General features: G+C 50.9%; 10 protein-coding genes, 3 long non-coding RNA genes and 7 other non-coding genes across 29 annotated transcripts in view; 6 read left to right on the top strand and 14 right to left on the bottom strand.

The window, feature by feature from the left end:
- The window catches only part of LOC130544763 (uncharacterized), a 4,607-nt gene extending 1,434 nt beyond the window's left edge, over positions 1–3,173 (top strand). Inside the window, exon 2 of the long non-coding RNA XR_008961314.1 lies at positions 234–3,173. This is a non-coding gene — a long non-coding RNA (uncharacterized LOC130544763). The remainder of the gene's footprint in view (positions 1–233) is intronic.
- Positions 1–21,101, bottom strand: part of CWC25 (CWC25 spliceosome associated protein homolog) — a 21,738-nt gene extending 637 nt beyond the window's left edge. Inside the window, exons 1-10 of the mRNA XM_026512998.4 lie at positions 20,930–21,101; positions 18,305–18,477; positions 11,401–11,637; positions 8,621–8,690; positions 7,870–7,997; positions 7,145–7,208; positions 6,329–6,540; positions 5,836–5,934; positions 1,334–1,495; positions 1–840 (exon numbers count right to left, since the gene is read on the bottom strand). The exon at positions 1–840 is cut by the window's left edge and continues 637 nt beyond it. Of these exons, the coding sequence (XP_026368783.3) occupies positions 726–840; positions 1,334–1,495; positions 5,836–5,934; positions 6,329–6,540; positions 7,145–7,208; positions 7,870–7,997; positions 8,621–8,690; positions 11,401–11,637; positions 18,305–18,477; positions 20,930–20,947 (1,278 nt within the window). The 5' untranslated portion in view covers positions 20,948–21,101 and the 3' untranslated portion in view covers positions 1–725. The remainder of the gene's footprint in view (positions 841–1,333; positions 1,496–5,835; positions 5,935–6,328; positions 6,541–7,144; positions 7,209–7,869; positions 7,998–8,620; positions 8,691–11,400; positions 11,638–18,304; positions 18,478–20,929) is intronic.
- Positions 21,102–32,009: 10,908 nt separating this feature from the next.
- Positions 32,010–32,081, bottom strand: TRNAC-GCA (transfer RNA cysteine (anticodon GCA)). Its single transcript has one exon. It is a non-coding gene; the product is annotated as a tRNA-Cys (tRNA).
- A 664-nt stretch (positions 32,082–32,745) lies between these two features.
- SPMAP1 (sperm microtubule associated protein 1) lies at positions 32,746–36,926 on the bottom strand. The gene is made up of 3 exons (XM_026512996.4): positions 35,644–36,926; positions 33,887–33,986; positions 32,746–33,030 (listed from the first exon to the last, which is right to left on the bottom strand). The coding sequence occupies exons 1-3, from the start codon at positions 35,848–35,850 to the stop codon at positions 32,873–32,875; spliced, it is 465 nt and encodes a 154-aa protein (XP_026368781.1). The 5' UTR covers positions 35,851–36,926; the 3' UTR covers positions 32,746–32,872.
- Positions 36,927–37,016: 90 nt separating this feature from the next.
- Positions 37,017–41,952, bottom strand: RPL23 (ribosomal protein L23). The gene is made up of 5 exons (XM_026512995.4): positions 41,873–41,952; positions 41,203–41,286; positions 40,781–40,909; positions 37,248–37,361; positions 37,017–37,146 (listed from the first exon to the last, which is right to left on the bottom strand). The coding sequence occupies exons 1-5, from the start codon at positions 41,883–41,885 to the stop codon at positions 37,064–37,066; spliced, it is 423 nt and encodes a 140-aa protein (XP_026368780.1). The 5' UTR covers positions 41,886–41,952; the 3' UTR covers positions 37,017–37,063.
- On the bottom strand, positions 41,038–41,172 carry LOC113265714 (small nucleolar RNA SNORA21). Its single transcript, XR_003320119.1, has one exon. It is a non-coding gene; the product is annotated as a small nucleolar RNA SNORA21 (small nucleolar RNA).
- A 4,913-nt stretch (positions 41,953–46,865) lies between the features above and the next one.
- Positions 46,866–46,937, bottom strand: TRNAC-GCA (transfer RNA cysteine (anticodon GCA)). Its single transcript has one exon. It is a non-coding gene; the product is annotated as a tRNA-Cys (tRNA).
- A 3,977-nt stretch (positions 46,938–50,914) lies between these two features.
- TRNAC-GCA (transfer RNA cysteine (anticodon GCA)) lies at positions 50,915–50,986 on the top strand. Its single transcript has one exon. It is a non-coding gene; the product is annotated as a tRNA-Cys (tRNA).
- Positions 50,987–52,677: 1,691 nt separating this feature from the next.
- TRNAC-GCA (transfer RNA cysteine (anticodon GCA)) lies at positions 52,678–52,749 on the bottom strand. The gene has a single exon. It is a non-coding gene; the product is annotated as a tRNA-Cys (tRNA).
- Positions 52,750–53,452: 703 nt separating this feature from the next.
- On the top strand, positions 53,453–91,586 carry LASP1 (LIM and SH3 protein 1). 2 transcript variants are annotated; one of them, XM_026512993.4, is made up of 7 exons: positions 53,453–53,691; positions 60,881–60,975; positions 70,272–70,356; positions 77,502–77,609; positions 85,599–85,719; positions 86,072–86,175; positions 88,653–91,586. In XM_026512993.4, the coding sequence occupies exons 1-7, from the start codon at positions 53,623–53,625 to the stop codon at positions 88,824–88,826; spliced, it is 756 nt and encodes a 251-aa protein (XP_026368778.1). In that variant the 5' UTR covers positions 53,453–53,622; the 3' UTR covers positions 88,827–91,586. The 2 variants fall into 2 exon arrangements, with proteins under 2 accessions (XP_026368778.1, XP_026368779.1); XM_026512994.4 differs by lacking the exons at positions 53,453–53,691; positions 70,272–70,356 and having other exon boundaries at positions 60,895–60,975.
- A 2,492-nt stretch (positions 91,587–94,078) lies between these two features.
- LOC130544718 (uncharacterized) lies at positions 94,079–97,543 on the top strand. Its single transcript, XR_008961236.1, has 2 exons — positions 94,079–94,451; positions 95,055–97,543. It is a non-coding gene; the product is annotated as an uncharacterized LOC130544718 (long non-coding RNA).
- Positions 97,544–98,396: 853 nt separating this feature from the next.
- On the bottom strand, positions 98,397–122,229 carry FBXO47 (F-box protein 47). Of its 3 annotated transcripts, none has more exons than XM_026512991.4 (11): positions 121,686–122,229; positions 119,409–119,618; positions 118,808–118,978; positions 116,052–116,128; positions 114,389–114,466; positions 112,306–112,414; positions 108,126–108,302; positions 106,847–106,993; positions 106,036–106,178; positions 102,787–102,946; positions 98,397–102,117 (listed from the first exon to the last, which is right to left on the bottom strand). In XM_026512991.4, the coding sequence occupies exons 2-11, from the start codon at positions 119,590–119,592 to the stop codon at positions 102,005–102,007; spliced, it is 1,359 nt and encodes a 452-aa protein (XP_026368776.1). In that variant the 5' UTR covers positions 119,593–119,618; positions 121,686–122,229; the 3' UTR covers positions 98,397–102,004. The 3 variants fall into 3 exon arrangements, with proteins under 3 accessions (XP_026368776.1, XP_026368775.1, XP_026368777.1); XM_026512990.4 differs by having other exon boundaries at positions 122,048–122,229; XM_026512992.4 differs by lacking the exon at positions 106,847–106,993 and having other exon boundaries at positions 122,048–122,229.
- Positions 122,230–122,530: 301 nt separating this feature from the next.
- LOC123001794 (uncharacterized) lies at positions 122,531–154,682 on the top strand. Of its 2 annotated transcripts, XR_006411069.3 has the most exons (6): positions 122,531–122,680; positions 123,541–123,636; positions 145,557–145,787; positions 147,916–148,073; positions 148,581–148,731; positions 154,124–154,682. It is a non-coding gene; the product is annotated as an uncharacterized LOC123001794 (long non-coding RNA). The 2 variants fall into 2 exon arrangements; XR_008961235.1 differs by lacking the exon at positions 123,541–123,636.
- A 2,380-nt stretch (positions 154,683–157,062) lies between these two features.
- PLXDC1 (plexin domain containing 1) lies at positions 157,063–213,047 on the bottom strand. Its single transcript, XM_026512987.4, has 14 exons — positions 212,898–213,047; positions 204,722–204,900; positions 188,119–188,262; positions 187,757–187,826; positions 187,032–187,154; positions 186,522–186,640; positions 185,406–185,505; positions 174,121–174,216; positions 169,111–169,192; positions 165,732–165,792; positions 164,386–164,521; positions 162,013–162,048; positions 159,676–159,836; positions 157,063–158,382 (listed from the first exon to the last, which is right to left on the bottom strand). Exons 1-14 carry the CDS (start codon positions 212,971–212,973, stop codon positions 158,263–158,265), a joined length of 1,503 nt encoding a protein of 500 aa, XP_026368772.1. The 5' UTR covers positions 212,974–213,047; the 3' UTR covers positions 157,063–158,262.
- A 2,017-nt stretch (positions 213,048–215,064) lies between these two features.
- TRNAC-GCA (transfer RNA cysteine (anticodon GCA)) lies at positions 215,065–215,136 on the bottom strand. The gene has a single exon. It is a non-coding gene; the product is annotated as a tRNA-Cys (tRNA).
- A 719-nt stretch (positions 215,137–215,855) lies between these two features.
- On the bottom strand, positions 215,856–215,927 carry TRNAC-GCA (transfer RNA cysteine (anticodon GCA)). Its single transcript has one exon. It is a non-coding gene; the product is annotated as a tRNA-Cys (tRNA).
- A 676-nt stretch (positions 215,928–216,603) lies between these two features.
- On the bottom strand, positions 216,604–222,513 carry ARL5C (ADP ribosylation factor like GTPase 5C). Its single transcript, XM_026512983.4, has 6 exons — positions 222,258–222,513; positions 221,579–221,639; positions 220,270–220,417; positions 219,449–219,532; positions 218,816–218,967; positions 216,604–217,440 (listed from the first exon to the last, which is right to left on the bottom strand). The coding sequence occupies exons 1-6, from the start codon at positions 222,301–222,303 to the stop codon at positions 217,392–217,394; spliced, it is 540 nt and encodes a 179-aa protein (XP_026368768.3). The 5' UTR covers positions 222,304–222,513; the 3' UTR covers positions 216,604–217,391.
- A 4,419-nt stretch (positions 222,514–226,932) lies between these two features.
- Positions 226,933–245,197, bottom strand: CACNB1 (calcium voltage-gated channel auxiliary subunit beta 1). 6 transcript variants are annotated; one of them, XM_057318116.1, is made up of 14 exons: positions 244,945–245,197; positions 242,387–242,473; positions 239,228–239,347; positions 238,151–238,273; positions 237,458–237,594; positions 237,164–237,240; positions 236,603–236,757; positions 235,412–235,492; positions 234,915–234,973; positions 234,639–234,748; positions 234,360–234,511; positions 231,336–231,431; positions 230,715–230,900; positions 226,933–228,806 (listed from the first exon to the last, which is right to left on the bottom strand). In XM_057318116.1, the coding sequence occupies exons 1-14, from the start codon at positions 245,026–245,028 to the stop codon at positions 228,342–228,344; spliced, it is 1,932 nt and encodes a 643-aa protein (XP_057174099.1). In that variant the 5' UTR covers positions 245,029–245,197; the 3' UTR covers positions 226,933–228,341. The 6 variants fall into 6 exon arrangements, with proteins under 6 accessions (XP_057174099.1, XP_026368759.1, XP_048068330.2 ...); XM_026512974.4 differs by lacking the exon at positions 236,603–236,757 and adding an exon at positions 235,769–235,788; XM_057318117.1 differs by lacking the exon at positions 226,933–228,806 and adding an exon at positions 229,759–230,002.
- Positions 245,198–247,786: 2,589 nt separating this feature from the next.
- Positions 247,787–252,532, top strand: RPL19 (ribosomal protein L19). Its single transcript, XM_026512971.4, has 6 exons — positions 247,787–247,845; positions 248,757–248,863; positions 250,339–250,461; positions 251,099–251,219; positions 251,863–251,973; positions 252,327–252,532. Exons 1-6 carry the CDS (start codon positions 247,841–247,843, stop codon positions 252,448–252,450), a joined length of 591 nt encoding a protein of 196 aa, XP_026368756.1. The 5' UTR covers positions 247,787–247,840; the 3' UTR covers positions 252,451–252,532.
- A 5,003-nt stretch (positions 252,533–257,535) lies between these two features.
- On the bottom strand, positions 257,536–269,688 carry STAC2 (SH3 and cysteine rich domain 2). Its single transcript, XM_026512970.4, has 11 exons — positions 269,258–269,688; positions 262,934–263,240; positions 262,488–262,585; positions 262,249–262,339; positions 261,553–261,665; positions 261,391–261,463; positions 261,237–261,298; positions 260,666–260,763; positions 260,232–260,283; positions 259,733–259,870; positions 257,536–259,131 (listed from the first exon to the last, which is right to left on the bottom strand). Exons 1-11 carry the CDS (start codon positions 269,345–269,347, stop codon positions 259,027–259,029), a joined length of 1,227 nt encoding a protein of 408 aa, XP_026368755.2. The 5' UTR covers positions 269,348–269,688; the 3' UTR covers positions 257,536–259,026.
- Between the last annotated feature and the right edge of the window lie 9,292 nt (positions 269,689–278,980).

Below are 278,980 nucleotides of genomic sequence, written 5' to 3'. Positions count from 1 at the left end.
GGAAAAAAAAAGCTGACCTGCCTTACTGTATTACTCGGTAACAAGATACAATATGATTCCATTTATATAGTAAAGTCACTTACCAAACAAGATGTTCTCACAAAGCTAACTTTTTAAAAAGCATGTAAAAATTATACATTTATACACATACACACTACACTTTTACGGTTCAAAAGATAGTCCGTATAGTTCAACAGCTCATTTACTGCTTTTTTGGATTGTTTCCCTTCCAGATTCTTTGTCACCCCCCTGGTTCCGCCCTAAGCTGACATCATTCTGTCACATTATCTACTAAATCAAGTAGATGTTCATTTACCCCACTAAGCACAATCTATCTGGGTGATTGCAGAGAGAAGTTTCTGCCGGGTCCGGTCTACACTGAGGCACACAGTTCTCACAGCGGGGAAGAAAGTGGCATAGTAAGTATCATGACCACAGGAAACAGCCTTCAAGAGCAGGATGAGTGCTCACACCTACAGTGTCCAGTGCTCACCCACTAAAACCTACAAGGCACTCAGCAAAAGTTACTGAGGGTCCCATAAAGTGCGTGTCACTGGTTCTCGAAGGAGTAAGCTGTTTCAGGAATCGCTGGAGGACAGTCACTTTGAACAGTGGTGGTTTGACAACTGTGCAAGAAGTCACTTGAACTCTTATAAAGAGAATTTTTAAGGGATCAGCAGCCTCCCTGGAAAATTCAGGAAAACCAGCAAGAGAGGGGATAGCTTTCATCTTTTCATAAAGTTCTTCTCCAGAGCCATCGAGGTTCTCTGTAGAGAGTAGATGTTCCGTTTCACCCTATCCTCCAGGGAGGAAGTAGACGCGCTCTCCAGCTTCATGCGGCTGAGAAGAGAAGACAGGAGAATAACGTGAGTAACAAGTATTTGTCAAATGTCAACTATTTGGCGGAATTAGAAGAAACAGGCTGCCAGCCATAAAGCAGATGTAGAAACCCAAGCTCTTTTAAGCCCATGTAGGTAACTTTGGAGTGGACTCCATCTGGAACTCAATTTGTTAAACCAACGTCCATCACGGAAAAGTTACCTGTTTTGGAAACCAAGTAAAGCCTCATTGGAAAAAGGCCTCCTGAGCCATGAGTTCTTATTTCAATGGAAGGCAAGGAGATTCAATGAAAATACCAATTCACTTCTCCTTCCTTCAAATCAAAAATATCCCACTGTCTAGCTAGATGCTTGGAGTCGTAACAAAGGTGGCTCAGAGGCTGATCTCCCCGTTCTCACTGCACAGACATGGAAACACCAGGAACACAATGAATCAGCTGCCTCCTCGGGACCACAGCCATGAAAGCCGTTTGGCAGCAGGAAGGTGCACTCACTGGATAAACTTGCCATCCCGGGAGCCCAGCGTCTCCAGCCTCTGCTCCCGTTCATCATCCTTAGCATGCCTCTTGAGGATGTTCAGCCTCTCTTCCTCCCGCCACTTGGCATTTTCCATCATCTCTTGACGTTTTCGCTCTAGTTCCTCTGATGAGAGCTTTCTGTTGAACACAGAAACCATCCTATCAGGTCTGCTTCTCTCCCAGCAAAAAACCAAACACTACAGGGAGAACAGAAATCAGGTAGGACCCCAGGTTCTCCACCACCCTGTTCTCTCTATGGAAATGCCCAACCCAGGGCCACACTCAGCCTGAGTTTCCTTCCTTCCTAATTATCTTGGGCAGGTGGCTTCATCCAAATTTCAGACTTGTAGTGAAGGATTCCATACTCTCTCTCAATAATCTCTGGAGTGATTGACTATTCTAAACATTATATACAAAATATTCCAATTGTTTGCTCAACAACTCATTGAGGAACACAGGACTGAGTTAGCCATGTGGCTGTTGACCTCTACCATCTACCCACTGGAAATGCTTAGAAATTCATGGACATAGCCCAGGAGTACACTGCTTTAGGAAAAAGCTAGAAGCCAGATGCCTGAAGAATTCAAGTCAATTCACCTTAACCTCAGAGAGTAATAGGTAGGTCTTCTTTCCTGGCACTCACTGCAAATGAAGTCAGACCAAGAAGAGGAGGTGATGAACCAGCTCAGTCACTATTTAACAATGTCAGAAATCCAAATCCACCGCTTCTCGAATGGGTGTGATATGCCCGTTTAAAAGATCCCCTTTAAGAGGAAAAATAATTGGTGGAGTCGCGTTAGGAAGTGAAGCTCAATTTTGAGACAGAAACTTAAAACACTAAAACTTGACATTTAGTTGCCTATAGTGAAATGACAATGCTCCCTTTCAAAACCCCACGAAATAAAATACATAAAACCACAAAGAGAATAGGAGAGGAGAGGACAATGGATAAGAAATGTTTAAAAACTGTTCGAAGATGGAAGTGGATGAAGGGCTGGTAACTACTTTTTACAGATTAGAGAAAATTCAATCCCTTTAAGTGCCCGATGCTAATCAGAAGTAAAATCCAGGAAAGGCTCAGAGACTGCAGGCCCCGAGTGGAGGATGGTGGTAAAGCTGAAAACAAAGGGACTGATTTAAAGTCTGTATGAGAAGCAATTAAGACACCCTGGGTCCTCATGCCTAACTTGGGGAAGCCAGTGATTGTTCTCTCAAACACTGACAGGAGACCCTCCAGAAGGGAGACCCTTCTCGTAGTTTCTGAAGAACTAAGCCAGACAGGAAATCAGAAGTTGCATGTGCATCAGGCACAGCAAAGGGAGCTGGCAGGCCACCAGGGCTGAAAATAATGTCTCCCAAAGTGCCAACAGCCAGAGTTAGAGCCATTGGTCAGGCAGCTGGAGGGTGTTTTCCTTCTATAGAAAAAAATTTTTTAAAGATTTATTTATTTGAGAGAGAAAGAGAAAGAGAAAATGAGAGCAGAGGGAAAGGGAGAGAATCTCCAGCAGACTCCCCGCTGAGTCTAGAGCCCAGCACGGGGCTCAGTCCCACAACCCCATGATCATGACCCAAGCTGAAACCAAGAGTCAGGCACTCAACCAACTGAGCCACCCAGGCACCCCTCTCGTGTAGAAATTTAATGGTTCCTGGGGCGCTTGGGTGTCTCAGTCAGTTAAGAATCTGCCTTCAGCTCGGTCCTGGGATCAAGCCCCACGTCGTGCTCTCTGCTCAACGGGGAGCCTGCTTCTCCCTCTCCCTCTGCCTGCTGTTCCCCCTGCTTGTGCCCTCTCTTTCTCTGTCATATAAATAAATAAAATTTTTTAAAAAAGAAGAAATTTAATGGTTCCTGACAAGAAAACCGAAGATACTGACATGAGTGTCCCCAGCTAAAAACCAATTCAAACCCAACCTCCCACCAGTAGACAAGCCCTGCCCCAACACAATACAGTGATCTCAGCTTTAATTCCTTATTCTTACATATGAACATACAATGAAGTATCACCAAACATTTCAGGAAAGCCTCTCACAAGAAAGAGACCAAAGGGAAAGGGAACTGATAAAGATAAAGCACAAAACTTTTTTAAAAGTTTACAGTCAGAGGTAATGAAAGATATTATATCGATAAAATGAGAAAGGTTTTTAAAATGGAACAATCAGAACATAAAAGAGCTCTTAGAAATTAGAGAGGGGGCACCTGGGCGGCTCAGTCTGCTGAGTGCCTGACTCTTGGGTTCAAGGTGCTGAGTCCAGGGTCCTGGTATCAAGCCCCACATTGCGCTCTCTGCTTAGTGGGGAGCCTACTTCTCCCTCTCCCTCTGCCTGCCTCTCTCTCTCTCTCTCTCTGTGTCAAATAAATAAATAAATAAAATCTTAAAAAAAAAAAAAAGCTTCTTAAAAAAAAGAAAGAAAAAATAAGTCTTATCCCATAAAAATTGTTTGTTTTTGCTTTAAGATTTTATTTATTTATAAAGAGACAGAGATAGCGAGAGAGGGAACACAAGCAGGGGAAGTGGGAGAGGGAGAAGCAGGCTTCCTGCTGAGCAGGAAGCCTGATGCAGGGCTCGATCCCAGAACCCCGGGATCATGACCTGAGCTGAAGGCAGACACCTAACAACTGAGCCACACAGGCGCCCCTGTTTTTTTTTTTTTTAAGATTTTATTTATTTACTTGAGAGAGAGAGCAGGAGCAGCGGGGAGGGGCGAGGGAGAGGCAGAAGCAGACTCGCCACTGAGCAGGAAGCCTGATGCAGGGCTCGACCCCAGAACCCCGGGATCATGACCTGAGCCGAAGGCAGATGTTCAACCAACTCAGCCACCCAGGTGCCCCCAAGCTGCTTTTTTTTAAAAAAGAGATTTTGTTTATTTTGACAGAGAGAGCACACGAGCGGGGAGAGGGGCAGAGGGAGAGAGACAGAGAGAAGCTCAAGCAGACTCCCCGTTGAGCATGTCCCCCCTACGTGGGGCTTGATCCCACAACTGTGGGACCGTGGCCTGAGGTGAAATCAAGAGTCAGATGCTTAACCAACTGAGCCACTCAGGCGCCCCCAAAATTGCTTTAAATTGAACATCGTACTGCAAAAGAGAAGCTTTTCAGCTGTTAAGAAAGTCGTTCTAGATCACCAATGAAAACATACAAAAGGAAACGCGCACATTTAAAAATTCTCACAAAATTCTCAATTATAGCCAAAGTTTCTCTCTTTTTGTCTTAATTCACCAGTATCTTAATTACATAAAATCACATCGACCACCTGGAACACCAAACCAAAACCGATAATGAGACCACAAAATCCATGCATTGAAATTTCTGTGCTTTTACTCCTGGGACAAAGAGGTCTTGAGGACTCTGACCCATTCAGATCACAAAACTCAACACAAATTCTAAGGATAAGAAAGGCTGATAAAGTAAGACAAACTGAAGTGTTGGCAGGTGGCAAAAGAGACAGAAAAACAAAGCAGGATCTGAAAAAGCACAGTCGCACGCTGACCAAGAGCCTTAAAGCACAGAAACAAATACACTCACGGGCACTGACCCGCAGAGCAGCATGACTGCCAGCCCAGCTGAAAAACTGTCACCAGTAAAAGAATAAATTCTACATAACATACTCTGTCTGGGAAGGCCGGAAAACACATAACCTATTTTAGAAAGTTGTCAGCCAAGATTAAAACTTCTAAAAAAGTTTCTGTTCCTTAGAAACAGAGAATCGGGCAATCGGGAGTTAAAAGGGACCTGCGGGGTCTGCCTCTTTTGAACAGAGTGAATACAAGAGATGGCGCAGACTTCCAGTGGTTCCAATGTTGGCTGCCTGTCGAAATCCCCGGGGAACTTTAAAAACACTGATGTCTAGGCCCACCCCCAGAGGATGACGATGTAATAGGGCTGGGGTGCGGCCGGGTAATGGAGTTTTTTTTAAGCTTCCCAGATGACTCTACCGTGCAGCCCATTTGTTTGGGCAGTACAAGGAAGTTCGCAAAAGTTACTCATCTCCTCTCAACTTCTATGAGGACCAAGTGAGACCCCGAGGGACAATCTTTCGTGGGCACAGCCGGCTCCCCTCAGGTCCCAGGGCGGCACGCCCCAGTTCTGTCTGACCCACTCCACACCCAACTCCAACACACAGTCCATCTTAGGGTGTCTGCCCTCAACGAGAGCACCCTGCTTCCCCCTCAGCTGATGCCTCAGGAAAGGAACACTCTCCCGAGAAAAGCTTCTCTGTGGAATTCTCTGTGAGAATTAACATGTTTACAGATGTCCAGAAACAGTCACTTACTCAATTGTTCATTAAGTTAAAACTAATACTTGGTCCTTTCCATGTGCCTCGCAGGGAAAGGAGGCGGGACAGACTGTTAAAAGCGGACAGGAAGAATAAAAGCTGGTTTGGCAAAAAAAAAAAGGTGGATTATCCACTTGCCCTGGTTTGAGCCACGCCTAGACTCAGGGCCGCGGAGTCTGCAGTTCACATCCGGGGCCCCTGACTCACCTGGTGTATCCGGGAGCATGCCGCCTCTGGTAGATCTCTTTTTTAGGCGACGGGCTCTTAGTTCGGCCTCTTTCTCTCCTGTTGGCCTTAGAGTTGTGCCTGTGAGAGACACACACAGGCCAGAGAGGAGAAAAGCCATTTCAATACAGGGGCTTTTTATCATGTCCCGCCAATGATGGGACAAAAGCTAACAGTCTTAGAACTATAATCCAAATTGAAGAGAACAGAGGGCAGAAGTGGAAGAAAAGCAAATACATAAAGATACGTAAGATTTGGTATTAAACTCACTCCAAAGATTCCACATATATAAATATGTAGTTCTAGGGGTCTGAGCTTTACATTGAGGTGGCGGCGGGGGGGATGACAAACAATATAAAGGAAATAAAACAAAGACATTTGGGAAAATTAATGAACAGACATCAGTAAAAGCAAACACCTGCTGTGACCAGCCCCCACATTTACAGGCCATTTCCCAGTGAATGCCCACACTCACGGTTTGCTTGGCCTCGGGGACCGTGACCTTCTGCCTGGGGATCGAGAACTCCTGTCCCGGGACCCTGCTTCTCGGGCGCTCTTCTTGTTGGCATGTCTGGGAGGTGAGTGGGAGGAACTTCTGGACCTGGAATAATTCTTCAACCCGTGCATTCCCTTTTGCTTGGCCATCACAGAACTCTGCACCCTCTGGCTATGGCAGGAGTCCCTGATCTGTAGCAGCAAGGAAAGGAAGAAGAGGTATTTGTAGGAGACTCTCCAGCTCAGAAGAAGATGTGGTGAAACAAGGAAATGAATGAGCACTGAGGTTCTAGAAGAAGCCAACCTGGCGTACCGAGCCCATCACACAGTTACCACAGAGAAGCACTCAAACTTAGCAGTTCTCTGCAGAATCCTCTCAGAGAATGGACCCCGCCAGCCACCGGCACTGCCTGGACTCTTCACCACAGCCTCGGCAGGAGCAAGAGACAGGGCACAGGGACCGGGACCTAAGGTTAAACCTACTAAGGAAGAAAGGAATCCAGAGGGATGCCGACTGTCAAAAGTCATCAACCAGGAAGCTTAAAATGCCTGCACTTCATGGAAATTATCTGCAGAGGGAGAGGCAGAATGCCCGCAGGCCCCGCTGGTGGTTCAGGCTGTCTGCTCAGAGGGGGACAGGCTCGGGGATAAGGAATGGGCCAGCTCGCCAACAGCCCTGACCCTGGCGGCCCAGACTCCCTTCTTCCCTCGTGAGGTCTGACTGGCTGCTAGAAATGCTCTCGGTCCAAACAGGCTCTCAAGTGGACACACTCCACAGCCACGGTCACATCCTTACCTGTAAACCGTATCCAGGGGCTTTGGACAGCACAGGGGAAGAATCTGCCATCTTCTTTTGAGATCTAAGCGATTAAAATACACATTCATTGAAAAAGAAAATACATACAGGTCCAGGTTCAACCTCTCGGGCTGAAGCATGCTTCCCCCGTCAAACGTGCCCTCTCCCCCTGCACTGTCACCCCGCAGCGTGGCTGTGTATTTGCACGGTCTCTGCTGGCGGGCGCATCGGCACAGTCGTGTGTTTCCTGTGAAAACCCGTGGGCCTCGCTCTGCAGCCCCAACGCCTGAACACGTTCTCCTCTCACCTCGTGCTGCTATTCCAGGGACTAACAGTGAGTCAGCAGTGACAATGCTCACTGCTCCCACAGAGAAGACACGCAGAATGGGCCCAGATGGGCCCATTAATGCATTAAAAAGAAGAAGAAGAAGGCAACATAAAATCCACTTCCGTCTCGGAGGAGTCACAAGCAGAGATGAAAGTCACATCTAGGACATCTACGCTAAGACCTACGAGGCCACGGTCAGCTGTGAGGGGCCGGGCCGAGATCGCCAATGAACGCGGGTGCTGGGTGGCAAGTTCTGTGGGCATGGGGCCCACGTGCGAGTGCTCACCCCTGAAACCCCAGTGCCCGGCGGTTCCCAGCACTGAGCCGGCGCCCGTGACTATGTGGAGAATGAATGAGTGAAGGAGTCAACGAGGGAGGCCCGCCTCCACACGCTCACCTCCCCCGGCCGCGCTCATCCGCGCTACTGCAGCCATCACTACTGGAGCTTCTGTGCTTATGTTTCTTGTGCTTCTTTTTCTTCTCCTTCTTCTTCTTCTTCTCCTTTTTTTCCAGACTCATTTGCAACTAGAAAAAAGCCAGAACATAGCCACGCAAGATCACGGAGACCCCTGAGGAGCCTGGTTCATGCACAAACTACCCGACTATGCGTCTGGGGCGCCAGGGGTCCAGGATGCTAGCAGGGCCTCCCTGTCAACAGGAGGGGGCAAGTGTTAACCCCGGCAGTGCGCAAACACCCCCCGGACGACGGAACGGAACCTCTGGTGGGCGGGGCTAGGGATCGGTGTTTGTAAACCATCCCCCAGAACCAATGCCTCGGAATTTCCAATCTGTCAAAAGAACTCCACCTCCACTGAGAGCAACCGGGGACTGCAAGCTCGAGTTCTACATCTTCCTCACCAACTAAGCCAAGACACGATCACGTGGTACGTCATGTGAATGGTAAATGGGCCCTAGAGGCTCGACGGCACGTGATCTCCTGAACACACTGTTATGATCAGGACTTCAGGGGCATGACCCATACTCCTAATTTCTAAAAACACCGACATCACATGGTGCTTTTCCAACCAAACAACATAAAAGAGGAAATCATTCTGTCTTCCTGCTCATAAGGTGAGAGTGAAATGAGAGAAGTTCTCACGTTAAGTAGCTACAAGATCCTCGTAGTGCTTATTTGATACACTACTTACCAATTCTTTGATTTTCTTCATTTTCACAGGATTATTCAACACCTCTCTTTTTTTCTCCTCCTCCTTCTTCCTAGAAAAAAAAAAAAAGGAAATGATAAAAACCATGACTCTCTCTTTTGGCAAGGGGATTAGGTCATTCACTCCATTCTCCACAAGTCTACCCAGCAATCTCTTTTCAGATGCACACAGACAGGCTCTGTGTTGAAAGCTGCATGATGGTGAGGAAGACTCTGGGCTTCTTCCTCAACTATACAGAAGGGACTGAATATTGGGGGGCAAAGCCACACGGGTTCCCTGTGGTACAAAAGAGTGAGTGTGGGCTGTTCCTTATTAGGCTTTATGCTTGGGGCTTCCCAGCTGGTCAAGTACATGGGTGTCCTCCTGTGTACCAACGGGCTGCAGCATTTCCAGGTCACCTCCACTGTTGAGCATGAAAACCAGCTGGGACATAAAGAGAATGGATTCCTCTTTCAAGAAGTCTTACTCTCAGGGCGTCAGCGTGGCTCAGTCGACTCTTGATTTCAGCTCAGGCTGTGATCGCAGGGTCATGAGATAGATAGAGCCTTGTGTCAGGCTCCGCGCTCAGTGGGGAATCTGCTTGAGATTCTCTCTCTCCCACTGCCCCTTCCCCACCTCTCTAAAATAAATAAAATAATAAAAAAGGAAAAAAAAGTCAAGGAGCCTGGGTGGCTCAGTCAGTTATGTGTCTGCCTTTGGCTCAGGTCACGATCCCATGTCCTGGGATCGAGCCCCACATCGGGCTCCCTGCTCAGTGGGGAGTCTGCTTCTCCCTCTGCCTGCCACTCCCCCTACTTGTGTTCTCTCTCTCTCTCTCTCTGTCAAATAAATAAATAAATAAAATTCTTAAAAAAAAAAGTCTTACTCTCATTTATTGCTCATGAGGGTACATTGGTCAGCCTACATGGAAGATGGAAGACAATTTGGCAACACTTATCACAGCCTGTGTGCTCTTTAATCTTATAAATCCTTCCTTAAGAATTTGTTACTGTTAGGACATAATCCAGGAAGGTCCCTACAAAGCTGTCCATATTATAACAATGAAAATTTGGAAAAAAGTTAGGGCCCAGTAAGAGAGTATCAATAAATAAATTATGATATATCCACACAATGTCGACATTAAAAATAGTATTACAGAAGCAGTTAGTGACATAGAAAGATGGTTGCTATATATAACTAGGTAAAAAAAAGGAGTTTATAATATGCATAATATTTATACATCAATGTTCAGAGCAACATTATTCACAACAGCCAAAAGGAAATAACCCAATGTCCACTGACAGATGAAGAGACAAACAGAATGTATGCAGTGGAGTATTATTCAGCCTTAAAACGGAAGGAGGGGCGCCCAGGTGGCTCAGTCAGCTGAGTGACTGACTTGATTTGGGCTCGGGTCTCGGGATCAAGCTCCTCATTGGGCTCCCCACTCAGCAGGGAGTCTGCTTGAGGTTGTCTCTCTCTCCCTCTGTCCCTGTCCCTGCCCGCACACATTCTCTAAAATAAATAAATAAAGTCTCAAAAAAAAAAAAAAAGGGGGAAGGAAATTCTGACACATGCTACAATATGGATGAACCTGTGAAGACCTTATGCTGAGTGAAATAAGCCAGTCCCACAAAAAGATAATTACGGTGTGATCTCACTGATGTGAGGTTCCTAGAGTAGCCAAACTCACAGACACGGAAAGTAGAATGGTGGTTCCCAGGGGCTGGGGGAGAGGGAAATGTGGACTTCCTGTTTCATGGGTAAAGAGTTTCCGTTTTGCAAGATGAAAAACTCCCCAAGATGGGTGGTGCTGATGGCTGCCCAACAGGGGGAAGGTACTTACTGCCGCTGGGCTGCACACTTACACATGGTTAAGATTATAAATGTTATGTTATGTTTTACTTACCACGATCTAACTAATTAAGAAGCTAACAAAATGGGAGAAAATATTTGCATATACATACACAGTATCTTTACATACACCTATGTAATACCTTTACTACGTAAACAACTTTAAATTTTTTTCAAAATTAGAAATATAAATGACAGGGGCGCCTGGGTGGCTCAGTCGTTAAAGCGTTTGCCTTCGGCTCAGGGCGTGATCCCGGCGTTATGAGATCGAGTCCCACATCAGGCTCCTCCGCCGGAAGCCTGCTTCTTCCTTCCCTACTCCCCCTGCTTGTGTTCCCTCTCTCGCTGGCTGTCTATCTCTGTCAAATAAATAAATAAAAAATCTTAAAAAAAAAAAAAGAAAAGAAATATAAATGACAAATGTTTTTCGATGTTCAACCCTATACGCTTGAAATAAAATGCTGCAAATTAAAGCAAAAAAATTAATATGCACAGCAAGAGTTGGCACCCAAAATGCAACTCTCCTTTGACATTATATATTAGGGTTTCAAGGAAGATTCTAAAGTTTCTTTTTAAAGGGTTCTGCTGTACAAGGGTTGGGGGGTAGAAGGCCTGCTCACCCACCTATCCCGCTCTATACATAGCCCCAAATTCCCAGGGAGCTGCCAGCCTTTCTCACCTTGCTTCTAACTCCTTTTTTTGTTCAAGGGCCAAGGGTAAAAGAATGATCTGGTCTGGTCTGGTCTGGTCCACTTGGCATCTCTTATCACATGGCCTAGATAAGACACCCTTGATGGATTTCCCCTTCCCAACATCAGGGACACCAAATGGAGACAATCCTTTTACAGGGCAGACAAAAGCCAAGAGGAAACGAACTGTGAAGCCAAGCAACTCTGAAAACAGAACCCTTCCCAGCCCGCCATCAGTACCTGATGATGAAGAGTGGGTCCTCCCGGATTTTGCTGGCCATGTCAAGAAGGGAATTGGCACCGGAAGGGGCAAAAATGGAGCCTGGGAGTAGTCCTGTCTCCGAAGAACAGCCTGCCTCCTTCTCCTCCATCTTCTCAAAAACGTACTTGTCAATGGGGCGCCCCAGCAAGTACTCGTCGCGGTTCACCATCCCGCCAGGACCCTGATACATCCAGTCCAATTTTTCTTCTTTTTTCCTGGTTTAAGACAAAAAACACAATCAAAGGAAATGTAGACTCCTGCAGACCTACACGGACAACCTGAACACGAGGGACGGAGGACTCCAGCTGGTTGGAGCGGGCCTCGTTCTCCAGGCACCTCGCAGGGGCCGAGCACTGCGCTCCACATGGCACACGAGCAGACGTGGTGCTTGTCGGCATGGGCTCACCACTCAGTGGAGAGATCGTTTCCACGCACTTAACGCCATTTATGTGGAGAAAGTATCCCTCAACCTGGGGCGTGGACACTTGCTCAGGGCCTCTCAAGTCTCCTTTACAAAGCCTTTATACATTATGCTTTCATTCTGAGCAGAATCAGAAACAATAAACAGATTCTGGATCATCTCATTACCAAAAACAATTTCAGTGACCACATATTCGGTTGTGTGAAGTGTGTTTGGGTGCGTGTTGTCACATGGGCACGAGCAGTCATTCTCTGTTTGAGAAGATAATGAGAAAAGACCAGAGATAATGGAATAAGTAAATTATGCTTTCAAGCCAAAAGGGACAGGCCAAGTTATGTACAGTATTTGCCAAACAAATACTGCCCTGTGGCTCTGAAAGAAAAAAATGGTGGGGAAACTGAACGAACCTCACACAACAGACAGTAAAGGCATACTGACTTCCCAACGGCCCGTGTGTAAGAGCCAACACTGCGTTCACGCTGCGAGCGGCAAGGTTGTTTCATCAAAACAGTATCATCTGGAACATTAAATTCAACGTTTTTGAATATGGCTGTTTCACACTTGTGTATTTATTTTTGCTTAAGATTATATAACAACTATGAGCATAAAGAATGTCTTCCTAAGTTACATCTTTGGACATTTTTTAAAAAATATTTTATTTATTTGAGAGAGAAAGAGAGGGAGTGTGCACGAGCAGGGCAGAGAAGAAGTAGACTCCGCTGAGCAGGGAGCCCAATGCGGGGCTCGATCCCAGGACTCTGAGATCATGACTTGAGCCCAAGGCAGACACTTAACCAACTGAGCCACCCAGCTGCCCTGGTTTAAAATATTCTTAATAAAAATGCCCAGGGGGCTGGGGCGCCTGGGTGGCTCAGTCGTTAAGCGTCTACCTTCGGCTCAGGGTGTGATCCCAGGGTCCTGGGATCTAGCCCCACATCAGGCTCTCTGCTCCGCTGGGAGCCTGCTTCTTCCTCTCCCACTCCCCCTGCTTGTGTTCCCTCTCCTGCTGGCTGTCTCTCTCTCTGTCAAATAAATAAATAAATCTTAAAAAATAGAATAAAATAAAAAATGCCCAGGGGTGCCTTGGTGGCTCAGTTGGTTAAGTGTCCAACTCTTGATTTTGGCTCAGGTCATGATCCCAGGGTGGTGGGATGGAGCCCTGCATCAGGCTCTGCAATCAACGCAGAGTCTGCTGGAGATTCTCTCACTCCCTCTGCCCCTCCCCGGGGCTCATGCTCTCTAAATAAATAAATAAATAAAATCTTTAAAAATAATAATATTTTAAACCAATAATGGAGGGGCATGACCCTTTAGTTTTAGTTTAGTTTTGGGGTTTTTTTTTCCTTATTAAAACAATCGGTTTGAGAAACACTATAGTCTGGAATTAAGAACTGATTGTGGGCCACTGGGGTTGGGCTCCACCCAGCTTGCCCGGCCTCACTCACACCACTGGAGTCAAGATGGAGGAGTACAGTGAGGGTCATGCCCGGGGGGGGGGGGGTGATTTATGATGAGTACCATAGATACTGGTGTCTTTCAAGCAATTAAAGGCTCTCACCATTCTCCAGTTGGAATAAACCAGAGGCTTCGAGGGAGTTTGACAGCTGTTAAAACCAGGCCTCCACAGCTGGGAGGTAGCTTTAGAGTTTGGGGAGGTCTGTTTTCCACCACTGACTGTTGAAAGTTCAAACTAGGGGGAGAGAAGATCGCTGGCACTCTGTCACAGGTGCTGCCTTAACAGGAGCCACAGTGGCAGCAAGAACGGACCGGAGGCCATGGTTGTTGGGTCAGCTGTGATGGGTGATCCAAGGTGTAACTGGAGGAGCGGGTGTCTGACGGACAAGATTTCTCCTTGTGCAGTTTCCCAATGGTCCTTAGTTTGCTGAAGACCCCTCCCAGTTGCCTTCGACCCAGTTACCAGCCTCACCATCGGACACTATGGACAGTGCCAACAGGACTTCTTTCCGAGGATTTCTTTAACAGAGTAAGTTCGAGAAGGATTTGGGAAGACCAAGGCATTCAGAAGAGTGCATGGCACAAAGTAAATACTAAATAAATACGAGCTGGTCCTTTTGTTAGCTGTGCCTGTGTTTCTCTCTCCCACCAGGTTTTCTTAAACTCCTAGGTAGCTGGGACCACAGTTTACTCACCGGGGAACCCCAGACAATTGCCTAATGATCACCTGTTCAGTGTTTGCCATTTTATGGTCAATGGATCTTGAGCGAGGCAGTACTTTTTGAAAGAAAAGGAGGTCTTGGTGATTGGGTCAGGGGAACTTTCAAAGGCTGTGTCAGAGACGACCGGAAGGATCATGCCTGTGCATGCCTGCCACTAACAGGGATGGGGCAGCTGAGAAAAAAGATTCATTTATCCATTTGTAAATATTTACTCTGCCACTTCCTAGGAGCCAGACAGATGAGGAAGGCCAGAAGATGAAAAAGATTCAGGCAGCCAGGTCGCTCATAAGCTACTGGCTGAGGCACAGAGGCCCACGAATTACCAAACGGTGCTGACGAGAGCTAAGCATGTGCTGAGGGGACTCAGGGACTCATCAGCATGAAGGTGACAAGTGGCACTGCAGGAACAAAGACAAGCTGACAGAATAAAGGGAAGGGAGCAGCTAGGAGACGAGGGAGAACTAAGAAAGCGAAGGAAAGAGAGGACGTGATAGGAAGAGGCAGGAGGACGAGCAGCCTGTAGGCCGAGGAGCAAAAACGTCTCTGGGGAAGAGCAACTGGGTCAAATGGAGAAGAACGGATATCAAAAATGAAAACAGGGGCGCCTGGGTGGCTCAGTAGGTTGAGCACCCGACTCTTGATTTCGGCTCAGGTCCTGATCTCAGGGCCGTGGGATCAAGCCCCACGTCAGGCTCCGCGCTGGAGTCTGCTCGAGATTCTCTCCCTCTGCCGCTCCCCTCATTCGTGCATGCACACACTCTCTCTCTCTCTTCAGTAAATAAATAAATAGATAAATAAATAAAATCTTACACACGACCAAAACCAAAAACCAAAAACAAAGACAGATACTTCTGTAAAGTAGTATTTTCATGGCTCTGTCGAGTCTTGAAGGGATTCAACAAGTATCAGTCCTACTCAGGCCCTCTAGTAAGAGAACACACTGAACAGCCGAGATCCAGGGCCACGAGACTTGGCTGGTTCCACCACTACCCAGCCGGGTGGTTGCTTCGTGCCTGCAAGTTACTTCTATATCCCCATGTCTAAAATAGAGCTAGTGACCACCATCTCTCACTGTTCACTCTGAGTTTTTATTTTTTTATTTTTATTAAAGATTTCATTTATTTATTTGACAGAGAGACAGCCAGCGAGAGAGGGAACACAAGCAGGGGGAGTGGGAGAGGAAGAAGCAGGCTCCTAGCAGAGGAGCCTGATGTGGGGCTCGATCCTGTAACGCCAGAATCACGCCCTGAGCCGAAGGCAGACGCTTAACCGTTGTGCCACCCAGGTGCCCCAACTCTGAGTTTTTAGATGAGAAGATACTTGGAGGAAAGGCCATGTAAACTCAAAATGATCTTGGGATGTCTGGGTGGCAGTCAGTTGAGCGACCGACTCTTGGTTTCGGCTCAGGTCACACTCTCCAGGTCCTGAGATCGAACCCCACCTTGGGCTCCATGCTCAGCGTGAGTCTGCTTGAGACTCTCTCTTTCTCCCTCTGCGCCACCCACTCATGCGGTCTCTCTCTCTCTCTAAAATAAATAAATAAGATCTTTAAAAAAAAAAAAAAGCAAGATGATCTATAGATTTTTGGTGTTGTTATCATTAAAGATATAGACCAGGGTCTCAATCGAGGCTGCCCATTAGGATCACGGCGAGCTCTTAAAAGCTCCAGATGCCATTGCCCTACACACCCCTGCTCTTCTTAGGGAACCACTCCCATCTTTAATCTTCCAAGAACACCCTAAAGTGCAAAGGTTGAGAAACACTGGTATGGACCACCATTGAGAACACATTTTCTAGCATTATCAGTAAATACTAAAGCAACCACTCTATTGCAAGAGGGATCTGGAAATTCAGGATAATACATGTATTAAGGTTTCCATTTGTTCTGGGAGATGCATTACAAACATAAAAAAGATTATCTGACCCATGGAAGTGAATCATTACACAGTAAAAGGGTTCTACTGGCATTTTATAGGATAAATTAAAAGCACGCCACTGTGCAAAGAGTTACACAAAGCAGTGAGACGGACAAGCAGATGATTAAATACCTCTGGCAAGACCCAAAAAAAGGACATACGTGCTGACCTTTGTGTTTTATAATGTTGGAGGATATATGAGGGGGCAAAAAAAAAAAATCAAAAGAATATAAAATCAACTTCCTCCTATTCACAACAGAAAAGCATGAGGGTCAGCAAAGGACAAACGTTTAACTCGCAGCTCTGCAGCTGTTCATCTGTACTCCCACTCATTAACTAGACTCTGCAAAGCCCACATTTCTGATACATCAGGCATATGATGTGTAATGCTTTGCTGCATAAGAATTTCAAGGGGCGCCTGGCTGGTAGAGTCAGAAGAGCATGTGACTCTTGATCTCGGGATTGTGAGTTCGAGCCCCACGTGGGGTGTAGAGATTACTTTAAAATAAAATCTTAGAAAAAAAATTTTTTTCAAAATGATCTTTTACCTTTGGTTAGTGGGAAAGCAAACTCTTATGACTAGAAAGTACTGAATCTAAAATTGGTGTCTGTTTTAAAATCAAGGGTTCACAAAGTCTAGTTTCACACAGAACAACGTGGGTTCACCTTATAAACTGCCCAGGAATTTATCTGAATGTGTGAAATTTATTGACATTAAATTATAATGCAGGCGCCTGGCCAGAGCATGCAATTCCTGATCTCGGAGTTGTGAGTTTGAGTCCCATGTTGGGGACAGAGTTTACTTTAAAAAAAAAACACACACATTTTTTAAAATGTAAAGTATATAATTTACATAAAGCATATAAAGTAAAATAATTTAACGTATGTCTATGGTACTAAAAACATAAATTTCGGGGCGCCTGGGTGGCACAGCGGTTAAGCGCCTGCCTTCGGCTCAGGGCGTGATCCCGGCGTTCTGGGATCGAGCCCCACATCAGGCTCCTCCGCTATGAGCCTGCTTCTTCCTCTCCCACTCCCCCTGCTTGTGTTCCCTCTCTCACTGGCTGTCTCTATCTCTGTCAAATAAATAAATAAATAAATAAATTTTTAAAAAATTTTCTTTAAATAAATAAATAAATAATAAAGACATAAATTTTATTCCCTTATCTCATTCAGAGTATTAATGTCATAACTATATTTTGTTCTATTTAAAAATTCTAAAACTATTTTAAAACATTCCAAGTTTCACACCTGAGTCAGAATGCCCTTCTCCCCAATCCGGTATCCTGCAAGAATGTGAATGTCACCATGCCTAAGTTCCATAATGCCATTTCCACGTGTACGTTTCACATACACACTCCACCCTGAATGTCACAGATCCTCTTATCATGAAGTATTAAGGAAAAGCCCTCGATACCCAATGGGGAGAGTATGCCGCACACACCACCCGAGACTTGCCCACAAGGACATGAAGAAAGAGAATGACAGTACAGATTACTCTGATTTTCGTCTATGTGTTGTTTTCACTAAACTTAAGAATGCACTGTACGGAGCGCCTGGGTGGCTCAGTCAGTTAAGTGTCTGCCTTCGGCTCAGGTCACGATCTCAGGGTCCTGAGATCGAGCCCCATGTCAGGCTCCCTGCTCAATAGGGAGCCTTCTTCTCCCTCTGTCCCTTCCCCCTGCTCGGGCTCCGTCAAATAAATACATAAAATCTTAAAAAAAAAAAAAGCACTGTACATCTTATGCTTTTTATTTTTCTCAGAATACATCTGCTCCCAGCCCATTTGACGAGACGGGTAGGTTACTGACCATCTGCTGCTCCCATCCTCTATTACACGCGACGAAACTGAAGCAGGGTGAAGCGGAGTGGGACTGCCCACAGTCACACAACTTTTCCTGCCAGACACCACCCACCTGCTTCCATGAGACCTCACTGCCCCCCTAACATGAGTCTGCGGTACATAAACGAACAAAAGCAGGACTGAGGCCCAGACGCGCACGGAGCGGCGGGGTGGAGGCACTTGTCCGCAGCCATGCTTACTAATCACCAACCACGAGCGAGGCCTCCACCAAGCCCTTTACACTCGCTCCATCTCATGTGACCCGCCACCAGCCTTGGGAATTGGGTCTCTCCCTCCCCTGGTTCTACTGAGGTAACTGAGGCCCCCAACCTTGCTCCCAATGACACGGTTAGGCTAGTACGGGCAAAGCCAGCCTGAGAGCCCAGGTCGGACTGACTCCGAAACGCATGCTCTTAGCCAAGGGTTCTGAACAAGCGGATGCAGCCGCAGGCCAGCCCCGAGGTGCCCTAGGCACCAGGACAGCCCCAGCCCCCGCTGCGGCCGCGGCCTCGGCCTCTCACTCACTTGACAGCCCCGACGTCCTCAGCGTAGCGCTGCATCTCTTCCCGGGCCCTCTCCTCCCGCAGCTCCCGCTGCAGCTCCTCGATCTTCTTGCGCTCAGCCTCATGCTTCTGCTCAGCCTTCCACACCTTCTCCACATTGCGGAGCGTCTGTGGGTGCCAGCTCTTCTTCAGATTCTGTGGTGAACGAAAGGAGGGAGAAAACGATGCAGGGGGTGGGTGGGTGGGTACGGGCCCCCCCAGTCCATGTTCGTGCCGAAGCAGGCATCTAAGGGCAAGACGTCCTTCACGATGCCCAGGGTGGCACCCAGTGATCTCTCACACATCTGGGGGTTTTGTTCAGGTACGTAAAACTCCAGGATAGAACAGGCCTCTTCTGGATTCCCCTTGAACACTTTTAGCTTGAAATGCTTATGGATCAGACTTCCATCGGCCAGGCCTGAACTAAGGGGTGGTGGTGACAGTACAGGGGGAACGGGCGGAGAGGTAAATGCTGAAAGGCAACAGAACACTGCGTTTTTAGGGGACATTCATTTTTATGAACACAACCTTCTTCTCCTTGATTCCAGTTAACCTGCCTTAACCTTGTGTGGTTTACGACCCCACCAAGTATCTCTTTCAACCTTCCTTCCCAGGAATCTCCCCTTGGTTCTGATCTCGCCTTCACGCTGCACCTTGAAACACCTCAAGAATGCTTCTCCTCTCCCTCTTCCCCATCAGCCACTGTTTTGATTCAGCTGCAACCAGGGAAGGTTTCCTGGAAGAAGTGACATCTAATGACAATTACAATTTAGCCCAGTGATGTAGCAGGACGGAGCAGGGGTAGATTTCCAGAGGGAACAGCACACACAGCTGCAGGCCCAGTGGTGAGAAAACACACAGCACAAGTGATTCCGTGGGGCTAAAGATGGTATGCAAGCCGATGGGGGGGGAGGGTCCAAGATGAAGCCAACTAAGCCAACTAAGAGAGGAATAGAGTAAGGGCCTTATAAACCACGTGAAGGGAGTGGGCTTTATCCGGTGGACAGTAGAAAACACTGAACAGTCATATGCAGGTGACAGGCATGACTAGCTACCATGTTCAGAATGCACTGGAGAAAGCAGAGGTTGAGGACCAGGAGGCTAGTTAAGAAGCCTAAATGAGAAAACCGACACAAGGTACCTGGCATGTAGAAGGTATTCAGTCAATGAGGGCTCTCTTTTCTTTCTTTTCTCTTTTCCACCTTGTCCTTCTTTTCCCTTCATCAGGTTGCTCAGTCCCCTCCCCACTCCCCACTCGTCCCAGGCCTTGTCCTACTGGTCTTCCTCCCCCTCCTTCAACACGGGTGATTTTGCCCCCCAGGGAGCATTTGGCAATGCCCAGAGACATTTTTGGTTGTCCCAGTTGGAGGAGAAGAGTGCGACTGGCATCCAGGGGCTACAGGCCAAGGACGTTGCTAAACATCCTACAAGGCATAGGACTACCTACACACACACACACACACACACACACACACACACACACACAAGCAAAACAAAGAACTATCCAACCCAAAATGTCAATAGCACCAAGGCTGAGAAACCCTGAATTAGAGCTTTTCTGTCCCTAAATGCAGTTACCTGAAAAATACCTAAACTGGGGCGCCTGGGTGGCTCAGTCGGTTAAGCATCTGCCTGCGGCTCAGGTCATGATCTCAGAGTCCTGGGATGGAGACCTTGGGCTCCCTGCTCAGTGGGGAGTCTACTTCACCCTCTCCCTTCGCCCCCCCCCCCACATTTGGCTCGTGTTTGCTCGTGCTCTGTCTCTCTCATAAATAAATATTTTGAAAAAAGAATACACTAAACTGTATGAATCTTGGAGTCCTGGAAAGCATTCTAATCAACACCTGACAAACTCTAATACAGATACTGGACAGGTGGCAAAATCGATCTATCTGCTGATTCAATCGGCTACACGTTAAAGAGGTGAGCATCTTTCTGATCTTGCACTATGCTCTTGCTGGTCCTTTGCCCTAACCGGAGCTCAGCACACTACAAATGAACTATACAGTTTAAAAGAAATTGCCACATAACTTATATTAATTGCTATACATTCAGAAGAAAGCTCTGTCACTACAGATCAGAATGCAGCACTGAAGGAGGAATGGAACTCAGAAAGGTGGACGTGGGGAAGATAACTTCAGGTTTAAAAGAGGTATGGCTCAAGGGCGAAGAGAATGGGGCACGACCCCTCCTACTTTGGCCAAAACATGACTGAACTCCCAGCTAAGGAAGACAGAAGTGTCCCAAGACAAGATATACAAAATAAAGCCTGCGTGACTTGGTATCTGCCTCTTTTTCTAGGCATGGTTCACCACCACCACCACCCCCTCCCGGCCCTTCCCAGAACTTCCAGCCGGGAGGGTCCCCGCCAACAAACACACAACACCAGCCGCCACCATTGGCGACACATTTCGCACACCTTCCCAGGTCTCTGCCTGGTCCCTCCGTGGCCCCAGTGGTCGGTCCCCTCTCCGAGGCTACGGCTCCCTTCTTGCGAAAGCACAGCTGTGTAGCCATGGTCACCCACTCCCACACCCTCCAATTTCCGTCCCTGGCCGGGGTCGGTCTCCGGCTCCGTCCTCCCCCCGCCCAGGCCTCCCTCACTTACCAGATCTCCGCCCCCCATGACAGCGGAGAAGCTTCCTCTCTACGGAGGACTCAGGAGGCGATCGAGAGGAAACGCAGAGAAATAGTTCAGCGACGACCTGGCGGCCACTTTTACTGCCCGATCTAGAGCCCACTTCCGGGAGGGCGTCCTATTACTGCGTCGGCGTCGCGGGACGATGACGTTTGGTACGCTGTCGCGCAGTGCCGTGTCGGCGTCCCGGGAAGTCTCACGGCTTGGTGCCCAGATCTCGCGGCGCCTGCGGTCCGGTTTTGGACACCTCTGTTGGCACCGCACCCGATCTCAGAAACGCCGTGTTGAAACGGCGCTGCTCGGTCCTCTTACAGTCGGCCGGGAGCCCCGCCCCGCCCCGCCGGCCTGTTGCCATGGCAGCGCGCCACGACGTTCACCCCGCCCCCCACAGCCAGGCCTCCCCCGCCCCGCTCCAGTGCCAGTTCGCCTCGTTCGCCTCTACCCGGCACTCTCCGCCCCCAACACCCACCGTTTAGAAAAGCTTTTCAAGCCCGCGCTCCTCTCCAACCTCCACGCAAGCTCAGCTCTTACTCCAGGCCTAGTTTATTGAGGGAAGTAGAAAGCATCCAGCCGAAATTCCATCGGCTTCCCTGCACCAAACCTTTATTATTTTTTTATTGGCGGAGGCCCACCCACCTTAGGATCTCTACCTAAAAGGTGGGGCTCGAACTCACAACCCTGAGATCAGAGCCTGCCCTACCCACTGAGCCAGCCAGGCGCTCCCTCCTGCACCAAACCTTTAGAATCGGCCAGCTTCTCCATTTCCTTTCCCTTCATTCATGTTGGAAGAGGCATCCTTCCTGTCTAAGCCCTCACGGTTCATCAGCTCTTCGTTGGACCCCTCACATCTGGTATTACAGATACCTTCCTCTATCCTGTAGCGCCCTCAGTATTGGCCCTTTGTCATCAGCACTTTTTGAAAGATTTTACTTATTTTTTAGAGAGAGTGAGCTCGAGCAGGGGGAGGAGCCGAGGGAGAGGGACAAGCAGAGACCCTGCGCGGCCCAAGGTGGGGCTGGATCTCAGGACGCTGAGATCATGACCTGAGCTGAAACCAAGAGTGGGATGCTCAACCCACTGAGCCACCCAGGAGTCCCTGTTTTCAGCATTTTAGGTGGGCTCAACTGACCCTTTAAAAAAACCATGGGGGGAACAACCATGTCTTTCCTCCAGCTGCTCCACTCTGTCTTAACCAAACTCTAAATGGGCTGTCTCCACTCAGGAGACAAGATGCCTCCATTTCATCTTCTGCTAAACCTTAGTCCTCCACTCAGCTATTTTTCCCACATGAGCTTCAGCAATCCCCCACACACACACTGAAAAGCCACATTGCGTCCTCATTTGACCTCCCCTGGCCTGTAAAGGTATTGAGGACCGCACTCCCCTCTGATGTATCCATCCCCATGTTCTAAAACCCTTAATAATTCCTCATTATTCATACTGTACAAAGACCACATTTTTAACATATCTAGGCCTTTCATGACCTGACTCCTTACCTTTCCAGCCTCATGAGGCTTCCTACTCATCCTAGAGCAGGCAAACTTTTATTTCCCTGGCCAAACATTTTTAACATTTTTAAAATAGGTAATACGCTGTAAATATGCTGTAAAAGATGGCAGAAGACAACACAATACAATAGTCACCCCCCAACCCTATACCCTCCTCAGAGCTCTTTTATCTCATGTGGCCTTTATAATTTTATATTAAATGTTTGTATTTGAGTCTTTGATCCATTTGGAATTATTTTTGTGTATTGTCTTTCCAGTTGGCTACACATTTGCCTCAACACTTCACAGAATAATCTTATATTTCCCCCACTGGCGGGAAATATCCCTTTATTATGTAGTGTATTCCCATTTGTATCTGAGCTTGTTTCTGGATTCTCTATTCCATTTCATTAGTCCCTCTATTCATATGCTGTTACCAAACTGTCCTTATTGTTGTAACTTTCTTTTAATGACTGGTAAGCCTACTTCTCCCTCACTACTCTTCTTTTTCTAGAATTTCCTGGCTCTTCTTACACTTTTATTTTTCCAAGTAAACTTTAAAGTCAGCGTGTCCGTTCCAGAAATAGTCCTGTTTGTGGTTTTATTGAAGGACATATCAAATTTTTAGATTAATTTGGAAAATTATATGATAGCACTTATCACTGTTTTATAAATTCCCTGTGTACTTGTCTATATTCATATGAGTTCCATAAATCTAGAGACTGGGGTTCACCTTTGTGTCCCTTATGCCTGGCACAGATTCTGGGGCACAAGCATTGCTTGTTGCCCCTGTGCGCGTGTGCACCCATACACACACACACACACACACACACACACACACACACAAATGGTGGGGAAGGGGCAGAGGGAGAGGGAGAGAGAATCTTAAGCAGGCTCCATTCTCAGCACAGAGTCCAAGGCGGGGCTTGGTCTCAGGACCCTGGTATCAGGACCTGAGCCAAAATCAAGTCAGATGCTTAACCAACTGAGCCACCCAGGCGCCCCTCAGCAAGCACATCATTAACTAGAGTTCATACTAGTTTATAGTGTTTTTAATTTTATGTTAGTTACATAAAATGAAATGTGTAAATCTTAAGTGTCCATTTACTAATTCTGACACATGCATACACCAGTGTAATCCAAACCCCCATCAAGAAACGGAACATTACAGGGGCGCCTGGGTGGCTCAGTCGGTTAAGCATCTGCCTTCAGCTCAGGTCATGATCCCAGGGTCCTGGGATGGAGACCTGCATGAAGCCCGATGCTTGCTCAGCGGGGAGCCTGCTTCTCCCTTTCCCTCTAATGCTCCCCCTGCTCGTGCTCTCTCTCTCTCTCAATCTGTGTCAAATAAATAAATAAATAAATAAATAAATAAATAAAGTCTTTAAAAAAAGAAATGGAACATTACCATCATTCCCATAAAATTACCTCATTCCCCTTTGTGGATAATCTCTGTCCCAACCCCACCCCAGAGGCAACCACTCTTGTGATTTTTTTTTTTTTTTTTTTTTTGGCCACAGATCACTTTTGCCTGTTCTAGAATCTCATATAACTGGAATAATACCCATACACTCTCTTCTTTCTTTTTTTAAAAGATTTTGTTTATTTATTCGATAAAAAAGAGAGCGAGCACAAGCAGGGGGAGAGGTAGGCAGAGGGAGAAGCATCCCTGCGATCATGACCTCAGCCAAGGGCAGATGTTCAACTGACTATGCCACCCAGGCGCCGCTACACTCTTTTCTATAAGATTTTTATCAGCATAATGTTTTTGACGTTCATTCATCTTGTATCAGTAATACATTCCTTGTTATGGATGAGTAGTATTTCACTGTATGAATAGACCACAGATCTAAAAACTCATTTTCCTATTGGTGGGCCCTAGTCTGTTTCTGGTGTTGCCTATTATGAATTAAGTCTTTATGAACATTTCTATATACGTCTTTTTGTAAGCATGTGTTTTCATTGACCTGAGTAAAATCCTAGGAATGGAATTGCTGGGTGGCAGGTCAGTCTAGTTTAGTTTTGTACAAACTGCCAGATCTTTTCCCAAAATGGTATACCGTTTTACATTCCCACCAATTAAGAGTTGGTGTCTGGTGTTGGCAGCCTTTATAATTTTAGTCATTCTGATGTGTGTGTGGTGTAACAATGTGATTTCAATTTGCATTTCTTTGATGACTAATGATGTCAAATACTTTTAATGGGTTTATCCACCATTTGTATTTCTTCCTTTATAAAATGTCTCCTCACATCTTTACTCCATTTTCTTCTTTCTTTCTTTCTCCCTTTCTCTCTTTCTTTCTTTCTTCTCTTTCTTTTCTTTTCTTTTCTTTTCTTTTCTTTTCTTTCTTTCTTTCTTTCTTTCTTTCTTTCTTTCTTTTTCTTTCTTTCTTTCTTTCTTTCTTTCTTTCTTTCTTTCTTTCTTTCTTTCTTTCTTTCTTTCTTTCTTTCTTTCCTATTGGCTGCTTGGAGTTTATTTTCCACGTGGTGCAAGGCTGCCCCTTACAGGGTGTCAGGAAGGCTCGTGAATGGCTTGGATAGTAAAGGAGGAGGTTTCTCTCAACTTCCTTTTCGGTGTTTTGCTGTCTTGATATAAAAGAACGCATATTCTTCTGCTTGCTGCAGCCTGGAGTCTGTGGGAGGGGAGGGTCTCTGATGAGCCCAGCGCCTCCTGCAGCCTGGGGGTGGCCGCTCAGCACTGGAGCCCGCTGTTGGCTTTGCCCGGCTGGCCACCAGGCTACTTCCTCGTGGCTTCCTGAGCCAAGTCGCTGGAGGCCTGGGGAGATTCCCTGCTGTGGGCGAGCTTGTGGTCAGAGGCTGCTTCCACCTGCTCCCGTCTCCCACGCTGGCCCCCCAGGAGGGTGGACCTACCATTCCAACACGGTGGCCGTGGTCAGGAGAGTGGACTTCCTGCGAAAGAAGCCTGCGCCCCAGTGCCCCGGGTGCGCCTTGGGGAGACCCGTGTGGTGGGGGGATGGCTCCCCCAGGATCGCCCACACTCGCGCAGGACCCGTTCCTGGAAGTGGAGCCCTGGCGGCGCGCAAGCTGCTGGAGGGGGGCTTGTGGACTCGTGGCAACCTCTGCGGGGAACCCTCACGGGCCTCGGCATGTGATCCGTGGTGGCAGGGACGCCAGGCCACAGAGCCCACTGTGGGGGAGACTGGGAAGGGCCGCTCCACCACCTCTGAGCCCAGGGCTTTTACTCCGTGTCTTAATTGGCTTCTTTACAGTCCTTTCACTTTTGAGTTGCAAGAGTTCTTTATATTCTGGACACCAGTTCTAGGTCAGATCCGTATTTTGCAAATCATTTCTCCCAGGCTGTGGCTTGCCTGTTCTCAACAGGGTCTTTTGACAAGCACACACGGTGAAGTCTCATTCATTAGTATTTTCTTTTATGCTTTTTGTATCCTCTTGATAAAGAAAAAACTACACACAACACTAGTTAAAGAACAAGGGCAAGGAAGACTTTATTTAAGGGGGGACTATTGCAGGAAGTACCAATGGGGCCTTGTAAAGGGGGAGAGAGAGGGACCTCAACTCTGAGAACAGCACGGCAGTGTATAGCCAAGCAGCAGGGCAGAGGGGGAGGGGGGAATGGAAAATTACTCAGAGGAAACATCAGGGGCAAGGGGGGATTTCTGGCTAAGCTGACTTTACAGGATAGTGGCTGACGGCGGGCCAGGATGATCAGACTTCGCCTACAGGACTGTGGGGGATGAGAAACGGGATCAGATACTGAGGGTGATCAGATATGGAGAATGGGGGATTCGGACCCCGGCTAAACCGACTTAGCAAGATTCTTGCGAAAATTGGGCAAGGCAGCCCTTGGCCTTAGCACCATCTTGGAAACCTCTGCGCCATGAGAGCCAAGTGGAGGAAGAAGCAAAGGCGCCAATGTGTAAGAGAAGATGAGGCAGAGATCCAGTTAGCTGCTAACTTGAGCACCCATGGGGCCACAGGAGCAGAAATAAGGACAGTCAGAGGTCGGGACCCTGGTACCAATGGTTAGGCTGCATGCCCACTTTCTAGAGCGTGAGCCAATGGCTATAGGACATCCATCACCATCAGATCGCCACCACCTTTGAGAGACCCACCTTGCTCCTACCAGAACAATCCCTTTTGTGCTGGCGTCCACCGCACATCAACTAAGATTGCAACCAGAACGGCCCCTTTTGGTCCTTTGCCCTGGACCTGTGACTTTAAGGACTAATTGTTTTCATTTGTGGCCGAATGTAACACATGTACAATAAACCGTCTCTTCTGCTGTCTTCGCTGAAGGAAACAAAACTGGGCAAGGCAGACAAGGACTCAGAAGTCCTAAAGTCGGGGGCTAGTTGAAAAAGAGCTCAGAAGAGCCCGTCCGAGGTTTGATCATGGAGAGAATCTCCTGGTGGCTCACTGAGAAACCTTTGCCAACCCTCAAGACGGAAAGCTATTTTCCTAAGTTTTCCTTTAACAGCTTGTCCGTGATCCTTCTTGAATTGTTTTGAGACAATCATTTAAGTATTGGACAGGGCAAGGTCATTTAAAAAGGGGAAGCCTATCCATACAAACATGGGTAGCTTGGTGTCACAGGCCTCCATACTCACAACTCGACTCCAGGCCACATACAACCAGGAAGAGGGGGTCGTGCTGTCAAAACGTCAAAACGCTTAGGAGACAATGAGGGAGTTACAGAGGGAGTTATGCGAGTCTCAGATTCCCTGATCTGCATTTTCTGCATCTGGGCCATTAGCCCGGAGCATCTGGCTGGTTCCCTGGTTACTAAGAAGTGCGTTTCCTGTATTCTAAAGAGCCTGAAATAGCACACACTTCGCGATGTCACTGAAATCGGAGTCTTAGCTGTAGTTATCTGCTGTGTGACGAAAGGGTCTACTCCTGCTGTAACAAGGCCACCTTGTGTTCACTGTCACGATACTATAAAATGTGGCCTTTTAATTACCAGGGTGAGAAGGTGGAGGTGGCGAGGCGTGTTGAAAGCAACTTCAAATATTGTCTGGGCATGTGTCTGTCCAATCAGAGACACCATAAAAAAGGGCAAGAAACTGAAAAGCTTTCATTTGACCAAATGTGTGCATTGGTCAAATTATGGGTACTGTGTCGCTCACAACTGCCACTTTTTTTTTTTATTTATGTATTTATTATTTGAGAGAGAGAAAGTACTAGGGAGGGACAGAGGGAGAGAATCTCCAGCAGACCCCCCACTGAGCATGGAGCCGGGCTTGATCTCAAGACCCTGAGATCATGACCTGAGCGGAAATCAAGAGTCAGATGCTTAACTTAACCTACTGAGCCACCCAGGCCCCGCAGACAACCGCCGTCCTATATAGAGCACCTGGTATGCGTCTGGCACGTAACAGGCATTCTGTACTTTGGCTACTGTGGACAAATGAGTGAATGAATACAAGAATGCAAGAAAATTCTTTCCTGGCCACTGCAAAGAGAGAGCAAACATGCCAAAGTGCTCGCTGCTAAGAAATTTCAACCCAAGAGATAGGCCACATGTATACACATTTGAAAATTCCTATATAAATACTTCTCATAGAGGCACAAGTCTCTATGGACCATTATGTATTGATCTCCACTCCCTGGCCAAACTCTTAATACGTATGACTGTTAAAAGACAAAGAGAAAATTGGAGAGGGAACAGAAGAACCATGCCAAACAGGTTTCAAAGATGGAAAGGAAGGGTGGGGTTGACTTCAGCACAGCAGTGGGAGCTGAAACGCGAGGGTTAGCTGAGACAGTGGTTCGCAATCTTGGGCGCACATTAATGCCCCCCGGGACAGAAACAAATCTGAAGGCCTAGGTCTCACTAGGCATCAACAGTTGAAAAATCTCTCCGGGTATTTCGCCTCAGGTCATGATGTCCAGGGTCCTGGGATCGAGCCTCCTGTCAGGCTCCCTGCCTCAGTGTCTGCTTGAGGATTTCTCTCCCTCTCCCCTTGCCCCTCCCCCCAAAATAAATAAATAAATCTTTAAAAAAAAATCTCTCCAGGTATATGGCAGCCCTCAAAAAATTAAACATAGCATTACCATATGATCCAACAATTCCAGTTCTGGGTATATACTCCAAAAAATTTAAAGGAGAAACACACACACACAAAGAAAAGAAAGTAGAGACACAAACAGCTCTTTGTGTATCTGTACTCCTAGCAGCATTATTCACAATAGCCAAAAGGTGGAAGCAACCCAAGGGTCCATTAGTGGATGAATAAACAAAATGGGATATATCTATACAATGGAACATTATTCGGCCTTAACAAAGAAGGAAATTCTGACATGCTTCCCCACCGGGGAACTTGGAAAACTTTATGCTAAGTAAAATAAGCCAGACACAAAAACCAAATATTGAAAGATTCCACTTACATGAAGTACCTAGAGTAGTCAAATTCGTAGAAAGTGGAATGGTGGTGCCAACAGTGAGAGCTGTGGAGGGACACAGAAGAGAACTGATTAATGCGTGAGGAACTCTGGGGAAGTGGCCTTCCTGAGAAGAAAATTTGGCATCATCAGGAAGGACTGAGGAGTGGGAAGCAAATAGGGAATTTTGGTGAAAGTCTGTATACGTAGCAGTTAAGATTCTTAATTTCTATCTCCAGTCCCATAGGTGAAAGATTTGTTGGAGAAACTGGATCTGTGAGGCCCCTCCACTTCCAAGTGGTGGCCAAGGGCTTTCAGAAGAGCAGTGGGGATTAAACAAAAGCCTACATGTTGAAAAGTGGGGTCACCAAACCCTTTCCTCCTCCTTGTCCTGCTCCCAAGATGCCCGCATCAAGGAGATATCCCAGACAGGAGATCCCAGGATTTTTCTATGGAGAAACTAAATGGCCCAAGGATTCAGGGAAGATGGTGACTCACAGACATAGACATTTGGAAGTTCCCAAATGAAAAGGCTGGCTCACTGTTGGAAAACCCACAGGGAAATTCACCAGTCAACAAGCCCTACCCAAGAACAGAGCTCCCAATGACCTTTAACCTATTGGAGGGCCAGTTATTTGGTGAATGCCCTCAACACCAGAGTCCAAAACCAAAGGAAACAGCAGCAAAAAGGAGGGGGAAAAGGCAACACTTGGAGAAGAACACTTCAGAAACAACCACAATCTTAAAGAAACAAGAGAAGAAAATGGTATCCATAAAAAGGGTATCCACTAGAACAGGGTGTAATGACAAAAAAAAGCCATTGGGGCACATGAGGAAGCTGAAATCCAAAAGCCACCTCAAGAGTAGAAATACAGCCTGAAGAAATCTCAAAAGTACAACAAAAAGACAAATGAACAGGAGGAGGGAAAAGATAAGTCCTCACGTGAGCAAATGATGGAGAAGAAATTACCAGACACAATACACTTAAGGAAGGATGTGAATCTCTAGATTGGAAGAGATCACCGAGCAGATCATGGAAAAAACAGAATATCAAGAACAAAGAACTGAAGATTTGACAGAGAGAAACAGGTCACATACGGGAATAAGAATGACGTCAAGCTTACCAAGAGAAACTAGAAGACCATGATTTTCAAGCTTCCGAAAACAAAATTATCAGCAAAAATGATGTTCTCGAACTACCTCTCAGGTGTTCAGACAAAATAGATATTCGGAGCTGCCAGAACTCAAGCATCTTACCTGGCCTATATTTTTTTCTCGGGAAGCAGCTCAGAGTTATTCTCCACCATATAAAGGAGGAAACTAAGAGAAAGGAAGATGTTGCCCAGGAAACCGAGAATCCCACACGGAGGACGGGGAAAGCGAATTCCCAAGGCACCAGGTGGGTGACAGGTCTCAAGAGCCTGCCTGAAGCAGAAGCAGGGAGGGTGTCGGGAAGATTGCCTTGAAAAAATTAATTGGGAAGGTTTGGACCAGGGAAATAATTGTACTGTGAGGCTGTGGAAGGATTGAACAGAAAGAAAAACGTACAAGTGAAAAAAATGAGATCATGACCTTCAAGAGAAAAAAAGTTTTCAAGACACCAACGCTACCGTAGTATATATAGACTCAATATTAATTAGTAGTTATATGCTCATGACCACGTGGACATAACTGATTGGAGACAACGTCTTGATCTGATGAATTTTAGCAAATGGAAAGTCAAGGGGTGGGAGAGGGCAAATCCTCGACAGCTAGAATTGGAAATTTTTGCACCCAAACACCCCTCCAGTTCTGGGGGAGTACCTCACGTTGTCAAACGCGGTGAGGCAACCCTCCCTTTGCTGGCGGAAAACTGCACTGGCGTCAGACCACGACTCAGCCAATCGGATGCTTCCACCTGGCGGTGTGAAAGCGGGGGAATTGTGCTGGAGAGGCAGGTGCGGCCCCACGTAACGACAAGTGCCCTGAGCTGGTGGCGCCTGAGATGAGACCTGAGCTGGATTTCCTTCCTCTGCCGTCCTTCATAGTTAACGGCTTTGTGAGTTAGGCTCTCCAACCTTCCATCGGCTCTGTGAGTCCCCACCGTGCTTCCTCTCCTGCTTTACGTGGCCAGAGTGGATATCTGTTCCATTCCAAGAACTCTGACTGGCACAAAAAACTACTAAGACGAGGGACGCCTGGGTGGCTCAGTTGGTTAAGCACCCGCCTTCGGCTCTGGTCATGATCCTGGGGTCCTGGGACTGAGCCCCACATTGCGCTCCCTGCTCGGCGGAGAGTCTGCTTCTCCCTCTGTCCCCGCCCCTGCTCGAGTTCTCTCTCTCAAATAAATAAAATCTTTAAAAATAATTTTTTAAAAAAACCTTAAAAAAAACACAAAAAAAAAACCTACTAAGAGGAAAGTGCCCCTAGCCTTCAAGAAAGGGAATTTTAATTGCACAGTGTCAGAAATGTGTTAATAATAAACTCTTCAGACCAAGGAGACTTGTCCCTTCAAATTGTAGGAAAGCTTCAGTTAGCAAGTTAGTCTAGAAAAGGTGGGTAGGTATTTTTAAAAGGTATCTCTTCCTTAAGCTACGAACAGTCGTCTCCCCCTGACCCCTGGGTGTGAATATGTCAACTTCCAGCAGACACAGCAGTCCCTGAGGACAGGGGCCCTGTTTCAAGTTCTCGTTCACAACTGCCTTGCGTTTACTATACTAAGCTCTCAAAAATACCTCTTTATCTGTACTCTCACACATCAGATTGCTAAATTTGTGTAGCTCTCACACCTAATTTCTGTTTTTTTTATTAAGGAGTTTCATTTATTTATCTGAGAGAGCACAAGCGGGGAGGAGGGACAGAAGGAGAGGGAAAAGCAGACTCCCGGCTAAGAAGGGAGCCTAAGGTGGGACTCGATCCCAGGACTCCGGGATCATGACCTGAGCCGAAGGCAGATGCTTGACCGACTGAGCCATCCAGGCACCCCTCCCACAATTAATTTTAGATTTAGAATTTCCTTAGGTACTTTGACTTAATTGAAGCCCAAGGGGTCCTCCAGGGGTCTCAGCTAAGTGTCACTTGGAATGTCGGGGAAACTAGGGGTGTTTCGGTACAAGAATGAGTTGAGGGTTCCTTGTCCTCTCTAGTAACTCTGGCTGGGAGTTAAGAGGTACAGTGCATTTCCTTGCTTCCATTTAATGGAAGTAAAAAAGGGACACGGAAGGGGGCACCCGGATTTGAACCGGGGACCTCTTGATCTGCAGTCAAATGCTCTACCCCTGAGCTATACCCCCACGGCCTGGTAGCCTCCTCTTCCTTGTCCACTTAAGGTGACTCAGTACCAATCAGGTTCCACCCACACTGGGGCTCTGGCGAGCTTTGTGTTCACAAGCCCCACCTTCTTTTGTATCCATCATCTGCTTTGGCTTTTCTCTTGGCCACCAATAAACTGGGTGGGGACACTTGAAAAATGACATCCTGGAAACTAGCTGAAAAGGAAATTGACAGAGCACTAGTGGAGAAAACAGCCACAGGCACGGTGTCAGAATTACTATGTCAGAATCCAGAAGCTAATAAGCAACCCAGATATGTCCTTGCTCACGCCCTGACTCTCGATGGACTGAGGGTGGAAAGGAGAAGGACGATGTCTGTTATTTTGGGTGGGATGAGTCTCAGGAAAATCAGGAAACCAAGCACAAGCTGTTTGGACAGGCCACCTGCTCCGTTCTCGAGGGGCAAACGGTAGCCAGCCTCTAGCCTGGGGCAGAGCTCTGTGGAGGCTGAGGCGCTCAGTGCCATTGTTCCTTCTCCTGCCATGGGCAGGGGAGAACGGCCACCTCCTTTCCAGCCTGGCACTCGTGGGCATGGGGCGTAAGGGAGCAGGCCTGAGGACGCCCTCTCTCCTCCCACCTGCTCTCCGAAGGCTAGAGAAGCTGAGGGTGGAGAAACTGCCCCCCCAACCTCAGCAAAGAAACAGCACACTCGGAGGCACAAATAACATCATTGTTTATTTAAAAATAGCATTAAGAGTTCATCTAAACATGTCTTCTATTCAGGTCCAGGCGTGGGAAGGGAAGAGATGCTGTTAGAAGAGAGGGAATTGGGTGACCTCTCCAAAGACAGACGGGCGCTGGCGGAGGGATGGGGTGTTCCGGCGATAGCCAAACCGACCATTGAATCCCTTGATCGTTTTCAGTTCAGCATTGTAGTGATCATGCCCGGTCACCTGCTGGAGGGAATGCCCTTGGGGGCGGAGAGAGAGGTCTGAGCCCCCATTCAGCCCCCTCTTGCTTTTCCCCTGCTCCCATGGGGCTGGTATAGAATGTGCTCCCCATGTCCCAGCTGAACCCTCCATCCTCAAACGTCTCGAGCCTCTTGATGAAAAGCTGAGGGCTGATGAAGTCAAGGAGACAGATAGCTTTCCAGAAACCAAACCGCATACCAGGAGTAGCACACAGGAGGAGCGTGAATGCTATGTGTTAAGACAGGAGGGGCCAGAAGCTTCTGGGCTTGGCTGAACTTGCCTTGCTCCCAGGAAGACTGAAAACATTTCACCCTTGCTTCAGACCCACGTGGAGAAAATGGATGAGCTCAATTTGGGCAAATGGTGCCAAAGGTCATGTGACTAGAGTGTGGCCAAAGGAGGAGGGTTCACACTGTCAGAAAAACCTCTCTCAACCCTTCCTTTCCTGTTGCTCAATTGGGCCTGGAAAAGGAGCAGGACACAGCCTGTTCAGGGAGCAGGGAGTCGAACATACATGGACTTTTGAGTTGGAAAGAGCGGAATTCCAATCCCAGCTAAGCCCTCCTTGGCCAGTCACTTCCCCTCCGTCCACTTCAGTTTGCCCAGCTGGAGCGCAGGGGGAGTGTGAGGGTGAAAACCACCGACCTATAGCAGCTGCTTTGTCACCAAATAGAAGGAGCACGCGACACCATCGGCTCACGTCTGAGAAGAAAAGCTGGGGACGCAGTCCCAAGGCCTCTCCCCCGCTCCCCCAAACTAGGGCTCTCTGTGGCCCGATTTCTCTCTCTGAACTGGAACGCATACCACTCTTCCAGGGGGGTCCACGCCGAGGCTGGAAAGCCAGGTGGCACTTGCCTGCGCCTGCCCAGTTTCTCCTGTTCAGGTACCTCTGTCCTTCCCCAAAGATGTGGAAATAATCCACTATCCAGCCGTCTCTTCCTGTGCCGCCGTGATCCTGAGAGTGAGGGAGAAAACACAGAGACTGTCAGCCACGGTGCTGAGAGGGGCGCCAACGAAACTCCCTTTGGGCTTGTTGCAGGGGGAGAGAGACAAGGTCCCAGCCTGGGGCCACCAGGCCAGACAGATTAAATATAAATATACCTATTGACCTATCGTCTCTCAGGGAGGGGCAAGGCATTAAAGGCTCAGTGTCTGCTACCGACACGCCAGTTACAATCCCAGCTCTGCCTAGTACGAACAAGCTGTGTGACCCTGAGCCAACGACACGGCTTTTCTGGACCTCAATGTCCTCATCAGTGAAAGGAGGTTTGCTGTAAGATTTAAGTGAGATAATTCAAGTAAAGGGCCTGGCATAGTAAAGGTTCTTTAATTTTTTTTTAAAGATTTAATTTATTTGAGAGAGAGAGAAAGAATGGGGGGGGCGAGGGAGAAGCAGACTCCCGCTGAGCAGGGAGCCCCAGGTGGGATCAGAACCTGAAGGCAGCCGCTTCACCGACTGAGCCACCCGGGCGCCCCTAATTTACTTTAAAAATAAACAATATCATGGGGCGCCCGGCTGACTCAGTCCGCAGAGCATGCCGCTCTTGATTTTGGGGTCCTGAGCTCAAGCCGTGTGTTGGTGGTAGAGTTTACTTAAAACAAAACAGAAAAACCCGTTATCTTTATGTAAATGAAAACAATACCTACTACAAACGGTTGGGATTAAACCCTTACAAAATGGAATATAGTAAGTTTCAAAAGCGTGCACACCATATTATTTTCAAGCTGTTAAACACTCAAGTTTTTCTCTTTTTTCCTCCCAGTCTCTGGTTCCTTCGGTCGTAAAAGTTAGGCAAGTAGAGAACCCGTACATACGCCAGCACGGGACATAGAGATGTGTCCATACACATGCAGTGCACACCCAGGCACACACCCAAACACACACACACACACCCCAAGATCTGTTCGCAGAATAACCCCCATTAACCCCAACAATCCCCTCCCCATACCGCTGTGACACATGTACACAAATACTGGAGGCAGAAGTGTTGGAAACAGTTGCAGCCATCAGCAAACTGCCTCAGGATCTTCGATCCCGGGTAGGACTCCGCGGAGGAGAGGCGGCACCCACGAGCGAAAAGGCCGGGGGAGCAGCCAGGGCCGCAGAAGTTCGGGAAGTTTCCTTCCCACCTGCTCACAGAAAGTCCCCTGGAGCGAGCCCTTCTGTAATTGTGACATCACCAAGGGAGGGCGCCCCGTCCGGCGGGTCAAGGCGTTGCTTTGTCTCGTTCGCTGACGTCACAAGAATTTTCGCGCTTTGAGAGAATCTGCGGCGCGCGATCACCCCAGAGGGTGGTCCGTGACGTCAAAAAGGACAATGAAACCGATTGGATTGGCAGGGGCGGGCGTGAAGCCCTGTTCCCTAAGGCTGTTAGAAACCCACAATGAGATCGTTCTCAAAATCAGGGCGGGGAGTGATCCCGGGAGCTCAGTGAGCTCAATCCCTGTCCCCTGCCTGTGCCAGTCCCCGGCTTTCATGGAGGAAGCCGAGGGGGTGGGAGTGGGGAGCCCTCCCTCGTGGTAAGAGGCCCGGATTTGGGAAGTCGGGGCCCCGCCATCAGGGTTAAGCTCTGCGGGGCCGGTGAGCTCGTCCGGGGCGCTCTTGTAACAACCTGCTCGGTTTTGCGCAGAATGGGCGGAACCACGTGGCTCTGGAAGTAGCGGCGGGCGTGGTAGTCCTGCTGCGCGTTGTAGGGCGGAATCGCCGACCAGAGCTTGGGCCGCAGGCGCTCGTAGGTGCGGGCCACGGTGCTCACCCCCACACCGTCCAAGATGAAGCCCTTCTCCAGCCGCAGAGGACACTCGCAGAAGCGCGACATCCCAGCCACTGCAGCCTCCAAGGGCCTTTCTGGCGGGAGTGGAGGGCCCTAGGTAGGGGCTCCCCTGCGCATTAGTCGCATTGTTACGTGGTGCGGTGTCACAAGACTGCTGTGACACAAACCGTATAGTCCCCTCCAGCAGGGCAGGCTCTTAGGGCTGTGGGGTTAAGTTGCTCGCAAGGCCCCGAGGTGAAGGGTGACTAAGAGAAGACCATGCAAGAGGAACTGGAGATTGGAAGGGGTGTTACCGAACTTAGGCGGTGTGAACGCAGTCGGACCCAGCCTCCTCCTCCTCCCCCACCTTACTGCATACAGTTCCCAAACTCGGTTCCGTTGAAAAGCTTGTACCCAGAATGGCTCAATGAGTTCAGATACCATCTACTTCCCACTCTCATTTTCCGTAATTGTTAAGTCATCTTATCAAGTATGTGCTAGTGTCACACATACTCTTAATCTTCAGCCTTACAAAGAACACCTATCTTAAAACCCTATTCAACATCTTTAGGCCAGACTGTTGACCCAAACCCGCAGAATGCTCCTTTTTTTCCTCAGGCCCCGAATGTCACATAAATCAATTTTCATGGTTTAGAAAGAAAAACACAATGTCCAATGCTTTCAAGCAGAATTTGCCAAGGTTTACGCCCACTGTGTTGGTTAATTAATCCCCTTTATTCATGAACTAGGGTTGGGCAGGTACATTATACAGCTATCCTGTCCAAACATTTTGATAGCAGAAACCATGCAGATACTTTTAGTAACTTCATTACCTTCCACAAGAGCAAATTCACACAGCAATCATGTGTTAGGTTTCACAAAGATAGCCCTTTATGTGCTGGTTTACTCAAAGAAAACCCATAACTGCAAGTGTGCATATGTACACACGCACCTGGTCCTTCCTCACACCGCTCTGTGAACGCCACGTGTCCACCATCGGACGTTCATGCTATCTTATCTCAAATTCAGTGCACTGCAGTTACATGGGGTAACTATCATCGACCAGGATCCACTATCTGCAAATTACTTGAGGGACTCCAAACACAAATGGGAAAATCTGAAAGTTTCTGTAGAATCATAAAGCCCAAGTACTGCACTGAGCAATTTCATTTTACCAACGGTTAGGGGATGTCAAAAAGAGTGACAGATAGAAAAGAACAGGAAGGCAAACATTGGGAGCAAATAATTTTTAATTTTTTAAAACAAATACACCAAAGAATCATGCAATGCTGCCGGCATTGGATGCAATCCTGGGCCACAAGTCTGCACACTCCTTTGCCACTGGTCCTGTGATGGCAGAACCTACATAAAAAAAGAATGAGGGGACAGATAAGATCCGACCCACCCAGAGGTTAAGTCATCCCGTCTCAAAGACCTAGGCGACACTGTGGTTTCCTTCTTACCTTTCATTTCACCTTTATTGTTCACTATGACCCCCGCGTTATCTTCAAAATAGAGAAACACGCCATCTTTTCTCCGGTATGACTTTCGTTGTCGAATTACCACTGCTGGATGTACTAAGAGAGAAAACAGGACAGCAGCCACTAACCTGTCAAGTTCCAGTGCCACAAGAAAAAGCAGTTTACATCTCACCTAGTTCCCCAACATTTCCCACTTGAACATAATGTGGACTCACCGTTTGCTTTTCATTTCCTAAAAGCAAGTGTGAGAGACAGTGCAAATACCAATCGCCCCTTAAGGAAAGACCTTACTCCAAGTCAAAACTGCCTGCACTTCCTACAAGTGTAAATCTGTACTCTTTTTATAACAATCAGCAACACGCTAGCAGGAAACTTGCTAAGCACCTTCTATACTTGTTCCCATTTCACCCGACAGGTGGCTACCTAGTATCACAAAATGGGACCCCCTTTTGGACTGGGTAAGTAGAGGCCAAGCTATTAACTCATTAGGCAATATTTCATCCCAGTATGTATCAAAACCTCTAAGAAAGTACATACCTCGATCTAAAATTCACTGCTTTCAAGAGTTTGTTGGGATCAAATATGTACCATGTTAGATTTTACGAATAGAAGCTCATTTACATACCAATTTAACCAAAGAAAACCTGGAACTAAAGATGCGCGTGTATGTATGTGCGTGAACCTCAGGAGTACGTCCAGGATCTTGACCACACACTCTACACCTTATATCGAATGCCTAAGTGCGGACATATGTCGTTTTATTAGAGCAAAAACTTGGAATTAACCTAAATATCTCATGGCAGATACACAAAAACAGAATCATTTAAAAATGATTATGTCTATCTGTAACTTTTCATATGTAGGACAATCATCTGTGAAGAACGAGTTATGGGAAGGCCGTGGTCCCATTTAAGAAGTAAAGCTTACAAGCTAATTTTTTTGCACTTAAGTCAGAAAGAAAGGACAGGGTGCCTGGGTTCTCAGTTGGTTAAGCATCTGTCTTCGACTCAGGTCATGATCTCAGGGTCCTGGGATCAAGCCCCGCTTCGGGCTCCTTGCTCAGCGGGGAGTCTGCTTCTCCCTCTGCCCCTTCCCCCAGCGTGTGTGCTCACTCACTCTCAAATAAATAAAATAAAATCTTAAAAAAAGGGGAGGGTGGCGTTGCCTGGGTGGCTCAGTCTGTAACGCATCTGCCTTCCGCTTGGGTCATGATCCCAGGGTCCTGGGTTTGAGCCCCGTGCATGGCTCCCTGCTCAGCTGGGAGCCTGCTTCTCCCTCTCCCAGTCCCCTATTTGTTCTCTAATAAAGAGATAAAAATCTTAAAAAAAAAAAAAAAAAAGACGCAACAAAACATTAACCGTCTCTTAGAAGTCTGAAAGTTGGGTAAGTGAAGTTTAATATCTTATTTAAGTTTAATATCTTATCTTAATTAACTGTGTTTTAACTTTTTGTGGAACTGTTTTCCAGCATCTTAACTTTAAAAAACCTACCTGCACTAAAGTAAACCCGTTCCCAGACCTTCATCTACTGCACTTGTAAGAACTGTAGTCAGACATCACCTGCAAACCATGACCTCACGAGCTTAGAGACCTTGAACAAGTTACTTAACCTTTTGACGTTCAAGTTTTCCTCTTGTAAAACAGGGATTAACAGTTACATTTCCACATTCAAGATCAGACACTGCAAATACAGGATTTTTTTTTGGTAAGGATAGGGATCCTGGCTATCCCTGAGGCTAATACTATCTCTATACATAAGATGGCCTCTGATCAGGGGTTTTTCCCCCACTTAAAAGAAATCTCCACACCCACTGTGGGGCTCGAAGTCACAATCCTGAGATCAAGTCGCATGCTCCACTGACTGAGCCAGCCAGGCACCTCTACCTCTGATCAGGTTTTTAACAATGAGATACACGTTGAGGAGTAACTATTATTTACCGAGAGCCTTCTCTGTTGGACCCTCATCTACTCATAACCATTTATTTTTTTAATTAAAAAGAAAAATTTTTTAAATGTATACTCTACGCTCAATGCGGGGCTTGAACTCATGACCCAGAGATCAAGAGTCACACGATCTATCTGCCAGCTGAGCCAGTCAGACACCCCTACTCGTAACCATTTAAATTCTCACAAATGACCACTCGAGCAGATGAATAAGGCCACACACAAACCCAGGACTCTAGACTTCCGGAACTGCCCCTTTCCACATTTCTGTTATATGGAAGTCTAAGGTGAGGGATACATTCATTCAGCAGAAATGAGGACAAATAAGATTCACTAACAGTTGCCAATTCACTGTCTTTAAAACCATAAAGTGTTCTCTGGTCTGTCCCCACGCCAACCTGATTGAGACCAACACCACATCCAGCTGCCATCTCACCAACAGTGCTAGTGGATTGCTCTGCCCTTCTCTGACGGCTTCCCAGGCCACAGATCAGACCCAGCAAGTGTTCTAAGAGGAAAGCCTGTCCAGTGTCACGCAGGTCCCAATCTACACACGGATTAATCAATGCCTAACCACAATGTTTGATACTCCAAGCCCTCAAGAGTGTATTAAAGGTAAACAAAGATTTCTGACCCCCCCCACCCAAGAAACACCAGGGGGTGGGAGGGGCGCTTGTACAGGCCTACGAGGAGTAACTGCAGTATGTGGCCAAGACCACATTTGTACTGTCCATCAAGGGATGGCTCAGATTTCTCCAGAAGAGCCAGATATCCCAGGGCAGAGACAGACTAAGCAGGTACAGAAGGGAAGTTCAGGAGCTGAAGTGCATGGAGTATGAGGAGCTCTAAGGCCAGACAAGACATTACAGGTCAGAAGTGCTCTGAAACCCTTTCCCCCAACTCATACACCTAGGGGAACTAAGCAATGAAGAGCTTCCTATTTTAGTTTCTACCAGAAAAGATTTAGAAGCAACTATGCTTAACTTTTGACAGGTCACAATTCTGAGTGAATCTCCTCTATGAACAAACAAACTCAATCTTAAATCAGGAGGCCTATGTCATTCTGTACTTGCTAAGTGTTAGGTCACAGGCCAAACGCTCTACACGCTCAGCTTATTACCTGAATCTCACAACCACTTGAGAAAGTATGCAAGTATCATTCTTCCCCTTCAAATGAGTAGTTCCAGAAAAGAAAACTTGCCTGACACCTGGTCAAGCTCCGAATGCCTACCAAAAAAAATACACTTACTGGGGCACCTGTCTCAGTCAGTAGAGCATGCGACTCTTGATCTCAGGGTAATGAGTTCAAGTCCCTGGTTGGGCACAGAGATTACTTAAAAAAAAAAAACCAAAAGGAAACAAATTGGCAAGACCAGGCAGGGGAGAGAAGAGTCTCTAGGACAGCCAAACCAGAACTTCAATTACAGATGTTTATCTCACACTGCCTCTCAAAGGAAATCAAGCTTTAAGAAGCCTTCACAATAGTAAAATTATTCCATTTTTCCAATAAAGGTTAAAGTCCTTCAACTGTCCACCAAGGAATGAAGAGGATTCAGTGTGTCTAAGACTCACCCTTCTTTCTGAGCTCTGGTTTGCCTTTCTTCACTGTGGCCATCACCATGTCACCCACACCAGCAGCAGGAAGTCTGTTCAATCGTCCCTTGATGCCCTTCACAGAGATGATATACAGATTTTTGGCTCCTAGTGAGAATGTAAACAAAAGTGATTTTTTTTTGTTTTTTGTGGCTGGTGTAACCTTTCCCAGCACTTCAAGACTCTCCCTCCGTTCATACTCCCAAGCAGTTAGTTCCCCCCAACGAAGGGGAACACGTTGTCACACCACCGATTGAAGCAAAACAACACAACACGCTGCTGCTTCACCCAAAAGCAGTGTTTTTACTCTACCCTTCCTTGACGGCTCAGTAGGTCACTAGTCAAGGCCCACCGAGTGCTTTTAAAAGGGGAGTTTGGCGGAGTGCAGCTGAAGGTCTTACCTGTGTTGTCAGCACAGTTGATCACGGCTCCGACCGGAAGACCCAGGGAAATCCGGAATTTCGCACCGGAGGACCCACCACGTCCTGCGGGGAGGAAGGAAAACAGGACGGGGTCACTGACTGGTCACGGTTCCGAGTTTCCCTCACACTCTCAAGGTATACATTCACTCGCACATGCTTTGGGCAACGGTATACTCATCCCCCCCCCCCGGGACTCCATCTACCCCTCCCCACGCGCCACCCGGTTCCCACAGCAAACAGCCAATTCCTCACTATTACCGCCCTTACGTTACGATTAAGGGGCCTGAGCCACTCAATCCTCGCTCCAATTTTTGCACCACGTAGTTCTCCCTGCAAGACGGGCGATCGCACGTGTCGTCCACTCTGGGGCCTAAGCCAGTGGCACTTCGATATCACTCCTGCAGCGCCACGCGCAGAGGGACCCCGCGGGGTTTGCTCTAAACTCCTGTCCGGATCCTGCCAACTCAACTCTCCAGGCCCCCCCCCGCCGCTTTCGGGGGGCCCTTCTAGTGCTCTCACGGCGCCCTCCTCTCCGTCTCCGCCCCGGAGGAGAGCGAAGCGTCCCAGCTGCCCATGGCCGCCGCTCCGGGCGAGGCCAGCAGCCACCTCGCGACAGATGGCGAAGGATACTCAAGAGTCAAAACCTTACCTCGCTTCGACATCTTGAACGCCGGAAAGGGGCAGAAAGGAAGTAGGTACAAAGGACTCTGGGATATGAACTTTGATGCCCCGCCCAGTCTCGTCACGTGGCCCGGAGCTTGCTCAATCCGCCTCTTCCCCCACCCCCCGCCCTCCGCAAGGGCGCTGTCTTATTACGTAATAAGTCCTGGGCGTCGGTTTGAGCTCTCGATGCGAAGTGGGAGGTGTGGGTGTTGAGGGCTGCTGGAGGGAATGACGCCCGGAGTCCCTCTTTACGAGCTCTAAAGTAGTTGGGGTTACAGAAACATCGGTTAATTTACCCAGGAACCTCTTCTGAGCACGTAGTATGTGTCAGGAATTTCGCTGGGCACTGGAGGTTCAGAAATGATTAAAAGGGCCTGTGCTGTGTAGGGGCCCCCAAAGAACACAAAGAGTGGGGGACCAAGCGAGGAAGAGCTCTAAATGGTGTCGTTAGGATGTGGTATTGAAAAAAAATTGTGTTGAAAAGAGATTGCGGCTAAAAATCAACAAACCCCCCCACCCCCCAAAAGGATGTGGTTTTGAGTAAGAGCCATTCTAGCACTGCAGATAATTCCATATATGTGTGTTCGGTCCCATACCAGTTTGTATTTTAGATATCTTGGTTTATTAGTTACCCTTTTCATAGCTTCAACCTCCCCTTCTTCTGGCTTCTTTGCTTTTGTGGATCTGTTCATTCAAATATTTACTGAGCACCTACTTTATGCCAGGTACTGTCATGGGCATTCATTAGACTATGTCAGGGAAAAAAGCCAGATCAACATTCTTGCCCTTAAGGATTCTGCTGGGGTGGCAATGATAGTGGATATTCGACACTAAAGAGATACAATAATTGCAGTGTATCATATGTAAGATGATGTGTACTATGGAAAAGTAAAAGAACAAGGTAAGAGGGATCCTGTAGTGCGAATAGGGGCAAATTGCAATTTGAAACAATAGGTTCAGTGTGGGCTCCATGGACAAAGTTTGGTATTAGAGCAAAGACTTTAGGTGAAGGCGTTAGCAATATGAATTCTGGGAAGAACAGGGGAGAGAGTCGTCCGCCAATGAACGGTTCCAAAGCGGAAGTATGCCCGAGCAATATGAGGACCAGCAAGGAAGCTGGATGTGACTGGACAGAGTAAGTGAAGAGAAGAGTAGCAGGAGAGAAGGTCAGAAGTAACGGAACAAGATTGTGTAGGGCTTTGTACACCACTATGGACTTCAGCATTTGTGGACTGGAATGGAGAACCATTGCCCCATCTTAAGCAGAGGAGGGACATGAGCTGACTAATATATCAGAAGGATCATTCTAATTGAGGATAGACCATGGGAGAGGATGCAAAGTTACAAGTAAGGAGATGTGTTAGGGAGCTCTTGCAATACGTGATTTGGACCACAGTGCTAGCAGTCGAGGTCATGTGATGCGGTCAGATTCTGGGTGTGTTTTGGAGGTAGAGCCAACAAAATGTAGGGTGTGAAAGAAGGGAAGGAGTCAAAATGTCTTCAGGGCTTTAGGTCTGAGCAAGTTGAAGATGGCATTGCCATCAGCTGGGAGAGGGAAAACTACGGAAAGAACAGATTTGGGGTTAAGAATAGGACATAAGTAAAGTTAAATGTCTATTAGACAACCGAACAGGATTCAAATAACAAGTTGGACCTATTAGTCTGGAGTTCCGGAGAGAAAGAGCTATAAATTTGGGAGATATCAGCATATAGGTATACAGTTGACCCTTGAACAATCCTGGGGTTAGGGGCACTGACCCCTCTGTGCATGTAAAAATCCATGTATAACCTTTGACTCCCCTAAAACCTAACTATTAATAGCCTACTTTGACTAGAAGCCTTACCAATAACATAAACAGTCAACATATTTTATATGTCATATGTATTAATACTGTATTCTTACAATATAAGTAAGAGAGAAAAGAAAATGTTATTAAGAAAATCAAAAGGAAGAAAAAACACATTTACATTACTGCACTGCATTTAAAAAAAAATGGGATTGCAGTTCAAACCCATGTCGTTCAAGGGTCAGCCGTGTTTAAAACCATGACAGTAGATGAGATCATAAAGAAGTAAGGGTAGGGGTGCCTGGCTGGACCAGTATGTGGAGGGTGGGACCCTTAATCTCAGGGTTGTGGGTTTGAACCCAATGTTGGGTGTAGAGATTAATTAAAAATAAAAAATCTAAAAAAGAAGTAAGATCCGGGGCGCCTGTGTAGCACAGCGGTTAAGCGCCTGCCTTCGGCTCAGGGCGTGATCCTGGCGTTATGGGATCGAGCCCCACATCAGGCTCCTCCGCTATGAGCCTGCTTCTTCCTCCCCCAATCCCCCTGCTTGTGTTCCCTCTCTCGCTGGCTGTCTCTATCTCTGTCGAATAAATAAATAAAATCTTAAAAAAAAAAAAAAGAAGATCAAATAAAGACCATGAGCTAAGCTCTGGGGCACTTCAACATTAAGAAGTCTATAAATCTGTACATTTATAAATCTCTCTAATCACTCTTAAAATGCCTTCACTTGATCCTGCCAGCTCTCTAGCTACCAATTTTTTGCTCTCACTTCTCAACCAAATTCCACGTGTTTCTCAATATATGACTTCTTTACCAAATTAGTCTTTCTTGATAAATGGAACCGCCATCCATCCAGGTGTCCCATCTGAGACTCTTGTCCGAGTTCTTCTCAGTTTGTCTTCTAAAAGTCTGTTACAGGGCTGCCTGGCTGGCTCAGTGGGTAGAGATGTGACTCCCAATCTCAGGGTTGTGAGTTTGAGTCCCATGTTGGGCATGGAGATTATGTTAAAAATAAAAAAATTTCAAACAGTCTGTCATATCTGTGCAGTGCTTTCCATCTCCTCTAGTATTGCCCTGGTCCATGTCTTTTATTATTTTTTTATTTTTATTTTTTTTGGTGCAAAAAGGTGGTTTTATTAAAGCACGGGGACAGGACCTGTGGGCAAAAAGAGCTGGTGCACTTGGGTTGTGAGCTGCCCTGGTCCATGTCTTACCTAAACTACTTCTGAAGCTTCCTAACATACCTCCTGACCTCTGTTTCTCCCTCCATCCACTCACTTTTCATACAATGACCAGGAATAATTTTTCAGAAATACAAATATTACGATGTCACCCTCCTTGAAATCCTCCAGTGGTTTCTAGTGCTCTTGGAATCAAAGTTAGAATCCACATCATGGCCTACTAGGCCCTGATCTGGCATCACCCTGCCTGGTCAACCTTGCCTTGCACCACACTTGCTCTTGTTCTCATGAGTTGAGTTTTTAGTCCCAGATACTGCCCAGGCTCCTGAATCCCCATAGGCCTCCCACATGCCGGGAGTACTCTACCCTGCCTACCCGCTTCAGGTACACCATGTCTACTGATTTCTCAGATTTCAGCTTAAATGTCTCTTAGGGAAATCTGCCCTGACCCTCTTTCTAGGTCATAAGCTGTCTTAACATGCTGTATTTTTCTTTCGGATCTTTCATACTACTTAATTAGAATTCATAAATATATATTTGAAGATTTTTTGTTTAATCACACCCCCCAAATAGTCTATAACTAATCTATAAGCTCCATAAAGCCTGGGTCCGTGTCCTTTGTGTTCATATCCCTAGCACTTAGCATGGGGCCTCACTCAATAAATACATGTTGAATGGTTGCTGAACAAATGAAGAAGTCAATCTCGATCATCTCCATATATCAGCATCCTTGCACGAAGAACCCCACAGACACTTCAAACCTGGCATGTCCAAAACAGAAATCATCATTTTCCCAGGAAATCCGCTCTTCTGCCTGTATTCATTTTCTCTCTTTTTTTTTTTTACTTTTTAAAGTAAACTCCAAGCCCAACATGGGGCTTGAACTCACAACCCCAAGATCAATGATTGCATTCTCTACTGACTGAGCCAGCCAGGTTCCCCTCTATTTGTCTTCTTAGTTGGTTCTTCCAACTGATGGTGCAGTTATGTCTGACCATAACATTCCATTGCTTAAAACCCCTTGCTGGCCTTCTAGTGCTTATAGAATAAAGTCCAAGCTCCTTAGCACAGCACTGGAGTCTCCTCCTGAAATGGCTTACCTTCTCTCTGGCCTCATCTCCAATCACCTTTCCTCTTACACTTCATTCACCAGCAACACCAAACTGCTTAGGATTTCAGGACTTTTGCTTTATTCTCATCTTCTTCAAAATTGTGCTCAAATGTCATCTCTTCCCTGTGCCATTTCCCAACCCCAGGATGCTCTCCCCTGAGCCACCTCTTTACTTAAGAATAGTAGTTCTCAAATTTTCATCTGAAGACCCCTTAACATTCTTAAGTTATCGGGGACCCCAAAGAGTTTTTGTTTATGTAGGGTTATATCTATTGACATTGACCAGACTAGACATTAAAACTGTGAAATGTTTAAGTGTTTGTTAATTCAATTAAGAGAATAATACGTCCACTGCCTATTAAAAAATACATAACATCTTAAAATAAAAAATACATGTTTCCAAACAAAAATAATTTAATGAAAAGAGTGATTTTGTTCTGCTTCTTTTGGAGATCTCTTTAAGGTCTGGCTTAATGGAAGACAACTGATTTCCATGTTCCCACATTTAAGCTGTTTTGATAGCACACACGTGGTAGCCTCTGGAAAGCTCTACTGTACACTCATGAAAGAACAAGAAACAGATAAATAATGAGGTAAAATTAGCTTTTCTCTTGCTAAAAGGGTATCAGAGACACCCAGGAATTCCCCAGGCCATCGTTTTGGAACCACTGACCTGGATGGAGGACCCTGGGATGGTTGCAGACATTCTCACCTTATACAGTAATTCCTTTGTTTTCATGTTCACATGGGTATTAGAACCTGAAATCCTTGGTACTGTAGTTTTGGACTTTCCATATTCCCAGAGCACTCTGTAGAACGGACAGGAGGATGCATGCTTGGTTAGTATTGTATCCCTTTTCTATCATCCTGAGAGTGGTAAAGCTTAAAAGTGAACACTACAGGGGGCACCCGGATTTGAACCGGGGACCTCTTGATCTGCAGTCAAATGCTCTACCCCTGAGCTATACCCCCTCTGCTGGAGGAAGAAGGATTATACCTTTATTGTAGTGTTCACTGACCAGACCTCTCTGGTGATTAATAATAGTTTAGTACCTGTGATTGACTGTCTCAGGCTTCCCAGGGTGATACAAAGAACCAAGAGGAAATTACAGAGGCAATCTGGACCCAAATGGTGGGCGAGGAATGCGAGGTCTGCTCTGACCCAGGCTTGAACGTCCTGTGGGGGGGTGTGGATGGGATGCCCTCTCTTCATCAACTACAGGCTTTTCTACCTCAGGCATCTGGGAATCCTTCCTTGCATTGCCAGCCTCCCTGCCTGCAACCAGAGCTGCACTGAATCCCCAGCCCAGGGCTCTGTGCAAGAGAGGAAATGCTTCCCCTGTCCTTCTTCAGACCCTCTCTGCTCCTGTACCAGACAAGCTTCTATTGTCTCCTTTCTCGGCATCTTCAGTCACTTCCTCTCCCCTGGCTGCTTCAAACATCAACAGGTTTCCCCTAGATCGGAAAGCCCTTCCGTTGCTTTGTACAGCTGTGGTCACCTGCGCATTTCTTCTTTCTCGCTGCCCATTGTTAAGAAAGCCAGTGACTTCATTTCTCTCATTCTCAGTGACCTGTCTCTGCAGTTTGGCTACCCTGCATTTGCCCTCCTGACTGTCAGTAATTTTCCCCCCTGGAGAATGTACCTTGGTTCTCCAACTGGATTGTGAGTTCCATGAGGGCAGGCATCACTTTGCATTTCTCCTTGTACTCCCCATAGGAGACGGCACAGCGCCTGGTTCGCTACATGCCCTGGTTTGTACTTGCCAGCCAAGCCACAACCCTGGTTCAACTCAACTACCACATGACACCAAGCTAGCACCCAGGCAGCTGAATTTTGTTGGAGAAGAGCTCACACGTCCTGCATCACCTCTTTGATCTAAAACAGGCTAGCGTTCCCTGTCTGGTATGCTTACACCACTGGCTGGCTAGGTCCACGTCCTTACTCTCCTAAATGTCTATTTCACACACTTTCTCCTGTCTCAGACCTTCCATATCTTATCTCTCCTCACTCTGTTAGCTGAAGAGCTGGACTCTTTCTTCCTTTTTGGAGAAAATCAGCATTGGTCAGAGCCGTGGCGTGCTGGTAAATGGCTAACAAGGGGCTTCAAAGGACCTGGTTTATAGCATTTGCTAATTCCCACGGTGCAAATACTCCCACCTGTCAATTTCAAGCTACCGCAATGAAGTCAACTGGCTTTTAAAATGCCTGAAAATTCAGGGGGCGCCTGGGTAGCGCAGTCGTTAAAGCGTCTGCCTTCGGCTCAGGGCGTGATCCCGGCGTTCCGGGATCGAGTCCCACATCGGGCTCCTCCGCTGTGAGCCTGCTTCTTCCTCTCCCACTCCCCCTGCTGTGTTCCCTCTCTCGCTGGCTGTCTCTCTGTCGAATAAATAAATAAAAAAATCTTTAAAAAAAAAAAAAAAAAAAAAAAAATAAAATGCCTGAAAATTCAATCATCGGTTCTCACAAGCAGTATGAGCCAAATCTAGCACACTTCTGGGATTGACTACCTCCTGCATCAACTCCCCACTGTACACTGATGACTCCCGGAATTACATTTCCAACCCAGACCTCTCCCTGGTCCCCAGAAGTAACTGGATCTTCAACCGCATGCTTAACATCCCCTCCTCAATATCTGTGGGCACCTCACTCTTAACACGTTGACCCATATTAGCATATAAAGTCCATGAGGATGGGGGCTATACTGTTTTACTTTCTGTGTAAGAGATTTAAAAAGAAACTTAATTTTTTTCCTCTCTAAACTCACTCCTTTCCCGGTGTTCTTTAACTCAGGAAACCACACCACCACCCACCCAGATAGTGAAGACAAAAAAAGACAAAAGGAGTCACTCTTGATTCTTCTGTTTTGCTCCTCTTCCTCCATCCAAAGCACAGGAAGCATGTATCTCCTCTTCCGTGGCCAATCTGGAGCCCTCCCCTCCTCTCCGGCTCTGTTGTTCCCATTGTAATAGGCTAAATAATGGTCCGCCAGATATGTCCGTGTCCCAATCCCCTTGTGAATATGTTAGCTGGTAAGATAAAAGGCATATGTGGTTGCAATTAAGAATATTGAGTTGGGGAGATCATCCTGGATTATGCGGAGAAGCTCAATTGAATCACAACGGTCCTTACAAGAGAGAAGCGGGAGCATCAGAGTCAGAGACAGAGAGAAGATGTAAGGATAGATGCAGAGATCAGAGGGTGAGAAGATCCTATCCTGGCTTTGAAGATGAAGGATGGGGCCATGAGCCCAGAAATGCAGGTGGCCTCTGGAAGCTACAAAAGCCAGGGAAATGGATTTTCTCCTAAAGCCTCCGAAGGAACACAGGCGTGTCAACATCTGGAGTTTAGCCCAGTGAATTTGGTTTTGGAATTCCGACCTCCAGAAGTGTAAGATAATATGTTTGTGTTGTTTTAAGGAAATAAGTTTGTGGTGGTTTGTCACAGCAGGAGTAGGAAAGAAGTACACTATTGTGGTCTAAGACCCCACCACCCTCTCTCACCAGCACTGCTGCAGTAGAATCCTAACCTGTCTCTCTGTGCCCATCTTTTTCTCTTCCTTTATTGTGGTAAGGACACTTAACATGAGATCTGCCCTCTTTGCAGATTCTTAAAGATTTAATTAATTAATTAATTAATTAATCGATTAATTTATTTGACACAGAGAGAGGGAGAGTGCATGAGCAGGGGGAGGTGGAGAGGGAAAGGCAGAGAATCCCGAGCAGACTCTCTGCTGAGCGTGGAGCCTGAGGTGGGGCTCAATCTCACGACCCTGAGATCATGACCTGAGCAGAAATGAAACCAAGAATCAGACGCTCAACCGACTGAGTCACCCAGACGTCCCTTCACAGATTTAAGTGTTCAGTACAATATTGCTAACTATAGGCACAATATTATATAGCAGATGCCTAGAACTTAGTCATCGTGTATACCTGAAACTTTATGCCCGTTGGTTAGCAACTCCCTCTCTCTTTCCTCATCCCTGGCCACCACCATTCTATTCCCTGCTTCTGTGAGTTTGACTGTTTTAGATCCCTCATATAAACGGAATTACTCCGTGTTTGTCCTTCTGCGATGGGCTTATTTCACTTAGCATAATATCCCATGTCGTCAAATATTGCAAAATTTCCTGCTTTTTAAAGGCTGAGTCATATTCCACTGTGTATATTCTCTCTGTCCATTCTTGAGCCCCTATACATCTTCCCCACAGCAGTGTGGGAGATGATTTCAAATCCCCACTCAAAACCATCCAATGGCTGGTTTTTCATCCATTTGGAATAAAATCCAGATTCTTTACCTCGGATTACAAGGCCCTCAATGGCCCTGGCTACCTGTCCGGCTCTTTTGAATCGCCCTCCCCTTGTCCACCTCTCCAGGCACTCTGGCTCTAGGGACTTGGCGGGAGTCAGTCTACTACCTAGAATGCCTGCCCTCCTAGATAGCCAACTGTCCCTTTCATGTCTTTCAGATGCGAACTTTCTGGTTTCTGGTTTGTGTTCACTAGATTTTAGACTCAGTGTGAGTGAGAACAGAAAGTATGTTCTGCGCCGAAGTAGAGTAGCTGCTCCATGAAAAGAGAGAGCGACTGCTAGAGACTATAGCGGGAATGTCTCCCCGTGGTGTCTTGTTAGCTGGTGTTTGTATTCTTTTTAGAGAGACCAGGGAAAAGGATTCCCTATCCAGTTTTGCCAAAGACTGTTTTCTAACTTCTTTGGGTAAAGAGATGGGTGGGGTTGGGGATAGAGAATGGAACCTATTTTGAAAAGGCAGTTTGGTACCTGACTTCACATGTTTTCAAAATGCCATGTCTTCAATTGGTATTTTAGTTCTGTTCCTCCTTCCTAGAAAATTCAGTGTCACCCAGCAAGGAGAAACTAACTGAACAAATAATGTTCAGGAGGAAAAATCTAGGATTGTGGTAAAGAGGATTTAGCAGACATCTGCCAGCAGAGGGGGTATAGCTCAGTGGTAGAGCATTTGACTGCAGATCAAGAGGTCCCCGGTTCAAATCCGGGTGCCCCCTTGGCTACTTTTCCATTTTTCACATTTGTTCAGGTATAACCCACCGTCTGTAGGTTCTGAATCCGAAACTCTTTGGAATCCCAGACTCTTTCACTTGGCTGCTTTCCCCCAGCAAGTTCTTGTTCCTTGTACCTGAGAAACAAAGAGGAACACCCCAGAGGTGAACAGTGATGATTACTCTGTCCAGTCTTAGGCTATACCCCAACTCTGGCAAGAAGCCCACTTGTGGGTAAAAAGAGGGCACCAAATTATTTTCATCTCTGAGACTATTTGAAATCTATTGGTTTAATGTTAATTATAGCTTTCTTTTTTGGGTAACAATGGAGTGCCCAGAGGGGGAGGCAATATCATTTAGCCTAGTTCATACTCTGACTGAGAAGACTAGGAGAACAGAATCCAAGTTTAGAAGGTTTATCTACGTGGTTGAGAAGTTGAAGACCCAGCACAGATAGAAGATAGGTCAAAAGTAGACGGCTTTCTCCTTTATATTAGCTCAAACGGAGGGCTTTGGCCTGATAAGTGTGCAGGTGGTCAGTCTGAGACCTGGTGTCCAGAAAAGGGGTGAAAAGCTGGCTATTCCTTCCTTCGGATTGGGCTTTGCACCCCGACAGCAGCTGGGCACAGTCTCCATGTCCAGGCTTTTGATGCCTCTTACAGTTATGAGAGCCATGGGGAAATATGCGCTCGAGTATTCCCCAGGGGCTCCAAAGGATGACACAACCAGATTCCGGGTTTAAAATATCACAGCTGCCCCTGACCCAGGCAGCACGTCTCCCTTTCTCCTTTATTTTTCCTTTTTTTGGGCAAAATCTAGTCGAGGGGGATGCCCCTGCTGCTTTCACACAGTGTTTCCCCGTGGCCCAACAATGATAACTGTCAGTCAGGAAGCCAACACATATCTGTCCTACTTTCAGGTTGTGAAACTCAATTGTCTCCTATTACTAGTTAGTGGCTTTCAAAGTGTGGCCCCCTGACCGCCAGCAGCAGCACCCAGGAACTGGTCACAAACGAAAATGCTTGAAGTTCCACGCCAGGCCTACAGAATCGGAAACTGGGGGCGTCTCAACAAGCTCTTCTGGCAAATTCTGATGCTCGCTCAAGTTTGAGAGTCACTGCATCAGTATGTATCAGTTTGCCTCCGGATGTAACTTTATTTTTGTAAATGAAAATGAGCCTATGGGTGCGCATTCGCCATTTTAACATTCTCGAAGTGTTTTCGGTCTGCCTGTGTCATGAGCAATAGGGAAGGGTGAACACAGCAGGTCCATGACACCTTACTTAATAAAGAAAGTTGAAGTTGGGGAAAGGTTGTATTTGTGGGTTTCCTTCTCTTGACCATCCACCTCCCCATCGGAAACGGAAAGCCAAATTGGGGGAGTAATCTTGTCCTCTGACCCGGGCGCCTCGAACTGCCTGACACACTTGAGGCTGCTTGCAGCGACCACAGAAGTCCCTACGATTCTGGCGCGGATAATAGGGACCTGCAGCTTTTGAACTTGATTTGTGCGCGCACCCACTCCTCTTCCTTCTACTGGGTCCAAAGCAAAAATCGAAAGCTTTCTGCCAAGGTTGGAAAATGAGGAAGGCATTTATAAAAATTCGGCTTTCGTTTTTCTTTCAACCTAGGATCCGCTGTTCAATAGTAAATGCAATTTGATGAATGCTCGTCTCAGACTGAGAGAAAAACCACGAAGGGGGCACCCGGATTTGAACCAGGGACCTCTTGATCTGCAGTCAAATGCTCTACCACTGAGCTATACCCCCACGCGGCTGCTGCGTCCGGACATGGCTCTTTTGGGTGCTAAAACACTGCTACACTGAGGGTAGGGAGTAAGAGTAAGGGGAAAGGAATGAAGGAAGAAAGGGGGCCAAACGGAAAGCAGAAGGTGTCCGGACCCGGAGAACCCCGGGAAAGCTGCAAGACAGAGCGCGGGGAAGGAAGAACTAGCCGGGGCTACAAGGCGCGGTGTCCAGGCTGTAGGGACAGTTCCGCCCTACAAACGTGGGAAAGGATGTGGGGGAAGGGAGGCTAACTGAGGGGCGGGGCAGGGGCTTCCCGTTCCGTCCGCAGGTTCACGCCAGGTATCGACCGGCACAAAGGAAAGTCCCCGAATCTGGTGAATCCAATCCGGCGTTCAGGAGGGTTCCAGCCCCACCCTCGACGGGTACGAGGGGTTTGCCCGCTTCCCGCAGCCCGGGAGCCCCAGATGTGCAGCCAGAGCGGGTCCGCGCCGCCTCCAGCGCAAGGGGTCCCTGGCGTCCGGGCGCGCTTCTCGTGGTCACCTTCTGCTGGAGAGCGCCCGGGTACCCGGTACCCTCGGAACGCACCTAGGCGTGCGCCCCGGTCCCCCCGCCCTCCCCGGAATCCGCCCCCGCGCAGCCCCACGTCGCCCGGGAAGCGCGCCGCTCGCGCGCGCCCCTGCCCGCGCCCGCGGCGCGTCCCCGCCCCGGTGCAGCCCCTCCTCCCCGCTGTGTTTATTAGGGGAAGGAGGGCGGAGGCGGAGGCCAGTTCCCTAGCTCCAGCCGCCGTCGCCGCTGCCTGTGTAGTGGCAGCCGCGGCCGCCTCCCGCCAGCTCGCTCCGGGGAAAGAGAACGCGCGCGAGCTCGGGCGTCCCCGCCCCAGCCCTTCCCGGAGCCATGAATCCCAACTGCGCCCGGTGCGGCAAGATCGTGTACCCCACGGAGAAGGTGAACTGTCTGGATAAGGTGAGCCCCGGGATCCGCAGGCGCGTCGTTGCAATCCCCGAGCAGTGCTCCGGATTAGGGGAGGAGAGAAGGGCCGGGTCTGTGCCGCCTCATCCCCGCGATCCCGGGAGGAGGGACGGAGGGCGGTGTCATGGGGTGTGGGGACAGACCCCAGTCTGGAAGCCGGGAGATCTGCGGCGCGGCAAGGAGTCCACGCGTGGCGGCAGCCACTACTGGAGAACAGTGGGCTCTGTGCCCTGGGGCTGGGAGGACGGAAGAGGAGTAGGGAGGCCAGGCCCCGGGGTGGGGGGGTGGGGGAAGGTTAGGGGTGCAGTCCCGCCCCCTAGGGCCGGGAGAGTGAGAGGAGACGGCCGCTCCCTCTCCCCGCCGAGCTGAGCGCCAAGTAGGCGGAAGCGCGGGGCGCTGGGGGAGGGGGCGGCGGGGGGGGCGGGGCAGAGGCTGGGGGGCCCAGCGAAACCGTCAGCTCTGCGCGCAAATGGCCGGACTTCAGGGCCTGGAGACCCGGGGCGGGGGCTATCAGCCGGCGAATGTTGCATCTGGTGAACTGGGCTTTGGATAAGGACCCAAGCCCCACTGCGAGACCCCTTTTTTTGGACGACCTGCACCCCCACCTCGGTGGTTCCGCGCTTAATGGACTAGCAGACCTCCTCCATAGCTTCCCAGCCCCCACCTCAAATTAGAAGCCAACTCCGGGGGCTGGGCCGCCCGGCCAGACCCGGGCGGGGTCGGGTGCTGGAGTAGGATGGGTGGGGGATGCTTTGCAGAGATCTCCTGAAATTGTGCTCAGAGCCTGAGACCGGCTTGTAGAACAAAGAGCTAACTTTTCAAAGCAGGTTTCACCAATGGAGGGTGGGGTTGGCTGAGTTCAGGGGAAGCCAAGAAAAGGGGGAGGTGTTCGGGAGAGGGGAAGGTGGCCTTCTGGAAATTCACGGTCCCCTGGGGGCCCTTACGCGTCGTCTCCCCCCCCCCCCCATCCATGCTGGACTTGTTCATCTGGTTGCTATTATACTTTTGGAGGGGGGGGGGCGAAGTGTAGAACTGGGTGTTTCCAGCAGTTCGGGGTAGGGTCCGGTCTTTTAAGCTCCCTCAGATCCTAAGGCGATGCGGCCCCTCTGCATCTTCTCCCCACTGGGGAGGAGAAGCCTCTGTGGTTTTGTCTCCTTCCTTGTCATGCCTTTCACCCACCTCCCAAAGCTGACTCCAGATCCAAATATCCCCTCCGACCCTGTCTGCACTGGTAGGGGTTGGGGGGTAGGGGATGGAAGAGGGGTGCATAGCCCTGGGGCCAACTTCATGGCGCACCTAGAGCCAGGTCTTGTTTGGGAAGGGATAGTTCACTGGGTACTTTTTGTCTCTTCCCTCCCGCTTGGGATTGGAGCTTCCTCAGTGATCTTTAGCCTCTGAGTCAGGGCAGTGGGATAGCGTTCTCAGGTCCTGAAATAGATTTGAACTTGCTTTTGGAGGAAGGAGATATATGGGGCTGCTGCTGTTTCGTTGTCTCTCCTGGGCTTGGCTGGGCAGGAGGAGAGGAGGGCCCTATTGTGGGCACAAGCATTGGGGGTGCTGACCTTCCCAACGACCATGCTAGCTTCTGGGGGACAGTCCTTGAGCTTGGAGGCACTAGCAGAAGAACTTACTGTCCTCGCACACGGGGCTTTTTGCCTTTCCTCGATGGGAGGGATTTTGGCGTCTGCATCTTGCGTTTTGGCCTCTGCGTTCCATGTGCCCCGCCTTCTCCCCACTTATTCTCCATAGTCATGAACTGGGAAGAGGCTGCGGGCTCTTTCACTTTTAGAAGGCAGAAGCAATATAGGGTGGAGGGATTGCTAGGCCAGGAGTTGGGAGACTTGGTCCAGGTCTGCTCCCACCAGCTTTAGGCCTCAATATTCGCCATCTGTCCGATGGGTATGAATGATGTCATTTCCTTGGAGGTGGGGCAGCGTACTAAAGTGCCTGCCAAAGTGCCTGGAAGGGGATGTGGTATAGGCTGTGTCCTCCCTATCTTTCTGGGATACTCGGTCTAGCCCCACATCCAGCTCCCTTGTAAAGTCTTTTGGTGCTGTGTGCCAGAGGTGAGGGGTAGGGGGCCTGCAAGGTGCCTTCCGCAGGGGTTCTCTTGCCCTAGCCGGAAGAGGACATTCAGGTGGGGTTGCCCTGGGAAGTGGGAGTTGGTGATTCCTCCCTCTGTTTAGAGCTCTCCTTACAGGAGGTGGTCCTGGGGAGACCTCCCCCGGCCTCCACTGAGCAAAAGGCCTAGAATATTCAGGTGTCAAACCTATTCCTCCTAACCCTCTCCAGGCAGTAAGGACAGGCACTTGGACTTGGGACCTGGTGCCCAGAGGACCGAGACCCGGGAGGGGGGAACATTCAGTCTCATAGGTGCGGTTGCTAACCAGCTTCCCAAGGCCTCCCACGTACTGTAGGAGAGAGTCAAATTAGACTCATTTCACTACGATTTCCCTATGGTACAGAGCTCACGGTGTGACCCAGAGCACGCGCTACGTCCTTGCTGTTCGCTTTTTCTCCTCCCTGAGCCTTATCTCGCGAAGGCTCAGGTGGGTGAAGGCCGTGTCACCTCTCATGGCCACCCTGCCCCCAACCTGCAGCGCCCAGCCCAGCGTGCTGTGCACGCTGGATAAATACGTATTGCTGATGACGGCGTTTGAGGAGGGAGGTCAAGTGTGCTTCCCCAGAGGACTTCTGGGCTTAGAGTTAGGGGAGACATGGGGTGACCTCATCCGCTCTTTCATTCAACAAATATTTATTGAGCACTTGCTTTGTGCCTGGCTCTCCGGATGGCTGCGGCAGGGCCTTTGCGGAGGAAGGGAGTCTTGTGTCTCAGAACGTCCTCCACATTTGGAGAAGGGTGGAGTTTTGTCCCGGCCCCTGTTGGGGGAGCATTTGTATCCGGGGATCTGTACTGTCAAGAGTACTCTTCCCCCCGTGGGGCGCCTGGGTGGCACAGCGGTTAAGCATCTGCCTTCAGCTCAGGGCGTGATCCCGGCGTTATGAGATCGAGCCCCACGTCAGGCTCCTCCACTGGGAGCCTGCTTCTTCCTCTCCCACTCCCCCTGCTTGTGTTCCCTCTCTCACTGGCTGTCTCTATCTCTGTCAAATAAATAAATAAAATCTTTAAAAAAAAAAAAAAAAAAAAAGAGTACTCTTCCCCTGACTTACTTTCCCGGGCCCCTGAAAACAGGTGGAGACATTCGGGAAGGGTGGGGGATTGGTAGGCCGCTAGCTCCCCCCTCGTTGGGAGGGCTTTCTGCCTCTGGTGGTCTGAGCCACCCCCCCCCCAGGGGGGCAGCAAGGTAGAAGGCGGCTGGGCTAGAGGGGGGAGAGAGAGAGAGAGGACAAGTCCACGTAGCCATGGTGCCCCACTTTCCAGCCGAAGCTGAGCGCATCCCACGATAGCTTCGTGATCATCCGTTCACAGTAGCTACTACTGACGGCGACGTGAGTCTTCACAAAGCAGATGTGATTGCTCCCGTAAATCATGGACCCCATACATGGAGGCTCAGACGGATCATGTGGCTCGTTCCCTGCTCCGCCGGAGCTGGAATTCAAATCTCAAGTTCTTTGTGCTCAGCTTTTCTGTCTGTTCCGTGTTTGCAAAAGGTCCTGTCTCCTTGTGTCCGTAGTGGTCCTGACCCTGGCCCGAGGAATGTTCTGGGCCTGGGCTCCTGTGTGGAGCTGGGGCACTAGGAATAATAGTCTCCCCCTGGAAAATTGGGGAGGTGCAGCCAAGGTCTGTGCCTTTAAGCCAGCAGCCCAGGTGGCCCGCTGAGCTAGGATGGTGACCCCCGGCCTGGCCAGGGTACAGCTGGTGTTGCTCTTGGAGGAGGGAGGCACTGTAACCCTTGGCAACAGGAAGGGAGGGGAGGGCTTCAGCCTCCATCCCTGAGTCATGGCCACCCCAGGCAGCCTGGGCACAGAGGCACAGTGACCTGAGGTTTGCCATATCCCCCTCCCCGAGAGCTGTGAGCAGCCGCTTCCCCCACCTGCACAGTGATCCAGAGAGAGAGGCTGGCCCGAGCCTCGACCAAGTGTGGGGGATCCAGCTGCTGCCCCATCAGCCCCCATTTGCCTTTCTGGGGAGTGGGCCTTCAATGGAGCTGTTGGCAGCTTTGGAGCTGCACGTGGGGAGCGTTGTGGGCACCGTTGGAGCCTGGAGATGGGCTGAGAAGCTTCTTGCTAGCCCCGGAGGTCTGGTTTTGGTGAGGAGGGAAACCGTGGACTTCTAGGCAGCAGGACGGGTTAGAGCGGCACGCCCAGAGGTGGACTTTGCTCCCTGAGGCTAGAGTCTCGGGAATGGATCTCTGAAATCTTACCTGAGGCCTCCAGGAAAGGGGGGGCGGACTCTTGCTCTGGGACAGGGCCTGTGGGGCAAAGGGAAGCAGACAGGTCATTGTGGGACTGTCCTGACTTACTTCCCTGTGTCCTTCGCCAGACCCGATGGAAACGGGGATGGGGTGCCCTTCATCTTGGGATCCCCTCGGGGTCCCCAGCCCAGGCTTGGCCCACAGGGGCTGTTGGGGGACTTGCCATCTTCTGCTCCCCCTTCCACTGCTCCCCCGCCCTTGTCCAGAGAGGACACGGTAGCCGGAGCTACTGGATTTTCTTTAACCTTGGAGCCCTCCTCTAGAGGGAGGAGGGAAGTGCCGGGAAGCAGCTCTCCGTGCTGGGCCGGGCGCCTGCATCTGGGTCATCTCGGCCCTCCCACGCCCCCTGCCCCGCACCTCTGGGAGACCACTCTGCAGACGCGGAGCGTGGGTCCAGTAGTGACGCTGAGGCAGTCAGTCCATTCTCCTTCCCGTTATCCTGCTTCTGAGCCCCGTGTCAGGGAGCAGGGGACTGCTGCCACGCCCCCTTAATGTGCCCAGCCGAGAGCATGGTATCGCTGGGGGCTGAGGGGAGAAGAACTGCTGGTGGAAATGGGCACCTTCCCCTCCTGGAGGCTCCCCTTCTTCCAAAAGGCAGCTCGGAGGCTTCTTGTGGCACTCCTGTACCCCCAGCCTGGCGGGTATGCTCTGCCCCCCTTCCTGAGGGGTTCGGCTCCAGGGTGGGGACCTGGCCATCTCCCTCTTTCCCTGTGTCTCCCCCAAGTCGATGAGGAGGCAGCTTTGGAGGTCCCCAGCCCTAGGACGGTGCATATTCCTGCATATGTGTGTGTGAAAATGGGTCATGGTCCGGATTCCAGAGAATGTTTTTCCTGGCAGGCCCCTGAGGGGGTGGGGGGAGGTGGAGGCCCAGGCAGGGGCCTGTGCAGCTAGGCAGGCAGAGGCCAGCTGACTGGGTGGTGACAGGGCTGGGGCACTCTGCCAGCATCTCCCAGGCACTGGGGGAGAGCGAGGGGCTGTCACTTGGGGGGGCCGATGGGGGGCAGGGACGACCCTGTTGTAGTTTTCTAGCCAGGTGGTGTGTGTGCTGGGGTTTTGTGCTGGGAGGAGTCTGGGCTGTGGGCTCTGGGATAGGCCCAGGTGGCGGTGAGGGCCAAGCTTACACCAGCCATCCGTTTGCTTCCAGACTTCCAGCTGGCCTTCTTCCCAAAAGAGTGGTTCTCCTGTCACTTCATTTACTAGTCTACCTTTGGCAAGTCTCCTTGATAGGGAAAGTACGCTATTAGAAGGCGGTTACCCCCAGATTAGCCCCTGGTCTCTGGTTGAGGTGGGCCAGGGTCGAGGAGGTGGTATCCCAGCCTCTCAGCCTCCTGTTTTCTGCCCCCTCCTCCCAAGTGTCCCAGCAGCGCCCCTTGGCTGGGCAACACTGACTCGGGGGAATTCCTTAAAGATTGGCTGAGAACCAGCTCTGTGCTGGGCACCTTCGGAAGTCTCCGCCTGGGCCCTTCCCTGGCTTCTGGCCTCCTCCTTTGAGGGGTCAGGAGTGTCTTCCTCTGACCGCTAGGAAATGGGGCAGAGACAGGCCAGCCAGGTCACCAGACAGCCCAGATTCTGGGGTCCTGGAAGCTGGACTCCGGGTCGGTGTTGATCCTGGGGCCTCTTCCTGGGCTGCCAGAGGGGCGATTTCTATATCTCTGGCATGGGTCTGCTGTTTCTCGGGATGCGGGTACTTCTGTTGCACCGGTCCCCCTTCCCTCCTGGTCTTTGACTCTGTTTCCCCCATTGCCCCGCCCCATGGTTTGGTCCGTGGGTTTTGCTGGAGTCTTACCTGCCGCTGATTCAAACATGCACTGTAGCTGTGGTTGGGCACAGTGGAGCCCCCCTGCTCCCCAGCACACACAAACCCCCACTGTGAGCTGCTGAGCCCCCTCGGCTGGGTTTGTACCTGTCACAGTGCCAAGCACCTAACATTCCAGTACTTCGAGGTGCCAGGAGGGGCCAAGTGCTGTGCTGAGTGCTTTACAACTGATTTCCTACTTAATCCTCATTATTATTACTATTTTCATTCTACAGATGTGGAAGTGGCTCAGAGGCATGGGCCCCGACCCAGGTCACACGGCTCATGGGGTGGAGCTTGGACGTCCACCGTGGGGCACACACCTCCAAGCTGGGCTCTGTAGGGCCTCAGAGGGAGAGCCACTGTGGGGGGCTCTCCTACCAGTTACCTGGCTGGGGCTGGGAGAAGGGCGAGGGAAGGGAGAAAGGGCATGGGTGTGGTGACCAGAGCTTGGGGCACCCACCCCCCACGGTGGTCACGGGCCCCCAGGAGGTGGGAGGTGAGAGCTGGAACAGCCCCGGGGTGGGGGGGTGCCCTGGAGTGGGAGTAGGCGCCCCAGGCTTCCGGCCCAGTGCACTGCCTGCCCAGTGCTTGGCGGCCGGGCCCTCCTCCGCTTCTAGACCTTGTCAAGGCTGAGAAGCTGCCCCTCCCAGTTCAGCAGCAGAGGCTTTTCAGCAACCCTGGTGCAGCTTTGCATAGGCAATGAGGCTTCTCCAGCTAGGGGTGGGGGGTGGGAGGGCAGTGGGGTGGGGAGGCAGCAGGAGTGGTCTGGGGGAGATGGAACCCACCTTCTGGGGGCAGCTGACATTTTCCCCACTCACCGGCATGTCTGCCCTTCTCCCGCTCCTGATGCTCCGGCAGCGGATGCTAGGGATGGGGAAGGGGAGGCCAGCTGCTGGAGATGGCCAGGCTCACCCAGGGTGATGCTGGGACGGAGCGCTCCTTCTTAGGGCCTGAGTCCCCCTGGCCCAAGTCCTGGTGTCTGATGGCTGTCCTCTGCCTCTGTCCCCAGTTCTGGCACAAAGCATGCTTTCACTGCGAGACCTGCAAGATGACACTCAACATGAAGAACTACAAGGGCTACGAGAAGACCCCCTACTGCAACGCGTGAGTCCTCCCTCCTCCCTCCTCCTCCCTCCTCCCCCCTCCCTCCTCCCCCCTCCCTCCTCCCTCTTCCCTCCTCCTGTTCCAGGATGTTGCCCAGCACTTCCGCACAATACCTGACAAGTATTCATCACCTTTAGTCCTCACCCGGCCCCATGAAGTAGTGGCTGCTAGTAGGCCCATTTTACAGGGAGGGAAACTGAGGCTGGGCAAGGGCACAGACTCGCCCCAGAGGACATGGCTAGTGAGAGGCTGGTTCAGACCCAGTAAAGCAGGCGAACCCAGTAAACATGCTGCTCTCTGCCAGGCAAGCCTGTCCCCTCCACTGCGCCCTGTCTCGAGAGAGAGGGGCCCAGCGTGGCTCTGCAGGAGACAGTGCTCTGGTTTGCCTTCCCTCATTTCTCTCTCTTCTCTGCGCCCTGCCAGAGGGTCTGGGCCCTAGGCTTTGGGGGCTTCTGGCTCCAGCCCTTCCTGGTGTTCTGTCTCTTGAGAACTCGAGGCAACATGCAGGGGGTGCCTGGCCTGGGGGCAGATCTCTTCCCTCCCTGCCTGGTGAGGGACGTTATGGATTCCTTCTGTCTTTCCCAGTGGCATTGGGGGCGGGGGTGGGGTGGGGTGGGGTGGGGATGGCTTCTGTTCCCTCCACACTGGGACTTGTAGCCCGGCCTGCTGGCCTGCTGCGGGGAGGTAGGGAGAGGTGGGGTAGGACACCATCCAGAAGAACACCCCCTTTCCATCCTGGGCGGTTCCAGAGAATGCACCACATTCCAAAACCTTTGTTGACCTCCTATGTCGCAAGTGTAAACTCCAAGGGGCCCCCATGAGGACCTCACAGCCCCCCTGCCAGGTGAGGGCTTCAGAAGGTCAAGTCACTAAGTTAGTGGCAAAATAAAAATTCAGAAAAATCCAGGGTCTGACTTGAGTGCAGGCTTTTTCTCAGTCAGGAGGCTCTTTGCAGCTGAAGTTCACCAAGGAGGGCAACATTGGGACTTGGCTAAAAGGGCCGGTGGGGTGTAGGTGGGGCTTACACCCCTTTGAAAGACTGTCTCTCCCTTACGGCACCCCTGGGCCCCTCTTAACCCCAGTGCACCATCTCCCTGGGGCTTTGGACGCCCATCAGGCATAATTATTGCCTGCCAGGTGCTGAGAAAAAGAGATTTCTGACAAAAGTCTCAAGCCCAAAGAGCAGCTTGGACATGGTCCCTTCTGGGAGGGATGGGGGCACTGGGGCGGTTGCCCTGGGGGTAGAAGGAGGGTCACAGCTCTATCCTGGCTCCTCCTACAGCTGCCTCTGCCCTTCTGTTAGCTTCCACTGGATCCTCTTCCCCCGACCAACCCCTCCCACCCCCCCAAGGGAAATGGGACATTCTTAGAATTCTTAAGGGCTCACACAAGCCCTGATTCTCTGCCACTTCCTCCCTCTGTTGGGGAGTGGGGTGGGGTTCAGTAAAGCCAGAGGCCAGGGGCAGTTTAACCCCTTTGTGGCTGGACCCCGTGAAGCTGGATTCTGGGCACCGAGGCTCCTTGTGGGGGCAGCTGCTGAGCCTTTGGCCCTCCGGGCAGAAGTGTGGCCACGCCCGGGCCTGGTGTGGGTGGCAGGGACTGATGCTTACTCAGACTCTGGTAGCCTAGAATTCAGTGAGCACTGGGAGTTGGCGAAAGAAGTCAGAGGCTTGTCCTTGTTTCCTCTGCATTCTCTTCGCCTAGTGCCAGAGTCCCAGCTTAGCTGTTCAGCCCTCTTCTGGAGAGGTTGCCACAAGTGGGGGTGGGGACTCCTGCAGGTGTTGGGGTCTCCGGGGGAGGCAGAAGATGAAGCAGCTCTTCCCAGATGCTGCTTCCCAGCTGCCCAGGCAGAGAGGTTCCTGTCTCTCCCCTGCCCCCCTCCCCAGCCAAAGAAGCAGGTAGGCCGCCCTACATTCCCCCAGCGTCTGCCTGGCCCAGTTGACCTTTGGCCCAGCTGGGATGTTACCTAGGAAGGACTCTGAATGACGGTGGAAGACTCGGTGGCCCAGCTGGGAGCGAGCAGAGTTGCAGATTGCCCGAGTCACTCACCCTCCCTCGGCAAACCTGACATCAGGAGTCCAGAAGAAGCCAGATGTAGTAGGCCTGGCCTGCAGGGAGTTCCCTCTGGACCTGTCTTGAGTTTCATATTCTCCAGGGTTACAAATTCCAACCCAGGGATGCTGGCCCCTAGACCAAAGAGGAGGAGCCCCTGTCACGTGCCAGGCCCTGTGCTGACGTCCCCTCTCGTTCCCTCCTGTTTTCCTTTCTGCCTCTGGCCCCATCCTCCACTGGCATTCAGGTTCCTGAATCTTGGGGTTTCCCCAATCTTGGGGTGTAGCTGTGCCCCCCACTCACATCCTGGCCTTGGCTTATAGACCTCAGGCCTGGCTTCCTTCCTTCTTAGCAGTTACCTCCTGCTGAAGACCCAGAGGGGCCGGTGATCTCTCCCGGCACTTTGCCAGGGAGTTGGACCCCCTCGGTGGGTGAGGATGTGAGTTTGGTGTGCAGGGAGGCTTCTGTGGTGTGCCTATTTCTGGCCAGTCCCTGAGGCAGGATCTGGCAGGGGGGTGGTCAAGAGAGAAGAAGGCTGTCTCTCATTCCCCGGTGGCTTCTCAAGACTGAGATTTTAGAATGTTCTAGAAAGTGACTGTAAGCAGCAAAAAGGCCTCTTTTGTTTCTCTCCTTGCGCCGGACTTGTTTGGGGTTAGACGGCAGAGAGAACGCCAGCTAGAGCTCATAGCCAGCCTGTCGGGCGGTCATGGGCCCTCACAGACATGCCCTTAAACGAGCGCTTGGTGCGTATCCAGACACACACGCTTGGATGTGGGGCTGGGGAGACATGCCCAGGAGTCAGACTGAATGGGCAGCATGTGTGTTCACAGTCCCCAGGCACGGCCACCCAGGCATTCTGTGGCAAGGGAGAGGTGTGCCTTTCCGCTTTTGCACAATGGCTGGTGGTACAAGAACCACCGTCGAATTCTTTCGTGAAATTTCTAGGTAGGTGGGGTGAGCCTGCTTGCTCCCTTGGTTAGAGGACTATTTATGCCCTCGATTATTTGTTTTGTAAACTACATTTTGTGAAAGTGGGGCTGATGTGTCCACATGCACAAACCTGCCCCTTTGTCTCCATGCAAATAGTCTAGGCTGTGAAGGTCAGGGGTGAGGTGAGGGTGGGGAGGAATGGGCCTGTTCCCTCCCCCTTAGAGGCCAGGAGTCAATGGAGGCTGCACACCCCAGTTAGAGATTCAGGCCAGGGGGAACCAGCTTCTGGGGGTGTCAAGTGTGTGGGGGGATATGGGCTGGGGAAGGAAGGGGGGACACTCGGATGCACCTTCCCCCTCTTCACTGACTACAGAGTTCCAGATCCGTCCTTCAGTTTCCTTGAGCTGCGTGGTGAGGGGTGAGGAGAGAGGAGATGGTCTTGCTCCTTCCGTCAGGTCTCAGAGTGTGGGGTGGGGCCTATGCAGGTGGGATTGGGGGCTCAAAGTGTCTCTGGATTCTAGCAAACTGTCTCAAATCCCAGCTCCTCTTAGGGATGGGGCATTGGTGGGTAAATCCAGGACTGGGGCCTGGAGCTTTCCCACTTCCCCCTTTCCTGCCTCTGATTGGGAACAGTGGGATCAGATGTCCCAGGGAGCGGGTGTAGCACTGGGAGTGGGAGCGAGAGGGGCGTGTGAGCCATGTGTTTGGGATGGAGGAGGCGGGCTCAACAGGGCATCCACAGAGGCCAGATGCAGGCCCTCCCCTCCAACAGTCTGATCCCTAAAGCCTTACACTCAGAGATGTCGGGGCCTCAAGGAACCTCAGAGATCACTTCGTTTCCTGACACCCCATTTTAGATGAGGTCTCTTTCCCCTTAGAGATGAGGAAACTGAGGCCCAGTGTTTGCATGCCTTTACCCAACTTGGCAGAATCATTTCTCTTTACCCGCTGCCATTAGGGATGGGTACCAGCTTTGGTTTTTCATCTTGTCTCTAATGCCTTAGGGCTGGTAAGTTCTTCTTCATGTCTGGCCTTGATCTTTCTGGTTGCTCATTTTTTAAAAATCTGGTCAAACAATGCTTCCTTGTTGCTTCCTATCCCCACCATTTCAGCCCCTCAGGCCTGGGGGACGGGTGAGAAACTGGGTTAGAATGGAGCCCCCCCCCCCCCCAACATGGGCAGTGTTCCCAGCAGGGGAATCAGCAGCTCCTTCCAGAGGCAGGATGTAGGGGCGATTTTTTTTTTTCTTTTGGTAAAACCAAAGGCTCCTTGTTGCTTTTGTTGATGTATTTTTGTTCTTCCCTGAACAAAAAGCTGTGGTTTTTGCCGGGGTTCAAGGCTGGAAGGGACAAGGTTGCTTGTAGAAAGGGAGAGTTGGGCTTTCAGGAGCTCTGGTCTATTCTGGTTCTGGCTCTGCCTCTGGAATGCAGCTAAGGGCAGGGATGGGAGTGGGGCTGTGCCCTGTAAGCTGTCCCTGTCACCAGGGTGTCTGTGGCAGGAGCCTGGAGGCTTCTCAGCATCCTCCCTGTCCCCCTGGTCCTTCTGAACAGGAAGGTCACTCAGAGGTCCTTAGGGCAAACCCCTGAGAGACAGAGGACCCTTCTCCTGCGTCCATGCCGGTCATTATTTACGCTCTTGAGATACCTGCTTTAGAAAAGTTTTAAGGAGTAGGTGGCTTCTGACTGTCTGCCTGCCTTCTGAGCCCCCAGAGGGTTTCTCATAATGACCAAGCTTGGGAACTGGTTGGGGTTGGGAGATAAAAGTACTTTGTTCTCCACCCACCCCACCAAGCGCATCTTTCCCCAGAGCTCTGAGAGCTAGGGGTGGACCGGGGTCCCTCTGAGAGAGATGTCAGCCTGCCCCTAGATGGCCAGGCACTTGTGGGGAGGGCGAGTGCACTGTGCCAGGTCTTTGTCCTTGACACCGAGCGTCAGTTTCTTTATCTGTAAAATGGGCACAATGATAATACTTGCCTTTTCTAACCCAAAGCCTTGTGGCAGATTTCAGGAGAGAATGGGCACAGGATACAGTCTATCAGGAAGTCACTTGGTGTGCCTGTAAATTCTCCCGGAGGCCTCGGCTGCTGCCAGCCGCTGCCTGATGGCCCTGCCTGTGCCCCCTGTTCTTGCCGTCATGGCTGCTACATCCCTTCCCCGCCATGCTTCCTGTCCTAGTGGACTTGGACTGTCTCTGTGCCTGTCTCTTCCCCAGAGCAGCTGAGACTGCAGTCGGAAGTGGGGAGGGGCATCAGTAGAGGGCCCACTGCTGGGAGTGATGAGCAAGGGGCGGGTGCAGCCTGGCCCACGGAAGGGACAAAGAGCGGCTGTACTCTTGGGGCGCCTGGGTGGCTCAGTCCTTAAGTGTCTGCCTTTGGCCCAGGGCGTGATCTCGGAGTCCTGGGATCGAGCCCCGCTTCGGACTCCTTGCTCTGCTGGGAGCCTGCTTCTTCCTCTCCCACTTCCCCTGCTTGTGTTCCCTCTCTCGCTGGCTGTCTGTCTCTCTGTCAAATAAATAAAATCTTAAAAAAAAAAAAAAAAAAAAAAGAGCAGCTGTGCTCTACGCCCAGCTCCAGGCAGGTTTGGGACACCCAGTTCTTCCCACCGTGACCCAGGCTGTTGGGCTGGGGTCCCAGCAGGCTCACTAGCTGGGGTGGTAACCCCTTGTCTGGGCCTCAGCGCCCGGGGTACCCACACCTCCATTCTTCCCGAGCTGAGGGTACTGGGTGGGGAGAGCATCGGCCTGAGGACTGAGAAGGAGGGTAAAGGTAGAACTCCCAGCAATTGTCTCTGGAAGGAGGTCACATCAGTTGCAGCAGTCGTGTTGGTGGGGGAAGGGCACAGCACCTACGCTCGTGCGTCCTCTCTCCTGAAACACGCCTGTGGCACCTGTCTTCCTCACTGACACTGTCTACAGGGATCCCGCATTCACAGCCTCTTGGTTTTGCCCTCCTGGGCTCCTCTGCGGCTGAGGACACGGCGGCTGTCTGCGCCGCTCCCCCCACCCCCACAGACTGTGTCTGCCTGCTCTTCCGCTCTCCTGCCTGGAGCGGAGGATGGGGTTGCTATGGGAACCTGAAGCGGAGTGAGCAGGGGAGGGAGAGGCAGGCTTGTCTCGCCGGAGCCGAGCTGGAGCCGGGCTGCGGGGAGGGGACAGGTTTGACCCAGCAGCACGAATAGCTGGTCCGCCTGCCTTCCTCTGGTCTAGGGTTGGGGTCCAGGTGGCGGGCTAAGAGATCGAAGGTTCTGGTGCCCCTCTTTCATCTAGTTAATCTGAGGCAGGATTAAAATCTCCCCCCTCTTCCCCCTTCCCACCAGATAAAGCTGCGTGAACATCTAGGCTGGTCTCCCCTTCCCTTCTGATGGGATTGGTGTTTGGGCCGTGGGGAGCTGAGATCTGGGGGTCATGGTGGCCCCAAAGAGAAGGTGAAACACCCGACAGTCCCATCCAAGGGCACTTGCTGCATGTTGGGGGGGTCTCCCGATACCTTCCTGATGCAGCAGTAGAGACGTGTGACCGTGGCCTGCAGCACGCTGCGGGGCGTGGACCAGCTGGTCCCATGGCCGTGGCCGGGAGGCGCGCATCGCGGCGGAGGGCCCATGGCTATTCCACGTGTGTGGGGAACAACGCGGTGTGGGTCCATTGTAGGAGCCTCAGAAGTGTGGGGTGGGGGCTCGTGTCAGCTGCCCGCAGAACGGGCACTCCATTTTCAGCTCGTGCATTCAGGCAAGATGCGAAAGCCCAGGTTGGCCTGCCAGCCTTCCCCAGCAAATGCTAAGCAGCGCATTCTCCCAGGACGTCTTCCCCTGAGTCCCCCTGCTTCAGGACCTCCCCTCCCCTCCTCTGCCACAGGAGTCTCTACTTACCTATGCTCTCCTCACCACACCCCCTCCAGCCCGTGACACCTTCGGAAGGGCCCTGATTTGGTGGGACAGTCTTCTCTGAAGCCTGCCCTCCCAGGACCTCAGGGCCAGCCAGTTCTGCTAGAGATCTTAACTTGGATCCCTCCTGCCCTTCTCTTTCTAATCTCCAGAAACAGACTCCCAGGGAACCCTCCCTTTTTCTGGAACTGCGGAGGAATTTTGAATGGAGCACCTCAGCTGTGGGTGGCCCTCGCTTCCTGCAGCGGGGCCAAGCTTGGGGCCTGGACCCTGTAGCCTTAGCCCCACATTCGTCCCCAGGCCATTTCTGTTGCCAGCTGTAGGCACCTGTGTTTACTTTTCTGTCCTCTGCCTCCCTCCCTCTGGGCTGAGCTGGGAGGCAGGACCCAGGTGGGGCAGCAAAGGCTGGGGGAGGGGCACAGTCCAGGACAGTGAAACCAGCCCAGAAGGAAAAAGGATTTGCTAAAGTCCCCCAGCGAGTCAGTGCCAGGGCCGGAGCCCAACACTGTCCATTCTAGCCACCCCTCCCCTACCTTGGTTTAGTGCTGCAAACCCCAAGTCCTACCCTTCACAAGTGGTGGCTGGGGAGGGGGAAGTCACATGTTCACAGATGGCTCTGGATCGGGCTGGTGCCCGCAAGAACCTCCCAGCTTTGGTGAGTGCACAGTAGGAGGGCAGCTCATTTCTGGCTCTAGGGCCTGTTGGCCAGGCCAGCCGGGATGGAACGTGCCTGGAAGGGGGCACTCCATCTCTTAACCTGACGACAGCCTGTGACTCGGGAATCGGCAGGTGGTCACGGTTGTGGTGAGGTGTGGTCACCCAGGGCTGCAAATGGCCAGACCTCAGCTCCTGCTCAGAGAAGCCACTCGCCAGCCCCTGGAATATTCGGAGCCCATGTGGACCTGCAACCATTTCGCATTCCAGCACATTCCCACAAACCAGTAGCTCAGGGCTGCCTCTCCTCTAGCTGGTTTGCTGGGGGCCTTTGGGATGACCCCATGGGACGTAGAAGACTCGGGTTCTAGTCTTGGCCCAGCTTCAGTGCCTAGTGGGACATTCATTTATCCAACACATGTTTATTGAACACCAGGTACTGTTCTAAGGAGTTTGGGATAAAGCAAATGGACAAAAGAGACCAAAAACCCCTCACCTCATGGAGAAGTAGAGAGAGGACAAGAAACCAATGTGATAGATAAGTTAATTATGAACTCAGCTAAGTGCTAAGTGCCTGGCACCATGACAACGTCTCCCCCTCTGGGAAATGAGGGGACATGACCGCATGATCCTGGAGGTCCCTGTGGGCTTCGTTCCGAGGGCTGCCCTGGCTCCTGCTACCTCCAGGCCGGCCCTCTTTCTGGGGAACAGCCTCCTCGTCTGACCTGTGTCTGGAGATGGGAGGGTTTGGTTCAGGATGCTGGGCCCTGGGGAGATGGGGTGCAAATTTAGATGCCACGACTTACTGGCCCTGTGCCTTGGCCACATTGTTTAACCTGTCCGAGCCTCAGTCCTCCCTTCTGTCAAAGCAGGAAGATAGGGCGTTTGTAGGGATTTGATGAACTAAGACGCTGGGCAAACATCAGCCTTTGTTAGAGTGTTACCTGTCACTTGAGGGCCTCAGGCTGATTTTCTGATGTCAAGCTGATCTTTCACCTAACTTCCAGTTAAGTTAGACCTTGTCAGCCCTTTGAAACACCACTCTGGATGTGTGAATTTTCTCTCTCAACACCTCCTCCAGGAAGACCCCCCCCATATGCATGCCCCATTCCCCTTTACTACTTTTTTTTTTCTTAAGTTTTTATTTTAATCACCAGGTGCTCATCGCGACAAGTGCACTCCTTAGTCCCCATCACCTTTTCACCCGTCCCCTCACCCACCTCCCCCTTGGTAACCATCAGTTTGTTCTCTAGAGTTAAAAATCTGTTTCTTGGTTTGTCTGTCTCTTTTTTTCCCTGTGCTTGTCCGTTTTGTTTCCATTCCCCTTTACTTCTGTCTCCGCATCCCTCCTGCCCTTCCGCTGCTGGGTTTGGGCTCCATTTCTGCCTTGAGCTGAGAGCTTTGTTCTGGCCCGTGCCCATTTTCTTTCTTCCCAGTCTGGTGGGGCTGGCCTGGGTGGCCCAGGCCTCTCAACCCCCCCCTGCATTCTAAGGCATGGGCTGTCTCCAAACAAGGGTCATCTGAAACCCTCAGACACTGTCCCCAGGGCCTCCCGTTGACTCAGGGCAGTTCTCCATGGCGGGCCAGCCCCTGGCCCTGGCCAAGTCTGAGACATGCTTGCCTCCCCTCAGCCAAGGCTGCTGCACATCGCGGTCCTGCTGCTGGGCAGGGCAGGGGCTGCCCATGGATAAGAGGAAGTTTCCAGGAGAGTCAGGCCTGTGAGAAGCCCAGAGGTTCCCACCCCTTTCCGAGTGACCTCCACTCTTTTTTTCCGTCCCGCAGACACTACCCCAAGCAGTCCTTCACCATGGTGGCTGACACCCCGGAAAACCTCCGCCTCAAGCAACAGAGCGAGCTCCAGAGTCAGGTGAGGGGGCGGGGCGGCCCTGTGGCCTGGCAGGGAGGGAGGGCTGTTGTAAGCCCTGGATTTGGCAAGGGCTCCTTCCCCCTCCCCCCTGTGGTTACTCAGTGAGGCCAAGGTGCTGAAATCCTGGCACTGGCCTTGTCTCCCTGCCCCCACCCACCCCTGTGCCTGGTTACTTCATATTTCCTGACGTTATCAAAGGAGTGGAGGAAGTGGGTTCGAGAGGTATGGGTATCTGATTCTGCTCCAGGAATTTCTTGCGGGGCCTCTGAAGCCCACCTCCAGGAAGCTGTTCCCTTCTCTCCACTCACACCCACCCTCAAAGGAGGGGACGCACCTCTCCAAGCTCATGCCAGTCTGAGGTCAGTCCACCCTTTATGGCCATGGCACCGCAGCTCCTCCACCCCTCAGAGGGCAGGCTGCCAAGGGGGCCTCGCCCTGGGGGCCTGTCCTGCCTTTGTCTCCTTGGGCCTGATTTTCTGGAGCTCTTGCTTTTCGGGGGGAGTGGTGTATGCGAGGAGATGGGTTCCTGCCCCAGGCAGGACTCGTCCTTAGGGGACAGTGAGGAACAAGCAAAGAATCCAGAGCCCTGAGCCCCGAACAGGTCACTCTGCCTGGAGGTCTGGGAGGGCTTCTGGGACCAGCCTGGCCTGGCCTGGGGGTGTGGTAGGGGGCGGGGCTTCTGCCAAGACCCCTTGAGGGACTTAGCCGCGTGGGCAGGGTGGCCAGGGCCGGGAAAATGTTGCCAGGCCACAGAGGGGGAATCTCTCTTGATCCCTCTGGAGTGGGGTTCCTGCTGTCTGATGTGAACATGACCTCCTTGGGTCCCTGTCTCCCAGGAGGTCCCGTGAAGAAGAACCAGCCGTGGGCTCTCTAGGGTTTTACGTGTCCTCTCATGGACGACTCCTGGCAGCTGTGAGGAGGGTGCTGTTTTCCCCATGGTGCCGATGAGGAAACAGGCCCAGAGACGTGACGGGACTTGCTAAGATCACGTGGGGTAGCAGCAGGGGCAGGAACACTGGTAACTGCTCTCGTCTTGAGCGCCTGAGGCCCTGGGCATCTAGGTGCCCTCGGTTCTCACGAGCCTGTGCAGTTGGCAGGATCGCTCCCGCTTGAAGGAGGAGGGGGGGGATACTGCTGACTTTGAAGGGCAGCTTGTCTAATTCCGAGACTTGTGTTCTTTCCAGTTTGCCACCCAGCTCCCTCAGGAGAACTTATCTCCACCTTGATAATCAACACGGTAGTTCCTGGTGCTGGTGAGAACTTTTATAGCTTAGCGAATGCTCTTAGTTACTTGGCCTCATGCACCCTTGACCCCGCTCTGGGGCCCATCAGATGAGGGAATTGAGGCTTTGCCTGTGGGCACGCATGGTGAGCGAAGTTCCAAGATCAGGACTCTGGTTTTTCCACTCCCAAACAGTGACCTTGCCTGTGTACAGCCCCGGTGAGGACTCCTGGGTGTCCCACAGCAGCCGGCAGCGAGTAGGGGAAGCTGGAGTTTCCCTCCGTGGCAGCTCACAGCTGCCAGCCTGGATGCTGACCCTGCCTGGCCTGAAACCCGCGGTTAGGGGGAGCCAGCATGAGGAGGGCAGGGTGGTCCCACTGGCAGGGAGAGGGGCTGAGGCAGCTCTGGGGGGCCCCGGCCTGGTCTGCATGGCAAAGATTTTGGCCAGACCCTAGGCAGCTGCTGACTACTGTCCAGGACTCCCCATCCTGGAGAGGGCCCCCTGCAGCCGGGAGATGGGGGGGCTTCGAGGGGTGTGCGGGCCGCAGCATCCGGGGCGACCTGTACTCACCCCACAGCTTGAGAGGGGCAGTCAGAACCCCGAGTGGTGGGGGCCCCATCCGGGGGACCGGGAAGAAGAGGTGTGGGGAGGGTACGTGAGGTCGTTGGAAAGGTGCAGCTCCCAGAGGTCAGTCTGCACACTCCGGCAGAGGCAGGGGCAGACACACACACACTCACACACACCCCCACACCCCTACTCTCAGGAGGAGAAATTCAAACCCTGTTAATTCCCTTAGCTTTTGTCAGCGCACAAAAGAGCGGTTGTAGCCCTTTCTGCCCCTGGAACCAGATCCCTGAGGGGCGGGGTCTGCGGGAGGAAGCGGGGCCTCACCTCCACTCCCTGTGGGCCCCGGGGCTGGCCTGCTGCTCGCCTCCCGGGCTCCCGGTCCCCAGCCCCTGTCTCAGGCAGGCCTTCTCCATTAGGTCCTCACCGAGGGCCAGGCCCTGACCTCATCGAATCCTTACAACCGCCCGATGAAGGAGAGATTTTTTAGTCCCCATTCTACAGATGGGACACAGGTTTAGAGGGGCCATGCCACTCGCCCAGAGCCCAGTGACAGAGGCAGAGTTCAAGCCCTTTGCTCTTGCAAGTTCCATAGCCTGATGTGGCCGGCAGCCAGCCTTACGCTCTCAACCCACGGGATGCACAGTTACCAAATGTGGGGGGGTGGAGAGTGTGTGCGTGTGCGTGCATGTTGGAATGCAGATTCCTAGGCCCCAACCCAGGGGCTTCTGGTTAGCAATTGTGGGCAGTGCCCAGGAATCTGCATTTTGACTGCCTGGTGGTTCTCATGAGCCTTTTGGACTGACTTTGAGAGACTTAGAGCGGGGCTTTGGCGGGGGGGGCCAGCAGGAAGCTGGGTGGGACTGACCTGAGCTCACCTTGCTTCTGCTCTGAGGCGTGGGGGGGCCCCTCATAGAGTCAGGGCTCTGCACCGAGGGCATGGCTCTAACCTACAGTTGGGCTCCTGGGGCCTGGCAGCTGGGGTAGGCAGAGGGTGGAGTCCAGGGCGCTGCCTTCTCTGCAAGCCTGGGTCTGTCTTCCTTCTACGTCGCCCCCAGCTCTGTGGTCTGAGCCTGGTCGCTCTCCTCTCATAGCTTTTTTCCTCCCTGGTAAAATGGGGACAGCAAAGCCCAGTTGCCTAGAGGTTGGGGGCTGGGCTGATGGCACTGAGGTTTGGAAGGGCTGAGTGGGCCTGGCCGGGGGTGGTGACAGGTTCTGGTTCCTGTGGCTGCTGTGGGGGCAGGGCCGGCTAGCGCTGCCTTGTGGCTGGCGGGAAGGGAAGTGGGAGCCTCCTCGGCCTACCGTGCCCCACCCCACCAGGGTGTCACTTGGTCTCTTTCCAGGGCCCCTTCCTGGCCTGCATGCGTGTGTCTCAGCCCTCTTCTGTCTCTGGAAACTGCCAGTGCTATTTCAACTTTATTTGTTTTCCTGTGTCTAGATGGGTTCCCAAAGTGGTACTTTGGGTGTCTGGGACACCTGGAGCCTCCCCTGCGGGGGAGGTAACCACAGAACTGACCAGAAATGACCCTCTGGGTGGTCCTGCCCAGGCCTGGCTGAGGCAGGGAACCGGAGGCTGGGGCCCAGCTGCACCCTGTTCCCGCGGCAGCTCTCCCTCCCCCGGCCCCAGGTTGAGGAGAAGCAACATCTTTGTGGGAGGGGGGTGGCACTGTGGCCCCCGGAACCCAGGCAGAAGTGCAAGGAGAATGCCTCTTTCGTTCTGTCCCCCCCGTCACACCCCGTGACACTGTGCGATCCCAGGCACAGGACAGCGTGGTCTGTCCCCAGCACTGCAGGCAGCATGCTTGGTGTCCCTCGGACCTAAGCCGGCTGAAGGTCAGATCCTGGATCTGCCTTCGCTAGCTGTGTGACCTTGGGCGAGATAGTTCACCTTCCTGAGCCTCAGTGCCTTTATCTGTAAAATGGGGGTTACCTTTCTCGAAAGGTGGTTGTGAGGATATAAATGTATTGTGTCGTATATATAACATCCCATGTTATAGAGAATATTAGTAGTTATTAGGCGTTTAGAACAGTTCCTGGCGTAGAGTCAGCACTCAATAAATGTTCACTATTAACTATTCTCTTGGAAAGGAGAGGAAACGGAGCTTGGGCACAGTGAAGCTGGGAACAGACACGGTGACCTTTTGACGATTGCTTCCAGCGCTGACCTTTTCATTCGCTCTCCTCCCCATCTGTGTCTGTCTAATTTTCAAGCCGATTTCTTTTTTGTTAGAAGGGGGTAAGTTACATAGTATGTGGGCTCAGCACATAGCAGGCGCAGAGTAAGTGGAAATGGTTGGTATTGTATTTTTTTTTTCAAAAAACAATTTTTTTTTATTTTTGTTTTGTTTCATACTGGTTTACTTAGAAAAATTTTTTTAAAGTCTTGATCTTTCCTCTTATGTTAGGTCAGCAAAGCAGTGACTTTCTAAATTATGCTGTCTGATATTTTGTGTCTATTCGATTCACTCATCATTCACGCCACAGACACTTGTACCTCCTTCACTGGGATAAATAATGAACAAGATAGACCCAGGGAGTTATTAATAAACGTGTAGAGAAAGTAGAGCCTCGTGGGCAGTGTTCGTGGGGTGGGAGGAGCCTCGGGCATCGGACCTGGCGCTCCCGTGGCATAATTTTCAGGCTGGAGTTCCAGGCAGCTCCCAGGCATGGAGTCCTCCGCCCCCCAGTGCAGAGTTGGACCCTGCCCCTGCCCACAACTGGGTTGAATGACCTTGGGCGGTTCCCTTCCCTCCGAAACCGCCGTCATACTCTGCTGAGCCCTCCCAGGCGAGGGCAAACACTCCTGCTTGGGTGACAAGAGCACCCTGAGCGAGGGGCTCTAGACAGGGCCCTCTCCACCCTCCTTTCTCTCTTCTTTTCACCTCTGCCACCCACTCCAGCACCGAAAGGCCTCTCAGACAAGCTTCCTCACCTTGACTCTTCATAGTTAAGGCCTGCAGGTACTCCAGAGCTGGGTAGGTTTGTAGACATCAGCTGGCCAGCCCCCCACTCAGGGGATCCAGAGAGGGGGACTGACTTGCCTAATGACACACAGCAAAGAGGTGCTGAGCCCAGACCCCCCTCGTCCCTTCTCAGTCCCTGTTCCACCCCAGCCCCGCCCTCTCTGGCTGCCGGTGCCAGGAGTGAAATGAATTCTCCTTCCCCAGCAGGGAGGGAGAGGCAGTTCCTGAGCCTGGGAACTAGCTGATGTCATTGTAGTGTCGCCATGGCAATTATTCCCCTGGATTAGGGGCCTGACCCTTGCAAGGCCAGGAAGTGGAGGAAAGAGTGGGGGTCTGGCACTCATTCAGCACTTTATTGTTGACAGAGCACTTCCGCACTTGCCCTCATCAGCAGGTGTTGAGCCCTGTCTTGCTTCAGGATGCTCCGTGATGCATTTGCTGTGTTCGAGCCACTGTCTGTAGTTCGCGCCATTGACTGGAATGGGTGGTACTATACCCATTTTACAGATTGGAAATGGAGGCTAGAGAGGTGAAGTCATTTGCCCAAGATCACTTGGCATGTGGGAGACTGAGCACGTGTTAAGACCAGCTCCCTCTGGCTCTTTGCCCATGCTTGGCGATGGGAAGCCCCCTCCCCATAGTTTAACTGATTCCCATGACAACCCTTTTACAGATGGGGAAATCGAGGCCAGAGGCCTTGGATTTGGGACTTCTGCATCGGGACCTACATTTTTTCTGACTCTAATGCCTTCCTTTCCCCGATGCCCCTTTACCAAGGTCTGCCTGCGCCCAGCACTAAAGGTCTCCATGCTGTTCCAGGGCTTTCTGGAAGAGCTGATGTTGGGGGCAGTCCTGGGCCCTTGGGGTGGGTCATACAAGGGTGGGCCCTTGTATTTCTGTATTTACTGCATTAACTTCCAGTTTGATGGAAACTAGCACATCCAGGCCTTTGTTTTCAGTCTGGATCAGAATGAAGGAGCTTCTTTAAATGAATGAATGAACGAATGAATGCAGTCTGGATCAGAATGAAGGAGCTTCTTTAAATGAATGAATGAACGAACGAACAAACAAACGAGTTTCTGAAATCTTTTAGATTCTAGAACCCGATGGGTGGGTAAGCTGGGCCCCAGAGGGTGAACAAGGACCTCTGACCCCTGGGCGATGTGCAGTGGAACTGACAGGGTTGGCCACGGATGCATATGTGGGTGTTGTCGGTAGGGTCAGGGTGCAGCTGAGCCCTGTGGCCAGGTGACTCCTGTCTCCACGCCTGCGAGCTGCCCGGCCATCCCGTCCTGGAAACTCCCAAGGCCCCGGGCCTCATGTCCTGGGCTGACCTGCTTCTGAGTGCAGCACCGCTCCCCCAGAGGAAATCTAGGCAGCTGGTGGGGCTGGAACAGCTGGCTGCTGAGTGCGTCGGTGAAGTCTCTGGAAAGCAGGGAACAGTTCTCTGTCCCATGGGCATTTCTAGCCTCCATTCCGTTCTTTAAAACCCCCAGGGGAGAACGAGATATTTTTCGTATTTCATTCCATTAGGGTTCGGGAAGTCCTTCTTATGTCTGACTTGAGTCCCTCTGGTACTTGAGTTTCCGTGAATTTCTCAGGAGAGGAGGGCCGTGGTGGAGCGTAGGGTTCTTCCCTGGAGCTTGGAACCCTGTTCTGAAGTCCTGTCTGTGCCCCTGCCGATGTTATCCCCTCATGTGGCATTGACCTTAGAAGTGGGCCTGGCAGGCTCCAGGAAGCCGCCGGGCCTGTCAAAGGCTCATTGATGGAGTCCTTCCGAGTGGCTGTCTCACCGCCCTCCTTTCTGGGTGCCAGCTTTGTCCCTTGGCACAGCCTTCACTCAGCTGGGCGCTTAAAGACTCCTCCGGGTTCTTGGTGGGTCGGGCCACATCCTGGCTAGGGTGAGGGCTGGGGCAGCCTTTGGAGCTCTGGAAAGAACCTTCTTCCTGTAGCTTTCATGCAGGATAGGTCCGCAGTGAAGTCAGGAGTCAGGGAGATGAGAATTTGCACCCTGCTGGCTCTGGACATTTATTCCCGAGCTGTATGACCTTGGCAGGGGGCTTTGCCTCTCTCTGGCTCTGTTTCTTTATCTGCAAAATGGAGCTAAGAATAGAATACAGTAAGACTTAAATGAGATAATTCATGTAAAGCCCTTGGCGCTCAGAATGCGCTGCATACGTCTCCATGGGTTATTGTTAGTAGTCGAACACTTACTTTTTGGCTCAGGCTCGTGCTTTGAGTTCTGGTGTTGGGGTGGGCGGTGGGTGTCACTGCAGGGTGCTTTCTGGTCAGGGTCTCCCTCCTGGCTGGTGGTCGTTTCGGAGGTGACCGCGGGCTGGGGCTCTCTCTGCCGCCCCTGCCTCGACGCTAACCCCTCCCCCGCTCGGTCCTCCAGGTGCGCTACAAGGAGGAGTTCGAGAAGAACAAAGGCAAGGGCTTCAGCGTGGTGGCGGACACGCCCGAGCTCCAGAGAATCAAGAAGACCCAGGACCAGATCAGTAACGTACGTGCCCCTGCCCGCCGTGGGACCCACGCTGCCCCCCCGCCCCGTCTTGCCCCCTCCCTGCCGGTGTGGCAGGCACGAGTGAGGCCGGCCCTCTGCTGCCCCGGCTCTTCTGGGCAGGCCTGGGTGGCAGCTTTTTGAGCAGAGGAAAGGAAGGGTCCGGGGTTCCCAGACGCCTTTTTTCTGTGCACCCCCATCTTCCCCTGTTCCACCCTGTGCCCACATGGCATTTCTACCATAAAAGCACTCAACTTTTGGGGGGGTGTACAGGGAGGGCCCACGTGCTCAGTTACTCCCCACCCCCTCTGAAGTTTTTCCTCCCCCCACGTGTCTCTCTGGTGGGTGTCAGGGTCCAGACTGTTTTATCGAAGCACAAAGGTCATAACTGGGTGGCAGGGGTGGGGAGGGGCCGGCCCCCCTCTTGTCTGTCTCTGGGTGCTGATATTGCAGTATTTCCGCCCTCGCTCGGCCTCCACCCCCACCTCGGCTTGCTCTTCCTTCCTGTGTAAAAACCCCAGCCGGCTTGGCTGGCCAGCCCCGTACCCCCTGGCCTGGCCTTCCCTGGGCTGGGGCTGGTCGGCCGTGTCTGGCTGGGGCAGCACTGGGCATAGACAGTGGGTGGTAGATCGAGGGGCCCGTGGCACCTGTGGCCAGGGAATGGGCCTTGGTTTCCTGCTTGGCAGAGCCTCAGACCAGCCGCCTGGTATCTGGGTTTGTGGGGAAGCTGCCTGGGGGGTTGGGGGCACGTGGGGGTTGGAGCACAGCTGTGAGCCACAAGCACGGGACCCGGGCTGCGGGACCCCGTGGCACAGGGTCCTGGGGCACAGAGTTGCAGTGTGTGCCCAGCCAGCCCCGTCTGGGCAAATAGTTGTCTTCTCTGTCTAGAACAGAGAGGAGTTGGCGGGTTTCCGGTGTCCCTCTGGCCGGAGGGTCTGGGATTTGGGTGGGCCACCCGACACCCGTGCCCAGCCTCTACAGCCTTCCCCATGCCTCCCCCCAGGCTCCTGGGTGGCGCTGTGCTTAGGGTGGGCTCCACAGTGGATAAGGTGGATTTCAGAGCCAGGGCCGAGGCCAGCAGAACCAGTCAGGCCCAAGGCCTCGGCTTTTAGACTTTGCGACTTAACGATATGACGTACGTTTCACATAGTGACCCACCGAACAGGCTGCTTATTTATTTAGAGAGAAAACCAAATCAAAGAGTCCTTACTACTTGGAGAGCATTCAGATATTTTCTGTTCTATTTTATTTTGTAAAGGTGCTTGTTGCAGACTTAACTAAAGGGGTAACTAAGTGGGTTTTGCAACAAGGCCATTGACCTACCGTTTGAAATCCGTGACTTGAGGAAATGGAGAGCTTCCCTTGGGCTAGGAGGGCGCTGATCCACCCCCCCCACACACACACACACAGACACACAAATAAAGCCTGTTTCATTTGCTTGTTTAGAAGCCAGAGCCTGGCCTCACACCCTAGAGCTCCCCCACCCATGCTGCCTAGACCCTCTGAAGGGTACAGGGGGTTGAAGAAGGTCTGTGTCTTCCAGCTCTCCACACGAAAAGTGGGAGGGAGGGGGAAGCCTTGGACAACGGTGAAAACCTGGAATGGCTCACAAAGCTGGAGTCTCCGACTCCCCGGGCCTCTGTGGTATTTTCATTGTGAGGACACGTGCTCTCATCTGCACCCCAGCTCCCCAAAACATTCACTCATTGCTTCCAGCCTGTGGGTTTTAGAGGCAGAAGACAAGCAAGCCCAGTCATCCCTGCCTCCCTTTCTGGAAGGCTTCCAGAATATTCCATACCCAGTTATTGGAGGTGCTACTATCTGAGGAGCTCTGGTAACAGAAACTCACTGTGGCCAAGGCATGGACACCTAAGGAGATAACCATCTTATCATTAACCACAGGGCTGCAATTAGCTGATTGTCTTCTGCTCGGAGGTGGGGGAGGTGGCTTGAACCTGACGGGGTTCTGCTTTTGCAGCCTTAGCTAGGACATCTGAGGTGTGACCGCAAAACTGGAAGACTCTTGGTTTTAGTGAACGCAATTAGAGTCTGTCAAAGGTGGGCCTCCCTAAGCAACCATACTAGAATCATATGGGAAAGGTTTTGTTTTGTTTTGTTTTTTGGCTTGTTGTAAAGATTTTATTTATTTATTTGAGAGAGAGAGAGTGAGCGAGTGTGGGGGGAGGGGCAGAGGGAGAGGGAGAAGCAGACTCCTCGCTGAGTGGGGAGCCCAACACGGGGCTCCATCCCATGACTCTGAGAGCATGACCTGAGCTGAAATCAGGGAACCAGCATTTTAAACACATTCGCTGGGTTTCTGTGGTGCTCAGTGAAGTTTGAGAACCATTACTTGAAAGCCTGAAAAAGCTTCACCAAGCCCTAAGTCAGAGAGTGCCAGGCCCAGCCACATCCCCGAACTCTAAGGGAACTTGAAACCACGCTTAGAGCCGTTGTGAAGTTGTCCTAACCTCCAGGAGAGTTTTCGGCAAAGATAGTGTTTAGAGAGCCACACCTTTTGTCTAGTATCCAAAATAATGTCCTCTATGTCGTTTGTCACTCACTTCCCAGGTGAGCACCCAACGACCCCTAGCTGTTTCCAGAAAGGCAGACCATCTTGCAAAGAGAGGAGATTTACCTCCCCGGAGGATATGCTCCGGATTAGAGAATTCACAAGCGAGAACATTTTGAAAAAGTGTCTGGTCTCCCCAGGTGGTGTTTAAAGGCTTTGGGTGTGTGCGGTCTGTCATCCGTCAGGTCAGTGTTGTCAATATAATTACCACTTCTCTAAAGGCAGACCTGTCTGCTTTCCGCACTGTGGCTAAAAAAGGCAGGGAGTAAAGCTTGGTTGAAAAGTGGAGCCGTTGTCTGGTACTGAGAATGTGTGAAAACTCTTGGGGCAGGGTCCTAGTAAGTTATATTCCTGGAGTAACTGTGTCTTCGTGAAGGGCGTGGAAAGGGTCGAGAGGCCAGGGCCTTGTGCTCTGGAATGCAGTGTATCCTTCTGGAATGGTCTTTGGTCCTGAGCTCCAACGGCTATAATGCACCGGGAAATTTTCATGGCTGAGACCCTTTTATGGGAGCCCCTGCCTCCCAGTAGAGAAGCTCTGCTTCTGCTTACCTACGTGTCTGCTTATATATTGATTTTCTGTGTACAATTCTGTGTCTTTTTCTGTGAAATGTAACACCCGGTAACACATACAGTAAACACCTGTGTTCACTGTGCAAGTCAAGAAACATTACCAAACTCCTCTTAAAATCGAGGGTTTAAAGTGCTAAAAACCTAGCTCTCATACAGTGAGCACCTGTCATATATTGCACTTAATTTTGGTGGAGGTCAGGACAGGCAGACGTACTGCCTGGTCAGTGAAAGAAAGTGCTGGGTACAATGAGACCCAGAACTGGTTAGTGCCCTGCCATTATCTGCAGGAGTGGGCAGTGTTCTGCAGAACCATAAAACCATAAACTTTGGGAATATCTTTGCCACAGGCGGAAATGCTTTGCATTTCCATCAGTGAAAAAATAATTCGCAGCACATATTCTTTAAGTTAGTTTCAGCCTTTAGAGGCTGGGCCTCACCAGTACTAAGTAGTAACGCCAAACAAAAACTCCATGCCCAGGGTCAGATGACCTGGACGCAGGCTCGTGGAGCAACCCGAGTGTAGTTTTTGACAGTGTGTGCTGTGCTTTCTTTTTCCTAGTTTTATTTTATTTTATTTTTAAGATTTTAATTATTTATTTGAGGGAGAGTGAGAGAGTGGGCGAGCATAAGCAGGGTGAGGGGCGGAGGGAGAAGCAGACTCCCCACTGAGCAGGGAGCCCGATGCGGGGCTCGATCCCTGGACCCTGGGATCATGACCCGAGCAGAAGGCAGACGCTTAACCAATTGAGCCATCCAGGCACCCCTAATTTTAATATGTAATTATTTTTACTAAACGCCATAGTTTGTTTTTCCTGACTTTGAACATATACTAGGTGTTCTTTTTGTGTCTGTCTTCCCTTGGTCAATACTGGGTTTAAAGAATCATCTACATATTTACACGTAGCTGTCTAGGTCATTCTTTTTCATTGCCATATACTATTCCATTTAATGCTTGTACCACATTTTACCGATTCTGGTGTTGGACGTGAGATTGCTTCCACGCGCTTTGGATGTCCCCATGCGTATTTCCGGGTGTTCGCCTGGAGCGGACTTGCTGGGTCTTAGAGTTTTTGACCCTTCCACCTTACCGGATAATGCTGATCTGTTTTTCAAGTGGCTGTGCTGATGGCCCCTCCTGCCAGCAGTGACGAGAGTTTCCGTTGCCCTACACCCTTAGACATATGCACTTTAGCCATTTTGATTGTGCGTAGTGGTGTCTTATTGCGGTTTTAACTCGCATTTCTGTGATGACTACTGAAGGTGAACAGATTCACGTTTGTTTTAAAAACAAAATATTGTCCGTCTGTCATAGGGAGCGGTATTGCGTGGCAGTTGAGAAGTAAGGATGCGATGTTCGCGCTGGATTCTGCTAACTCACGTTACCCGCCTCTGAGCGTGGGTGTCCCCATCTATAAAACGGGGGGGTGATGGTGATACATCGTCGTAGGGCTGGCTGGGAAGAGGAAATGAGTAATCCATGTAAGGGCACAAAATGGGCCCTCAGCAAGTGGGGACATTGTTACAAAAAATAGAGTCTGGCCGGTGAGTGGTGGTTCCGTTCCGAGCCTCGGAGCCCTCGTGGAGCATGATGTCGAATCACGTGCGAGCATCGTGCGGCATCTGTGTTCCAGCACAGTCAGGAGAGCAGGGGTTCAGAAAACAGAACGTCGGCTGGCAGAGAAAATGGGTTTCTGTATTTAGCTGTGGCATGGACCCTCCACTGGTCATCCCGGAGTCCCGGCTAGCAGGGGCCTGGGCCTCTCAACCCCCGTGCCCTTGGATCTTCTGGGCCTAGAACAGGGTGCTCAGGGGGCCCAACGACAGTTCGTTCTTTTTTTTTTTTTTTTAAGATTTATTTATTTATTTTGGGGGGAGGGGCAGAGGGAGAGACTCTTTCAAGCAGACTCCACGCTGAGCGCAGAGCCAACGTGGGGCTCCATCCCACGACCCATGAGATCACGACCTGAGCTGAAACCAAGAGTCGGACGCTTAGCCGACTGAACCACCCCGGCGCCCATGACAGTTCTTAAGCTGAGGCCCTGCTGACACCTGTGGGCTTATGGTGACCCCCGTTCAGGGCGATCGGACTGCCGACTGTGGAGCAGGGGCCAGCCAGACCCCTGGAGCCTGGAAAATGTCTCTTTCCCTTTCCGGTATGCTAACTCCCTTTGGTGCACCTCTTCGCTTCTCACACCATTCAGTGGGTCGGCAAAGAAATAACGCAGAGTTCTCATTCGCTGGGGCAGGGAGGGAGAGGCAGCGGGGAGTGGCGGCGTCTTCTCCCAGTCGGCCCAGGCGGAGGGGCTGCACCCCTCTTATCCTGTCGTGCTGCCTTTTCTCTTCCCTCAAAGCGAGGGTGACCTTGTGGTCACCATCCCTGTTGCGAGTGAGAGGCACACTACTCGTGTTTATTCCAGAAGAGAAGACATGAAGTGGGGGGCGCCTGGGTGGCTCAGCTGTTAAGCGTCTGGGATCGAGCCCCGCATCGGGCTCCCTGCTCTGCTGGGAGCCCGCTTCTCCCTCTCCCACTCCCCCTGCTTGGGTTCCCTCTCTCGCTGTGTCTCTCACTGTCAAATAAATAAAATCTAAAAAAAAAAAAGACATGAAGTGGGACGAGGGGCAGCCTTGGGCATGTGGTCACCCTGCTCCACGCCTGCCCCCAGGAGAGGGCCCATCTAGCTGTGACTCTGTCCCTGTGTCACGAGCCTCAGCCCTTCCTGGGTAATGAAAGCTCTGTCTTGGGAAGTCATTCAACTGCTGAGCACATTTTCCTCTTCTGTAAAATGGGAATTAAAGTGCACCTGTCCAGCTTCTTGTTCTAGGGGGATTATCACCAGGGCCGGGGGAGATAATGCGCCAAGAGCCTTCACGCACTCAGTGTGAGTCGCTGAGCCAGTGGGAAGGTTATTAATATTAACAGTAACAGGTGGTATGTACATCGGTGGTGGTGGGGAGGGTTCTTCTGTGTTCCGGCTGCCACGACTCCATCCACCTGGGGCAGCTGGCCCTAATTTTATAAACATTTACTCCTGTGCAGTGGCTTTGTAAGGACCAGGAGGATTCTGCCAGCCCTTGTGGAGACGCACGCATGTCCATACTTGCTTTCAGCTCTAGAGTCTGGTTAGGTTCCTGGACCCGGTCGGGAGCTTCAGGACCTCCTGGGAACAGATGGTACCAGGCCTTGTTTACAGATCGGGAAACTGAGGCCCAGAGAGGTAGGGACTCTCTCAGGGTCACCTGAGTAAGCAAAAAAAGCTGATGATCTTGCAGGGATGAGGCGTGGGAGGGCCACTGCGGCCATGACGAGGGACCGAGTCTCTTAGGACACTGACGGGGGATAGCTCTGGGCATTGGCTCCTTGGTACGGAGAAGGAGCTGGGACCGACATACACTCTTCCCCGGGGCTCTCTGTCACCCCTTCACACCCAGAGAAGGTGGCTGTCACGCAGGGAAGCTGGGCTCCCAGCATTAGGGACACTTGTGTCCCCCCCCCCCCCCAGTGCAGGCCTCTGTCCACGGCTACACTACACTCCCCCTCCCCTGGTCACTGGCTCCCGGGGTCAGGGCTCTCTTCTTCCACAGAAAGTAAACACAGGAAGGTGACCTTTCTAACCTCCAGGACAAAAGTCGGAAGGGCAGTTGCCTTGTGAGCCTGAAGGCCTCAGGAGGGGTGGCCCCTCTCCTTATCACCCCCCCCACCAGTGGACAGGGGTCACTGAGGGAGTGGGGTTCAGGGACACTCGCCTTTTGCTCTTGTCTTTGGAATCTCAGAGCAGGTCACTGGCCCTGTGTCTGAAAACTTCACTCCTAGATGCCTTTCCGGGTAGAAGTTGAGGGGTCCCATAGATTCTCAGCCTGGCCGGGGCTGGCTGCCTCCGCCTGAGGAATGGCGCTCAGCCCGTCTCGCCATTTGGGGGTAGGTCCCTGCCGGGGCCTGAAGGGAAGGGGCAGGGAAAGGAGGGGCTGGTGCGGAGCCAGACCCCTAAGTGAGGCATTGCCGCCGCCCTGCCTGTCCTCCCAGCCCAGGCTGCGGTGAGTGTCATTTCGCCAGTGGAGCCTGGTGCTGTCATCGGCCACACCCGCAGACCTTTAGCCCAGCTGCTCAGTGTAAGCCCTGCCTGGACAAGTGTTAACTCTTGCCCTCCTTGCAAAGCGAACGCCAGGGAGTGGGAGAGAAGGCAGCCGAGAACATGGGAGGGGATGGCCAAAAGGGACTGCCCTGGGCTTGGGACAGCTCCCGTCAGGCCTTGGGGCACAGAATCCCTGGTTCCTTCTGCTCCAGAGAACAGGGTGGGCTTTGCTCGCCTCCCTGCCTCGATGAGGAGGGAGGACCTTGCATTTCTTGCCCTCCAGCCTGGGCTCCTCAGCAGAGCTCTGTGAAGTCATGCCCACCGAGGCCGAACTGCCTCATGATTAACTAAGCCCGTGGGCCCTGGAATCTGCATGACCCGGGGCAGCTCGCTTCACGGGTCAGTGCCTTCGTTTCCTTCTTGTCTGTTAGATGGGGACTGTCCTACCCCCCCTCCTAGGTGCCGACAGGCGAACATGAGCCTGTGAGGTAGAACGCCCAGCACAGCGCCTGGCGCCCAGCAGCTACTCCGGGAGCAGGCGTTCTTGTCCTCCACCAGTCCTTGAGGTGGACACTGCTGTCCCAATTTACAGAGGTGGAACCTGAGGCCCAGCAAGGTTAATCCAAGGGTACACAGCCGGTGTGCCTCCCCCAAGAATCTGGTCCCCTAAGCCTGTAGCCCTCAGGGAGTCTCTCCTCTCCTGGGAGACCGTAAGTGGCCCCAGGAAGGGACCGTTGGTTGCTTTGCTGTGAGTCCTTCACCCAGCACTTTCTGCCGCTGCAGATAAAATACCATGAGGAGTTTGAGAAGAGCCGCATGGGCCCTAGCGGGGGCGAGGGCATAGAGCCCGAGCGCCGAGATGCCCAGGAGCAGCCGCCCCACCACATCCCGACCAGCGCCCCGGGTGAGCGTGAGGCCTGTGGGGGCGGAGGGCCGGGGAGCGGGCCGGCGGTGGGATGGGGAGGCGGTTGGAGAGAACCCTTGTGTGCATGCGCCCCAGCCCGGCAGGGGCATGAGCAGAGCGGTCAGGGTCGGTGCCGGCTCCCAGCATGCTGGCGGAGAGACAGCCCCTGTTGTAGAGTATGCAACACCAGCAGACGTGCACGCACGGACAGACGAGCCTTCGAGAAGTGGGGCCTGAGCAAGGTTGGGGGAGTGGAAACGCCTGTTAGGGACTCCGTGTGGGACGGTAGGGGGCTCCGGGAGGGATTGGGTTTGGCAAGACAGTTTCTGAGCCCTGTCTCCCCCTCTTGCAGTTTACCAGCAGCCCCAGCAGCAGCAGGTGGCACAGTCCTATGGTGGCTACAAGGAGCCTGCGGCCCCGGTCTCCATACCACGCAGCGCTCCAGGCGGGGGCGGGGTGAGTAGCTCTGTCCTGGAGCCGGGAGGTAGGGTGGGAGGTCTGGAAGCCTGAGGAGGCCTAGGTGGATGGGCCGAGGGAAGGCCTTGTGGTCGCAGCTCCTAGATTCTCCTTAGAAACCCAGCCAGGAGGCTTGGCTTCCCCTGACCTTTGACCCCAGCTCCTGTTGTTCTCTGCAGGTGATAGGGACCTCAGCCTCTGAGCAGAGGCAGTGTGGTTAGCGCACCGAGCCCCGGGCTGGGGTTGGGGCCCCACGTTCCAGCTCCCGTGGACTTTGCACAAGTCACCTCCCCCTGCTCAGTTTCCTGACTCCAGCTCCCCAGGAGCACACGAAGCACCTTCCTGCCTGGGGCCTTCCAGACCTTGGCCCCGCTCCCCACTCTTCATGAGATGACCCCCGCCTCCCATGTCCTTCAGATCTCCCCTTGCCCCTGCCTCTGAGCAGTCCTTCCCCAACCCCTGCCCCCATGTCAGGGGGGTCTCCCCTGACATCTCTGTCGCTCCTCCCCACCGCTTCCCTTCAGAGCACTTTTCCCAACTCAGAACTGTTCTGTGTGTTAACTTCTGTCTGCGTCCCCTGTGGATTTGAAGCTCTGTGCGGGCGGGGCAGTGTCTTCCTGGTTCAGCAGCTCTGAGCCAGTCACAGAGCGGGCACTCATCGACGCTGCCAGGTCGGCGATGAGCAGAGTCGGAAATGGGGCAGGATCAGGCTTACCGTCCTTAGAGTGGAAGTCCCCGGTCTATAAATCCTGCTGAGCCACCCAGCCTGAGCTCCTGGCCGTGCTCAGCTCCTCTGTGTCCGGTTCCTGGGAATCAGAAGTAGCTCGTGGAGGAACTGGAGAGCCAATACTTAGAGAAGTAAAGTAGCCTGGGATACGTGTCCTCCTCGAGCCTCATGCTGTGGGCACAAGGAAGTAGACAAGGGAGTGTCGGTGCCGTGTAGGGTGCTGGGCAGGACCGGGAAGTCATCTGTAGGATAAGATTCCAGATGGACCAGCCAGTCCTTCAAATACTCGCTAAACCTGTTTTGGACATGAGGGGTTTGGCTCTGAATAAAAGACCACCTTCCTGCCATCTTGGAACTTATATTTCAGTCAGGGAGACCAATAAGAAGGCAATACATAAGTAGGCGTATAATGTAAGCTCGAATAGTGGCACAGGCTGGAGAGAAAAAGACAGCAGGGTGATGGGAGGGAGAGCAGCAAAGTCCTCAGTGTGGTTCAGGGAGCGAGCAGCTGCAAAGGCCCTGGGGCCAGCAGGAAGGCCAAGGCGGTGAGAGGGGAAGAGGGTAGGAGATAAGGTCAGATCATGCAGGGACTTGTAGGCCACAGGAAGGCCTTTGTGATTGGTGAGCTATGCAGAGTGAGAGGTTTTGATTTATGTTTTTAAAGGCTCTGGCGGCTCTGTGAGAAAAGGCAGCAGAAGGTTGAGGGCGGAAGCAGGGAGACGAGGGAGGGGCTGCTGCGGAATGCTGGCGGCAATTCAACCGAAGAGATAGAGGCAGAGTTGGTGATAAGAGATCAAGGTCACTTCGCGGGGGCCGGGTGTGACCTCTTACCCCACACAGAGCTTTGGGGCTGACGGAGCTGGTTTCTGCTGCTTGGAAGAAAGTTTGCAAGTTGCTGCTGGCTGGCTCTGTCAGTGGAGCACATGACTCCTGATCTCGGGGTCTGTGTTAGAGATTATAGAGATGACTTAAAAATAAAATCTTAAAAAAAAAAAAAGAAGAAGTTTGGTGCTAGAGAAGGTGGGACACTGCTGAAGGATTTAAAGCCAGGGAGTAACATGACCAGATCTGCAGTTTGGCAGCTTCCGCCTGAGATCACAGTTGATGAACAGATCGGAGGCCAGAAACAGCAGGGCTGAGCAGGGGTCCCAGCAGAGTGGAAACACGGGGGCAGATCTGGGAGGTCCCTGAGAGGCCCCTCCAGTCCTGGACCCATCGGCACACAGATCCCAGGGCCCGGGCTGGGGGGCCATGAAGGCTGAGCTGACCCCCAGAGTCAAGTGCATGTAAAGGGCAGCAAGGACGTTAGAATCTCGCCCACCTCCAAGACCGCAGCTGGACTGCAGCTGCTTTCACTGGGCCTTTCTCAGGCCAGGGGCTTAAGCTTACGATTTTGGCTGAGGTTGGAGGGTGGAACCTCTTGTGTCCCCTGGAGATTTTTCTCCCCAGAAGACGTCTTTAAAACACCACCGAGCCTCGTATTCACGGACCTGCTGCATTCCTGTTGCAGGAGGTGGGTCAGAGCTGTGGCAATCTCCGTCCCGTCCTGGGCCTGGCTCTTCCCAGATGCCAGATAATGGGAGATAGGGTGATGGGTCTCAGACAGTGAGACCCGGAGGTGAGAAAATTCACGGCGGAGCCTTCCCGGTCTCCCAGGCCTGGGTTCTGTGCTGGTCCCGGCTCTGGCCCCTGGTCCTGTAGGGTTGATAGACGGGCCGGCCCCGGGCTGACGGTGTCCCCACCCCTGCAGAAGCGGTACCGCGCTGTGTATGACTACAGCGCCGCGGACGAGGACGAAGTCTCCTTCCAGGACGGGGACACCATCGTCAACGTGCAGCAGATCGACGACGGCTGGATGTACGGGACCGTGGAGCGCACCGGCGACACGGGGATGCTGCCGGCCAACTACGTGGAGGCCATCTGAGCCCCCGGCCCCGCCCCGCCCCCGTCCGTCTTCAGTGCATTCCACCGCATCGCATCTGTCCTGGGCGGACCCGTCCCCCCTTCAGTGTCTCTGTTCTTTCCAATCCGCGACAGCTTGTTTATTCCCCACCCTCCTCCAGCTTCTTTTGCCAACTGAAGCCTTGTTCTGCCACTTTCGCGGGCTCTTCTCTGGCAGGTTTTCCCTTGACCAACTTCTTGGTTTTCTCTCTGGACGGAACAGGTGTGGACCTCTCTGGGGGAGGCTGAGGCCCCGGAGAGCTGGTCTGGAATTGGAGACCCTTTGGCTCCCAGGCCTCTGCCTTCTCTCTTTTCTGCCCCCTCAGACCTTCCTGCCCTCCTCACACACCCAAACTTTCCAGGACTCCCAGGGGAGGGGCTCCGTACATTCCCAGAGTGGGACCCCACCAGCCTGGTCCCTGGGCTGGGCTTTGCCTCTGCTTCTCAAAGACGGGGCTCCTGGCCCTCGGAGGGGGCCCCTCGCCACCCTCTCCCACTCTCAAGGACCACAGAGGAGGGTAGAGTCCCCCCTTTGGGATTCATTCGTCCCTCCCCACATGTGTTCCTTCTCACACTGTGATTTCGCTCTCCTGCCCACGTGGAGCGGTGCGGGCGAGGAGCTCCCCAGGAAGTTCGGCTTGGGTCAAGTGCTCGCCTCTCTCACTTTTAGGGACAGCTGCAGGAAGGAGGGGAACGGGGTGTTCTCTCCGGCAGCCCTTTTCCTTCCTCCTCCCCCCAGTCTCCGGGCGCCCTGGCTGGCTCCTGCACGGTGAGCCAGCCCCCCCCCCCCAAGCTCTGGGTTAGGTGGGCCACACCCCCCTCCTCCCCATGAGAAGATGTCTCGGGCCTCCCACGGCCACCCCTCCTTGGCCCAAAGCCAAGTGGACTGGAACTGTGCAGAGCCACAGGACCTTCTGTGTCTCCAGAACTCCCCATGTGGGGGAAGAGCGCGTCTGGATCTGTGAGAGGCCAGCGGCAGCGAAGTCAGGGTCCAGGCCCGCAGGAGTCTCTGGGGGGGCCCCTGGGGGAGAGAAGTTTCCTTGTGGTTTCTTTGGTGTGAAAATTCCTCCTTTCCTTCAATTGCCAAATGGCAGAAGCCCACCCACCCCCTTTCTAGTGTGCTGGGCCGAGGTGAGGGGGGTGGTCGTGGGGTCGGCGGGGCTGATGGGGCCCGCAGCTTGCTGGGGTGAGGAGGGGGCAGGCGTCGTGGCTCTAGGCCTCTTCTTTCCCCCCAAGTCTGTGTCCTGGGCTACAGAGGAGGGGGTGCCTCCCCGCTCCCCACCCCCTGACCTCCCCCTCGCTAACCTCAGGCCCTCTTGAAGCAGAAGGAGAAGGTTCCAGAGCTTCAAAACTGGAAGCACAGACCCCGGGACGAGGAAGGGAAAGATGGTGCTATTTCCAAGTCCCTTCTCTCGCTCGCTGGCGACTGTGACGACCCTTGCTTGGCTTTATTCATCTCGGGGCTCTCTCAACAACCCTCTGGGCCTCCCCATCTTGTCTTCACCTCAGGCTCCAGGGTTGACATCTTTGCCTCCTTGTACCTTCAGGGGAGGGAGGGCCCTGCAGGCAAATTTCAACAATCAGGTCCTCACTGCTTGGGGGTTGACCTCGGAATATTTTCCCCAGATCAGAAGGTTGAAGAAACGACTGTTGGAGTGGGAAGAGCCCTGCCCGACCTGTCTCTCTTCCTCTGGCCCCGGCCGAGGTGAAGGCAGGTGGAGGGTTTTTATGTTGGACGATTTGGGGGATGAGGGAGGAAGGGAGGAAGCAGTTTGGGGAGCTTTGGGGTAGGCAGCAGTCCATTACCTTCCCTCTTGATCTCAAAGCACAACTTGGATTTGGGGACCAAAGGTCAGAGACGCGTCCTGTTGGAGGACCTGTGCTGGGAGCATGGGGAGAGGTGGCAGGAAAGCTTACAGGAGCAAGAAGCGGCCTGTTTTCCCTTCGCTTTGTTTTCTTTCCAAAACAAGGCAGGCCAGCCACTGGAATTTTGCTGTTGGCCCCTCTGCCCCTCCCGTCCTAAAAATAGGGGATCTTTTCTTACACACCCCCAGAGAGAGGGACTGTCACACTGGTGCTGAGGGACCCAGGGGCTGCTAGGAGTCCTTGCTCCTTTCCAGAACCATCCATCCCTATAAGAGCACAGAACCGAGGGCTGGGCCAAGTCCCTGGCCTTTTCCTACAGTTCATAAAAGGTCTTTGGCCAATCTAATCCCAGGAAAGAAGATGCATCAACGCTAGAATGTGAATATAACTTTAGTGGACCAATAAGAAAATGCAAGAAGCCCCATGGTGAGAAAAGTGAATTCTGTCACACTGCTTCCTATTTTCGTCCTCATGTCCCTCCAGGGAAAACAACTTTATTGCTCCATTTCTGCCTTTTTCCTCTCACATATGCACTTTGGGCCTTTTTTTTTTTTTTAATAGCTGGAAAAAAAAATACCACCCCGCAAACCTGTATTTAAAAAGAAACAAATGACCATGTGAAATTTGCCTCTGTCCAAACATTTCATCCGTGTGTGTGTGTGTGTGTTTGTGTGTGTGTGTGTGTGTGTGAAGCCGTCCATTCATCTTTTTATATGGGGTGGTTGTCTTTTCTTGGTCTGTTCTGGTCCCCTCCCTCGTGGGCTTGTGCTTGGGATCAACTCTTTCTGGCCTGTTATGATTCTCAACGTTTGACTTGGACCACAAGTGAATCTTTCTCCTGGTGACTCAAATAATAAAAGTATAATTTTTACCTGTGGACTTGGTTTTCTCTCTGGCTCTGAAGTGCTCTGTGTGTGTGTGTGTGTGCCTGTGTTCATGCGCCACGGGTTTGGGGGGCATTAGCCCGGCCCCCTCCCGAGAGCCCTGCTGCCCTTCAGGGAGAGAATGACCAGTTGGAAAGCTGTCAGCCTGGGGCGGCAGTGCGATGGGGACTTGGCACCTACTTCTCATGGAGAATTCTTCCTGCGGGTCTGCTCCTGGCTGCCCCTCGCTGCCCAGCTTGGTGACACTCCCAGAAACTTCCCTGAGCTCCTGTATTTCCCTCTTCTGTCTGACTTGCTTAGTGAGGCACCTGTCCCCCCGCTAGCCAGGGCCCTCGCAGGGCAGGTAGTGGGTGCAGGTCCTCAAATCCCCAGCGCCTGTCCTGGGCCGGGCACGTCACTGCTCAACAGATCGTCTTGCACTGATGCGGGAGCTCGGCCCGGGGGGGCACGTTCAGCCCTCCGCCACTGCCTGGTGCCCAGGAAGAGCTTGGCGCTGTGTGAGGAATGAAATGACAGAGAGACAGTCTGGGTGGGGTAAGAGGGGGAATGAAGCCATCTTATGAGCCCAAAGCAGTACTCAGCCGAGTCACTACCGCCCTGGGTATCTCACGGACGGGGTTCTGAGACCCAGGGAGGCCGTGATTTGGTAGAAGTCGCACAGCCAGTGGCAGGGCCCGAGGTCTCAGGACCCACCGTGTGACGGTCACACCTCACGCCGTGCTGCCTTGCCATGGTGGGCCCTGCACCCCTGCCCTTCGCACCTCACATCTTTGTATCTGACCCCCTGCTCTGTCCTTTGCTCCAGGAGCCCTGGGTCGGACCTCCATTCAAAGGCCAGGTGGCCTCCCCTCTTCTGCGGGGTTGGGAAGGGGACAGTGGTAGGAAGGAATCTGGAGCCTTCCCTCCCAGGTCAGTGCCACCGCCACCGTCAGTCTCCCATCCAGCTGCTTTGTGGAGAGCGGTCTTGCCCACTGGGGGCTCAGCAGGGGGGAGGCAATCCCTGATTGCGGGGGAGATGAAGGGGGCCCTCCCCGAGCCTGGGCAATGCGAGAAGGAAAGAGGCGGGTCTGCAGGGTCTGAGTGGTGTAGGGAGCGTCGGAGGCTGGGGTGGGATCATTAAAGACAGTCCGGATGGACACCCACTTCCTCTCCGAAGGAGCAGGCTGCCTAATATTTTCCCAGCAGAAGGGAATGAGTTGGCAAATCTTGCCTCCTGTTGGCCTGCCCCCTTTTGTCTGCCGAGCGGCAGCCCCCCCCCCCCCAGGAGGCTTCATTCACCAGAGCGATCGGAGGAGGGGGCAGTCTGCTTGGGAGGGAAGCTGGGCTGCGACTCCACTCCCCCCTCACAGAAAGCTCGGGGCTCTACCTCCTGGGCACGGGCCAATGGGAGCAGTTTCTAGACCCCCTTCTAGAAGGGGCCTCAGTTCCCGCGGCCTAGCATGTGGAAGGGGGTCACTCGTGCCCTCACCCCGCCTTCCCCAGGGCTTTCAAAAGAACTACCGAGGGTGGAACGGAGGACACGAGGCCTCAGAGATGTCACAGGGAGTATTTTTAATTAAACATGGACTAACGAAGACATAAAAAGGCATAAAAACAACAGAAGACAACTGAGTAGCCATCACCCAGTTTAAAAAATAAAACATTAATTCTCCTTTCCCCTCAGAAGGCGTCCCTTGAATTTGCATATCTAGACACTGTCCCCGCACAGGGACGGGCCTGGGAGTTCGATAGTGCCCTCTCTGGACGGAACACTGTCCTGGGTTCTCTGAAGAGGGCACAGAAGAGAGCAAGAATGCGGGTCATGACCACAGAGACAAGGGACAAGGGACTCTCTGGAGGAGAGACTCTGGCGTTCCCACAGTACATGGAGGGACTCGAGCAGTGCAGGGAGGGCCGAGGGCCCTTTCAGACAAAAAGGTGAGCCAGTCGGGGGGCGAGAGAAGAATACGGGCTCCAGAGTGTGTAAGCCTAGTGCTCTATCTTGGTCTCCCCCACTTCCAACGAAACATCAGGCAGGTTCCTGACCAGCTCGGAGCCTCATCTAGAAAAGACTTGCAGGGAAGTTGACATTACAGCCAGTGTGCAGGTCTGGCCCAGGACAGGAAGCCCACCAGGGTTCGCTCCAACCCCAGAGAGGCCAGCGGGGACTCCCATGAGACCTCCGTCTCTGTCCCTCCGTAACGTGACCTTTACAACCGCCCATGGCCCAGCCAACTCCCAACCATTATTTTTCTGAGATAATTTGCCACCGATGCGTCAAAGGACAAAGGCAGAAGGCAGGCAGTCAGGAGGATTCGTGCCTCGGGCATCGGGGTAGAGCTCGGATTCCTCCTACGTCCCTATCACGCAGGCTCCATTTAGCTACAAAGGGATGGGATGGGGTTCCTGGGGAGAAATGGCGCCTCCTCACTTCTGCCGGGTCTAAATCGAGCCTTGCCTTGGTTACCCGCTCCCGGGCTTCGTGATTGGTTGGCCGGGGGAGTGGGGGGGGGGGGAGCAGGCTGCGGATGGAGCCGCAGCATCCCTTAGTCTCGGGCCCCGGGAGGGGGAAGGGAAAAGACCGAGCGGCGGAGGGAAGAGGGAGCCATTGCTTCCGCTGGCTGCAACCGGCGCGCTCGCAGCTCCCGTCCGCCCGGCATCCAGAGGCTTCCTCAGCCGAGGACTCCATAATGCTGGATATTTTCATCCTGATGTTCTTTGCCATCATAGGCCTGGTCATTCTGTCCTACATTATCTACCTGCTGTAGCGCTGCGGCTGCGGCGGGGAGCCCTCGGCACAGCTCAGGATGAAGCTGACCGGCCGGGATCCCTGCTTTGTGGACGCACCGGTGGATTTGGGCTTCTGGTCGTTATTTCGGGTATTGATTCAAAAACAAAACTGCAAGAGATCTTGTTATCCTATTTATCCCCCCTCAGAGGCATTCCTATAGCCTTTCTCAGATCACTCTGCAAAGAATAAGAAATGCCAGCTTCTTTCTTGGAGACCCAATTTAAAAATAACGATTTTTTACAATGAAACATAAAACCCACAGTGCCAAGGATTTTTAGATAGAATGGGGTGGGAGTGGTGTGCTTGGGGGGAGGGGCTATTCTTTCCTAGTTTTTTTCCTTCAAGTTAGGTGCTCAGACTCCAAGTTGTCTTTTTTTTTTTCCTCTCTCTCTCTCTCTCTCTCTCTCTCTCTCGGTAATTAAAGGTGAAACACGTCTTTATATGTCAGCAGAGTGGTTTGCAATGATGCTTCCATAGTTGCATTAATTAGTGAGTGACTCGTTTTCACTTGAAGATGAAGTAGCTGATGAAATGGACTGGGGAGCGGGGTCTGGGGGAGCCGTCCTTTCCCTGCTGGGGTTTGGTGGCGAGGAGAGAGGAACGAATTCATTTGTCAGTCCGCGGCCAACACGGGGTTGCTGATAGCGTCCCCGCGAGTCCCGTCTGAGCCTTGTTTCTGGGTTTCCCACAGCTCCTGGTCTGCAGTCCAACCAGAGGCCTCTTATCAGCAGCGACAGCCCTGCTGCCCAGCAGCCCTCTTCCAGAGCCTTCCGGGTATGGTTAACCACCGTCGGGCAAGGGGCTTTTGGAGCTCCGAGGCGGAGGCCGTCCGCTGGGACCGCAGGAGCGCGTGGGCGAGGCTGGCCGATGCTGTGCGCGCTCGAGCTGTCGAGACAGGGTGCCGAGGACGCAGGGCCGGCATGCAGGCTCCTTAGAGTTACCCTGCAGAGCCGCTCAGATGCTCGTCTTGACAGCCTTTCTTTAGGTGTAAACGCAACATAGGGTGCTCAGCTGTGTTCTTTCCTTTCCCTCTCACGCGCAGGGGGCCCCGCGTAAGTTCAAGGGCACATCGTCTATGAAGTGGTCACTTTATCACTGTCTCTGCAGACCGCGGTGTGAGCTCGTGTGGTAGCCCTTGTCTCGCTCCCCAGCCGGAAGGAACTTGTCGTTTGAATTTTTAAGATTTGTCATCTTTTTTCCCCACTCCATACCACTTGTGCCCCAGCTTCTCAGTTCAAGAGAGAAATGGTTCTATAGTCCTCATTCTTTGTGACTGGTTGAATTATAAATTATTGAAAGAGGGTAGCTATACCTCATCTTACTTGTTGTTTGGGGGGACAAAAATCTCCTACTCCCAAACCATATGTTGTGGAATCCAGAGTAGACGTGGGTCCCAAGTCTGTGGTACCTATTCCTTTGAAAAGTCCATCATAATTGTTCTACATTTGATTTTCCTTTCTCGCTTAAAAGTAAACAAGGAGAAAGATTAACTTATAGTTTTGATTTATAATGTTGTTTTCAGTTTCCATGTCTTAAAAAGAAGTAAAATGAAGGCACTACAATATATGATCCAATTAAAATGGAAAACTTGCATTTTAAAATTCTGGCCATGAAAAAACCCTGCTCTAAAAGCATTGTCTTGGCAACAAATGAATGACCTTCAATCAGTCATTTAACCTTCAGGTCGTCTGTTTATTCTGACAAACGAAAGGGCTGGACTAGAAAATTGTTACTTATTTATTATGTTATTATTTATGAAATTTTAAATTGTTTTTAATTTTAAAATTCCCCTTTCCATTTTAAAATTCTACAATTCTAGGATGCATTTACCGGTAGTTTGCTTTTTTGCTCTCTCCACGTGACATTTTATAATGAAAACTCAACTGCAAAACTTTTTTTTTTGGCACCACCAACCACACTGTGAGGAGAAAATGACACTATTTATTTACTCCAAACATGTACCAGTGACAATTTGCTAAGCTGTTTGGGGAATATTAACGTGAGCAATACTACGTGGGGGTATGTAACAGAAAGAGGTGATCTGACAGATACGCTAATGTAGGAGGCATGGGTCTGAACATTAATACTATTTGGGGAGGATCTTCAGTTATCTGGAGAGTCCTAGACATGACATTTCCCACTAAAACATTCCTCTGACTCTTTGGCCTAACTTCGTGTTTCAAACTGAAAATTTTTCTACTTCAAGGCGAGGGTCAGCGTTTTGAAGGGGTCCAAGTTACCCAGTTAATTATCGTGGTATGGATCTTCAAGTTTTAGTCTCTAACCAAGTTCGCTCTGAAGTCTTTTATGAGGGCAAGGCTCTTTAGCCTGTATACATGCGTAGCTGAAACCACTGAACAATTCAGTGAAAACAAGCAGCCAGTTTCAGCTACACCCCTTCGATACATATCACTGGTATTGGGTGCGGCGGAAGGTGGAAGGACGTAGAAAGAGTGCCCATATTACTTGTGAAATATTATGGTCTTAAAAAAATAAGTGATTAAGTTTTGGAAGAAATTTTGGACTTTGCGCCTGTATTCATGCTATAATATGCCAGTTTATAATAGTTTCATGGTGTTCATCATTTAGATACATTTTTAAAATTTCACATTTAAACTGTTTGTATACCGGCATATATTGCCATCCTCATACATAATAAAACACTGAAAAAAGTCACTTCTGTAATATGAAGTTTTGTATAAATTTTACAAATCTGTCATAAGGCAATCCTGTCCTATAGAGTGAGTATCATACTTGGCCCACATCAATGCAGTAAAAACATCTCTAAATAATTGTAGGTTGCTTAGAAAAAATTAATGTGGCATTACACTAATTCCTGCTTTCTTGACAAAAAGAGAGATTTGTATGGGAAAGTGATGTATTTTATTTCAGGCGAAAGAGGATATATTTTGGGAAATGGTTAAATAATGGAAAGATGAATGTTACTAAATTTTGAGCCACCTAAGACTCATTTTTCTGGGTTTACAGAATCAAATCCAAACTTTCTGAGCTTGCAACTTGGCAGGACACAATTTATTAAATTTCAGAAAATGTGTTTGCTTTTAAAAGGCTTAAAATTAGCATTATTCAGAGTTCAAATCCCTTAAAAGTATCATTTTAATTTTAAATTACTCAAAAAAAAGTGTATTTCCCTTAATAAAAGATTAAGCATAGATGGAATGGAAGACTGTCTTTGTAAATTACATGCTTTGGCTTTTACCACACTGCAGATATTTGCTAAACCTAGAATGACCTCTTCTAAGTTAGTTTTGCTCCCATCTACTTTATTTTATTTATTTGACAGAGAGAGAGACAGCCAGCGAGAAAGGGAACACAAGCAGGGGGAGTGGGAGAGGAAGAAACAGGCTCATAGCGGAGGAGCCGGATGTGGGGCTCGATCCCAGGATTCTGGGATCACGCCCTGAGCCGAAGGCAGACGCTTAACGACTGTGCCACCCAGGCGACCCCTGCTCCCATCTACTTTAAACAAAAAACCAAAGTCACATATAAAAGCAGAAACAGAAAAAGCCACTGACACAACTTCCATTATGAACTCAAACATGCTAAGGCAGATACATTTAGACATATTTAAGAACTTCTTTGTTCTTAGAAAAACAGATCTTATGGTCATGGGAAATTGCAGGTAATCCACAGTACTTAATTACATATTTTGTTTTTTGAAACTCATGTTAAACTATGATAATTGTAGTATTTGGAACATTAATTGCTTGGGAATCTGGTCTCTGAATTAAATAGCAGAATAGTATAGAATACTGTTCTACTTATAGGTTATTGTTCAATTTATGAGTTGTTGCTAGTAAATGAAATTATCTAAGTAATTAGCTTCTATACTGTAATACTAAGCATAAATATATAGATAGATATGTAGTTAATGGCAACATTATATTAAGATGCTTTGTGTTTTGATCATGTTAGAGCTATAACTAACAGCTTAAATAAAAATAAGTTCCACCATAAGAAATAAAGGAATTATACTCTATGGCTTACATAATAGCAAACTCTATACAAGTTAGAATGTTTCTAATTTAACTTTTATTAATATGAATAAATAACAAATTAAATAAAATTTAGCAAATATTTAGGTATCGAAGACATTTTACCATAAATACAATACTTTAAAAATAACAATGCATATTTTTCAGTTTTGTACACATCTATAAGAAAGCCTTTTGAGGGCTCAACTAAAATTTTTTTTTAAGTCTCTGGTTATTTGAAGAATTTTCTGGAATTATATTTGTTCTCTTGATGAAAAAAAAATAGTGTTCTTGGTACTTCAGCACTTTTTATTTTAACCTAGAGGAGACTATCCAATACAACTGTCTTTCAGGTCATCTTTCCTATCTGAGTGATGTTTCAACAAGCCAAGAAGCATATGTCCATAACCTGATTTCTTACAGGTTTCACTGCTACCTGCTAGTGGAATTGAAAAGAAATCTGTAATCATAGAATCGAGTACTATTCACGTAAGAGATGAACTCTCGAGTAATAATCACACAAAGAGGTAAAGGTTTGTTTTTGATTACCATAAGATGGTTCTTTCCGTGGCATCTTTTCCCGCACACCTCATGCCTGCTCTAATCTCCACTTACGGTTGATGACTAGCCTGGCAATAAAATCTTTGTCCTTATCGGAAGAACTGGAAGCATGAACTAAGACATCAAAGGATGGGAAAAGTGTGAAATAAGGTGTCTATTGTTCACACCATGGACAGCAGCCTGATAAGCAACCACTTCAACTTCTGGAATGATTAAACCACTTCCTGAATATAGTAATTTACTGCCTGCATTGGGAATCTGATAAAGAAGTTGAGGGATCAGAAAGGCATGAGAAGGAATTATTTAAAAAAGTGTTAAGGATAGATGTTCCATGGTTTCTTAAGGTACAGAGTATTCATCACAAGATATAAACTTTAGTTTCTAAGCAAAGAAGTGTCCTTAGTTTATTAGTATTGTGTGTGTGTGTGTGTGTGTGTGTGTGTGTGTGTTTAGAAACTGCGGTAAGGTAAATATAATGATGTGTCATGGGGCTTGCTTTCCAGTAGAAGTAAAAATCAGCCTCAAATGAAAGTCAAAGGAGACCGAGGGAATCATTATCAAAAAGCAAAAAGGAGCTAGAAGACCAGGTCAATCTTCTAATTTAGGAAAAGATATAGGATAAATTATTTGACCTGTTAGCAGCTCACGTTGTTATGTTATGACTGTTCTAAAGTCAGTTAGAAGTAGACAATCTCCTAGTAATTTTAGGCTATGCATTTTGCCAATACTCCTTTTCTGGTGGTACTATGAGTGTCTATACTGTCACTTAAACATCGATACCAGCGATCACAATATGTGCTTTTGCAAGTTAATCTCCCACTTAAACATTTGATATCACACTTTATTCCTGATGACAAATGTATTTGGCAAAAAAAAAAAACAAAAAAACCTCGAGGGGCTGAATTGAGGAAATGCAAGTTTGGTTTCACTGTTATTTTTGTCTATTGATAACTGAATGAAGGACTTGTCAGTTTACTTTTTATTGGTAGCAAGATGATATCATTTATCTACTGCACCCAAAGAATGAATTCGATTTTTTTATGTTCCAAATTTGGGTGGAGGGTAAGATAATAATCTCACAATTATCCAGGATAACATAATAATATGTTTAAAAAATTTTATAGTAGCAGTCATGTCAGTTCAAGTGTATAAGGAGATTCAAAATCTGGGTCAAAAATGTGTTAAGTTAAACCATGCTTCTTTTGTAAACCACTGTGGAGACTTGGATAATTCAAGGAAACTTCACAAAGCCAAATTTCTTTCTCTTAGAGAATGAAACTTAATATCTATTGTGTTAAATACTAAAAATATTCAGTTTACACTAAAATTTTTACTTTTTCCTCTACTTTTCTCCCGCTCCCATATAATCTAATGGGTATTCTGTCAACTTGGAATCACCAGTGTTTTGATAAATAAATGGATTAGGCTCTCCAAAGCACGTACAGGAAAAAGAGTGAGGGGGGGAAGAAAAGGCTAAAATCAAGGTATTGTTTTGTATTCTGGTATCTGCCAATTTTTAATCTTTATAATTTAACTGTGGGTGAATTCTTAAAATGAGAGGAAGAAAATGAAACCAGGAGAAAAGCAAGAACTTTGTTTCTGCATGAAAATGCAAATACTAAACTCCAGAGAAAAAAATTCCTGCCACCGATGAAATTATAGTTGGACAATTCATCAGGGAAAGGTAGTTAATTTCTGACATTTCAAAAATGTAGGTAAGTGCTTTTGTTACTGAAATATAGTAAAATCTTGTTATCACAATTTACATTTTTTTCCCAAAATTTGCACTCTTCCTCAATCCTATTAAACCTCTGAGCCCCTCTTACCAAACACTTGAGAATTTCCCACAATTTACACCCCACTTCTGTGAGGGATTTCTATATTTTCTCGTGTTCCTTTCCTTCCTCAGCTGCAGAGGTGAGTTAAGTCAAGAGCTTAGGAAAAGAAAGCCAGCCTCTGAGAAGTCCAGTGGGAATGGGTATGTCTTCAGCAGAAATAAAATGATCAAACCCAAGGAAAAGAAAATGGGAGATCCAGGAGGGCCCCAGCATGATTTCAGCCCCGTGAGACACTATTCATTTCTATTTTAATAGGAAAAGCAGTGGGTAAATGCTAGTCAGAATGAATAGTCCTGGAGCTTTTTGGAATCCATTTACTGGAGGGAAACCCCACTCTCTCAGGGCTGCCCTCACCATGCACGCTGCTTCCAGGTTCCTTCGAGCCCCACTCTTTAAGAAAGGGATGAAAGCTTTAGGAAGAAGTGCAAATTATTTGTGAAGATTGTTCTGGCAGCCGAATGGGTACTTTCTTTCATTTTACATTCTCCCTTATTTGTGACATTTTACTCTAATCTCCAGAAAGGAAGAAAAGATGACTTAATTGTATTAAGACAACATATACTTTCCTCTGTTTATAGACTTTTGTCTTAAAGGAGGAAATGTGTGTGCGTGTGTGCGTGTGTGTGTGTGTATGTAGATATACAGACATACTTATATATGTATGAATACGTATATACACATACTTCCTTTAGTTTTTGCTATGTTAGTTCATGTAAAACATCAACAAAATATAATGTTCTTTGTAACAGATGCCAAAAAGGTGGTAAAGAAATGTGACTTATGTCCACACATTCTAAAGCATCATACTGCAGGTCTTTAGAAAGCATTCTAGGTTACGTCTACACAACCTAAGCAAGTGAACAGATACAAGCCATTTAGTGAATCTGAGTCAGCTCCACCTACAAAACAGAATTTTCCCTTGTTTCAAACATCCACACATACAGGTTGACCCCTGATTCTTGGACACTAATGCTCTATTTAGTTGGGTGTTAGGTTTACCAAAATCTGGAGAGGCACAGCTTGTTTTCCAGAGAAATATCAATACGCTCTTGGGTATGGCAGTAATTTTTATATTAATAATGGTGCAAGCAGTTGCTTCTAAAATTCTGTGCAGCTGTGGAGTTCTTAGGGTACTGAGGTGATAAAAAGTCCCATGGATGCTAGCTATTCTTTGAGTTTGGAAAAGTCGCACTCTTCCAATTGTTTGTTCAGTGAGGTATTCTCTAAACGTAAGGCTTTCTGAGTATTTAGGTAGAAAGAGTATTCATGGTCAAATACAAGACCTCCTTATGGAAGTTTGCCTGAGCGTGCACAAGATGGAACAAATTCAAAAAGCTCCTGTCGTCTTCATCACGGTCTCCTGTATGCCACACACAGGAATGGACAGTAAGGGAAAGAAAATGACAGTTAAAATTTTAAATATATGATTTATTTGGAATAAGATGTTCCAATTCTCCCTAATAATAGGTAACAGAAGAGTAGTTAGTGATCTTTACTAAGTCAGACATTAACTGCCGAAATCAGGGAACTATATAAGAGCACTGAATAAGAAGTCAGAAGGAAAGGATGCTGGTCCATGCTTTACTGCCTCTAACTCTATGACTTTGGGCAAGTCAAGTAATTTCTCTAAGCCTTAGTTTTCTCATCTGTAAAATAGGGCTGATTATCATGTTGGCTACCTAACAAAACTATACAATACTATGTGTTGAAACTAAACAATATAGGGCATTATTATGATGATTAGGATAGTTGGTAAGTGAGCAAGTGAACATTTTGCTGTGCAAAACTGAAATGAGTTCCTTTCAGAGCAGACTCTTCAACTTTAGGTTTTCCATGAAAATCCATACGAGATTTAAAAAGTATCGAAACCAACAGCTAAATATATCTCATGGAAAAATAAACAAAAAATGTCTGCTTCTTCTATTCTTGGTTTAGAAATAAAAGTGTACGCGAATTAGCTCTGTTTTAAGTGGAGACTAGGATGCACGTTAGTCACACCTGTGCACCGTCCGCGCGCACACTCACTCACCGGCCATAACTGACTGAAGCATTTCCATTATAACACATGCAAACGCATTCGCCACGTTCTGCAGGAAGTTATTTCTTTCCATGGCAGTGCTAAAGACTTTACAGACTTTTTGCATCATTTTAACTGCCCAATCCATGCAGTATAGTTCTTTCTCACACACCTGATTTAGATATAAAAAGAGTAATGGTAAAGCTTCATGTGAAGAAAACTGTAGAATTTGAAAATGGTATTGACAATGATGGTTTATGACTTTACATAATTTATTACACATGACATCATCTTGAGTTTATTAGTGAGAAATGCTCTTACATCTAATTCTCCTTTCCTTCCAAAGGGTACAATTTTAGTGGAAAAAAAGTGTGATGTAAATAAAAGCTTTGTCCAAGATTATCACAGCATATTATTAATATAAGAACTAATACTGCAAATGATTATTAAACATATCATAAATAAGACTTCTGCTCATTCATTCATTCAGTTATTATTTATTGAGCAGATGCTAAGAGCTGGAGATACAAGCCATAAAGAGAGGGCCTCTATTTTCCAGTAATACAATAAGGGTGACAAACAGGCAATTTTAATAAGCAAGAGAACTATGAGTTGTAGGGAATATTTGTCTATTATTTAAAAGATAAAATATTTAGGGATGCCTAGGTGGCTCAGTCAGTTGGGCATCTGCCTTTGGCCTGGGTCATGATCCCAGGACCCTGGGATGGAGCCCTGAGTCTGGGCTCTCTGCTCAGCAGGGAGTCTGCTTCTCCCTCTCCCTCTCCTCCCACCCCCCACCCGCTCGTGCTCTCTCTCCTCTCTCGCTCACTCTCTCAAATAAATAAATAAAATCTTTAAAAAATAAAAGATAAAATATTTAAAGATTACATGTTAATAAAGCTGGCCAAAAGGAAAAAAGGTTTCTTTACTAACATTCTAAATGACCAATTTAATTCACATAGCCAAATAATATACAGCATGAAAATAAACCATATAGGGGCGCCTGGGTGGCTCAGTCGTTAAGCGGCTGCCTTCGGCTCAGTTCATGATCCCAGGGTCCTGAGATCAAGCCCCGTGTCGGGCTCCCTGTGCAGTGGGGACCCTGCTTCTCCCTCTTCCACTCCCCCTGCTTGTGTTCCCTCTCTCACTGTCTCTCTCTCTGTCAAATAAGTAAATAAAATCTTTAAAAAGAAAAGAAAAGAAAAGGAAAGGAAAGAAAAGAAAAGAAAGCATATAGTAGTGTCACATTTAGTTATCAGGTAAAACTGACAGGGAAGATTTGTTGACTACGGATTATGTGTAAGGCACTGTTCCAGGTACTACGAAAGAAGTAAGTCACCTAGCCCTGGATGTCAAAGACCTCTCAGTCTCTCCCGGGAGATGATTTACCCCACACATAAAATGGCTTAAGAACACTAGCAGTAAACGAAGATAAAGAGAAGACAAATCTGAGGCCACTTAGAGAAAATTAATGATCAGCATTGAGAGGCTTTCTAGGATGACTTCCTCTTCATCCTACTTGCCATAGTGCTGCCAAAGTAACCTTCCAAAAACTGAAACCTGATCATGTCTCTCACCTTCCTAAAACTTTTCAGCAGCTCCCTATTAGAGGATATGCTCAAGCCCCACAGAATGGTTGACAAAGCCCTTCCTCACCCAGCCTCTCCCTTCCTATCTCCCTTCCTCACCTCCTCCTCCTGGGCACTTTCTACTCCAGAAACAATACTGAGCTGCTTACAGTCCTGCGGATATAGCCATGCAGTTCCATCTCTCTCTCTCTCTCTGAGGCAATCTGCTTAATTACTAAAATAAATATTTACATGGAGAATATAGTTAATTTAGTAGCTTTCTTCACAGTTTCACATTTTAAGAAGAGACACAGAGGTTTCATTCATGTTTTAAGCAGTTGGGTTGGTAGAGTCTTGTCTCCATTCCATAGGAAATGGATTACATCAATCATTCTTCACAACGGTCACCTGGAAGACTGTTCTAGTGCTAATGAGGCACTGGTTGGGGTGGCATCTGTGATGGTAGCCAAATCAATGAGATTTCTGCATAACATATGCAGGTACATGCTTGAATAATTTGCACACACACCCCCTCATCTCCTGGCAAACTCCTCCTATTCACTTTTAAAAACCTATTTCTGCTGGGCCTGGAGAAGCCCTGTCTGTGCTATATCCAGCCAATATTGGCTCCTCTCTGCTACCTCTGTTTGTATCTTTTTGTACATATATTTTTGTACTTATCACACTGAATTTATTTATATATACCTTGATAGATCTTAAAAGACCTTAAACAGCTTTTGGTCGGAGATTAGTTCTATTAATTTCCATAGTCTTGGAATCCCACACAGTGTATAGCCCATAGTAAAACAATTTGTTTTAAATGAATGAATATTAAATATATTTTAATGTTTTATTTATTATTTATTATTTATTTTTTTTGAGAGAGAGAGAGTGGAGTGGCGGGGCAGAGGGAGAGGGAGAGAGAAAATCTTAAGCAGGCTCTACATCCAGCGCAGACCCTGACGCCAGGCTCAATCTCACGACCCTGAGATCCTGACCTGAGCCAAAATCAAGAGTCAGACACAACCGACTGAGCCACCCAGGGGCCCCTTTAATGATTTTTTTTAAAAGATTTTATTTATTTATTTGACAGAGAGAGAGTGAGAGCACAAGCCGGGAGACAGAGGGAGAGGGAGAAGCAGGCTCCCTGCTGAGCACGGAGCCCAATGCAAGGCTCGATCCCAGGACCCCAGGATCATGACCTGAGCCGAAGGCAGCCTCTTAACTGACTCAGCCACTAAGGCACCCCTAATGTTTTATTTTGAAAAACATTTTAAGTATACAAAAGTAGAGATAATAGAATAATGAGCCTCCAATATCCATTCCCTAGCTTCAGCAATTACCAATCTTGTCTCCTCTCTACTACCATTTACTTCCACATCCTCTCCCTGCTGCCCAAAGATTATTTTGAAGCAAATCATAAAAACTGTTTTTAAATGGAATTTTTAAAAAAGGATATAACTCGGCAGAGCTGTATAATGAAAAATGGACATTAAGTGGGGAGAGGTTAATATACAGAATGATTCCAAATATGATATTATATTATATATATTTAAAATTTTTAAGGTATACCTAAAATGTTTAAATACTTCTTTCAAAACGTTTTGAACATATTTCAGTTCCTTCAGGGCAGCTCCCTAGGTCAACTATAATGTTAAACAACTTGCTAGAGAAAAACTTGTTTTTTACTTACCAAAGCCAAAAAGACTATCAGCTTTGCCAATTCAATGGCCCGTCCATTCACAGCTTTACTAGCCATGAAAGTGAAACAGATGTTGTTCCCACTTAGGATTAGGAGACGTGCATTATTCTCTAGAAGCCACTCACGGGGAACCACTTTTATTAGAGGAAGAACAGTTATTTAGTGAGAAATTACATAGTAGCTCTAGTAAACATCATTAAATACACGCAACATTATATTACCTTATTGGAAATACAACTAGAGCCAAGGGAAAAGCACAGAAAAAGTGCTTTAGTTTTGCAATTACTGCATTCAACCAGAGACAGAGATTATTGCCAAGTTATAGTGGCTTTTACAAATGTCCTAGCAATACAGTCAAAGCATTTCTCCCACACATAGATCAAAAGGCAAGATGGTCTAATTCTGTGTAAGGAAAGAAATCCTATAAACTTAAGAATCTAAAGAATTCTTCAGGAACAGAAAAAACTGTTTTCCTTCTGTGCCAACAGGAGAGGGCCTTCTTCTTATGCAACCTAGGGGTTGTGAGAATTTGCAGAATGGGAATAACTGAGCTAATTACATTATGAAACTTTCAAATAATAATAATAATAATAAATATATATTTATCGGCAACTGGAGGAAAGGAAGGTGATTATATGCATTCTCTTCAAACATAATGCCAAACTCTTTAAATATTTTAGAACATTTAGTGATTTAGAATAGGCAATTCATTTGTCACCTGTAGAATATCCTTACAACAATTTTATAACTGTATTCTAAGAATACATTTCTACTACTCTGTGTGGCAAATACGTATTTTTACCTGATAGTTCATCTACAAGACTGATAACATCATCTGCTGTCCACTCTTTGGTGCCTGTGTCATACAGTAATTTAATAGCATCAGCCAAACCTTTCAGACTGGATTCATCTGTAGGTCCTTCTATCATGTTCTGCCAAACCACCTGTCCTGGATAATTGAAACAGAAACTAGGCTATGACAGAATAGTTGGCTTTGTGATAAAGACTTCATGGATTGTTTAAAAAGGAAATTGGATGGCATTATAGAATCCCATTGCTTATATATGCTACTTTCATAATGAAAAGTCGATTCTGATAACAGTATAAGTATGAGTGTCTCTGACTGATGTGATGAAGTCTAGCAACAATTGCTATATGAGGTAAAGAAAAAGTAGTTTCACCAAGCAGAATAGTGCTTCTAGTTCAAAGATAATGCTACCCCTGTAACAAAAATTATAATAGGGGTGCCTGGGTGGCTCAGTCTGTTAAGTGGCTGCCTTCGTTTGGGTCAGGTCATGATCAGGCTCTCTGCTCAGTGGGGAGCCTGCTTCTCCCTCTCTCACTCCCCCTGCTTGTGCTTTCTCTCTCTCTCTCTCTGTCAAACAAATAAACAAAATCTTTAAAAAAATTATAATAAACAATTAACGTAAGCTTACTAAAATCAAATGAAATCTACCGATATCCTTCCAAAAAGAGAGCACGCTATATTTGAGTATCTTCCAAACATTAAATATATCAAAACACAGTAATCCAGTCAATTTTTGAATCTTTACCTATGACCAATTCTCTTTGTAAATTACACACAACAAAATTTAATCCCAGATCGGCTTCCTGCTGCTACTTTAAACTGGTTACCTCCTGACATAGGTAATGTGAACCAAAGAACTGCATGCTAATTTTAACAGTAATCTAAGCAAAACTTAATTAGAAAGGCAAAAAAATGCAAATCATCATATTATGCACCCAAAATTAAGTAAAACATCAATTTCAACTACTAGTATGGTTTACAGACACTATTCCCTTCCAGCAGCAAACATAATCTTGAGGTAAGGTAATGTTTAGAAATGAAAAGTAGTGATTTTTAGGTATACCAGAGATGATGGGAATATATTTGGTAATGGCCTGCAGTCTTGAAGCTTAAATTATGCATAAGCTAATGTAGGGTACCTCTATGAAATCATGAAACACAGTTTAGTCATTAGGAATGAGGAAACTGAGCAGGTAGAAAAAGAAAGGTATGCTTCCTAAAGCAGCAGTAATTAACGTTTTGTAACATACATCCCTAAAAAATGGATGCTCACCATCTTGAGGAGATATGGGTCCGAAGATGATATACAATAATCTTGCCTGATTCACCATTGGCCATGGTTTTAATATACGTGTCAACCAAAAAGCAGAATCACTTCGATGTGTCCAGTGATCAAGCAGGACGTTCCTACAGAACAGTCTGATCCTTAACTCCAGTTTTCGGGCACTTCCTAAAAGACAAAAGAATTGTAAAGCATTCCTCCTAGAAAGGCTGATGTGCATACTGGATGTGCGCACAGAGGATCTGGTCAGTGATAGACATCGTAATATACTTTGTACTGAAAGTGTTATTTCATTTCTCTGTAAAAATTTTAGATTATCAAGGGACTATTCTTTAAATAATTTTATTGAGATATACTTTACATATCATACAATTCAGTGGTTTGAGTATATCCACAGATAGGTACAGCCAGCACCAAGTCAATATGAGAACATTTTCATCACCTCAAAAAGAAATCCTGTTCTTTTAGCTATCACCCCCCCATCCCTCCATTCTTTACCACCCCTCGACTTAAGCAACCAAGAATCTACCCTCTGTCTCTAAAGATTTCCTTTTTCTGGACTTCATACGAATGAAATCATATAGCATGTGGTCTTTTGTGACTGGCTTCTTTGACTTAGCACTATTTCAAGTTTCATCCATGTTATGGCATCTACCAGTACTTTCTTCATTTTTATGGCCAAATAATATTCCATTGCATAGATATACCTCATTTTGTTTATCCGTTCACCCGCAGATGGACATTTGGGTTGTATCCACCTTTTGACTATCATAAATAATGCTGCTATTAACATTTGTGCGCCAGTTTCTGTATGGACATATGTTTTCATTTCTCTTGCAGATATACCTAGGAGTGGAATTTCTGGGTCATATAGTAACTCTAAGTTTAGTCATTTGAGGAACTGCCAGACTGCTTTCCAAAGTGGCTAAACCATCTTACATCCTGACCAGCAATGTACGAAGGTTCCAATTTCTCCATATTCTCACCAACGCTTGTTACCTGACTTTTTTATTCTAGTTGTCCTAGTGGGTATGAAGTGGTATCTTGGTTTGTTTGTTTTTTTAAACAGACTTATTGAAATATATATAATTCACATACCAAATAATTCACTCATCTAAAGTGTATAATTCAATAGTTTACAATCTATAATATTATTGGGGTGTCTGGCTGGCTCCTTTGGAAGAGCATGCCACTCTTGAAGTTGAAGTTGTGGGTTCATGCCCCATGTTAGATGTGAGATTACTCAAATAAATAAACTTTTAAAAATCTATTACAGTATTAATTTTTAAAAATTGTGGTAAAATATATTTATATTTTATACATATATATATCACAAAGTTTGCCATCTTAACCATTTTTAAAGTGTACAATACAGTGGCATCACTTACATTCACAATGCTGTTCAACCATCACAACTATTTATTTCCAAAACTCTTTATCACCTCAAACAGAAACTCTATAACCATTAAGCAATAACTTCCCATTTCCCTTTGCCCCCAGTTCCTGATAGCCTCAAGTCTGCTTTCTGTTTTTATGAATTTGCCTGTTTGAGGTACCTCAGTTAAGTGGAATCACAATATTTGTCCTTTTGTGCCTGACTTATTTCACTTAGCATGTTTTCCAAGTTCATTCATTTTAGCATGCATCAAAACTTCATTCCTTTTTATGGCTGAAAAATATTCCATTGTATGAAGAGACCACATTTTGTTTATCCATTCATCTGTTGATGAACACTTGGGTTCTTCCTACTTTTTGGCTATTGCAAATAACGCTATGGTGAACATTGGCATATAAGTATCTTTCCAAGTCCCAGCTCTCAATTCCCTTAGGAATACCTAGAAGTGGAATTGCTTGGCCATATGATAATTCTATGTTTAGCTTTTTGAGAAATGGTCATATTGTTTTCCATAGTGGTGGCACCATTTTACATTTTTATACCATTTATGTTCTACTTACTTGTAGATAAGACAAGAGTAAATAGAAAATCCACCAACAATCTAAGGCCATATGAAGTAAGTACAGCCTGATGTATTAAGCCAAGTAACACAGGATTAGGAAAGGCTTTACAGAGGAAGTCTGTAAGGAGAGATGATACTTTAGGAAAAAAAAAAAAGAGAGAGAGAGAGAGCGAGAGCGAAAGAATGAATAAAAGGTATGAGGTAGAAATGTGTAAGAGATGTGTGAGACAGTGAGGAAAGTGACAAAGACAAACAGATACAGAGAATAGTGGGGAGTAAATTTAAAAAAGTAGATTGGGATTAGAATGTGAAGGCCGGTATAAACAGTTTGGATTTTATTTTGATGATGTCGGGAAGCCAATAAAAGTTTTTGATCCAGGGAAGGACACGATAAATTAATTTTGTTATTGTTTCATTGGGCTTCTAATCTGCCTTTTTCATCCGTAATTTATTTCATAATGAAATATCTTAAGCTGTCAGAAAAGCAGGGATACTACAACAAATACCATGTACCAGTCACTTAGCTTTGTCAAAGCTTTACTTTTTGCTATGTTTGCTTCAGTTATCTATCTATCTATCTATCTATCTATCTATCTATCTATCTTTAAGATTTTTATTTATTTATTTGTCAGAGAGACAGAGAGCCCCAAGCAGGGGGAACAGCAGGCAGAGCAGGCAGAGGGAGAAGCAGACTCTCCGCTGAGCAGGGAGCCCGATGCGGGGCTCTATCCCAGGACCCTGGGATCATGAGCTGAGCTGAAGGCAGATGCTTAACCGACCAAACAACCCAGGCACCCCTGCTTCAGATTTTTAAAAAATAAATAAAACATAGGTACGGTTCACAGCTTCTTGTGTATCACTCCCCATCCTCTCCCCCTTCATCCTCAGATGTAATCACCATCCTGAGTTTGGGTTTTGACCCTTTTGTACTAGTCAGGGTTCTCCGGAAAAACAGAATAAACATGATATGTATATATACATGGAGGAGAATTTATTTTGAGGAATTAGCTCACGAGGTTGTGAAGGTCTGGCAATCCAAAATCTGCAGGTTATGCCGGAAGACTAGAGACCAGAGAAGTTTCAGTTCACGTCTAAAGGCAGTCTGCTGGTAGAATTTGTTCTTGCTTGGGAGGTCAGTCTTTTTTAAGGCCTTCAAGTGATTGATGAGACCTACCCACATTATGGAGGGTAATCTGCTTTACTTAAAGTCTACTGATTTAAATGTTAATCTCATCTAAGAAATAACTTCAGAGAAACATCTAGAATAATGTTTGACCAAATATCTGGGTACTGTGGCCCAGCCAAGTTGACATATAAACTTAACTATCACATCTCCCAACTATGTTTTTATATTTTTTAATATATGTATGTTATCATAAAGAATACATAGAATTATTTTACATGTATTTAATCTGGATATAAATAGTATCATATTGAAAATATCCTTTGGTTACTTTTTTCTCAACTTACATTTTGAGATTTATCCACATTAATACGTGTGGGTTTACTTCATTTACTTTAACTACAATGGCTTTAACTGTATAGATACTTAATTCATTTATCCATTCTCCTGACGATGGGCATTTAGATGGTTTGCGGTTTTTCATGGTGACATGCTGTAATGTTCATTCTTTTTTTTTTTTTTTAAGATTTTATTTATTTATTCGACAGAGAGAGAGACAGCCAGCGAGAGAGGGAACACAAGCAGGGGGAGTGGGAGAGGAAGAAGCAGGCTCCTAGCGGAGGAGCCTGACGTGGGGCTCGATCCCAGAACGCCGGGATCACGCCCTGAGCCGAAGGCAGACGCTCAACCGCTGTGCCACCCAGGCGCCCCTGTAATGTTCATTCTTATACAGGTCTCCTTACGCACACTGTGGGAGTATCTTAGAGTGAAACTGCTAGATTATAGGATTTTAAAAATATGAAATATTTCATATATATATAAAGGTTTAAAGAATACTATAATGAACACTTTCCAGTCTTAATTACTAAAATATTATTAATACAGTTGAGCCTTCTGAATACTTCTTGCTCTAATCATATGCCATATTTGCCTCACACTCTAATTCAGTATTTATCATCCCTTTACATTTCTTTGTCCTTTTACTACATATGGATGTCATGATTTTCTTTTAAATATACTTTTGAGTTCTGCTTTTTTTTTTCTACTTTAATATCTGTATAATATTATCTGTGAATTATAGTTTTTTTACCTGGTTTGCTGCAGACGACAGTCTGCATCTTGCGGGAGAGATTAGTCAGCTCACATAAGAAGTTATATACACGGTGGCACTCGAGTTCATCCCAACCTGCTGTTAAGGTCTGAGAATAATAAAATAAAGGAAACATTGCAGATGTTCAGACCATCAAATCAAACTGTAAGTCGGCGCTAGCTTATGAGCATAACTGCTGCAGCACGTGATGGAGGCGATGTGCAATTTTTATCCACTACGGAATGTTCAAACTAATAAGGGAATTTACATAAACAAATCCTACAATGCTCTAAAATTCAGTTTCTTTTTGGTTGTAAAGGGAGGAGTATCCTTTCAGAGAACTTTCGAATGGTACTGAATCCTGAGCTCTGACTGTGTGGGTAAAGTAACAAAGGCCAAAATCCTAGAACACAACATTTGATATCTGACTTACCACCATACTGTGGTTTAGTTTTCAACAGAATCCCTTTGACTTCCTCTTGTTATCATTTATGATATTGCTTACAAATGATAATGATCTCATTTTAATGTGACAAGTATGAGCATTTATTAATGACATTTTGATGCGAATGAGAAAAGATGTTTGTTAGGACAAAGTTTAATAATTATCTTTGAGCCAGCCAGAACGTACAGTTAAACATATATGAAAAGGAAATTCAAATGGTATGCCACTATAGTTAGATTTTGAAAAGGTTGATTAATCATATAAATTTTTCTTAAAACAGTTGAACTGGATTTTAGTAGTTTAAGAATTAATCTCATTCTTTGTGGAAGGACATAGAAGAAACCGTTAATGGTTACTTCTGTTGAAGGCAACTTGGTGGTGCCTTGATGGAAGACTTACTTTTGACTTGTTTGTACCTTTTGAATTTTATATAAATGTATGTGTTTAGATTACCTGTCCTTCCTCCCCCCAAATCAAAAATCTGTCTTAGAGGGATGGCAGGAGGGCCTAGGCTACTGGAATCTGGGCATGCAGATGGTGGCTAGCAGGCTGGCATATAGAGCAATATTGTTGTAAACTTTGTAAGGTTAGGTTTTAAATAAGTTATTACAGTTGATCCTTGAACAAGACAGGGGTCGGGGCGCTGACACCCCCCCACACTCCACCACAGTCAAAAATCTGCATATAGCTTTTGGCTTACCCAAAACTTAACTATTAATAGCCTACTGTTGACTGCAAGCCTTTCAATAACATAGTCAATTGACATATATTTTGTATGTTATGTGTATTGTCTACTGTACACTTACAATAAAGTGAGAGAAAAGAAAATGCTTTAATAAAATCATAAAAAAAGAAAATCATAAGGAAGAGGTAATACATTTACAGTACTGTACTATATTTATTGAAAAAAATCTATGTATAAGTGGACCTGGACAGTTCGAACCCATGTTCTTCAAGGGTAAACTGTACATTTAAACTGTTTAGAACAACGTAATAGATCAATATGTATCATTAATATTGGATAACATTAAACAATAGTATTATCTTCTTTGTTTATAATAAAAGATTAGTCAAAAACTTTAAAAAAACATGTAGTTGATTTCTTTATCAGTGTAATTGAGAAATAATTGACATATAATATTGTGTAACTTAAAGGTGTACAATGTAGTGATTTTATATATGTATATATTGCAAAACACGTACCACAATAAAGTTAGTTAACACATCTATCATCTCCCAAAGTTACAATTTTTCTTCACTTCTAAAATCACATTTTAAATAAATAGGCCAAAACTAAAAATTCACTAAACACACACACACACACACACACACACACACACACACATGCACACACCGCACCCCACAAGATTTCTAGTCTTTACAACTGGCTGGAAATTTCAAGAATATTGGTATAGAGCAAATAAATGTTAAATGTTCTTCCTGTTGAGAAACTCAAGAAAAAAATCTGAGGTGGCAAACACACTATTAGATTAACACTTCCTCAAATCTTCATAAATTTATTTTGTTCTCTTTTAGATTACTATTATTTTTATTAACTTACGGAAAGGTAGACTACATGCTCTACTTGTTAACACTTCAAAAAACATGCCTTTTCCTCTTTCATTAAAAAAAATGTACCTGTAAAAACATGCCATAACATGGTAATCCTAAACACTGGATAGGAGCTGCACAGCCATTGAATTTAAAACAGGAAACCTGTAAAGAGAACAACTATTAATTCCTCTTTTTCAATGGAACTGTACAATGATTGGACATTCAAATTTAATGGATATATGCAGGAATTTTTCAGTATTAATTGAAAATAAATGTTAAATAACTAATTAGCATTGTGTTACATAGGTGAGATCACAAAGAAGTATAAAACAGAATCTGTCTTCAAGAAGTTCATAATTTATTTAGAAGAATAAAGTACATGCACGTGAAATTATTTTGATAATTCAGGTTAGAATATACACAAATGTTAAAATTACTAAATATACATTATATCAGATACTGTGAAAGCAAAAACAAGATAAATTTGGGAATGAACAAAACAGCTTCTGAAGCACGTGAAAGAAGCATTGTCTTAAAGTAGGATTCAAATATAAGGAATGGAGAAGATAGGAAAGATAGGTGAGGGAAACAATAAGGACAAAATTGTACAGTGTTAGGAATAAAAAACTTTATGTGGGAAGAAAGATATGACATGCTTAACTGGGCTCAATGTAGTAGGGAGTAAGGTTGCATTGTCAGGAAGAGCCCTAAAAAAAAAACCCAGCTATGGACTTTAGACCTTATCTTGCTGAAATTGAGTAGCCACTGAAAGATTTTTAAGTGAGAAAATTAACTCAGTGAAAGGGATTCTTAAGGAATAACCTTGATTCAGCATACAGAATGTCTTGGGAAGTAAAGAAATAGATGGCAGAAAGATCATCTGAGAAGCTGCTGTAATAACATAGACCTGAACTCAGTGCAAATACTGACATGAAAAAAAGCTAATGCATCAGAAACAGTTTGCATACTACTGAGTGCAGAAATGAACCATCAGTGCTGGATGTATGTTTGAGTTTATATAGTGAAACTCAAAAGCTTATACAGAAATTATGCTGAAATACATGGATACACATTCGAGTCATAAATTATCATAAAAGTTTTGTTATTTTATTTTAAAAGCTTTTTTAAAGATTTATTTATTTATTTTAGAGAGAGTTATGTGTGCATGGGGACCTAAGGGCAGAAGGAGAGGGAGAGAGAATCTCAAGCAGACTCCCTGTTAAGTGCTGAGCCTGATACAGGGCTCAATCCCATGACCCTGAGATCACGACCTGAGCTGAAACCAAGAGTTGGACGCTTAACCAACTGAGCCACCCAGGCACCCCCAAAAGTTTTGTTATTTTAATATTAAAAATACTTTCCTATATTTTCATACATTTATAAACAGTAAGATTAACATTCAGAAATTATTTCACTTTAATAAAATATCGAAATCACCACTTTAAAACAGTCTCAAGATTCTCATGTAGGATAAAAATACTTTTATACTCTGATAAATCTAATAAACTTGAATGATATGCTTAGTTATACATAAAAATTGTTTTATGATAAGTAAAAGACTACTACATTTTGGTGTTTTATAATCTCTGGGTACTTGGTATAGTATTAGATTATCAGCAATCAATTATTAGTACTAATCATGAAATTCTACTAATTGAAGATGGATCTAAAATAAATGTAAGATATTAATAACAAGTATCTTTACTAGAAATCAAGATTGTGAACCAAATGAGAAGTGTGATCTTACTTCTGCCAGTATCTTGTGAATGTACTTTAGTCTTTCCCTTGTGGGTAGCAGCAACGTACATCTTTTAAATAGCAAGCCTGAGAACATAAAGAGACACATGAAAAAAACAACAACAATACATTTAATGTAAGAGTACCTATAAAACACAGCATAACATTTCCTTGAAAGTCAAGTATGGTAAATCACAGTGGACTGTGAGCTGATACGGTTCTGAAGAGGAAGTCTGGGAGTAAAGGTACCAAACACTTAAAATAGATGGTGCTTACCAAGTAACTGTGATGTCCACTAAGTGGTATAAAATCTTACAAGGATGATGAAATTGGTATTATAAGACAGATATAGAAAGTATTAAGATTAAAAAAGATACAACAACAGACACAAAGATACACTAACACAATTGTATCTTTATTCTATAGAAAACAGATTCCAGTATTTCTTGAAATTAACCTCATGTTCACAATGGAAAATGCTTTAAGAGTTATTAATGTCAAACATGGAAAGAATGAGAAAAGAGATTTTGTATTCCTTTCTCCATATAAAAATTTTTTTAAATCACAAGTACTTAAAATTTCAGAGGTTAGAAGTTATTTTCGCTCACAGAAAGCATCCAGTTTGGATGAAATATCCATTTCTCCCTTCAAAGATATCCTTTTATGGGGCATACATGTTAAGAATGTATAGAATTTTGTGTTCAGATATTTTAAAAAAGAAAAAAAAAACCTTCAATTTCCCAGTGAGATATGTAACTTGAACTACAGTGACAGAAGTGTATGATTTGTTCCCTCTAACTTTATGTGTTCTGTTTTCCTAAAATGGCAATACATTATTAACATTCTTATAAGGGCAATGTTGTCCTTACACTAAAAATAAGATATATGGTAGAAAAATAAATACCTGAATATCATGAATTTCTCCATTTTTTATCTTCTCTGCATTTACTTTTTTTAAAACATATATGAGAGCTGCTTTATATAATTCTGTAGAATCTATGGGAATCCAATTTATTTTTAGAAGTTGCTATGTTTGGACAACACATGACCAGAACTGAATTTGAAATATAAACCCTCCTTATTTTTGTACATAAAAAGACATTTTCAGTGTTTGGTTTTTAAGCTGAGTTCTTTTCCTTTCATGATTTGGCATCCAGTCCCATGGCAGATCATAGCTGGGGAAGTGTAAGCTATAATTGCATGCTGGTTGCTTTTTCTAATGCAAAACTCCTATTTTTAAGGATTGCAATTTACCATAAAAACCAATACTGGCTGACTTATTTATTTTTTTAACACAGGTGCTCTGCTATACCCTTTAGAGACCAACTTTTAAAATTTCTTCCCACTAAAATAGAGTCAGATATAATGTTCTTTTCACACTGGCCATCTGCTCTGTCTTGTATGAAGAAGCAAATTAAAATTTATAATCTTCAGAGCACAGAATTCTGAAAATGTTATTTTAATGTCTGAAAACAAGAACGGATCAGATAAGAATGGCAACATGAGAAGATGGTAAGTACATCAAACATTTACCTAAAGAATCAGTCATAAGTCAGGTGTCTGCACCAAAACTAAACGGAAGTTTGAAATCATTACATGAATAAAACTGTTTTTAAAAGCTGGCTATTAAGATCAATACATACTTGTATTTTTCACTGAATTATCCATATAATTATCTTAATGCTTTTTTGCCTCTTTAAGCAACTGAGTCTTGGTCAGGGAGAAAAAAAAAATTCTTTCAGATCAAAACCAAAAAATAAGCTCTTTTACTGTACCACTTATTATGCAACTAAGGATGTTTGAAAAAAGATATTTACAATGACATAGCACAAAGTCATTGCTATATTCTGTTACAGGCTTTACTAAGTCTAATCACAAATACTGAAACCAATAACACTGTAATCAGATTACATACCTTTCATTTAATCTTATTAAATATACTTATCAAATATTCTTTTATGTTTTTACACATGTATACAGTCTTATTTTATTATCTTAAAGCTAGGCATCCTTGGGCTACTAAAAGGTAATAATCATTTATCTTAACTATTATGCCTTTATTTAAAAATTGAAAACACCTTAATTTTTGGTTTTATTGCCATCCTTTGGTTAATTATAAGGTAGTTTCATAATTAAACTGGTATCACTAGTCAAGTCAAAATTAGAATTTTATTTCCACACAAAATTAGAATTTTATTTCAGCACATCAATGAATAGGGTGAAAGACAGATGATTATAAATCAAGGGAAGAGATCATATGGAATTTCCTTTAATAAGGTTAATTTATTATAGCATAATGATTTATTAGTAAATTTGTGGAGTACTTAAAAAAAAACACATTGTGTTTCTAATAAGAGAATAAGTGATCTTCCACAATAATATGTTTACATTTCTTTTCTATTTTCAGGACTAGATTATGGTGGAAAGAGAAAAGACGTTTAGAAATAAAACTCATTAGATCCACAAGAAGTAAAGCATAGAAAATACATCAATTTCACTGGTAAACCACCTAGACAATAAGCAAAGGTGACATTGTATGCACATGAAATCACAAGGACTGATACTTTACATTAAAGTGCATTCTCTCATCTTTAAAGAGAAGTATAAGGGACTATTATGGGGAAAGTCCTCACACTGAAGAATAAAAGCATCATAGAAATAGGCATATTTTAAGAAATATCCCACAGGCCTTACAGAATTGTTTAATAAAATCCCCTTAATTAAGTGTAGTTCTTTACTTGTTACAATTCTCATTACATAAATTACCTAGAGATCTGTAATGTTCCAGTATGGCAGAGTCTTGTCTCTTGCTAGGCAGCTCAAGGTTATGAAAATCCTGTAGTAAAAGTCTTTTGCTTCCTGATGAGGTTGAGATGTAATTAATAATGTGCTGGCTGACTGTTTTGGACACCATGCTTAGCATGCTGATATCCTTCACTACCAAAAGAAATATATATACATGTATATATACATAAATAGCCTAATTACAAGAACATCATTATTAGTACAATCTATTAACTTATAAGTTAGCTCATTTATGATAAGACTAAATAATAAAATATATTCAAAAGTGGAGAAAAGGGGGAAAATCTTAAAATTGTTTTAAATCTCCTGTTCAATGAATTGGAAATATTTAGGGATGTTACAGTCAAGTTATCATGTTGTTATAATTAGAGACATGCTTTAAAGAGTTTGAATGTCATACTTTCTTCATTGTATCCCTTACCTAACAATGACAAAACTTTAGAAAATAAACGTAATGTAAATACCATTAACATTCTAGCAGGGCCTAAGATGACAAACTAGTTCTTGTGGGGAAAAAAAAATCGAGTGTCTATATAGCCTACTCACAGTTCCCAGGCCTCACCTGACAAATATCTTAAGATTATTTGGAATATTTCCAATGGCAAGGCTTTAAAATTTCCAAGCGTTGATAAGGGCTGAGAATCTGAGCCAAGGGTGTTGGAAAAATAGCTGCTGGATCGACGATTACTACGTCTATATTTCTGGTTGGGAATCAGAGTGAAACCGGTATTTATTCTAGATGCCATCCTTTTTCTTATCTCATGAATTTATCCTGGTTAGAAAAATAAAATACAAAAGACAAAGAAGAAAGGAAATTATAGCAACAGAGAGCTGTTTTTTAAAATGAGTAAGTTGATACTTTGATGGGCAATAGCTGTCTATCTATTTACAAAACGTTTTTTTAAGTGATCTCTACCCCTCATCGTGGGGCTTAAACTTACAACCCCAAGATCGAGAGTCACATGCTCTACTGACTCAGTCAACCAGGCGCCCCTCTATTTACAAAACTTTTAATATAATGTCCAATTTATGGAATTCCCACCAATAAAAGTGTATTTATTCATTTCACATGATACAAAATGTTTAAAAGTCTTTTCCCTCTTAGCCAAATATTCTAGATAAAGAATTTTAGTAGAATAAGAGACATGTATTTGGATGAGATATAGTCTAAGAAAATAGGCAAAATCTTTAAAAAGTAAAAGATCTGACACAATAAAAACAATACAACAAATTGAAAACATTCAATATCTGTCAATTAGTATGATGCTTTTATAACCTTTACATTCTAAAAAAAAAATCAAAATATCAATGTAGCTTTAAAATTTTGTAGTAAAGTTTTTCCATTTCTTTAAAACTGAGTACTGACATTTTCTTTGCTGGAAACAGTAAAAATAAAGAGATAAGAAATAGAAATTCTAAGTTTAGAGCATTTAAAATTTACTAGTTCTAACAGATTAAGAAGATTACATTACTATTACCAGTCATGTGCTGTATAACACAAATAAACACTGAAATTAAAGTCTTGTAAAATTAATAAGACTAGAATAAATAAATGAACAATGATTTTCTTCCTAATTCCACTTTTGGTTACTTCTAAGTCTTAAGAAGGGGCTATACAACTTGATTTCGAAATGAACATTCCTTAGACATAAGCTTATTAAAATCACTGATAATTTACTTACACCAAAAAATAATTCTTAAAAAAATATTCATAATAGGTAGTGACTTTGTGTCACTATCGCTCCAATTCCGAAAACACTGTCTTTTGTGTATATACATGTACGTGTACACATACATAACTACAACCCCAATCTAAGGCTCCCTGTTTCTGAAGTAACAACTAAGACATTTCATCAAAGAGTTACAAATATATCTGACACAAATGCATTTTCTCCTTTTGTCACAAACTTGCTAAAATCACATTGTTACTTATTCATCTAAAAGGTTACATATCAACTTAAAATCAGTTATACATTCAAAAACAGGGCCAAGAAATTTAGTTCCTAAATGTGAAAAACATACTGTGAACCTCCTTTAAAACCATACCATAGCACTTTGCTTTAGCATTCCACCAGCACTTAAATTAGAAGCTATTTTAAAATAATCAATAAAATTACGCAAGTAACATATTGCACTGTCAAAGTTTACAAAATGCAGCAAAACAAACAAAAAACCATTAAATTCACTTATAAACACTTCGGTTTATATCATTCCAGAACTCTCTCTCTGACCACATATAACTATATATAGAATATATATAACTATATATAGAATATATATTCTAACAAAAAAGATCACTGTTCATACTATTTTGTAATCTGCTTTTTTCAACTGTAATGGTAATTAAAACTAGTTTCTTTCCATGCCAATGGATACTTCTACAAGTATATGTATTTTAAAGGCTGCATTTAAATCCACCAAATGGAAGAATGATTTATTTAATCCATGAGGTTGTTTTTAACTTTTCACGGTAGGCACTTTAAAGCATTTTCATTGTAATAAAATGATAAATCTGGCGTAGGATTTGTCCTGTCTCTGAGGAACGTGTGACGTGAGACTCGGGTGGGGCCTGTGGGCTCTTCAGAGACTCACTGACACCTGGGACCCAGGGGACTTCAGCCTGTCAACCCCTGAGGGTGTATATTTAAACCTCTGAGGATTAAAACGCAATGGACCCATTCTTTGAACACTGAGGTCTCGTCTCAAAATGTCGTATTTTCCTCACTCAGACCCGGAGGCTCTGGTGGGGAATGCTGGCTTCTCCGAAAATCCTGACCGTGTAATCCCCAGCTATTCCCGGGCTTCGCCCCCCTCCCCCAAGAGAATGAGAATCACTGACCAAAATAATAGTAATAAAATGTTTCCATGTCTCCGTTCCACCCCACTCGTTGTTGACGGCGAAAGGCTTTGAGGGCCTTCTTGGCTGAACTTTTCCCCCCTTTCAGACAAAACCGTCCAACAGCAGTTTACCGCGATTTCTATTTTGTTTTAACCTAAGAAAATCCTTAGAAGAGACCCACCACATCTGCTCGGGTATTGGCGCCAAACACCTCCAAGGGAGGTAAATTTGGGAGGCCATAAAGCAGAAACTGGCCGATATAAGAATCAAACCACATGGTGATGCATTTTTTACCCCCTTCAGCCCATAAAAAGATGAAACTATCTCAAGAAAGTACTGGGGGAAAAAAAATCTCTTTTTACCACAGATTTTGACAGTTTTCCGGCTAAGAAATCACAGGCAAATGGGATTTAGTTGTTCTGCCCCACCATCCTCAAATTTCTTAATGTTTTAAAAAAGAAAATATCTCCTCAAGGTTTTCCCGCCGGGTAGAAGGCGGGTCCAGCTCCGGTCGGCTCCCGAGCTGCGTTCCCGCCTCCCAGGCGCTCCCGTGGCTTCAAGAATATTTTAGAATCCTCCCAGGAGCCCCAGCGGGAAGGAAGCCCCGCCCCCTCATGAATAGCAAGACACCGCCCCCCCCCGGCTCCCATAGTGCCCTCCTCCCTCATGAATATTTTAGAACCCTCTCAGGAGCCCCCTCCGGAAGGAGACCCCGCCTCCTCATGAATAGTAAAAGCCTCCCCACCAATAGTGCCCTCCTACTCCATGAATAATTAACGACGATGAGGTCCTCGGAGCCCAAACCGAGGCTAAAGCCTCGACCCTTTGCTCCAAGCTGAAGACAGGAAGGGGTGGAGCCGTTAGAGTCTGGGGGAGGGGAGGTGCAAAGGAAAAACCCCAACCTGACGCGCCTGGCATCTGCTGCAAACCACTTCCTTTTTCTTCAACCGAGTTTTCAGCCCATTTTTTGTTCCCCCTGCCCCCACCACAGTAGGGTAAGTTACAAGAGCTTTCATCAAAACTTGATGGAGGAAACCTCGGAACATTCCTTTTTAAACCTATCTGGGTGCCTAGAATCAGACGAGGATTTGTGCCTCCAGCCTTCCAAGATGGAGTCCAAGATAGAGCTTAACTAGCTTGGCCCTTTTCCCTTGAAGATGAAGTTCTCAATCATTTATTTATTCATTCAGTAGCTATTTATTAAAGCCTGCTCTGGGCCAGCTACTGGAGTAGGCCCTAAGGATACAACAGACAACAAGACACATATATTTTCCTGCCTTAATGGAGCTTATTAGTCTAATGGGAAAGATAGCATAAACAGTGTTATGGAGGACATAAGGCAACAGAAAATAAGATGGTATGGGGGGAGGGGTGCCTACTTTAAATGGACTGATCGGGAAGGTCCCTTTAAGGAGGCTACACTTAATTTGAGAACTAGTGAAGGAGAAGGAACCAGTCAGGGAAAAGGCTTGGGGCAAAGGGAACAGCAGGAAAGATTTTGGTACATTGTAGGAATTTGTAAGGCTTGCTTGGCTGAGTTTAGTGAATAAGTAGGAGAGTAGCATCATGGAGACCATGGAGAGTTAGGCACAGATGGGGTATGCAGGACCTTATATAAAGGCCTTAAAAGAGGCTCATTTTAGAACCCTTGTAGGTGCCATATACTTTTGTTTTGGGGGACCCACTCCACATTATAGCCCACATCCTTCATTAAAATAAAAAACATAAATGACTACATAATGATTAACTTTACATTTAGGATTAGTTGACCTATTGTTATATTATGTAGTCACAAACACTGATTAATTTTGACTTTGTCGTTTTTTGGAGCTATTCTTTTTTTTCCCCATCTCAGACATTTTTTATAGTTCACGAGAATCTATGGTTCATGAAGATCTCAGCCCCTACGCAGTGGGCCAGGAGTACCTAACGGATACAAAGATTCTGAGTGGTGAGCAGTTTACATTTTATTCAAAGTGTCATGAAAAGTCACGGAGGAGTTTTAAGCAGAGAGTGATAGAAACTGATTTATATCATTGAAAGATTTCTCTGGCTTTTATGTGGAAAATAAATGAGGCTGGTAGAAATAGAAGAGGGGAGATCTGTTAGGGTGTTGATGCTTGACTAGAGTAGTGGCCCTGGAGAGATAGGTTTGAGATATATTTTGGGCATAGAAGTAACAGAATTTGCTGCTAGATTAGACATTGGTGGGAGAGAAAGGAAGAAGATATGAATGATTCCCAGCCTTCTGATTTTAATGAGTGGGCGGATGTTAATCGCATTTACTGAGATATGCAAGGGGGGGAAGAGTGTTTCTAGCAGAAAGTGAAGAGTTTAATTTTGAAGATAGTAAATTTGATGTGTCTAGGATAAATTTGATGTGTCTAGGAAACATCCAAGTAGAGCTATCAAGAAAGTAGTTGAATTTATAAATCTGGAGGTTGGAAGAAAAACTCTGGGCTGGAGATATACATTTATGGACATTCGAAGATTGGGAAAAGTAGGACAAGTTATTAGAGGAATTCGAAAAGGCACCTCTGATAGAGTAAAGCCAGGGGAGAATGGAGTCATGGAGACTGGAAATGGAGTCCTTCAAGAATGAGGCATGGTCAGTAGGGCTGAGTGCCGCTGAGTTCCACGAGGTGTGTGTTAGGTGAGTACTACTGGTGTCCCCTGGATTGGCAGTCCAGTTGAGGGAGAAGTACTTTGGGTCCATGTTGTCATTTCCCATCTCAAGAATGTACAGTGACTTTGTCTTGCCAGCCACACTCCTATCTCTGCCATTCCTTCAGTGTTCTGTATTATCTCTTTCCCTCTACTTGTTCATTCATTTGTTATATTTGATCCAAGCCTACTTTCTGCCAAGACCAGTGATAACTGCAGGGTAGGTCTGGTTTCTGCCTTCTAGTGGCTAAAGGTCACAAGCACCTGACCTGGACTAACATGCATTCTGTTCTTTCCCAAGGAGACTCCCAGATGTGCCACGTGTGGGCAGGGAGATCTGTTGCAATTATTTTTATTTAAGAAAATGAGCATCTCACTAGTATGTCATGAAAGTCTTGAATATCATTCCCTTTACCTTTGACTGATACTGTGTGATAAAATTATATCTTCATCCCTAAATTTCAGAGTAGGGGGAAAGCCGGCCTAAATTATTCAAAAACAGCTGGTTACCTGTAACATTCCGTTAAGACTTTAGGGAAGGAAATTCCACAGATCTTTATAGGTTAAAACAATATGCTGGTTTTCTTCTTAAAAATATTAATTCAGAATTCCTACAAGAAATCAATGTTCACTGCAAAATGTAAAAATGTCAAGTTCCACCTCTTCCCCCACCCCACCCCCCACCGCCAAAATCAACCTAATCTTTCTACCTGGTGATAACTACTGATGACGCTTTGGTACATTTCCTTCCTGATGGGATCTTTCCTGGTAAAAATATAAATCTATATCATTCTTTTTACTAGTTACACAGTATGTCACTATAAAGATATATCATACAAATTTGTTTAATTGGTTCTACATCATTAGATTTTCAATATTTTGCTACCTAATGCTGCAAGGAGCAGTTTGTATATTCATCTGAGGATAAAGTTTTTAAAGTTAATTTCTGGTTGTAAGAGTAATATCACTTAAAATTAGGTTAGGCTGCAAGTGATAGAGAACTCCCAATTACTGTAGCGTAAGCAAGATAAAATTTGTTTTTCTCACATGAACAAGGTCTAGAGGTAAGCAATCAGGGCTGGTGTGGCAGCCTAGCAATCATCTGGAATCCAGGCTTTTTCTATCTTCCTGCTTTCCATCCTCACCCTGTGGCTGCCACCTCATGGCCCAAGATGGCGGTTTGAACTCCAAGTATCATATTCACGTTTCAGCCCGCAGGAAGGAAGAAAGGGGAAGAAGAGACTTCTTTCTGACCCTTTATTTTTTTGTTATTTTTTTAAGTTTATTTATTTGAGACAGAGAGAGCACATACAAGTATGGGGAGGAGTGGAGGGAGAGGGAGAGAAGCAGACTCCCCACTGAGCACAGAGCCTGGCATGGGGCTTATGACCTGAACGGAAACCAACAGTCAGCCGCTTAACTGATTGAGCCTCCCAGGCACACTCTCTTTGACCTTTAAAGACTCGCCTTGACATAGATTTGGCCAGAACTTAATTACATAGTCACTCTTAACTGGAAAATATTTCACAGGGCCCTGTGCCCAACTGAAAACTAGGGGATTCTATTACTATATAAGAAGGGAAGAGCAGGGGTCAGTCCGTTATGTGTTGGACTCTTGGTTTCCACTCAGGTCATGATCTCAGGGCCCTGGGCATGGCATCTATTGGAAATTTTCTCTCCTCCCTCTGCCTCTACCCCCCAAAACTCTCTTAAAGGAAAAAAAAAAAAAAGAAGAAGGAAAGAGCAGATATCAGGGTGTAACAGCAGTCCCTGTACAAAAGGTTAGCACATTTTCCATTTTTGGTACATTTTGCCTTCTTTTCTATCCCTTTATCAATAGTTTGTTATGTATAAATTAATCTAACAACAGCCTAAACCAATTTCCTGTTGGTTCTTGATAGAGAAGACACACAATTGGCTTATGTCTTTTATATAATTGAATGTAATTAAAGCCATCTCTAACTTCCTTTCTTTAGACAAAGTCATTTCCTTTCTAGTTGGATTTCCTTAGAGTTTCCAAATCCTATTCCATCCTTCTGAGATATTTGTTGTGTTCTGTTGATGTTGCTTTATTTTGGTCCCTAAGTTTCTTACCTTTTTTTCCTTGCTAAATCATAATTGTCTGAATTGAATTGAAATATAGTGATTTTCATCCTCTACTGTCGTGCATGTATTTCTTTACACGTCAAGAGTAAAGCCCAATGATGGATTCTTTAGTTTCTCTTTCGTCACCTTTTTTAACTAAAAAGATGGATATTTTATTTTTACTTTTTAATTTTAAAGACTAGTCAGCTGAATCACAGAAATTGCTAACAAAAAATAATAAGGCAGATTCAAATGATTTGCATAGGGCAGTTGAAAATATATACTAACAGGGGCGCCTGGGTGGCACAGTCGTTGGGCGTCTGCCTTCGGGTCAGGGCGTGATCCTGGCGTTATGGGATTGAGCCCCACATCAGGCTCCTCCGCTATGAGCCTGCTTCTTCCTCTCCCACTCCCCCTGCTTGTGTTCCCTCTCTCTCTGGCTGTCTCTATCTCTGTCGAATAAATAAATAAAATCTTAAAAAAAAAAAAAGAAAATATATACTAACAAAAAATAAAACTCTGTATAAACTGAGGGTGTGTGGAGTAGGGACTGTTACATAGAGTCCTCAGGATGTGACATAGTGATAAAATATCATCCCAAAATAGGCTTTGGCAGGAGAACGGCAAGAAATTCTTCACTTTTCAGACAAGGACACCAAGGTCCAAGGAATTAGACGTCTTTCCCAAGGTTTTCAACGTCAGCATCCTGGCCTGAAGCCAGTTTGAGGAATCACATTGGAGTCATGTCAAATTTTGCCTAGAAAAGTATACGTTAACAAATCAACTATAAAGTCATATGTACCGCGTAATACTATTTTTGAAGGAAAAATGTGTCTCTAAGTGTATAAAATAGTGGAAGGAATGACATCATTAATATGTTGGCAGTAGTTATTTTTGCATGGCGATGTGAAAGATTTAGCTAAGTTCTTGTTTCTTTTGTGCATTTCTGGGTTCTCCAAGCGCTGCGTGTGGAACCAGGGTTATTTGTTTTATCAGAAAAAATATTAACAAGATGCACTGTTGTGTAGTACGGTACCATAAATGGAAGGGTTGGAAAGTGGTTTTGGATGTTTTAATGAGTATCATTCTAAACTGAAAGATGGTAATAAAGAAATGTATTCAAATATCTAAGCCTGTGGATAGTTCTGCTGGGAAGTCACGAGGCAGAAGGAACACATAGCACAGCCATTAGTGGGCCTCACCTCTTTGTCCCCAAATCTTTTCCTGATCTTCTTTCAAAAGAAGCCCTCCCCAAGGTTCATTTTTAGAGAGGAGTAGGATTCTGATTTTATTGCCCTTCGGATTACGTCGGGCTCCTGGCAGTTACACAACCAAACCCTGAGATAATGTGGATTCAGATATGAAGGGCCTGGCTGTTGGCTCCCACCTCTGAAGCTGACTCAACCCCAACTGGCAATATATTTAGTCCTGTATTTTATATTTTATGATTGAATTATTCGGACTGCCCTTTTAGCGTTATGATGGGAATTCTGAAACGTGGTTTTGTTTTAAAAATTAAGGCCAATGAACCACAGACTGGGGAGCAAATACTTGCAAAAGACATAGCTTATCAAGGACTTTTATCCCAAATATACAAAGAACTTCTAAATCGCAACTCTAAGAAAATTAACAACCCAATTAAACAATGAGGAAAAGACCCGCACAGATACCTCATGGAAGAAGATACACAAAGAGCGAGTAAGCACATGAAAAGATGCTTCACATCATCACGTTGTCATCAAGGAATTGCAGACTTGACCGACCATCCCAGGACACACCTAGTAGAATGGCCCGAATCCCAAACTCTGACACCACCAGATGCTGAAGAGTGTGTGTGTGGAGCAACAGGAACTGTGATTTATGGCTAGTGGGAATGCAAAATGGTACAGCCATTCTGGAAAGCAGTTTGGTGATGTCTCACAACGCTGAACATATTCTTACCAGATGAGCCACGAATCATGCTCCTTGGTATTTACCCGAAGGAGTTGAGCGCTTATGTCACACACGGACCTGCACACGGAGGCTTATAGCAGCTTGATTCATAGCTGCCCAGACTTGCAGGCAACCGAGATGTCTTTCAGTAGGTGAGCAGATGAATGAACTGCGGTACATCCAGTCAATGCAATATCATTCAGGGCTAACGAGAAATGAGCTATCAAGCCATGAAAAGACACGGCGGAAACTTAAATGCGTGTTACCAAGTTAAAGAAGGCAGTCTGAAAAGGCAGCGTATTGGAGGATTCCCATGACGTAACCTGTGGAAAAGGCAAAACTATGGAGACAGTGAAAGGACCAGGGATTGCCAAGGGCTGGGGAGGAGGGAGGATTGAAGAGGTAGAGCACAGAGGATGTTTAGGGCACTGAAAATACTTGGTATGATACTGTAATGGTGGGTGCATGTCACGATACATCTGTCAAAACCCATGGAAGGTACAACACCAAGAGTGAACCGTCCTGCCAACTGTGGGCTTTGGGTGACGATGATGTACTATTAAGTTCATCAGTTTTAACAAGTGTACCACTCTGGTGGGGGACGCTGATGTGGGGGGGGGAGGAGGCTGTGCGTGTGTGGGGGCGGGGCACGGACATATGGGAAATTTCTGTACCTTCCTCTCAGTTTTGCTGGGAACCCAAAACTGCTCTAAAAAATAGTCTATGTGTAAAAAAAATTTTAAGGCCAGCACTGAGCCTTTAGTTTTTTAAGTTTTTTATTTTAATTCCGGTATAGTGAACATACAACTCAGCCTTTAATTTAGGGATTTTTTTTCCAGTTTAAAAAACTAGGCTCCAGGGACGCCTGGGTGGCTCAGTTGGTTAGGCGTCTGCATTTGGCTTGGGTCATGATCTCAGGGTCCTGGGATCAAGCCCCGCATCGGGCTTCCTGCTCAGTGGGGAGCCTGCTTCTCCCTCGCATGCTCCCCTTACTTGTGCTCTCTCTGTCAAATAAATAAATAAAGTCTTAAAAAAAACCCCAATTAGACTCCAGATATTAAACAGTCAGATTTTAAAAAAATATGTACATGTATTCCGAGTTGTATGTGCTTGTGGGAAAGTAGGGGAGAACTGTATCTTTGTCTTCCTGAAGCAGAAAATTACATGTTTCCGAAATCTTTAAAAGATATTTAAGAAAAATATTTTTTTTGTTCTATTAAATGCTTTTGATGAGACCTCATGAATGCAATTTTAACGGCAACTTTTTGTTTTGTTTTTACTAACGGCAAGTATTAAAGCAAATTCCACGTGAGTAGATTTGGCAGGACAGTCATTGCAAAACACTGGACAAGTATAAAAAATACGTCCCTGTGGGAAAACCTGCTAAAAAAATTAATTTCCAGATGGTTAGAGTTCAGGCTTGACTCATTTGGAATGTTTTACAAATTGAAAACACTGAAACTGGGAAAACTCAGAAAACTATAATTCTCATTAATTGACTGAAATTACTAAGTAAACAAGCCTCAGGATCAAGGGTACTGGCTGGTTTCTGAACAGAGCGCATTTCAAGCAGAAATGGGTGCTGTAATTTTTCCAGCAGGTGGCAGCAGAGAGCCGTATAAGATTTAACCCCCCCCCCCCCCCCCCCCCCCCCCCCCCCCCCCCCCCCCCGGCAATGAGGTGTGGAAATCCCAAAGGTAGAGGATGGAAAGCACTTTAGTCGGCACAAAACACCTTCTTTTCAGAGATGAGGAAAGCGAGCTTCAGAGAGATTATCTGACCTTCCTAAGGCAAAACTCTTCATTAAAATTCCTCGAAACATATCAGGCTATGCAGGTTTCATTTATAATTACATTCCACGCCATGCAAACACATTTAATTAGATATAATAAAATATTTCACACAAAATATTAAGTTTTGATCAAAAAGCCTTTGGAGTATTTCCAGAACTCTCTCTCTTTTTCTACGTTTTTATTTTATGGAATTAATTGGAATGTTAGTTAACGTACAGTGTTATATTAGTTTCAGGTGTACAATATAGCAAATCAACACTTCTATACATCACCCCGTGCTCATCCCAAGAGCATTCCTTAATTTCTGTCACCCATTTAACCCGTCCCCCCCCCCCACCTCCCCTCTGGTAACCATCAGATTGTTGTCTGTGATTAGAAGTCTGTTTCTTGCTTTGACTCTCATTTTTTTCCTTTACTTGTTTGTTTTGTTTCTTAAATGCCACATATGAGTGAAATCATATGGTACTTGTCCTTCTCTGTCTGACTAATTTTGCTTAGCCTTATACTCTCTAGCTCCATCCATGTTGTTGCGAATGGCAAGAGAACTCTATCTCTTTTTGATTAAAATCTTTTAAAAAGCCACGTGAAAGCCTTCTGGTAGAAAGTGCACCGAGAGGGAGAAAGTACAGATTGGGGAAGCAGACTTGAATTTGATTCTTCATGCATCCCAGGTCTGCTGTCTTACCTCGAGTAAATTACTCAAGCCTTGTGTTCACTTGTAAAATGGAGTAATATGATAGGACTGTGTCACAGGACTGTGGAGCGACAATATAGGGTTGTGCCTAGGACTGTGGCAAGGTTTAAAGGAGACCTCACTTGTAATGTACTTGGCTGATCCATAGCAGACACTCAGTGAATGTTACTGGCTTTTTCCGCCCACGCCAGGGTACACAGAGATGGAAAGACTGAGTACGTCATTACTAGGGCTGCCAGATAAAATACAGGGCACCCAATTAAATTCTAATTTCAGATAAACAATAAACACTTTTTTTTTAAGTGTATGTCCCTCATTTTGCATGCCACATACTCATACTAAAAAAATTACTTGTTATTATCTGAACTTAAATTTTAACTGGCTGTTCTGTATTTTTCCTTGCGAAGTCTGGCATCCCTAAGTTTTAAAGTCTCCCGATTTATTACAAAATGGAGAAATGCTAAAGCAGTGTTATAAAGTTTGGGCTCGACTTTTCAATACTTACGTTTAATAAATTAGAATTCCAAACAAAAACCACTTTGCCCTATAACTTCTGGTCCCAAGATAGAAATAGGACTCGTAACCACTATTAATTCTCAGGACACCTACAGGAAGGGCGGCCTGGTATGGAGACATACGCTGAAAAGTGCATAACAAATGTTTTCATCTTTTCTGTGCGGCTTTGTGACTATATTGTAATCTCATTTGGAGATGAGGTCAAAGATCTTAAGTGTGAGGTCTTTTGTGACTGCGAGGGCTCAGCCCAAGGGCCCTCCGGCCCCCCATGATAAGCCCTACTCTACTATATATTATTCTACTCTATTCTTATATTCGACTCTGATAGAATAGAGATCCTTGGTACTTTATCCTAGAAAAACGTTTCCTTTGTCATATGTGACAGGATCTGTTATGCGCTGGTGTTTTCCGTATTGTTTCTTTGTTGATGTTGGGAAAAAGAGAGGAGGACGCTCACGGGTGGCATGCAGCCAAGGGACATGGTGGCCCGATTTCTACCCTGTAAGGAACTGGAGGAGCTGCGGGCGAACTTTAATACAGCCCAAAGGAGGGCACGTTCTCCTTTTAACCAGCTGCAGAAAGGAGAGTGATCGTTTGTTCGGCTCTGACGTTGTCCGTTCATCACATCACAACTGCTTGTTCAGACCATGGCGGTCATCCAATGGCATCACAAAGGTATTCGGGAAGAAGTAGCCTAGACAAGTAGCTGGCCTCGGTGTTTGACACCTGCCAGATTCATAAATAAAGCCAAACTTTATTTTATTTTTAAGATTTTATTCATTTATTTGACAGAGAGAGAGAATGAGAGAGCACAAGCAGGGGGAGAAGCAGAGGGAGCCTGACGGGGGACTTGATCCTCAGACCCTGGGGTCATCCTCAGACCCTGGGGTCATGACCCCAGCCGAAGGCAGACGCTTAACCCACTGAGCCACCCAGGCGCCCCATAAAGCTGAACTTTAAAAATATACACATATATTAAGGTTTTCTTTAAAAATTACGTTTATTAAATATTGATTAAATAAAAACGAATATTTGCAAAATACATATAAGGAGTAAAGAATCACGATGTAAGGACTCCAGTGTCTATCCCACCACTCAGTTTTAGAAAAAAAAAAATCAGCATGACCTCTGAAGTTCTCTGGGGTCCCCTTCTAGGTCCCCTTCCTTCCCTCTCCCCTCAGAGGTAACCATTATCCTGAATTTGTGCTTATATATCTCCTTGCTTTTCGTTATTGTTTTAGCGTGGGTTTATATGTACTTAAAATTTTAAGAGAAATGTGGCGTGCATACAAAATCAAGCATGGGAATATATGTTTACTTTTAAAAACAACAATAAAATGAACACTTGGGAATCTGTTTCCAGGCCAAGAAAGAACATTATCATGTCCCAGAAGACTCATGGGTGTACGTCTCCAACTGTATCTCCTATTTTTACCCCAAAGATGAATATTATCTGGAATTTTGTATTAAGCATTTTTTCTTGTGGTAAAATATACATGGCGTTTACTATTTTAACCATTTCTAAGTGTATGTTGCATTGAATACATTCACACAGTTGTGCGACCTTCACCGTTACTCATCTCCAGAACTTCTTGGCCTTCTCAGCTGAAACTCTGTCCCCATTAAACACCAGTTCTCCCTTTCCTTCTCCCCTCAGCTCCTGGCAACCACCATTCTACTTTCCTTCTCTATGAATTTGACCACGTAAGTGGAATCATATTCGGCCTTTTGTGACTGACTGACTTAAGTTAGCATAAAGTCTTCAAGGTTCATCCACGTTGCAGTATGTGTCAGAATTTCTTTCTTTTTAAAGACTTAATAATTAATCTGCCAAAGGGGGATTGCATTGAATTCATAGGTCAATTTGAGGAGATGGTATTTTTGCTAATGAGGGTCTTACAGTCTATGAGCATAGTATAGCCTTTTATTTATTTTAGTATTCTTTAATATCTCTTAATAAAATTTTATAGTTTTCCTCCATAGAAGTCTGGCACATCTTTTGTTAGATTTATTCCTAGGTATTTCATATTATTTATTTTATTATAAATGATCTCTCTTTTTTTAAAAAAGATTTTATTTATTTGGCAGAGAGAGAGAGCACAAGCAGGGGGAGGGGCAGGCAGAGGGAGAAGCAGACTCCCTGCCGAGCAGGGAGCCTGACATGGGGCTGGATCCCAGGACCCTGAGATCATGACCTGAGCTGAAGGCAGACGGCCAACCGGCTGAATCACTCAGGCGCCCCAAATGATATCTCTTTTAAAAGTATAACTTTGGGGCACCTGGGTGGCTCAGTTGGTTAAGCGTCTGACTCTTGGTCTCAGGTCATGATCTCAGGGTCATGAGATAGAGCCCTGCATAGGGCTCTGTGCTCAGCAGGGAGTCTGCTTGAGGTTGTCTCTCTCTACCCCTTTTCCCCACTCCTGTGCTCGTGCTCTCTCTCTCTCAAATAAATAAATAAATCTTTTTAAGGAAATAAAAGTACGATTTCTACCAGTAGATGGTATATAGAATGCACTTGATTTTCATTTATGGATTTTTGTATCTAACGCTTGCTTGCTAAAATTCTCTTATTAATTCTTGTAACTGTATCTGTAAATTCTTTGAGATAGTCAAGTAAATAATTCTATTATCTATGAATAATGACAGTGTTGTTTCTTTCATTCCAATGTTTATACTTGCCTTTACTCTGCTGGTCTCCAGTACCATACAGAAAATCAGCCATTTTTGTCTTGTTTCCAGTCTTAAAGGAAATGATTTTATATACCACCATTATGTTTGCTAATACTTTTTCTTTTTAAAAATCATTAATGGATGTTCAATTTTGTCAAAGACTTTTTCCCTTACTCAGTTAATGTGGTAAATTTCATTACTTATTTTTCTTTTTTCATAATTTTTTATTATGAATAATTTCCTATGTACCTAAAAGTTGACAGAATAGTACAATGAACACACACGTACCTATGACTTAGGTGCAAAAATTGTTAACATTTTATTATTTTTGCTTTAATTATGCAAAATATATATACCTATCTCTATATAGATACATATGTATAAATTTTATATATGTTTATATATATATATATATTTTTTTTTTTTTTTCCTTAACCATTTGAAGGTAACCTGCAGATATCATTACACACCACCCATGAAATACTTCAGCATGCAGCTCCTAAGTGTAAGGACATTTTCCTACAAAAACACAATATATTATTACACCTAAAAGATGAATAATTAACTGATTTCTTAATATTAAATCTATAAGGCATTCCTGGGATAAATCCAATGGTAATAACCTATTACCTTTTTAAACACTGCTGAATTCAGTTTGTTAATAGTTTACTTATCATATTTGCATCTGTATTTGCGAGTGAACTTGGTATATGATATTCTTTGCCCACACTGTCCTTAGACGGTTTGGCACTGTTGCTTTGGCATTGTTCTACATACGTCCATTAAATCAAGCTTGGTGATTGTGTTGTTCAAATTTCATAAATACTTTACTGATTTTTTTTTTTTTTTTTTTTGCCTGCCTGGTTTATTGGTCCCTGAAGGGTGGTATTATTCCCATTATCATGATAGATTTTCAGCCTCCACTTCTAGTCAGTTTTTGCAATGTATTTTTTATCATGATATGTATAGTGATCTAATCATATTTTTACCTAATACTGTTTTTCTGCTTTCAAGTACAATTTGTCTGGTACTTACATAGTTATATCAGCTTTTTAAAATTTAGCATTTGCTTAGTATGTCTTTCCCATTCTTTTGATTTCAGTCTTTCTGTATGCTTATGGTCTAGGTGGGTTTTTTAATGCACTGTATAGAGCAGGGTTTTTCTCTACTCTGACAGCTTTTTAACTATGGCATCTATTGCATTGCACCTTGCTAATAAATTATATTTTTCTTTATTTTATTATTTTTTAAAGTTTATTTATTTACCTCATCTCTGCATCCCAGGTGGGGCTCGAATTCACGGCCCTGAGATCAAGAGTCACATGCTTTACTGACTGAGCCAGCCAAGTGCCCCTATTTTTCTTTTTTAAATTGTTGTCTACGGTTGACCCTTGAACAACATGGGTTTGAACTATTTGATTCCACTTATACGCCTTTTTTTTTTTTACAGTAGTCTTGTAAATATATTTTCTCTTCCTTATTATTTTCTTAATAATATTTTCTGTTCTCTAGTTTATTTTATTGTAAGAATACAGTATATAATACATATTAAAAATAAGTGGTGTTTTTTTTTTTTAAACAACGAAGGTTTATTTCTTGGTCACATTGTATGTCCAATGCCAGTTGCCCATTTAGTGACTCGGGGACCCAGGCACCATCTCAACACAGGCTCCCATGACCCTCACAGCAGAAGCCAGCCCTGGACCGTCTCACATTGGAAATGAAATATTCCAGCATAGAAGTGACACAAGTCAGGGGCGCCTGGGTAGTGCAGTCGTTAAGCGTCTGCCTTCGGCTCAGGGCGTGATCCCGGCGATCTGGGATCGAGTCCCACATCAGGCTCCTCCGCTGGGAGCCTGCTTCTTCCTCTCCCACTCCCCCTGCTTGTGTTCCCTCTCTCGCTGGCTGTCTCTGTCAAATAAATAAATAAAATCTTAAAAAAAAAAAAAAAAAGAAGTGACACAAGTCAAAAGATAAGCGTTCATCGACTGTTTATGTTATCAGTCAGGCTTCTGGTCAACCGTAGACTATTAGTAGTGGAGTTTTGGGGGAGTCAAAAATTATACGTGGATTTTTGACTGCGTTGGGGGGGGTCAGCACCCCTAAGTTCTGTGTTGTTCAAGGGTCAACTGTATTTGGTTCTCCCTTTTTATGCTTATTTCCCTCTTGTCTTTTAACTTTTTTCAAATTACTTTTTATCACTTCATGTTTCTTCCTCTATTAGCGTGGAAGCTAAGTATTCTATTCCTAGACTTTCAGTAGTTGATCTAAAAATGTATCTTGCATACTTAACTCATCCAAAGTGGATCTTCATTCTTTTGCCTTCTTCCAAACACGGTAAGGACGTTAAAACACTATAATTCCCATCACCCATCTTCTGACTTATGTGTTACTGGGCTGTGTGTTTGAGTTCTTTCTTGCTAGTTTGTTTTTTCTGTAAGACTTTTATCACGTGCAGTGGGGAGGGGGCTTGGTCCTCTCGGCAGCTGCTTTCCTCATGGTGGCCAGAACACCACTCAGTTCTCTTGTTTCCTCTTGGCGCAGATACGTGTCTCTGCTATTTTCTTGATGAACTTGAAGGCCTGCCTGTCCTTGGAGACCTTGAGCAGCTCCATGGCGTGCAGTTCACGTACCACTTAGAGCAACACTGCAGACCCTTGGATGATGTCCCACAGGTGCGTGGTGTGCCTGATGAGGCACCCGAGGTCACAGCTGTGTGTTGGCTTGCTCACGTTCTTGGTCAGCTCGTGCCCCTGATCCATGGCCATGGGATAGCACAGAACCGTGGCTGGACCTGTACTGCAGCCCTGGGGGCCAGATGACAGCAGATAGCCTTCTGTTAGTTTACAATGCCGTGGGACTTTATTATAGTTTTATACAGTCAGTAGTCGATCAGTAAAATAAGTAGTCCATATCTGATTCGTTATTTTGCCACTTTTGCCTCTCTTCATTCCTTCCTTTATCTCATTCCTTCCATCTGAGATTACTTTTCTTCTGCTTGAAGTAGATACTTTGAGGGGCGCCTGAGTGGCTCATTTGGTTGGGCGTCTGACTCTTGATTTTGGCTCAGGTCATGATCTCAGGGTGGTGAGATTGAGCCTCGCCTTGGGCTCCATGCTGAGCGTGGAGGCTGCTTAAGATTCTCTCTCCTTCTCCCTCTGCCCCTCCCCCCCACCAGATTGCACACACCTGCTCACACACTTTCTCTCTTTCCAAAAACTCCAAAAAAACAAAAAACATACTTTGAAATTTCCTTAGGTGATGCTCTTTGGTAGCAAATGTTTTTAGTTTTTATTTATTTGAAATTCCTTCTTCTTTTCATCTCTTTTTTTTTTTTAAGTAGGGTCCACGCCCAACGTGGGTCTTGAACTCACGACCCCAGAGATTAAGAGCCCTGTGCTTTATTGACTGAGCTAGCCCAACACCCTTCACCTTTGTTCTTTATGGATTTTCAGTGGGTATAGAATTCTAGGTTGGTTGTTCATTTCTTCTCAGCACAGTGAATTCCATTATCTTTTTACTTTTATTGTTGCTCTTACGATATCAGCTATCAGTCTAATTGCTGCAGCTTTGAAGTTATCTGACTTTTCTCTTTTTATTTTTATTTATTTTATTTATTTTTATTTTTTTATTTTTTTTAAAGATTTTATTTATTTATTTGACAGAGATAGAGACAGCCAGCGAGAGAGGGAACACAAGCAGGGGGAGTGGGAGAGGAAGAAGCAGGCTCATAGATGAGGAGCCTGATGTGGGGCTCGATCCTGGAACGCCGGGATCACGCCCTGAGCCGAAGGCAGACGCTTTAACCGCTGTGCCACCCAGGCGCCCCTTCTCTTTGTTTTTATGATCTAGAGTCTGTCTTTGGTGTTCTGCAATTTTATTATGATGGGTTGGAATGCAAATTTCCTTTTATTTCTAGTAGGGATTCACTGGGATTCTTGAATCTGAGTGTCCTTCCATTTCCCATTTCTTTGTCTCACTGTGCCCAGCCGGAATTATTTCTTCAGATGTCTTCCAGCTCATGAATTCCCTCTTCACTGTGTCTGTCTGCTATTAAATCTGTCCACTGAGTTTTATGTTTTAATTATTACATTTCTCATTTCCAGAATTTTACTTACTTTTTACAAACTGCTTGATCATTTTTGCAGTCTCATTATTTACTCCTATGAATCCCTTTTTTATTTCTTAAAAGCTCTAAACTAGTTATTTTATAACAGGTTTCTTTTTTTTTTTTTTTAAGATTTTATTTATTTATTTGACAGAGATAGAGACAGCCAGCGAGAGAGGGAATACAAGCAGGGGGAGTGGGAGAGGAAGAAGCAGGCTCATAGCGGAGGAGCCTGATGTGGGGCTCGATCCCATAACGCCGGGATCACGCCCTGAGCCGAAGGCAGACGCTTAACCGCTGTGCCACCCAGGCGCCCCTATAACAGGTTTCTGATAATTCCCATATCTAAAGTCTGTAAATCTGATTCTGCCCTATGCTTCAACTTCTCTTGCTCATGGTTCCTAGTTTCCTTGGGTTTTATGATTTTCACTGTGAGCTTACATTTCTTAAAACTTTACCTGTGGGAATTTGGGGGGACCCTGAGATAAAGGTGGGTTCATCGAGAGAGGATTTGCATTTGCTTCTTCCAGCACTTCAGGCGCTTAGGACCCCTTTACATTAAATTTTCTGCTGAAGGCTTTTCAGACCAACCAACTCATATGCATATGGGCTGCAAACTTGTGCGGGGGCTAGCTTTGGGTACACAGTCTCAAGAGCTAGTTTCACTTCCATGTGGTACCAAGAACCAAGATAGCCCATTTTGGTTGCAAACCCTCCAGGTGGAAGCATTAGATCTTCCTTGATTTACAATGGGGTAAACTTCTCGATAAACCCGTAGTAAGTTGAAAATACTGTTAAGTCGAAAATGCATTTAATACACTGAACCTACGGAGCAACGTAGCTTCGGCCAGCCTACCTTGAATGTACTCAGAATACGGACATCAGCCTGCAATTGGGCAAAACACAGAGCCTATATTTTATAATAGCGTGTTGAATATCTCCTGTGATTTACTGAATACCGTACTGAAAGTATAAAATGGAATGGTTGTAAGTGTATCGATTGTTTACGTTCCTGATCGCCCTGCCCCGCATCATGAGAAAGCATCATGCTGCATATTGCTGGCCCAGGGAAAAGACCAAAATGCAAAATGTGAAGTATGGTTTCTATGGAGTGTGGATCAATAATATTCTTAAAGTTCTTCCAGAAAATCCTCAGGCCTTTATGTGTCAACCCTTTCCCCATCTCTTTATATCATTTTTCCATCTCAGTACCCTGTCCTTTGAGTAGGACACCTACTCACTGAATTTTAGCATGTGAACCTGATAGCTTGGGCTGATGGAGAATTATGTAACGTGAGGCGGAGAAAAAGATTTCAAGGGCAGCTGAAGTCTGCAATGTTCATGCAGTTTCGGATTTTTGTTTTGTTTTGTTTGCCTCTTGTTTTCTTTTATGGTTTAAACTTCAATTTTGAAATACTCCTAAAAAGCCCTGCTGTTTATTTTCCTTGTTAACGTTTCTGGTAAAGAGAACAGTTTAATGTTTATCAAAGGAATATTTTTAAGGACAGCGCGATCACCTTGGATGGTCTCCATTTTTAGCATGTCTGGTTTCGAAGCACGTCACTGAACCATTTTGAACATCTGATTCTCCACGTTTCATCAAATAACATGCTTTATTTTCTATGAATACGCTGATTATTGCAGCCAGAGTCAAGAAGGAAAAGAGGAGACGAGGTGGCGTAACCCTCTCTCTTTCCACTTCTCAGCTCGAGAGGCCTTTTCTTCTTCTCACTTGCCTTCTGTTTCCTAAAAGCTTCTCCGACCAGTCCGGTGGGAGTCATCTCCTCTCCCCCTGAACGGGAATGAAGATGGTACTCTAGTCCTCCGTAGCGTCTTGCCAGGTGATCCATTGCATCTCAGTGTCTTCCGGAACATCCTTTTCTCCTTTTTTTCTCTTCTACTTCTCTGGCCTCTCCTTCTGACCTCCTTCTCAGGGGTCCCTTCTCATCCACCTACCCCTTAGGTTCCAGTGCTCCTGAAGGCTGTGTGAGAGACCATTTTCTCTCCCCTGGCCAAATACTCACCCCCATCTGTGGTTCTAACCACTGCCTGATGTTGTGATGCACAAAGATAGAGCTTCAGGTCAGCCTCCCCAGGAGCCCCAGATCCCATATCCAACTACCTACCGAGCACCTCCACCTGGATATTCATGGGCTTCTCAACCCAGTATATCCTGGACTCAACGTCCCGCCTCCAACCAATATCGGCCTCTCTTCCTGCTTCCGTTCAAGCCAGAAGCTGGGAGTCATCCGAGACCCTCCATTTCCTTATTTCCCCCTCTCCTTCCTCCTCCGAGGCTGGCCAGTTTTTCCATCACATACATAGGAATATTCGTCCTCTAGTCCATTACAAATGCCGCAGCCCCATCCGGGCTGGCTTCATCCTTTCTTGCCTAGGCTGTTACATTTGCATCTTAACTGCTGTGCCTGCTTCCCGGATCTTACTCTAACCCATCCTCCACGCTGCCTCCAGGGGTCCTCCAGAGCGATTGTGCTAGAACACAAATCTGGTATCTTTCCCTTGCTTAAAACCCTTTGGTAGGGGCGCCTGGGTGGCACAGCGGTTAAAGCGTCTGCCTTCGGCTCAGGGCGTGATCCCGGCGTTATGGGATCGAGCCCCACATCAGGCTCTTCTGCTATGAGCCTGCTTCTTCCTCTCCCACTCCCCCTGCTTGTGTTCTCTCTCTCTCGCTGGCTGTCTCTATCTCTGTCAAATAAATGAATAAAATCTTTGGAAAAAAAACCAAAAACAAAACCCTTTGGTGGTCTCACCTTAAGGATGGGACTAGAGGTCCTCAAGGTAGCATACCATGCTCCCCCACCCTGGACTTGGGACATGCCTCTCCTATCCCTTGCCACACCTACCCTGTGTTCCAGCAGAGTGAATTGCTCTTAGCTTCCAAAGGCTCTAGGCTCTTGCATGCCAGTCTCCTTTGCTGGGAATGCCTTTCCGCTTTGTCAGCACCGCCAGCTCATTCCTCTTTATCCTTCCACACTCAGCTCAACATCACCAATTCTAGAAAACCTCCCTTGGGTCCTCACCCCTCTCCCTTCCTCGGTCTGAGCGCAATTATGTCTTGGAGCATATTGGTCAGTAGTGTGGAGGTTAGTCTCCCGGGTTGTGAGCTCCCTGGGGGGCAGGAGCCATTTCTGTTCTCTTTGGGATCTCTGGCCCCGAACACAGTGCTGGCAAAGCAGGCATTTGATCAGTAAGTATCTCATGATGGACTTTTTGATCCTGAGTTCTTCTGTTTATTAGATGTGTGATCTTGGGTGAGTCATCGAACCTCCTGATTATATCTTAGTAGAGATAATAATATGCCCCTCACACGGATTAAATGAGATAAAGCACATTAAAACGCTCTGTCGATTGCATTTCACTGCTTTTCCAATGTAAGGTCTTATTGTTCCCACTTACGCGCTGCTTTGATTCGTAGGCTTTTTCAAAATATATACTCTCTTGATTTCCCCCCACCTCTCGGGTTTTGCTCTGCTCCCCCAAATGCCCTCTGTCTCCTTCCTTTCCACCTCACAGCTTCTTTCTCTCCCGCCTACAAATCTGTTCTCATTTCACCCATTCCCAAAGCCCGTCTTCCTCCAGCCCTCCTCCCTTCACGCCGTGGTCCTTCCTTTCTTCTCCCCGTGGCTGCCAGAGCCCTTCAACGAGCGCTTTCGCTGGCCGCCTCCGGGCTCTCACCGCCCACTGCTTTCTTACCAGGCACCATCTGGATTCCCGGGGCAGCGTCACCGTCGCTGCGCCCTCGGAGGTCTCTTGTGACCTCCTGTTGCCAAATCCCGCGGGCTCGTTTTTCAGACCTCGTCCCACCGGACCTCCGAAGCATCTGGTCCTGCGGATCACCTCCCCCTTGAAACCGCCCCCTCGCCTGCGCCAGGCTGCACTTCCCCAGTTTCTCTTTTGTGTCTCCAACAGCTGCTGGTTCTCCTCCCGTGGTGCCCGCGTTCCTCGAGGCTCTGGCTCCGGTCTCCGGTCCTCTCTCTTCCCTGCCCCGCGATCTCCCCCGATCTCCCCCGCTCCCACGGTTACCGCTGGATCCTCTCCGCCGACGCCTCGGCAGCCTCTGCTTTTCGCACCCAGCTCCTTCTCCGTGCGCACCGGACAGCTTTTGGGGGCACCTGCAATTCAAAGTGTCCAAAATGAAAAGCATCCTTTTACTGCCTTTTCCCGCCCACCTGCTCCTCCTCCTGGTTGTCTTATTTTCTGTTAATGGCCCCATCCTTCTCCCGGTCATCCTAGGTTCCTTGGTTTTTGCTTTCCTCCCACTCACCAGGCCCCAGATGCTCTTACTGACGTATCTGTGGCTCCCTGCCCCTCCTTTCCCACTTCGAACTCCTCCACCGCTGCAGAAAGCCCTCCATTGCCTCTCCCCAAGCCGTCTTCACAGCATATCACAGGTTTGGCTTTTTTCTTCCTTCCTTCCCTCTCCCTCCCTTCCTCCCTCTCTCTTTCTTTCAACAGATATTTACTGAGCACCTACTATGTGCCAGACCCTGGGAAAACAAGAATGCCGGGCAGGCCCACTCCCCAGGATACTGCGACCCAGCTGAAGGCTTATTTTAAGAGGCCCACCTTCCAGCCGGCGCCCATGATAAGTAAGCAGAAGAGCGCCCACCCTGGGCCTTCCAGCTGGTCTCCTGGCCTCTGTTTTCTCGCTCCATTTCAGTCCATGATACGTGCTGTGCCAGAGGAACATTCCTAAGGTACGGTGACAATTCTGCCAGGCCCCTTCATTAGCTCTCTATTGTCTGCGTTGGTCCTGGGCGTGGCTTTACGGCTTTTCATCTAGCGCCCAGCCTGCTCTTCCAGATGCGCCCCCACGGTCTGTCTCCCCCATAGCCCACCCTCTACGTGGGCTTCTCAGAAAGCGCTCTGCTCCTGCCTCTTGCCTTTCTTTATATAGTCCATCCCCCCATCACCTCTGCCTGTGAAAATCCTAACCATGGGTCTGTTTTCAGCCCTGACTCCAGGAGGCACAACTCTTTCCTCCCATGGTGCTTCACACCCCTTTGTCATCCTCTCAGTGTGCAGACAACCAACGACTCGGTGAGCAAACCCTGTGCTGGAGACACAGAGAGCTACAGCAACATCCAGCCTTCTGGGGTCAGCAAGCAACCCCTCGAGAGCCATCACCAGCAGCAACCAGGCTTCCACAGTGAGGGGCAGACAGCCCAGAGCAGTTAGGGCTCAGCTGCAACTCGAGGAGGAAGAATGCAGATGGGCCCAGAGCTAGGGACCGTCGGTTAGGACTAGCACCGCCGTCGTGGTGAGGAGCAGCTGAGAGTAGACCCAGTGTGTGGCCTCTCTGGTCTGTTGTACGTGGCGTGTAGAGCACACCTCACAGAGTCCTGGGCATTCTACAGCTCATGTGCCACCAATGCCTTCCTGAGTGCTCCAGGTCACGTGGGACCACTATCACCTTTCAACTCCCATGACGTGTTATTTTTACACCTGCGGTGGCAGTTGGTGTGTTCTGCCTTGGAGATCTGCTTATTTGTTTATTTTGTCTTATCCACCTTGTTAGACTTCTCAGGACGGGGACCGCAAGCCCTGTGGCACGAGGAAAGGAGATTAATGAACTATTTGCAGACTTTAACACAGAAACATTTTTTCTTCCATTGTGGTATAAAGCACAAGGATATTCTATTCTTGGTACTTCCGGGCTGACTCCCAGTGTGATTTATACACACACACGTGCACACACCCACGTTCTCAAGAAATACTGCTGATTGTTGAATCCAGCCCTTGAAGGGATTATCTACGGTCCCTTCCATAATATTTCAGTTTAAGATGCAATTCCAAACCACATGGAAATACGAACCACAAAAATCAAACCAAAATTAAAAAAAAAAAATCAAGCATTAGGTTCCTGACACATAAGAACTCCTAGGTCAGTGTCTGACGCACAGTAGACGTGTTGAATAGAAGTTAATGGTATGCCACGTGCACAGAACAGCCAACACCGTAATGTGTTCTGGAAGAGACCGGTTAGGTGCTGTTTTCTGTAGCTAGATGTTACTAGGGGTAACAGGCAGGAAAGGTCTGGCCATCTGGCCAGGTGGGCCGGTCCTCCTGGTGTTGGGCTGCCAGATGGGCATTCTTGGACTTAGCAGATAATGACTGTAGTCTCCCCACATTATGCCGAAATGCCACAGGCAGCCAGCGAATGCTTCCCTTCCCCTTGGGGGCGAAGGAAATCTTGCAGTTTTTCTGGGCATTTCTGTGATAATCTCTCACGCAGGGTCAGTATTTTGAAGGAGTCAAGAGCACGGGTTTGGAGATCTTTCTCTTTTAGAGATACAGACTGAGCTATTAACAGATAAAATGACATGAGGGCCAATGTCTGCTTCGAAATAACCCAACAAAGGAGGATGCGTGAGCGCAGAGCGGCAACAGGGGTCCCGTGTTGATGATCGTTGTGACCTGGCCTCGGGTATGCGGCTGTCCATGGCACTAGCTCGTGGTGCTTTTTTGTATGTTGGAAATGTTCCATAATAAAAATCTGGTTTTGTTGTTTAAAAGCACAGATTTTATAGTGTGACAGACCTGGGTTCAAATCCCCTCTCTGCTCTTTTTTGGCTGGCTCATCTTGTCATTTAATTCTTCCCAGCCCACTTTCCATGTTTCTAAAAGGTTACTAAGAATAAATCCTGGTTCAAAAATGAGTTGCAAGTACACAAAGCCCTTAGGGCAAAGCCTGGGACGATGCTGGCGATCAGTAATGCCACTAGGGGTTTGCTTGAGCCTAACTGGGCTGGTGATACCAACTCTTAGAGACATTCGTGGCTGGTGGCAGATGGTGGGCCTGCCGTCTTGACCGCACAGTGCCTGCCATAGCTTCGCTACTTGACCTGGGGATCTGGGGATCAAATGATCAGCTTCAGATCCTTTACTAAAACTCCTGAAGGGCATTTCTTTTACTGTTTTTTAAATTTTGAAATTGGCAAGGAGAGGAGGGAAGAGGCAGTGGTAAGGTCCGGTGATGCCAATTTCCTTGGCTGTAAACGTTCTGAGTTCACAGCTCTCTTGTCAGTGTGAGGGGGGCAGACCAGGAAAGCGGACCCCTGAAGTACAATGTCAAGGGCATGGGGGGATCTCTTTTGCAGATCCCGGCTCCTGTTTTCTATCCTTGACTTTCAGCCATTAGCAGGCAGCCGGCATTTCCCAGGCTGTCCTAGGACTCGGGGTTCTGTCTACCTGCGCACATTTCGGGCTCGGGCTGACAAAGCGGCCCCGTCGATTTTTATAGATGAGCGTGTGTTGGAATAAGGAGAGTGAGATCACAAGGAATTCATTAGCACCCCGGATTCTTCCTCATCTTCTCTCTCTGCCTCTCCCCTACCCAGACACCCCCCCCCGTCCCTACCCCCCAGCAATGTCTTTTTTCCCCTTAGAGTCGCCGCGTGAATCTGTCAAAGCCAGGCCAGAAGCTTGCCTTTTCTAAAGACACAGCGTTCAGCCCTCGCCAGATGGGAACCTGTCAGCGCAGCAGGCAGATAATTATCCTTTCGGCGGTGGGAGGCCTTCCCGTGAATGGAAACTCGGACACTTGCTACAGCTGTGGCCCCACAGCCAATCAGGGAGGACGTCCGTCCGTGCACATCAAGCAAGTGAGATTTACCTGGGTCAGTCGGCGGGATGGGTTGGGCAATGGAGGTGGCGGGAGTGGGGTGTAGGGCCGATTAGGGCTCCCTTCCCCACAAAGCGGGGATGACCCTGCCGGACCCACGTCTGAGATCTCTCCTCAGAGGCCAGTGCAAGCCAGCCTGTCCTTTTGGCCTAAACCCAACTTGGCCGCCTCCTCTCTGAGTATCCGGACCTCAAGGCCAGAACTTAGGATGGACTGATTTCTCCTCATTTAGTGGAGGAAAACTCCCAATAAGCAGGTGGCCAGTGATGGGGCATGCTGCCAAGAAAGGTAATGAACTCCCCGTTACCAGAGGTATTCAAGCAGATGCTAGCTGTCTGCCTTCCAGGAATATTGCAGAGGGAGATGGCCTGACATGGTGGGAGTTCAGCTCCTATGCCCTCTGTCAAAGGTTCAAAATAGCCAAAGTAAAACCAATGAAACACTGAAGCTGAAAATAAGAAAAATGTATTGTGCGCACCCCAAAAAGGCAGTTTGCAAACCGGGAGCACTCGAACCGGAACATGGAATGAGGCTCTGGAGTATATTGCTATCAAGCAGCTTATTATAGTGACAAAGCAGTGACTGTATTCTTCACACTGATTGGTGACAATACTACGATTTTCAGTGGTTCCCTCCTATCGGCCTGGGAAACAGTTCAAGTTTGCTTATCATTTCCAGACGCACAAGGAAGAAATAATCCAGGTCAAGTTAGCCTTGCAAAATAAGCTAAATTAAGCTTTGTCTGTGTGACTGAACTGGTTCTGTCTGCTCAGGGAACCTTCCAGACTGATCTCTGTCTACCCTTGATTTTAACACGTGCCAAAGCCTTCTTACCTCTGTAGGTTCTCATGGGGACAAGAGCATGAATTTGGAGTTGGCATAAGTCCAGGGTTCAAGTTGTGGCTCCACAGTTAGTTGAATGGATATGGGCAAGTCGCTTAATGCCTTTATTTAAAATAAATGATATAGCATATTTTATTTTTCTGATAACGGATGATCATTGTTAAAAAATCAATTTATTATGGACACTTTCCATCACAATACACATTTTTTTTTAAAGATTGTACTTATTTGAGAGAGAGAGAGAGTTTGAGCAGGGGGAGGGGCAGAGGGAGAGGGAGAAGCAGACTCTTGGCTGAGCAGGGAGCCTGCGGGCTCCATCCCAGGACCTCGAGATCATGACTGGAGCCAAAGCCAGACGCTTAACCAACTGAGCCACCCAGGTACCCCCACGATATATGTAGTTTTAACTTACCCTTTTTAATAGCTATATGATCAACTCCCTTAAACCAGAGCTTCCTAATCTGTAAAATGGAATAATAATGAAATCATGGGAATGATTCAAAGGTCAAATAAGGAAATGGACATAAAGTGCTTAGCAGTAGTTTGGCACCTAAAGCACGTTGATGACAGATCATTATTTGAAACCCAACGCCGTCCAACAGAAATACATTGTCGGTCTCATAGGTAATGTAAAATTTTCTAGTAGCCACATTAAGGGAGTGAAATTAATTTTAATTATTTATCTAATCCAGCAGATCCAAAATACTGTAATTTCAACAAGTCATCAATATGGAAATCATGTTTTTAAAGATTTTATTTATTTATTTGACAGGGAACACAAGCAGGGGGAGTGGGAGAGGGAGAAGCAGGCTTCCCGCTGAGCAGGGAGCCTGACTCGGGGCTCGATCCCAGGACCCCGGGACCACGACCCGAGCCGAAGGCAGACGTTTAACGACTGAGCCACCCAAGCATCCCAGTATCAAAATTATTAATGAGATATATTTACAATCTTTTTTTCCGGTATTAAATTTTTAAAATCCAGAGTGTATGTTCCACTTCCAGCACCTCCCATTTGGGACCAGCTCTGGTTTAAGTGCTCAGCGGTCACAGGTAGCTGGTGGCTACGTGGCTACCAGACCGAAGAGTGCAGCGGGAAATCTTCCACCTCGGTTCTCCTGCGAGCTGCTGTAACTCTGAGAGTTTTAGTCTTATCAGTTTAAGCCATACATGCGGATTGGGCTCTCTCGTCCGCCTCCGTTCCGTGCGATCTCGTCTTTCTCACAGACTCTGCCCTACATACCATAGATGTAACTAGCTCTGATTTTCTGTATTTCCCACAGCTCTTGCTTGGCGGGGCTCAGGGTAAGGTGCCCAAGAAGCATGTTTGGATGGACATCCTTGGGAATCCAACCATGAATAAAGGTCATGGGCTTCCTTCGTATCTTCTGGTTGAAATGCCTGTGAGATGCTTAGTCCTGCCGGACCACAAAACACACTCGTAAGTTCAGCCTTAAGTAAAGTCCTTGCCATAGAACGGGGGGGTGGGTGGAGGGGGTGGGGTGAAGTGTTCTGGTCAGAGGCAGTTAGGGCCTGGGAAAACCATTAGGTGCTCGGATATCGTTTATCCTTACAATGAGGTGCCAGTTTCCGATGAGGAAGCAGAAGGCAAGCTGAGGACAAAGCACAAGCTAACACCCCGCAACCTCCCCCAGTCCCCCACTCCTGGGTGGGATATGTGCACTATTCCCCAGGAAACTCCCAACGCTCTTAATGTTAATGCTTGGCTAGAGGGAAAAACAAAATTAGCCTGATAATAACCAGGCCTCCAGTACCCTGAAGGTCTTCTTCAGCAGATGAAAGTCCTTTGGGACACCCCCCTTTTTCCTTACCTCTCCCAACCCCAGAGTAAAAAATCAGCCATTTCTCACAGTCCCGCTGCAGCTTCTCTTCCTGCTCAACGGGTCCTTTCCCCGTGCTTTCATAAAATCACCTTTTTGCACCAAAGACGTCTCAAGGATTCTTTCTTGGCCGTGGGCTCCGGACCTCGCCTGCCTTCCGAACCTACATCAGCTTCCAGCCTGGCAACGTGGAAGCACTAGAAACTCCAGTGATCGCTGAGATATGGAGACAATGGCTTTGCAAACTAAGATCAATTGGTAAGAAGCATGGTTATCCTTGTACTGGGCTCAGCATTCTGCTTGAGCTGGGGCTGGGGGGGGACAGCCAGCAGCGTGGGCAGAACAGCGCTTTGTTTCACGGGGGTGTACGAAGTACAGTGGCCGGGAAGCCTGTGCCCATTCAGGTTCCTGTCATTGCTACTTGTCCAATCTGTACGGTTGCCTGAAAAGCAGGAACTCAGATGGAAGTAACAGAAACCATCAGACCCAAGGAGCAGAACGGGGCAGAAAGCCTGGAGAAGGCCCCGTGGACGCTGCTCTGCTCCTCTGAGGTCTGAAAGGCAGTTCCCTCCTCAAAGGGCCATTTTGGTAAATCATCCCTGACAAAGGAAGGGAGAAATTCCTTTGTAGCCTTTCGGTGCTTGATTCTAATCCGCCCTGGGCCGTGATCCCACCCCACCCACTCCCCTAGAGTGTTTATATTGCAGAAAGTGATTTTCCCCAGAAACTGAGAACCCGAATTACTTACGAAGACCAGGCCAGGAAGGAATTCGTTCCAGAAATGCTCCCAGTGCCTCTGGCGCTTTGCTCTGCGTTTCTTCATTTTGTGTCCTTTCTTTGTGCTGGGGGCTGACGATGAGTCATCTATTTGGGTGCCGAGCACAGCAAGTTAATTTGTGCTTTTTTGCCAAATAACCAGAAACCGACAGACCCAGCCCTAGGGCCTGCAAAGAGTGAGAAATGCTTCCGCGTCTAAAGATCCATTGTCCTGTTTCTGGAAGCTGCCAGAACATCAACCTTCTCCCCTGAAGGAGAGGAAGCTGGTGAAGGGAGAAATGAGGATTCAAAATTTGGGTCTTCTGGCCCAGGGATTAGAGGTCCCCTCCTTAACCAGGCATGGAGGTTATCCCACCCTTCCCGGGGTCTGTTAGCCTGCAGCCCACCCAAACGCACGGCCTGCGAGGGAGCCACAACTGGACTCGTCTTGGCTTTATGTGCCTTTGAAAGAAAATGAAGGCTTTTCACCTTTTTTCTTTCCATCAAAATAGCTGTGAGAGGGTTTTCTCAGGTGAGGAAAAGAAGAGTTTCTGTTTGAGTTAAGAGGCATGTCTCTCCTACATTCACCCTTTCTACAAACATGCAAAATGCCTGTTGAGTGCCAGACCTCAATGTAGGTGCTTTATTAGTTTAATGTTTTTTTAAAAATTCTGATATCGTTAAAATACAGTGTTATATTGCTTTCAGGTGTACAATATATAGTGATTCAACAATTCTGTACATCACGATAAGTGTACTCTTAGTCCCCATCACCTATTGAACCCATCCGCCGTCCTCCTCCCCTCTGATAACCATCAATTTGTTCTCTATTGTTAAGAGTCTGTTTTTTGGGTTGTCTCTTTTTTTCTTTGTTCTTTTGTTTCGTTCCTTAAATTCCACATATGCGTGACATCGTGTATCAGTTGTCTTTTATGGCTTATTTCACTTAGCATTATATCCTCTAGATCCATCCATATTGTTGCAAATGGCCAGATTTCATTCTTTTTATGGCTGAGTAATATTCCATTGCATATATATACCACATCTTCTTTATCCACTCATCTATCTGTGAACACTTGGGCTGCTTCCATAATCTTGGCTATTGTAAATAATGCTGCAATAAGCAGGGCGTGCATATCTTTTGGAATTAGTGTTTTCGTATTCTTTGGGTAAATACCCAGTAGTGGAATTACTGAATCCTAGGGTAGTTCTATTTTTAATTTTTTGAGGAACCTCCATACTGTTTTCCATACTGACTACACCAGTTCGCATTCTTGCCAACAGTGCTCAAGGATTCCTTTTTCTCTACATCCTTGCCAACATTTGCAGTTTCTTATATTTTTTATTTTAACCATTTTGACAGGTATGAGGTGATTTTGATTTCTATTTCCCTGATGATGAGTGATGCTGAGCACCTTCTCATGTGTCTGTTGGCATCTGGATGTCTTCTTTAGAGAAATGTCTGTTCATGTCTTTTGCCCATTTTTTAATTGGATTATTTGTTTTTTTGTGTGTTGAGTTGTACAAGTTCTTTATATATTTTGGATACTAACCCTGTATCAGATGTATCATTTGCAAATATCTTCTCCCATTCAGTAGGTTGTCTTTTTGCTTTGTTGATTGTTTCCTTTGCTGTGCAGAAACTTTTTATTTTGATGTAGTCCCATTAGTTTGTTTTTGCTTTTGTTTCCCTTTCCTTAGGAGACATATCTAGAAAAATGTTGCTATGGCCAATGTCGGAAACATTACTGCCTGTGCTCTCTTCTAGGACTTTTATGGTTTCAGGCCTTACATTTAGGTCTTTAATCCATTTCGAGTTTAATTTTTGTGTATGGTGTAAGAAAGAGGTCCAGTATCATTCTTCTCCCTGTTAGCTGTCCAGCTTTCCCAATACCATTTGTTGAAGAGACTGTCTTTTTCCTGTTGCCTATTCTTGCCTCCTTTGTTGAAGATTAATTGACCATATAATCGCGGGTTTATTTCTGGGCTCTCCGTTCTGTTCCACTGATCTTCGTGTCTGTTTTTGTGCCAGTACCATGCTGTTTTGATTACTGCCACTTTGTAGTAGATCTTGATCTCTGGGAGTGTGATACCTCCAGTTTATTTAGTGTAATCTGTTTTTAATTTAGTTTTAAAGGGAACTAGAAAAATAAACTCAGTGCCTCAGCTGGTCTCTGACAAAACAGTCAGCCTTGGGTATTGGAACCTTCAAAATTAATCACTGAGGGAGGTTTTCAGGGGTTGATTTCTACAGGCTGAATTCTGCAATATCCCTTTCTCATATTCCTTTTTTTCCGCCTAAAGAACATGAAACTAAGTTAGTGTTTTGAAGATAAATATAGAAAGCTAAGAACGAAGAGCGATGAGAAGTTTCAGTGCCTGTTTTGGTCAGAGTCACGAGAGCTACCCCGTTGAAGGGATGTTTGTCAACGTCTGTCCCCATCCTAGGGTAAGTGGGAGGCTTTCTGAGAGGTAGAGGCTGCCTGCTGAACAGGTCACCCGGCAGAGCGCCTCCTTCTGGTGGCAGAGCACCATACCCAAACATCCCAAACATAAAGGCAGCAGAAAGTGCCAGGTAATCTGCCCACCGCTGCCCCCCTCCCCCTCACTGGGGATAATAAATTGTGCTGTGGTTAGTAATTAACAAGTAAAATGTAATAAGTGAAAAAGAAGCAAGGTCTTCAGTGCTATGTTTTTCTCCAAGTGCTGGAATGTTTAACCCTCACAAGGCCTGATGAGGCAGGTGCTATTTTCTTTCTTTCTTTTTTTTTTTTAAGATTTACTTATTTGAGAGAGAGAGACAGCACAGGCGCACAAGTGGGGGGAGGGGCGGGGGGAGAGAGAGAGAGAGAGAGAGAGAGAGAATCTCAAGCAGACTCCCGCTGAGCAGAGAGCCCGACAGTGAGGCTCGATCTCAGGACCCTGAGATTATGACCTAAGCTGGAATCAAGAGTCGGATGCTTGACCGACTGAGCCACCCCCTGCCAGGTGCTACTATTTTCACCGCTTGCATTTAACTAATGCCGTAAGCGAGTCCGCACACGGAGTCATTGTGTAAGGTCACAGAGGTGGCATGTGGCGTCACCAGCATTCAACTCGGGCTGGGTGGCATCAGAGCCCTCGTGCTCCCCCCCCCCCACCAACAGGTGCTAGCTCTGAGAACCAGCAGCCTGGGCTGTCCCGCTTTCTGTGTGGTTGTGGGCAAGTCGCTCCCGGCCTTCATGGGCTTCCACGGCCTTCCCGGCCTTCACGGGCCTCGTTTTTCCCTCTGTAAAACGAAGGGATTGGGGACGTGGACAAAGCCATTCTTGTAGCCTGGGCTCTTACAGACAAGAAAACATCAGGTAACAGTCTCTAAGATGTGTGGCCCAGAGGATGGGAGGAGCAGCCCAAGAGGGTTCATTTCTAGAAGGCTAACACCTAGTGAACTGGGGGTCGGTCACTCCCTCTGTGGGGCCTCAGAGATTTAAAACTTCCCTTTGAAACCGAGGCAGTGTTGCCTCTTCCAACCCAATGCTACTTCCTGGCTGGGCAGGACCTTCCCAGCTTCCATGGAGGCCGGGATCCACGGGGCCTTTGATAGAGGGTGGGTCCAGATGCCCAGGGTAGGAGGGCGGGCAAGCCCTGGCTGCAGGAACCAAAGCTGAGGAACCCCACCAAAGGCCAAGTGACCTCTAGTGACCTTTGCCAAGTTTTAGTCGCCTTGCCTGAGTGACCTAGCTGGTGACCTTGAGCACATTCCCTCATGTGCTTTGCACCTCGATGGCTTCCTTGTAGGGTAGGGCTAACAACAGCCCTGCCTCATAGGCGATGATCCAGATACATCTCGTAACACATCGCCTGGAACGTAGTCGGCACTTAGTAAATGTGAGCGGCTACCTGCCCCCCTTGTCGTCTCAGAGGAGAGAAGTTAATAGATCAGGGCTTTTGTAAGGAAGTTTTGCTAATGCCCAGTTTTGTTAGTTTTGATTCCTCCTTCACCATGAGGAGAGCTGAGTGCTTATCTCTGGAGGCAGAAGGAGGAGCAAAGTCAGCTGGGGAGATTTTGCTCAGTCCCTAGAGGCCTTGGGGGAGAAGAGCCCCAAGGAACAGGGAGGGGTGTGGGCAGCCCTAGAGAGGAGACAGGGTGGGCTCTGGGGTGGGCTGCCCTTTAGGCCTTGAGGTGAGGCTCGCTTATTTATTTATTTATTTATTTATTTATTTATTTATTTAAAAAGATTTTATTTATTTATTTGACACAGAGAGAGACAACACAGGCAGGGGGAGTGGGAGAGGAAGAAGCAGGCTCCCAGCGAAGGAGCCTGACGTGGGGCTGGATCCCAGGACTCCGGGATCACGCCCTGAGCCCAAGGCAGACGCTTAAGGACTGAACCACCCAGGCGCCCCAGAGGAGAGGCTCTTGAAATGACTTACTGTTCCTCGGGAGAGGGGACTCCAGGCAAAGCGCTCCCCATTAGGCACGTGATTGACCACATCTGAGTTGGCTAAGAGCCGCCTATCCGTGAATTCAAAATGGGATCTAAACTGAGGGGACTGTAGGATGGGTCAGTGGACGAGAGATGGGGTTTGTTACTTCTGGAGGATTTTCAACCTTTCCTCATCTGGACGGGGGGAGCCTTCTATTAGCCTTTTGGACCCTCGATCTGATCCCATGGTGGTGAGTCAATTTCTGAAGAAAAAACTTTGAAGAGGACAGGCTGAAGCTGGAAGGGAGTGTTGGCTTGTATGACTGGGAGCGTATGATGAAATATTATTGGCCTGTCTTCAGATATTTCCTTCTCAGTGCCTTTAACTTTGTGGAAAACTGTGGGCACAGTTTAGCTACCTCTAGGGACCAAATGTAAGAACGTCTTATGAACATCAAAAGCCTCGTCCCCTTTCTCTTTGGTTTCAGCAGTTCAAGTGAGGATTCCCCCTTCCCACTTCCCTTCTCTCCAGCCCCATCGTGGCAAATGAAGTCATCAGTTGTCCTCCATTCAAGAAGAAGAAGAGCACAGAAGCATGGCCTTGGGTTTTGTAAAGCCTTGTGGAGAGTGCTTCCAAATCTTCATGTGAGGGGGTCCCCGAGTGGGGGAGCGGGGAGCCGGGTGAGGAGGAGGCAGGAGCAATGAGGATATTTTCAAGCTCTTGGGACTGTGTAAATAAGTACCTGATAAGCTCACAGTTTCAGGACCCAAGAATGAGGATCTGAAGTCATTGTTATGCCTCCTTTTGAGGCTCTCTACAGGCCTGGGAGGCCTCTCTTTCCTCCACCGTCAGCTTCCATACTTAACTGTGGCCCTGCGGTTCTGCTGTCGCCCTGTGGTCCCCAGGGAACGACCTCAGCTGGGACTCCAAAGCCCTGGTTTTGGGGTTGTCTCGGTGTCTTACTAGCTATGTGACCTTGGGCGAGTCACTTAACGTGGTAGGTGCTTCATGAGTCTGGATCCAATTAATAAACAAGTAAACCACCTGTTTGAACCTCAGTTTCCTTATCTGGGAAATGGGGGAATAATGTGATCATGTGGGTAAAATTGCTTCCTAGAAGTACTTCCCAAACTTTCTTGGGCTTCGCGTGAGTCACCTGGGGGAACTACTCTAGGGCAGATTCTGACTCAGTAAGTCTGGGTCGTGTGGGTCTGACTTCTGCATTTCCAGCTAATCGTCCGTGATGCCTATCCAGACCATACTTTGAGGAGCTAGGTCCAAGACCCTGAAGTCCTTGAAATTATTAACCTGATCTTTTCAGCCAATGGAGTCTGGACAGACTCCAAGGCTAGACCAACCAATTGATCCAGGATGTGCATCCTGGAGGGGTTTCCTGGGATGTAGGACTCTCAGTGTTGGAACGAAGAAAGCTCCAGGCAGACTAGAAAAGTTGGTAACCCCATCAGGATAACGGAAAGGAAAGGGTTGCTTTGGTCTGAGCTGCTGTGTGAACTGGGGGAAGGGAAAAAAAAAAAAAAAAAAGCAGGAGAGGAGACTGTTCCTACCCAGAGGAGTGGGTGACTTGGCCCACATCACACAGCTTCTCAGGGACAAGGCTGGGGCTACAGCTCCCACCTTCTGACCAGCTACGTAGCTCAGCGCTTTCTCCACCAGCCCTCGCCGCCTTCTCCGACACGTTCCTCCTCAGTCGGCGAACACAGCATGTTTATTTATAAATCAGCTTGTTTGGAGCCTGAAATGTGGCGCAGCTGATTTTGGCCGCGAAGAGTTCAGATTTTTCCTGTCTTTGTTTTGGTTTGCTTCACCGTATTTTGTGAACGAAAAACCCAAAGTAATAAAAGCGCAGCGAGGCCACTAAAGCGGTTTGACTGAGAAGCATCCAGAAATGTGGCAGCCTCATCGTACGCAGATCGATTTTGTGTCTCTAGATGGTAGATTGGAAACCCACGAGGTTTACTTCCAGGGATTTACAAACCCCAGACAAATAAAGAGCTGGGATCTCTTTTCAGGCTGTTTCTCCTGGAGGTAGGAGGGGAGGTTGGGAGAAGCAGCCCTGACGGGCAGGGTGCTGCAGGCCGCTGCTATGCTCCTTAGTCCGGGTCCGTAGAGGAGACGCGAGTCATTGGGCCAAGCCAGGAGCGACAATTTGCAGAATGCACTCAAAATTCTTGGCACTTTATTTTGCACACTGCGGAAGTCCTAGAAGGAAGTTGCTTTTATTATTAACACTGAGTGCAAGTTCAGGTGGGTTTTTGTGGAGACATGGAGCGGGGGGCGCACAGGGGGGAAGAAGGGGTGGAGACAGAGATAGAGAGAGACACAGAGAGAGGTTGGCTGCATTTTCTCTGTGACTCTACTTGGTGTGGGTTCCCAAGGTCAGGGGGTCTGCGGGCAGCCCCTGATCGGTGCCCTGTGCAAATCTGTTATCATTTCCAGGATGGGGAGAAGAAAGTCTTAGCCTTGCCCACAACCAGATGAGAGATCAGCTCAAGTGTTGAACCCTCTGTTTTCCAAATAGGTTGGCTGTCAGCTTTGGCCACTATCTTTTTAAAAAATTTTTTTTAAGTTTTATTTATTTATTTGAGAGTGAGACAGAACACGAGATGGGGGAGGGTCAGAGGGAGAAGCAGACTCCCTGCTGAGCAGGGAGCCCTAAGTGGGACTCGATCCCAGGACTCTGGGATCATGACCTGAGCCAAAGGCAGAGCTTTCACCGACTGAGCCACCCAGGTGCCCCCTGGGCCACACACACACCTTCCTTCATTCTCAATGTTCTTTCCCTTCAGGAATCAAGAGCAGTGGGCAGAGTTCCCACTGGGAAGAAGCTTGCTGGGGTGTGGGAGTGGGGCAAACGGTGCTGTGCCCTGCATTGGGCCACAACAGGGATGGCCCACTGGCCATTTTAGACACATAGAGGTCATAGATGCTTTGCTAGTCAGGCAAGGGCAGGAATCACCCTCCTGCCAGCCGGGAGTGCTGGGAGCCCAGATCCTCTTAGCGCCTGGCTGCTCTTCTCTCATTAAGACCGCTCAGTTACAGACCTTTCTGTCCTTCAGAAGCTTGGAAAAAACCCTATTCTCTTGGCTGCACGGTCTTTTTTCTTTCTCACATTCTGACCCTCCCCATAGCTCTTCTTTGTCTGGTTTATAAAAAAAAATACACACACACACACACACACACAGAGACACACACACAGCCGAGGTCCAGCATGTTTCCCACTCGGATTGTCAATAGTGGCCTCACCGAGAATAAACCGCGAAGCATGTGGAAAACCATGGGTCAAGTGTTTGGATATGTCTGGTTATTTGCGGACTCCCTACTTGCCACCTCAGGAGGCCCGGTACTTTAACTTCTTTCTTTTGCAGTGTCCCCGGGGAGGTGCGTAAAAGGGCGTGACTCAGTGGAGACTGATTTAACGTTTATTTGCTGCAGATATTCTTTACCTTGAACGAGGTTGAGCTATAGATTGTAATTTTAAATTCTCTTCAGAAGCAGCCCCAACTCATCCCTGGGGCAGAATTCCCTTAAAACCAGGTGAAGTTTGGGAGCCTAAACGCTTTGTTCCGAAAGCTTCCAGCAGAGCTGGGGAGGTGGGAGCGACTCTCCAGGTCAAAGTTTTCCGTAGCAAGTCCCTCCTTCCCACGCCCGCTTCCTCTGTCCCGTCAGTTCCAGCAGCTTTGCTTCTCAACAGAAGCCAATGGAAATTCCCTGCTGAGTATGTCTCCAGAAGCCCTCCTACCACCCTGTTTCCTCTCTTTAATGGCTATAAAAATCCAGCTCAGAGGAGGAAAGGTACTAGTCTGGCAGGCCCAGCCTTTGAAGGTACTTCCTGGCGCCGCCAGGCCAGGCCAGTGAATGCCGGGGGCACCACACGTGCCAGCGGAATCAGGAGCCCCACACCGCAGATGCGGCCGAGCCTGGCCACCCGTCGGGGTAAGGCCCACGAGGCGGGCTGCACACGCGTTCCGTGTCGGACCCTCTAGGCAGAAAGGGTAACTCTAGGGAGTAAAGCGTAAAGATGGAACTTTCCCCCCACAAGTTCTTTCCTCTCCTTGCGTTTGGCTTTCCCCCGGTGACAACATGCCAGACGAAGCCGTCCCTGTGTTTAGCAGGCGGCTGGAACATCTTCAGACTTCCAGAGCCGCCGAGGCTGGAGCAAAATATACTGAATCCATAGCCATGAGGACCAGCTCTGGAGTCTATGGACCCTGGAACGCGGCGGCCCCAACCCGGAGTCCTGTTCTCCGTGTCCTGTGGGGGGGCGTTAGGTGACTCAGGTGGGAGGGGCCTCTGGGGCAGGACCACCGGAAGAGACCACTGAGAGACCCAGAAGGGGAGACCCCGCACATCAAAACAGGATGAAATTAGGTTGCTGTCCCTTAGAAAGCTCACGTGGTTGCTTTTCTGTCCCCTTGCTTCCGTATGTGGTTTGCGATGGCCAAACTGTGGCTCGGGCACCATAAGTCACAGTCTCGTCTCCATCTGCCCAGCCAGGGGATGTTCAGAGGAAGCCAAGAAAAGTCACTTCTCCGCTTTGCTCTGACTGGTCTTCTTTGGGGTCCCCGGGTCTTCTTTCCCATTCTTCCAAGGGGAGACCTGTTGCTCTCAGCACTGCTCAGCCTCCACGAAACCCTCCTTCTCGTGGCCCGAGGGCTCGACCTCCGTGTAGGTGGAGTGGTTGGGGTGGTTGCGGAATCTCACTGCTGGCCAGTGGTGAGGTCTCCGCTGTGGGGGCATGGAGGGCAGAGTCAGCGGGCGTGGCCTCACTCACCTGGGACCCCCCCCCCCCGCCACACACACACCTAGGGACGGTGCTGAGCACTGAGACTCTCTTCACACGGGCGCTGGGGGCCTACTGTGAGCCGGGTGGAGTTCAAACCCCCCCCAGAAGCCTCCCCCCGCTGTGATCCGTCCGCTGCTGGGAGCCCGAGGAATCTGGAAGGAGGTCATTTTGCCACTCACGGCGGGGACTGCAGAACACAGGTGAGAGCCTTAGCAATGTACCTAGTGGAGCCCTGAGACCGTGAAAAGTGAGGCAGTGGGTGAGAGAGGGAATGATCTGGAAGGCTCTGGAAATGCCAAGATAACCCTGCCCCCCCCCCCCCCCCCCCAGTACAGACCCTGCAGCAGAGATGGCTCGGGAGCTTATGAACCCGCACCTTCCTGGGCCCGTTTCAGACCTGCCCCATCAGCGTTTCTGTGGCTACGGATCTGCAGTCCCCTGGGGTGACAGCCAGGGAGGCTAAAACTTAAGGCGGACTGGCTAAGGGCTTACAAGAAACAGGGTTTCTAAACAAAGAAGAGGAGACCCCCTGCGCCTCTGGGTGATCCCTGTGCGGGAGACCTGGTCACAGAGGCAGCCCCCCTGGACCACACGCAGAGCTGGTGAGAAGTGAGAGCGGAGGACAGGGCCAGGAGCTGCTAGCCCTGTGGCCCAGAGAGAAGGGGGCTGGCCTTTACTTCCCAAGCTGCACTTCAAGCTGGTTCTTCCCAATTCTGACGCATTCCAGACCATAGCATCCTCAATGAAAGCTCCCAGAGAGCGCAGCTCTTGGATTACTCTATCTTGTCAATTCTAACTTTAACACCCACACAGCAGGCAAAGAGGCAGACGTCTCAGTTCCACTATGGCTTTGAAAAAGCACCCGGCCTGGAATTGGGGGGTGAGAGGCCATAAAGCATTCAAGATTGGCTGCACGATCCCTAGTGATTTCTCTTTCTTTCCTCTGGGGGCTCTTCTGATTTCACCAACAGGGGAGCGAAAGGCAGAGGGGCTGTTCAACGGGACAGGAGGGGTCTCCTGGGGGAGACCGGGCAGTGGGGGAGGCGGTTAGGGACTCGAAGGGCACCAGCCAGTGCATGGTGCACCAGGATGGAGTCGATGACGGTTCCTCAGGTAGGAACAGGAGCCAGGCATGCAGGCAGGAGGGATGAGGTGGGGAGGGGCAGGTACCCCACAGCTGGAGAAATGCTGCTGCGGAGGCAGACGGCGGAGCTGTGGCCGAAGTCTACACTGACCTCGATGAAGAAGAGTGCAGCGTTGGACGTGGGGTGGCCGTTGATGTAAATCCCGGCCAGGATGATGGCTGCCACCAGGAGGACTGCCAGCACGATGCCCACGATGGTGCCCAGGTGCACGGGGGGGCCCTTGGTCTTGGGGGACAGGTTGTTCTGAAGGCCTGTGGAGAGACCGTTAGGGTAGGGAGTGGCTACCGGGGAGCAGGGAAGGTGGGGCCACGAAGTCCCAGGTTCTGGCAAAATCTAAGAGATGAAAACGGGCAGAAACTTCAGGCCTGCTCATGAAATAGGTAAAACGGTGGGGGAGGGGTGGGTAGAATCATGAGTATGGCATTCACATCGCACTTGGAACGGTTCAGGTGGTTTTCCAAAATCACTTAAAAGTTGCCCAAATGTTTAATAAGGATCAAAGAGTTCTCTCCAACACCCGTGCCACTTAATGGCTTTTAGGGAGTTTTCACAGGTTATGTGACGGCGAAGAGTTTTGGTTCTGGAATATGGCTCCCTGGTTCAAATCCAGACTCTGCTGCTTACTAGCTGTGTGACCTTGGGCAAATTATGTAACCTCTCTGTGCCTCACTTATCACTTCTGTAGAACAAGGATAATAATGATTACCTAATAGGGTTAGTGTTAAAGCCCTAAGGGTTAAAACCAGATCATTCACGTCACCGGCTGAAGACCAGGGCTGGTATCTCAGATGACCTCGTAAGTATTAGCTATTTTGATAACAAAATGACCGTATTTTCACCTATCACTGTCGACTACCAGACTGCGGCCTCTTGGAGGGCAAAGACAGTGTCTTATTCATCTCTGTGTCCTTAGCTCTAAAAAAAAAAAAAAAATGGCGGGCCTCATGGTAGGAGCTCAATAAAAAAATGAACAGGTCCTCTGAGGGCTAATAAACCAGCAGGCAATCTCTGAGAACATCCTGAGCATTTGAAATACATCCCATGGAGGAGACTGAGTATTGCCATAGACTGTCAAGCTAGAAGGTCATCTAGTCCAACCCCTTTCTTGTATGACCGGAAATACAGAGAGGTGAGGTGATTCGCTCAAGGACAGAGTCAGCCACCCACTAAGAGGCCTATATTCCCATATTACCTGGGGTGGCTACTTGCTTCTTCTCCCCACCCTACAGGGATGCGAACATAATAAAGTAGAAAAGACCGATGAGCACATAAGCAAAAAAAATATCAAATCCTTTCTTACATGGGTCATGGGTAGAATGCAAATCAACAGGAGGTGGGGACTTTCAATAGGATGTTGCATGCGCCCAATCATTGTCCTCCCCATCCCCTCTTCTCTGCAAGCAGAAGAAACCCAAGAGAGAAACTGTCCCCGGGGCACTCCAGAGCATGGTTAGTGCCACTACCTGCCGCCAGGTGAGGTGACAGGTGACACGCCCCAAGCTCGCCTCCCCTGACCTGGCAGTCAGCGTGCAGCCCGCAGGGACCCTGGTGATCTGATGGTCAGGGTTTCGGCTGATGAGCGCATGGTGCAGAGCGAGGGGGACGTGGCCCAGCCCCCACTCCTCACTCCCAGCCTAGACACACAACACACACCCACACCTACTGCCCCCAGAGCAGGCGTGGCTTCATCTCTGGTGGGAGACTGGGTCGCACCACGCTGCATCGATAGCCTCTCCTCCCCTGCGGGACCCAAGATAACAATGTCCCCGTCCCCAGAGTTTGGAAGGCATTTCCATCTCCCCCGTGCAGTGGTTGCAGCAAGGGCCTGAGCTGGCTCTGGGCCAAGGGCAGGGGAGGCGGGCCACGTCAGGTCACCAGAGAGAGATTATCCTCGCGGTTAATCTTGGGAGCAAAGGACCCCGAACTTCTGGTGCCCTGCAAAAAGTAGGGTGGGCAACTTTTGTGTGCTCTCTGCCAACCCAGCCAGGGAATCCAAGGACACTTGATGTGGGAGAAGCTGCTCTCCACCCGTCATTGACGGTGAGGCCCACGGGGACAAGAGGTGAGGTCAACAGAGACAGGCCCCACACTGCCATGCCCGCTCTAGCTCAGCTCTTCCTTCCTCCTCTCGCTCCTTTTGGGGCAGTGAACAGTCAAGACAGATACACAGGAGGTTCCTGGCTGATGAGAAACGTCTAGATGTAGACATGTTCCTTCAATCTAGTGGGCCTGTGCCCCGGAGCCCAGCAGGAGGTCTGTGAAGCTCAGGCCACTGTTGCTCCCCTCCTCCCCACCTCAGAACAAAAGCAAAGAGGCCAGGTGACCGGTGACCGCTGCACCCTCCTGGCGGGAGATGGGGGGGGGGGGCGGGGAGTGTTCCAAGAGGCAGTGGGTCTGATGAAGAGGGGCCGGCAACTCTGTACTCACCGTCTCCTCCTGCATAGGGGTTCAACTTGGTGTCATCTTCAAAGAGAAAGAGAGAAGGTGTAAGATTACTGGCATCACTATGGCCTTGGTCACTTTAGGTCCAGATGGGATTTTAGGGAGGTTTAGTCCAACCCTGCATTTAATGGGTTTTTTAAAAAAAATTTTAAGGATTTTATTTTTAAGTAATCTCTGCATCCCATGTGGGGTTCAAACCCACAACCCTGAGAGTGAGAGTCTCACACTCTACCAACTGAGCCCACCAGGTGTCCCTAATCCTTCACTTTAGAGGCCAAGAACCTGAAGCCCAGAAAGGGGAGGTGACTTGCTTAAAGTCACACAGCAGTATAATAGAAGTCCACGAACAAGCCAACTTTTCCTAGTCTCGTGTTTATTCATTCAAGCAATCCTTATTGGGTATTTACTATGGAGTTGAGCACTGGGAGGAGGCACTGGGGTTCGACATGGTCTCTGCCCTCAGGGAGGTAACAAATGGGGGAGATGGAGTGACAATTAAAACCCAGTATAATGAAGCTCTGATCAGGGGCATCACCCAAACAGAGGGTGTCAAGACGGAGGGGTAAGACGTGGCTCTGGGGAAAAGGGCTCCGACAGAGGAAAAAGCATGAGCAAAGGCCCCAAGGCAGCGAGAATTTGGCCAGTTGGGAGTAAAAAGCAGTGCGGTGTAGCTGGAGGGTGGAGAGGGTGTGAGTGGGGCGTGGTGAGAGGTGAGGCTGGGGCGCGGTGGGTGCCTGCAAAGTCAAGGGGAGGACCCGGCACATTCTCCTACAGGGCGCCAGGAGGCTGAGGAAGGACTGAGGAGGGGCACGTGTCACAGGTGCAGATCTGCTTGAAGACCCCCCACCAGCGCACAACTTGGAGGAAAGATTCCTACACGGCAAGGTGTGTGTCCTGTGGCTTCCTAAGTAAGTTCCAGTGGTCGACCCTCCCTGTCGTTCTTCCCTGCAGGTTCTTAAGAGGAAAGGCAAGCGAGAGCTCCATGTCAGGAGAATGCTCTAGAGGACCGAGGATTACTGCTTCAAGCACCAAAAGCGTGAAACAAGTAGAACGATCCACAATGTATGGCCCGTACCATACATTCCGTGACTCTTCCTCTCCTGTCCCTCCACCGCCCGTGTCATTTTAAAGGGTTTTACTGGCTCCCCTTTGCTCACAAATGTTCAAGGCTCTTCGCAATCTGTCCCCAGTCTTCTTTCCTCTTGTCCTTCACCACGACTCAACACCATGGCAGTGGCCCTATAAGAAGCTGCCCGAGGCTACCCAGACCTCAGAGACCTCTCAGACCTCTGAGCCACTGCATAGACTGTTCCTCCTATGGGGGATGCCCTTCCTTCCCTTCACTAGGCCTCTTTCAAAAGTCCCCCCATGGGGCACCTGGGTGGTGCAGTCGTTAAGCGTCTGCGTTTGGCTCAGGGCCTGATCCCAGGGTCCTGGGATCGAGCCCTGCATCAGGCTCTCTCCTCTGCTGGGAGCCTGCTTCTTCCTCTCCCACTCCCCCTGCTTGTGTTCCCTCTCTCGCTGGCTGTCTCTCTCTCTGTCAAATAAATAAATAAAATCTTAAAAAAAAAAAAAAGTCCCCACCCCCGAGGGGCTCCTGGGTGGCCTTTTTTTTTTCTCTTTTCCTTTCCTCTGTTCCGTTTGCCCCTTTCAAGCAGGTACGTGGCTCCGTGGAGGCGATAGGAGCCCACGTCTCTCAGCCTGAGCCTAAGGGCAAAGGGCTAAAGTCTGGCGGTAACGTACTAAAAAAGGATGAGAGAGGAATTTTTCAGAGACGGCCAAAGAATCCGGGAGGGGCCTGCACCAGGCTTTTCCACAGCTGCCCCACTGCCACCCTCTGTCCACACCAGGTCCCAGGGGCAGGAAGCCAAGCTGAGGCCCACCCCTCCAGCTGCATGAGGGTCAAAAGCCAGAAGCACAGTTGTAGGAAAACCGGGCAGTCTTTTGCTCACATCTGAGTGTGTGGACCGAGTTCCTACCCGCCACACAGCTGCTAAGACCTCTCGGGTTCTATAAGGATGGCTATTAAGACGAGCTGACGTGGACCGTACACATCTCAGGCACCGGGCTGGGGCATTCATCCTCCCCTGGCCACAGTGACTTCCATCCCAGCGTCCTGACGTCCGGACGTGGGCCAGCACAGCGGCTGGAGCCGGGGCCTGGAGTCCGCTTGCTCGAAACCCCTCTGCCTGTGGCCAGCAAGTGACTCCAGCTCTCTGAGCCTCGGTCCCTCCTCTGTGAAAGTCAGGGCCGTTCCTATTCCCCGACATAACCCCCGTCAGGGAGGGTTCGATGTGCCAAGGCCGCAGCCCTTTCCTTCCCCCTGGCTCCTTTCCCCCGCCCGGGCTCAGGCCTTACCTTCGGTGGTGAGGCTGTCGATGAAGAGGGAGGAGGAGGTGGTGGTGAGGTCTCCGTCAAAGGGACTGAAGGAGCTGTTGGGGGAGGCCGAGTAGTGGCCTTCGTCCCGGAAGTCCTCACACGTCCTGCCCTCTGCCTGCAGGAGAGACCCAGCGCCGCTCCGCACAGAGGCCTCACCGCGGGCGGGCCCACAGAAGAGAGCCCTCTCTCGGGAGGACAGAGGGGGCCCCTTCATCCCTCAGTGGCCAGAAAACTTCCGATTCCGGTGCAGGGTTCAAGTGCGGTAAAGTCTCCAGAGCTGCGCCCTGAGTGCATTCTAAGCCTCCCACTTTATCCTGAAAGCGCCTTATCTATCTTACGAGGCAATTTAGCTGTCAGCTGCTTCGAATCCTTCCTCGAGGAAGGAGTTGAGATGCCAATCTTAAACAAATAAAGCAAATCCCTACGTTCACTACAGCAACGTCAGATGTGGGTTGCTAGACAAGACTTTTTTCAGGACGTAGAAAGCTCATCCGGCCTTACTAATAACAGAGGAGGGGATGAGCGCACAGAGTGGGGTCTGGGGGGGGTTATGTTTAAATGTGGGGCCTTGGCACTTCCCTGTCCCACCAGTTGTGAGAGGCAGGTCAAGTCATTAAATCTCTCTGTGCCTCAGTTTTCTGCTCTGAGCCGGGAGTTGGGGGGGCACTGGCCCCCAGGTCCTGGGGCTGTTTGGATCAAACCAGAGCAAACGTGGGGCAGCATGCAGCGAAGTGCTGAGCACACACTGGGCTCCCTGCAAGGAGGGATGGAGAGGACAAGGGAGAGGAAAGGGCACACGGATGAACAGATCTGTCTGCGTCGGTATAAGGTGTAAGAACAGGACGCTCCCCACCCAGAATCAAAGTCGTGAGCATTCTGGAAAACTCCAGCGGTGAGAAGGAACCTGTACGGGATTCTAATGGGAGGTGCCCGGCACAGTCCTCCTCCCTCCCAGAAAAGCCTGCCTCCCTGAAGAGACTGAGGGCTGGAGCCAGGGCAGCTGCTCCGAGAATGTCGCCATCCTCCCAGGGGATCCAGCTGTGGCCAACACCATGCCCAACGCACCCTCTGCAAGCACCCAGAAGAGCTCCCACAGAGCTGCCCACCCAAGGCCAAGTCACCAGAAGTGGTTTTCTCAGGGACCCAGAGAACCCTCGAAAAGCTCCCAAGCCTGGTCTAACTGGCTCAGAGCCGTTGAGAGACGAGTCCTAGATGGAGGGGAGAATTTCGCCAAAAGCCAAAGACGCCTTGGGAAGAGCTACTGGGGGAGGGGCCTCATGGCAGTCCTCCAGTTCCCCACAGCCTGGCTCGCGGAAGCTTCTCACCTCCTGGGCACAGCCGTAGGCCAGCCACTCCTGGCGGTAGCGATCAAAACCACTGGAGCATCTGCAAGGGGACCAAAAGGTAAGAGGTGTGTTGGATTGACAGAGAAGCCCTCCGCTTCATTTGCCCCGTTCAGTAACAGCTCTCCGATGATGGTGAGGAGGGGGCCGACGTCCCAGGGGTGCGGTGATCAAGACCGCAGGGCAGGTGCCCCCTCAGCACCAGGCAGCGGTGGGATCGGCAGTCAGACCCTTCTTCCCCAACTACTCCTTCCCCAAAAGGAAGGGAAGGTGTCTGTGGCATCTCTACCCTCCTTCTGACCCAGCTCCCCAGGACGAAGCCCGCGTCAACGCAGACATGTGTGTGCAGGGAGCTAGATGGGACTGCGTGACCTCAAAGGAACTTGAAGATTCTCCTGACTCCAGGCTGCTATGAAATGGCTGAGAATCCAGGGAAGTCACACAAATGCCTTCTGGGGAAAGCCTTGCTGATTCACAGACGATCCTCTTCTTTCTTTGTGGAGGGGCCTAAACTTGACAAGGAGAGGCCGGGCTGAGGGTGGAGGGGCCTCTGCAGAGTTAGCCAATACCTCCTGGGTGATCATGAGGGTCTTGCCAGAGGCCAGGAGAAATTAAAAACTGGCTGGTCAGTGTCCCAGGAAAGGACACTGTGCAACTCAGCTGGGCTGGAAGATGCCAAGTGCTTCCCTAGGGAAGGGGTGGGGGTACGAGGATGAACCAGAGAATGTTCTCCATGGCATCATGCTCAAATTTCCATTCTTCGCTCTGGTGCCAGGGGAATCCACCAAGCCCTACTAAAGCTCTGAGACATCTGCGTGAGAAGAATAAGATCATGAGCCACCAGTGCTGAGGAAGGATTCAGGGCTAGTTAATTTTCTCCACTAGCAACTGCCCACCCATCCGCCAGAGACCCGGTGAGGCGGAGGATTTCCGAGCACTGTCAGTGTTTCCTTCTGAAGATGCCTCCTCGGGCTCCGAGCTGCTTTTCCTGCAGCAGGGACAGTTGAACTAAGCCAGCCCCACTGTCCCTCTCCCAGGTCCTCTGTGCCCACTACTTTGGGGCATGGAGGCTTAGGGGTCTATTGGGGGTTGGGAGCTTAAGTTTCTTTTTAAACCAAACTAACTGATTCTTTCCAGGACTGAGCCTTTGATATAGGTCTAAAAGCATCACATTCTAAGCCCTGAGCCATCCAACCCAGATGCAGAGAAGAAAGGCATGAGATGTGGCCACTATTGAACACCTCCTGAATGCCAAGTGCCCCCCCAGCCACGTGCTGCTCCTGTCCTATGTCATGGGACTCTCAGAGCGACACTTTTGTAAAGCAAGGATTATGGCCCCTCATTCCCTGGGCCAAATCCTGGAGTTAAGGTCACCCCGAGACTCCAGAGTGGGCCCTTGGGGGGATGAGGGGCCATGTGGGATGAAAGGAAGACACCAGCCCTGGTAAGTGAAATTGTCTAAATCAGATCCAGCCCCAGGGCGAGGAGGGGAAACTCTGGGAGGTGGTGGAAGGCAGAGTGGGTGGCGAGGAAGGGGAAGCTGAGAACCCACAGGGTGATTGGAAGCAGCTGTTGCTGGGAGAGTCCCTGGTGGCCGGCCCCTCGGCACCAGCCCTGCCCTCTGGCTCTTTTCGCGATCTGGGGTCAGCTCTCAGTGGGTGCCAAGGCTCCAGAGGGCTGGCAAGGAGGGGCCCGTGCGGGGGTGAGCCCAGGTCCATGGGCATCGGGGGACAGGATTTCAGTCCCACATCAGCCTCCCTTGCTCCCTGCTGGAGATTCTCTGTCCCCGAGCTGACATGACCACAGCAAAGGCAGTGTCTGCTCAAGGCCTTGCCCTCCCCCGACCTGACCAAGCCTCATTAAACTGTCATGGTCTCTGGGTTTGGGCGTATGTGTTAAATGGGGATGTGTCCATGTGAGGGTTTTGCTTTCATCTGACCCATTTTGAAGTTCTCATGGCTCAGCTCTGGTTGGACGCTGAGTCATGCGGTGGCAGCCAGCCCCAGGATTCCAGGGCTCATCTGAGGTCATCTGGACTATCTCTCCATGCTGAGACAGTGCCTCGCAAACTTGAGAGTGTCTCAGGTGGACCATGTCGCAAGGCCACACTCCAGGAGGGACCAAGCGGGGGTCTCCCCTAGCTACACTCTCTGAGGCTCCATGCCTTTCCACAGGGCCCTGGACCCTTGACAAAAATACTCTTTGGGGGTTGAGAAATTAAGATGATGGCATGTTCCTCACCCACTTTTCCCCGGGGCCACATCACCACAGCCCATTTTATGGAGAAAATAAACAGAGGCCCCTGAGAGAGTGAATAAGAGCACAGCTGGTAGGAAAAACACCCTGGAGCCCCTCTCCTCCCGGCTCGGGCTGTGGCCTGTGCTGGGCAGGCCGCCTGGGACGGCGGCAGCTTCTATTTCCGCACTGGGATATTTGAAAGGAGCAAAGGAAACGCTGACAGGTGCCCCCCAACAGCGTGGAACGCAGAGACTCTGTAATTTGCAATTTTCAAGATTGCCTCGTGGGCTCTCGGAGTTCACAGGGCTTCCCACTCTCATGAGAGCCTGAGTCCCCAGAGAAACTTTTCCCCCCTCCCTGCTATTTATTTATCTTGGATGGGAGAACGGGGCTCGCATTCTGAGTCTAATCTGTGAGGAAATGATTTCAGAACAAGGAGTGGAAAACGAGTTGGATTGGAGAACTTTATCCCTGAACCCGAATCTCATCCGGAATTTTCCCTGTTTCCAAAACCAAGCAAGCACAGCTTTGTAGCCCACCCCAGCCTTCCACAGCTGTCCACAATTTCCATAGCCCTGGTTGTCAGGAAACCCCGCAACAGCCTGACAGAGATCTTCAGGTGGGGTTTTGGGGTCACGGGGCTCTCAGCCAACGGCAATGGGGCTTGGGAACTGACGGGTCACACCCTTGATTGCAGACGAGGCGCCATGTCGAAATGCAGGCTCCCGGGCTTCCCTCCCAGCGATCCTGATCCTTGGGGGCCTGGGGTGGAGCCCAGGAATCTGCATCTTCAACACGAGACCTAGCTGATTGTGGGATCCATTCTCTGAGAAGCCCTGCCCTGGGATGAACCAACCCCTCCCGGGTGGGCGGAAGAGCTGCAGTAGATGGGATCCCTGGTTGGTCTTCCAGAAACCTAGCATCTCCACAGGGACGCTGTCACCTTGATGGGTCACAGGCCTCGGGGAAAAACTCACTTCTGCGACATTCTGGTCCTAGAGGGCACAGTGGACCGGCTAGAGATGCTCTCATGTTGGCAACGAGGCCCGAGGCTGGGGGAGGGGCATGCCACCCTCTGCCCCTCCTCCACAGCCCGCCTGTGGGACTCAGCCGGGACACAAACCTCTGGAGGACGTGGCACCAGCTGCAGTTGAAGGTCAGGTCCGAGGACACGCAGGCGTCACAGCTCCGATGCTGCAAGCAGGCTGCCAGAGAGAAGGCGGCGGTCCCTCAGCAGCAGACCCTCCAGGGACCTCCGCGGACCCCCAAAAGGCACAACTCCCCGCGGTGCTGGGCCTTCACAGAACTGCGGAGTCTCTGACTAGCAGGGACCCTAGAGGTCATTAACGTCACCCTCCCTTGAGTCCAGCCCTGATTCTTCTTTCCCTCCTTCCCTTTCTTCCTTCCTCCTTCCGTCCCCAGGGGGTCGGGCCCTGAGCTGGCACTGGGGATCGTGCAGTAAATCCTGGTGCCGCCTTCTCCGGCCTCATGGGCGGACAGACACTAAAGAGAGCGTCAAACAAACGTAACTACGTAATTATCACTGTGATGAGGCTTGTGAAGGAAAATTACAGGGGCCTGGAAGCCTGGACCAAGGGATCTCACCTAGCCCGGGAAGTTACGCTGCTGGGCTATTGCCCACAATTACAGGGTTGAAAAGGATTCTTTGTCTTAACTGAGATGTATTTGACATATACCATTGTATATGTTTAAGGTGTGTAACCTTTAGATTGCAATACGATTGCCATTGTAGGGTTAGCTACCAACGCCTCTGTGTCACATGATTATGATTTCCTCTCGTGGAGGGAACACGTGCAGAGCTAGTCTAACAAGTTTAATGTTATCATACACTTTTGTGGGCTATCATCACAGAAAAGGATGTTTCAGATGTTCTGGTTTGCCACCCCCGCCCCCTGCCAGAGCTAGCTGGGAGCACTCGTTGGGTCCACGGGGAGGGATAGGCGCCAGGATCCTCCCCTGGCCTGTCTCCGCCTCCTCACTCACCTCCCAGGGAAACCTGAGACTGCGCCTGTGGGGGGAACCAGGCCTTCGTAACTCCACCCCTTTCCTCTCCCTCTCCGCTTGCAAGTGAGCTACGGGGGGGGGGGGGGGGGGGTGTCTCTCTGCTCACTTGGGTTTATGTCTCACTTGGGGAGTTACTGAACCTTGTTGTGCCTCAGTTCCTCATTTATTAAAGAGGGATCCTGATGCTCTCTGCTCGGCAGACGTGCAGTGAGGATGAAATGAGGGGACGTGGAGAGAGGGTCTGAATGTGCTGGCCACGCGTGAGCCCCGTGAGTGCTGCTTGAGATCGGCTTACTCATTCCCCGCAATGGACCTGCCACATATTCCTCCACTCATTCGTTCATGCTTGCGTTCCTTTGTTTTTTAAAAATTTATTTATTTTAGAGAGAGAGCACGCATGGGCGTGGGGAGGGGCAGAGAGAGAGGGAGAGAGAATCCTCAAGCAGATTCCCTGCTGAGCGCAGAGCCCGACGCGGGGCTCGATCCCAGGACCCCAAGATCATGACTGGAGCTGAAACCAAGAGCGGGATGCTTAGCCGACTGAGCCAGCCAGGCGCCCTGATTCAATCTTTCCACTGGTATTTATCGAGCGCCGGCCACAGGCAGGCACTGTCCCGGCTGCTGGAGCTGCGGTGGTGAACAGGGAAAGACAGATACATGCACTGTCTTCATGGAGCCCTCAATCCAGCGCAGGAGACAGCCAGCATTACACAGACAGCGGGGTCTCCGCTAGGCTTTCTGGCAGGGGGCTGTGGGACAGAGTGGCGCAGAACAGGAAGTTCTGTGGGGGTGCATTCTATTCAGGGAGGTTGGCCAGGGCCTTTGGGAAGAGGTCGTTTGGGCAGAGATTGAGAGAAGGGAGGAAGCAAGCCTGGCGGCTCTCCTGGAGGAGGAGAAGTCCAAGCAGAAAAGTCCCTGCGCTCAGAGGCCGGGGAGGAGCACATTCCAGCCGTGTTCCCAGCAGCTGCCAGAACGCTAACGGGCTAGGCGGAGGGGACAAGCTGAGGGCGAGAGGAATGGGGAGGAGCGACAGCTGGGGCCTGGCCTGGGGCCGGGCAGAGCCGGAGAGCAGAGGAGTTAGTGGGAGCGGGCTGCTGGACGGTGCGTGGACCCCTCTGGCACCAGGCAAGCCCAGGAGCCCAGAGGGCTGGGGTGGGGGTGGGGCAGGAGGAATGGGGGCTGGATTTGAAGCTTTGCTCACTTGCAATTGAGCGCTGCCCACTGAAGAGACCCAGAATGACCTCTGGGTGGCGAGCAGCTGCCACAAACCCCGTGCATTTTATTCCAAGGAGAGCCAGGCCCTCACCCAGAATAACTGTGCGCCATAGAAGGGCTCATCTGAGGAGCAGTGGAACAGAGCAGAACACACCGAGAGCAGCAAGAAGTGACAACCAACTCAGAAAAATGAGCACTCATTCAGTCACACACAGTTCCTCGCTCTGGGAGTCTTCCTGGGGGCTCTCCTGCAATCCATTAACGAGGGAGCCAGTTTGCATTGCATGCACCCCCAACAAGATGGCGGCTGGGAGCCAGCCCTGGGCGAGTGGGAGAAAAGCTGTTGTGGGCACAGCGTGTCACCTTCAGTCACTGTGAGAGGGACTGGCTATAGGTGGCACTGTGTCCTTTCAATAGAATGAGAGCTCTCCTCATTCTGTTTTGTCCCCTGCTGTATCCAGAGGGCCTAGAACAGCACCCTATCACAGGCACGTTGCCGGCAGTTGACCAACGTTTATGGAATTGATGCCTGCGTGGTTTTGTTATCCCCGTTTTACAGGGGAGGGAACTGAGGCTTAGAGAAAGTCAGGGAGCTAGGAGTGGTAGCCTGGGCTTGAACTGAGGTCTGTGGGAACCAAAAGCCTGAGCTCTTAGCCTTGAGGTCCCACGGTGGGCTTCCCTGCCGCATCTCCCACTCTCAGCCCATGCCACCTTTCCATGAGTGTCTTCTAGAAGAGGAACTGGGAGGAACTGGCCACAGAGTACAATGGCTTAGAGACAGCCGATCCACACCTCTGGACGGGTCTTGGCTAAGTCCTCCCCCACCCAAAGGTAAGAGAGAAATCCTGCACAGGGGGGTGCAGAGTTTTCTCGGGACCAAGTTAGCTGGCCTTCCCGGGGCTCAAATCACAGCCCTGGTAGCGCTGCCCCCTGCCCCCCAGCTGCACCCACATGGGCACCCACGCGGGACACCATGGCCTGCTCATTCCCAGTGGCTCCGGAGGCCCCTTAAAAGGCTCCAGGCAAAACGGTCATGAGAAAAAAGCCTGGGAGCCTCTGTGGGGTATGTGTACAACCCACTGACCTTTATTTCTCATCTGTATTTCAGATGTCCCGTGTGCTATTAAACGCTCACAAGATTCACTGGAGGGTGGGAAGTGACTGAAATGTACAGACAGTGTCCCAGAAACGATTCCCAGGATGCTTCACTTCCGCCCAGGCAGTTACCCTGCCCTTGGATGTCCTTGCTCCCAAGTGCAATTTATTCAAGTCCTAGGACTTGAGGTTTGCCCTCAGCAGTCCTTGAGGAACCCCTGCTTCTCAGGCCCCAGGTCTCTCCTGCCTGGAGAGAGGACAGCTGCGGTGGGGGTGGGGTGTGACCCGCAAAGGGTCCTAGTCCTGCGGTCCCATGGTGTCTGTGTCCTTCCTCTTTCCCAGGGGAAGACACCTGCTGAGCCCTGCTGAGACAGGCCTAGTGTTCAAGAACTTTCCTCCTCCCCTTCTTCTTTCTCCACCGGCCCTGCTCCCAGAACCTCCAGGGAAGAGGAAGCAGGGGAAGGCAAGGCAAGAAACAGCCTAGAAGGCAAGGAGAAGGCCATGGCTTCAGAGCGAAGCCGGCAGGTACCGTGAGACAGGAGAGGAAATTAAAACTCTCTTTCTGGGGGCCTGGATGGCTCAGTCGTTAAGCGTCTGCCTTTGGCGCAGGGCGTGATCCCGGCGTTCTGGGATCGAGCCCCACAGCCGCATCAGGCTCCTGTGCTGGGAGCCTGCTTCTTCCTCTCCCACTCCCCCTGCTTGTGTTCCCCCTCTCGCTGGCTGTCTCTCTCTGTCAAATAAATAAAATCTTTAAAAAATAAAATAAAACTCTTTCAAAACTGCAAGAACGGGGGTGCCTGGCTGGCTCAGTCCAGAGAGCACGTGACTCTTGACCTCAGGGTCATGAGTTGGAGTCCCACGATGGGTGTAGAGATTACTTAAATAAATAAACTTAAAAAAAATAATGAGAAAGTAAAAATGCAAGAACACGAGTGCCGTCCTCCTTTCCCTCGCTCACCCCAGCTGCCCTGACCATATCCTGAAGAGCATCGGACCCCGATCTGGTGGGGTCCTCAGCAGCAGCTGGAGCCTTGGTCATGGACATGTGTCCTCAACTGTAGGTGAGTGGGGCAGGCGCGGGAGGGCCAGAGCCATGGTTCTTGGAGAACTGCTGGCTAAATGGCTTTATTGCCTCCTGCCTGTGGACTCCGGCATTACTCCATCACTAAGGAAAATGCAACAAGAAATGTAAGGACCGATGGGGCGCCTGAGTGGCTCAGTCGATTAAGGGTCTGCCTTCAGCTCGGGTCAGGATCCCAGGATCCTGGGATCGAGCCCTGCTCAGCGGGGAGTCTGCTCCTCCCTCTCTCTCTCTGCCCCTCCCCCCACCTGCGCATGCTCTCTCTCTTGCTCACTCTCTCTCTCAAATAAATAAAATCTTAAAAAAAAAAAAAAGAAATGTAAGGACTGATTCAATTCATTCAGTTCCTGGATTACCTTTCCTGGGGGTTCAGTCTAAAAATTCTCAGGGGTCCACCTTTCCTGGGTATTAATTGTGTGTTAATAACCATAGCTGTCATGTATCAAGTACAAACCACGCCCCAGGCCCGGGATGTGCCAGTTAGTGTCAGAGCTGGCATTCATGTCCTCCACGCTTCTGACCCCTACCATAGGTCTGGAAGGGAAGTGGGGTTAGGCCCGTGTGACAAATGAGAAATGGCAGCCCAGGGAAATTAGGTGGCCATACCCAAGCAGGGGTCAGGGGTGGGCCTGGGAATGGAACCCAGATTGTTTGACTGTGAAGCTCTTTCCAGGACAGTGGAATGCCCTCCCTCGGGGGGGGACGACCCCTACTCACTTGGCAGTGGGGTGAACTCCACGGCTGACATGCTGGTGACCTTTCTGGGGTCCAGCTCCACACGGTGGTACTCGAAGATGGTCCTTCGCCGAGATTCTGAAACAGAGGCAGAGCCCGTCATCGAGAGCATCTCACGGCCAGAGGCCTTCGAGGCTTGTACCTGGAGCCTGACAGGTGGGCAAGAGATTGCAGCGAGTGGATCAGGGAGTCGGGGTGCAGCCACTGAGGGCAGGAAGTAAACTCATCCACCTGGGACAACGATCCTGAAGGTGCAGGGAAACAGGAGGACTGGAGTTGACCCTGAGAGGAGAGCCTTGTATTGTCAACAGGTTAAACCACTCAACACAGAGGCCTGGCTGCTGCTGAGGTCAAGACGTAGGCGTTCCCATGCTTCTGCATGGCTCTGTGCCTTCCCGGCTGCTGGTCCCTTGACCCATAATGCTCTTCCACTCCTTCTCCCCTTGTCTAGCTCATCCTTCCAGATCCAGCTCAGGGCCACTCCCTCCAAGCAGCCTTCCTTCCCTGACTCCCTCCCCTTCTCTACCCAGGCCAGGCATCCTGCTCCCGCTGTACTCCCCATAGGTGTGGTCATGAGGGTCTATTTAGGACCCTTAGGCTGTGAGCATCTGGTCCTGAACCTGACCCACAGAGAGGGCTCTGCAAATGTCTGCAGATGCACAGGCTGAACTTGGAAAACCTCTCCCGTCCCGAATGGAAGCCAGAGCGAGGTTCAGGGCCAGGGGCCGGGCTTATGTTCTGCTTCAGTCCCTGCAGGACATCGGTTTCAAGAGACTTGAGCTCTGATTCGAGTTCCACCCCCAATCTTAGGGCCTCCGTTTCTTGTCTGTGATGTGGAAAGACAGAAACACCTGCTACAACGTGCTTGGGAGGAAAACGGTGGAATCGTAGATGAAAAGACTTCTCCTAAAATGACAATCGGAGATGATTTGATACTTCCCACTGCACCCCCACACCCACCCAAGAATCATGACTTGGGGTTGGTTTCCATAGGCTCTGAAAGGCCGGCAGCCAGCCACCGAGATTTGTGAATGAATTTCCCTACAAGGGGAAGGGGTCGCGTAATGTTCTGCCAGCCCAGCACCCCTTCTTCCTTTTGGCAACAGCATTCCCTTTGGGGGAACTACCTCTAGTCCATTCCTACATGGGATCTGCACTGGAACTACCCATCTTCCTCCGTGACCCTGCCTCCCTGGCTGCACAGCGATTGGTCTGGGGCTGGGCATGTGATGCAAGCCGGACCAATCAGAGACCTTCCCTGGGACTTCTCAACTGTAACAAAAAGGCCCTTTCCTTCCTAGTAATGAAGCTGAGAAAATGCAAGCTCCAAGTCCGTGAAGGGCCACAGGTCCAATCTCATGCACAAGCCTCACGAAGCAGGACGTAATGGTGGCTCTCCAGCCTCTGGTGTCCCAGGACCTGCCCCGGTCCCTGCCTCCCTGGCTCTCAGTTCTTCCTTTGGTTCTTTGGGCTACTTCGTATCCCCTCTTGCACTTAAGCTAATTGAGCTGGGTTTTTGATACTGGAAGCCAAGAGTCAGCAGGGATGTAAGATTCTTTCTCAGCTGAAGGTGGTCTGGAAAAAACTTGCCCAGGGTGGGAGCAGAACTCATCAGGCCCAGCTGTGAAAGGAAGGGCATCCTGTGCAATGGCTGGGTGCCCCATCCCCCCACCCTCTCCTGAATGAAACTCTACTTAAAAGAACATCTCATCTGGGGTGCCTGGGTGGCTCAGTCGTTAAGTATCTGCCTTTGGCTCAGGGCCTGATCCCAGGTCCCCGGGATTGAGCCCCGCATCAGGCTCCTGTGCTGGGAGCCTGCTTCTTCCTCTCCCACTCCCCCTGCTTGTGTTCCCTCTCTCACTGGCTGTCTCTCTGTCAAATAAATAAATAAAATCTAAAAAAAAAAAAAAAAAGGAAAAAAAAAGAACATCTCATCTACGTTTCTATCATTGATCTGTCCCCAATCCCAGAATCGATGCCTCCTACTTAACCCAGGATTGAACCCCAGCTGGTCTGGTGCTCTCTTCCCATCACAGCACACTGCAGAGCAATGATGGGCTCATTAGCCCCTGACACATTCCCAACCACAGAAAGTCCTGGACACGTTGTTCTATGCAATGAATGAGTCCCAACTGGGGCATTTGCTGAGTTCTGTGGTGTCAATCCTCCCCATGCTGATTTCAAGCTACCAATCTGGAGTCACTGAACACAGCATCGGGAAGAGACGTGGTCACTCTGCACAAGGGTCCCCGCCACGCCGGAGCTCCTGGTTTCTTTAGTCGTCCTCTGCATCCGAGGCTTGGCTTCCGCGGCCTGCAACCCCCCACCCCCACCCCACCTGTCAGCCACGCCACTCACCTCCCTCCATCTCCTCACAAAAGGACAGTGAGTGCAATACAGGAGGATATTTTGAGAGAGAGACCACATTCGCTTAACTTTTATAATATGACGTTGCTATCATTGCTCTATTTTATTACTAGTTATTGTTGTTAATCTCTCACTGTGCCTAGTTTAAAATTGAAACTTCATCATAGGTATGTATGTATAGGAAGGAACATAGTATATACAAGCTTCAGTGCTACCGTGGATCATGGAACGTGTGCCCGCAGATAAGGGGGGGACCGCTGTATTTGTGTTTCTAAAAGGGTGGAAGGGAAACATACAATGTTTCGGTAAAAATAAATAACTAAGCCAACATCCCAAAGATCGAGGAATTGTGTGCTTATTTTTTTCCTAAGCAACCCTAAGTCTGAAAGGGAAGGGGCCGAGAGGAAAGCCTCATAGATCTCAGGCAGTCACTGCCCGATGTCTACAGGGTTACCAAGGTCCTAGAGAGGAGACACTCCGTCAAAAGCTGAGGGAGGGAGGTTCGCAGAGCCCTGCGAGTGCTCGCACACACATTTTATGGTATAAGAAAGCCCGTTGCCAAGCAAGAGTGGGGTCTGGAAGAGATTGGGGTGAGGAAGATCAGCTTTCTGTAATTTTTCTGCTCAGTTTTTAATCTTTAGTCTTAATAAAGGCCCATATGCGCTGCAGGGCCCTCCCTGCGCGGCACCAATTGCTATGGGAAGGTGGCCTGGGCTTTGAGTGAGCCTAGGGGATGTGGGACATCTCGATAAAGGACACCCAGGCAGCCTGTCACAGCTCTGTCCCACACACCACCCCCAAGGGCCAGAGTGCCTTCTGAAAAATCACCCCTTTTAGCATTAAAATGTAAGAGGAAGAAAACAAAGTGAAATTCCAGGTCTTGCAAGGGGCCTGACACCCTGGGGTCTAGAGTCATCTAACCCTGTCTTCCTTTATCTGCGTCCTCCTTCAAGACTCAACTCACAGGACACACCCTCCCTGAAGGCTTCTCCACCCACCCAAGACGCTGTTGCGGCCCCTCCTCTGAGTTTTCACAGCTTCCAACGTGATGTCCGGTGTCACCTGTTACACCACTCCATGAATATTGACTTTGCTGGCCACCTGCCCCTGTGAGCTCCCTCCATCCCCCAGCCCCAAGCACCAGGCCCTGCACAGAACAGGGCTCAAGAAATGACTGTGAATGAATGAATGGATTGTAGAGAGTCAACAAAAAGCTCAGCAACTTCAGTCCACAGCCTAAAGGAAGAACGCCCTTCCTCCCCAGCCCACCAGACTATGGCCTTTCCCGAAAGGGCAGCCCCCAATGGGCTCTGTAGCCAGACATGCCCCTTCCAACCTTAGAGCTCAAAGGAGGGGAGAGCTGGCTTTTCAGATTCCATCACCTGCGAGGATGTAGAGGAGAGCTTGCCCCCAGGGTGGGAAAGAAGGTGAAGTGGGAGGAACAGGTAGAGTCAGGGCTGGGCGCGAGCCGAGACATGAGCTTGTCAAGGAGGCCGATTTCAGGCCTAGGGCCACAGCAGCAGCAGCCAGGGAAGGCGAGGCTCCCAGCAAACCTCACACCAGAATCTGGGGCTGGGTCTCTCCACCCCCTGGGCTGGGGAACCGGAGTTGGGGGTGTGCTTCAACTGAGGACGCCGCCAGACAGGGTCAGATGTGCTCCGAAGACCGTCATCGCCCTACCGCAGGCGGGGGGGGGGGGGGGATGAGTAGGGCAGGAAGGGGGATGAGGGGGGCTGGGCGGAAATAGACCTCTGATTAAAAATATTTGCTCACTTCAACTGCCAACTTGTACTTGTTTGAGCGTATGGCTTTGGTAATATTTTTATCTCTCTCTAAACAGAACTCTTAATATCCCTGCCTGAGTTATTTGCTTTTGGACTATCTCGCCAACATCTGGGGCTCGCCCGAGGACGATGACGTCCATCTGCATGACCAACAGATCCCTCCGGAACCAAGACAGAGGCCGCCCCAAAGCCACATTTCTGGCAGTTGGAGACACTCTGTTTTTATCTCTGCTTCCCCTCATCAGAGATTCAGAAAGATCCAGACACGGAAAGCACTGCAACCCAAACAAGGAATGTTAGCGGCTCAAAAGAGAGGTTTATGTGTCCCATCTTGTTTCAAAACCAGACACCAGTGGGGAAGAGTTGGGTGGATCAGAAGAAATCAGACTGACGGGTCCTGCCACAAACTGCCCTCCAAAATGGGGGGTTACAATATAAAACACATAAGATGGTAGTTTTGTATTTCTTTGCTCATTTGACTATTGATTCAATAATCATAAATGGAGCCCCAGCAGGGGACCCCAGAGGTGAGCACAATGAGGTCCCCGTTTCCCAAGGCGTGGGCTACAGTTTGGAGCCCAGAATAATGAAATCCTCATTAACTGATTCCACTCGTTGGAACCTCTGTCAGTTTTGACATTGACTACACTCAAATTGCTTTTAAACTGTCCATGAAAGAAGGAGTTTTTTTTTTTCTTCAAGATTTTATTTATTTATTTGACAAAGACAGTGAGAGAGCAAGAGAGAGCCCAAGCAGGGGAGAGAGAGAAACAGGCTCCCCACTGAGCAGGGAGCCACATGGGGCTCGATCCCAGGACCCCTGTGATCATGACCTGAGCCGAAGGCAGACGTTTCACCAACTGAGCCCCCCAGGCGCCCCAAGAAAGAGTTCCTTAAACAAATGAATAGAGGAAATTGTATTGACTTCTGGGGGCCCCTGTGGCCAAATAGAGAGCGTAGAAGCTACCTTGTATGTTTTGCGAGCTTCTGCAAAAAGAGGCTGCTAATTGCACATAGATCTTTCCTCTGCACCGGGCCTGCTCTGCAGACTGGCTGCTGCAAAGCCGGGGTAACAGTTTATGTAAGGAAATAATGGTAAGAAAAACTCTGGCTGTTTGCAGCATCTCCTTCCCTCAGTCCCAAGAGTGCTGAATTCCCCCCACCTCCGACAGGAGTGGGAGGAAAGTGTTTGGAAGCCTGGGAAGGAGACAGTCTCGCAGACCAGACCGGGTTCGGTGGCAGGGGGATGCTGGAAGGGTGGGGAAACCAACCTCCACTTCTCATTGCACTCCAGGCAGGGAGGAGCTCGGGTACCACGACAGTGACACCATCTATTCTGGTGACAGTGTCCCAGGGAGGCTGGCACGATGGGAAATATCTGTGGTCATAATAGAAGCTGCAGACCAGAGCGCTGTCCCTGAATCTGTGTCTCATTTAAGCCACGGTTATTTGGGATTTACTGTTATTTGCAGCTCAATCTAATCCAAACTAATTCCCTACCTGTGGGTTGAATAGCAGACCCAGAGGAATCTGACCTCTCAGCCACATAAAATCCGTCACTCCCCAAAGCAGAGGTGGCGGCCCATTTAAAAACCCAACGAAGGCCATGGGTACGGTTCCAGAAAGATGCAGGCATAGGAATATGCCACACCCACACCTCCATACTCCTCTGAAAGTCTGTGCCCGGAGCCAGCTAAACCCCTCTGACAGAGATTACCAAAGAACTCCCTCCACCGCAAGTGGCGTCAGGCCCCTGTTCTCACTTGGGGTCACCAGAGGGCAGAGGACAAGGTCTCTGCGGCCCCCATTCCCTGCAGCGGCACCCACTCTTGCACCATCCCTCATTTTTTGAGCACCTGCCCTGCCACGGGCACTGAGCTAAGCACTGGGGCCACGGGGAGCCCCCAAGGAGCTCGTGGCCAGCTGGGGAGAAGGGGCCTGAGGAAACCATGAGGTCCACCGCAGGGAGGAGACAACATCTGCGCTGGACCAATGGATGAGGAGCGTTCTGCCAAGTGGCAAAAGGGTTGGAATGGGTGCCACTTTATACAAGAACTGTGTCATAGAGGGGCGCCTGGGTGGCTCAGATGGTTGGGCATCTGCCTTCGGCTCAGGTCATGATCTCCAGGTCCTGGGATCGGGGCCTCCTGTCAGGCTCCCTGCTCAACGGGGAGTCTGCTTCTCCCCCTGCTTGTGCTCTCTCTGTCTCTCTGTTTCTCTGTCTCTCTCAAATGGATAGATAAAATTAAAGAAAGAAAGGAAGGAAGGAAGGAAGGAAGGAAGGAAGGAAGGAAGGAAGGAAGGAAGAAAGAAAGAAAGAAAGAAAGAAAGAAAGAAAGAAAGGAGAAAAGAAAAAAGAAAAGAAAAGAAAAGAAAAGAAAAGAAAAGAAAAGAAAAGAAAAGAAAAAAGAACTGTGTCATAGAGAGGTGGACAGCCCTTGGCACATTTGGGGAGCAGGGCATGCAGACCAGTGATGCCCCCACAGAGAGTGGTGGGGGGTGGGCAGGCTATGCCAGGTGCATAGGACCTTGAATGCCACGCTAAGGATTTTGACTTCATGCTGCAGGCAACGAGGGGCTAGAGAATGACATGATCAGATGCGGCAGTGACAAGAAGGAATGGGGGGTGGAGGGAAGGAGACGGGAGGCTGGGAGCTGCAGGGCTGTGTCTGGGGGTCAGGTGCCGCCTCCCCCCCCCCCCCACCAGGGCGGACCCTGACAGCTCCGCCTACAGCAACGGAGTCCTGAATCCAGCGGCTCCCACCACCAAGCCGCCTCACGGAGCAGGCGCAGCTGCCGTCCTGTTATTCCAGGTGGGCTGTGCTTCCTCCCCTGCCCCTCTCCCCACCTCCCCGCATCTCCCTGGCTTGCTCTAAAACAGCCTTTCATTCCAGAATCACAGAGAAACCTCAGATGCAGACACTCCCCGGGGGATCTGACTTCCTCTAATTCACCCTCATACAACAGCTGGATCCAACACACATTTCCTGAGACTCCGCCAGCCCGCAAAGCTCTGGGAGAGAGGCAGCGAGGAGACAGATGGGGTTCTGGGGTTCCATAAGGCACACGGGCGGGGGGACCTGCACGCTAAGAACTGCCCATCCCGCAAAACAGCCTGGGATGTGCGCCCTGGGCTGTGGGTGTTTGGGGAGCTGAGGAGGAAAGGATTCACCCCTCTGGCTGGAGTGGGGCTGGGTTAGATTCAGAAAGTCTGAAAGGTCCACCCCAGTATTTAAAAAAAACCGGAAGATCTGGGTTTCAGTTCTCTCTCTCCGAACTGTGTGATCACTAGCAAGTCACTTCACAAGTCTCCGAGCCTCTTGTCCTCATTTAGTAAGTACAGACTTCACTTGCAGTGGTGGGAGGATGACCACATAAGATAAAGCTCAGAGCCTGGGGATGGGATTACAATCAGCGCTGTCATCAGGCAGCCTCTAATGTGGCCCCCAGTGGCCCTGCCTCCTGGTCTTGAGATCCTGTGGAATCCCATCCTGAGTGTGGGCTGGACCTAGGGACTTGCTTCTAACCAGTAGATATGGCAAAAGGGCCGTCCGGCACTTCTAAGATTAGGTTACAAAAAGACTGGCCTCTGTCTTGCCCACCCTCTACGGCTGTCTTGCTTGCCTGCTCTGGTGGAGGCCAGCTGCCATGTTACCAGCCGGCCTATGGGGAGGGCCACATGGCAGGAACCGAGGGGGGCCTCCTCAAGGAAGTGAATCCTGCCCACACCCATGTGAGAGCTCTTGGAAGCAGACCCCCACCCCAATCAGTGGCTGAGATGATTGTAATCTGGCAAGCACCCTGAGAGCCAGCTGGGCAAGATCCTGAACCAGAGGACCCAGCTAAGCCGTGCTGATCCACAGAAACTCGGGGCTGAGAATATGCTTGCTGTTTTAAGCTGTTAAGTTTCAGGATAATTTGTTACGCAGCAATAGCTAACTAATACAACCAGAGAGATCCGGAACTAGGTAGCAACCGGCTCAGTACAGGCATTCACCGGCCAGCGAAAGCCGACGCCTCCTGGAGCAATGAAGCAGGGTCTCAGTGAGCCGCTTGCTAGAGCACTGAGTGTTCAGGGAAGGTCCGGGAGGGGCAGGTGGAGTGGTGGGAAGTATTTCTTGCGGAAATACTCACAACGGGGAGTAAAAATAGCTACTTGCAAGAATATTCACTGCAGCATTATTTGTTGTAGTAAAAATGGGAAACAGCTGTCAAGCCGATGTCCAGGGCGTTGGTTAAATGAAGGTACATCTGTGAGACCGGCTATCAAGTAGCCATTAAAAAGGAGGAGGTGTGAGCTGATAAGGAATGGGGGGCAGGATATACTTCATTCAAGTGCAGAACAGCGGCATCAGACGCCATCATTTGGGGGTTTTTTGTTTTTTTTTAAAAGATTTTATTTATTTATTTGACAGAGAGAGAGAGACAGCCAGTGAGAGAGGGAACACAAGCAGGGGGAGTGGGAGAGGAAGAAGCAGGCTCATAGCGGAGCAGGGAGCCTGATGGGGGGCTCGATCCCAGGACCCTGGGATCAGGCCCTGAGCCAAAGGCAGACGCCCAATGACTGAGCCACCCAGGCGCCCCAAGACGCCATCATTTGTGTTAAATATCCAAACATAGGCTTAGAGCTCTAGAAATAATCTGGTAGTGGGGTTGCCTCCAGAAAGGAAAACCAGGGACAGGGCTCGGGTATGGGAGAGAAAGCTAATCTTTTCTTTTTTTTCCCCACTGCCCCCCAAAACCTGTTTCTGTACAAACTTTTGCATCTTTTGAGTTTTAGACCAAGTACATTTATTCTTGCAAAAATATCATTTTATAGATTAGGATAAAGAAAAGCATTCCTAGGGACCCCTGGGTGGCTCAGTTGGTTAAGCGTCTGCCTTCGGCTCAGGTCATGATCCCAGGGTCCTGGGATCGAGCCTCCCATTGGGATCCTTGCTCAGCAGGGAGCCTGCTTCTCCTCAGCCCCCTGCTCTCCCCGCTTGTGCTTCCTGCCCCCCAACAAATAAATAAAATCTTTAAAAAAAAAAGAAGAGCATTCATAATAACAGAACAGTAATTCATGGTAATGGCAAAAACCTCAAAGGTGACGTGTACAGGGGTGAAGTTTGGGAAACTGTACTATGACACGTGCTTGTTTTCCCACTAGCTACAAAAGTCACGTGAAAGTACTGTGGGCGTGACATCTGACCTATGACACACCAGCATCAGGACATCACATGCTTCTATTTCTGCACCGTTTGCTACCACACCAGATGTCTTGCTGGATTATCAAATACTGTGTCATGTGATAAGGGCTAGCACAGTAAGACACCCTGGTACAGGACTCCCAGACTCGATGTGCCGGACATCGGACCGAGCCCTTCACGTGCGTCATTGCATTTATCTTCACGGTACCTATAGGAGGCACGAACCACTTATATCCCCAACTACAGATACAGATAAGACTGTAAAAGGATAAGTCACTTGCCAGAGGTCGGACGCTTGCGGAGAGTTGGGACTCCAATCCATGCTTTCAACTCCAGAGCCAAGGCCCTCACACTGGACTGAACCTTGCACGTGGAAGGTGCTGGATCAAGGCTCGTCACATGAGCCCTGGTCCCTTCCCTCAGATTTCTGTTGGGGACAGAGGCTCCGTTCATCTCTCCATGACTTCCTCTTCATTGTGTCTCAATAGCACCCGGAGCATCGGGGGGAGCAGAAACTCAGAACGTGTTTGTTTTTTTTTTTTAAGATTTTACTTATTTATTTTTTGACAGAGAGAGACACAGCCAGCAAGAGAGGGAACACAAGCAGGGGGAGTGGGAGAGGAAGAAGCAGGCTCCCAGTGGAGGAGCCTGATGTGGGGCTCGATCCCAGAACGCCGGGATCGCGCCCTGAGCCGAAGGCAGATGCTTAACGACTGAGCCACCCAGGCGCCCAGACGTGTGTATTGGTTGAATTCAACTAACAGATGTAGGAAAGATGCTTCCCCTGGAATCCCTGGAGTTCCCAGAATGGGGGTGCCTTGTCTCTCTACAGGAGAGCGCTTTGGTGCCTCCCACCCACGTCCTCTCATCCAGCCTGGCGTGGCTAGGGTGGAGTTCAGAATATCCCCCAGTCCCACCAAGTACAAGGTAGGGATAGAGAAGAACAGACAAGGGTCTGCTCCTGCTTGAGGTCCTGCAGGTTACACAGGACTTAAAAACAAAAAAAAACAAAAAAAAGATTTTATTGATTTATTTGAGAGAGAGAGAGAAAGTGAGAGAGAGCAGGGGAGGGGCGGTGCAGAGGAAGAGGGAGAGGCAGACTCCTGCTGAGCAAGGAGCCCGGACTCTGGACTGGATCCCAGAGCCCTGGGATCATGACCTGAGCAGAAGGCAGCCGATTAACCGACTGAGCCCCCCGGCCACCCCTAGACAGCAGGACTTTTGTAAACACAGCACAGCAAAAGAAGTCAGGTTCAAAAGTGTTGGAGCCAGGGGTCTAGAAACAGTGATGGTGTGCCTGCTGTGCCTGCTGTGCCTCCCCCAGAAATGTGAATCCAAGACCCTGGGCGGGGGGGAGGGAGTAGGGGCAGGGGGTTAGAAGCAGGAGAGAAAGAGCTGTGATCCCCCCAGATATCAGAACTGGAGGCGGACCAGGAAGGAAAAAGCACTGTTCCAGCTACACCCCGCCTTTTACAGAAGAAGCAACGGAGGCTAGAGAGATCAGATTTGCCCAAGGACAGCTCACGACGTGGCTGAGACTGGCCTCCTTCCCCTGAAGCCTTGGTGACGCTCCTATCACCTGGTATGGGGCTGCAAGTATGGTAGTGTTCTGGGAGGACTCAAAAACCCTACTCTGGGGTCTTTGGAGATTTTCTAAAGGGACGGGGTGCTGAGTGGCTCCCCTTCCCCTCCAAAACCAGGGCAGCGCCTCCCACTGGAGATTTCGTCAGGGGAAAAGAATGGTTCCTCTGCTTTAATGAAGAAGAGTTGGACCTCCTTATGCTCCATCTTCCCTCGTTCCTGCTCAGCTCTCTGCCCTCCATCCACCCCACCCCCCCACTGCCAGTCCCCCACCCGCCCACAGCCTGGGTCAGTCTGAGCTCAGTCCAAGCCCACCGAGAGCTCCACTGGATCCTTAGGGACTCACCTGGTACATCTGGGGAAGGGTTGAGAAGCATGAAGGCATCTGACAGGCCTGCTTTGACGGGGTGCTCGGAGGAGCTGATTTCCAGGACAGACATAGGGATCTGCGGTAGGGGAGAAGAGGCTCCGTCTACCCTCCGAAGTACCCTTGGGCCAGCCTAGACCACCCCTCTGAGGTCCAGATGCAGCCGGCTGCTCGGCGGCCCCTGGCGGGGGACTCAAAAACATCCCAAGTCCAGTGGGTCCCCACCCAAATTGCAAGTCTCCCCCACACCACCTCCAGCACATTTCCTTTTTTTCTTTGCTCTCTCAGTGGATGGCACCTCCGTGCAGGCCAGAAACCTGGGAGTCACCCCCTTCCTTCCATCTCCTCCCTCCTCCACCTAACACGTCTCCAAATCCTATTCAATCCCCTGCTCGCTGGCCCTTAAATCTGTCCAGTTCTCTCTATCTCACCCCATCCTACTCCAAGCTGGCAACATCTCTCTCCAAAACCATCCCACAACCTTCCCTCTGAGCCACCAACAATCTGTTCTCCACTCTGAAGCCAGAGTGACCTTTCTCAAAGGCAAAGCTGGGTGTTCCCGCGTCCCATCTTGCCCCCCACTCCCTCCCCTCCAGCCTTGCGATCTTCTTTCCGTGCTTTGTACCAGCCATGCTCTGTCCTGCCACAGGACCTTTGAATATGCTTTTCCCCTCTCCTCTTTACTTCCTTAACTGCTATGCATCCTACAAATTTCAACTCTGTTCCTCAGGGAAGCCTCCCCTGACCTCTGCTGAGGTGAAAAGCCTCATGAGGAATGGAAAAAAAAAAAAAAAGGAAAGAAAAGAAAAGAAAAGAAAAAAAAAAAAACCCAAACCTCGTGAAAGGCTCTCCTGGCACCAGGCACCTCTACTCAGGAACACCTGTCACAGGGTGATTCTACATTTGTCCCTGCAATTACTTTCTATCTCCCCAACCAGACCTACAGCTCTGCAAGGGCAGGGCCTACGGCCATCTCATTACCCGCTGTGTCCCCAGCACCGAGGCCTACGCCTGGCACCTTTGCAGCTTCTCTACAGATATTTGCTGAACGAAAGACTCCAAGACCCAGCCATCTCCGCAGCTCAGCTCACTCACCTCCTTGTAGCCAAACACGATGCGGCCATCACGGTGCAGAGCCGCCTGGAAAGTGAAGCTGCCCCTGTCCTCCCGGCCGTGGAGGTAGACGTGGTCCCACTGAGCGATGAAGACCGTCCCTGGGGAGAAGAGCAGAGACCCGGCTGGCCAGGAAGGCAGGGCAGGGAGCGGGGGCCCCGCAGCATTGGTGGCCAATGCAGGTGTGGCCGGGGGCTGGGTGCTCAAGGCACAATCCGGTGAGAGTAAGAGACAATTAAAGTCTCTACTGTTTGTCACCTCAGCTAAGAGCCAAGCACCCTTCTGTTGTTACCTCATCAGATCCTGCTAGGTCGCAGGCATCCTGTCCCCATCTTAGAGATGAGGACACTGAACGCAGGAAGGTGCGGTGGCTGCCTTGCTGTGTGACCGTGGGCAAGTCCCTTGTCTTTTCTAGACTTGGGACTCCTGTAAAGGGGCTGGACCAAGTGAGCCCTGGAGCCAGGTGACGTAAACTCTGAGATCGGGTCTCACCGTTGTCAAAGTAAGCGACTGTTGAATTCTCGGAGTAGCCGGGGTTGAAGTTGGCCATCAGAGGGGCCACATACTGAGTCGCCGTGAGCATCCGATGGATCGTGTCCCCCATGAAGATGAAGCCTGGGTGGGGGATAAAGGTAGAGGAATCACCAGAGAAGGCCTAGGGGGGTTGCTTCCTTGTGCAGGAAGGGATGGTGCGGAGGGACCTGGAAGCGGACCTCTGACCTCTGTCCCCATCCCCACCTGCTGGGCTCCGGGTCTCCAGAGTGAAGAAGGCTCCCCCTGCCCCTCCAGGTGGGCACCGACTCCCACCTCTCCCTGTCCCTGGGAAAGTGCACAGGAGTCTAAGATGGGCTCCTCCTATCAGCGAGGAACCTGATCCCAAGAACCAGGCTCAGTAAAGTCTCCTCCTCTCTCTCATTCGCAGACTCAGAAGCACAGGAACCACAGGGATTGCCCATGCTGGCCTGAGCTGGCCCAGAAGGATACACACACACACACACACACACACACACACACACACACACAAGTCAGCCAACGTCAGGGAGGTGGTCCAACACACACACTCATCTCCCTCCTGAGATTGGGGTCCCAAGAGAGCGCAATGTGGACCCTCCGCGTCTATCTGTACGCCCCTGTCTCCAGTGAACCTTCCCAGGTAGGTCCCTTGGGTTCTGGCTGAGATCTCCAAACCTCCCCCAGTCCCACCGACACAGCCTTACCTCCAGTTGCTATGGTGATCTGCCGCAGAGGATGCCCGTAGAAAGGAAAATCAAAGGACAAGACCACTCTCTGCAGGGCACGGGAGAGAATCAGCATGGGCCATGCTGTAGGCCAGGAAGCTGGGCACGCACACTGCCCCATGCTTCTCTGGACAGGGCAGGGGGCAGGCATGTCCAGGACAGACCCCCAGGACCACGGGTGGGCACCTTAACTCTGGCCAGCCCCCACCCCCCAGCTTTCCCTGGAAAGCATCTCCCGGATCACCGACCTCAGGCCACAACCACGCCCACTGACCAGGCACGATGCCCTGGCCCCCAGCCTCCCAGCCCAAGGCAGCACTGCCAGGGACCGGCATACTCACCGAAGCCTGCCGGTGGGTGTTGGAGAGGATTCTGTGGACCTTCACTTGGCTCTGGTTGGCCTTGGCCACGTCCACCCACAGCTCCCGGCTTCGGGGCTCACTGGGGCCGTACAGACGGGACACATAGTAGTTGTGATTGTCCTCCTGCCCCCACCCGAGACAGAGACCACAGGAGGTATGAGGAGTCCGGCTGGCCAGGAGCCATCCTCTGCCCTTCCCCCGCACAGACTTCTGCTGCGAAGTCACCACCCTCCCTGGTACTGGACCTGCGGCCTCGAGGGCTCCTTTTGGCCTGGATGTCCTGGGCTCCCCTTGACCCCAGACAGTAGCTCGGTACCCGGCCCATAGCCATGCCCCAACAGCTCTGGCCCCAGCCAAATCCACACCTGCTGTACCCATGCTCAGCCCTGCCATTTCCACACAGGCCAGAAGGCTTTCCCAGCAGCCCCCGAGTATCCACAGAGCACGCCCAGGGCAGAGCTCAGCTTGGGGCATCAGCGAAAAACAGACAGGGCAGCCCCAAATAGAGCTCTTGTCTTCAAGGAGCTCCCAGACTCAAGGGGAGACAGTCCCTGCCTGGGCTTACCCTGCTTCAGGGAAAAGAGAAAACTGGATCTTAGAAGCCACCAGTCTAAAGATGGAGGGAGAGGGGCGCCTGGGTGACTCCGTCAGTTAAGAGTCCAACTCTTGGTTTCGGCTCAGGTCATGATCTCAGGGTCACGAGATGGAGCTCCGTGTCGGGCTCTGTGCTGGGCATGGAGCCTGCTTAAGATTCTCTCTCTCGGGGCGCCTGAGTGGCACAGCAGTTAAGCGTCTGCTTTCGGCTCAGGGCGTGATCCCGGCGTTATGGGATCGAGCCCCACATCAGGCTCCTCCGCTGGGAGCCTGCTTCTTCCTCTCCCACTCCCTCTGCTTGTGTTCCCTCTCTCGCTGGCTGTCTCTATCTCTGTCAAATAAATAAATAAAATCTTAAAAAAAAAAAGATTCTCTCTCTCCTCCCGCTGCCCTTCCCCACCCCCTCAAGAAATAATAATAAATAGATACATAAAAAATAAAGATGGAGGCAGACCCTTGATCTTGGGCAGTTGCTAGTCTGACGGAGGAGGTAGGACTTACACAAGTAGACCCACAGACAAAAACCCTTAAGCAGAGGGAGAATTCAGGGCCCACACGACAGTCACCGGAGAGCTGAGAAAGGAGAGAAGCAGCAGTGGTTCCTTCGAGACATTTCTAAATCTCTACCCTGAGCCCGATGCAGATAAAATAAAGAACAAGCCAGAACACAGCAGGCCGGGAGTTAATTCTGTCAAGCGTCTCCTGCACAGAAGCATTTAGGGCTGGGATTTGAAAGAGGATGGGAAATAGCAGGAAGGGTGGCGGAGCCCGGGTAGGGGGCGATGTCATAGCATTTCAGCCCATCTGGGAGCGCCAGCCCTAGGGGAGAAGGAGGCGGCGGCGGCCGATTTACTTGGCGGCGGCTGCAGAATGGGGCTGCTGACCCGTGAGGAGCCCTGGACGCCGTGGTCATTAATCAGGCTGTCCAGCGGCCGAGGCTGCAGACACAGCAGAGCAGCCCATGTTCTCCCTGCCAGCCTGCCAGCTGCCCAGCCGGCCCTTGCCCTGGGCCCAGCATGAGCAGGGCTGAGGGATGCCTGTTCTCTCTACCCGCCAAGAGGCAGACTCTGCTCTTCTGACAAGTGACACGCTCCGGGGGACCTGGGGTCAGGGCAGGGTGGGCGGGGGGCGGGGGGGAGATGAGCAGAAGAAGCATGGTGTGTCGGGGGAGGGGGACCTCCCCACAGCCCCTGCCTGGTTCCTCCCCTCCAGCCTGCAGACCGCCCAGCCCTCCGCCCGCCCTCGGCACGGCTGTCAGACAAATCTAAAGCACGGGCAAGGCCACATCGCTCTGCTCACAAGCCATCTGGGGCTCCCACTGTCCTCCCCTGTAAGACCAGACATTCCGCACGGGTGACCTCTGCCTTTATCTACGGGAGTTAAGCAGAGACGATATGCTCAGCCGGAGGATCTGCTGATGAAGGAACGGTCACCAGGCACAGCCCATCGAAGGCCTCCTTATCCACTGTTTCACTGCTACCGCCACGCATTCTGGTGACCGGAATGGGATCGCGTTACCAAGCAAAGCAGGACACCAGGAGACAGAGAACAGACACGGGCAGGTATGGTGGGAGTCGACCAAATGCCAAATGCAGCTCCCACGTAGTGTTTAAAAACGGCTGCTTGGAGGCTTGGAGAAGGGTCTGGTTTCTATCACCTGCTTCCTGGGACTCACCCGGTGAGAGCTTTGGCCAAACCTCCAAGCGTCAGAAACGAGGGCCCCCGGGGCAGAAGCCACGCTCTGGGGCCGGGAAGCCCAAACCGATGCTCACATGCGTTTGCTGCCTCAGCGAAGACAGCAGACGGTGGGGCGCCTGGGGACGCATCTCATCGGTCCCCTCTGAAACCAGGTCAGTCTCACTCAAAGGCAATGGCTTCTCCTCTGTCCGTGGTTTCTCAGGTGACGTGGAAGGTTTCTAGAAGGTGACGTGGGCCACTTTTCAGTCATGGATTAAACTCTCTCCATCAGAAGGACCAGCGCAGGTCCTTTATGGGGCACAGAGCTGAGGGGACCATGTCATGTTCATCTTCTCACCCCTGGCACCTCCCTAGTGCGTGGCTTGGCACCTGGCATATGGTAGGTGTTTGGATCTCCCAGGGGAATTAGTTCGGTCACAGGATCCCACAGCTGATGGGGCCCGAGGTGCTGCTGAGAACGTGCGGGGTGGTGACAAGGACAACATCTTCCCTCAGCACTGAGGGCAGGTGATGCATAAGCCACTTCTGAAGGAACCGGCTGCCTCCTCTGGGAATCCGCGTCTGTGGAAAGCCTTCCAAAGCTGGCACGTCCTGCACACGGGAGGAAGTCCCCTGACTCCTCAAGCTCGTCCCTGAGGAACTGAAGCTGGTGAGGGAGACGCTTTCCAAGCAAGGAAGAGACACCCTGGCTCCACCCGGCAGCAAGCGTAGGACACAGGTGCCTCTGTGCCTTCAGGGCATCGTCCTAAGTGTGACTGCTTGTCCATAGAGAGGAGAAGGAAGACCTTGCGGGCATTTGGGGTCAATAACTATATGCTGGATGGGTGAAAAGGAGACTAGCATTGAGGGGGGCCTGGAGAGAAAGAAAGCAGCCTTGGTTTCTGACTGCTTTCCACGACCCTGAGGTCAGGCTGCCCGTCGTCTCCAGCCCTCAGATCCCATAGGAGGTCTCTCCTCCTGCTGTAAACCCTTCTCCTGACACAGCTCGAAGAGCCCCTTGGAGCCAAAAGGGCACTAACTAGAAGAGTCTTGCTCACGGGGTGATCTGAGGGTCTCCCAGGGAGACCCCAGACAGTCCTCACCAGCACAGACAGTGAGACTCTGAATGGGAAGAGAGAAGTAAGAAACCCAATTTCTGGGAGAGTTTTCCCTGACAACACCCAGGCTGCCATATTTTTCTTCTATAAAATCAATCACTGCCGGCTTCTTCTTCTTCTTTTTTTTTTTTTTTTAAGATTTTATTTATTTACTAGAGAGTGAGCACGAGATCACAAGGGGGGGGGGCAGAGGGAGAAGCAGGTTCCTCGCTGAACAAGGAGCCGGATGCGGTACTCGATCCCATGACCCTGGGATCAGGACCTGAACTGAAGGCAGGCGCTTAACGGACTGAGCCACCCACGCATCCCACTGCTGGCTTCTTGACTAACTACAGAGGGGACGAGTCATGTGGAAATTCCCCAACCTTGGGGGCGTTTCCCATTTGTTACTGCAGACCCCCGTCCATGCTGCCAACCAGGGCCAGCAGTTTTGATAGAGGAAGTCCACCCGTGACAGAGATGGATAAATGCTTCCCCATAACCATTCTCTCCTTCTTCCTTTAGTGTCCATGGGGCACATGGCCACCCAGCCAAGACTGCGTGTCCCAGCCCTCCTTACAGCTAAGCGGGGCTACGTGACTACGTGGGATTGGCAGCCATCTTGGGCCACAGCAGAGAAGGTGCGCGTTGCAGAGGGGAGAGCAGCAGCATAGAGGGCAGCTGGGTCCCCCGCACCGCGGAGACACTACGTCAACCCCTGCTTACGGACACTCAACTATTACATGTGCGGCAAGAATAAACTCGTGCCTCTGTCCCTCATCGGTTGAGCATTTGTTACAATAGCTGCATCTGCGTCCTAATGAATACGAACAAGGTCCCAGAGGCCTCCTTAGGCCGGTCAGTCTGAGGGCTTCTCCACTGTCATCCACATACATGCATCTCCTAAAAGGATTTAGAGGCCGTGCCTGACAGTGAGCGTGTCCCAGGAATTCACCCAATTCAGGCCGGCCCGTGTGTTGGACCTGCTGTCCGAGGGGCAGTCCCGTTCTCCCCGAGGGCCGCCCTGCAGACACTGTAGACTGGAGGTTAGAAGCTACGACAGGGGTGGCCTGACAGTACAGAGGCTCAGGGGGCATAGCCGGAGCCAGACTACTTGGCAAGTCCACCAAAGGGAACTGTGTTCCCTTGAAATGCGTGCAAGAAGCCCTGGTCAATAATCCACATTCGTTCTGATGTGGGTTTCAAACAGTATCGGTCGTGGAATCCTTTCTTCCAATCAATCTTCCACGGAAGCTGAATACATAAATCGCGTCGAAGTATGGCCATTCCGGGGGAAGGGAGGAAGCGCCTGGAGCCCAGCCTGCCGGGCTAGTTCCTTCTCCACCACCCTCCACCCCACGGCAGCCCGTGCAGGAAGCACCTCTGTGAACCCTTAGGGTTCCATGGAGTGCACTTTGAAAACCACTGCTCTAGGGTCAGGTGAGAACGTGTGGGGTGGTGACAAGGACAACATCTCCACGGCTATGGAGTCAGACAGACCCAAGTTCAAAAACCGGCTCCACTCTATGGTAGGTAGTGCGAAACAGTACCCTCCCCACAGCTTCAGTCCCTCGTCAGGAACCTCCTGCACAGAGTTCTTGAAAGGATTAGACAAAACATATCAATGGAAGCTCTTAGCCCAGTGCCTGGTCCACAGTAGGTGTTCGCTAAGTACGAGCTATTACGATTTTGTTGGACCTTTCCAAGAAAGGTTTTGATTGTGGAGGCTGTCTCCTGCAAACCAACCCCAGCTCCATCCTAAACGTCTGCTGTTACCGTGTCTCTTCGGCCTCAATTATTCATGCCTGGAGCCCGCCAGGCACTTCATTTCTGACAGCGGGGCAGCATTTACCTTGGCTGAGCTCAAGACGTTTCTGGACAGGAACTCCGGCTAAGCTGTCACCATCGACCCGTCAACTGCCAGCCAACTGGCAGGTGAATATGCTGGGGCAGGCCACCAAGGGCACCCTGCCGGGCCTGCTGGAGAGGTCTGGCCAGCCAGGCTTGTCAGGACGGTGCTCCAGGCAGCCGGGTCCAACCCAGGAGGTGCTGCTGGGATTGCTGGGGGAGGGGGCATCCCATTCCCCAACTCCACCATCCCCCGAAGCCTGACAAGTGCCATAGTGATGTTCTCCAGATCCCCGCTCCTCAAAATGTGCCCCGGGGACCAGCAGCATCGGTATTACCTGAGAGCTCATTGGAAATGCAGAATCCCGGGCCCAACCCCAAACCTGCTGGGTCAAAATCCGAATTTGAACAAGCTATCCAGGGGATTCTTTGGCACAGAAAAGTTTGAAAAACACTGGTCGAGAAGCACCCCCTGTCCAGACCAATTTGCCAGGTATTTTCACCCACGAGGAGACTGTGTTAAACCCTTGGACTCCAAAGGCAGGAAGACCTGGGCTCTTGTCCTGGCTCTGTCACTCACTAGCTGTGCAACCTGAGGCAAGCACTTCACCTCTCTGTTCCAAGACAGTATTAGAAATATTCATCTCCTGGGGTCGGTGGGTGAATTCAATGTCAGGCCATAGAATGAGGTCTGCACTCAGAAAGGACTCCCACAACATCACCTTTTATTATTCCTTTCCCATACCTCGTGTATCCACATGGTCTCCATCTGCCCTCTGGAAGTATTCAAGCCTCAGGTTAAAATAAACCCACACAGAACACTTGTCATCAAAGAGGGCAGAAAGCGGGTCCATCCTGGCAAGGGCGGGGGTGGTGGGGACCCAGGCCAGACAAAGGGGCGCTGGCGTCAGCACTGAGGCCCCAGCGTAAAGAGGTGTCAGGATGGATGAGGCTGACCTAGGAAGGCCCTGGAAGTGGGGGGTTGCACCAGGCTCAGAAAGACGGTGGGGGCCGGCTTTCTAGACAAAGCATTTCTCGATGCCCCCAACACTTCATGGAAATGGAAGAATCATCCCCTCCCGGCACTGACTCACCATGAGGAGGAAATATCAGCCAACCAGGGATTCCGACAGCATAAATATATCGTATCACCACACAGAATCAGGACAAGGCAACACAAAAACAAAACCAGACCTCCCCCATCCCTCATCTAGTCCCATGCTAGCATATTTCCTTCTAGCCTTTTCCATTTGTATACAACTCACATGGCTGTAATCCTGCTGACCTTCCAGGTGTGTGGACCGCTTCTGTCAGGTTTCATGGTATCTGAGGCGGTTTTGGACGGTGAACATGGTCTTTTAACCATCACCTGTAATGGCTTCCTGTCCGTCTACTCAGAAGAAAAGCCCCAATTTTCTTAACTATTTCCCTATTGTTGGGGCAGTCAGGTAGCTCCTAATTTTTATGCTCTCATGAATACTCCTGTGATGACCTCATTGACGTACTTCCCACCTCCGGGATGGTTTCCCCTGCTTTAAAGCTTGAAAGATGTGATACAAAGCAGTGCTTCTCAAACCTTAATGTGCACCCAAACCACCAGAGAATCAGGTCCTGATTCTGCAGGGCCTGAGCTTCTGCATTTCTTTTTCTTTTCTTTTTTTCTTTTTTCCTTTTTTTAAGTCATCTACACCTAGTGTGGGGCTGGAACTCACAACCCCGAGATCAAGGGTCACACACACCACTGACTGAGCCAGCTGGGCACCCCTGAGCTTCTGCATTCTTTTTTTTTTTTTTTTAAGATTTTTATTTATTTATTTGACAGAGAGAGAGACAGCCAGCGAGAGAGGGAACACAAGCAGGGGGAGTGGGAGAGGAAAAAGCAGGCTCCCAGGGGAGGAGCCTGATGTGGGGCTCGATCTCAGAACGCTGGGATCACGCCCTGAGCCCAAGGCAGACTCTTAACGACTGCGCTACCCAGGTGCCCCAGCTTCTGCATTTCTAATAGGCTCCCAGGCACAGCAGATCCTGCTGGTCCCCCCCACCAAACTTTGAGTAGTGAGGATGTGAAGCACAACACCAGAAGTTTCGAGGCCAGGAAATCCTCTTTTGTTGCCAGCATACTGTTTTTGTACCACCAGGTAAGATCTGGAGAAAAAGAACTACCTTCCCCTGCCCACCTTTCTGGTTAACTTTCTCAACCAATTAACTCACTGGATTTTGAGAACAACTCCACAAGCCTTTCTCAGTCCCACCGTATAGATGAGGAATCTGAGGGTTAGAGCAAAGATGTGGCAAGGATACCTAGTATTTACCGTGCCTGGGAGCACTGCAGGGTGACCAGATGTCCTAGTTCGCCTGCTACTGGAATTTCCCAGGTTGCTAGATGTTCACTGTGAAACCCGGGACCATTCTGGGAACACCAAGGTGATTGGTCACCTACACCAGAGCCTAATTCAGAGTCAGCCAATATTTATCATTCCTGACCCTGTGCCAGGCCCTTAATGTAGATTTCTGTAGAACATCTTTGCAATTACATTTAGACAATAGCATTCCCATTTGACAATGAAGAAAGGTTAAGAAATTTGCTCCCCCCGCAAAAAAAAAGGAAATTTGCCCAAGACAAAAAGACAAACAACTCAATTTAAAAATGGGCAAAGCGGCATAGGACTTAAGTAGACATTTCTCTGAAGAAGATATGTGATGGCCAACAAGGCATGAAAAGATGCTTAACATCATTAGTCATTCAGGAAACACAAAGCAAAACCACAATGAATATCATCTTACATCCATTAGGATGTTAAAATTAAAAAAAAGAAAGACAATAACGTGTGTTGGCAAGGATGTGGAGAATTTGAAACCTTCATACATTGCTGGTGGGAGTGTAAAATGGTTCAACTACTATGGAAAACAGTTTGGAGTTTCCTCAAAAAGTTAAACATAGAGTTGCCGTATGACCCAGCAATTCCGCTCCTAGGTATTTGGCCCAAAGAGTTGAAAACAGGTCCTCAAACAAATACATGTACACGTGTTCATAGCATCAATATTCACAATAGCCAAAAGGCAGAAACAGCCCAAGTGTCTATCAACAAATGAATGAATAAGCAAATTACGATATAGTCGTACAATGGAATAGTATTCAGCCATAAAATAGAGGAGACTTGAAAACATTATGCTAGGTGAAAGAAACCAGACACAAAAAGTCATATATTGTATGATTTCATGTATATGTGAGACATTCAGAATAGGTAAATCTATAGAAATAGAACAGAGATTGGTGGTTGCTAGGGGATGAAGGGAGAGGGGATGGGGAACAACTGTCGTGGGATTAAGCTCCCTGTTGGGCTCCACAGCATTTCCTTCTGGAGTGATAAAAACGTTCTGAAACTAGATAGAGGTGATGCTTGCACAACACTGTCAATGTATTAAACAAATGCCCTTCACTTTAAAATGGCTAATGTTACGTGGGCACCTGGGTGGCTCAGTTGGGTAAGTGTCTGACTTGTGATTTTGGCCCAGGTCATCATTTCATGGTCGTGGGATTAAGCCCCCTGTTGGGCTCCACACCAGCAGGGAGTCTCTTTGGGATTCTTTCTCTCCCTCTTTCTCTGTCCCTCTCCCCATCTGTGTACTCTCTCTTTCTCTCTCTCTAAAATAAATAAATATTTTTAAAAATGTTTAATTTTATGTTATGTAAATCTCACCTCAACACACACAAAAAAGAAAGAAACCAACCAACCAACCAACCAACCAACCAACCAACCAACCAACCTGCCCAAGGGAAAGGAAAAGTATCAACAAGAGTAACCTTTGTGGGAGATGGACGTCCTGGGGCTGAGCAGCCAGGAGGGTTCCTTGGCACTGGACTGAGCCCGGAGGGGGTGGGTGGGGAGATGACGGGATCAGAGAACTCATCATGTGCCTTGCATTTTGCTCTTGAATGTCAACCCTGTGAGATCAGTATTTACCACCCCATTTGGGAAATTCGAAGTTAGTGGGGGCTTGCAGGGATTCATTAATTGAGGGGTTAAGCATCCAGCCCAGGGTCAGGCAGCTGGTACATGCCAGGGTCAAGATCAGGGCCCAGGACTGCTAGATTGTTTCTACAGCGCTGGAGACTGGATACCTGGGCTCCACATCCCACCTCCCCAAACAACCCTTCTTCTTATAAAACCCCTTATCTTCTCTCTTCGTGACCTTCCCCTCCTTCCACCCACCTCACACACTACTCCCAGAATTCTCCCAGGTTCGGGCTCCTCCCCTCATCCTTTCCCCTGAGCCCACTGGCACCGTGCGGTCCTTCCATGAGCACTGCTTGCTCTCCAGGTGTCTGGGCTATGAGTCTGTCTGTCTGTGCCATCTCCCCCGGGCCCTTCTATCTGGAGAGGAGGCCTTCTAGAGGTCTCCTTTCAGAAACTGCGTCCTTTGGAAGGTTGTAGAAACCAGGCAGGTATTGTACTCATTCGTCCCTCTTGCTGTCCACCATCTTGGTCCACAGGATGCCTGCCTGGACGCAGGGTCCCTCAGCATTCCTGGGCCCCCCATGGTGGGGAAAGAGAAGGGAAATTTTGCTTGGCCAGAGAGAAGAGGAACTTAAAGAAGCAGAGCCCTAGGGAAGACTGGGGTGGGAGGAAGGGGTCTTTCCTACCATGGAGAGAACTATTCTATTATAGGGGAACCTCCAAATCTGAACGTTCTCAAGCTTGGTTCCTCCCAAACTCTGGGCTACGTCTGAAACAGAGAACCAAGAAAACCCTGGATTATAATTGGAAATCCCCAGGATTGAAGAAGAACTTTGTCCAAGGCTTCCTTCCCCTTTCCAGCCTCTCAGAATAAACTGAGCCACAGCCCAGGGTTTCTGACTTAGCACTATGGCTCCCCCCAACCCCCTCCAAAAAAGTTGCCAGTGTTCCAGGGCCTCAGAATTGGTCTTGGTGGAAAATCTCTGGAAAGCTCGGTCCACACAAGAGTCCTATTTCCACTGGGGCATGGTGGTAGAGTGGGCGTGAGAAAAAAATCTAAGGAGAGGGCTCTGGCCGGGGGCCTTGGAACTGCCAGCTCACCCTCAGAGTGCTGGCGGGATGCCTCAAGGCCTCAAAGCAAGAACGTCTGAGTCGGACAGAGCCCAGGGTGCTGGGCAGAAGGAGCTGAGCAGAGGACTCTGGTCAGGGAGGCTGGGCAGAGGGGCCGGGCAGGAGTCTTGGCAGGGATCTTAGGAGAAGGGACTGGGAAGAAAATGTTGGGCCAGAGGGGGCAAGACAGGAAGATAGAGAGACTTGGGCAGGGAAGGTCTGGGATGGAGCTGGGCAGAGGGCCTGAGTCAGAAGAGAAGCCCACGGCCCGGAGAATGTACCGGGGACCAGTAAAGGAAGATGAGAGGCCTCAAGGGTGGGTGTGTGGGGAATGGAAGTCCACCTGCCAGCCCCTTGACCCCTTGACACCCCAAAGCAGAGGTCCAAAGCAGGCTGTGATAGGTAAGCAGCAGAAACGTTCTCCTGGTGAGACTCAAGGAAACCTTCTGAAACAGACCAAACCAGATCCACTGGAATATCCTCCTCCCACCACTCCCCTCCTGCCTAGCCCTTTGCCACCAAGTCTTGGTCTAGATCGGGTTTCGTCCGGTCAAACAGACCCCAGCTCTCAGAGGCGCTGAGCAGAGACTCGAGAGAAGCAGGTGTCTCCGGGGCCCTTTGCTGGGCTCCCGAGTGCCCAAGGATGCCCGCTGTCCTGGGTAGAGTGGGCACATAGCATGGATGGGGTCGGCCGGGGGGGCCTTGAAGCCTGGCCGTGCTGAAGGAGGTGATCATCAACGTCCCCCATCCAACACCGCTCGGTGCAAGGCCTCGTGGGTTCCGGGCGGGAACGGAACACGGGCCCCCCTGAGGCCCCAGCACGAGGCCACTTGGGTCTCAGGTGTGCGCCCACGCGTTCTGACGTGTGGAAGCTCTGCTGTTCTCTTAGATGTGTGCGAACCCAAGAGTCGAGTAGAGTTGGGGTACTTGCAGGCACTGAGTCCAAGGACGGACCCCAGTACTATCTCTTCTCCTCAACCCCATCTTCCGAGACTTCTGGGGAGGGGGACCTTGCTACTTCCTCTGTTCCTTCAAAGGAGGAGTTCCCACCGTGTGCCCGGCACCCATGGGAAAGTCTGAAAAGTCTGGGGTCTCACAGGGCTTCCGTTCTGGGGGCAGGACAGGCAATATAAACAAATAAATAGATAATTCCATGCAGGCGGTGGTTAAGTTTTATGGAGCAAAACAGTCTATTCCCCCTGCGACAGTCACAGCCCCGCAGCTGTGAGCAAACAGCCATCTCTAGAGCCTTCTCTATACCAGGCTAAATACATCCACCATTCTGGACTCCTCTGGTTTCTAGATAACCACCTAAAAGGGGGCACAAGCCCCTCAGCATCTGGTCAGGCCAAGAAATGTCCCACACGATCTCTAGAGCCCTAGCACTGGTTCCCGGGTTTCTGTGGGCTTCCATTGGTTTCCACTAACACAGTCAGCTTTCCCACCTCCGTCCTTGGCAGCCACTTCACACCCCTGACTCATCTGCAGCCTCCAAGCCGTGAGGAGCCCCACATCTTTTCCTCATGAACTGCCGCTAAGCCCCATCTCTCCCACCTTATTTTAAACTCAAGTGCCAGGATTTATATTTATCCTGGTAGTTTCATCTGGCATGAGGCCGACGATCCCTCAGCCTGCCAAGGCCGTCTTCCGCATCCCAGCCTGACATCTGAACCCTCTTCCAGCTGAGGCAGAAGTCTGATCCTCCCGTCTTTCAGGCAGAGCTGGGCACAGCCTCCGGGGCAGTCAGAGGGGTCTCCTGCCAGGGGGACCTTGCTCCTTCACGGGGACTCTCGATGTGTGGCTGCCGAGGGGGCCACGACGCTCCCGGGATGGTGGAAGTGGTTTCATCAAGGGTAGCCACGTGGTACCTGAGAAAGCTTCACGTTCTGCCGAAGGTCATTCTAGTAAGCGATTTTAAAATTGGTTTGACATATTACAGATCCGAAGATCCCACACCTAGATGACCATCAGAATCCCATGGGAACTTTTATTTTTTTTAAAGATTTTATTTATTTATTTATTTGAGAGAGACTGAAAGCAAGAGAGATCACAGAGGGAGAGGCAGAAGCAGACTCACCGCTAAGGGGAGAGCCTAATGTAGGGCTCGATGCGGGGCTCGATCCCAGGACCCTGAGATCATGACCTGAGCCAAAGGCCGACGATTATCCCACTGAGCCACCCAGGCATCCCTCACAAGGGGACTTTGAAAGAAACTAACTCCCATGCTCCATCTCCAACATGTCTGGACTAGTCAGTCCAGGGTGGAGCCCAAGAATTTGTGTGTTTCTTTAATTTACTTTTTTTATTTATTTGAGAGAGAGCACAAGCAGGGGGAGGGACAGAGGGAGAAGCAGCAAGGAGCCCAACTCGGGGCTTGATCCTAGGACTCCAGGATCATGGCCTGAGCCAAAGGCAGAAACTTAACTGACTGAGCCACCCAGGAGCCCCTGTGCTGTTGTTTTTTAAGTTCTGGGGTTGTTGAATCTATACTATACTAGCTCTTTTTTTTTTTTTTTAAGATTTTATTTATTTATTTGACAGAGATAGAGACAGCCAGCGAGAGAGGGAACACAAGCAGGGGGAGTGGGAGAGGAAGAAGCAGGCTCCCAGCAGAGGAGTCTGATGCGGGGCTCGATCCCAGAACGCCGGGATCACGCCCTGAGCCCAAGGCAGACGCTTAACCGCTGTGCCACCCAGGCGCCCCTATACTATACTACCTCTTAATGATTCCCACCCCCGTTTCTGAATGCCCACAGTGATTGCTTCCAGAAGTCTACCTTTCTGTGGCTCTTCTGCAAGGTCCTCTCTGCACGGACTGCGACATGGCGCTTTGACCATGGCATCTGGCCCAGAGCAAGTATCCGTTCTTTAACTGATGGCTCAACAAAGCTGGGGGGTTGGGAAGGGTGTCCAGGGACCCCCTCACTCAGGGCACCATCATCCCACCATGGCTCCTTGGTTCTCCGGGATGGAGAAGACAGGGCAGAACGGGAAGTGAGTTGGGGTTTCCTTCTCTAAGGTTCTATCAGGTTCCATCTCAGAGAGGGATTAGGCGAGGGAGGCAGTGGGGCCCCAACCTCAGGTATAACATTTAAGGTGGCACCTTAAGAACATTTAAGGTGGCACCAACAAACCCAGCCATGGAGATAGAGAATATCTTCATGCAATATTTGAAAATAGAAATGAGTGCAAAAAAATCCGCAATGAACAATATATCAAATTGTAAACAGGAGCAGTAATAGTGCCAAGCCATGTCAGAGCCTGAGGTAAAGGGAAAAATAAGTCATGGAAACGATGCAGAAGGAGGGAGAGTTCAGAGCATTTATGACCCTGCTCCCTCCCTCCCAGGCTGCTGGCTGGCTCTGGTCCCTCTTCAGTCCCCACTGCAATGGCTCATAGATGCAGCCCCCCCTGCAGAGACGGCCACCACCGCTCTTGCCGGTTTGGGTCACCACCCCCCCTGCCAGCTCCAGGGTAGAGGCCTTAGCTGTTCCTGCTCTCGCTGTTTCCAAAGCACTTTACCATCCCCTGCTGCTGTCCTTCACCCTGCCCACTCCTGGGTAAACTGTCCCTGCAGTAAACTCCCCCACTGGAAAGAAAGACAGAAAGACGGGAAGGAAGGAGGGAAGAAAGGAAGGGAGGGAGGGAGAGAAGGAGGGAGGAAGGAAGAGCAGAGCAGGAAATTTTTTTTTTTAATTTTTAAAATATCCTAAGAAAAGATATTACATCCATGACACAGAACAGAATGTTTTTTCTTTCCTAAGAAAAGAAAAAATCAGAAAATAATAAAGAGCTCTTGGAAATCAAAAACATGATAGCAAGAAAAAGATCAGTCACGTTAAGAACATAAGGTTGAGGGGCGCGGGGTGGCTCAGTTGGTTAAGTGTCTGCCGATTGAGTCCTACCTGGGGCTCTCCGGTCAGCGGGGAGTCTGCTTCTCCCTATCCCTCTGCCCCTCCCCACTCATGCTTGCTCTCTCTTTCTCTCTCAAATAAATAAATAAAATCCTTAAAAAAAAAGAAAAGAAAAGAAATTTGAGAAAATCTTCCAGAAAATGGACCACCTCGACCACCACCAAGCAAATATGCAAAGAAACAAAGGCAAAAGGCATGGACAACAAAAGAGAGAAGGAAATTCAAGGATCAATCCCTGAGATGGACAACTAATCAAGGGGAATTGTAGAAAGAAGAGAACAGGCAGAGAGAAATAAAACAAGAGGGCTTTCCACAACCGGTGAACGTAAGTCCTAGATTGCAAGAGTGCATCGCACATCCAGCGAAGTGGGAGGAAAGAGAGCCAGGGGCAGGGCACAGGACCGCACTTCCAGAATACTGGGGTTACACTCCAAACGCTTCCAGAGGTGGGGGGAAAGCAGTTGGAAACAACGAACAAGAGTACGCAGGCCATCAAACCTCTCGACGGTGACACTGGAAGCCAGAAGATAATGCCTGCAAACTTCTGAAAGAAAATTATTTTTAATCTAGAATTCTATATTCAGACAGACCATCAATCAAGTGCGAGGATAGAATAAAGCCATTTTCAGAGACATGCAAGCTCTCTAAAGAATTTTCCCTCCTGTGTAACTTTTTTCAGGAAGCTACACAAACCAGGGGGAGAAGCAGGACAGAGAAGTCACAGGGTTCACAGAATAGGGCACCCAACACAGGAGATAGCCAAGGGGGGGGTTCCAACCTCAGAGGAGAAGGAGGCCCCACGATGACGGTGGGGCGCTTGGGTGGGGCAGCAGACAGCCCAGGTTGGAGCAGGTTTCCAGGGGGGGAAATAAAAACAGACAGGTTGGACCCCTACCAAAAATTCTATTTGAGGTCAGTGGACATGTAAGAATATATAACCATGGGAAGTACAGAAAACTAAGCAAATGGGGGCTGGGGCAAGGATCCAGGAAAACCAAAAATTATACAAGAAAGTAAACAATGATATTACCCTGCTTGGATTAGTGGCGAACAATATTTACATGATTATCATGATATAAAGCAGAGCATATGGATTTAACAAAAATTCTGAGAGTAGGATGACACTCGAGGGAGTGTATAAAAGACAAATCTTCATCTACACAACAGGTAGTCAACAGATAATGTCTAAATGAATTAATCAAGAGGCAGCAGCATAAGCAAATTACTTAGAAATATGATGGTAACCGCCAGGAGAAATGGCCCCCAGTGGCGCCTCCGGAGCAAGGGGCAGGCAGGCGCTGAGGGGAGGGGCGGGGCAGAGGGGCGGGGTGGAGGGGCGGGGCGGGGCAGAGGGGCAGGCAGGGGCAGAGGGGCGGGGCTTTGTTCTCTGATCTTAGCACCCTTTGACCTTTCTGACTATCTACATGCACTTCTTTGATGTAAGAGATCGTTCTTGAGCATAAAATAAAGAAATGTACGCCGAGAAGCACATCCTGTTGTTGCTTCTTGTTTCATAGTTTTTCTGCGCCCTGGGAATTCAATCTCAGCTACAGGCGCCTATACACCCGGCCAGAGCCACGCTCACACCTGCACGGTCACACACATTCATCACACACACTCACAGACAGCCCTCGGTGACAGACACACAGGCAAGTGTATGTAATACACAAAAACCCTCAGACACACGTGCAAACACACACTCACGGTGATCCATTCACCCACAGACACGGAGTCCCCGCCAGCCTCCTGGGAAGAAAGCCGGCTGGGGAGCAAGGGCAGACATTGCAAGGACAGCGCCTTCTCTGGGCCTTGACCCTCCTGGCCTCCCTTCACCACCCCAACCCCACCCCCCCCCCCACCCCCGCAACTGCCCCCTGACAGCGGAGGCTCTCTCCCAGAGCTTTACCCTAATTGCCTTCTCTACTCTGTGCCCTGCCCCAGGCTAAGCAGCCATTAACTCTTTTAGGCCACACCAAATGGTGCGGTCTGTACATGGTGCATAAATGGGAAGCGAGAGGGGCCTGAGCTGGCAGCTGGATGTGACTGACAATGCCACCTTCATTCAGCTTTTTGTGGAGGCCTCAGGCAGGGAAAGAGTCCAGTGTCAGAAACCCCGTGCACACGCTATGCATCCTTGGGCAAGTCACTTCACCTCTCTGGGCGCACGAGGAGGTAGGCAATCTATGAAGCTCCGAGATGTGAAGATTTTATGTCCCAGGCTGGGCCCGGCTTTCATCCCCACCCTCGGGAGCCCTCTCACCATGCTGACATCCAAGGCCAGTCCCAAAGGATGGGATTTGTGCCTCTGACAAGTACACCCAGGGCGCCTGGGGAGCCTCCCCACCGCCACTTCCCTCCCTTTCCATGTTCCTCCAGCACTCACCACCACCCTGGTCCTGTTATCTGGCAGTGTGTCAATGGCCAGCGTGCCCCCGCCAGGGTCTTGGCTCAGCTGGGTCCTGTCCGACTCCAACACATGCCTGGGGCTCTCTCGGGCTCTCCGACTCCAGCCCTGCGTGGTCCCCTTGGCAGCCCATCCAGCGCCGCGGGCTGCATCCTGTCCTGGGAGAAGGAGACAGAAAGCTGAGTCTCAGCAGTGAGGGTGAAGGTCCAAGGAGGCGACCAGCCCACTTACTCTGCAGAGGTCCCCAACACCATGCCCTCACGGACTGTGGGGACACCCCACGTGCACTGAGAGCCTCATGCCAGCTCCACGCCACACACTCTGCACACAGAACAACTTTAGTCCCTCACCCTGGCCCTCCACAGTAGATACGATGCTCTCTGTTCCGCAGCCGGGAATCATGGGCTCACAGAGCTTAAAGAATGTCACACCTTGGGGTTAGGGATGGAGGTAAGTTCCAAACCTCCAAAAGGGTATTATTCTCAACCTTTGCCGTGCTCTGGAGTCTTTGGCGGAGCTTTAAAAATTCCTCATGTCTGGGTCCCCCCCTTGCCCTGAGATCCTAATACTATTGTTCTGTGGTAGGGCCTGGGCATTAGGAGTCTTTTTTTTTTTTAAGATTTTATTTATTTATTTGACAGAGATAGAGACAGCCAGCGAGAGAGGGAACACAAGCAGGGGGAGTGGGAGAGGAAGAAGCAGGCTCATAGCGGAAGAGCCTGATGTGGGGCTCGATCCCAAAACGCCGGGATCACGCCCTGAGCTGAAGGCAGACACTTAACCGCTATGCCACCCAGGCGCCCCAGGGCATTAGGAGTCTTAAATGATCCCCAGGGGAGCTTCTGAGAAGCCCTGAACCAAACTCTGTAGCCAAGCGTGAGAACCGTGGCTCTGGAACATTCCAAACCAGTTCTTTATTTCTCCATCAGAAATGGCACAGAATCTCCAGGGGACTCCGGGGACTAGAAGCCGGAGAGCAGAGTTCTTTGAGTTCAGGGCTTCTCAACATTAGCACTACCGACATTCTGGACTGGAGAATTCTTTGTTGCGGGGGCAAGTCCAGCAGCATCCCGGCCTCTGCCCACTACATGCCAGTGGCATCTCCTCCCAGATGATGACGATCGAAGATGTCTCCATGATGGGGACCACTGTTTAGTCCTGTGACTACCTGCAAACCCCTGGGGCAAGTACATTTCTCCCTAAAACATGGAGCTTCACCCCCATTGAGGATGGCAAAGAGGTTTCACCTCAAAAGTCATCTCCAATCAATTAGTGACAGCCAGGAGCACTCTAACTGAGACACATTCGGAAGCTCCATCCGTGGGTAGCAGGAAAGATGGTCATGATCAGTGAACAAGGTCTGCCAGGGCACAGGATTGGAAAGACGCCGCACACAGCCATTCAGCAACCATTCCTAGACTCGCTGTTCTCTTCTGTCTCCTCTAGGTCATTACGTGGGTGCTAAATGTCACAGAAACCATGCTTTTCCTTTTCAGAAAGATTCGTGCCCCCAAAGATGTGTCTCATATTGTCACTGCAATTGTCACACCTGCTATGGCCGTGTGTAGGGGACACAGTTCACCAGAGAGGTGGATCTGCTATTTCCTGTGATATTCATCAGTTCCAGGCCCACCCTGTGTCCGACGCCCTTCTCCACCTCTGCCTGCCCCACCCCCTCCCCAGAGCGCCTGGATATAATCCTCTTTCCTAGAGCACCCGAGGGTGTAACTACGTGCCTGTCTCCCCGGTAGACGAGTCCCCCCAGGACTCTCCCCATCTTCTGCAAATGTGTATTCTCAGTGTCTAGCAAACAGTAGGTGCTCAATCACTGTACAATTGAGGACACAATACTGGAGGTAACTCTTGGGAGCCAGGAAGGACAGAGGTTGAGACAAGGCTTGGCCAGCACCAGGCCTGGGGCTGGGGCCAGGCCTCTGCTGTGGGGCTCTGGTTTGTCATTAGACATTTTATCCAATTAAGTCATTCTTGGCTGCTGGGGCTTGCTGGACCCTTGCCGGCCCCTTCTCACTTCTCTGCCCCTAATGGCAACCAGATGCTCTGGAGAAGGTGGGGAGAGGGGCAGTCCCCAGCCCCCCTTCCCCAGGTTGCCCACTGGTTGAGATGGGCCTGCGCCCAGAACTGGGAAGGCAGTCTGCCCATGGCTCAGACCCCAAGCCGGGCCTGTCTTGCCCCTCTCGGGTGGGGCCCAAAGCTGCCTCGGGAGATAGAACTGTTTGTGCTGGGCTGCTCTGCCCGGCTCCCCAGGTCGTCCTGCAAGCAGCCCTTGGGCCTGGGCTACAGCCAGAACAGGAAAGGAATGTGTGTAGACCGAGGGGAGGGGCTTCACGGGTCTGGAAGGGGATGCTGGAGGTCTGCAGGCATCACAATCCTGCAACTGAGACAGGAGGGTACTTGCCACGTGGGGGTCCAAGGCCTGAGAAGACGCCTGGGAAAGGGGCAGGGAAGGGACACCTGCTCCCACAGGCCTTGGGACCTTGGACCCATCCGTTTACCTCTCTGAGCCTCTGTCTTGCCATCACAAACACAGGGGTGACAGTCATATCTACAGCACAGGCTGCTATGGGCCACAGGTGCAAAACGCCAACGAGAAGTCTTTCTCATCAGAGCGCTCAGGGCCCAGGTCAGAGGCAGAGCCCATGAAGGCAGGCAGAGAAGGGGATGGAGAGGGAAGAGGCCCAGGAATCTGCCCTACCCTGGCCTAGCCCTGAGTCCGACCCTCTCAACCGCACCCCCACATCTGTCTCCCTGCCACCGCCCCTCCCGGTTGGCTAGGGCAGGACATCACCCCTCAGCGCGTGGAAGGAGCCAACACAGCTGGTGGCTCACATGTGTGTGTCGGGGCCCACGTGCCTGTGCACACCAGACTCGCCCCGAGGTCCTGGCCCTCGTCCCCGCGCTCGCACAGCGATGCCGACCTACCCGACCCTCGGCTGCTCTCTGCTCTACCTTCTGTCCCGCGCTGGCAGCTTCACGGGCTCACACCCATCTCTCGCCTCGGCCTGTGAGTGTTCGTGCGTGTGAGTGCTGGCCGGAAGCGCCCAGAGCACGCTCTGGTCACGGAGCCAACCGTTCATTCCCCCGCGGCCCCAAGGCGCCTACCATCTAGTGCGCTGTCACCTCGGTAATAGGGACACTAAAAAATGACAGCTAACTTTTCGAGACTGCTTAGTCGGTGCTGGCCCTCTTCCAAACGCTTGAAACCCATGAACTCATTTACTCCCCACAGCCGCCCCATGGGGTAGGTGCTAGGTTTGATCTGTTGTACAAATTGGGAACTGAGGCGTGAAGGTGTCCAGGAATCTCCCAAGGTCACGTCACTAACCCGTGGCAGGATGTGCACACGGGTGGGCTGACTTCCAGGCGGACTGACTTCAGGGTCTGCTCAGGCCACAGCAAGGGCCACAAGAGGGGACCAGCAGCCCCAGGCCGTTTCCTAAGATGCAGGGACAGCCCGGGGAAGGACTGGCATATGGGCGTCCGGGCTGGGCTCCCTGGGGACCGCAGTGCCCCATCTCGGGAGCTGTCTTGGGAGACCATGTCCCCTGGCACGCAGGGGGGCAGCCCAGCAGTTCTGCCCCGGACCCCTCCACGGGCCACTGCCTCGCTCTGGTGTAAGAAGCCACGGGCTGACTTCAGGAGGCCACGTCATGCCGGGCCCGGGGCCCGGCCGAGCCACCCTCATCCCACCACCACCCAAGCTCGCCCTTCCTGGGCCACAGCCGCCAGGAGCTACCGCAGCCTCCACCGTGATGTCCTTGAGCTGGTCTCCCGCACACCCAGGACACACTTGATTCCCTCCTTCCCAGGCTTCCCGCTCACCACAGCCCTCCAGCCGAAAGCCCCGTGTGACCGGATCCCTGCTCTCTCCTCCAGCCTCCGGTCTCCCCAGAGCCCTCTCCGGGGCCTGGCCCGGCTCTCTCTGGCCGCAGGGCCTCTCACATCAGGCTTTCCCAGCCAGGACCACTCTGCTCCATAAATAAGCCCTTCTGATGAGCTTTTGCTCATCCTTCAAGTCCCGTGAGATGGCACCTCTTCCCAAAGCGTCCCCGACATCTCTCCCCTGTCACCCCAAATGCTACCTGCGCTGTCCTGGCTCTGAGCCCCTCATGGAGTTGCTGCCTGAATATCTGTAAGCTCCAGGTGCCTGACACAAAGCAGGTGCTCAGGAAGCAGGGACGGGGGGACAGGAGGAAGGAAGGAAGGGAGGAAGGGAGGAAGGGAGGAAGGAGGGAGGGAAGAGAAAGGGAGGGAGGAAGGGAGGGAGGGAGGAAGGAAGGGAGGGAGGGAGGGAGGGAGGGAGGGAGGGAGGGAGGGAGGGAGAAAGGAAGGAAGGAAGGAAGGAAGGAAGGAAGGAAGGAAGGAAGAAGGAGGGAGGAGGGAGGGAAGAGGAAGGGAGGGAGGAAGGGAGGGAGGGAGGGAGGGAGGGAGGAAGGGAGGGAGGGAGGGAGGGAGGAAGGAAGGAAGGAGGAAGGAAGGAAGGAAGGAAGGAAGGAAGGAAGGAAGGAAGGGAGGAAGAAGAAGGGAGGAGGGAGGGAAGAGGAAGGGAGGGAGGAAGGATGGGAGGGAGGAAGGAGGGAGGGAGGGACGAAGGGACACAGAAGGGAGGGAGGGAGGAAGAGGGGAGGGAAGAAAAGGAGGGAAGGAAGGGAGGGAGGGAGGGAATCTTCAAAAGCCCTGAGTACTTGAGATCCAATGGCTGAGAAAACCCTTGCCCGGGGCGCAGGCCGGAAGGCTCCCTGCCAGACCGCAGCAATAAAAGAGCACAGGTTTGGAATCCAACAAGCTCAAGGATGAACCCTGAATCTACTTCTTACTGACTGTGATACTGAACAAATTGCATAATCTCTCTAAGCCTCAGTTTCCTTATCTGTAAAATGGGAATGATAAAACCTACACTTGGTAGTCCTTTTGAGTTCTAACAAAATAATGTACGCCAATCACCCAGCAAAGTCCCCCGGCCTTCCTCGGGTTTTATGGGAGGACCGACTTTCCTAGGGGCTTGAGAGAGTCTCCAGACCCCGGGCTGAAGTCCTATATCCTAGTTACAAAGCCCCCAGTTGCATCTTCTCGCTGGGAAACCCACTGAGGTTCCCACTGAGGACTCTCCCTTGCGGAGAGGGAGGGAGGCGCAGGGAACTGACAGGACTGAACCACCAAGAGAAGAGGGAGGAGAGGAGAGCTTGGCTCTCTGTGAGTTTCTCTTGAAGGGAGAGTCCGGGGTCCATGACCACCTCCTGATTCACTCACCCATTCAATACACATTCATTGAGGCCCTACTGTGTGCCAGGCACTGCACTGGATGCTGGGGTGACAGTGAACAGGCAGACACAACCCCTGTGCTCATGAAGATTCTAGCTGGAAAAGACACATGAATGAATGAATGAATGAATGAATGAATGAATGAATAAAGAATGTGGCAAATAAGACAATGTGACATGGTGATGAGTGCTGAAAGGCAGACGAAAGGGTTGGGCTTTGTTGCTTCCCTGGGCACAGCCATCAGGGTGGGCCTCTCTAAGGAGGTGGCCCTTGAGCTAATCAAGACCTGGATGAAGAGAAGCCAGGGACTCGAGGACCAGAGTCCCACAGCCTGGGTGTGTTGAGGGATGGCGCTGGGGAGAGTGACAGCAGGTGCAGGGATGGCGGGAGGCTGTCTGACAGCCCCTGGAAGAAGTTCGGATTTTAGTCTCGGTTTGTCTGGAAGTGTCTGGTGGGCAAATCATAGCTATAGGGGCCCTAGACGCAACCCGGTCCAAACTCCATTTTATAGAAGAGGAAACCCAGGTGCAGAGAAAAGAGGAAGTTGCCAAAGTCACCAGGAATTGGTGTTGGGCCTGATCTCCTGACTCCTAGATGCTGCTTCTTTCTCTGTCTCAGGCAGCTCCGGTTCCCGTTGGGCCAGACCCTGCTGCCCCTGCCACGCCCATGCATCCTAAGGCCATCTTCCTATCTGTCCATCTGTCTGTCTATCAGCCTCTTGTGGTCTTTCCTCACCTCCCGACTATATCTTTGGGTCATTCATCTTTCTCCTGTTCCCGTTCTAATGATGGATGAAGTTTCAAGGCTTCACCAAACCAACCAACCCATCAAGAGGGAAGGGAGATCTCAGCTCCCTCCTGAACCCCCGCCCCCGCCCAGAGAGCTTGGAGTCTTGGGGCTGGATGGCACCCCCTCATGTCCAGCTCCCTGCTGCCCTTTCACCAGGCCCGAGGGCTCCACCACTGATCTGAGCCAGGCTGTCCCTCCTTAGCGGCCCTCCCCTAGAATGTCCTACCCCCCACATCTCTTCTTCCCAGAAGACACCCCCACCTCCACACAGGCCCTTCCTCCAATCCGGCCGGGCCTGGTGAAAAAAACCCACTGGACTGAGAGTCAGCAGCTGCCCCCTCTGGCTTCCTAGTGCTTCCTCAAGTCCAGCCCATCTCTCCTGCCACAGAGAAAGTCCATTTTTCCTGGCTGAGTCTCTGGCAAAGCCGAGAAGACAGGGTGTCCTCTACTTAGAGATTTGATTCAAGTCTCTGCCTGCCCCTCTCTTTCTGGCCTCCCCAGGTGTCTACTACCCCAACCTGACTCTGAAGAGGGAGCCTTCAGCCAGGCCCCAGGCTGGCCACCTATCTATCTATCTATCTATCTATCTATCATCTATCTATATAATATATGTATATTATCATAACAAATCGGCAAAGAAAAGACAATCCTAGAAAAGAAAAAAATAAATGAATCTCTCATAATCCCACCACCAAGAGTCAAAGATTTTGCTCACAGCCTCACTTTATAAGTGGAGAAATAGGGCCAGAGAAGGAAAGTACCTTACTCAAGGTCACACAGCAAGTGAGACGCTGGGACAAGAAGCCCAAGTCTCCGGCGGTTCTCTGCGTGGTCTCCCTGAAAACTGGTGCTTCTGTACCAGCAACCACTTGCCACACCAATTTCCACTGCTCTCTGCCCTCATTTCCACCATCAGCACCCTTCCCCACCCTCCTTCTCCACAGGGATCCAGGCCGGTCTCACCTACACATGAGGACCATTAAAGTCAAGAACGCTGTCACAGATGCTGTGCCTGATGCCAGCACACCCCAGAGACACAGCAGCCCAACTACAGCATCTCCCTGGAAAGCCTGTGCCCCTGCTCCATCCCATTTAAGGGACGCCTATGTCCGTGAGGCATAACAGTCCATCTTCCCAATTCTCTCTGTCAAGAGGCTAGACTGCAAATTACCCACCTCCCCACCCAGAAGGTCTGGGTGCCTGAGGAGAATGGAAGGGAATGTAAAATTGCATGAAAAATGGTTCTTTTATAATACGAGAAACTCAAGGTAGACCTCAGAAAGGACTTCCAGGAGGGAGAGATGATTGTGGAGAACTGGTGTAGGGGAGAGGAGGGTGCAAATAGGAGCCCCCCACTATTCAGAGCCAGAGCAGCTGATGGCCAAAGGCCCCCCAGACAGCAGAGTGGGAGTGACAGGAGGATCCTGGAGACTGGGGAATGGGGGAGCAGCAAGTTGCTTCTTCCTGAGCCCAGGACTGTTCTCCAGGCTCCGAACAGGGAGAGGGAGGCAGTAGGACCGGCTGCTACAGAGCTTCCCTAGGAGAGATGTTGGGTCTCCACCATTCCCCTGGCTGCTCTGGCCCAGCCCCAAAACCTGAAATCTGACTCAGACCCAACCTGGGTCAGCTTGGGGCTGGGGTGGTGCTTGGGGGGCCAGAAGAGAAGGAGGTGGAAAAGCTGGGGCAGGAGGCACCCCAGACTCCCCATCTCATCAGAATTCAGCCTCCCTCAGTGGGACCAGGGGTTCCTATGACTCCCCCACTGTCCTCTTTGGGGCCAGAGCCCACTGCCTTATGTAGCCCCCTCTACTGGGGTCCCGCCAGTGTCCTTCCAGGAGGGAAGGAGAGGTGGGGGGGGGGGGGAAGCGTCGGGGTCTGATGCCTCCACCCTCACTCACACACCCTATGTGTTTAAGAAAGTGGGTCCCTGTCCACCTGCCACAGCCCACAGAGCTCCCGGCCCTCCGCGGACAGTCCCCCCACCAGCCCGACATCGCCGGCCCGTGGGTACTTGCCGGTGCCCACGGCCGCCTGCCAGCCCCCTCCCCGCCCCCGGCCCACGCCGACCAACTCCGGCCAGTCCTACCTGCTCCGGGCGGGGGGCTCAGCGCTCGGGCAGCCTCCCTGAGCAGCAGCACCAGGAGCCAGAGCTCTGCCCGCATGGTGGGTGCCAGGACCCGCCCCCGGCCCGCTGCGGGCCCCGGCCCCGGCGAGGGAGGGGCCGGGCTCGGGCGGCGCGGTCCCCGGGGCTGGCGCGCGGAGCGGTGGGCGGCGAGGAGGCGGCGGAGCGCTGGGCCTGGCTGGGCGGCGGGAGAGGCGCGGGCAGGCGGGCGGGCGGGCGGCGAGCGAGCCGAGCGGCGGCCTCCCGGAGCGCGGACGGGGAGGGGGCGGGGCGGGGGGGCGCGGCGCCTCCCGAGCGCTCCCGGAGTCTTCCCCGGTCCTCCCAGCCCTCCCGGAGCGCTCCCACTGCGGGGTGGGGGGGGGGGCTGGGGGCGGAGTAGGGGACAGGGCGGGGGACCCTGGGCTGGGAGAAAAGGCCCCCCACCCCGCACCTTAGCTCCTGCCTCCCTTCCCCTCCTCCACCCCCTGGGAAAGCCGCGGAGACAAGACCGGGGTGGGGTGGGGGAGTGCACACCCAGGGAAGGGACAGGCGCCCCTTTCCTCGGGCGGTGGACTCCTGCCATATGCACCCCCTCCCCCAGCTCTACTAGGCTTCCCGACTTTCTGGGCTGTTCCTCAGAGTTCTGTGGGTTTCTGATGCCCATCGCCACCCCAGGAATCTCTCCTTGCAGCACAGACCCCCCAGCTTCTCTCGCCAACAGAGCCCCGAATTCCACTCCCCTCCCCAGGGCTCCTCTCCCTTTTTCCCGTCACCCCCAGTTCCCAGCACCGTCTTGCCCACCAGCCTGGAGGACACGGGGGTGGAGGGGGCCTGGCTTACCCCTACTTTAAAATAGCCAGGACCTCCCCTCACCCCCAGAAGGTAACCGAGGCCACCCTTCTCTCTGGGGACCCCAGGCCTGTTCAGGGTCCCAATCGATCCTCAAAGCCGGCCCCCCAGAGCAAGAAGACGTCTCACCCCACCTGCCGCCACCTTAATGACAGACTCTGGGGATAGATCACCTTTTTTTTTCTTTCTTTCTTTCTTTCTTTTCTTTCAGGACAGAATAAAAATACCCGCAATTTAGGAGATTTAATAGACGGCGGGGAATCAGGTCAGGACACGAAGGTGCCTGTTCCCTCCCCTGACCTACTTCGTGCGATGGCAAGGAGCTGAGCACTCGAGGGTGGGAGAGTGAGGGGTGAGGGGCGGCTGGTTTCTCACGAGGCTGGGGCCTAGGGGCTGGACAGTGGCGGACAGGTAGGGGATGGACGCGGAGAGCCCTTGAGGGAATTCCCCAGGAAGAGGGACACGCTCGGGGACAAAAGAAGGAGTGTGGGTTGGAAGAGGGGGTTCCCTGACACTGAGGCCAAAGACAGGACCTGAGAAGGGAAACAAGAACTAAAGACTCTCTAATCTCTCAGAACCCCAGTTCCTCCTTCCTCTGGATCCAGGGTCCCAGAAACGACCTCCTCCAGCCCTAAACGCTAATCCTTTACAACGGGACAGGGCAAGGCCTGTCTGTAAATTCTTCTTCTTGTCTAACTCAAATCCCGATTTTGCCGACTCTCCAATAGGAATAGGCCGCCGCCTCCAGCCGCGGCTTCTTGCTGCCCTCTAGCGGCCAAGTGGCGAGCCGCGGTCTGTCTTACAAGGTCTCTTTAAGGGCTCGGACTGAAAACAGCAGCTTGGAAATAATTCGAAACAAGTGACGTGTAAATTTTTTTTAATGCAAGCCTCTAGAACTTGCGCGTACATCAGAATCACCTGGAGGGCTTATTTCAAATTCTAATTTCTGGGCACCACCCCCAGATTTCTAATTCAATAGTTCTGGGAAGAAGCCGAGAATCTGCATTTCTAACACGTTCCCAGGTGGTGGTGCTAGTCCGGGGACCACATTTTAAGAGCCATTGCTTGAAAATTCCCGCTGCATTTCTAACACGTTCCCAGGTGGTGGTGCTAGTCCGGGGACCACATTTTAAGAGCCATTGCTTGAAAATTCCCGCTTCTTGCACTCTCTCGCGTCTTTCTTGCACCAGTTGTCTGCCCAAAAGAGAGGTGGCGAAAGCAATGTCAACATAAAATGGTGAACGGGGGGGAGAAATGACATATGGAGACAAGGACCTTCAGGGTCCAGAGAAAAGAATCGGAAAGGGGGCACCCGGATTTGAACCGGGGACCTCTTGATCTGCAGTCAAATGCTCTACCACTGAGCTATACCCCCTCTGCTGACGTTTGGGCACAGTAACCTCTTAGTGCTATGACTGCGCACGCGCCGTGACGAGCTTCGGAAAAGAAGAGGGATCCAATGTTTACAAAAGTTGGAAATAACACAATCTCAAAAGATTACTCGCCTGAACGCCGAACTTGTATCCCGAAGCTCTGAACTAAAGATTTCTACTGAATGGTGTAAGCAACATGGAGCTTGGAAATGTGGGAGGGGAAATCCCTCGAGATCCTTCGAGATCCCTGGTTTCGGGGACTTTCCCTGCGCCGAGGTCCCCCTCTCCTGCCCTGTCGGAGCCCCTCTATTGCCTCTTGGCCCCCCTCTCTTGGTCCTGCAGGCTCAGGCAGGCTTCTCTGGGCCTTCCTTCCCCAGCCCAAGCCCGGCCCTTAGATACTCGGTTTCCCTCCCGGGGAAGAGCCGTGGGGGTCACTGGCCAGGTGGACCTGGGGGTGTGCCCGCTTCCGCCCTAGCGCTTCGGGAGTGCGCAGTCTGTGCTGTCCCCCTAGGGTTAACCAGCAGCTTCTCGCCGTCGCACTGCGTCCCACCCGTAGACGCACACGCGGGCTGTGCGCCTGGATCTGCGGGGCCAAGACTCCATCGTCGCCGGCCTGAAAAAGGGGGGCGGCGGGGTCCCGGTTTGCATCCCCTCTCCCCTGCCAGGGAACTTTGAGTGGTGGACCGCAGGACAAAGAAAACACGAAAAGTCTGGCATGGAGAGGGGGCACCCGGATTTGAACCAGGGACCTCTTGATCTGCAGTCAAATGCTCTACCACTGAGCTATACCCCCGTCACGCCGCTTCGGTCTTATTAAGAATGGATTTCTGTAGTATAAGGGAAATGTTAAATTATGTTTTTGTCCGAAGGCTGTGTCAAAGTGACCTTATGAAAAGAACAGGTTGTGGGTTGAGTGGGGATAGCTAAAATTACTAAGTTCTTTTTCCACCACCACGCCTCAGGAAACCCACAGGATTAAGGAATCCTGGGCCTTCTATAGCTGTGTCCAGACTGTCCCCAAGATGTCCATGCCTGACTTGGGAGGGAGAGAAACCCATGGACTCCAGCACCATCTCAGGTCTTACGGGGCAACAGCGCGGCTCCCTGTATACAGATGGACAGCCTGGGTTTCGGTCCTGTCACCGGCTCTACCTCCATAGGAGTCCTGGGCTTCTCTAATCCCTAAGCCCCCCCAGCCCCCCCCCCATGAGTCAGCATCAATCCACTCCCTCCCCTAGACCCAAGTGGGGCGGAAAGCTCCCAGTCCTGGCAAGCCAGGAGCCAGTTACCTGGCCGAGGATGGTAGAGCCCAGCACCAAAGAACTGGCCAGTCCCCTAGCCAGATGGACCCTTGAGGCAGAACCCCCCTCCATTTCCAAGGAGGATTTCCCCGGACCTGATAGCCCCGTACAAAAGCCAAAAGCCAGTTTGAAGTGCAGGTAGCAGGAGCAGGCAGAAATAAGAGGTGAGCAGTTTCCAAAGGCATTTATTACACTTTTATAAAAATTCTAAAACAATGAAAAAATCATTATAAAAGACAGTCAAGATAGGTATGCTGTAGGAATTGGAGACGTTTGGGAGGAGTGGGGTTCACACTGGAAGGACTGGAGGGCATAAGGTGGGATGGCTTAACGCTCAAAAGCTGCGGTCAGAGCCAGCATCTCAAAGGGAAGGGAAAGGCATGGGAGGGGTGGAACTCCCCGCAGGGCAAGGGACTGTCCCCGTCTGGGATGTCCCGTCCTTCTTCTTCTCTCTTCCCACCAGTTTTGGCTCTGTCCTCCTTCCCCTGAGCCTGCCCCATCACCTTTCTGAAATCTCCTTTGCTCAAAGATGGCTAAGGGGCCAGAAAGCTGGGGAGGATATCGAAGGATTGGGGGTGGGGTTCTAGGAAATAAAGAGCAATTCTGGGGTCTCTTACTCCGTCCCCCATTTCTTTCCTCAAAGAGGTTGCAGGCTGAGGGCACAGGGCTCCACTTCCCAACCCCTCGACAGGTCCAACAGCTTGTCTGTGCCTCCAAGGATACCTGCTTCCCCCGAGGGAGAGGCAGCTCTTCTGCTGTCCTGTCTGCAGCAGGTCAGGGCAGGTGGTCGAGCCCCTCGGTGGCAGGGTTGGTTGGTGGCCTATGGCAATCTCATTGTCCATAGCTGACCCAGATCCCATTGGAGAACCGTAGAAAAGTCATTCTCACTTAGGTTTTCCACCTACATAGTCCAAGCAAAACCTCCCCGAGTTTTGGGTTGGCCTCAGGTTGGGACGTCAATTGGCAGTGGCCTGAGATTTCATCCACTGCAGCCCCGCAGGCAGCCTGTGGGGAAGAAAGAAGAGGGCGAGGATCAGTATATCCCGTGAGGATGATGGCCTCCGAGCCCACAGCCCCTACCCAGAGCTGATGGATATAAACAGACGGAGTACCCACTACACACCAGGCACCGGGCCAGGGGCTGGGGTTACTGGTGAAAACAGTGAAAACACTGGGGCTTACAGTCCAGCAGAGGTGATGGATGTGGGTTGGGGGAGGGAACGGCAAGGACACTGCCAGAAACGTGTGGTTCCTTGGGCTGACCCGCCTAAAGTCTCCAGGCACCTGGGTCCGCAGCCTGCTGCGATCCCACTTGAGAGAGAAGAGGAAAGAGAATTTTCCAAGCCTGATGCAAGGCCCTTTCTATGTGACCGTGACCCAGCTCCTTCCCATCCTTCAACAGCTGCTTTCTCAGCGGCCCCCTCCCTGGTACCTTGGCTAACATCGCAACATTTTGCCCATATACTTTCACTCTCCCTTTCCCACTTGATCTTTTCCGATCCCTTGCCACTTTTTGACTTACTATAGATTTTTCTTAATTTTATTGCTTATTGTCAGCTCCCTCTCCCTGGAAAGTAAGCCCCATGAGGGCAGGGGTGTTTGTGTTTTGTTCCGCACTGTTTCTCTGGTGCCTGGCACAGCGTCAGTGCTCAGTAAATGTTGAATGAATGATACCATTTACTCTCTACAGAAACCCTAAGAAGGACTCAGTATAATCGTCCTCCTCTTTACAGATGAGAAAACCCAAGGTCTGGAAGAGTCAGTGACTTCTGGCCGGAAGGCTTGGCCCCCAGGTCTTTCCATAGCTGTCTCCTCTCCCTTCTGGTCTCAGCCCAAAGGGGACCTCCTAGTAGAGGTTGTCCCTGACCACCAGAGCTAAATCAGACCCAAGGGGCGCCTGGGTGGCTCAGTCGTTAAGCGTCTGCCTTCAGCTCAGGGCATGATCCTGGGATCCTGGGATCGAGCCCCGCATCAGGCTCCCTGCTGGAAGCCTGCTTCCTCTCCCACTCCCCCTGCTTGTGTTCCCTCTCTCGCTGGCTCTCTCTCTCTGTCAAATAAATAAATTAGATCTTTTATAAATAAATAAATCAGACCCAACCCTGCCCCATCTCTCACTGTTAATCCAATTTCACTTTCTTCCTGTTTGTGCTTAGGGGGAGGGTCACCTCTCCCCACCAGACTAAGCCTCCTGAGAGCAGGCACTCCATCTCGCACACTGCTTACCCACAGCATCTCAGCTGTGGGTGCGTGCTCGCCTGCCTGGGCCCAGGAGCTAAGTGTGAGCCAGATTCTGTCAGGAGAGAAACAGGAGAAGGTTCTGATGGTCAGCTCTTCATGGGTTGGGCCAGACCCTGGAGGTCCCGGTGGGGCAGCCACTGACCCTTCCCCAGTGAGGGCACAGCAGCCCTGGATGTGCCATGGGTGGTCTTTGATGGTGCTGAGAGTGAGGAATTGAGAGATCTCCACGGTGGTCATGGAGTTCTTCATATCCTGCTTGTTGGCAAAGATCAGGACGGAAGCATCTCGCAGAGCCTGTGGACAGAGGAGTCCGGCCCCAGTCAGCCTGCCAGGGCCTAGTCTCCCTTCCCCCTACCCGCCACGTCCTCCCTAGCTCCCCTGCTGTCCCTGCGGGAGAGGCCCATGCCCAGGTGGGACTGGAATGGGGCAACCACATCTGCGGACACCGACAGCTCACGGGATGCCCGCCCACCAGCTCATAGGATCTGTACGACAGTCCCATGTGGCAGGAATTTGGTAAGCCTCCCCATTTTGTACTTGGGGAAACTGAGAAAAGTGAGGTGACCTGTCTGGGGGTCCCGCGGTGAGTGAGATGGCTTCTGCGACCAATTGCGTGGAAGGTATTCTGGCCCTTCATCTGGGGTAAATTAGCCCTGTCCCACCTGCTGGGCTCTCACACACTGGGGACTTGGGAACGAAGCTCAGAGAGGCTGAGTGAGTAGGCTGAGGTCCCACAGCTAGTACACCGGCCGTCTCCCAACCTCAGGGGCCTTACCTCATGGGCCAGCATCTTATACAACTCCTCCCGCGTGGCCCGCAGCCGATCCCGGTCCGTGCTGTCGATCACAAGGATGATGAACTGGCCAGCAGAGGACAGCTGTGAGCGGTGGCTTTCTCTTGAAGGAACACGTCTCCCGCCCGCTGTGCTCCCCCACCGGCCTCTGCATGCCCCAATGTAAGCCTCACGGAGAACTGGTCTGGTCTCAAGCTCTCACTGCCCTAGTCCCATTTTCATTCCCTTTTCCATCCAGACGGTGAGGGATCACAGCACGGCTCTGATTGTGTGCCAGGGGCGACGCTAGGCCCTGCGCGTTGGTGACTGCATTCAGGTCCCACCGCAGCCCCGTGCAACTGGACTAGGCTTAGCACCGTGTCCAGATGAGATGGGTTCAGCGAGACGACAGATCTTGCCCCAGGACACACAGCTGGTAAGTAGCGGTGCTGGCATCCGCTCTGGGTCTCACTCTGGGGAGGAAACCACTGAATCTACTCTTGCCAGAGTGAGACTGTAAGGCCCCCAGAGAGCAAGGGCCTACCCCAGGCAGTGGATCACCCAGAAAGCTGCCGGCGAGCAGACAAAGAGACAAAGCTGCCAAGAGGTATTCAAAAATGTTAACAATACACTGTGCTGCATTAAGGATTTGAAACATATGCGTTAGCTCTTGTTTTATTATTTCCTTTTCACAACAATTCAGGGCAGTTATTATTACAGTCTCCACCTCACAAAGTGGGGGAGCCAAGGCTCAGAGAGGTTAGTGACTGGCTCACGTCACACAGCAGCCTTCAAGGCCCCTCCAGCCCCCGCACGCTGCTCACCTCGGTGTTGGCGTAGTACGTGTCCCAGGTAGAGCGCAGAGCTTCCTGTCCCCCTATGTCCCACACGAGGAAGTGTGTCTTTTGCAGAACAATCTCCTCCACGTTGCTCCCGATCGTGGGAGATGTATGGACCACCTCATTCATCAGGCTGGGGAAGGAGGAGAGGCTACCAAGAGCTCATCCCATTCTGCTCCCTCCCGGGTCTGGGCCCCCCCACCCCTCTGCTCCCGAGTCAGGCTGAATCTAACTCAGAGCAACTCGGCCCAGGCTGGCCTAGCCTCTGGGCACAGGGGAATGCAGGCAGGAGTGCGACCGAGTCCTGCCCGGGCACGGACCCCAGAGATGGGAGTCATATTAGAGCTGTGTCCCCTAACTTTAACATGCAGCTGAATCACCTGGGAGTCTTGTTAAAATGCAGATTCTGATCAGTGAGTCTAGGCTGGGGCCCAGTGTTCTGCACTTCTAACAAGCTTCCAGATGACGTCAATGCTGCTGGTGTGCGGACCACGTTTTGAGCAGCAAGGGATTGGGAAAATGAGACAGATGCAAGCAAAGGCCATCAGAGAGGTGCTTTGTTTAACAGAGAAAACACGCACATTTTTATATGTAGGGGTGCTTCTGGAAGATCTAGGAGTCAGGGGTGATTGGGAAACTTACTTTTCACTGTATGTGCTTGTAATGTTCGATGTTCTCTTTTCTTCTGGTTTAAATAAACATTTACGTATATTTCGTTTTCAGGGCATAATTTTCCTGAGTAAATACTCTGGAGGCTCCAAAGGGGGAGAGATGCCATCCAGAGAGTGGATATTGGGAAAGGCTCCGATGGATACCCAGCGCATATGCCAGACTCTGCTAGATCGGGAGCGGCAGAGCTCAGCCAGACTCAAAACGGGCCCTCCGCTTTGGGTTTGAAGAAGGGGAGAAAGTTAAGAGGCAAAGGTGGGGTGCGGAAGTCAGGAAAGAGGGACCCGCCGCTAGGGGGAGCGAAGAGCAGGGAGGCAGGAAGGGAAGTCAGTTTCTGACAGCCTCAGGCCTGCAACAGGGTCTGGTAGGGGCGGGGGCGGGGGTGAGGGTGGCGGGGAGCATTGGGGTCGCCCATACCGGGCAGGATTCAAACGCCAGGCGAGGGGCCACAGAACTGAAGGGTCACTATGCCAGGAAGATCACACTGCTTCCTCGCACCATCACTCCTCCTGGCTACTGGAAAACCCGAGAACCCAGGGAAGGGCTCCGGTGATTGGTTCAAACGTCTGTCAGTCTGATGGGAAGACCCAACCCCTCCACCTCTTTCCATCAGAGAATCACTTACAGCTGGTAGAGAATGGTGGTCTTTCCCGCATTGTCCAGTCCCACGATGATAACCTTGTGCTCTGGAGGCATCCGGGGGGGAAGGGCAGCGTCAGGGCCAAACTCAATCACCACCGGCCTGAGTGCCCCACCAGGTTTCCCAGGAAGGAGATGAGTGTTTCCGGAGAGCCGGGAGACCTCTGCTCACTGTACCACTTCTGCTCCCCTGCACCCCTCCCCAACAAAAACCCAACAGGACAGGTTTCCTTCCCCCCGACCCCCGACCCCAGACACCCGCGCCGCTCCTGGACAGTGGAAATGATTGCTGAGCCCCGCCTCCCTCGCTCCACGTTTCCAGAAAAGCGGTTGTCCGAAAGGTCCGGGGCGCTCCGGGCTTGCCAAGAGAAGGGGTCTAGAGAAAGAGCCGCAATCGCAGGAAACCCGCGGCCGTTTTTAGCCAGGAGGACGGAGGCTCGCCGAGCCCTGCGCCCCGGGGTGCACCGAAGCGCGCCCCTCGCGAGGAGCGGGCGGGGAGCGGTTATGGGAGGGAACAGGGGAGACGGCGGAGCCTGAAAGGAGTGCCCACGCAGGACCTTCGGAGCCCGAGGTCCCCCAGCGCATCCGCCCCGACCCCAGATTCGGGGAGCCCCAGGTGGGAGCCGGATCAAAGCTGTCGCTTGAACGCGGTGTGCGCCCTTTACCCTGGTTCCCGAAGATGCCCATCAGCTTGGCGATCAGTTGTCCCATGGCGCTCCCAGGCCAGAGAGGGGCAAGACTCAGCGACCTTCGGGGGTCCGGGTCGAGCCTGGGTGCTTAGAACCCCGCCCCCGGGGAGGGCCGAGCGAGTTTTGCCTATGAGGTCACGCAAGCCCGACGAGTCACCTGCGGGACCTGGGAATCCCCTGGGACACTGGCCCCTGGCGGGCACTACGAATGACAAGGAACAGGATACTTGTCCAGAGCCCTGGAGGTGCAAGGAAAATGGGGTCCAGACTCCACATCCTCCCTTTTTCCTGAGAAAACCCCAGAGGTTCTCTGGTGAACCTCTCCCCCACTGCATCAAGGAGGACCAGCAAAGTGACTCACTACCAGGCCCCAGCTCTCCCTTCTCCAAGTGCCATGTCTGGGGCACTAAACTGAAGCAAAACCCTATCTTCTGTACCTGCCAGCTTTGTGAAGCAGATGGCTTACTGATCCTCTCTGAGCTGGGAAAATATTCCAAGCCTCAACAGATCTCTAGTGGTTTCACTAGTGTGGGTCTTTTAGGCCCACTCAAAGTGAGTTCCCTTAGGGAAGGGTAGGGTCTCCCTGCCTTTTGGAGGTCCCTTGGGGATAGGCAACTTCCTGGAATAAATCAGTACTGCTTCTACGATTCATTGGCAAACTGACTACTGCGGCACGGCTCCCAGACCAGGGGGGATGGACGTCTGAAGACAGGGACGGAGCACAAAGTGAGATCTCGTAGCCAGAGACCCTGCAGAGGGGTACCGATGCCAAGAGCCAGCAGAAGAGGACCTGGGCCAAGAGAGAGCCAGGAGGGGGGGACTCTTGTGAATTTCCTTCTTTGCTTAAACTGGGAAAAACCAGAGAACGAAAAGAGAAGTGGAAAGGCAAACCAACCTCAGGCTGAGGGGGCAGTTAGGAGAGGCCAGTTACCACACAGGAGAATCCACTCCTTCTGCCGCCCACTGCCACGGCCCTCCCGGAGCCCACGAGCACTTGTCTCCCTCCCTCTGCCTCCCCCTGATTCAGCACAGCCCTAGTCACCTTCGGAAAGCACAGCTCGCAGTCCGTCCCTCCACAGCTCACAAACCTTCAATGATTCCCTATTGCCTGCTGGATCCAGATCAGCCACCTTACCTGATATTCAAGTGCCTCTGTGAACAGCGGCCACCTGCCTTTGCAGGTGATCCCCCACCTTCTGCATCCGCTGGTCCTTGCCCACACATGCCCAGCTCCTTCCGACCGCGCTTTTGCTTCTGTTTCCTCCACCGGGATGTCTTTCACCTTCTCAGAAAGGTGCATTCCTAAAAGCCTTTGGCTGCCTGCCATAAAAGCCACCTACTTCCCAAGCCCTGGCCTGGTTCTCCAGACAAATGGGGCTTCTCTCTACCCTGAGATGGGTTGGTTTCTGCCAACTAGCTGTGAGGCCTGGAGGGTGGGGTTCGTGTTTTGTTCACCTGTGTTCTCGCCCCACTCCCGGCCTGGTCCAGTGCCTGGCACACAGTAGGACCGTGCTGCTATTGGAGTGAAGTACAATGAGCGATGCTAGAGCCTGGGAAATGATGTTTCGAGCATTAAAGAAGTGTGAGCACGAGTTGAAGAGGAATGAAGAAGGCTGGGAAGCGCATGGAGAGCAGAGGGAAAACAGTTGGCTAAATAAGGAATTCTCATCCACCCGCCTTGGTGACTGGAGTTAGAGGGAAGGAGAATTGACTACCAGAGCCCATTTCAGCCCCAGGAAAGAAGGAGCGCTGGGTGCGATAGGGTGGGGGCGCAGAGGGTGCTGGGGGAAGCAGCAATATTTTAAACATTTTTGCCATCTGTTTCCGGGGTGGGGGGAAAGGAAGGCCTTAGTGCATCCTGCCCCCCCCCCCCAACTACCACCACCAATTGCAGAATTGAAAGTGAAGTTCTGCTCACTGGAGCCCATTCAGTGCACAGGCAGGAGCTGCCTCTGGGGCCAGGCCTAGAGCCTGGGTCTTAGGGGGCATTCGTTCATTCATTCGACAAACATGAGTCAGGAGTTAGGAAACAGGCCAAGGAGACAAAACTGACCCGGTCTGGGTCTTTCAGAGCTTACCGTCTAGTGGGAGAGAGAAATACACATATCAAAAAATAAAACCAAACAAAACCCTGAGAGACAGGAGGTAGGAAGGCACACTTTCTGCACATGTGATTATCGAAGCTAAGGCAAGATTTTTCTCTCGGGTACCAGCCGGGACACCCTCTGCTCCCAAGGCCGTGCAGGTCCCGGCTCAGCTTCCTTGATTTTTTGGAAGGTGGAAACCTTCAGCCACACCCCGAACTGAGGCCTCTCTGACCTCAGCTCAGAAGCTGGACAGAAGTTACTGGTCAAGGAAGGAGATGAGAGGTCCCAGATAGGAGGGGTCCCCAGCGCCTCAGTTCCCAGCTCCCGGAGGTGGCTGTGGTGGTAGCACCAGCCTCTCTAGACCTGATCGCAGCCGACTTCACGGTTGTTGAAATCCTCACCTGCTGACAACTAGCAACTTGCTGAATGTTCATCAGTGGAGGGTTGTGGTTACCAAAAGACAAGAATCTCTCTTTCTTCATCTCTCAGCATCTCTAAGCCTACCTAGAAATGCCCCCGCCTGCAAGTTCCGGGCAAATGCAATTTCAGGCAGAAGGCACATGAAGAGGAGACAAACATATTCAGACATCTGCTTCTTCCTCCCCAACCCTCCTCCCCTTGCAGAAGCTGGAGCAGGGGAATCAGCACAAGACTCAGGGCTCACAGGCACCCCAGAACTTGAACTCCAAAGATCTGAGTTCAAGTCCTTGCTCCATAACTGTGTCACGACGGACGTTGCTTAGCCTCACTGAGCTTTACCTGTAAATGAAGTTAATAATCCCTGTCCTTGATTCAAAAGATCAGGCTCCACCCCCAGGTGGAGCTCTCTGCACTTCCCCCATTCAACAGACTAAGCACCCAGCTGTTTTCTGTTCTTCCCTTCTTGGGCGTCCTTCCACAGACACCATAAACCCACCTTGTCCAAAGCTAGACATTGTTTCTGCCCCTAACCTGGTTTTTCCACCTGCTTCCTCTATGTCTGGGAAGACCACCACCCACAGTCACCCCCAGACGCCTCCCTGTCTCTCACTGGCCACCTCCAGTTGCTTCCACGAGCTCTGGATTCTAACCGCTTGATGTCTCTGGCAGCCACTGCTTCCTTTCCCATCCCACGGCTGTGGCCTTGTGCAGCCCCCCTTGTTTCTTACCCGCAGTATTGCAGCTGTGTCCAGGCTAGGCCCTCCAATCTCCAAACCGCAACCAAGGCAACTTTGGCCATTCCTGCTTGCAATCCTTCGATTCCTGCACAACAGCTTCAGGACAAAGCCCAAACTCCCTCACAAGACTCAAGGCCCACTGTGATCTGCTCCTACTGACCCTTCTGTGACCACCACCCTGAGAGCACGCTTTGCTGGTGAAGGGCCAGGAACATGCCATGCATGTCACCTGCTTCCTCTGTCTTGAACGCTTCCCCCCAGTTAACTCCTAACCAGCCTTCTAGACTTCACTCAAGCCTCACCTCCTCTGAGAAGCCCCTCCTGACCTCCCCAGGCTAAGGGAATTACCCTTCTGCCAGGTTCCTGCAGAACCCAGTGCTTCTCCCAGCAGAGAGCTCACCGTGCTGTCTTGAATTGTCTGTGGCTCCCTTTTAGACTTGTGCCTGGTACATGGTAGGTGCTCAATAAATGTTCAATGAGTAAACACGGGAATAAAGGATTGATTCCATGGAGAGGCAATGGGGTAAGAGCGCTAGGCTGGGAGGAAGAGACCAGACTCCAGTCCCAGCAGTCTTTGCCATCAACTCCCTGGGACGTTGGGCCAACCACCTGACCTGAAGACCTGCCCAGTTCCTTTCCTGTGTCTCCTAACCTCCCACCTGGAAGGTCTAGATGTCTGCTGCCCTCTACACGCGTCCCCCCCCCACACACACACTTTGGGCAGAAGCATTCATGTGAGGGATCCAGGAGCTCTAGTCCTCCAGGTCCACCACCCCAGAAACAAGAACCAGGAGGGTGGAGAAATGGTTTGTGAGTGCCAGGTGAGGCAGGATACAGGTGCCGGCAGTGACAACGGTCAGGGGTCCACATCCTGCCAGCTGGTGATGACGGAACTGACAGTCGGCTGCCGACTTTCTCACTCTTGCTGTTCGCAGGCTGGGGCTGGGGGAGCCCCCGTTCTCTGCCCCCAAGTAGACCTCTTCCATCCCCCGAAGCTGGTTAGCAGGGGCATCGGGGGAGGAGGGAGCCAGAAGGAACTCAGCCGCCCTCTCCCAGGAGTTGCTGGGCAGCTGCCAAGGCCACATGAGCAGAAACACTGGATCTCACCCTCTGAATCGTGCCTGCCACACCCCATTTCTCCACCGCAGCTTCCCACTTTTTTTCTGGCTCTACTTATGGGGAACGGATAAGACTTGGGGCTGGATGGGAAGCTGCAGCTGGACGTGGCCGCACAGCTCCCAGCAGGCTGGCCGGAATGCGCAGAACAGAGCAGCAGCTCTCCTGCTGAAAAAACAACTAAGCCCAGCATATTCGCACACCCCCCCTCCACGCTCCCCTGCATCGGCAGCTCCCATGTGCCCAGGCTGGCCGTGTGGCAGGAACGAAGAAGCAGGCTCGGGAGACGGCTGCAAAGGACAGGACGGCGGTTTTATATGTGGCCAAATACTTCTAGGGGAGTACAGACGAACAGACAGACAGATGGGGCACAGGACACCAGACAGGGAGGAAGAAGGGTTGGGCAGTGGTGTCTTCTAACCAGTAAGTGGAAACTGCACCCCACCCCAGGTGGGGGTGGGACAACATTGGCACAGGAGGTGGCGAGACAGGCATGAGGCGCCCATCCCTGAGGCGGGCAGCCGGGCAGGGCCCAGTCCTCGTTGGCACAATCGGCTCTCTCTGGCCCAGCTGGGTGCTGGGGAGGGGCAGGGCTGCTGGGCTGTAGGGATGCGAGGCTGAGGAACACTCGGGGGCCAGAGGGGGTACCAAGGCCTCTCCTGGGGGGGGGGGGAGTGGACACAGGTGAAGGCCAGGATCACAAGAGGCAAATACAGAACAGCAGCAGCAGCAGCAGCCAAGCCCCCCAGGGGAGATCCAGGGTCCCCAGGGAACCCCTGGGGTGGCGATCACCTCTTGGGCACCAACCCACAGGGCCTCTCCCCTGGGGCCTCCAGGTGAAAGTGAAGGAGCAGTTATTTGGTTTCAAAATGAGGCGGACTAGAGTGTTCGTTCCATGGGTGCCACCCCTAGGTGAAATGGGGTGGGGGGCTCAGACGCAGAGGGGCCCCCTCTTCTGATGGCAGTAGGCAAGGGATGTTGTATGCAAAGCTCATTCCTGGGGAAGGCGAAGGCTGAGGCGTGGAGGTGGTGGGGTGGGTAGCAGGGTCTCCGGCTGCCCGCTCCTCAGGGGTCCGGGTCCGGGGCTGGCGGAGGGCACCACATTTGATGCCTGCCGCTCTCTACCCAGACCCCTCCCCAAGACAAGCTCCCCATGGGGCTTCCATTTCTATACCTTTCACCCACCGGACAATGCTGCCAGGAAGCTGGGAGAGGGGTGGGCATGGTGAAGGACCCGGGATCTGGGGCTCAGGGAAGAGAGCCTTCACGGGAAGGAGTCTAGGGTCTCCCTCTCCAGGAAAAGCCCCCTCACCCTTCCCAAATACTCCAGGTTGGGGAAAGAAAGGGCTACCCCATTTAGGACCCTTATTTAGAGCCCCAAGTAGAGGAGTTAAGGAAGTGCACCTTTTCTCTGGGAGTGAGGGGAGAGAGCCCCTTGGGATGGGGCAAAGGGACACTGCAGAAAGGTGGGCATCCCCCCACCCATCCACAGCAGGTAAGGGAAAACCTACAGCCGGGCCTTAAGAGAATCCCAGAAGTTGGGATGCTACCACCAAAGAAACCCCAAACATCCAGCGAAGGCATCTGGGGGGAGACAGCGCCCCCTGGAGGAAAGATACATCCCCGGTGGTGAGCCCTCCCCCCTCCCCTGGGCTCAGAGCCCTTCCACCCCCCTCCCCCCACCGTGTGGCCCCCACTTCTCAGCGGATGTAGACACCTCGCCCCCAGCCTTCCAGCTCATTCTTGTTGCGCCCCAAAACTGGACCCCCACCCTCTGCGCAGTAGCGGGCCTTATTCCGGCCGCGGTTCCGGTTGTCGGTAAGCTCCTCTTCATAGTCTTCTTCCTCATCCTCCCAGGATCCCTGCCGGGCCGGTGGGGTGCTGCCCCCTGCAGGGTCTCCGAGCCCTGGGCCCTCTGAGGGGTCAGTCTCCATGTCCACACATGAGTCTCCCAGCTCCGTGTAGGCAGAGTTTCGGTTGCCAGGGGTGTCGGCATCAAACGTGTCTTGGCGAGACAGTGCCCGCAGGGTGCCTGCCCGGACTGGTGGCTGGCTGCTGGGGTAAAGGCCTGGGGGCTGGCCCAGCTCCCCGGGGTACTCGTGCACGCTGGCGTGCTCCCCGGTGGCCCGTTCCAGCGACTGGTCCCCGGAAGCAAGGTAGGGTCCCTGGTTAGCAGACGGACAGCACACACCATGCAGATCAGGCAGGGGTGAGAGAGACACAACAAAGCGAGGCAGGTTAGTGATGGCACCGAGACACCTAGCCTGGCTAAAGAAGGTGGGTGCTGGCTCTAGGGGATGGGCAGCCGGGCAAACGGCTCTACAGCCAAGCCGGAGGACAGACCTCAGGGCATCTGCTCCTCTGTTGGGACAGGAGGCACCCAACCTTCGTAAGACACGAGGAGGCATGAACTCTTCCGGTAACCATGGTAGAGAGCCCATGAATAATTAGTCATTGCTTCCTCAGTGCACGTCATTAATGCTGTCTTGGGCTAAATCATCATTAACAGTCATTAGCATTGCCACTCGTTAGTGGTTGATTGGGTTAGTCACTGCCCCAGTTTTCCAAATATACTAAGGGGATTTCAGCTTGAGCTCACTCACCCCAGCTCCTTCAGCCCAAACCAGACCCTAATCACAGGCTTCCAGAGCCCACACCTCCCCCCCCCCATCCATTCCCTACTTCAGATGACAAAGCCTCCAAGGTTGATAGGATTCCTGCCCTGACCCCAGCAAAAAACCAAAGCAGCAGCCTGGGAAAAGCTGATGGGTCTCCACTCCCCACCCCCTCCACACACACTCCCCACCCCCTCCCCCTCTCCTGGAGATAATGAGGTAGCCACATAAAGGTGATCTGATGGTCATGGCCACCATGGAGGGGGCTTGGGTGGGGTGCAAGAAAGCCTGGGTTCTAGTCCCATCCCCGCCACTTCAAGCTGTGTGACCCTGAGTGACGACTCTCCTCTCTATGGCCCAGTTTCTCTGTGGTGGTATGATGGGGATTAGACCAGCAGTTTCCAGGCTGTTCCCTGGAGACCTGAGGTGGCGGGAAGGGCACAAAAGTGCTTTTCGGGGGTCCCTGTGGAGGTGAAACAGAAGCCAAGCCAGCAGCTCCCACTGAGCAGAGCAAGGACACTTTATATACTGAGCCTCCTTAGATGTTGCAATGAACAAATGAGCTCTGTCACCGAAAACAAATCTGAAAAGCGATGGTCTTAGAATGATCTCATGGCTTTCTCCTGGCTCTAATCTAGAACCGAATACTTAATGGTCTCAGCTCAGAAATGGGAAGCAGCTCCCAGGGGAGGAGCTCCAGCCAGAGCAGGGCACCCACAGCAAGGCCTTTCCTGGAATCTGTTTCACTGGGAGAAGGACAGAAGGTAGGGCATCAACTCATAAAAGATGCTTCATTCTGGGTCCCCTCTGAGGAAACTCCTGGGATTAGGGCTCTGAGAGAAGGGACACTCTCTCTGGGTTTAATGGCCCTGCTCTGTGGGAACTGCCTGGGTCCGACGGCCCTTGCTCTGCTGGGTCTAAAATGAGTGTGTGGGGGCACCTGGCTGGCTCAGTTGGTACAGCATGCAACTCTCGATCTCGAGGCCACCAGTTCCAGCCCCACACTTAAGATTACTTAAAAAAAAAAAATAAATTTTAAAAATAAAAACAAAATGGGTGTGAAGTCCAGTGAATGAAAATATCAGTCTTCCTCGTCTTTTCCTCCTAATCACCTGTCTTAGAATAAGGCCCCAATCAGGCCTCATATCCAAAAGCCCCTAGGGCAGCAGCCGTAGGCCTATGGGACCAGGCCCAGGGAGGCACCACCAGCCAGCCCCAATCCCAACAAAAACTGCAGACACCAGATGCTGCCACTCGCCACATTTTTTACAAAATAAAGCTCTTCCCTTCCTTCCACATGTTCCCTGCGCTCCAGTTCCGAGCCTTGGGCAGGAGGCGAGATGGGTGGGACACCTACATGGCGTGCTCCTGCTGCTGGGGCACCGACCTGGCCCTCTGCGAGGCCTCCAGCCCGCCCCAGAAGCTGAGATTTCTCCTGAGTGAGGTGAGCACCTGTACCTGGAGGTTGGAGACAGGGGCAGGGCTGGCGGCCAGAGCAGCAGTAGCCATGGTTCGGTTCAGCAGCGGATTGGGCGGAGTGCTACTGGGCGGGTGTGTGGCCTTCCAATAGGCTTCCAGGTATTCGGCCAAGTGCTCGCAGGCATCCTCCAATTGGTTCTCGTCCAGGATGATGTCGAACATTTCCTGCGGAGGCGGGGTTAGGGGCGGGGCTGGGATGAGCCGGGCGTGACCATGGGGGTGAGGGTGTGGCCTGGGTGCAGTGGGTGGGTCAAAGGGTTGAAGGATAAAGTTAAAACGAAACCTCTGGACGTCCAGGAAGAGGACTCTCAGATAGATACGTTGGCAGAACTACAAAAGGTCTTGGCACCCAGACAGCCCAACTTTCTCATCCTAGATAGAAGGCAACCAAGCCTGGAGGCTGCCTTGACTCCCCACAGAGAAACGGGGCATCGGGGGCTCGAACGTGGTCTCTGACTGCCTGTCCAGGGCTCTTCTCCGGAAGACCGGATTGCACCTATAGACCTCACCCTGGTGTTCCTGGTCACTCTGTCTCTCATGCAGGCCAGAGGGAACAAGAGAACCCCAATATCCCCCCTTTCCCGGGGTCTGAGCACTCACGGGGGGGCACTGCGCCAGCTTCTCTGAGGCCGCTATTTGGACATTGAGGTGTTTGGACTGAGACTTCCCTCGGGATTTGATGAGCCTCTGAAGTACCTAGTTTGGAGGGGGCGGAGAGAAGAAGAGGTAGAAGGATCTCGCAATGCACCAAGTCAGAGAAGCAGGTCCTGGTTGGAGCCAGGGAGTCAGGGCTGGGGGAGATGTCGGATGACTTTCAGCCCCCGCCACCTCTTGCAGAAACGACCTCGCCAGCCCAGTGTCCATCCTTACGCAGCGCTCAGGCTCTCTCCCGGGTCTCATCCCAGCTTCCCCTGGGAAGTGGCTATTTGAAAGGCAGTGATCCACTTTCCTGATCCCTGTCACCTTCTTTACAGGCTTCATTCTCCAGGCCGGCATCCCCATGTACACAGCAGCAGTCATCTTTGATGGGACACTTGCTGCGAACAGGCACTATTCTGTGCTTTCCACGTGATCAGTTCATTTAGTCCTGACAATAATCTCACGAGGTAGCCACTATTATTATTCTCACCTCCACAGCAATAATGATAATGGTAATAATAGCTAAACAGTAAGCCATGACCTTAACGAAATGATCAAAGTTAATGTCACCAGTGACACAGCAGACCCTCGTGCCTCCTGAGGCCAACATGCTCAGAAACACACATTGCACCACAATGCAAAACCTAAGCATCATCACAAGGAAACAGCAAGCAAACCCACACTGAGGAACAGTCTACAAAGTCGGTGGTCTGTACTCTTCAAAAACGTCCGTGTTGTAAAAACCCAAGAAAGGCTGGGGAACTGTTTCAGTTTAGGAATGTGAAAGAGAGGGGTGCCTGGGGGGCTCAGCTGGTTAAGTGCCTGCCTTTGGTTCACGTCATGATCTCGGGGATCTCAAGGTCCTGGGATCAAGCCCCGAGTCAGGTTCCCTGCTCAGTGGGGTGTCTGCTTCTCCCTCTTCCTCTGCCTAGACTCTGCCTGCCACTGCTTGGGCTCTCTCACTCACTCACGCTCTCTCTTGCTCAAATAAATAAATAAAATCTAAAAAAAAATAAAAAAAAAAAAGAATGTTAAAGAGATAAAGCAACTAAATGTAACACGTGATCCTGGGCTGAGATAGAAATTGCCATAAAGGGCATTATTGGAACAACCGAAAAATGAAGGGCTAAAATATTTCTTGAATTTGGCAACTGTACTGTGGTGATGTAGATTAATGTCCTTGGTTCTTAAGAAATACACGTTGAGGGGCGCCTGGGTGGCTCAGTCATTAAGTGTCTGCCTTCAGCTCAGGGCGTGATCCCAGGGTCCTGGGATCGAGCTCCGCCACGGGCTCCCTGCTTAGCAGGAAGCCTGCTTCTCCCTCACCCACTCCCCCTGCTTGTGTTCCCTCTCTCGCTGTGTTCTCTCTATCAAATAAATAAAATCTTAAAAAAAAAAAAAAGAAATACACGTTGAAGTATTTAGGAATAAAGACATGGTATCTACAAGCTACTCTCAAATGATTTAGAAAAAGAAAAATATATATATGTATATACATAATATATCCATAAAGATAAAGTAAATGTGGCAAAATATTCAAAATTAGTGACTCTGAAGAAAACTAAATAACATACTTTAAATGGCTGAATTGAATGGTGTGTGAATTATCTCAATAAAGCTGCTAAAAAATGCCTGAATCTGAGTGAAGGGCATTCAAAGAATGGCAGCTCTTGGTACTATTCTGGCAATCTTCACTAGATTCGGAATTATTTCCAAAAAAATAATCTAAAAAAAAAAGAGAGAGAGAAAAGATATAGTGCTTAGTAGGTCCCAGGCACTTTGCACGGTTAATCCACCCAATGAATCCTCACAACCACCATGTGAGGATTTCTATTTTGCAGGTGAAGAAACAGGCACAGAGAAGTTAGGTGACTTTGCCAAAGGAGCACAGAGCTGGGAGGAGCAGCGCGGGCTCATTAACTTCGGGCGACCGAGCTCCAGAGTCCCCACCCCTCACCTCGGCCAGTGCCCCTGGGAGGACTGGAACTATCTGCTACTTTCCAGCTCACGACCTGTTTTGTGTCCATTATCTCACTAGATCCTTTCAACCACCCCAGGAAGGACTTCAATCCTATCCTCCCCTTTCCGCTCATTAGAAACTTAGGACTCAGAAGGGTTAGGGCACCTGGGTGCTCCACTCAGAGGGTGTGTTCATGAAATGGGAACAGTTACCACCCTTGGTGGTCAGTCATGAATCAGACAGAACTTGGGGCTCTTTCCATCATTACCTCAAATCCCCTCAACAATAACAAGGGAGGGATTTTAATTCCCATTTTTATAGATGAAGAAAATGAGGCTCAGACGCTAAATAAATCCTCCCAAGAGTCCAAGCTCAGGGACAAAACCACCACCAACCAAGCAACCAAAGCGAATGAATGAATGAATGAATGAATGAATAAGTCAACCAGAGCAAAGGCTTGAACCCAATGCTGTTTTCTCACTTCAAATCCTCCACCTAAACTCGCCCCCCCTGGTTCTCAACCCCCCGCTAAGGTCTAGGAGGGGAAACTCAGAGCCACAACGCGAACAAGAAGTAAATCAGCCTTCCTACCGATTCACCTCGATCAAGGTCCAAGCGAGGACAGTGCAGCAAAAAGGGACAAAATCAAATGACAGAAAAGACCTCCCAACTGCCAAGTAGTTGGGTGACACTGCGACAGAAAGCACAGAGTTCTTTCGGTTTTCTGGACCAAGGATGGGAGGTCACCCAGAGTGGAGACAGGGGACTGGCCTGCATGACCCTATAATGATATTTACACTAGCTGATACATGAGGGGCACATCATACCAGACCCCGTGCTAAGTGCTAAGCATTCACATTAGGTTCAATCTCCACAATGTCCATTTGACGGAGTTTCACAGAGGAGGAAATTAAGGCTCGGGGAGATTCGGTCACACGGTTAACAAGCAGTTGCTGGGATTGAAATACAAGCCACCCAACTCCAGAGCACTCGTGTCCCCGCCAGGGTCAGGCTCCCGCACCCACCTTTGGAGAGGTGATCTTGATGTAAACAATGATTGGGGCCAGCGAGGTCTTGGAGAGCTGGGCTGGGTGGTTGATGGTGTCAGCATCCAGAGCAACCAACTGAAGGGTCCGGGCCAGCTCGAAGATTCGTTCGATCTCGCTCTGAACCTCAGCTGGGGGACACGGAGTCATGGGGAAGGGGGAACGTAGGGGGGCCTCTCCAAGAGGCAGTGGGCAATCCGACCCTTCTGGAGATGCACCCCCTCCGCCCTCCCTTCCCCCATGGCAAGGTGGGCTCACCCAGGCTGGAGCGTGTGTTGGAGCGCTCGATGATGATGTGTTTGCTGGGGTTGTTGAGGACGGAGCGCTTAGCCAGGGAAATGTCTGCCGTCACACGAGTGATGGAGATCCTGAGGGATGGGACAAGGGGAGTGAGGGTCAGGGTGGGCTCGAATGCCCTGCCCGCCCCCCAGGCTCCAGGCCTGCCTCCCCCAGGATCATCATTCAATCCACCCTGCCCACCCCCAGCAGCAGAGGACCACAGTGGCAGTGGGGAGCCAGCTCCCAGGGTCTTACCTGCCATCAAATCGATGCTTCAAGAAGTCAAACAAAGCTTTCTGCATCATGTCTGTAACCTGGGGTTGGGGGTTGGCGGGGAAGACAGGTGTTCAAAGCCACTCAGGAAGGGCAGGCTGCCGAGTATTTACACCCTCACATTCCATTTTCTTCTTCAACTCCTGAGATAAATGGGCCCCTACGGGAGGTGGTGGGCGGGTCCTTCTGGGTCTGAGAAGCCTCTGATGGGGTCTCTGATTCCAAAGGTTCTTCTAGGTGGATTCTCTGGGAGGATGCTTCTCGGGAGTGTCTTGGGGGAGGGGGACTGGACCCTTCTAAGTGAGTCTCCCTGAGGGTCAGGACCCTCTGCGGGCTTCTCTGAAGGTCTATAGCCCTCTGGGGAGATACCCTGGGAATCTGAGCCCTTCCAGGAGATCTCCCTGGGGCCTGCCCCTTTCTGCAGCATCTCTTTAGAGGTCTGGGCCCCTCTGGGTCCACTCCCCTCTAGGGGCTCCTACCTCATAGCCCTTGAGCGACGGTCCCACCAGGATGATGGGCCTCATGGAAGGTACCACGTCATAGGGGGGCACATGCTCTGTCTGAGGGGGAAGCAGGGAGGGGAAACCCCAGAGCGGAGATGGCATTAGCCCCTCTTCCCCAGCCTCCAGGCGACCCCATGCATCCTTTCCTCCCCTGCTCCCAGAGCCCAGATGTGAGGGATTGGGGTGGGTGTGGGGAGGGATGGCCAAGGAGAACCACGAAGGGTGAGGGAAATGGGGGTGGGGGGTGGGGAGGGCACGAGAATGGGTGTTAGAAGGTCCCACTAGCTCATCCCAGGGGGTGGGGAGGGGGACACAGAAAGCTGTGATACTCACCGACTTCTGCTTCTGTTTGGCTGGGTCCAGAGATTGCCAAGAGTGGGGAGGCGGGGGAGAGAGGGGAGGGCACCCAGGCAGGGGCAGAGGGCAAGGAAGGAGCCAGGACAAGAGAGGGAGGGAGAGCGGGCAGACGAGGAGAGATAACAGGGCATGCGTGTTAGTGACAGACAGAGCCAGAAAGAAGGGACGGGACCCCATGCCAAGGGGGAGCCAGAGATCGCCCTGGATCAGGCCTGGGAGAAGGACTGACAGTCAGTCCAGTGGACTTGGGAATATTCTGACATACCCTTCCCTTATCTGGGTCTTGGAAAAGTTCTGGAAAGGGTGACAGCCCCTAATTTGGTGCCCATCTCCTGCCCCTCGTGCAGTCCAACCTGCCCATTTTAAGGATTCCTTAAACCGTCCTGCTACGCAGCCAGTAGACCCCCACGTGCCCACCCTAGCCCCACGGAGTCCAAAAAGGACAAAGAAGAGTCACCATGCCACTCTCCCCATCACATGCGGGGGGTGGAGGGCAAACATGGAATATCCCAGTTTCGTTACCACCCCTGCTTCCAGTGGTGGTGGGGCAAGGGGGTACAGCCTTCCAAGAGAAGGGGTGCTCCGACTGCAAGAAACATCCCTTCCTGGGGGTGGACCAGAGTGGGGTGGTGCATGGAGCTGGATGTGCCCGTTCCTGGGGCCATGCCACCCCTCCCTGCTCCTTGGCAGGAGGCCCTGCTCCCCACAGAATCCGGCCGGTACCGCATCTGAATCCGTTCCGGCCCCTCCCCCTGCCAAAGGGCCGGGCCCTGAACCCCTGCCCTCTTGCCAGAACCCAGCAAGAATTACCTTCTTGAAGAAGGGGATGCGTTTGCCATGGGGTGGCGGGGTGGTGACACTGCTAACGCTAGTCTTGGCAGAGCCGCTCTGCTCCCCGAGCTCTGCCTCCTCGTCCTCTAGCTCTAGGGGGTCTAGTTCAAAGGCTAAGTTAGTCATCTCATTACCTGGACCAAGGTCAGGAGAGAGGAGGGAGGCGAGGTAGGGAGGAGTGGGATGGACATGAAGACACAGTACAGAGGGCAGGGATGGGATGGGGAAAAAAGAAAGAAGAAGAGGTGAATGGAACAGAGCTAGGAGAAATGAATGGGGGTGGGGCGGGGGAGTCAGGCAGAGAGATGGAGCTACTGAAGAAACGGGAAGAGAGACATGAAAGAAGGGGCGCTGACGGGCCCAGCCTGGGGGGCTTAGCCTACTCTTCACGGAGGGGGGACCTCTGGGTGTGTTTGCAGGACTCAGGACTGGGGTGCCCCCTACTGCGGGGAGGGGAGGGGACAGGCAGTGCGAAGACCACCCCTCCCAGCAGCCCCCCACCCCACCCCTGCCGTTCCCTAAGGTGGCAGCAGCTCTTACCACTGGCAGGGGGCGTGGGGCGGCGGGTGCCAGTCACCACGTCTCCTAGGCTGGAGCTCGAGTTGTCACCTGATTTGCTGTGTGGGCAGAGAGGCAAACGGAGCTGTGAGCAGAGGGGTGGGCGTGAGGGTGGGGAAAGCTTGTTCCCTCATAGGCTGCCCGCCCCCCACTCCTCTGGAGATTCTCCAGCCCCGCTGGTGAGGCCGCAGGCGGCTGTGCCCTCGGGGCAATGGGTCAACCCTTGAGGCCCAGTCCCAGCCGGGGGGACCCCCTCCACAGTCCCCAGCTAGACACCTGGAGCTGAGGCGGTTCTGGCGCAGCTTCTGTTCCTGCAGGAGGCGCAGGCTGTCCAGTTTGACAGGGCTTGGGATGAAGCCAACCTCACAGCCCTCCTTCACCAGTCGCCCGATCCACCAGTCATTATTATATTTCTGCGGACAGTGGCAGCAGGTGCGGTGGGAGAGACCAAGAGGGAGATTGGAGGGGCAAGCCAGCAGCCACCCTGGGGAGAGACCGCCCCAGGACCTGCCAAGCCTCCCCAGGGGGGCGGCACCTCCAAAGAGCCAGCCCCTGGCTCTTACCTCTGGGCACGGCCCCCAATCCTCAGAACAACTCCATGACCCACATCCACTTGGGCCACAGACCACCCCACCCGCGGCACATCCCTGTCCCACCATGTGCCCACCCCCACCTTGGAAAGGCAGGGAGAGGAGCCAATGCTGACCCCCACATGTGCCTGCACGCTGCCATTCCACTTACAGATCTCACCACAAACCCTCTGGACAGCCGTGTGACCTCAGCACCGCCACCCCATTTTACCAATGAAAATCAGAGGCTCAGAGAGGGGAAGAGATTTGTCTAAGGTCACACGGCAGATTCAGCCGAGCTCTGCTTAGCTCAGAAGTCTGTTTCTGCTAGAGCTCCGGCTAGCCCTCTCCTGGCACCCACTGCCCTGCCCCCCTTCCAGACACCAAGTGCTCTCTCCACCTCTTTGATGTGCAGGAAGTCCTTGGGCTCGAAGGTGATGGCCACTCCCTGCACAGGCACCTCATCCCCTGGAGAAGGGTTGTAGCCAACATTTGTCCGCACAGCAAATGCCACTGGCTTGGTCTAGAGGCGCACAGGGAGAATGACAACAGAGGTTAAACCACGCTGTACCATACTGGGATGGGGATGATGCGACGGTCTGTTGCGCTGACCATTAAAAAGTATACTGAAGGCTTTAAATAGTTTTCCTGTATGTACGTTAAATTTCACAATTAAAAAAAAAAAATTCAGCCTTCTCAGGATGGAGGGGGCCCCTGGGGAAGGTAAGTATTAGCCTGGAATGACATCCAGAAAGAATATTAGTAATAATAATAAATAACAATAATAATAACCACAACTATGGTTTACTGCGCCAGTTCCCATGTTAACATGTTTTACAAGCATGACCTCATTTATTCACCACAGAAGCCTTAGGAGGTTAACGACTAGGGGCGCCTGGCTGGCTCAGTCCGAGGAGCATGCGACTCTTGATCTCAGGGTGGTGAGTTTGAGCCCCACACTGGGTGTAGAGATTACTTTAAAAAAAAAAATAAAATAAAATCTTAAAAAATAATAAAAAAGTTAACTACTATTATCTTCATTTTAATGAATGAGGAGACTCAAGTTCAGAAAGGGTAAGCGGCTCGCCTGAGATCGCACAGCCCATGAGGGTCGGCCCAGGACGTTTGATTCCAGAAAGGTAGGGAGTCTCCAGTTCCTATTACGTGTGGCCAACTATTTTTTTTTTTTTTTTTTTCTGGTTGTTATGCCTCTTTATTCTCTTTTTGTCCCATACCAGTCTCCTCTCTCCCTTTCTTACGTGTGGCCAACTATTAAGCACTTATTATACTCTATAAGAAGGCAAGTGGCATAGCCCACATTTTAGAGCTGTGAGACAGAGGCACATCGAGGCTCTGGGGTACACCAGCTGAGAAGTGGCCGGGCCAAGACTTGACCCTGGGTCTGTTCAGGCCATCTCTAAGGCCTGGGGGTGGGGGAAATAGTACCAGCGCAGCCGCCTGACTCTGTATGTCTCACCTTGGCTTTCTCGAGCTGGGCTAATGCCTGGCGCTCTGCCTCCTTCCTTAGGGCTTCCCGGTCTTCCTCCAGAGACACGTCAGAGTCCGATGGTCGGCTGGTGTAGGACTCCGCCGAGCCCTGAAAACGGACCGGGCCAGCTCAGGGCCCACGCTGCCTCCCGGTTCCTGGGTCCCGGAAGGCACAGAGGGACCACCCATCATGGATGCCTCAAGCCCCAGCCAGCCCAGCATGATGCCACAAGGGCCAGGAAAAGGTGGTATTAGATGAGAGGAGCCAGGGACTGAGATTGGCAGGCCCCTGGGAAAAGTGTGGCCCTAGGAAGGGCGACAGCAGCAAGCAGGGGGTTAAGGCAGGTCCCAGGACAGCTGCTTGGGGCCCAGGGAGGGGTGGGAACCTGATAGGGGCACAGCGCAGGGGAGGCGTGCCAGGGGACGAGTCTCCACTCCCTGTTCCTCCTTCCCTCCCCTACCCCCAGCACCACACTGGCTGAGATAGACTCAGGAGAAGCCCACTGAGTCCTTCCAGGGACAGTAGCCACCAAGAGGCCTGAGCTCTCTGCACCACTGGCAGTGGACAGCCCGCTCTGCTGTCCCAAAATTTTGCTATCTTCTCTCCAAGGTGAGGGGAGAGAGAATTCTACTTCCCTGGCCAGAATCAGAGGAACCCCAACCCTCTGGCTCTCATAAGATCCAAAAAGAGAACTCAAGATTCCTAGGGTAGTGCAGGCCAAAGAGGCCCGTGAAGAGCAGAACGCGGGGCAGGCCTCTCTCTAATACTAGGGCTGCTGGCTGCTAGGGTCTAGGCAGGCCCAGCCAGAAGTCTGGCTATGCCAGGAAGCTGGCCTTGACCGCATGGACCATCCCAGAGCACAAGGAACTCCTTCAGGGATGCAGGCGCATGGGTGAGACCCAAGTGTCAATGAACATGCTTATTCACGGGCGTCCTTGGATGTGCAACTGCAAGTGCGTTTAGGGGGGGTGTGTTCTACGGCATGTGCTGGATATGCACAACTGAATGCGTGCGGGTGCATCTGCGCACGGGGGGGGGGGGGGGACCCTGAGGTGTGAGTGTCCCTGACCGTGTGCGGCACGCGAGGGCAGGAGCCAGGACGTATGTATCTGTGTGACTACAGCGATGTGGTGGTGTGGGGCCAGGGCCAGGAGTGATGTGGAGGAAGAGCAGGACTACACGCATGTCGGGATTCTCTCCTGAGGCCATGGAAGGGTCACTTAGCCAGGAATGCCCAGGAGACCTAGGAAAGAGAGAAGGCGAAGTCCCACCTCTCCCAGAGGATCCTGTCATTAGCTAGTGAGGCTGCCCACTCCTTTCCCAGCGAAATCACAAAAATGGGAGGCCCATGAAGGTGCAAGATTGGGGTAAGGGTGGGATCACTAATGGAAGCTGGAAAAGAGACAGAAGGGAAGGAGAGTGAAAACCCGCGAATCTACCGCTCTCCACCCCTCCTGAGCACCAAGAATCGGGGAGACAGATGCCCAGAAAGCCAAAGAAACAGACCCAGAGACAGAGCGCCAGAGAGGCATTTACTGATCCTTACAGACACGCGTGTACGCACGCACACACGCACGCGCGTATACACGCACACAGACATGCAGGCACACAGACTGATCAGAAATGGCAGGAGCAGGGAAACAGCGAGGAGGCAAGGAGACAGGCTGGAGTGAGGGCCCCCCCATCCGCTTTCCCTTGGGGGCTGCTCCCACCCACCCCGACTCCCATCCCACCCCTAGCTCACCACTACGAGGGTCCGGCTGGGTGCCTCCATCCCGGCGCCCTCGGTGCCTGGCCCTGCTGGCCTAGGGGGTGGCCCAGACTGCCCGCTCCCCCAGAGGGCTCAGGTTACAAGCAGAGTTGCTACATGTGCAAACTGCAAGGGTATATTTAGCTCAGAGATGTGGCAAGGCCTGCTCCCCCACTCCCTGCCTACTGGGGGTCAGAGCTGGGAGCTGAGAGGAGGAAGGACTAGAGACTGGGGTCTGATCCCCCGGGGTAGCAAATATTGAAGGAACCAAGGGCTCTTTTCTGTCAAGAAGAGTTACCCCGAGCACAGTGTCATTCCGCCTAGCCCTGGCCCTGGCCCAGTCCTGCAACAGGAGGGATGAGGAAAAGACTGAAGACAGGACTTCCTGTCTGTCTGTGTACTTAGAAGATGCTGGGATGAAGCGCTCCCTGTCTGACCCTCTCAAGTCAGGCCTGGGCTCCCACGTGCCAAGTGTTGTGGAGACAGAAGAGTCAGAAAGGGCCTCACTCCACAATCTGCGGTGGGTCTGCCTGGGTCTACCCTCTCTCTTCAGCCCAAAGGGTCGGGGGGCTGACCTCCCTACTGTCCTCTGCCCCCATACGCCCTGCCCATTTCCTCTTCGACGTACTCCCTTTCCTTGTCTGATCCCCAGCCTCTCTCGCCTTTTTTGGGTACCAGGTTTTGTTGAGATGCTCTGTAGTCATAGCAACCACATGCCTCTCTGGCTGCCTCTCCCTGAGCCTGAGATGGCCTGGGTTTGACAGTGAGAACAGAGATGAGAATGGCATCTTCCTGACTGAGAAAAGAAGACCCCAGAAAGCTGTCCAGCCTCCTTCAGCCAGGGGTGCTGGGCTCAAGTCCTCTCTAAAACCAATCCCCTCCTGCCCTCACCCCTGCCGCCAACTCACTTTCTCTCTGCATATTAAAGAACAGTCAGCTGGACATGAGGAAGGCATTTCCTCCTTGCCATACCTCACGAGGGCTCCAGGGACCCCCCCAAAGGACCTGGCTCCTCATCTCCTAGGCTCTGCCTCTACCCCACGCTGTCACAGGTTCTGGGGGAGGACATGGAAGCAGACAGCCGGCAGGGGGAGTGGGTGACAGCCCGAAGCAAGCTAGAAGGAGGCAGGCCAGGCTGTCGCTGAATGAGATGACGCAGGCAGGCAGCAGGGGCTGGGGCCTGGAGCTGGGGGAGGGGCAGGGCGGGGGCTGAGGGAGTGGGTGCAGGCTGTCAGTGTGTGCAGGAGAGGTCACAGGGTTTAGGGTGATGGGGTGGTTCCAGGCAGGTGACAAATGACATGGGGGAGGGTGCCTGGAGAAAGCCTCAGAGCCAGCTCACCAATGCTGGTCCCCACCAACCAGCCACCTCGTTCCTCTCAGCCCAGCCTCCCCATTACCTGGCGGACAAAACTGTTGGATGTCGTATCCGAGGACGTGCTCCCATCCGACCTTTTGAACCGCCCTTTCCTCTTGCTGTATTTGCCCTGGGGAAGCCAGGAAGGGACAAGAGTGGAATCAGAAAGGGCCGTTCCCAACCCTCATCCCATCAGACCCAGGGCTACAGCCAAGCTTTGGGAATATTATTCCCTGATCTGAACAGCCCCACCCCCCACCATCTTCCAGAGATGGTACAGCCCGAGGGGGAGGGAGGGCCCAGACCACAGCCTTGGGGTGGGGGACAGTGGGAGAGAACCTTAGGAAGCACACACAGAAACCCCCAAACCAAGCCAGAGAGGCTGGGAACAGGGAGGCGCTGAGAAGCTGGGGGCTCATTAGGCAGCAAAGCTCATTAAGATTCTGGGCAGGCTGCAGAGGCCTCCGGGGAAGGGAGAGGCTGCCTGCAGTGGGGGGGGGGCAGAGAGAGCTGGGGAAAGTCCCCCTCCCTTTCCACCTCAGCTGGGGCAGAGGGGGGCCGCGTGTGCCTGTGGCCCCCAGAGTGAAGAGGAATCGCCAGCCCGGGCCCAGCTTGGCTTTTCCCGGCCCGAATCTTGCCTTCATTTTTCCGCAGAGTGGGGAGGGGAGTGGCAGCTCTCAGTTCTTGGAGACCCAAAACCAGACTTCCGGGGTGGGGGTGGGGGCATGGAACTGTATTTGGAAAGGAAACCTCTAACCCCAACCCAGCCCAATGTCATGGGAGCAGATTTAGCAACACTGCCCACCCCCCACCCTGGCAGCCCCCTCTTCATCATCTTCATCATCCCAGGGGTCACACCTCTCCCCAAGGGGGAGAGGGCTCAAGCTTCCACTCTCTAACCCCTGGCTGCCACTGCCCATGCCTGGTCCCCATAGTACCCACCAGGTTGCATCAATCTAAATGCCCCCTGGCCCTGCCCCCAGACCAGCCTAGGACACAGCCCCCACAAGTCCCTGGGGTAGGCCGGCCCAGCCTCACCGGCTAGGCTCCTGGCCCGGGTGGAGTGGACGCTGTCTGACCTCTTGAGCACCCACACATTCAGATATTTCCAGGCCTCCTGTCAAGGGGGCTGCTTCCTTGCCCTCCCTACCTCACATACACACTTGGTCCCAAGCCAGTCCAGAGTCAGGGGGAGGGGAATGATGGAGGGCTCAGGCCCTCCAAGCCCTTACCCCCAGCCTCCATCCTAGAGTTTCTTTGCCCAAGAAGCTAGTAAGACATGATCAGACTAGGGGCTCTGGTTCCTTGGGCCTGAGTACAAGAGGAAGCACGGATAGATGGGAGAGAAAGGTACCTGGGAACACTTCCAAAATCCTCCCTCCCATCCCCTTCTCTCAAACCAAACACATACCCAACATCTAGGATTGAGGATCCCTACAAACTTAAGAGGATCCTCCAGTGAGCCCCAGACTCTCTTTCACACCACCACCACCACCCCAGGATGGGAAAAGGGAGTGGCACCCAGAGAGACAAGGGACAGCTGAAAGGAAGGCCCCAGTCAGCTGCCTCCCAGGCTCCAAGGGGCCTGGGGTGGAGAAGGGAGGTATTTTTAGGTCTAACCTGACCCCCCCTACATGCCCATCAACCACATTATCATGGTGGTTACAGTTGCTCCAGGCTGGTCACAGCAAGAAAAGAGTTAATGGTAACCTAGCCTTGAGGTGTTGCCAGATTGGAGAATGGCCTTGTCCCAGAGAAATCCCTTGGCACGACCACCCCAGACCCCGACCAGTCACCCCAGACCTCGCTGGTCACTCCGTGGGCACGCACCACACCCAAGAATGCCCCTTCCTGGGGATAACCCGGGGCACCGGAAAGAGTGACTGGGGGTGGGGCGGCAGCCAACCCCCAACCCCCAGGTACACAGCCTCCTCCCCTCCAGGACAGTGAGTTGGCATCCATCCAACTTTCCAAACTTTGGAGGCGTTTTCTAAGGCTGGGGAGGGGAGGGGGTTGGAGAGGAAAGATAACGTGGGTGTTGAGGGAGGGAAGGTGGTCCAATATGAGGATGTCGCTGAGGTGCCAGGATGGGGGCCTAGCCCGGGGCCGACCCCTTCCCCACCCTCGGAAGGCCAGTGTCTGCGGCTCCGAAGGCCTGCTGGCACCGCCCTGACCACCGCCTCGGCCATCTCCCAGTGCCACCCCCGCCCCACCCACCCCCGCCTGGCGCCCCCGAGCGTGCTCTGCGTCGCCCCCTTCGCCTGAGCTCGCTCTCTAGCCTCCCTCAGCCCCCGGATGCCCCGCCAGCACCCCCACTCTCCAGCCCTGGAGCCGGTACCCGAGCAGCAGGGACCCTGACGCGGGGGAGCCGAGGCAAGGGTGACAGGCGGCCCGACCGCCCCCTCCCCGCTCCGCCAAACCGCAGCCCAACTCCCGGCCAAGCGCCCGTCAATCATTAACCGGCAGGGACTGGGGGCGCGCAGGCGCCCCTCGCCCCTCAGCGCCGGGCACAGAACTCCTTCTTCCCCGCGCCCCTCGAGCCGACCCCACAAGGTCCGCGGGAGCGGCCCCCTGCCCTCGGGCCCGGCCACCACACCTCACCTGCGGGCTGGGGTCGAAGACCTCCATGGGGATCTCCTGGGAGGGTGGGTAAGGGCTCCGGGACATGCTGGTCTTCTGGACCATGGAGAGGAGCCTTCCCTCCGGCCGCCGGCCCGGCGCAGCCGGGCGCCCTCAGCGCATGAGAGAGGCCGTCGGAACCAAGAACCGCGCGGCGCAGCCGGCACCCGCTCCAGCCACCTGGCCCGGCCTTCGGCTGCCCTCTTCCTGCCTCGCGTCCCTCCTCCCGCTCGCTCCTCTGCCGCCGCCGCCTCCTCCTCCCCTGAAGGCTCAGCATCTCCCCCCGCCCCCTCCGCTCCCACCTGCCCCTCCCTCCCTCCGCCCGCTCTCCCTCCGCCCGCCCCGGCCCCGCCCCTCGCAGCCCCTCCGCGGGCTCCGCACAGACAATGGGAGGGCGGCCGGAGGGAGGCACGCCCCTCCTGGCTTTAGATGAGGCTGAGCGCCGGCCTGGGACTGGCTTGGAGTGAGGGCGGCCCACTCTGGGTCGGGGGGTGCCGGGAGGAGTGAAGCCCGGCCTTGAGGCAGGGGGCGGGGGCCGCGGTTTACCAGTGGATGCCGAGCGCTGGTGGAGGTGAAGCGCGGATTGGCACGCCCCCCCACTCTTCGTCCCAAACAGCGCTCCCTTTGCGGGTCTGCCCATTCCACTCCAGTTTGGGCCGCCGGAACTTCCCGATCCCGTTGATCCTGGGACCCGGCTTTAACTCCTCTCTCCCTGGTATGGGCCCAGGCTGCCTTGAGACAAACAGAAAGGCCCCTCTCCCTCCACAACAGGACGATGCCCTCCGGAGGTGGAGGCTGAGTCTGAGACTGAGGCTGGGGTGGTGATAATGTCCAAAGGGAGTCCCAACACAGACAGCAACAAGAAATCCCAGGGACCCAGGAGTCCTTCTGCCTTTGTCCCTCGTATGCCCCCCCCCCCGCCCTTCCAGAAGGCAAAGTCCCCATTTCTTGGAAGAGAGAGGAAAGAGGAAGAAATGTGGAGCTGAGAGAGTGGCTAAAATCAGATCTAGTGACTTTTGACCTAGAATTGCTCCCCCTTCATCCTTGATTTGGGGACAAATATCCAAGCCCTGCACCCCACCACCACGACCTATGGAGAGAAAAGGAATAAGGAAGTCTGGCAAAAACTCTGGTATTGGGGCATCTGCCTGGCTCAGTCCATACAGCACGTGAGTCTTGATTTCAGGGTGGTGAGTTTGAGCCCCACCTTGGACATAGAGGTAAATTAACAACAACAACAACAACAACAACTCTGGTGTCAGTTTGGCTCACGCTCTTTCAGTCATGTGGCCCTGGACAAGTCACTACACTTCTGTAAAATGGGGTTGCTAGTACTGTAGTATCTTTGTCACCTGTGATTATTAGGAGGATGAGGGAGAATGAAATCAAATGATGGACTGCTCAGGTGTTTGGAGATGCTATAAGGCACTGAACAAAGGTCTCTCATGGCAGGAGAAATTGTTACCTCTCTACCCCTTCCCCGGCTCCTCAAAGAGGGGAGATGAGACATAGAATGGACAAGATTTGCCCAGGTCCAGTGACCCTAATATAAAGCCCAGCCTGCTGTCTCCTGCTAGAGGAGAGACTGGAATACACTGACTCTCCTCACCCTGGGTACTACGAGTGGATGGCCAGCTTAAGATGCTTCTCTGATCACATTACTTTGAGGGAAGAGTAAGAATGAAGTACATCAGCATTGTGCTATGAACAGACGCAACCCTCAGCAGGGTTTCCATTTGTCCCCTGGGCACAAGAGAGCCTGGTATGACAGAGAAGGCATGGATATTGAAGTCAGAAAGACCTGGATTTTCAATTTCTACTACCTCACCCAGCTGTAAAATGAGGATGACACTATCCATGTTGTTTTGAAGAAGTGGCATGAATTTTGCTTTGCTTCCCCTCCTCTTTCCTCAGTTCCATTTAACAACCAGGAAAGTTCAGATGAGAGAGATGGGTGCTCAGCCAGAGCCAAGCAAGGAGAGCCAGGACTCAGATCTAGGTTTCTTGAACCCCAGAATATTCTCTTTGGGGTTTTGCATTGGGTGTTTCAGAGCAGGAGAAAAGAACTACGGGTGGCCCTGCATTCCATTTTTTTTTTTTAACTTTCACAGCTATTCATTCAGTCAGCCCATGCGCAATTTCTCACATGCTTACTATATGCAAGGCTCCATGTCTCCTGTAGTACATACAGCGAGAACCAAACAACACTGGTTCCTGTCACCAAGGACTTCATATCCTCTTCTGCAAGTTAATTCATGTGGCTTTCACAACGGATGACAGGAAAGTTAGGATTCGGTACACTTTACAGAGGAGCTGACTGAAGCGCTGCGACATTAAGGACCACAGTGACACAAAAATATAAACTCCTATGTCTGGTATCTATCCTGTGCTGCAGGGGTTCCCAATGTACTGGGAGAGGGACTGATCTCTCCCCTCGTTGTCTTCTCTTACTCCATTCACTAATATTTTTTCGCTAGGAAAACGTCATGCCAGAGAATCCAGGACGCCTGCAACCAGTAGGCCACTCTAGCAAAACTACATCCCGCCTGCGCCATCCGGCCGTGACTTCCGGTTTCCGCTTCCCACGTGATCAGGTCCCCTTGCTGCGCATGCCTAGTAGGAAGTCGGACTATACCATTTTGCCTCAGCGAAAGGATCTATTTTTCTATGTTTTTAAGTTTAAAACCGATTCACACGATTAGGCTTCTATTACCTCGGTCTTCAGAGAGGATAAGAGTAAGTTTAGGGTGGTAGAGGATGCAAGGACGGGCGGGGAATACGGGCGGAAGCGGAGGAAGGGATGGGCTCTCCCCTTCACAGATAATGGGAGGAGCCCGGCCAGAGGGAGTTCTTTCCTTTCGGCGCTGCGGCCGCAGCCATGAGGTGAGGGCGCGCGGGCCTCTGGTTTTGGTTGATCCGAGGTGCCGGCGGGCGGCAGGGCCTGTTTCCGTGGCTCCGGGTGGGAGAGATGAGGTGGAGGCACCCCTGAAGCAGCCGGTCTCGGAGTTTGGGATGGGTCAGAGTGCCCTAGGCCCCGGCCTCGAGGGGAATGGGGGGGGGACCGTCCCGCTAACGCGAGGCCGCGGGAAGGGTGGGCCCCGCGCCCCATATGGGTCGCGAGCGACTTGCGCGGAAGGTGGAAGGGTCTCGGCGGGGTCTAGACTGTGGCCCCCTTACTCGGTGGGCGCCCCTGATCGGAGCCGAGCTCTGCTTCCATGTGACGTAGGACAGGTCTCGCGTAGGCCTCGGGCCGCAGACTGCTTAGGGTGAGCGATTCCTAGCACTTTAACGCCTTCCCCCCAGTGGACGGTCCCTAAGAAAACTCTAAGGCTAGCGGAACGTAAACTTATTACTGTGATAAGACGAGGAAAACGGGCCCAAGAAGTAAAGGACTAGACGAGCAAATCAGACCCTCTGGCCTCGGATTCTTAGACGCCTTTTTTTTACAGCTTAGTACCAGAAAGGGCAGAAGCCCCCCCCCCTTCATCCCAGTTTTATCCATTAGCCTCATTTTCCAGAGGAGAAAACTGAGGCAGAGAAGTAAGGCAAAGCTTGGACTTTATTCTCATTCTAGGGCGACCAGTTGCCCCCCCCCCCAGGAATGCACAGCACAAAAATCTTGCTATGGGAAAGATTCTTAATATCGGGGTGGAGGGTGGGATGTTGCCCTAAATACTGAGTGCTTACACACATCCAATTCCCGTGTTTTATGTTTCGCAGCATTAAAAGATCGGAAGGCAGGTCTTGCAGGGGAATGGCTTCCAGTGCTTGATAATGTTTTCTGTTTGTCACAGTATGCTCAGGCTTCAGAAGAGGCTTGCCTCCAGTGTCCTCCGCTGTGGCAAGAAGAAGGTCTGGTTGGACCCCAACGAGACCAATGAAATTGCCAATGCCAACTCCCGTGAGTTCTTGGGATCTTCTTCACCCTACCCCTTTCTCATCATGAGATCAAAGATGTCACGATTTTATTGGCTCTTAAACCTAGGAAAGCTCATAGTCTGGGATCTTCTAAAAGGGAGGGTCCCAGAAATACGGAGATACCAGAGGTTCTCTACCTGCCGTTTGTCAGAATGACAGGATAGAAGTTAATGGAACAACCCAGTGTTATATTAATGATTATTGTTAAAGTGGACATTGTTTTATAACTATATGAAGGATTTATGAGGAGACAGTACAGGGACTGGGAGGGAGTAGAGATGGCCAAGGGAATGATGAAGGATGGATTGGGAAGACCTGGGACCTCGGGCTTTAGTAAAGGCCTCTTGGCATATAATTATTCAGGGCAGCTAAACATATGTCAGTCGTGCAAATAGCAACATCTCCGCATTACTTCTGTGTAATATTATTACAGAAAGTCATCTTCGTTAAAGATAGTAAGGTGGGCTTTATTCGGGACCATTGCTGCAAGTTAGGGACCACTGCAGCAGGATTTTACAGTGAGGGGGGGGTGGAGGTTGCACTCAGGTCTGAACATAGCATGGGCAAGTAGAAATTTATGGCCAGGGAGGGTTGTATGAGGGTCAGTGGATGGAAGATGACTAAGAAGAAACCCTAATGGTAAGGGGCTGGGAGGATCCTGGCTAGACTGACCTAACAGGATTGTTGCTAAAGACAGGCCAGGATGATCAGACATAACCTGGGGAATGTTGGTGGATTGGGAACCTGATGTTATTACAAAGACTAGAATTTACAAGGACCTGGCACAGGTGGGCCTCAATGGTGGTTCAGGAGCCTGATTAAAGTTTGGTCAAGCAACGAATGTTGGTCAATACCAGGGAATTTCTTAGCCAGTTTGAATTTGTGGCATTGTGACATGTGCTCAGAATATCCTAATCCTGGGGCACCTGGGTGGCTCAGTTAAGCGTCTGCCTTCGGCTCGGGGTGTGATCCCGGAGTTCTGGGATCGAGCCCCACGTCAGGCTCTTTCCACTGGGAGCCTCCTTCTTCCTCTCCCACTCCCCCTGCTTGTGTTCCCTCTCTCGCTGGCTGGCTGACTCTCTCAAATAAATAAATAAATAATCTTAAAAAAAAAAAAAAAAAAAGAATATCCTAATCCTGTTTTAGACCAGTAGCTAATAGGTGAGATAGGGTCTGAAGGACTAGGCCATATCTGTACACTCTTGATCACACATTCCCAAATACATACAGTTTGAGTGTCCTGTAAAACATCTAGGAAAATAGAACAAAAGGGTTTTTTTTTTTTGTTTGTTTTTTAACAGAAGAGAAATAAGAAGTTCAGTATTTGTATCATTTTGAGACCACTGGGCCAGGGATGTGAGCAATGTCTCTGGCCTGTCCTGTTTGGACTCTGGGTTATGACTGGTATTTTGGGGACCAGGCCCCAGGTTACTGACTAGATACATTATGTTATCCCAGGTCAGCAGATCCGAAAACTGATCAAAGATGGGCTGATCATCCGGAAGCCCGTGACTGTCCATTCCCGAGCTCGGTGTCGGAAAAACACTTTGGCCCGCCGGAAGGGCAGGCATATGGGCATTGGTAAGTGTGTTCTTCCCTTTTCTCTGAGACTATAGCATTGCCTAAGTCTAGACTGGGATGTATCCAGGATCTTTTTCTTTCCATTTTGTCTCCTCGTAAGCCCTTTTCTTACCCCATAATATTAGATGTGTCTTCTCTGTGTGCAACTCAGAAAGTTGACACTAGTGTCGGAGTTGAAGGTATTGGTAGAAAGAGGTCACATGTATTGAGCACCTACACTATGCCAGGGATTCTACTGGGTACTTGAAAATGTGGTCCAGTAAATCCTAGAACTGCTTTCTAGGGTTAGGATGATTGAGGGAGATGAAGGTCACAGCTCCTTTAAAGCCCTTGGCAGCTTACCGTACTGCCTGGGTGCACGCCCTGACCTCTACACAGTCTGCATAAAGTGGACGGGCAATAATTAATTGCCTTGTTGGTGCTTCCTTAAAATGAATAAATGAAAGAAATGCTTAGCGTCATCATCTGCAAAGTGAAAGCGATGCTGCTGAAAGTGAGGTCAGGCACTTGGCACATGACTGAGTGAATTGTCAAGTGTTGGAGAAATCGGCAGCTGTCGTCGTGACCAAGCCACTGGCTCTCGTAACTGACTTGAGACCCAGAGCGCTACAGTGCACTTAACTCCCTTTCCCTGCAGGTAAGAGAAAAGGTACTGCCAATGCTCGGATGCCTGAGAAGGTAACCTGGATGAGGAGAATGAGAATTCTGCGCCGGCTGCTCAGAAGATACCGTGAATCTAAGAAGATTGACCGTCACATGTAAGCACACCCTCTTCCTGGGCCCACTAAGACCCATTTGGTGCTTTGATGGCTTGTGCTCTGCACAGACCCACAGTCTTTCTCATTGGCTTTGGGGACGGAGCCATGTGTCTTAGGCCTTTCAAAGAAAGTTCTTCGGGGGCGCCTGGGTGGCGCAGTCCTTAAGCGTCTGCCTTCGGCTCAGGGCGTAATCCCGGCGTTCCGGGACCGAGTCCCACATCGGGCTCCTCCGCTGGGAGCCTGCTTCTTCCTCTCCCACTCCCCTGCTGTGTTCCCTCTCTCGCTGGCTGTCTCTTTGTCACATAAATAAATAAAATCTTAAATAAATAAATAAAGAGCAAACATTTAAAAATAAAAAAAGAAAGAAAGTTCTTCCATTCTGTCCTGTGTCATCTGTCTGTCCCTTCCCCCCTCCAGCCCCCTACATAAGCAACATCAGGATAGCCCAAGAATTGAATTTAACCTGCCAGGCAAGCTCTTCTGTCTGGAAACGGCACAAAAGTCTTGGTTTGGGGAAAACCGTTTGTGCGGGATAGAAAGGAGAGGAACCCTACATAGCTAGGGACCTTACGTAGGGGGGCAGACGCCAGGCCAGCGTCTGCTCCCGTTGCTGACTGGAGCCTCTGCGCCTTCTGCCCTGCAGGTATCACAGCCTGTACCTGAAAGTGAAGGGTAACGTGTTCAAAAACAAGCGGATCCTCATGGAGCACATCCACAAGCTGAAGGCGGACAAGGCCCGCAAGAAGCTGCTGGCGTAAGTTTTTCTCAGGATTGGCCTCTGTCACGGGGCAGGTTCTTTGATCTTCATTATAAGGGTTCTTCTGAGACCTTTAAAATGCACTCATGCCTAATTTTGACTTGCACACGGTCTGTCCAGAAAACAGCTGTTGAGTTAGATAGAAATACACGCTCCTCTGTTGCCTACACCACCTGCCATCATGGCGGGGTGGGGCCTGTGGCTTAGTTGAAGCAGGAGCTTGTGGTGGCCCCAGTGACTCATTCCTCAGGCTGACGAGGCTCAGAGGGAGAGGTCTGGGCCCGTGCTTCTGTCTCCCCCGCAGCTCATTTATTCTCAGACTGACCCGTCTTTCCTCTTCTAACATCCAGTGACCAGGCTGAGGCTCGCAGGTCTAAGACCAAGGAGGCTCGCAAGCGCCGTGAAGAGCGGCTCCAGGCCAAGAAGGAGGAGATCATCAAGACTCTGTCTAAGGAGGAAGAGACCAAGAAATAAAACTCCCTCTCTCTCGTCTGTACATAGTGGCCTTGGCGACAGCACAGATCCAGTTACTCAATAAAACAGTCCTTTGCCTCTCGCTGCTTCCGAAGTTTCTGGCTGCTTGGTGGGGCTTCGCTATTGAGAGAATCAGAACTGACTGCACACTGAGGGTTGGGGCGCAGGCCCTTGCAGGGTGCCTTTTCATGTCTTCTTGGCTCCTGGCCCCTGGTTGTGCTCGTGTCCATCCATGGGAGATAGCGGGGTTTCTTACCTCGGTTTAGTTGGGTGTAGGGCCTGATCTGAAGGAAGGGAAAGAATGTTTTCTTCTCGTGTCTCCAAAATCCTGTGCTTCAAAACTGCCCTTCACAGCAGAAAGTGGGTCACAGGTCACAAGTGGTCCCGAATGTCAGTTGGGAACCAACAGAAATTGTGAAATCAGTTGTCACATTGTTTAAAAAGTATCAAGATACTATGCATGTATTTCTCAGCTGTGCATCAGGGTCCAGGGTTGAAGTCGACCATCCTAGACCCCAGGACTGGGGAGTCAGCTACCACCTGCCCAGAAGCTAGGCCACCTGGACTTAACTGCCGACCTCCGCCCTAAGCTGCCCAAATGGCCTTGAGGTCTTTTGAGCATCCCAATTTCTAGACATCTTTTCTTTCCTCCCAAGAGGGATTTTTAGGGGTGTCTGGCCGGCTCAGAACAACATGCACTAGGGGCGCCTGGGTGGCTCAGTCAGTGAATCATCTGCCTTCTGCTCAGGTCATAATCCCAGGGTCCCGGGATGGAGCCCTATGTCAGCTCCCTGCTCAGTGAAGTGCTCGCTCGCTCTCCCCCCCCCCCTTCGCAATCTCTCCCTCAAATAAAAATCTTAAAAAACATTAACATGCACTCGATCTTGGGGTTGTGAGTTTGAACCCCAGGCTGGGTGTAGAGATTACTAAAAACTTTCATGGTGTTTTGGTTTAAATTCACATGGGGTGCAAAGGAAAAGGCTTTTCTCAGCAGAAATTGGGATGAGCACTGGTCAAAGCCATTGTGAGTTGCTTAATGAATTCGTATCCCCTTTTACAAACAGGAGTAAGTTTTATTTTGCCATGTAGCTGGTAGTAATAACCGCCAGTAAATGCTTCCATGAAGTACCCGCTCTGTGAGCCACGAGCTGTGAGGCACTAGACACTAGACGTCTGTTCTCCAATCCTAACGTAAAGTAGGCTTACTCTCCATTTGGACATGAGAGCAGTGACCTGACGTGCTGGGTTTGCACAGCCTGCGTGTTGGGGACAGGAAAATGGATACAAGATGTTTAGGAAGTAAAATCGGACTTGGTGGACATTGTGGGGGCTGAGGAAGAAGTGGCTTGGTCCCCAGGCCTCGAGCTTTGGGGGACTGGGCAGGTGATGCCTTCGGCGATAGGGAGAATGGTTAGGCGAGCTTTGGATATTGAGTGGGTGGCAGTTTGAAGGACAGATGTCCACGTAGGAGGTGTCAGTCAGCCAGTTAAATACAGGAGTGTCAGAGGTCTAGGTTGGGGAGAAAAGTGGCTGAGAAGGGGTCCCCTCGTTTAGTCCGTGGCATAGCTAGGATACATGCCTGTCCTGCTTTCCTTCCTGCCCTCCACCCCTCTCCGGAGGAGTAATGTGAAGGCCAGTTGGGGACTTCAGCGGCTGTGCTGGGCAGGTGTTCCCATCTGCACGTGCATCAGAAAGACAAAACTGATGTTCTTGGGGGACACCAGACCCCTCTCCTACTCTGCCTTTAGGGTCCTCGTCCAGTCCGGACAGGGTGGGGCAGGTGGGTAGCCCAAGGCAGAGCAGCCCAGACTCAGAAATATCCGGAGGATTTTCACCACCACCCATGTGCATCAGAACCTGATTTTTGGGTTCCCTGTGACGACTGTAGCAGCCTGTGTGAACTTTATCCTTTAGCTGGTGCTGGAATCCTTTGCCATTGCAAGTGGGGGAGGCTGTGGCCTAGAAGGGGAAGGACCTTCACGAAGCTTCCAGCTTGGATCATGGGACACCTCCTTCCCAAGCGTGGCTGGACCACAAGAGGAAGGGCATTGAAGGCCACCCCCTTCCACTCCCCTCATCACCTCCCCCCCCAAGTGGAGGGATAACAGGAAGGAGAAAAATGTTAGCCTGGGGACCCTCCACGGGGCTTTCTGAGCTTGCAACTTCAAGCCGGTTTCCCCCCTGGACCAGGAGATGGCGCTGTTCTCTTGCAGGTTGCTGCAGGGGTAGGAAACCGCCTCATTTTGGGGGTGGTTTTGGAAAGAGTTGGGGTGGGAAAGAAGGGTTCTGGGTTGTAGGAGCCTATCTCTTGGGAAACCTCGGGTTTAGTCACTTCTTTCTGAAGCTCACCACAGGCCTGGAGGTTACTTTTTTTTTTTTTTTACCGTGGGCCTCCAACCCCTTCCCAGGGCAGGGCTGGGGAGGGCCCCCTTAGCAGGCAGATCCCCAGAAGTAACCGCTGGATCTCTTCCAGGTCCTGGAGCCCAGGGAAATTCCGATGGGAAGACGGGTCCCACCATATAGTTCTGCGTATTGTTTAAAGGGGCTTGTGGCCCTCAGGTAAAGTCTCCCTGAGCAAGTCCGGTTCCATTTGCGGGGGAAGAAACTCAGGCCTGGAGAAGCCAATGCCTCCCCAGAATCTCGGCGTGGCTCGAACACGCACCTGCCTTTGATTCTCCCGACGTGGGAGGGTGTGATTCGGAGTAGGGAGCCTCGGACGTGCTGCACGCACAGCTGCTGTAGGGCCGCGAGCCGGAGAAGGGGACCAGGGTCCTTGGTCCCCTTCCCAGTGCTCTCTCCAAGGCTAAGAGAGGGAGACTCCCAGGTTAACTCCCTGCCAGCACAGGGAGGGCAGAGGCTGGACGTCTGCCGCTGCCTCCCTTGCACTCCTCGGCAGATGTCTCCAGCCTGTCCCAAGCGCTGGGGTGGAAGGTGTCAAGGATGGGGGCTGAAGAAGGCTGACAAGGAGTGGAACTAGCAAGATGGGTGAGGTTGCACAGAGGGGCTCATTCTATGCCCCCCCCCAACAATGGTATCCATCTCTCTGCTCTTTCAGGCCTCTTGTCTCTGGCTTCCAGATGCCCCCTCTTTTCGCATCTCCCCGAAGTCTTTCCGCAGACCATCTATGCCAGGTTAAGCTCAGGCTGAGGTGCAGGGAGGGAGGGCACGCGTGGGTCAGACAATAGAGCCGAATGGGGAGCTGGCACGGGCGGGCTCCTGGGCATCCTCTGCCTGAGGCCAATAGTACTGCTGGCCCAGCCACCCCCAGAGTGGGCACAGAGGAGGGCAGAGGCTATCGTGGGGGCACCAGCTGTTCCCAGCCCCCAGGCTGTGAGCGTGCTGTTAGTGGTTCAGTCACCCGAAAAAGCTGCTGCACTCAGCAGTGCGGCAAATGGGCTCGAGAGGAGGCGGGGTCCGGGCCAGCTGCTGGCTGGTGGCGGGCACAAGCAGAGCATGCAGAAAGCTTGGCTCAAAAGCTCTCACTCTCTCCAGTGAGGGGGACTTTCGATCCCTGGAGCCCCTGGCCCAGCATCTCGGGGTGTCTCTGTTTCCATCTTGTTGGTTTGAGGCACCGAGGGACCCAGGTCAGGAAAGGGCCAGACTGGGAGGCAAGAGACATGATTTCTGAGACTGGCTTGGTCACCAATTTGCTGGGTGACCTTGGGCAAGTTACGGGTCCACTCTGGGCTTCAGTGTCCCTATGTATGTATAACAGAGGCAAGGTGGGGGCACCTGGATGGCTCAGTCGTTAAGCGTCTGCCTTCGGCTCAGGGCGTTATGGGATCGAGCCCCACATTGGGCTCCTCTGCTGAGAGCCTGCTTCTTCCTCTCCCACTCCCCCGGCCTGTGTTCCCTCTCTCGCTGCTGTCTCTCTCTGTCAAACAAATAAATAAAATCTTAAAAAAACAAAAAACAGAGGCAAGGTGGGGCTGGATAAGCTGTATATAACCTTGAGTATGCCGCCTGATATATCTGTGCCTCAGTTTCTTCATCTGTGAAAAGGGGAGAGCGCCACTTTCCTCACTGGGTCATTGAGAGGGTCACACAAAGTTCCTGGCATGGGTCTCCAGGCACAGCGGGTGCCTATTTAGAGGAGTTCCCCTCTCTTGAAGCCACTGGACTGGGGTTGGGACCCCTTTTATCATTCCCACCATCAGCGGTCCTAGAAAGGAGAGGTCACCCTCCTCTTCCCACTCACCCACCAAGCTCCGGGGCCTTCCCTGGATGAGGGGACCCAACCGAAGCTCAGCATCTGGCCCTACCTGGCCGACCTTGCTTTGGTGGGTGGGGGGCTGGAAGGCAGAAGCGCGGGGTGCCGATCAGGAGGGGCAGCAACCCCGCCCCCCGCATTCTGGCGGCACCGGCGTGGCCCTGGCACCCCCGCAGCCCGCCTCTCTCTCCCTCTGCGCTCCCCTCTGCCTATAAATAGACCAGGACGTGGCTGCCTTGGCGATGACGCGGCCAGGCGGGCGGAGGGGAAAGAGGCAGCTCTGCTGCGGAGCAGGTGGGCGGCGGGCACTGGTGCGGGAGGGGCGCCGCCGCCGGCCCCCTGCGTGCCAGGCTCTCCATGACGGGCGGGATTGAGTCATCTCGGGGCCTCACTATCGGCGACCGTCCCCGCCGCCAGCCTTTCTGCCTCGGCTTTGGGGGCGCGGCGGGGGCGAGGCCGACCGCGGGTGGTCGCGGAGGCCACCGCCCGGTGCGCGGGAACGGGGCTGAGGCGCATAGCCGGGCGCCCGCCCCCTGCGGACGCAGGTGTGCATCGAGCCAGAAAGTGGCCGCAGCTGCACCCTCTCCCCTTCCAGCGCCCCCGAACATCCCACCCCACCCCACCCCTGCCCTACTTTTCTCTGGAACTCCTCCCCGGATCCCCCATCTCAGACTGCTGCGGGGGAAGGGATCGGGGAAGCATGGGGACCCCTGCAACGTCTGGGCCAGCCCCAGCACCCCTCCTCTCAGAGAGCCACAAATTCTTCCACCTCCAGGCTTGTCTCCTTTTGGCACCTCCAGCCCCCACCCCACTCCATGCACCTTTCCTTCCTCTCTCCCAAGCAGATACACAGAGTAGACGGATTGGGACAAGAAACATTTATTTAAGGGTCTGGGGGCTCAGCAATGCCCCAGCAGACCCATCATGCAGCCTCATGTACAGTGGGCATTGGGCCCGCCCCTGGGATATTGCTGGGGGGGGCCCCGTGGCAGCAAACAGGGCAGTGTGGCTTGAGCCCCTCTCCGAGGGGAGAAGTGGTGCAGGGGACAGTGGGTAGGAGCATGTGTCCCTCCCACTGGATGGGAGGGTGTGACTGTGCCCAGGATGGGGGCTGGCATTGGCTGGCACGATCAAGGGCACGAAAAGAGGCTCTGAGCTTGGAGGGAGAGGGTGGTTGGCACCAGAAAAAAGCGACCTGCAAGGGAGGGGTCCTCTTCGTGTGTGCCCACCCTACCCCCAGGGTGCCTACCCGCTTCCTTTCCTGGTGGCCAAACAAGGATTTGCCTGCCTTGACCATCTCCCACTCCCTCTTCCTCCCAGGACTCTGTGTCCAGGATAAGGGTGCAGATACAGCTAGAAGAGGGACCCCTGCACTAAAGGAGGGGTCCCAGTGTTTCCTGCAACACTCAGAGGAAGGGGGTGAGGAAGGGCCAAGGCAAGGTGGGCCCCAAGGGTGGGGCTCCCGGGGCGGGCCTTGTGAGACCTGGGACAGGAAGTAAGCACAGCTCTCCTGGCTGGTCGCCCCGCCTCCAGGGACTTCCAGAGTCCTGACGGTGAAATGGGGCTTCTGGCCAAGCACAGGCTCGGTTTTTGTTCTCAGCCGGGTTTCCGTGCAGTCTGCTCCGGAGTGTCCCTCTCCAGTGTACAAGGGTACCATGAGGCTGCTGTGTGGGGACTGTTCTCCTTGAGGAGACAGTCTCTGATGGACCACGCTTTCCCCAGAACTTGGCCCTCCCCTCCTCGGTCTGTCCGGGTTTCAAGTAATGGCAGAGATTCCCGCAGAACTTTCCTGAGAATTGATGGAGTGACAGAGGTGGTGAAACCAGGAGGTGGCCTTGGGATCCTCCTGCAGCCCTGAATCGCCTCCCAACCCCGGGGGGAGGGAAGATGCCTTCCCAAGGCCCCACTTCCTTCCAAAGGGGCAGCTGCGGGGTCACACACCTAGACCCAAGCAGGGGCTCTGTGGGGAAGAGGGGAAAGGGCATGCAAAGGTAGTGTGGACATGGGAAGGCTCTCTGGATAAAGCGGCAGGAAAGTTCCCCGGGAACACCCTCCTCCCCAGGGCTGCACTCAGCGTGGCAACTGGGGGTGTCTGGGCATTGGCTGGACCTACCTGGAGCTTCCCCATTCCCTCCCACTTTCTCCTCCTTCCTCATTCCTAAGTCCCAGAGGAGCAACTCCCTCAGGGCACCTTGGGACCCACAAAATAAAACCTTCCTCAGTGCAGAAGGGTCCCAAGTCCCGGGGAGCGACCCCTAGGAGCGAGGCAGAGGGCAGAAGAGTGTGGGCGGGCGCCTGCCCCCTCTGGGGCCAGAAGCAAGGGCCAGGCATGGGCAGGGGTGGCATCTGGGTTCTCTTGGCTCCTCTCAGATCTCGGTCAGGGCGTCGGCTGGCACCAAGCCCCGCTTCTTGCCACTGCTGACGCGGATGAAGCCGTCAGCATCCTTGCTCCTGCCCACACCCACACAGATCTGAGGAGGAGAGACATGGAGCTGAGTCCTGGCTCTGCCTACAGCCCTGGCCCCGACTCCTGCCGATGGCTCCCAGGGGGCCACCCCAGGGGATGATGGGACCAGGATGAGATGTGGTTGGAGACATCAGCTGGAGTGATGGGAGCAGATCCCATGAGGGTACTGGGCACGGCAGCAAGATGAGGACATCAGCAGACGCTGACTGGCACTTTGGGGGCTGACCTTGGAGATCAGCTGGCCTAATGCCCCAGCTCAACTCCCATTTCACAGAGGAGGTAAGGGGAGGGAAAGGGTTTGCTGGAGCTTACACAACAAGCCGGAGGCATAGCCGACATTCAAACCCAAGCCTCCAGACTCCTCATCCAGTGCTCTTCCCCTCCGCCAAGCTGTCTCTAACCAAATTCAGCCCCCTGCCTGTGTTGGCCACCAGCCCCAGATTGCCAGCAGGAGATGACAGGAGGGCCCTGCGGTCCCACCTTTCTAACCCTCCTTCCCTCCCGCGGCCAGGCTGCAAGTGTCCTCATCCAGGGCATTCGCCGCCACCCCTGCCGCCTCTCTCCCATGCCCACCTCTCCGGCCACTGCAGGGCCCAGGCACTCACCTGGTTCTCCTTGAGGCTCATGTACCCCTGTTCCTTGTTCCCAGAGAAGGGATGGCAGCAGCGCCAAACGTTCTCGCCTGGCCTGACTCGCTGCACAAAATTGGCTGGGAAGAAGCCAACCCGGTCGCCAATCTTGCCCTGGGGATAAGGCTGGCAATGAGCGCCAGGGCCACCCCCTGCCACATGGCTTCCTCTAGACTTGAAGCCCGTTCAGAGCCAAGGCCATCAAACTCCAGATCCTGGGCTGCCTATATCCGAACCCCCAGTAGGGTGGCTTCTGCATTGCGAAGGGCGTGAGGTGAGCAGAGGGACAAGGCTGAGACCGGGAGGGTCGAAGTGAGAGCAAGTCCCAAGTGTTGGTCCTAGGCTTGGCGACGGCCAGTGGCTGGAGGAGGGGAGGTCTTTGGGCCTTGGGGGAAAAGGTGGGGCAACACCCCTGAAGGTGGGGAATGGTGGGGCGCCTACCAGGGTCCCTCTGCTCCCCACCCTGCCAAGTCACCTTCCACCAGTCCTCGTTAGAGTCATCCACCAGCATGATCCGGTCCCCAGGCCTGGGAGGACAGAGCTGGGGTTGCAGATGGACAGGAGGGACCTGCCCTTTCCACATCTTAACCATCTGGGGCCCCCAGATCCCCAGCACACACACCCCCCTGCAGCTGCGGGAGGATTCTTGATGCTATCAGAGGACACTGTGACCACTGGTACAGCAGACACTCCCTAGAGCCCGGGCCGGGGGCAAGAGGTAGGACATCGGCACCAATCTCTTTTGGACTCAGGGCAGGCCAGCTCCTCTCTGGGCTTAGCTGTCTCATGCATGCCAGGAGAAGGTTCCCGAAGGTCCCCCTCACACTCTCGTTCCAAGGTCTGGGAGCAGAGCCCTGAGCTTGGAGCCCGGTGGCTGCCCAGTGGGGCTGGACCCCAAAGAGGACTTACTGCAGAGCCAGGTCATTGTTTTCTTGGGGCAGAAACTTGTAGAGCGCGACGTAGGAGTACATGGGCCCCACGTCCTTTCGCAGGGGGGGTTTGGGGGGCTGTGGAAAAGCTCCGGGTCAGTGATGGGAGGGGGACACTCTCCTCATGCCACCCACTGTTCACTGGCCCTGACCTTGCCTACCCTGGGGGGGCTAGGAGGTGGGACACAGTGCACCTGGGTCCGCGACAGGGAGAGGTCAGTTTCTCCTATTTTCCATGTTCATCCTTGGGGGACCGGGCCAAGGATGGAGAAAGGGATACTCCTCTGCTTGCTGCACCCTGGAACTGCCCACTCTTGGGGAGTTGGCCCAGGACTGGGCACAGTAAACATTGGCTCAACGGTGGGAGGGGTGATACCCCCTACTTTCCTTGCGTACTCACCCTGGCATTGCCCATCCCCGTAGACTGAGGATAAGTGACGGAGCAGTGACACTCCCACTCACCATGCTCTCACCCACCTATGGATCAATGACAAGAAGTGACATCCCCTCCCCATCTGGCCTCCCAGGGCTCAGTGCCAGCATGACCTCACCTGTTGTCCGGGGCTCTTCTCCTCCGCTCCTGACCCTTCACTCTCGCCCGGGGCTGTGAATACTAGAAATGCCAGGGCAGGGCGAGGGCGTGAGGCGGCAGGGAGTGGCCTGCACTGTGCTCCATTCCTGTCCCTGGTCCCCACCTCCACTCACCACTGTCTCCAGGGCCCTCCTCTGAGCTGCGGATGCTGCCTTCCCCATCCTCAGTCAGCTCCTCCCGCTCACTCTGGGGACAAATGGGGGGAGGCCTCAGCCCCTGGACCCTCACCCTCCGAGACCCCTGCCCCCCAGGCTCGCCTTTGGTGCCTGACGTACCAGGCTCCGCGTGGGGGACTCCGAGGTACTGCTGAAGCTGGAGCGGTTCATCAGAGCCAGGGAGGTGCCATAGCGCAGGGTCTCGTAGACGGGGTCCACCTTCCCGCCGGCCCCTGCCAAGGAGCCACCCTCAAGGCCGGGCACCCAGCTGCCAACCTTGCTCTGCCTGAAGCCCTGTATCCCTTAAACTCCCTCCGCCCCAGCCAAGACGTCTGTCCTTTCTTTAACTCCCTGTCCCATCCCACCCCGGGTCCCTCTCTGCCCACACCAGTCGTCCCCAGATCCTCTTGGAATAGCTCCCCATCCTTCTTATCCCTGGACACCGTCCCTCTCCCTGCGGATGAGGACAGTGCCTACTTTCTTCTCTAGTCCCTATCCTTCTCGGTTCAGGCGTTCGTGAGCATGACGATGAACTGACGATCTGTGTGGCCAGCTCCCTTCCTAGACCTTGAACTCCACCTTCTTCAGTGCTGTGCCCCCATGTCTAGCACAGAGCCTGGCACTTAGTAAGTGTTCTATAAGATGTCTGTTGAAGGGTGAATGAAGGAAGGAAGGAAGGAATGCGCCTACAGGCAGGACGAGGGCACTCAGAGCGGGGAAGTGCCACAGACTGGCCGTGCTGAGTGACTCAGGTGCCCATCTGAGGGATGTGTGGGTTTCTCATCATAGCCCAGGAGCCATGGGGGGGACACTCACCAGTGGGTGGGGACTCTCTGCTTGTGACACAGGCTGGGGGTGGCTCATGCACGAGGAGCGGGGAGCTGAAGTTGCGACGGAAGGAGGAGGACTGCGGCAAGAGGGAGCAGAGAGAAGGCAGGAGGCCGTCACAGCCCGCCGAGAGCTTGTCCTTCCCGGGGCCCCAGGACCACGCTGCGGGAGGAACCAGCCTGGGGGGGGCACCCACAGCCAGCCAACCCCACACGGCCCCCACTCACCGCCTTGCCTGGGCATTGCTGGCGGGAGATCTCCTCAGAGCACCAGAGATGGACGCTGACCTTGCACGCCTTACACCGCAAACCCTGCTTGGAGTTTCCTGGGGACAGTTTGGGTTCAACAAGAAGGATTAGGCAAAGGAGGATGCATCCAGGGGCAAGGAGCAAAGGGGGCAGGTTAGGGCATTGGACAGAGGAAGGGGTCGGTCATCCTCATGTCAGCCTCGGGGCCTATGCCCACCCCTCATACACTTGCGGGTCAACCGAAGCCCGAGTTCCTAGTAAACACAGTGACACTGGGCACCCGCCCACCCCCCCAAGGTTGCTCATTCGTCCACCCAGGGTGAGGGGCACAGTTCGGATGGAGGGCCCTGAAGAGCAAGAGCCCAACATTGGGCATCCTTCCCACCCCCACCCTGACCCATCTCCTTGACACTCCAGGCACCTACCCACAATGAGCTGGTGGCAGAGCTCACAGGGGCTGGCTCTCTTGAAGACGTGTTCCTGGAAGCTGTGCAGTCTTACTGGTTTGAGTGGTGCCAGGGGCCGTGGGATGGGGCAGGGGGAGGGGGCCGGGGTTGGGAGGCCCCCGTCTGTAGATGCCGGTGGTGGGGAGGGAGGGGGCAGCGGAGTTGGGGGGGTCAGCAGCACCTCAGTGGGGCACTTGAGCTCAGAGCCCGAGCGAAGGAAGAAGTTCTCCACACTCTTACTTCGGAGGATGGTCTTGAGGGAAAGCGAGCGCTTGAACCGCTGCAGCTGAGAGAGGAAGTGGGGCTGTGAGTGAAAGCCAGAGGGGACTGGCTCTGAGCCAGGATCTCTCCTTGGTCAGCGGCAGCCTCGAAGTACTAGGAGAGAGGCTGCCCTGTTCCAGAAGGTGGTCCCAATCCCGGATGCCGACAGGAGCCAGGTGGGTAATGTCCACGAGCAAAGGAGTTCTGGCTGGGCAGGTACAGTTGGGAGTGGTGAGCACTGCAACAGGCTGGCCCGGCAGAGAGCAGCTGCTCGGGTCCCCTGGACAAATGGGGCTAGTCCACATGGCCAGCCCCCTGGGGCCAGGCTTTCCAATTTTTCAAAAGAAATCTGGACTTTTCTGTGAATTTGGATAGAAACAAATTCAAGAGGTTGTATTTCCTTTTTTTCATTGCAGAAATCCTAGTGTACTATGTTTCCTACGCTTTGCTTTTTTCACTTAACAGTAAATCTTGGAAATCATTCCATACCGACGCATAAAGAGTTTCATCATTCTTGTTCATGGCTTTCATCGTATGGGTGTACTATTTACTCAAGTTAAAGAAAATAATACTTTGGGGGCCGAACAAACACACCAGGTCCCCAGTTTTCCACCTGTGTTCTCGAACAGGCTGGGAGTGGGGGAGGGGTCATCCTGGACCCTCATCGTCAGGGCTGATTCTTCCTCCAAAATCGCTCTCCAGCGCATCCCCTATAATCACTTCATCATCTCCACAGCCCTGCCCCAGGTCAGAGCCACAACCCCTTGCCTCCACCCTGCCCGTCTCCCTCTGCTCTCCCTACAGCTGCCAGGGAGGTGATCCCTGGCCTGGCTAAACACTTCTCGTGGCTCGTCAGGACACAGCCAAGGCCCTCGCTCCAGTCATGAGACTGCAGCTTGGCTGAGCCTTCCCTTCCAGCCCATGGCTTCCACCTGCAGCCCAGACATGGGGATTCTCCAACTCGTCCGCGTTTATTCCCCTGGGCGTTTTTGATGTGTCTGTCCTTTACTCTGCCTTATCCAATTAATACCCTCTTTATCCTTCAGGGTTTCCAGTGACTGTTCCTCCACCGGGAAGCAGTGTCTTCTGCAGGAATTCCATTTGGTATAACCACTCCCTCCTCTGGGGCCCACTGTACCTAGTACTGACTTCCGTTACAGACCCAATCCGGTTTACGTCATTTACTTCTTACTCCCCCAGGAGACTGGAGCCCCTCGAGTCAGGGACAGTTGAACCAAATCCCCGCACAGAGCCCCAAGACACAGTAGGTGCTCAGTCAATATTTGTTGATTAAATGGTGGGCAAGAGCCTGGCACCCTAAATGGGGCCCATGTTCTGCCACGCAGGGTCGATTCTGCAGTAAGGCCGGAGTGAATTCCATTGCTCACCCCAACACATCCTTCTCGAGTCTGCCCAGAGTGAGGTCTGGAAACATCTCTACCCAGATCCCTGAACCTCTTCCCCAGTGGTGAGAGCCCCCTCACCCCTGCCCACTCCTTCCTACGGGTGATCGGTGAAGCAGGCCGGAGGCCTGGCTTCAGGCAGGGAGAATTGGTCAGGGTTCCCAGCTGGTCCATCAAGCAGCCTGTGTGACCCCAGGGAGGCCAGCAGGCAGCAAAACATAGGAAGAAGCAGAGAGGGAGAGGGAGAGGGAGACGTTTGGGCACGAGGCAGGCCCCGGTGTGCCAGCTGGGAGGCCGGAGCCTTGGGGTGTCTGGCATGCTCAGTTACCCAGCTCCTTCCAAATTCAGCTTCCTGTACAGCACTGTGGGCTTCTTTGTGCGTCTCTGAGAAGCAGGGCCCCAGGCCCCAGATCCCTGGGTATTAGGGCAGAGGTGGAGGGCCAGAGGGACAATTAATTAGAACACAAAGGTATTCTATGAGCCAGTGTGATTCTGGGGGCTCTCACAGGCCCAGAGAGGCAGGAGAACCACCCACCATTCTGCCCAGGGGCCAGAGCACAGAGCACAAGAGGGCTCTGTTAGGATGTGCTGGGGGGGTTGGGCGCAAAACTAAACCTGCCGCCTGAAGGCAAGTCACTTCACTTCTACTCTCCCAGCCTCAGTTTCCCCACGTCCGAGAGGAAGGAGGCAGGACTAGATGCTTTCTAAGCAATGCAAGGCTCTGCGTCCAAAAAGTAAACACATAAAGATATAATGAGGGGCCGTCATTGTCAGAATCCTGGGATCAAGCTGGCACGTCACTGGCACACTTCCTAACCCTGGCACTGCCCTCCACACAGGGATGGTTATTGTCCCACTTTGCAGATGAACTCATAGGCGCCTAGGACTTAAATCACCTGAATGTGGTGAGTCCTCAGCTGGTGAGTGGCAGAGCCAGAACTTGAACCAGTGGCTTTGGCTGTTGAGCCCAAATGGCCAGAAGAGTCCCACCACTCTGGGCTCTGCCTGAGCCCTCACCCCAGCCCCTTGGCTATGCCATGTGCTTGTCCACCGGGTCGGTCATGAAATTTAGGGTTGGAAGGAACCTGCGAGACTGGCCACCTAGGGTAGTCCCCCAGCCCATACTATCATCCCACCATGCCTTGGCCATGTCCCCTCTGAACAGTAGTCTGACTCTGTGGGTCACCTCTCGTGGCAGGAAGCACACCCTCTCCTGGGACAGTCATTCCATCTTTGGGCAGCCGCAGTCGCTGCAAAGTGCTTCCCTATATAGAGCTGAAACCTGCCTCCCTGAGATCTTTTTGCCTATCAGCTCTGTTCCTCCCTTGGCTCCAGAAAGGGTTACTCCCTCTTACATATATATCAGTCCTTCAAATATTGGAGGACATCAGTTGTGCTCCCCCACCCCTCCATGAGATCTAAAGCCCCCTTACTCTCCAGCCTCTGCCCGTTCCTTGTTTTTCCCTGGCCTCGGTGCCCAGTGTCACCTCTGGAGGGTACAGAGGTCTCTGGAACAGAATGTTCCCCAGCACTGGGGCAGCCCCAGTTCTGCTCCCGACTCCCGGGCTCTGCTCCGGGCCCCAGATCCCGGGAGGGCAGAGAAGCGGGAAGGAACAGCGCATCACCTGGGATGGCTGGCAGATGTCAAGGGCTGTGGCTGGACAGCAGGATGGGGGCACTCCTGCCAAACGGCGTGACACCTGTCCGCTCAGGAGACCTCTGGCTTGGCCACTCAAACCTCACTTTGGCTTGGCCCGGCCAGGTATTCCCACTCTTGGGACTCCTAGTCCCAGAGAGGACTTTTTCCCTATCTCCCATCGGCTATTTTTTTGGTGCCCGCCAGTGTCCCAGGACCCTTTCCCTGGCATGGAGAAAAGTTGCCATGTACCCCGGCAACCTGACCCCCCTGGATCCTATTCTCTCCGATGTACCAGCAGCTGGTCTGGCTTGGAGCCTGGACCACCAGGCCCGTTTTTCTGAATCCCTTCCCAGAGGCTGGGCCTGGCCTGCCTGCCTCCTCCCTACCTCCCCACATACTGGATGGTCCCTTCATTTCCTCAACTCCCCACAACATTGCCTCGCTTCCTTCCCTCCAGCTCCTGAAAGGGCACTCAGCAGCTGGTGGTGGGTGGTGGCGGATGTGGCACAAGCTGACTCAGATGGCAGAGTCGGCATGGCAGGGTCTTCCCCAGGATGGCACCAAAGGGGGTGAGGGTCCCACCCCGTGGCAGGATGGCATGGGGACCCAGAGATGGCAATGATGGCACCAGGAGGGTCACTGAGTAGCTCGGGTGCAGGGATAGGATCCAACCTTAGCGTGGGTAGGAGGCTGGACTTGGGGGGCAAGAAATGCCCAGGAGGCCCCCAGCACTGAGGAATAAGCCCGGAATGTTGGCTTCAGTGCCTGAGGAACACCAGCCCCATCTTTGGACCTGCCTCAAACTCTCCCTTCCCCCTTCCCCAAGCCCTATAGTCTGGAGACCAAAGCTTCTTCAGGACAGGTTGACGTGCAGCGAGCGGAAGGGGCTGGCAGGGCCCTGAATCCTCTCCCTGCCCACCTCTGCTTCCTGAATACCCCCACCCAGATGCCCAGCCCAGCCTGTGTTGTGGTAACAGTCCTTCACAAGGGTGAGGTTTAGGGAAGGGGGGCAGAGGGGCAGGGCCAGGTATGCAATCCCCTTCCTCTCGCTCTTGGGATCTCCATGGCTCAGGTTCAGAGGTGATGGCATTGGATGGTCCTTGTGCTTGGAGGAGGGAGGTACAGACCTGCCAGGCCCTGACCTCCCCTTGGCCACACAGCTGAGTTTGCAGCCTGTGGGTTCGCTGAGGCAGCAGTGCCCCGGCTCCGCCTGCTTTCGGAGAGCTCTTAAGAAGCGGGGCAGGCAGCCAGGCCTCCTGTGGGAAGCAAGGCAGGGCCTGGAAGACCCCCCCCCCCCCCTTGGAGAGCAAGGGGAATGTATCTGTCAGTCATGGGCCACTAGGAGGCAACTGGGAAGTCCAGGGATATTGGTACTCAGGATGGGGCTCAATTCCTGGAACCCTCTGCTTTAAAAAAAAGCCATCACAAATATTCTAAGCAGTACCTTCCCGCCCCAAGACCTCCCTCCTTTCCTGGCAGAGACTTGGATCTCTGAGTGGGAGTTAACTCTGTGGTCTGAAAGACCACAGTCTCATTCTCAGAAGGAAGCAGAAGGTCAAGTTCAGATCTGAAGACTGACATGGAGACCCAGTGGTCTCGCTGGTTTAGAGAAGAGGAGTTCCCTGGGGTGCCCCGGTCAGGCCCCACCCTGCCCCTACTCCTCTACTCCTGGTCACTCTCTAGATGACCTTGACCTTGAATTAACCTCATAGCCTGAGGGGTGGCCTGGACAGAATTAGGAGCAAGATGGGCATTGGAAAGAGTTATAGATGAGCTCTCGACACCTGGAAGGAGCCAAAGACCCCACCTGTTTTTTTGGTCTTCAGTGCCCCCTCCTCGACCGGGTAAACAGGAGCTGGTGGGAACAAAACACCAGGGTGCAAGGGAGAGGGAAGGAGGCCTTGGCCTGATGTCTGGGGAGGAGGCAGGGGGCGCCCTTCACAGCCTCCTTTTCTCCTCCCAGCCCCAGCCGGCTCAGCTCATGTTGCCCCCACAGAACTTCCTGCGGGTCACTCGTGAGCACCTAGAACTTGGGGAGGAAGTGCACAGATTGGGGGGGGGGCGTTAAATTTAAGTGGAGGCCTCTCCCAACCCCTATAGCCCCAGGCGTCTGGGCTCCGCCTGCCTTCACTGGGGAATGATTTATTCATTGTGACTCCTGCAGGAGTAACAATCATACATAATTAGGGTTAATTATGACATTCATTAATTACGATGACTTCTCTTTTTGCTTCCACCCACCCAGCCCCCGCCCCCTGTCCCGCTCCCGGGGTGGGGGGTGGGGCTGCCTGTCCTTCTGCTCTGGAGCCGCAGCAACAGTCGCCCGGTCCCCGCCCGCGATGGCCAGCGCTGCCGCAGCCCCCAGCGCGCACTGGGAAGCTACGCACCCCCGGGCCGCGGCCTCACGTCCTCGAGCCTAACCTGGCTGGGAGGAGGGAATGCAGGACTGCGGCGGGTCCGAGAGAGACATCCAGAGAGACTCAGAGATAAACATATACAGACGCCGAAAGAAAGCGGGAGAGACACCAAGACAAACAGGTTGTAGAGACATTTTCAGAGAGACGCGGGCAGAGAGGGACAGACTGAGCTACAGACAGAGACCTGGCGGACGCGGGAGGGGTACGCCTCGCACGCACACACCGGCGCATACACCGGCCCACACCCGCTACACACCGCTACACACTCCCTCCGCCTTCGCTGCGCCGATTCCCTCCAACAAAGCCGAGTTACAACCTCCCCGGAGGGTCGCGGCAGCGCGTCCGCTCATCACGCGCGCAAGGGCGTGTCGTGCTCGTGTGATGGGGGCTCCCTGTGGCCCCTCGTCGCGAACCCGCTCGCCCTGGTCGCCGCGCAGAGCCTTCGGGATCACACGGGTTCCGCTGCCGCGACCCCGGGGCACCAGAGCCCACAGTGGTGACCGCGTCGGGGAGAGGGCACCCGGGCTGGGGACGCACCGGGCAGGGGTCCAGAGGGGTCCAGGCCTCTCGCCTCCTGAGTTACCTTGGTTTCCTGGAGGGCAGAGACGGTCCCCGGGGGGGTGTGGGTGGCCGCGTCATCCGGTTCGTTCTCCTTTTCGCTCATTTCGGTCATGGTTGGGGGACAGGGGAAGAGTGGGTGCCAAGACCCGACGGCAGGCCCGCTGGGGGCAGGTTGCAGGTGACAGACGTCTGTCTGGGACCCTAAGGCCCTTCTCCAGAGACTGCCCCCCAGTGAACCCCAGGAAAAATCCGCCCAGGCAAAGCGACCCCCCACTGCCGGGAGCGGGCAGAGAAAGTTCCCGGGTTGGCCAGTGAAGAGGGGTAATTACACGGAGCCGCGGGAGCCGGACGACCCCGGGAACGAGGACCGAGGGTCTGCAGAGAATGCTGCTCGGAGCGAGGGGAGGAGGGAAGTGGGGACGCGGGGATGAGCAGAGGGAGGGAGCGACGGAGCAGTCCGTGTCCGGCCGGCTCCGCCGTCCTCTGTGCCCGCCCCCCCATCCCTTACCCCCTCCCCCCACCGGCCCCAGCCCGGCACCCGGAGGCCCCTCCGCCCAGTCCTCGCCTTCCAACTTTGATTTAGGAGGTCGCCTGGTCCCTCCCCCTTCCCTCCGCGGCTCCCCCGCGCCGCTATGCAAATCAGGTTCTCAGCTATTGGTTGCCGTGATGGCCAGGAGGGCAAGCTGGGCGGAGCCTGGGGAGGGCTCGATAAGACGGGGAGGAGCCTGAAGGGTAAAGATGTGGGGAGGGGGTAGTTTGACACCCAAAGACCCGGAGTGGGGGGCGTGACAAAGTCGTGGAAGACTTGGGAGACCATATTAAGAGTCTGGATGGGATTAAGGGGAACAGAAAAAGGTTGGATCTGCAGAAGGGTAGTTGGGAGTGACATCAAAGTCAGGACTTTCTGATAGCGAAGTAGTGGAAGAATGTGGACCCTTCTGCCCCATTAACTGGATGTCTCTGCCCTGGAGACTCCAAATATACACATCCCTGGACTATGAAGGGGTGTCGTCATAGTCCTCAAGCAGAGGGCTCTGCTCCTCAAGCAGAGAAGGGACAATTGCACATCATGTGTCAAAGACCAGACCTTACAATCCCTCCATTGTGGAGGCAAAGCAAGATTCCTTTCTAGTCTTGGCCTTCAGAAGTCGGCAGAGAAGGGGCCTCAGTCCCCACACCTAAGGTCCCCAAACCTCTCCAAGACAAGGTCCCCTCCTAGAGATCCTACCACACATGGAGTTAGATCAGGGGGGTAGGGAGAGGTGGTGGGAAGAGGGTTCTTACTCTTCAAGTTGTCCTCTGTCCACTTGGCCTGAAGCTACCTCTTCAGGCGGTTTGCTTACCTGCCATTTCCCGCAAGTCCTCCTCCCTCACCGCCAGCCCTCTCTCTTCCTGCTCCTTTTGGCCCTGACCAAAAGGTCTAGCTTTATCTCCTGGCCTGTCCAAAGAAAAGGGAGGTAGGTTGGGGGTTGAAGGAATCCTTCCTTGGGTGTGGGTGGAGAAACTTCTGGATCAAAGTCTCCCTCCTCCAGGGGCTCCTCTACTGTGGATGATGAGATGGGGGTGGGGAGGGTAGCACCCAAGAGGGTTCTGCCTTTATGCCAGGCTGGGGAACAGAGGCTGAACCCTGTGTCCTCCCTCCTGCCGGCCCCTGCACATAGTCATTCATGCAATCTCTGTCCTCCCGAGAGTGAGCTCACCGTTGGAGCACTGCTCAGGTTACTCTGTGCAGGGACAGAGATTTATTTGTCAGTGGCAGAAGTAGGACAAGGGCAGAAGTGAGGGTTTGTGGTTGTGGGGCCTTAGTCCCCTCCCCCTCCAGATCCACCCACATCAGCTGCGGACGGACTCTGAATGCTGCTTTCCTGAAAGGAGCTTCGAAGGATCCTGGCGTCAGCCCTCAGACCAAAGACCCATTCATTAGCCAGCCTTCTGCCAAAGCCCTCGGAGGTGAGGGGGGCCGTCTTCCCTCTGGCCCAGCCCAGATGAGCCCAACAACGCTCCCCGGACACTCGGATTTCGGGGTGCTTGAATCACCCTGAGATAGGGTCATCACGCCGTCATCTAGCCTGGGCTGGAGCAAACAGGGACCTCTTCTGTGTTGGAGACCTCCTGAGAGGAGGTGCCCCTGTTTCCGCCCAAAGAGCAGAGATACTGAGTTTCTCAGACTGTAATACCTATATAATTGTGAATTAATTGTGAGGCCTCGGGCAGGTAGCGGAAACTTTTAGAGCCTTGATTTCTTCATCAGCAGCACGGAGGCAGTCCTACCTCACTGCGAGAACGACTGAGGCAGCTCTCCTTAGCCCAGGGAAGACGGCAGGGAAAGTTGGTTTCTTCTTTCCCTCCTTTCTTCAGAGAGACTGGTCCCTTCCCAGTGTTTTCCCAGGGGCAGAGAGAAGAAACGGCTTTCTCCTCTCACTTTCCTGTTAATTCATGGGGGATCCAACTCCAAAGGAGATTCTGGGGGGATGGTTGGGGGGGAGAATTCCCAGGGGAAACAGTGCTCCCAGTAACCCAGGAAAGCCAGGGAAGCTGGTGGGCTCTGGGGTCCATCTGGTCTAGGCATCAGAAGCCCAAGGTGCGGCAAATACAGAGGAGGCAGGGGGCTGGATCCCATGACCTCTGGATGTCCTTTCTGGCCTGCAGCCTTCGTGTTCAGAGCAGTCTTTCATGAACTAAGCCTGAGTCATTGCCTCCGTGCTGACAACTCCCACTGCAGTGACTGGGGACAGGACAGGAGTAGCCGGGCTAGCTTCTGGAGAAGAAGGAACATTATCCCATCTCCGAGTGAGAGGGCAGATACGAGGGGTGGGCAGAGCCAGGGGCAAGGTGCTGTAGGAGGGGAAGTAGCAGTCACAGCCAGAAGGGCTCCCTGGACGTCAAGTCATAACAGAACTACCGGTGCCTCCTAATGGCACAGCCGAATAAGTGAAAGCGGGTGCTAGGCTCTTGGGAGCCTGGGGATGGAGGGATGGACCAGATGACTCCAAATCTGTGCACGGCACAATGTCCAGCGCGTGAAGAAAGACTGGTTCTCATCCCGGTCTTGCCCTTTCCTTCCTGTTCTGCAACGTTGGGCAGAGACCAATCCGTCTCTGGAGGGACTTTGGTCTCCTTCTTTCTGGATTGGCAGAATTGGAGTAGATTAGGTTGGCACAGGGAGTCAGATTAGAATGGGGGCAATAATTGTATATCTCTTAGTGTTCTTTTGAGGATTAAATGAGTTAACATATGTAAAGAGCTGGACAGAGTAAGGGCACAAGAAATAGTTTTTACCCATCTATCTACCTATTTATTTATTTAGGGATACTTAACCTTGAGCTTGCAGGCGAACTTCAAGGAGTTCATGAATCCCTTGAAACTGTATAAAATGTTGGAGGATAAGCATTTTCTGGGGGGAGAGTCTAGAGCTTTCACCTTCTCCTCAGGGAATCTAAGATTCCCAAAAGATTAAGAACCACTGGCCTGAATGATCCCCAGGACCCCTCCACTCTGAGTGTCTCCTTCTATAAGGACTGACCTATTTTCTCCCTTGAACAACACCTTCAGCTCAAGACCCTCCCTGCTGTGGCCTCTGCCCCCATGAGTTGCCAAGGACAGTCCAAGCCGAAAACATGAGTGGCTGGTCTTTTCCTCCAGCTTTAGAATTGGAGCTCCTAGGGTGGAGAGTCTGTCATGGTTGAAGTCAAGTCTGGTTCTCATCTCCCAGCTGGGGAAAGGAAGAGGGCCCAGGCTCAGTGGGACAGGGGGCACAGGGAACACAGTGAGAGGCCTGGCCTTGCCCAGTCTCCCCTACCTCCCCCTGCTGGCCCCCTGGGGCCCCAGAGGCAGATACTGCTCTAATGAGCTAAGGCCCATGGCAGGCATCGGTAATTATGATTTTATGGAAATATAGAAGGCTCTTACGCAAGTGCCTGACACACTTCCTGGCTGTGGCATCTGGGACAGCCAGGTCCCCAGGGGCTGGAGGAGAGCCCTTCCACCACCCCCTGCTGCCACCAACCCCTGGAGCTCGGGACACTGGCAGACAGCCGCCCTCCCACTGCCTGTGGCACTGTCCCTAACACACTCTAGGTGAGCTGTTCCCTCTGTATGTGCCCCAGGCTCCCTGGAGGGGAACAAGATGGGCTCCAGTATCTGCAATCCCTCCTCCCCTCACCAGCCAAGCTGAGGCTGGCCAGGAGACCTGTTCCCATGGGAGGGGCATAGTGGCATTGGGATTTCCTCCCTCTCCTCCATGAAGAAAACCTCTCCTTCATGAAAGATGTCCCCTTCTCTTCTGTTTCTTTTCTTCTGGGGGCTGGGGCCATAGGGCTGACAGCGGTCAAGGGGCCAGGAGTCACAGCCCTGGCTGCAGCCTCCCCAGGCCCTGCACCAGTTTGCTGTCCCCCCCCCCCACCCCCCACCTCCCAGGCCTCTGCTGGCATCCTGAAGCCCCAGCTGGCTTTCTCTAGTCCATTCCCCCTACCCACCCACAAAGCATCTGTTACCAAGGTAACAGCAATGTCATCCCTTTGGGGTGAGCAAAGAGATGGAGCCCAGTGGACTGGTGGAGGGGGTGCTGCTCGGGGTTAGAATTTTGGAGAGATGAACACTGAAGGGCCCCCAAACTCTTAAGGAGGATCTTTTGCTGGAGAGCGGCCTGGGCACAGACTGGGCGGGAAGGTTGCTGAGAGCCGATGGATGAAGTCTGGAAGCCGCTGGATCCAGGTGTTAGAGGTGAGGGTGATTCTGGCTTACTATGCTGGAAGAGCGTCAGGGTGGTGACGCCAAGGAGAAGTTGCGGCAGGGACAACGGAGCCTGCCTTTAACTCCTCCCTCAGGGTCCAGCTTGTTCACTTGTCCTAGGGAGAGGCATTCCGGCTGGGAGAGTCTAGACCCCGCTGAAGCAGCGTGGGGGGACCTGGGGCCAGCCTGGGCCCACACCGCCCCCTGCAGACTGCACAGAAATCTGCACTGGGTGTCCTTCCGGGAGGGGCTTCTAGGTGGCGTCTTTGAAGGTCTACATTTGACACACCTAAACCATGAGGTCCTATTAGGTGCCTCGAGTGGTTCTGGGGACCAGGGGCGCCTGAGCCTTGCACTCAAGGCTTTCTTGTAAATCCTGACCCAGAGAGCACAATCATGCAAAGGGTTTCTCTGAGCCGACCTGGGGAACAGAGCCGTGGAGGCAGAGGCTGCAAGCTGGGATGATAGAGGCCGTCGAGTAGACCGGAAGGCAGAGAGGCCAGAGTATTCGAAGCAGAGGGAAGAGCCTGGGCAAAAGCAGAGAGGTGTGGAACAGAGCAGCCGGCTGTGGATGCTGCAGGCGAACAAGGGGAAGGCGGAGCGGCGAGAAGGCAGGTGGGGGCGGGGCTAAGTGGCTCGGTCGGTAGAGCGCGGGACTCTTGATCGCGGGGTCGTGAGTTCAAGCCCCATGTTGGATGCAGAGATTACTTAAAAATAAAAATCTTAAAAATAAGTAGATGAAAGTGGACAGACGGCCCTGAGGGCTGAGCCTGGAAGCTGCGTTTTCCTGTGAAAAGTGGCTTCTCAAACAGGCTCCCTGGAGCCCAGCTGAGCAGTCCAGCAGCTCCTTGGAGGCATGGGGGGGGGGGTGTGGGGAGGGGAGAGCAGGCAGAGTGGTTCAGTCAGAGCTCGAAAGGAATTTAGGCACATGGCTCTATATTAAATGTTCTGCAAGCCTTGCATTTGACTCCAAGAATATCCATGCTGGTTTTCCTGCCAGGAAAGCAGATTTTAAGCACTAACCATCCTGTGCCAAGGATGCTCTGGAAGACGGACCACAGTTACCCAGGGGTTTCCACAGCCCAGCCTGAGAACGGCGTTGAGAGCAACGGAGGCTGTGGGGTTTTTCCCCCGGGGATTGGTGCCGTCATTCCTGCGTCTTAGGGAGCTCGCCCTGGATCCCAAAGGCAGCACAATGGAAACAGGGAGCTGGAGTAATGAGCTTTAGGGGCTCTCTGGCCAAAGGCTTCACTATGGGGATGGACAGGAAGCAGTCTTGTGTCTCCGGCTAGGTGGACGGCAGGTTCCAGCCCATGCCTTACTAGCTCAAAAACGTCAACAACCTGCATCCCTCTGGTTTCCTAGTCCGTAAATGGGGATCGTCTTACCTCATGGGGTGGTTGTAGTGGGTAGCGGGACTGGGCCTCCTCCCCCTGGATCATACAACCCTAAATCCTCAGGGAAAGCTGCTTGCCTTGTCTGCAATGCCTTTCCATCCCCGCTGCAGCCTCCCCGCGCAGCGCATCCCAAGGGAATTCCCAAGTCAGGCGGGCCCCCTCTGTAGCCACACCTGCTGAGACCACAAATCCTGCTTCCTGCCCCTCCCACTCCATCATCAGCACACCCCTCCCGCCCCCCTCCTCCATCTATTAAAACCACCGCAGCCCAGCTACTGTCATTTATATTACTCATCCTCAGGGCTCACAGCCCAGGAGTGGAATGGAAAGTATTTTGTCCCCATTTTGCAGCTGGAGAGCCAGAGCTCAGAAAAGCCCCAGGTCACTGCCATCCCTGGGATCCAGGCTCTTGGGTGGGATACTTCTTTGGGACTTGCTGAATGAATGAATGAATGAATGAATGAATGCATAAGTGAGGAACACTTCCCCCATCAGCCCTCTTTCTTTGGGGGAGGGGTAGACTTCATTCTCTAGCTCTCCGGATTGGAATGTTGCCTGGAGATTACTTTTAAAATTCCATACACGGGGCGCCTGGGTGGCACAGCGGTTAAGTGTCTGCCTTCGGCTCAGGGCATGATCCCGGCGTTATGGGATCGAGCCCCACATCAGGCTCCTCCGCTATGAGCCTGCTTCTTCCTCTCCCACTCCCCCTGCTTGTGTTCCCTCTCTCTCTGGCTGTCTCTATCTCTGTCGAATAAATAAATAAAATCTTAAAATAAAATAAAATTCCATACACATTTATCAGGCAGAGTGGGGCATAGTACAATGATTGAGAGCAGGGACTGTGACCCAGAGGGCCTGGGTTCAAATCCTGACTCTACCGCTTCTTAGCTGTGTGACCTTGAGAGAGCGACTTAACCTCTCTGAGAGTCGGTATCTCCCTCTGTATAATGAGGGGAACGTGATAATAGAATAAAAGAAAAAAAACAGCATCTACCTTAGAAGATAGGTTGGTTGAAAAGCACTCTGTAGTTGTACTAAGCACTGAAGAATTATTTATTAAATAAACAGACCCTCAGAGCTCCTGGGTGGCTCGGTTGGTTGGTTAAGCGTCTACCTTTGGCTCAGGTCATGATTCAGGGTCCTGGGATCAAGCCCCACGTTGGGCTCCCTGCTCAGAGGGGAGCCTGCTGCTCCCCCTGCTTGTGCTCTCAATCTCTCTCAAATAAATAAATAAAATCTTTAAAATAAATAAATAAACAATAAATAAATAAATAAATAAATAAATAAATAAACAGACCCTCTTCACTTATAAACGTTAAATAAATAAACCCATATGATGTACGAGGCACTGGGGATACATACAGAGAGAGAGAGACCTCTACATTTAGTAAGGGTTCAATTATCTCGATCAGTTTTCCCTCTAGCTCTATGGGGTAGAGGCTCTCATCAGCCCCTTTTTATAGCTGTTATAACATGAAGCTCAGAAAGTTGTTACTTGCCCAAAGCCACACAGCTATGCTGAACTCAGAGTCTATCTCAAGGCACATACTCTTTTTTTTTGTTTTTAGGATTTTATTTATTTATATGAGAGAGAGAGCAAGAGCGAGAGCACAAGTAGGAGGAGCAGCAGAGGGCGAGGCAGAAGCAGGGTCCCCGCTGAGCAGGGAGCCCAATGCGGGGCTCGATCCCAGGACCCCAGGACCCCAGGATCCCAGGATCCCAGGATCACGGCCTGAGCCGACGGCAGACGCTTGACCAACTGAGCCACCCAGGCGCCCCTCAAGGCACATACTCTGAACCCCAGCGCTGGTGCGCTTCTTAGTCCCTACCCTCAAGGAGCTTCCATTCTGATGCGGAAACGGACATTGGACAAAGTGCACAAAAGACAGCATGTCAGATGACCGCTGGGAAGGATTTGCTGACGGGCCGAGACAGGACATGGAGGACACAAGCACCGGCTGGCTGGACTGCACCAAAGTTAAGAAGCAGGCAGGACGTTTGAAGTGCGGACAGAGCGTACTTTTCCAAGGTGAGACTTTAGGGTGGTGCGAGAGGGACTCTCAGGAGCCAAGGATCGGGGGCTTAGAGCCATGCCCGTGCGCCGTCTACCTCTAGGGGGCGCTGTTCGGCGCGGGGCTGGGCACCCGGACGTGGCCGAGACCTTGCTGGGAGGCGGGGCCGCCTCTCGGGTCGGGACAAGCGAGCGCACAGGGACTGCTGTGTTCCTTTCTAAAATCATTTCGCCCGCAGCTCAGGACCCAGAACTTTTGACCGCGAATGTGAGGCAGCAGGGGGTGCCTGAGCCCTGGATGGGGCACGATGCCACCCTCCCAGGGACCCTGCCGGGCGTCCCACACACTAGTGCGAGGGAGGGGGGAGATGGGCTCGTACCTTGTAGGCACTCCGTAACATTTTGTTGATTGACTGGATGGATGGAAAGATGAGGAACACTTCTCCCAGCCCCTCTTTCTTTGAGGGAGGGGTAGACCTCACTTTCCAACTCTCCAGGTTGGCATGTTGCCCGGGGAGAGAAAACAAAACAGAACAAAACATTTTGGTCAGAGAACAAAACATTTTGGTCAGAGGAGAAGGACGCTGAATTGTTATTTCTCAGCAATTTTTACAGCTTAACAGTTGCTTCCTCGCTTTAGGGAACCCAAAGGATATTATTAGGATTGGGTTATCCATGGCAAAGAACATGACAGAGCGATTGGAGTGGGGGAAAAATTCATTAAAAAAAAAGATCTCCATGGGGCGCCTGGGTGGCTCAGTCGGTTAAGCATCTGCCTTTGGCTCAGGTCATGATACCTGACTCCAGGGATCAAACCCGATGTCTGGGCTCCCTGCTTTGCGGGGAGCCTGCTTCTCCCTCTCCCTCGGCTCCCCGCCCCCCATGTTCTCTCTCTCTCTCTCAAATAAATAAATAAATAAAATCCGTAAAAAATTTCCCCAAAAAACTCTCCCTGAAATTTTATCTGTGTGTGGGGACATTGCTGGGACAGTCATGTCTGTACTTCCCAGGACTGGGCTCTGGCGGGGACATTGAGGGTCCCTGGTGGTGTCCACCACCACCCCAATGGGGGCCTCTGAGGATTAAGCCCTGGGATGAGATGCAAATGCATAATTTCCTTCAGTCCTCACTACCTCGCGGAATGGGAGGGAGACCTCATCCGGGTTTTACAGTGGAGGAAAGGGGTTCAGGAGGGTAACTCACCTGAAGTGCCCCTGCCTTGAGGGGCCTCACACCTCACACCCCCCAGGGCCTGAGACTTCTGAGAGTGGGGGACCTGGACCAGAAGTTTCTTAAGGCCTCTCTGGCCCGAGGCTGGGCCGTTCAGACCCTGCGTTTTGCTGGCTCAGGGGCGCAGTGAGAGTGAGGTGGGGGCTGTGCCTGGCCAGGCTCCGTCTGCCTCAAGCCCGGCTCTTTTTCCTTAGAGAGAGAGCCAAAGAAAATCAGGAACAGGCCCAACACCATCTGGATGGGGAAGAGCATGGAGACTCTGAGATGGGTGGAAGGAGGGAGTAGCCAAGAGAGCTGGGGAGAGGCAGCCTTAGGGGGAAGGGGGAGGGTACAGAGAGCTTTGGAGGTGGAGGCTATGTGGTGGGGTGTTGGG

Source organism: Ursus arctos, unplaced genomic scaffold (assembly GCF_023065955.2).
Source record: "Ursus arctos isolate Adak ecotype North America unplaced genomic scaffold, UrsArc2.0 scaffold_24, whole genome shotgun sequence".
NCBI lineage: Eukaryota > Metazoa > Chordata > Mammalia > Carnivora > Ursidae > Ursus > Ursus arctos.
Note: the sequence above shows the minus strand (reverse complement) of the source record. Positions and strands in the feature narration are given on the sequence as shown.

Coding starts and splice junctions, on each gene's coding strand:
- SPMAP1 (XM_026512996.4), bottom strand. CDS start 35,850: ATGTCGCGCTTCTGCGAGTGTCCTCTGCGGCTGGAGAAGGGCTTCATC. Junction 33,987..35,643: donor TTCTGCGCAAAACCGAGCAG/GTTGTTACAAGA, acceptor CCTCACTCTCAG/GATCACGGCGGCACAGGAAG. Junction 33,031..33,886: donor GAGAAACTGGGCAGGCGCAG/GCAAGTGCCACC, acceptor TCCGCCCCCAAG/GGCATTCCCTCCAGCAGGTG.
- RPL19 (XM_026512971.4), top strand. Junction 250,462..251,098: donor GGGCAGGCATATGGGCATTG/GTAAGTGTGTTC, acceptor CTTTCCCTGCAG/GTAAGAGAAAAGGTACTGCC. Junction 251,220..251,862: donor AAGAAGATTGACCGTCACAT/GTAAGCACACCC, acceptor TCTGCCCTGCAG/GTATCACAGCCTGTACCTGA.
- FBXO47 (XM_026512991.4), bottom strand. CDS start 119,592: ATGGCATCTAGAATAAATACCGGTTTCACTCTGATTCCCAACCAGAAA. Junction 114,467..116,051: donor TTCACAAGATACTGGCAGAA/GTAAGATCACAC, acceptor TTCTCTTTACAG/GTTTCCTGTTTTAAATTCAA. Junction 102,118..102,786: donor GCTTCAGTCAGTTATGGCCG/GTGAGTGAGTGT, acceptor TGTGGCATACAG/GAGACCGTGATGAAGACGAC.
- LASP1 (XM_026512993.4), top strand. CDS start 53,623: ATGAATCCCAACTGCGCCCGGTGCGGCAAGATCGTGTACCCCACGGAG. Junction 60,976..70,271: donor AAGACCCCCTACTGCAACGC/GTGAGTCCTCCC, acceptor TCCGTCCCGCAG/ACACTACCCCAAGCAGTCCT. Junction 86,176..88,652: donor GCGCTCCAGGCGGGGGCGGG/GTGAGTAGCTCT, acceptor CCACCCCTGCAG/AAGCGGTACCGCGCTGTGTA.
- ARL5C (XM_026512983.4), bottom strand. CDS start 222,303: ATGGGACAACTGATCGCCAAGCTGATGGGCATCTTCGGGAACCAGG. Junction 221,640..222,257: donor GGGCATCTTCGGGAACCAGG/GTAAAGGGCGCA, acceptor GGATGCCTCCAG/AGCACAAGGTTATCATCGTG. Junction 217,441..218,815: donor TGTGCCCTCACTGGGGAAGG/GTCAGTGGCTGC, acceptor TCTTCCCCACAG/GCTGCCTGCGGGGCTGCAGT.
- PLXDC1 (XM_026512987.4), bottom strand. CDS start 212,973: ATGCGGGCAGAGCTCTGGCTCCTGGTGCTGCTGCTCAGGGAGGCTGCC. Junction 187,155..187,756: donor GATCACCATAGCAACTGGAG/GTAAGGCTGTGT, acceptor TCCCCCACCCAG/GCTTCATCTTCATGGGGGAC. Junction 185,506..186,521: donor TCGTGTTTGGCTACAAGGAG/GTGAGTGAGCTG, acceptor CCCCTACCGCAG/ATCCCTATGTCTGTCCTGGA.
- RPL23 (XM_026512995.4), bottom strand. Junction 40,910..41,202: donor CAACTGTGCTGACAACACAG/GTAAGACCTTCA, acceptor CATTCTCACTAG/GAGCCAAAAATCTGTATATC. Junction 37,362..40,780: donor ACCAGAGCTCAGAAAGAAGG/GTGAGTCTTAGA, acceptor TTTCTCTCTTAG/TACATCCAGCAGTGGTAATT.
- CACNB1 (XM_057318116.1), bottom strand. CDS start 245,028: ATGGTCCAGAAGACCAGCATGTCCCGGAGCCCTTACCCACCCTCCCAG. Junction 237,241..237,457: donor CAGAACCGCCTCAGCTCCAG/GTGTCTAGCTGG, acceptor CTGCCCACACAG/CAAATCAGGTGACAACTCGA. Junction 235,493..236,602: donor GCATCCCCTTCTTCAAGAAG/GTAATTCTTGCT, acceptor CTTCCCCCTCAG/ACAGAGCATGTGCCCCCCTA.
- STAC2 (XM_026512970.4), bottom strand. CDS start 269,347: ATGACCGAAATGAGCGAAAAGGAGAACGAACCGGATGACGCGGCCACC. Junction 263,241..269,257: donor CTGCCCTCCAGGAAACCAAG/GTAACTCAGGAG, acceptor TTCCTCTCTCAG/CTGCAGCGGTTCAAGCGCTC. Junction 260,764..261,236: donor AGAAGAGCCCCGGACAACAG/GTGAGGTCATGC, acceptor GCTTTTCCACAG/CCCCCCAAACCCCCCCTGCG.